This window comes from Myotis nattereri, assembly GCF_964212035.1.
Source record: "Myotis nattereri genome assembly, chromosome: 8".
Classification (NCBI taxonomy): Eukaryota; Metazoa; Chordata; class Mammalia; order Chiroptera; family Vespertilionidae; genus Myotis; species Myotis nattereri.
The window spans coordinates 87,332,582-87,611,187 of record NC_138083.1 but is presented as its reverse complement, the minus strand read 5'-3'; the positions used below and the strand labels follow the sequence as shown (position 1 = coordinate 87,611,187).

The 278,606-nt window shown below is 42.7% G+C and overlaps 8 protein-coding genes across 13 annotated transcripts; 3 read left to right on the top strand and 5 right to left on the bottom strand.

The window, feature by feature from the left end:
- Positions 1–35,367: 35,367 nt before the first annotated feature.
- ZNF397 (zinc finger protein 397) lies at positions 35,368–51,129 on the top strand (the record flags this gene model as incomplete). Its single annotated transcript, XM_081096575.1, has 3 exons — positions 35,368–35,781; positions 36,044–36,182; positions 50,702–51,129. 3 exons carry the CDS (start codon positions 35,368–35,370, stop codon positions 51,127–51,129), a joined length of 981 nt encoding a protein of 326 aa, XP_080952701.1.
- An 8,019-nt stretch (positions 51,130–59,148) lies between these two features.
- Positions 59,149–77,686, bottom strand: ZNF24 (zinc finger protein 24). Of its 3 annotated transcripts, none has more exons than XM_081097905.1 (4): positions 77,579–77,644; positions 75,159–75,664; positions 74,840–74,987; positions 59,149–59,714 (listed from the first exon to the last, which is right to left on the bottom strand). In XM_081097905.1, the coding sequence occupies exons 2-4, from the start codon at positions 75,576–75,578 to the stop codon at positions 59,620–59,622; spliced, it is 663 nt and encodes a 220-aa protein (XP_080954031.1). In that variant the 5' UTR covers positions 75,579–75,664; positions 77,579–77,644; the 3' UTR covers positions 59,149–59,619. The 3 variants fall into 3 exon arrangements, with proteins under 3 accessions (XP_080954031.1, XP_080954030.1, XP_080954032.1); XM_081097904.1 differs by lacking the exon at positions 59,149–59,714 and adding an exon at positions 68,651–70,832 and having other exon boundaries at positions 77,579–77,686; XM_081097906.1 differs by lacking the exon at positions 59,149–59,714 and adding an exon at positions 68,743–69,979 and having other exon boundaries at positions 77,579–77,668.
- Positions 77,687–85,415: 7,729 nt separating this feature from the next.
- Positions 85,416–87,629, bottom strand: LOC308522851 (ATP synthase subunit gamma, mitochondrial). Its single transcript, XM_081096434.1, has one exon. The coding sequence runs from the start codon at positions 86,929–86,931 to the stop codon at positions 86,035–86,037; it is 897 nt and encodes a 298-aa protein (XP_080952560.1). The 5' UTR covers positions 86,932–87,629; the 3' UTR covers positions 85,416–86,034.
- A 2,466-nt stretch (positions 87,630–90,095) lies between these two features.
- Positions 90,096–94,402, bottom strand: LOC308522977 (uncharacterized protein; the record flags this gene model as incomplete). Its single annotated transcript, XM_081096574.1, has 3 exons — positions 90,096–91,053; positions 91,251–91,707; positions 94,110–94,402. The coding sequence occupies 3 exons, from the start codon at positions 94,400–94,402 to the stop codon at positions 90,703–90,705; spliced, it is 1,101 nt and encodes a 366-aa protein (XP_080952700.1). The 3' UTR covers positions 90,096–90,702.
- Positions 94,403–96,230: 1,828 nt separating this feature from the next.
- Positions 96,231–120,403, bottom strand: LOC308523396 (lung adenoma susceptibility protein 2 homolog). Of its 2 annotated transcripts, XM_081097319.1 has the most exons (9): positions 120,224–120,403; positions 116,868–117,138; positions 114,510–115,292; positions 113,435–113,582; positions 109,859–109,961; positions 106,209–106,340; positions 103,883–103,953; positions 96,834–96,875; positions 96,231–96,714 (listed from the first exon to the last, which is right to left on the bottom strand). In XM_081097319.1, the coding sequence occupies exons 2-9, from the start codon at positions 117,091–117,093 to the stop codon at positions 96,705–96,707; spliced, it is 1,515 nt and encodes a 504-aa protein (XP_080953445.1). In that variant the 5' UTR covers positions 117,094–117,138; positions 120,224–120,403; the 3' UTR covers positions 96,231–96,704. The 2 variants fall into 2 exon arrangements, with proteins under 2 accessions (XP_080953445.1, XP_080953444.1); XM_081097318.1 differs by lacking the exon at positions 120,224–120,403 and having other exon boundaries at positions 116,811–118,252.
- A 3,185-nt stretch (positions 120,404–123,588) lies between these two features.
- Positions 123,589–136,356, top strand: STARD6 (StAR related lipid transfer domain containing 6; the record flags this gene model as incomplete). Its single annotated transcript, XM_081097317.1, has 6 exons — positions 123,589–123,728; positions 123,911–123,960; positions 124,950–125,076; positions 129,528–129,645; positions 132,419–132,512; positions 136,158–136,356. The coding sequence occupies exons 1-6, from the start codon at positions 123,639–123,641 to the stop codon at positions 136,354–136,356; spliced, it is 678 nt and encodes a 225-aa protein (XP_080953443.1). The 5' UTR covers positions 123,589–123,638.
- An 11,415-nt stretch (positions 136,357–147,771) lies between these two features.
- POLI (DNA polymerase iota) lies at positions 147,772–172,248 on the bottom strand. The gene is made up of 10 exons (XM_081097316.1): positions 172,139–172,248; positions 170,648–170,770; positions 169,362–169,526; positions 164,636–164,788; positions 162,487–162,723; positions 158,546–158,724; positions 157,208–157,299; positions 154,553–154,683; positions 152,686–152,891; positions 147,772–149,824 (listed from the first exon to the last, which is right to left on the bottom strand). Exons 1-10 carry the CDS (start codon positions 172,176–172,178, stop codon positions 149,012–149,014), a joined length of 2,139 nt encoding a protein of 712 aa, XP_080953442.1. The 5' UTR covers positions 172,179–172,248; the 3' UTR covers positions 147,772–149,011.
- Positions 172,249–199,007: 26,759 nt separating this feature from the next.
- MBD2 (methyl-CpG binding domain protein 2) lies at positions 199,008–251,269 on the top strand. Of its 3 annotated transcripts, XR_013996363.1 has the most exons (8): positions 199,150–199,687; positions 217,040–217,199; positions 227,660–227,797; positions 228,796–228,919; positions 243,271–243,361; positions 244,674–244,851; positions 248,838–248,960; positions 250,163–250,619. XR_013996363.1 is itself a non-coding variant. In XM_081097722.1 (7 exons), exons 1-7 carry the CDS (start codon positions 199,152–199,154, stop codon positions 250,164–250,166), a joined length of 1,230 nt encoding a protein of 409 aa, XP_080953848.1. In that variant the 5' UTR covers positions 199,008–199,151; the 3' UTR covers positions 250,167–251,269. The 3 variants fall into 3 exon arrangements, 1 of the variants encoding a protein (XP_080953848.1); XM_081097722.1 differs by lacking the exon at positions 228,796–228,919 and having other exon boundaries at positions 199,008–199,687; positions 250,163–251,269; XR_013996362.1 differs by lacking the exon at positions 228,796–228,919 and having other exon boundaries at positions 248,845–248,960.
- The last annotated feature ends 27,337 nt before the right edge of the window (positions 251,270–278,606 follow it).

The window sequence follows — 278,606 nt, the reverse complement described above, 5'->3', positions numbered from 1 at the left end:
GAGTGATCAGCGAAATAGAGGCACATTTCTAACAGGCCTTTAACTTTCAGAGTCTCACGATAATCACTGCTGCTCTACCGCTCCAGCGTCATACTAACAACACCGATGCAATGAACAGCCAAGGTAATACTAATTCATTGAGTTCCTATTATCTTTCAGGTGTTTACATATTAAATCTTCTCCAAAACCTTATGATAAACAGTCTGTAATTCTAAAATACAAAAGTTCTGAAACCCCAAATGTTTTCTTCTACGTATGCAGGAAACTCTTTTGGTGGCAAAACCTAATCTGAACCAACAATGGGGATTTTAGTCTTTATTTATTCCCCTTAAAGCAAATATTCATACCTTTTGGTGCAAAATAGGTTAATGTGTTAGATTCTGGGGCACTGTCCCAGGCTCTACTAGGATGTAACATACTATGTAATACAGAATATATGCGCCTTTTAAAATCCAAAAATATCTAAATTCCAAAACACACCCAGCCATAAGAATTTCAGATATTTCCACTTTCTGATGAAAAACTGAGATTCACAAAGAATGCAATTTTATTACTTATTTCCTCTCGGTCAGTAGGGCCCTTTTACTGATCTAATAGTCAATGTTTAATTTTTTTTAATTCGGAAAAGTATGTGTGCGTATAATCTAATAGTCGTATTTAAGTGGATCATTTCAATGTACACCCCCATCCAAACCACTGCAAGCGCTGCTGGCGGGTGGCGATCGGAGAGGGCTGACTTGCTCTCATCATCTGCTGTTACCCGTCCAGTCTCCAGGGAGGAAAATCCAGTACCATCTCTAAGAACAATGACTTACTCCGCGCAGGGCACTGCTCTAGGCGCTTGTCACAGCACGCCACGTTTAAACCTCACAACAACAAAAAGGCGGGCACTCTTCCCACTGTATGGATGATGAATCGGAGGCACAGAGCGGTTAAGTCAAGCAAGTGAAAGGAACAAATCTGGGATCTGAATCTCAGCAGAAATCAAAGACAAAAATCCCTTTCTTCACGGCACTTGTGGGGAAGGGAGGGGACAGAAGGTAAATAAATAAACAAGCAAAGTATATAGTACATCATAAGGTCGATAAGTCCTGTGAAGAGGAATAAAGCTGAGCTTTTAACTCTATGCATACTGTCTCTAGTGAAAGCAGTGCCAGGTCTGGTGTCTGAAGGTTGAAAGAGGAGAGAAGTTTTAGGATGAATAAATTGGATAGTGAACTCCATAATCAAAGCGATACCTATAAAGGAAACTTTTTAATAATGCATAAGAGCTCCTGGTTCTAGGCATCATGGAGTGACAAGAATTATATTTACCCTTTTGCCTGAAAGTGTCAGAAACAAAAGCAAAAAATAGGCAAAACAGATGAAACAATGGTTTCAAGACACTGGATATCAGACAGTGGAGAAACAGGAATAAGTAAGGTGAGCCCTGTGATATACCCAGTGTCCTGACTTGAGGGGAACCCCAGGCCATGGCCCAAGGAGGGGGAGCCAAAGCATAACCCTTTGGGGGATGCCCCTACATCACTACTTCGAGCAAAATACAGTCTCACTGCCTCTACCAGAGGAGAAAGTTCCAAAACCATGACTTGGCCTCTGCCTTAAGAAACTAAAGCACAAAGAGCAGATTAACCCCAAAGCAAGCTAAATAGAGGAAATAATCAAGATCAGAGCTGAAATTAATGAAATAAAAAATGGAATAATAATAAAGAAAAGTCAATGAAACCAAAAACTGGTTCTTTGAGAAGATCAATAAAATGGATAGCTCTCTAGACAGGCTGATGAGGAAAAAAAGAGAGGAATCGAATTACCAATATCAGTAATAAGAGAGAGGACATTGCTACAGAGTCTGCAAATATCTACACTAATAAAAGAGAAACATGGTAATTGGCGAACGACCGCTACCCTTTTCATTGGCTAATCAGCGAGAAATGCAAATTAACTGTCAGCCAAGATGGCGGCCGGCAGCCAGGCAGCTTGAAACTAACATGAGGCTTGGTTGCCTCAGTGACGGAGGAAACCAACGTTCCCTGCCTGCCACTGCAGGCCTCTGAGCGGGCAGTTTAAGAAACTCTGTAATAAATACCACCGGACTTCAGCCAGCAGATTCGCAACATTGTAAGCAAAGGCCAGAAACCTACTTTCAGCCACGGAGGCCTAAGAGCTGGAGCCAAGCCTCAGAGCTAAAGCTGGCCCAGAATTAAAAAAAGAAAAAGAAAAAAAGGAGCAGTTGGGAGCGTCAGTCACCCCCAGCCTGAAAACAGCCCTCAGCCCCTCACCCAGACTGGCCAGGCACCCCAGTGGGGACCCCCACCCTGAAGGATGTGTGACCAGCTGCAAACAGCCATCATCCCCTCACCCAGGCTGGCCAGGCACCCCAGTGGGGACCCCCCACCCTGATCCAGGACACCCTTCAGGGCAAACCAGCCGGCCCCACCCATGCACCAGGCCTCTACCCTATATAGTAAAAGGGTAATATGCCTCCCAGCACCGGGATCAGCGGAGCCATGAGGCCTCCCGGCACCGGGATAAGCGTGACAGGGGGCAGCGCCCAAACCCCCTGATCACCCTGAGGCTCTGTGTGTGACAGGGGGCGGGGCCACAACCTCCCTATCCACCCTGCTCTGTTCGTGACAGGGGAAGGCGCCCCAACCCCCTGATCAGCCCTGCTCTGTGCCTGATAGGGGGGAGCTCCCCAACCCCAACCCCCACAGGCCCTGCTCTGTGTGTGACAGGGTAGAGCCATAACCTCCCCATCGGCCCTGCCCTGAGTGTGAGAGTGGCGGCGCCCCAACCCCCTAATCGGCCCTGCTCTGTGGGTGATAGAGGGCGGTGCCCCAACCCCCACCCCACGGGCCCTGCTCTGTGCGTGACAGGGGGCAGCGCCCCAACCCCCTGATGGGCCCTGCTCTGTGCGTGACGGGGTACAGAGCCCCAACCCCCCTGATGGGCCCTGCTCTGTGAGTGACAGGGGGCAGTGCCCCAACCCTGATTGGCCCTGCTCTGTGCGTGACCGAGGGTGGCGCCGCAACCTCCCCATCGACCCTGCCTTGAGTGTGACAGGGGACGGTGCCCCAACCCCTCAACCGGCCCTACCCTGATCGTGACTGAGGGTGGCATCGCAACCTCCCAATCTCCCTGCTCTGTGCATGACAGGGGGTGGTGCCCCAACTCCCCAATCGGCCCTGCTCTGAGCCTGACCAGGGGCTGCACCTAGGGATTGGGCCTGCCCTCTGCTACCTGGGAGCAGGCCTAAGCCAGCAGGTCCTTATCTCCCGAGGGGTCCCAGACTGCGAGAGGGCACAGGCCTGGCTGAGGGACGCCCCCTCCCCCCCGAGTGCACAAATTTTTGTGCACCGGGCCTCTGGTCTTATATAATAAAAGCCTAATATGCTAAGTGTCCGGTCATCCAGTTGTCTGTTCAACCAATCAAAGCGTAATATGCTAATGATATGCTAAGGCCACTCAACCGCTCACTATGAAGTGCACTGACCACCAGGGGGCAGATGCTCTGACCATTAGATTAGCTTGCCGCTGGGGTCCAGTCGATTGAGACTGAGCAAGACGGGGCAGACATGCCCTGGAGCCCTCCCATGGTCCCTCCCCAGCTGGCCAACCTCCCACATCCCTCCCCGGCCCTGATTGTGCACCAGTGGGGTCCCTTGGCCTGGCCTGTGCCCTCTCGCAATCCAGGACCCCTGGGGGGATGTCAGAGAACCAGTTTTGGCCCGATCCCACCGGCCAGGCCAAGGGACCCCACTGGTGCACAAATTCGTGCACCAGGCCTCTATTTATAAGATAATTAAGGAATATTGTGAACAGCTTTGTGCCAATAAATTTGAGAAATTAGATGAAACAGACATACGGCTTGGAAAACACAAACTATCAAAGCTCACTCAAAAAAATATAGATAACCTGAATAGCCCTAAAACTACTAAAGAAATTGCATCTTCAGTTTAAAACCACTGGAAAACAACAAGAAACCTCCAAGCTCAGATGGCTGCACTGCTGAATCCTAGCAAGCATTTAAGGAGGAAATAATGTGCAGTTCTATGCAAACTCTTCCAGAAAACTGAAGAGGAAGGAATACTTTCCAAGTCATTACATGAGACCACCATTGTCCTGATTCAAAAACCAGATGGAGACAATGAAAGGAAAAAAATACAGAATGAATATCTCTCATGAACAGAGATGGAAAAATTCTTTCTAGAAATTTTAGCAAATTAAATTCAACAATATATTAAGTGGATAAAACATCATGACTAAGTGGGAACTATCCCAGACTGCTAGGTTGGGTTAATATAGTTAAAGAGCAACCAATGTAATGCACCATATTAGCAAACTAAAAAATAAAAACCATATGATCGTCTCAATAGACACAGAAAAAGCATTTGACAAAATCTAACGTTGATTCCTAATGAAAAACTCTCAGTAAACTAAGAATAGAAGGGGGATTTCTCATCCCAGTAAAGGGCATCTATAACAATTACAGCTAGCCTTATCCTTAAGGATAACAGACTGAACACCTTCCCTGAACATCAAGAACAAGGCAAGGGTGTCCACTCTCGCCATTTCTATTCAACATCATGCCTGAGATTCTGGCCAGTCCATTAAGGCAAGAAAAGGAGTAAAAGTTGTCTGGATTTAAAAACAACAAGTAAAACTGTCTTTATTTGCATATGACATAATTGTCTATGTAGACAATCCTATAAAACAGTTTTAAAGTTACTAGAACTGATAAGTGAATTTAACAAGTTTTCAGGACACAAGCAATACACAAAATCAATTGTATTTCTAGATACCTAAGACCTAGTGATGAATAATGGGAAATTGAAATAAAATATCATTTACAATAGCATCAGAAAATATGGTGAGTCTGAGAAAAGATGTACAACAATGTACAATGAAACTAAAAAGCATTGCTGAAAAAAACTGAAGACCACTTAAATAATTGGAGATCACTGTTTATGAGTCAAAAGACTCAATACTTTCAGATAGCTGTTCTCCGCAAATTGATCTATAGATTCGGCATAATTCCTATCAAAATCCCAGGTGGCTTGTTGTAGACAAAAACAAGCTGATTCTAAAATTCATATGGAACTGCAAAGGACCTGGAATAACAACAGAAAAACAGTTTTTAAAAGATCAAAGTTAAAAGACTGACACTACCTGAGTTCAAGGTGCATTGTGAAGCCACAGCAACCCAGACAGTGTGGCACTGTCACGAGGACAGACAGATGCATCCATAGGAACGACTGAGGCGTTTATACACAGACCCACACACATGCACAACTGATTTCAACAAAGATGCAAAGGCAATTCAGTGGAGAAAGGATAATCTTTTGAACAATCGATGCTGGAACGCACGGCAGGGACGGAAAGGCCTGGGGCTGCCCGGTGGAAGAGGCCCAGGCCACCTGGGAGGCCCTTTCCGCTCCTAAGCCGTCTGCTCACAGGAGGGCGCTGCCTACGAACAGGACGCATTTGGACAACCTGCCCAGGAACCGCCCACTGTACCACGCGGCTTCTCCAGGCCAGACCGCTCTGCGAGCTCATCGTCCGACTGCCCAGGTGTCCACAGGCCTCAAACGGAGCCCATCACCATGCCCACCCCACCCCACCCCCGGGTTCCCCCTGCATTTCCTGACTCCTCACAGCTGGCCATGCAGGCACCACGCCTTGTCCCAGACACGTCGCCTCAGTCATCCCCGACGTGCCTTCGTGCCTTCGTGTCCCGTCAGTTCCACTCTTTATCATCACTCAACCCTCTCTCCTCTTCCAAGAAACCCTCCCGGGCCCTGAAGAGTTGGAATGCCCCTCCCCCATCTTCCCCTGGCACCTCCGCCAGGCCTGCCAGATTCACGCTGCCCGCTAGACCTTACCTAACCTCAGATCCTGGGCTGCGTCTTACTACACTGCCCAGACAACGTGGTTGTTCAACACGTGTTTGTGGGAGAAATGAATGAACAAACTACCTACATGCACCCACAGTCACTGTAGACCGTGCCCTTCTCCCCGCACTTCCTATCCCTTCCCCTCTGATGTTCCTTCTCCATAGCACTGATTACCTCCAACATGCTATGTATGTATGTATGTATGTATGTATGTATGTATTGATTGATTGATTGGTCTTCAACAAGCACCACCACCACCAAATGTCAGCTCCATGACCAGACGAGCTTTGACTGTTGGTTCACCCCTGGATCTCGAGTGGCAGGGACAGCACTTAACATTCACTAGAGCAGTGATGGCGAACCTTTTGAGCTCGGCGTGTCAGCATTTTGAAAAACCCTAACTTAACTCTGGTGCCGTGTCACATATAGAAATTTTTTGATATTTGCAACCATAGTAAAACAAAGATTTATATTTTTGATATTTATTTTATATATTTAAATGCCATTTAACAAAGAAAAATCAATCAAAAAAACGAGTTCGCCAGTCATAGGTTCGCCATCACTGCACTAGACGCTTAATAAATACCAACCAATGACCAGTCTCCACCGTCAGCTGTTTGCACGGCCATGGCGGGTCCGGGCAGTAACACCCCCTGGGTTCCCTGGCAATTGTCTCCCTGGGGTGCCACCCTGTCCCCACGGGACACCTTGCCGCATTCTCCTGGACCACGGCTTTTCTGAGGGCAGCTGCTGCCGCCGCAGAACCAGCTGCCAGAGGAAACACGTCCCGTGCCAACATCTGGGAAACTCACTCCGAGAGGTTCCACCCTCCTGTGCCAAGGAAAGGAGCCCTTGGCTGAGTGGCCGCGATTGCAAAACATTACTTTCAAAATGCATTTAACAAGGCGCAGGCTGGTGCTTAAAAATGCAAGTGCTTGTGAAAACTTAACATTTAAAAAACTTAGTTTCTGGAAATGCTAAATCGGTATTATTTTTCTAAGTTGGTGGTAGAGAAAATTATGTTTATTTTTATAATAGCAAAATGAAGGTTGGGGGGATTATGTTGTTACCTTTATAATAACAAAACCAAGGTTAGACCGAAAAAATTACGTTGTTACTTTCTAAAAAAAATTTAGATGGAGTTTTTGAAAGGTGACCCAAGTGATTTATTCACAATTGCCTGTGGAAGAATGCTAAGGAGTCCACGCACTCACCATCCGGCAGGCACGTTAGATGTGTCGTGCTGTTTAATTCTCGTGCCTCTGGGGCGTAGATGTGAGGAGGCCCCTTCAGAGAAAAAGAAACTCCAGATTCAGAGAAATTAAGTATTTGCTGTAACATTTTATTTCTTAACAAAAAGCAAGATCTGAAACTGATATGGCAAAATGATTAGATTTGACAACGTTAAATGGTGGGTGAATGTTATTATGTATACCTCTTTGTGAGCTTGAGAAACTTCATAATTTAGAAAATAAATCAAATGATGGCAATAATTTGACTACATTACAGTGCTAATTAAGAGCAGAGCCCAGATTTAAATTCACATCTGTTTGACACAGAAGCCCATGTTTCTCCCATAATACTGTGCTGCCTCTTCACAGTGGAAACTGTTACATTTGCTTGAACTTGTATATAGCCAAGACCTGCACGGTGGGTATAACTCATCATTAAATAGCTATTATGAGCAGGAATAATAATACAACATACTACCTTTTTTCCCAAATGCCTTCGAAATGGTTCAATAACCCCACCCAGGAGACTGTGAAAATTATCCCCTATTCGCAAACAGCATCTTGGGATGCGGAGCTCAAGCTCAGAACCAGCCTCTCTTTCTTACAGTCTAAAGACAGAATTTAAAATAAGGAGCATTAAATTCAAGAAATATTATAGACAAAGAAAGAAAATGAGTAAACTAAAGCGAGTAGGTGGACCCTGGCCAGCAGCTCCGTTGGTTAGAGCATCATCCCATGCACCAAAACATCACAGGTTTGATTCCCGGTCACAGCACATACATGAGGCAACCAATCTCTCTCTCTCCCCTCCTCCCTCCCTCTCTCTCTCTCTCTCTCTCAAGTCAATGAAAACATACCCTCCGTAGAGGATTAAAAAACAATTTTTTTAGAGCAGGTGGGTAGGTGGTAACTGCGAGTGAGTTCCAGAAGAGAAAGGGGAAAGTGCCGGAAGCCGGTCCATCCTTGCTGCTTGACACAGTCGCTGCAGGGAAGAAACATCTGCACAGCATATGTTTCAAGGGACCTGGCGTATATAGCATACTGTTTTTAATATGTTTGCTCCCCTTCTTAGCGCTATGTGTTTTAACCAAGGTCACCTCTCTGAGAAAGGTTGTTTCCCCAGGTGGGGATTTTTTCCCTGGAGTTAGGGATTAACAGGACTAAGGAAGAGAATAAATCAGTAAATCCCCCTAGTGTTACAGAAATACCATGTACTACTTATGAAGAACTTGGACTAAGACTGTTGGCAATAAATTTGGGACCTGTTGGGCCCACATCCCCAGGGGTCTGCCCACCAGGGAAAGCACCAAAGCCTATACCCCCTGGAGACCCACCAACACAAGGCAGTCCCAGGGAAGGCAAGCAGCGAGGCTGGGAGGACATAACCTTTACTGGGTAGGATAATCTCCTTCAGTCACTTCCTTGTAGTTTATCAGTAGAGCAGTGACCTTGGAATAGCCCTTATAATGGAACACAGAGATTAACCTAGACGGGATTAAACGCAACAGAACTAGATTAACAAACACCCTAACCTTTGGAATAGAATGGACAGGATTAAAATCAACTGGTATAAATACAGATGTAACAAGAGAATAAAGACGGAGCCTGGCTAGAGAACCTGGCTAGGCTGCTGATCAACTGAATGCTGTCTCCATGTCATTTAACCTTCGCCGACTCCATCCACACCTTTGGGAACCCCTGGACCTGCTGGGGCTGGACCCCAACAGGAAAGAATTCTGAGGCTCAAAGGATAAGGAGAGTGGGAGGGAAATGATTATGTAAAGAAAAGAGGCATAAAAAGAAGCCGATGAGGTGAAACCTGGGGATGGAAAAAGACAAGAGATAGAGAAAGTAAAAGGAGTTTAGATCAAGAAAAAATTAGAAATTATAGAAAAGAGAAGGACAAAGACATAGTAGATAAAATGAATGAAGTAAAGGAGCAGGCAGAGGCAGGCTTGCAGTGATTTCATACATGAGTTCCAAGTCCTGCCATGCGGGCTTCTCCTCCTTCCCTGACATGAACAGGATCAGCAACTCTGAGTGATATATTTTGCAATCACAGGGCAATAAATTGAAAACATCAGTGACAGACCCCTCACAATGAAAATTAAGCACCGAGGAATGCAAATTAAATACCGACATGACATAATCCTGAGAAATATGGTGCACACGCAGAAACATGTTGTTGTCCTGGACTGCTTTCAAGGCTGCAGCGAGCTCCAGGCCGAAGGCTGCTGTTACAGATTTTATTTCTCCCCCTCAGTCCCAGGCTACATTCTCATCTTCACCAAACAAGCAGGAGGAACCTCCATGATGCTGGGGGTTAGAGCTTCAAAGTGTGGATTGGGGACCGGGGAGGGCGGGGGGGGGGGGGGGGGGGACAAGAGATACTATTCAGTCCATAACAAATGCATCACAGATTTTGCTATTTCCGGCTTTTCACTATTCTAACAATGCTGCAATGAACGTCACTGTGTGTTGGTAACATGTGAGTATAGAATGAACTCATAGAAGTAGAATTGCCAAGTCACTGATATTGTCAAGTGGTTCTCCAAACACGTTTGTCAAACTTCAACTACCAACAGTGTCTGAGTAGTCATTTTCCCTCACAAACCACAGCATGTTATCAAACTTTTTTCATCTTGGACAATCTGTCAGTAAAAATGATACCTTATTTTGGTCTGCTTCTTGTAGCATTTTTATAATAAGATGACTACTGTTGTTTTTTGTATATGCTATTATATTGACAGTGATTAAATGCTTGCATTATACATATGTTATTTTAGGGAATCAAAATTGCTAAGATGCCTGTATTCAAATCTATAGTCAGGTAATCCCAAAATGTCTAATCCAATTTAAAGAGGTATGGCTACGTGTGGTTTGCATAGAGTCCATTCTAAATAAGTACTTTCTGACTGAAACTGATCACTGGTGGCGTCTGTTATTGATCATCAACAGAGATAAAGCCAGCCCCTAATCATCGGTGCATTGTTGAGTGGTTGTGTATCTCTCAATAACTTTGAATTAATTTGAAGATATTTTCCTCTACCAATTCTTTGCCAATTGATAAGTGTTTTCAAATTACATTGAAAGAAAAGGGTTGCTTTTAATTTAAAAATTACCTAAAAATGTTTGGTAATTAAATCAAACCTAACTTTCTCATCATCGCTGTGCTTTTGGAGCCTCGGGAAGACATGGCACCAGGGCAGCCTCCAGACAGGAGCTCCTGCAGGAAGGAGCAGGCAGTGTGAGCACGGCAGGTTCAGGAAAGAGACCGGGTCTGGGAAAGGTGAGCGGGCTTGCTGTGGAACATAAGATTTCAAAAGGAAAACCGCCAATATCCAAAAGGTATAAAGAACTCCTGCAACTCAACACCAAGCAAACAACCAACTAGAAAATGGTTAGAGGACCTGAACAGACACTTCCCCCAAGAAGACACACAAATGGCCAACAGGTAGGTGAAAAGATGTCCAACTTTACTAGCTGTTAGGAAAATGCAAATCAAAACTATGATGAGATACCACCACACGCCTGATAGGATGGCTATTCTCAACCAGACAAGTAATAACAAGTATTGGAGAAGTTGTGGAGAAAAGGGAACCCTCATTCACTGCTGGTGGGAATGCAGACTGGTACAGCCACTCTGGAAAACAGTATGGAGGTTCCTCAAAAAAGTAAGAATAGAATTACCATATGACCCAGCAATGCCTCTTCTGGGTATCTACCTGAAAAACTCGAAAACATTCCTTCACAATGATATATACCCCTATGTTCACAGTGGCCTATTCACAGTGGCCAAGACATGGAAACAACCAAAGTGTCCTTCGATACATGGTTGAATAAAGAAGATATGGAACGTATATACAATGGAATACTACTCAGTCATAAGAAGAGATGAAATACAGCCATTTGTGACAACATGAATGGACCTTGAGAATATTATGCTAAGTAAAATAAGTCCGAAAAGGCTACGAACTATGTAAAATCACTCATATGTGGGATATAAGACTGAAAATCATAGACAGAGACAACAGTATAGTGGTTACCAGAGGGAAGGGGCATAGTAAAGCTCCAAGATGGCCAAATATATGGTGACAGAAGATAATTTGACTTTGAGTAATGGACACACAATGCAATTCAGATCATGTATCATAGACATGGACACTTTAAACCTATAAGATCTTTGTAACCATTGTCACCTCAATAAGTTTAATTTTTAAAAAATTGCTGGCAGGACTTCAGTATGCGTGGATTTATGGGGAGAGGGCCCCTCGGTGAGGGAGGAAATCATTTTCATATTTAGCAGGACGATCTAGGTTTCCTAAGTGCCTTCTCACAGCAGCAGAAATATTTACGAGCAGATACACTAGTCAACTCTGTTTGCCACATGTAAGTCTGAAAGTGCACATTAAGTTTGCCATGTTTCAGGATTTCATCATGGTTTTGGCAAGAGTGTTTACACATAAGGAGACCTTTTGTTAAACCACATAACTCTGATCTGTTTATGAGCTCTAAAATTAAATTAGCTCACATAAATACTGAGAAGGTAATTTTCATATCAGTCTCAATGGTCCCCAGTCCCACCACAAAAGAGCCAGTCACAATTCATTCGTGACACGGGCGGCCCGCCGGCGTGGGACAATGTGCGGCTTCGTGGGAGTTTCCTGACCTACAGACTCTCACGCAGTGGGAGGGGGAAAGAGTAGCTGGAAGCACTTTTGCTGGGTCTGTGGCAGAAGCTCTTACTATTGAAGAGAGGAAATATACTGATGCAGAAGAGTAAAGACTGGCGTTCAGGGCCTGCAAACTCTCTCTGCAAAGGGCCCAGTAAGTGTGGCAGGTGTTGTAGGCCATTAGGTCTCTGTCGCGACCACCAAACTCCGCGGTTGTGTCATGAAAACAGCCACGGACGATACATAAATGAATAGGTGTGGCAGTGTTCCAATAAAACTTTATTTACAAAAAAAACATGTGGCCGGCCAGGTCTGGCCCATGGGCCACAGTTTACTAACCCCGGCCCTAGACTATATTGAGCTTCCCCTTCGCTGGTGTTTTCTTTTTCAAACATACTCGGTTATGTATGTCAGGCCCTCTTCAGCTTTTTTAGAGTTAACGTATTTAATTCTTAAAATGCTGTTATCTTCCCATGTTACAGATGAGAAAACTAAGACACAGAGAGGCTGAGTACCTTCCCCAGGGCTGTGCAACCGGTAACGGGCAGAACTAGAACCTGAGCCCGGGCAACCTGGCCACAGAGACCACAGCTTGCCGCTCACTCCTGTGAGGTTTTCAACATGCAAAGAGCTCTCAAGAATTCACCTACCCTGCCCTTGCCAGGCGGCTCAGCTGGTGGGAGTGCCGTCCTGGACACCGGAAAGTGGTGGGTTCACTTCCTGGTCAGGGCACGGACCTAGGTTCCGTGTTCTGTCCCCAGTCAGGGCATCCACAGGAGGCAACCAAAGGATGTTTCTCTCTCTATCTCACCCCCTCCCCCCGCCCTTCTTCTCTCTCTAAAAGTCGATGAAAACATATCCTCGGGTGAGGATTTTTTTAAGTTTTTAATTCGTCTGCCCTTCCAGGACTCCTGGGGCTCTCCTCGTGCGGCTAGGACTCTGAGCAGATTCTTTTTGCTGCTATTTGTCCAAGCGGAGCCCAGGTCAATTCCACGTCAGACTCCAGCGAGGGGGACGCAGGGAGGCCCCGGGGTCCCGAAGCCGCCCTGCCATCGGGAGGGTCTCAGCTGCCTTGTTAAGGCCTCTAGAGTTCTGTCCAGCATTTTCCCCCAGTTTCCCATAAGCCTAGAAGTCACTGTGTCCCCTGGAATAACTGGGGACAAAATGGCGCTACTAAAACATGCTATTTAAGAAACAAGAGAAGAGATTGAGAAATTGCCATATTGCATGTAAAATTAATGACTACAGAAATAAACATTTCACTCAAGGTTCTCCTATAACACAAAATGATGGGCCATCCGGATGAAAGGAGACGATGATTGTCACTGTCAGTGAGGGATCTGCTATCACGGGTTTGGAAGTTTCCTCTGGTGGGTCTGGAGAAAGTAAACGAATGCTGACTGTTGGTGTTCTGACTGCACGAGGACAGGAGTTCAAAGCTAACCCTCTGCGTGCCGAGCGTTCTGCATGTGATCTGCCCTCCCTACCCCATCAGACGATCTAGATTTTTCTTTTGGTCAGAACGTGCTTCTTTCGACAGGGTTAAAACCACCATCCCACCAATTAAAGAAGGCAGTAAACGGAACATTCCCTTTTGGGGCACAGAAAGCTCCTGGGGTTGCCAAAAAGAACTTGAAATGCTTTCAGATTGAGATTACACATGCCGTCACCTCGGCGATTATAAATTACTAGCTCTGTGCAAGGGGTGAGGATGTGAGCAGAACGAGAAAGCAGCTATTCTCTGAAACAGCCTCTGGGAAAGGGAAGTGGGTGTTCCCATGTCCCATTCACAAAAGCCATGGATCAGTCCCCAAACGCTGCGATGGTCTTTACTGCAGAGAAAAGACCATCCACTGTGTCCCTGTGGGAAAGGCTCCAGCTTTCACATCCTGGGAGAACAGAGAATGTTTAACTCAGGAAGGAAAGGACATTTTTGTAAGTTTTTTTAAAAAAAAGACATTTTACCGTGGAAGTGTGTGTTGTCACCTAGAGGAACCCCCACTGTGGGACTGTGACGGGGGACCCTCGTGAGCTCAGCAGTTTTCATTGGACAGGAGACATGAAAGGGCAGAGGAGGAAATACATGGGAGGCCTACTATGTGCCAGGCTCCATGCGAGGGATGTAACATAATCACATGAAAGAACCAGCTAATTTAAAATGTCAGCTTCTGTCTTCAAGTCTTGAAGATTGTTGATTATCATTTATAATATTTTTTCTTCTTTGCAGCTGTGTGTGGTGATGGGTGTTAACTAGACTTATGGTGGCAATACAGCTGACGCTGAACAACACAGGTCTGAACTGCACAGGTCTGCTTATACACGGATTTTTTTCCCCAATAAATATACAGCCGATCCTCCTGGGTTTTACATTTGCAGATTCAACCAATTGCAAGTCAAACACAGTATTTTTGATCCATGGTTAAGAAACATACAGATACAGGGGGCCATCTGTATGCATTATTCTACACCATTTTATACACAGGACTTGAGCATCCTTGGATTTCTGTATCTGGGGCCTGGGGGTGTCTTGGAACCAGTCCCCTGAGAATACGGAAGGACAACTATAGCTGAGTTCTCTATAGTTAAGCTCTGGGGGAGTCGAAAGTTATGCACAGATTTTCACTGCATGGCAGTCAGCGCCCCTGACTCCACCATTGTTCACGGATCAAGTGGATATACAAATACCGAATCATTGCTGTACACCTGTAACCAATACAATGTTACGTGTCAATAATATCTCATACAAAAAATAGAATAAAAAAAAATCTTCCCGTTGCAATCGCTGTGAGAAAGTTTTACTTTTATCATAAAAACACTTCTTTCTCTGCCACCAACGCCTTCCTCCAAAGCAGGCCAAGGGAGACGGATGGGAAGAGGTCCGGTCCTGGGTGCACGGAGGGTGCCTGCCCATCCCAGCACTGTCCGAGCAGGGGGAGCTCGGGGCACGCTCAGTACCCAGCCTCCTTCCCTCCTCCCTCCCCCACCACAAAGGGTGCGAGGGCCCTCGGGGTCCAGAGGAGTAACCAACGGGCAGGGCTCTGCCAGGACTGGTGTCGATCCCCTCGAGAAGCCACTACATCAGTAGACGCTGGAGATCCGAACACGGCGCCGTGGGACTCGCGCTCGCGTCTGGGTCACACCTCCTGCACTTGCTCCATCCGATCACTGCATCCTCGCTCGCCCCCCCCAACCCCCCACCCTCCACCCTCCCCACCCCCCACCCTCCCCCCTCCCCGCCCCCCACCTTCCCATGGAACCTGCAGAGCTGCTCCCAACACGGCAAACCCCCTGCCTCGACTTGGCTGAAAACTCACTTTCCTTGACTTAAACGAATTTAGTCTCTTCTATATTTTCTGTGTGTCCTAGATACTGGCTAGCTTGGCTGTTTTAAGTTTTAAAATAAAGGCTGTGGGGCTCTGACTATCAGCCTGTACTGGTCCCTGTAAGCCCAGTGTCATACTGCTTGCTGAATTTAGATCGTGTCTATGTTCTCTGCACAGATAATTCCAATGTCCTCGTATGATCTCCATAGCAACCCAGGGAGGAATATATTACTACCCTCATTTTACAGAAGAGGAAAGTGAGCCTCAGGAGTTAGAAACGGGCTGGACAGTGATAATGATTCAAACCCAATCACTGATTTCCGAGCCTACCCCTCTTCACCCTCAGGGAATGCTGCCCGCAGAGCCCTCTTTATCCGGGTGGTTAGCATAAAGCCACACACAATTGCAGCTCAGAAACCATCGTCACTGTATCTTTTCACTGTGTGTTTTTACAAGTCATCGTTGGAAGGCTAAATTTAGAGGAGCTGGTGCTTAACATGATTTCGGTTGCGGATGCCACGGAGAAGCTGCCGGTGCCGCGGACTGGACCCGCCGCCCACAAGAAAGCGCACGCCACGCGGGCAGCGGCGGGTGGGCTGCCATCGGTAAGGGTGTCTCCACTGACAGGTCGGAATCCTCCTGAGTCACAGGCTGATGTTGCCGGGTGGTCTCGCTCAGATATCACCAGCCAGCCCTCCCCGTCTCTGCCTTTATCTTCCAGGGAAGTGAGATGTGCCATTTTCATGACTGCATCCTGGCCATGGCACACGGAAATGACCCACAGTGGACTCGTCACACGGCCAGGTCCCCGTGTCCTCGACGATGATGTTAAAGACTGAGTGACCTTCCTAGCCATCGGCATTGTTTTGCTACTGCGCGGGACACTGTCCCTACTAAAACAGCTTTGGCTTGTATTTTGTGCTTTTTTAAAAAAAATAGATTTTTATTGATTTAAGAGAAGAAGGGAGAGAGAGATAGAAACATCAATCAATGATGAGAGAGAATCATTGATCGGCTGCCTCCTGCACGCCCCACACTGAGGACTGAGCCCAAAACCCAGGCATGTGCCCTGACTGGGAATCAAACCGTGACCTCCTAGTTCATGGGTCGATGCTCAACCCCTGAGCCACGCTGGCTGGCGGCTTGTATTTTAGAACACACATAATAATAAGGCACCATGCGTTCTCCTAGCACGGAGCCATTCAGAGAGAAAGGATTTCACAGTAGGGCATAAGAAAAAAACTTAGGAGAAGCTAGATCAAGATGTAAGCCAGTCTAGAACTGCATGGGCGTTAAGAGCCCGAGCTCTGGAGTAAGAGAGTAAGTCAGGTGACTATAGGTTTGAGTTTGGGTTCTGCCACTTACTTCCCGTGTGACCTTGAGCCATTTACTTAACTTAATCTCTCTGACTTCCTTTATCTGTGAAATGGGAATAATAGTACACATCCTGCATGGTTCAGGTAATGTTAAGAGTACATGCTGAGATTAGATGAGAAACACACAGTTTGGCACATGGCAAGCACTGGATAGTGGGTGATATTATATTATTCTCAGTAATTATTAATAGTCTGGTCATCTGACATGATTATAAAATATGACATTCTGGCCGAAACCGGTTTGGCTCAGTGGATAGAGCGTCGGCCTGCGGACTAAAAGGTCCCAGGTTCGATTCCGGTCAGGGGCATGTACCTGGGTTGCGGGCACATCCCCAGTAGGAGGTGTGCAGGAGGCAGCTGATCGATGTTTCTCTCTCATCGATGTTTCTAACTCTCTATCTCTCTCCCTTCCTCTCTGTAAAAAATCAATAAAATATATTTAAAAAAAATAAATAAAATATGACATTCTGATCAACAGACAGTATATATAAATACATATACACACATATACAAACATATATACTGTATATGCATATATATATAAACATATATATATATATCACTGTTAAAATATGTGGAATTAAACTACTGAAATTAGAATTATGTGGAATTACTCTTTGCTGAAAAGAAGCTGGAGTATCAATTTTTAAGGAATTAGAACATAATGAAAATGCTTAAAGATGAAATAATATGGCTTATCCTATCTTTAATCATTTGGAAGAATCCTCTAGGCTCAAGATTACATTAGTAAATATTAATCATCATTATTATACAATAGACATGCAAAAATACAGAGTAAGAGAGGTTTCCAGATGATAAAATAGCAATTATTCTTTTAACTACAGAATATTCCATGATGTATCCTTTCATTAAGTCATCTGGAAGATTTGGTTTTAAAATATACTGAGAACATAGTGGCTACTCCATGAATGCTTATCGATGAAAGGCCAGAGAAAGCCAGAGGTGCCCGCCCTTGGGTACCCTCTCAGATGACGCCTCATTGCTCCCTCACAGGACAGAGATGGCGTGCCTGCTTTCGGGGTGAAGCCACTGTGTGCTAGAGAGCTTAACTTGCCAGCGTACGTGCACATGTAGTGAGTGGTGTCAAGTGACTAGTAATTAGCGCATCAGCATTCCAACCCTTGCCTGGCTGCAAAACCCATGCGGCTTTTAACCATGCTCTGCTGGCTGCCAAATTTCACAATGAAACATGCCATTTCCACCCAGTCAGCAGCTCTGCTGATCAGCTGTCTTACTCTCTCCATTATCAATCTTATAACCTGGCTGGGGGGGGGGGGGAATGTTTACAGAATAAATACACAGAACGTGATGTCTCTTGAATAAACAGATTTCAAATTCAAAAAATAGAAGGTAAAAAATGCAATACAATGCTGATCTGAGACAATTCAGTTCAAAAATACAGCCCCCTCTTCCGGCTTATTATGTTGGTGCAGATGCACGAGCTGCCATCCGAGCGAATGACATGGGTCACACGCACTGTCCATCTGACTACTGACGGGTGTGAATGACACAGCACGAAGAGCACATGAAAACTGTGTGTGTGTATAAACCAAGAGAACGTCTCCAGCATTAATGAACCGTATCTTTTAGGAGATAAGCCACCGTTAAAAGTTAGTTTACATGCCAATAAAGGAAGCTATCATCATAAACAATTTGCCTGTACTGGGAATAAAATGTAATCAATCTAGGATCATTTCCTTTTCATCTGTGTAAAAAAAAAAAAAAAAAAGGTAGTAACTTATTTATGTAATTATTACCAAGAATTTGTTTTTAATTAGGATTCGAGGACTAGGGTAGAAATTCAGCATCGACAGGCGATCTGGCGCGGACTAGTGACTCAGGCACTTCCGCGGGTGTTGTAATAAGAAATGAGGGCCAGCTCAGCCCGTGAAAGGACATCTGAGCAGCCACGCAGGCCAAAGCAAGATAACGACTTACGCGTTTGCTAAGTCTCACAACACACAGACAGGAAACGGTAGATGTCATTGATTTTATCAGCTCGGACCCCCACTTCTCAACATATACCAGGTCTTTTTGTTGCAGTAGCTACCTGCCTTAATTATTCTTTTTAAACCAAACTTATCCGAGTCAGACGAGGAAGCCCGAGAGGAAGCACGATGTGGAAAGGTAAGATAACGCAAAGCTGCGGCTCAGTCGGAAAAGCCCAAGAAAGCGCCCGGGCCGTGCCTTCGTGACGGGTGAGACTCTGCCAGAATCAGTAGCAGAAAAGAACCAGTTAGAGCATCGCAGCCAAAGCCAAAGATTTCTCTGGAAGTCAGCTTTCTCTCGAGTGCAGCTCTGTCACCTGCAACCCAATGATGAAGGTCACGAACCATAGTTTTCATCCTTTCACAATGCACAGACATGCTCAAGGTTAAAATGAAGGGATTAACAGAAACCAAATCATAGCACCCACCTTGGAACATGACAGAGGCCATGAAGACGGGATGTGGGTGTGTTTAAGCAGCGCCAGCATTCCACAGCACAGAAACGGTGATGAGGTCGCAAGAGTCCTCCCCAGACTGCTTAGGCATTCATTTTCCCCTCAATCTTCCTTTTAAAGTAACATACGTTCTGAAGAAGGTTTGGAAAATAAAGAAAGCCATTGCCCATATCCCTGCCACCTTAAAACTATTATCATGTGTAACATTCCCACCTAGAATTGCTTTTTCATGTGTACAAAATCTTTTCTTTCACATCAGCAGAAATATACAGGGTGAGGCGAAGGGTTTACAGTTGAGTATCTGAAACACAGAGTTTATTCTTGTGTTGTTTATTAATTATTGTCTTATTTTCCATACGAACAACAGTAAACTTACTTTTGCCCCACCCTCCATGCTATGCACTTTGCTTCTGTTCCCCTAAAATGTCTCTCGGAGATGCGTCCCTAGCGGTATTTAGAGCTGCCTCGTTCTCTTTCATTTATACCCTATAGGACACCAAGTCACTTGTCTGCAATTTCATGTTATTACAAACCATCCCACAGCGCGCATCTGGTGCTCATCTCCTTATGCAGATATGTGAGTATATTGCAGATATGTGAGTCATCGTGTCTGTTGAATTTTGTGGCCTGGACATTTCACACTGAATACTGCACACAGCAAACACGTTCTCTGTTGCCATATAACCTCCAAGATGAAAGTGGGTAGTGGTGTATCATTCCTCACTTAGGGGGTATACGCAGTCTTTCCTCTAATGTCAGGCGGTTCAATATTCCTCGTGCTTTCCTCAGTAAATAATGCGAGGTCCACCTCACACACTGTACCTTGCCTGCCCCACCCCCCACCCCCCACCCCCGGGGCTGGTCCTCCTCTCGCTGTGCCTCTCTTCGGAGGCAGGCATCCCCACCCCACAACGTGCTCCAGGTCGCATGACCCCGGAGTGCCTTGCCTAAATGGCATGACCCATGCTGCAGCATGGACGGACCTTGAACACATGTGTTTAGTGAAACAAACATTCCATTGTTTGAGAATTCTTTTAAAATGTCTCAAACTGGTTATCATCTTCAGAGAGTTTAAACGTTCAATGTAGCTCAAATCTAACTCTAAGCTTCTGGGTTTTCCATGTTGCTTAGCAAGGCCCTTCCCACCCCCCACATCCCAGACCCATAGAACTATTCTCCCCCAGCTTTATTTGCCACATTTAGACCTTCAGTCCATTCCACACATGTGTATCTGTGCAAACACAGCAAAAGGATGCATACCAAGTTATTACTACTGGCTATTTAGCGCTTCTATAGTACAGAACTGGGTCCTTTACAATGTATATGTATATTTTCATAAAGAAACAACAAAGAATATTCTTTCCGACTCAAAAAAATAAAAACCCACAAAACGCACAGTAAATGTAAGCACTGCTGTCTCCCCTGCCAAGCTGAGAAAAGGAATAAAATAGACCAAATCACTTGGGAGCACTCAAATGTACTCAGCAAAAGCCCAACATCAACCCAGATTCTAGATAAGCTTTTTATCAGCTTTAGAACAACAATTTTTTTCCCTTACATGGTTTATCCAAATGGAAGAGTAAACAGTCCCACCTTCCATCAGGATAAAATGAACCTGTGGTTCATCGCAAGCCCAAGCTTAGGCTAATTAGTGCGAGAGGCCAGGCCAGACCCTGGTAACCACCCCCAAGGAAAACAGCAGCACGCGAGGGAGCAAGCAGATGGCCACTTGCAACTTAATGAGCAGACACTTCGGTTTGGATGGATGGCCCAACCCGGGGAGGTCTCTGGCTTCAGCTGGTCCCCTGGGAGCCCTGGATGGCTGGACTCCAGTATCTGTTCAGGGTACAGCCCTTCTCCTCCCACAAGTGGCTCCCATAATTCATGAGAAGCTAGTGTTTCTGTCAGGCAAGCACAGACCAGGGTCCACACTCCTTCGAGACCGATGCTAACTAACTCTTTACTTCCAGCCTCAAACAGGCAGACTGGGGAAGAAAAAGCGCTCTTCTAGCTTCTAAACATCCCCTTTAAAAAGCAGCCCTAACTGGTTTGGCTCAGTGGCTAGAGCATCAGCCTGCAGACTGAAGGGTCCCGGGTTCGATTCCAGTCAAGGACACAAGCCCGGGTTGCGGGCTCGATCCCCAGTAGGGGGTGTGCAGCGGGCAGTCAATCAGTGATACTCTCTCATCGATGTTTCTCTCTCTCTCCCTCTCCCTTCCTCTCTGAAATTATAAAAATATATTTAAAATAAATAAGGAGCAGAAAGAATTGGCAGGAAGCAAACCTCACTGCGGTCATTTTTTATATACACCTGAGAGTAGGATCAGGCCTCAGGACAGGGCCCAGGGGTGCAAAGGTCAACTCAGTAAAGGGAATGAGGAAGGAGCCAGAGCCTGCTTCTTGTATTTCCCAGTTTTGCTTAGGACAAGGATGCACCCTTTTCCCCTGCAGGTCAGCCCTGCAGGCCTTCCCTGGTGCGAACAGGCTGCCCAGATCAAAGTGTCTGCGAATTACACTGCAAGTGGCTGGCACGCATAGCAAGATCCGAGACAGGGCCTTAGGTAGATCTGACAAGGCCTAGTAGAATATATACATCTTTAAGCACTTCCTTTTTTGTATAAACATCTCTAAAAACAAGGTGAAGAAACAGGTGTGGACAGGGGATTAGGGCTCAGCCCAGCTTTGAGTTTTGTAAGGAATTGCAGCTCAAAAACATCTATATATATATAAAACCCTAATATGCAATAGACCAAACGGCAGAACTGAACAATCGGTCGCTATGATGTGCGTTGACCACCAGGGGTGCACGCGGAACATGGTGGGCATCCGCAGCAGGCAGCAGAGCACAGGACATGGCAGGCATCAGCCACAGCGGGATGGTGGAGCCGGTGAGCAGGAGAGCCAGACCAAGGAGGGACTCTGGTCACTATCATCGGGGTAAGCCTCTTGTAGTTACCGAAAATTCTTTGCTCCCGTGCGCTGCAGTCTCGCCCAGCACTCGCACCTGCTGCAGGCGCCAACCCTGCTTGTACCTGCTGCCAGCTCCCGGCGCCGGCCCTGATCGCTCAGCGCCATCAGCAGGTGTGAGCAGTGGCTGCCAGCCCCAATCGCCCCTGAGGGCTTCTCCACCTCCCCCTGCTCCTGAGGGGTGATTGGGGCAGCAGCCACCGCTTGCACCCACTGATGGCACCGACCCCAATCACTCCATGCTATCAGCAAGTGCGAGAGGGGCTGGCACCATCAGCGCATGGGAGTGGCAGTGGTGGGAACAGAGCTGCAGGCGGAGAGGGGACCGGGGGCTGCAGCGAGAGGGGCTGGATGAGGGCATGGAGGATGGGCCGAGACCCACCCCTGTGCCCACTGCAGCCTCGCAGCCACAATTCCTTTCAAGGTGCACGAATTCATGCACTGGGCCCCTAGTCCTATATAATAAAACCCTAATATGCAAATCGACCAAATAGTGGAACAACTGGTCACTATAATGTGCACTGACCACCAGGGGGCAGACGCTCAATGCAGGAGCTGCCCTCTGGTGGTCAGTGCACTCCCACAGGGGGAGCGCTGCTCAGCCAGAAGCCAGGTTCACAGCTGGCAAGTGCAACAGAGGTGGCAGGAGCCTCTCCTGCCTCCACGGCAGCACTAAGGACCCCTCGAGGCATGTCCAATTGAGCGGGCCTAACCTGGCAATCACACATCCCCAAGGGGTCCCAAACTGCAAGAGGGTGCAGGCCAAGCTGAGGGGACCCCCCCCCCCCCGCCAGTGCACAACTGTTGTGCACTGGGCATCTAGTATTTAAATAAATCGTCCTAACCAGTTTGGTTCAGTGGATAGAGTGTCGGCCTGCAGACTGAAGGATCCCAGGTTCAATTCCGGTCAAGGGCATGTACCTCGGTTATGGTAAAAACCCAAAAAAACATAGTGCAGGAGGCAGCTGATCGATGTTTCTCTCTCATCATCGATGTTTCTAACTCTCTATCCCTCTCCCTTCCTCTCTGAAATCAATAAAGATATTTTTAAAAAAACACAAATAAATAAATAAATAAAAACTGGTGGTTTTCATGTCAGTCTGAAATTATTGACATTACCTCTTGGGCTTGTTTATGTTACCTTCTTCTAGCTAAAAAATTTTTTTCCATTTATTAATCCCCTTACAAACCAGAGTTTTCCAATTACTATTTCTCCCAGATGCAGTACCCTTTCCATTAGAAGTTTACCTTGCATTAAACTGAAGATTTACATTTAAGTCACCGCCCCCCTCCACACCCCAAAATAACTTCGCAAACATATTAAACAGGAAAAGGAAGTTGGAGTTAAGAACTGGAGGCCATAGGAACTTTTTGTTTCTAAAGGATTGACTGTGACTGCCAACAATTTCGTAGTTGTAGCTGCTTTCAAAAGGGAGGAATGTGATAACAGCTCCTGGGTGGGACAACTTTGGCTGCACTGACTAAATCTACGCTTAAGACTCACAGAAAACAGCTTGGACTGCACTATGTTTTTTGGGTTGTTGTTTTTTTAAGAAACAGCTATGCATTTTATGTGCCTGCGGCCTTGCCAGGTGTGGGGGGGTCTGGCACCAGCTTAGACGGTAACAAAGGGAGCTGTACTACACTGGGTCACAGCGTTACACAACTCCAATCATCACGAATGAGTGTCTCACTAAAACCCTGCAGGTGTGGTTTTGGAGAGACGTGCTCCGTGAGTCTGAGGGCCTTTCCTTTCATGAAGGGCCATGTCACTAAGCTCCCAGGAAGCACGAGTCCGCGAGAGAATGGGTGACAAGCATGGGACACATTCAGCTGGCGTTTTTATTTGCACTGTCTTTTTCTTTGGGTAAATAAATCATTTTAAACTCCATAGAAATGCATCTCGATTTTGCATCCAATATCTTTATTTTTTGTTAATCCTCACCCAAGGACATTTTTCCATTGATTTTTAGAAAGAGTAGAAGGAGAGAGAGAGAAACATCGATGTGAGAGAGACACCTCGATGTGCTGCCTCTTGCACAGGCCCCACCAGGGCTGGGGATGGAGACTGCAACCAAGGTATGTGCCCTTGATTGCAATGGAACCTGGCATCCCTCAGTCTGCAGGCTGGTGCTCTACCCACTGAGCAAGACCAGCTAGGGCTACATCCAATATCTTAAGCTTTGTTCTTGTCATAATTTGATGAGTTCGGGACTTATATATATATATACTTTTAATCCTCACCTGAGGACATATTTTTATTGTTTTTTAGAGAGAGCGGAAGGGAGAGAGAGAGAAACACCAACTGGTTGCCTCCTGTACTCGCCCCAACCAAGGATTTAACCTGAAACTTAGGTAAGTGCTCTGACCGGGAATTGAACTCACAACCTTTGGTGTATGGGATATCACTCCAACAAAATGAGTCACCCGGCCAGGGCAGGACATATGATTTTAATACTGCTCATGATAATTCTAAAATACTTGAAAAAAATCAACAATATGTTGTCAAACTCCTATAGTCTCCATTTTTCCACATTTGTATACAAATAATATTAATATTAGAAACTGCCCCATGGTTTCTGGTTCCAGGACAAGATGGCATAACCGTACTTCTTCCTATTCCTCCTGCTACGGACAGGTAAAATCACTCAACATTATACATGAAACACACATAAGAATACACTGGATGTTTCCAAGTTCCGAAAGAAAAGAAAACTCTATCTTCCTTGTAATGTCCTTCAAGAATGAGGGAGAAACTCGACATTCTCAGATGAAAGAAAGGAAGAGAATTTGTCAGCAGACCTGTCCTGAAAGAATGGCTTAAAACATTCTTGAAATCAGAAAGGAAATAATAAACAAAGGAATCTTGAAATGTCAGAAAGAGCAAAAAGGGTATAAATTTAGGTAAATACAATAAATTGTTTTTGATGATTGAAGCAAAAAAATGATAATAACATTATTTGAGGTGGTTCTTAATGTATGTAGAGGAAATATTTAGGACAATTACATTTTAAATCAGGGTTGGGGAGCAAAGGGGCCTGAAGGGAGGTAAGGTTTCTATACGTTATTCAAACTAGAATATGTCAAACCAGTAGACTGTGATAAACTATGCACACGAAATATAATGCCTAGAGCAACCACAAAGAACGCTATGAAGACACACACTCAAACCACCATAGGTAAGCTAAAATGAAATTTTAAGAACTGTTTAAGTAACCCACAGAAAGGCAAAATGGAGAAACAGAAAACAAAAATATGGAATATTTAAGTAATGTGATCAATAATTATATTAAATAAAAATAATCTAAATTGACCAATCAACCAGAGATTGGCAGAGTGGGTAAAAACCTGGCCAAACTGCATGTTATCTCCCGGGCGAGACGCTGGGTGAGAAAAGCCCCCCAGAAGGTCACATACTGTGTCGTTCTACTTAGATAACACTTTCAAAATGACAAAGCTATTAATATGGAGAACAGACTAACGGTTGCCAGGCCTTAGCAATAATTAAGGGAATGACTATAAAGGTACAGTGTGAGGGAGATCTGTGTAGTGAAGGATTAGTCCTGTATCTTAATTGCAGTGGTAGTTACACAAATCTACACGTTATAGGGTGGCATAGATCTAACTACACACATACATGCATTGTACCAATGTCAACTTTCTAGTTTTAATTTGTACTATGGCTACATAAGATGTAGCCCTTTACCAGTTTTCCCAAAGGTGATGCTACATCTATGTAACCACTGGAAACACTGGGTAAAGGGCACACATTGATGTTTCTCTCTCCCTCTGTACAATTTTGCAGCTTCCTGGGAATCTGTAGTTATCTCACAAACAAACAGCAAACCCTGTGTAAATTCAAATCCAGGCTCTACCACTCCATGTGTGAACTGGGCGCATTCAGTCAATCTGTGCCTTGGGTTTGTCATTCAAAAAATTAAATATGCCCTAACCGGTTTGGCTCAGTGGATAGAGCGTCGGCCTGCGGACTCAAGGGTCCCAGGTTCGATTCCAGTCAAGGGCATGTACCTTGGTTGCGGGCACATCCCCAGTAGGGGGTGTGCAGGAGGCAGCTGATTGATGTTTCTCTCTCATCGATGTTTCTAACTCTCTATCCCTCTCCCTTCCTCTCTGTAAAAAAATCAATAAAACATATTTTTTTAAAAATTAAATATTAGCCCTGGCCAGTGTGGCTCAGTGATTGGGCATCATCCCATGCACCTAAAGGTAGCCAGTTCCGATTCCTGGTCAGGGCACAGGCCCAGTTTTCAGGCTCCATCCCCAGTTGTAGTGGGGGCGGGGCATGAGGCAGCCAATTGATGTTTCTCTTTCACATCAATGTTTCTCTCTCCCTCTGCCTTCCTCTCTAAAATCAATAAAAACGTTTAAATATATATCTCAAAATAATAATAAAAATGTGTTATAGCACACATTTTATAAATTAATGACATTTTAAATATCCAACTTTTTCATTTAGGCCAAAGTTCAATTTCCATGTATACTGTCACTTTTTTAAAAATATATTTTATTGATTTTTTACAGAGAGGAAGGGAGAGGGATAGAGAGTTAGAAACATCGATGAGAGAGAAACATCGATGAGCTGCCTCCCGCACACCCCCCACTGGGGATGTGCCCACAACCAAGGTACATGCCCCTGACCGGAATCGAACCCGGGACCTTTCAGTTCGCAGGCCAACGCTCTATCCACTGAGCCAAACCGGTTAGAGCTATACTATCACTTTTAAAAAGCAATGAGAAATTTACAAGACTGAATAAGCATAAGAGAAACTGAACCTTGAGAGCATCTTTTTCTTCATGTAACTCCAGACCATTTGGTTGTCTGGTCTGTAATATTACTTTTCTTTATAATTCAAATATTGAGTGAATCCTTTTGATGTTGAAAACCCAAATTCTGAGTTCAGAAAGTGCTAGGGGTTCGTGGGAATGAGAAATTACACTGCGGGTTCCAATGGGATCCACTGCGGTCGCCCTGCCTTCTCTGGCCAACAGGTGGCAGCACGCTCCACGGAAGCGTCTCAGGATTCCCGTGACCGATTTTCCGCGGGAGAGTGAGTATTCAGAACTGTTGGACTGTGGACTCCAAGTAAACAGAAATCTGTTGACAGTGTTGCTTCTAGCCAGACTGTATTTCCAAAGCAGTAGAGCTCACACCATTTTACAACTGGATCCAGGTCACCACTGTTGCCAATTACCAACTGCTTGTTCATTCGCAAAGATAGCCCAGCACACACTGGCACGGGTCCTGCCAAGCCAGAGAGGAGAGAGGTACGGGAACAACAGAAACTCGAGAAAACAAGAGACTGAAGCATGCTGGAGGGATCAGAACATCTCCCATCTGCGCATTCGATACCATTTCTGTCTAATAAATGTGATTAATAATATGTGAGGGATATAGAGTTAGAAACATCGATGAGAGAGAAGCATCGATCAGCTGCCTCCTGCACATCTCCCACTGGGGATGTGCCCGCAAACAAGGTACATGCCCTTGACCAGAATCGAACCTGGGACCCTTGAGTCCACAGGCTGATGCTCTATCCACTGAACCAAACCAGTCAGGGCAATAATTCTTTTTTAATAAGAAGATTAGAAACGGAGGCAGGCAGTCAAATTGGACTCTCTCCATACTTTGATGTCTCAGTGTTGAAGCATCAGTCGACTACCCAGGTTAGATGTTTGGACGAGTTTGAAATTAAGATTTGGGGCTTGGTAGATGGAATGTGGTGATATAATAAGGGCTATGTGGTTGGTCTTCATCCCCCGTTCCTGGCACAGACTGAGCCTATAACCTGTGGAGTCTGCGCTCACTCCGGGCTCATGTCAGAATGAATTAAATTGTAGGGCACCCTTTGTGTCTGCATGGAACTGGAGAAGTGCATGTGGGATGGAACACTCACCTATTTATGTCACAGTGTTATGAGTAGAGAGACCGTTTTCCTCTCGTAGCCAAGTCAGGTGTGGGAGCACGGATTTGGCATCATTTGTGTGTGAGTATCAGCGTGCCGTCGCTCCCTGAGAGAAGGCGTATAGGCAGAGAAGAGTGCGACTCACAGCTTGGCAAAAGCCTACATAAGGAGTAGGCAGTAGAGAGAAGCCAGCTGAGCAATGTGTAGACGGAGTGGTGGAGAAAAAATAGTGCCCAAGAAACTAAATGTTTAAAAAATGGGCAGGCTGCCAACAGTGACCAACACTATAGTTCACACAAGACAAGGGCTGAGAAGAGGCCATCGGATCTGGCAACAAGGCCACTATCTCCGCAAGTTCAGCGCCAGTGGGATGGTGAGAGAGGCTGGATCGCACCAGGTTGAGGAATAAGACGTGACTGCATCCTTCTCTCCATACTTCGATGATTTCCGAAAATTATATGTTAGTATAAAATAAAATTATAGCTTAACATATTTCAGCACACTCTCTTTCCGCAGGGACGGTAACGTGCAAAACTGTGGTCACTGTGGCTCTTAAGGGTCAAGCATCCGCTGTCTGAAATGTCACGGTAAAGAACACCTCCTTCCCCCAAGAGTAAAGTCCAAAACACAGTTTTGTTTTCAATGATGTTTCTAGTGTATTTAAAGCATAAGCACAACCAGTAGAGAGAACAGTAACCCACCACACCCCCTGTGAGGTAAACCCACACCTATACATCAAAGGGCAAACACTGAACATGCAAGAGATTCAAAGACGACAATATTTTACACTTTATATGTATTTTCCAGAATTAAATTAAATGTCGCCGCTGCATTAATCTTGGCACTGGTGTTCTTTAACCCATTTACTAAGAACAGAACAAAATCAATGGAGTTACCAGTCCTGCTTTGGCCCCAGAAGTAGATTGGCCCCCGGTTATGTTAAATTGACCTCTAAGTCAAACCACTGTCAGATACTTGTTGGTATGCCCTGACAAGAGAGCTACAACACCATTTTCAAAGGTACATATGTCCTCTTACATGTCCACAGAGTAAAGCCATCGACAACGTAAAGATATTCCTGTTTGGTCCTATCTTCCTGGGGGAGGAGGAAACGAAAATCCGGCTGCCATCATCTCCCTTTCAAAGGGCCACTTTGATGAGATTTGTCAAAACAACCTATTAGTCTTGGCAACTAGCCAATCAGACGAAAACGAACACCCAGGACCCAGAGAAACTAAATCTGGTCGTAGCTGCTTTTCTGTGGTCAGGTGGCTCGATTTCCCAATTACAGGTCAGACACTCGGACACCACCACCACCAAACCACCAGCTGCACTAAGTTGTTTTCCATTCCCAATCATTTCACTTCATGTGAACCACGGGCCTCTGGGCAACTGAGGATTTCCCTCTTCAACATCAGAACTATGGCTTATAGATTCTGATTTATTTTTTTTTCTTTCATGAACTTGTAATACTTTTATGACAAGGAAATAAAGCTTTTTGTTTGTTTAAAGAGTTCATTCAAGTCACTCTGGGAGGCCCCGTTTGGTGTCTTAGAGGAGAGATCCCAGTAGTCTATAAGGTGCCTAAGCACAAAAATGAGAGATTTGTGTTGGTTTTAGACTCTGCTGGATGCCCAGCACTTAAATCAGTCCTTTGTCCATGTGGACATCTGGACATAACCGTTTAAAGAATGGATCAGAATCCACATCTGTCAGAAGTCTACACTCTACCTACCACATCAGTTTCCAAACTAACTTGATAAGAATCATTTCCAGTATTTGTCAAAAATATAAATTCCTACAACTCTTCCTAGGCGTGCTGATTGAAGGCCCAGAAATACGTGCTTTTAGCAAAGACCCTAAATAATTCTGACCATCAGGCAAATTCAGATGTGTGGCAATGTTCCTTCTCCCAGCCTCCACACTCTCAACAGCTCAACCCTCCCTCACCAAACACCAACAACTGAGCACATTCATTGAGCACTGTTCTACATGGGTTAACCCACCTGATGCTCATAACAACCCTATGACACAGGTACTACAACTACCCTCATTTTTTTCAGAAAAGGAGACTCAGGCGCAGAAAAGTTAAGAAGTCTGCACAAGATTACAGAGCTAATATCTGAGAAGTCCAGGACTTGAACCTGAAATTGTAACCCATGCATGATTTTGCCCAGACCCGCTCGTCCCATTTGTCCCCAACGTGCTGGCCCCAATGTTTCCCTTTGGGCGCTCACTTTCACTCCTGGTAATGAAATTCAATGGGCACGGATGCCGGACCACACCGGAGAGGTAACACTGGAAACGCAGAGCCCTGCTCTCGTGGAGTTCACACTCTGGGAGGGATGAGTGGTAAGCAAAGCGAGGAGGCTTATCTTTCATTTCATGTGAGCCCCTCACTTTTCGTACCAGTGTTTCGCATGTACTCATGTTCAGTAATATTTGCCGAGTGAGGGAATGACCCACTTCCCTGCAGCATCAGAAGCCAGTGTCTCTATCCGTCATTGCCGACTGGTGGCGGCTTACAGCTAAGGGGCTGCCAGCACGCGTGTCTCCCTCCATGAAGGCCAGGAAGTGGAGTGCTGTTGAATGACACAGTAATGCAAGCAGTTGAACTTGACTGAATGGATAGCTGTACTCACCGATCACCAGTGTACGAATCAGGAAGGGAGGCCTCGCCAGACACTGAAGCTGCTGGTGCCTTAACCCCCGACTCCCCAGCCTCCAACTGTAAGAAATAAATGTCCATCATTTATGAGCCACTGAGTCTATGGTATCCTTGGTTCAGCAGCCCGAATGGACTAAAACACCAGGTAAGTAGAAACTGTTGGTTAAGGCTCCTAAAAGGTAATCGGTTGCTATCCCACTGGAAATTTAAACCAAGTCCTAGAAAGTAGCTCTAAATCTTCGGTCTGCATCTCTTGTAATTAAGTCATTAATCTGCATTTTATTTATTTTTTTTAAATATATTTTATTGATTTTTTACAGAGAGGAAGGGAGAGAGATAGAGAATCAGAAACATCGATGAGAGAGAAACATCGATCAGCTGCCTCCTGCACATCCCCCACTGGGGATATGCCCGCAACCCAGGCACATGCCCTTGACCGGAATCGAACCCGGGACCCTTCAGTCCGCAGGCCGACGCTCTATCCACTGAGCCAAACCGGTTTCGGCTAATCTGCATTTTAAATATAGTATTGCCACCTTATAAGGAATGATAGGAATTTGAGGTTTTTTTCCTAGTGTGTCACTTTCTTGCCTACTTAGGTAAGAAATGAGATTATCTCTTGAGGCAAATGCCGCTATTACACAGTCAACACTCATCTGTCTCTCCTTTTTCTGCCTTTAACATTTCTGCCTCTTTACATCGCCCCTCTGGGGAAATTCCCTGAGGTGTCCTCAAACCAACCTCTAAGGGGCCCACAGACGGAAGAAAGGGGCTGACAGCTCCAGAATTAAACCAAGTTTATTAGGGGAACTTACAGACAGAAGCAGAGACTGGAGCGGCAGCGAGCTAGGGAAACCTTCACACCCACAAGCGGATGCAGCTTCATATATAAGCCTCCAAGAACAGGTGACTGCAGCCATGCCACGTGCTCATTGCGCAGGTGCTCGTTAGGCAGGTGGCTTGGAGCCAAATGGCACGTGCTCCTTAGGCACTGTGCATGCAAAGCAGTGAGCGGCTGACTTGGCCTCCTTGTCTACGCAAGAACATTGCTTTCAGGTGCTAGGAGCCACTCCTCCCAACGCAGACTGCTGGTCACTGAGAGCAGCTTGCTTCTCAAGATGGCATCAGGCCCTGGCCAGTTTGGCTCAGTGGATGGAGTAGTGGACTTGGGGGTCCCCAGTTCAGTTCCGGTCAAGGATGCATACCCAGGTTGTGGGCCCGTCCACAGTTGGGGGAAGGGGGTTGCGGGGGGGGGGGGGCAGCCAATCGGTGATTCTCTCTCATTGTTGATGTTTCTGTCTCTCTCCCTCTCCCTTCCTCTCTGAAATCAATAAAATATATATATATATATATATATATATATTTAAGAATAAATAAAAAGATGACATCCGTCAGGTCAAGCCCAGACACCAGTCTTCCTGACACCCTTATTTTGTTCACCTTCCCCAGATTGTCGCTGGCCTCCCCTCAGCTCTGCGCCAGTCCGTCCTGGAGGCCTTGCCCACACCCCCCGTTGGTGAGAGGCCTTGACATGTAACCAAATGAGCTGTGAGGGGAAATCTGCTGGGCTGGGAGGCTTTCCTTCGTCTTCAAAGGGGCAGCAGGGCAGTCGCTCCCTTTCTCTGCTTCTGGCAGCCTCTGTCATCTGCACAGAGACAGCTGTGCTAGGGCCGTGAGGGAGGCAGCGTGCAGAACAACAGAGACGCTAAGAGGGCAGAGCCGACATAGGAAGGGGACCTGGTCCGGCACGATGTCATCGGCCATGGGAATTACCCAGCCCGGGGCGCGCCCTCCCTTCCCACAGCTAGCTGAGTGGGATAACAAAAGGCGTAAACGATGGACGGACGTTTAGGACGGTTTTCTGCCCCCACCGTTGAAAGCATTCCTTCTCTCCTTCAACAGTTCCGCTCCTAAGTAGGTTGGATGCAGAGAGCTGAAACACAGGCAATCCCGTTTGTCCTCTGGCTTTGTAACTCTGCCGTGTTCACTTCACGGTGATTAAGAAGGAGCCGGCCCGGCATGGCTCAGGGGTTGAGCAATGGACCTGTGAACCAGGAGGTCGGGGTTCAATTCCTGGTCAGGACACCCGCCCAGGCTGCGGCTCCACCCCCAGTGTGGGGCGTGCAGGAGGCACTGATGTTTCTCTCTCTCCCTCTCTCTCTCTCCCTCTCCCTTCCTCTCTGAAATCAATAAAAATATATTTTTTTAAAAGAATGAGTTAGGCCCTGACTGGTTTGGCTCAGTGGATAGAGCATTGGCCTGTGGACCGAAAGGTCCCAGGTTCGATTCCAGTCAAGGGCATGTACCTTGGTTGCGGGCACATCCCCAGTGGCAGGTGTGCAGGAGGCAGCTGATCAATGTTTCTCTCTCATCGATGTTTCTAACTCTCTATCCCTCTACCTTCCTCTCTGTAAAAAATTAATAAAATATATTTTTAAAAAAAAGAATGAGTTAGTAAGTCCGTAATAGCTCTGCATGCTAATGAATTTTCCCCCAAATACGTGTCTTTTTATGTATGTCACCTTGTACTAACATTTTAAAAATAAATACAAATAAAAGGGGAAATGTTTGCAACTTTAAACATGGGAAACGCCACTGAAGAACCGTCCAGGGTCAGTAACCAGGAGAGGGAACTACCTGCTCCCCAAGCTACCGGGTTTAAACACAACAGGACACACCGTTTTCGCCCACTAAGCGGCCAAGGGAAATCTAAGCACTGGGCTTCCTGGCAGCCGGGGTCCGTGGACACGAAAGCCGCTCGGAGGGCGGGGGCGGGAGAGCCCCGCATCCCTGCTCGGGAACCGGCGCCTCGGCCCGCGGGCGGCTTGGCTCTGGGCAGAGAGAGGCTACAGCCGAGAGCAACACAGGCTGTTACCGTTTATTCGGCCTGTTTGTCCACGTGTGGACTTTTGTGGGAGACCCGGGAACAGCCATGGAGATACAGGAACACGTTCCCAAAGCATCGGAGGTGGGCGCACCGCGAGTGACCGGGCATCAACACGGAGGGCGGCGGAGGGCGGAGGGAGAAGGAGGTGGTGGGAGGTGGTGGGCCGCGGGCGGCCCAGGTGGGGAGGACGGCCTCTCACGGCGCCCCCGCCCGCCCATCCGCCCATCGCCGCGCCGTCCACGCCCCGGGCCGGGAGTCCGGGCTCTGCGGATCCGCGGACGCAGGGGGCGGGCGGTGGGAGATGATCCAGGGCGCTGATTGGCTGTCCGTGAGCGCGGGGCGGGGCGAAGGGGGCTCGGGGAGTCGCGGGCGGAAGGCCACGGGGGCGCACTTCCGGTCTTTGTGTCTCGCCGCCGGGTCGCCGGCCCGCTCGCCGCTGCTGGCTCTGCGGTGAGGGACGCGGGCCCCGAGGCGGAGGGAGGCGGGAGGGCGCGGGGGGCAGAGCCGGCTCCGCGGCGGCCCATCCCGGGGCCGCGGCCCCTCGTGGGGCGGCGCCTGCTGGCGACCTGGGGACGCGAAGAGGCCGGCGCGCGGGTCCCTGCGTCCCGCGGGGAGGGCACTGCTCCCCACCGCCCCGGTCTTGCAAATGCTGCGGCTGAACCGAATATAAAGTAGAAAGGCCGGTGCGGCGGAGCTGAACAAACCGGATTCGCAGCCTCAATATCCTCATGTCGCCAGCTGATGGGCGTGTTAGGGTTAAGTGTTACTGTCCTCCCACGCGGGGGCATACCCTACCCTCCTGTGGACAGTCCCCCATCCCAACGGCAGAGCCTGTCTGACCTTTATCAGAAATTTAATACGTGCTCGTTGCCATATTTCACTTTTTAAAAACGTTTACTCCGGTTTATCCTAAGCTTCTTGAGAGCCGAGACCTGCCTTTCACTGTGTCTCTCTATGTGACAGGGTTTGGAACACGTGGTAAGCATTTAACAAGTTCTTGGTTATTCCTAGGGAGAGCCATTTATTCAGGAGCAAACACCTTTGCATCCTATTACCGGGCTCCGGACAGAGCCTGTAATTCGTTCCTCAGTGATCCTTGAAGAAATTCAGTGAATACCAACATTGATCAAATGGCGAATAGTCAACAATATTTTTATTTAAGTCAAATAATGTTTAATATGCATTTTAAAAAAGTGTTTTACTACCTTAAATGAATTGACACTATTTGCCATAGGTAGATTACTAAAAATATATATTTTTAAATACGAGCTAGATACTGTTACCCTTCGTAGTGTGAGGCATATAACTTTATTAAAGAGGGAGTTCTGCCCTGGCTGGTTTGGCTCAGTGGATGGAGCGTCGGCCTGTGGACTGAAGGGTCCCGGGATTGATTCGAGTCAGGACACATGCCGGGGTTGCAGGCTTGATCCCCAGTGGGGGGCCTGCAGGAGGCAGCCGATCAATGATTCTCTCTCATCATTGATGTTTCTCTCCCTCTCCCTTTCTCTCTGAAATCAATAAAAATATATTTTTAAAAAAAGAGTTCTGCAAGTTTTACATATGTGTTAAAGACAGATTTTTCTCCTCGATGCATCAGAATAGAAAGAATTAAAAAGGAAATTTCTCAGTATGTGACTCATGTTAATATTGCATTGTTTTGCTTCTACAATAATTTCTTATAGAATTGGTGATAGAAATCCTACAAAATAGGAGACAGTGAAAGACATGAGTGATTTTTAGTTTGACACTTGATTATTATTTATTTACAATCTCAAACTAGCTCCCTTTCAGTATGTTGCTGGGCTGGCTGATGTTTATTATTATCAGTTCTTTGAGGGTTTTTTTCGCTGCTGTAGGTTAACAGTGCTTTTCCACCCTTCAGGAAAGAAGAGGTTACTCAGAGAACTTCTGAAGTAGAGAACCCAGTTGTGAGTTTTTTATCAGCTGTTTCAGGCCGGGATGGCTGTGGAATCCAGAGCCGTTTCAACCCTGCTACCTCCAGACCCTCAGGAACGAGAACTAATCCTAGTGAAAGTAGAAGAAAGCCCTCCCTGGGGGCAGGCATTAAAGCAGAATGGGAGTACCCGATCTTGCCAAGAATTGTTTCGCCAGCAGTTCAGAAAGTTTTGCTACCAGGAGACGCCCGGGCCCCGGGAGGCTCTGGGCCGACTCCAGGAGCTGTGCTACCAGTGGCTCATGCCGGAGCTGCACACGAAGGAGCAGATCCTGGAGCTGCTGGTGCTGGAGCAGTTCCTGAGCATCCTGCCCGAGGAGCTGCAGGCCTGGGTTCAGCAATATGGCCCAAAAAGTGGCGAGGAAGCTGTGACTCTGTTGGAGGATTTGGAGAGGGAATTTGATGATCCTGGACAGCAGGTGGGGACTGGGAGATGCACTATGTTGTGGGAAAAGGAATTTACACACTGGAGCATGTGGCGTCATAACAGTAGGATGAAAATTTGTCTCTACTGAACCATGACCCTGATGTGACTACGAGGGCCATGCCCTTCTCTACCATAAGTAGTTATTTTTCCCTTGTCCCTCATGACCGGGGATGTCTTCGTTAACCTCTGGGATTTTTACTAAGCGTTTCCCTAGGGATTTTCTCACCACGCTAACCATATTTTACTGGTTTCAGATTCCGGCTAGTCCGCAAGGACAGGCATTACCCTGGAAGGATTGGACACGTCTTGGAGCATCCCAAGAGTTAAACATCCAACTCCAGCCTTTAAAGGCACAGCTGAAACCTTGGGAACCTTGCCTTTCCCCCCAAAGTGGTAAGAAACAGAAATTCATCTGGGAACTGTTATCAGTTAGGCCTCTGGCCTTGAAGATACACAATGAATTGCATTTTGCAAACAAGCCACATGTAAGCCTCACCTTTATTATTCTAGGCCAGAGGTGCTCTGACCTAGAATTTAGCCACTTTGTATTCAGCAACCTTCACACAAACCATTCAGGCTTCCTTGTGTCAGCTGCCTGTCGTTTCTTTACTTACTCCTTCATTGTATATCTTACCTGGGTACTAATACATGTCTGATATGGTGATAGGCACTGGGTCTCTATCTTCAAGGAACTTTCAGGTTTATGTAGGTGGTGGACAAGCAAAAAGGCAATTGCAGTATAGTGTAGTAAATTATAGAATAAGAGTAGGCACTGGGCACTATACCCAATCTTAGCAGTTCAAGGAATAATTCTTAAAGACACATCTAAGACTTGAACTAGAAGTGGGAAGAAGCCAGGTAAATAGGTGGGAAAATAGGCTAAAGGAAAAGACTGTCTCAATATTTCTGACACCGGATGTATGAGGTTTTCCCTCACAGTAAGCAGTTCTGACACTAACTCCCCAAAATGAGTGCAGATCCCACAGGTTAAGGTTTCAGTCCCACAAGACTGACCCCCACTACAGATGCCAGTTGCATGTAATGAGTCCAGGTTACCCACACATCTGACTTTTGTGAATTGGCAGTTCCACAATCCCTCCTCCGGTTTCATAATTTGCTCGAATGGCTCACAGGACTCAGGGAAACACCTTACTACTACTGATTTATTATAAAGGATACAAATGAACTAGCGGTACATAGGGTAAAGTCCAGAAAGGTCCTGAGTGCAGAGCTTCTGTAGCTGTGAAGTTTGGGGTGCCATTCTCCTGGCACTTGGATGCATTCACCATCCTGGAAGCTCTCTGAACCCCTTTAAGGTTTTTATGGAGGTTTCATTACCTGGGCACAATTGATTAAATCATTGGCTGTCGATGATTAGCTAACTCAACCCAGCCCTTCTTCCTGAAGGTCAGGGAATGGGGCTGAAAGTTCCAATGTTCTAGTCACTTGGTTCCGATGGCAATCAGCCTACCTCCAAGAGTCAGCTCATTAGCATAAACCCAGGTATGGTTGGTAGGGGCTTATGAATAACAGAAGGCACTCCTCTCACACCTACCACTTAGGAAATTTAAACACTGTGCCCAGAACTGGGGATGAAGAACAAATATCTATATATATAAAAGCCTAATATGAAAAGTGTCCCCGTGGGAGTTTGACCAGGAGACTGGGAGTTCAATTGCTCGCCATTATGTGTGCTGAACACCAGGGGGCGGTGTGGAACAAAGGAAGAAAGACCCCGGCCAGCAGCCAGAAGGCCCCGATCGGCCCTGATGGCCAGCGAGGCCTAGGGACCCTACCCATGCACCGGCCCTCTAGTTAATTATAATACTAGAGGCCTGGTGCAGGAAAATTCATGCACTGGAGGGTGGTTCCTCAGCCTGGCCTGCCCCCTCTCACAGTCCGGGAGCCCTCAGGAGCAGGAGGCGACCCAGCGATCAGGGGAAGGTGATGCTCCATCACACCTCTGCTGCTGCCACTGCCAGCAGCGCAAGCCTTGGCCGGCCCTGGTTACCTGAGCCTCGGGCAGCCCTGGGCAACTGGGGAGCTGAGGGGACTGGGGGACTCCGGAGGCAGGCACGTGGCTGCCACCCCGGTGGGGCTGATGGGACTGGGTGCCGCCATCATTTAGGGTGTGGCAGTCAATTTGCATATTCCCTCCTTATTGGCTGTGGGTGCCGCCATCTTTGAAGGCAGGCAGTCAGTTCACATATTCCCTCCTTATTGGCTGTGGGTGCCGCCATCTTTGAAGGCAGGCAGTCAGTTCACATATTCCCTCCTTATTGGCTGTGGGCGTCGCCATCTTTGAGGGCAGGGTGGTCAATTAGCATATTCCCTCCTTATTGGCTGTGGGTGCTGCCATCTTTGTGACAGCGTGAGGGTCAATTAGTATATTCCCTCTTTATTAGATAGTATCACACAAGCAAAGGCCGCAAAGTCCTGAAGGTGAGAGACTATAGCCCATTGTGGGGAATGCAGAAAATTCAATTTAACTTGGACAGAGAATTTATAGAGGAGAGGTGGTAAGAGAAACTAGACAGGAAAATGGGACCCAGATTGTGGAAACCTGTATGTCATTCTACTTAGTTTGTACAGTGCAGTGGGTACATGTGAAGGGATTTGGACAAGGGAATGACATGATTGGGTGTGTGTTTTAAAATTTAGGTGCAGGATGGAGAATGCATTTGAAGGTAAGAGTAGATAGAGCCCTGTTAGAAACTGTTATAATCAAGTGGCCACAGTGAATAAATCAAGGTGTATTGTGGTGAGAGGTGGGGAATATCAAAGCCGACTCCTGCTTATCGGTATTTATTGTATTGCAGTAGCTGGTCATTGTTAAAGTGGAGCATGTGGCTAGGAGTTGAGGTTTCAGGTTTCAGTCTTAAACTGCTTGGTTAATAGTGGGCCTATTTCATATACATGGAAAACATAAAGGAAAAAACACACGGATGATGTATTTAGGTGCTTGTGAAATATTCACAAGTAATATGTCCAGTCAGCATTGGATATGCAAGTCTAGAGCTTACCAGAGGAAACAGGATAGAACTGGGGATCTGATTAGCGTATAACATAAGTACATTAGTAATTGAAGTCTAGGGGATGGACATTTTGTAGACTGGGGATGATACATGAGAGCCCAGCACAAAATCTGAAGGAACTCATGTTTGAGTGGTTGGTCTTGACTCTGAGAAGAAACAGCCACAGAAATCAGGCTAATTTCTGGAAGGGAGGAGGTGTCCACAGAGTCAGTGTTACAGATATCTGTGAATAGTGACATCTTTTGTGGTTGGAGCATCTGTTTTCTCTCACATAGAAAGTGAGTATTGAGAGTGACTGGAGAAACTAAAAATCTGGTTTTTGCTATTATCATTTCAGATTGTGAGAACAATGGATCAGCGGCAAAGAAGGATATTTCAGGAGGAAAAGCAGGACTTCTCCAGGAACTCTCATTCGGAAGAATTAGTGAACACAAAAGCCACTTCAAGAGGCTGCAAGGAAGTGCTTCAGGGGAGAAATTAGGAAGCTCCCCTTCCCCAGCAGGCAGTTGTAGTCAAGCCATCACACACAGATCTCTAGGAAAGAGATTCCACCATGAGCCGCAGAGAAGCCTGATTTTAAGTACAAGCTCTAGAACATTTCAGAAAGTTCCTACGGATGAGAGACCTCATAGATGTGATGTATGTGGGCACAGCTTTAAACAGCATTCCTCTCTAACACAACATCAGAGAATCCATACCGGAGAAAAGCCCTACAAATGCAGCCAGTGTGGGAAGGCCTTTAGCTTGAGGTCATATCTGATTATTCATCAGAGAATCCACAGTGGTGAGAAAGCATATGAATGTAGTGAGTGTGGAAAAGCCTTCAATCAGAGCTCGGCCCTCATTAGACATCGGAAAATTCATACAGGTGAGAAAGCTTGTAAGTGTAATGAATGTGGCAAAGCATTCAGTCAAAGTTCATATCTCATCATCCATCAAAGAATTCATACTGGTGAGAAACCCTATGAGTGTAATGAGTGTGGGAAAACCTTTAGCCAAAGCTCAAAGCTTGTAAGACACCAGCGAATCCACACAGGAGAGAGACCTTATGAATGTAATGAATGTGGGAAAGCATTCAGGCAGAGCTCGGAGCTAATAACCCATCAGAGAATACATAGTGGAGAGAAGCCCTATGAATGCAATGAGTGTGGAAGAGCCTTCAGTTTGAGCTCAAACCTCATTAGACATCAGAGAATTCATAGTGGAGAGGAACCTTATCAGTGTATTGAATGTGGCAAAACATTCAAAAGGAGCTCAGCCCTTGTTCAGCATCAGAGAATCCACTCTGGGGATGAGGCTTATATATGTAATGAATGTGGGAAGGCTTTCCGGCACAGATCAGTCCTCATGCGCCATCAGAGAGTCCACACTGTAAAGTAACTGGTGAATACAATGAATATTGTAAATACTTCTGTCAAATGTTTATGTTTGTTAATCAAAAGGGTTTACTTTGAGCAAGACTCCATGAAGGTTGTGAACTCCTAGGTCTCGAGTCAGTCTGACTTTATGCAGCACTCCCCCGTGCGCATGCACAATGTCCCTTGAAGCTTTTCCTGTGATTACTCAGAACAGTAGATGGAAGAATTGTTGCTTCCTCCTTTTTTCTTCTCATTAGGAATACTCAGGAAATAGGAAAAATGGGACTTTTGCATTGAAACCTCAGTTTCCAGGAGAATGTCATGAAGAGGGTAAGCAGTCCGTGCTGTCACTGCGTCTGATCGCTGGTGTGCCAGGCTTGGGGGACGGTGTGGTTAATATGAGGGACATTTTGTCTCAGGAATGCAAAAGTTTACTAATCAATTAAGAACAGTGACAGGACAGCAAGACCGATAGGGGAACAGTTTCATTAGTGATTTAATGAGCCCAGGGCCGACCAGAGTGAGACAATAATTCAGATTATTTATCCAGCAGTTCTTTTTGAGTGCTTGCTTTGTGCCAGGATCTAGGTATAATGGAAAATAAAGACATTTTGTACAGTTTAATGAGCAGGGCAACCCAGCAATGGCACTAGTATGATCAGTGCCACGTGCCATTAAGGAGTCCCTAACCCAACCTTGGTCAAGGAAAAATGATCTGAAGGATGAGGGAGAACACAGACACAGGCCCGGAAGAAAGTCTGAAAAATTAAAAGTCCCCTTTGTGTGGAGCATGCCGGGTGAGTTCCTGGTGAAGTAGAGTCAGCTTTGTAAGACGTGTGGATGCAGCCAGTCTCTTAAGCAGTGCCTACAGTAAAGTAGGAGCCAGGAAAAGTTTGTTAATAGAAAAACCCTGGAGTCCTTGGACCACGGGGTGGTGAGTTTTGTCTTCATCTGGTGTGACCCAGAAAAAGGGTTAATAAGTAGTTTCCTTGCCCTACCTGTAGGCTAGACCTTTCGTGGGGGTGGGGGTAGGGCCAGAAAGACCCCAGCCTGGAGGTTGAGAGTCTGTCTGAATGTCCCTCTCCCAGACAGAAAGACATCTTTGGTTCCTAACAGTAAGACTGACAAAGCTGCTATCAACTTCCACCTTCCAGTGCTCAGGATCAGCTGCTGCTATGGCTACCATATCACTGGGGGCTGCACCCCCACAGTTCCTCATGCACTGCCTTGGGCTCTGGTGCTGAAGAATATTTGTCAGTTGCTGGGTCTGTGACTTATTCTCCAAGCACCTCACACACAGTTAGTTTTGTTTTATATCAGCAGCATTCAGTCTCATGAATTCGGTTCAAGACGAAGCTAAAGGGTAGTGGCAACAGTCATGGTCCATCCAGAGATTCCCATCTTCTGAGGGACCTGGCAGGAAAAGTACCCCTAGACTGGTACTTCTCTACAATGTGGAAAGGGGTATAAGCTAGCCAGCAACAGAAAAACATGTTACTCAAAATACCTAACAGTTATCACTCACCAAAAATAGAAACCTATGGGCATGCAGAGGATAAACAGAGAGGTAGTACTCCAGTTGGGGCATACGCAGATGAGCGTGTATTAACCAGCAGGAATGGCAGGAGGGCTAACTGCTCAAGCTTAGAATGAAAAAAGAAAGGGAGAGAATCATTTGGAAAAGATGGTAACATGTAACAAGAGCTAGTCAACTCCTGTTTTCTTCCACAGAGAAAGATCCAAGCTGAAAGGGTAGGACAAACTAGGAACGATACACCATCTGTTACAGAAGGAGGATATTCTTTACACAGAGTTCTTACAGATCAGTAAGAAACGCAATAGGTACTTGTTCGGGCTTTGTGTATATGTACTCGTTATTTGTCAGACGCCCATATTTTGCAGACGAGGAATGAAGGCTTAGGATCACGGCTTACTCTGTGTCATGTCGCTACCCAGTGGCGAGGTTAGACTGAACCAGGCATCAGGAATCCAGAACCCTTCCGTTTCTCTACACTGTCTCCCCATTAGAAAGTCACAACAAAATAAAGGTTTCTTAAATAGGCAAAACACAAAAGAAGAAATTCAATGGGCACTAAGTGTTCAGCCTTGCTGGAATTAAAAACGCTATATTGAAGCAAGAGTTGAGATGTCCCTCACGCAACTAACAATTCAGGGAAACTGGGACGCTAACGTTGCAAGTGGGATGTGAGTAGATACTGCCTCTGGCAATCAAACCAGAAGCCTTAAGCACTGCCTTTTGACTTCCACATTCTACCTATAAATTATGCTTCCGAAACCAGCAGGGATGTATACAGTCTTAAAAGTGATGTTGATATAAATGACAAAGCATTAATAACTTATGTAAAAATACATAAGACAATTATGTACAGCATGATTCCATGTAAAAATATATTTATGCATTAAATACTGGAAATAAATCTTAAAGTGCTATATTGGTTCTGAGTGATGACATAGATTATTTCATTTTCTCTTACACTTTTCTGTGTCTTCCAAATTTTCTTGCAATAAATATTTAAAACTCTAAAATTAGAGAGAAAGGGTATGAAAGGGAGTGGAAGCCCAGGGTAGTGGAGAAGTATTAAGAAAAGCACATACTCTCCGTAGCATCTCTTCCAAGTCCTAGGAGATTAGCTAACTTGTTAACTCGGATTGTGACTTCGTTGGTAAATGACAATGGTAGACATACCATCTCACACTAATATATACACAATGTCTTCTACAAATTATCAATCTGCAAATGTGGACTATCTGCATGAAGGAGATTTACAGGTGAGAAAAGGAATAGCCTTGAAGCAGAGACCTTTGTTCTTGCTGGTTCTTTTCCATTCATTCTGCAGCTGTAAGCAAGTCACCTGACAGTCTGGACCAGGGGTCCTCAAACTACGGCCCGCGGGCCACATGCAAATACAAATACTGCATTTGTTCCCGTTTTGTTTTTTCACTTCAAGATAAGATATGTGCAGTGTGCATAGGAATTTGTTCATAGTTTTTTTTTTAACTATAGTCCGGCCCTCCAACGGTCTGAGGGACAGTGAACTGGCCCCCTGTTTCAAAAGTTGGAGGACCCCTGGTCTGGACCCTCAGTTTAAAGGAGCTGAAGTAGGTGAGCTCTTAGTTAGAGCTTCAACATTCTACGTGTATATAAAGGGGAGGGGAGGGCACCAATATAAGTTAGATGTCAAAGGTAATTGTTTTTTCCTTCACCAGCTGGATGGAAAGTAATTCATGTCTTTCCCTTTTGCTCAGGCCTTGTTTCTTTTGGGATGGAGGCAGTCCAGGGGGGAACAATGTTTACCTTAAATGGATCTTGCACAACAGATTCATAGATTTGATTTTATTTTTATTGATTTCTGAGAGGGAGGGAGAGGGAGAGAAAGAAACATCAATGATGAGAGAGAATCATCGATTGGCTGTCTCCTGCATGCCCCTACTGAGGGCCAAGCTTGCAACCCATGCATGTGCCCTGGGCTGGAATTGAGCTCAGGACCCTTTAGTCCATAGGCCGAAGCTCTATCCACTGAGCCAAACCAGCTAGGTCCAGATTCACAGATTTTAAAAGATAATGTGCAGCCTGGCTGGTTAAGCATCGACCCATGAACCAGGAGGTCACGGTTTGATACCCGGTCAGGGCACATGCCCAGGATGTGGCTCAGATCCCCAGTAGGGGGCGTGTAGGAAGCAACCAATCTGATTCTCATCATTGACGTTTCTCTCTCTCCCTCTCCCTTCCTCTCTGAAATAAAAACGTTTTAAAAAATAAACAAGATAAAGATAATGTGCAATTTAGACAAGTTGCTTAATATCAGTTTCCTTCCTCTTCTCCCTCATTTCCAGAGGCTTCAATTAACACCGTCCAGCTGAGAGGATTAGAAATTAAGCGAGTCTGACCTTGGTCTCTCCAAGCAGCCCTATGAACTCCTTTGCTTCTCTTGCCCATAAAGTGAATCCTCAGACCACAGGGGGTTGCCAGGTAGATTGACTTCCCATGCAAAAGACCTGACCAGGAGAGCATTTCTGCAAAATCAAGAGGAAAGGTGAGCTCTGTGGGCAGACCCCACTTATGCCCATCCACCTCCTGCTTTTGATGGGCCAGAACCTGACATTGCTACTCAAACTTTGTCACTGGCAGCTGGCTTATTGGCTGGTCACAGATCTAAAAGGTCATGGGCTTTTTTCCTTTACAAGTATGGACCTACTGAGAGAGGAGGGGAAGGCCATGGCAATTGCTCTGACTCTTGCTCTCAAAGGTGGGCACCGATGTGTGTGTGTGTTTCAAGAGGCTACTTGTGGCCCGGCCGGCATGGCTCAGTGGTTGAGCAGCAACTTATGGACCAGGAGGTCACAGTTCGTTCCCGGTTGGGGCATATGCCCGGGTTGCGGGCTCAATCCCCAGTGTGGGGCGTGCAGGAGGCAGCCAAAGAATTATTCTCTCTCATATTTGATGTTTCTATCTCCCTCTCCCTTCCCCTCTGAAATCAATTAAAAAATATATTTTTAAAAAGAGGCTACCTGTTCTCACTCCTATGGTCTTTCAACCACAGTGAAGCCCCAAGTGTACCTAGTGAACTGCTGCCCCAGGGACTAGCTGCCAGTTTCCAGACACTTTCTGGCCCAGGGAATAAAAGCAAAGAACACCAATTCCCTGACCTCTTCCCACAACTCCCCCCATCCTCCAGCACTTCTCCAATCATATTCTTGTGCTCCTTACTCCTGAGGGAATAATTTCAAAGCAAAACTTAAAACTCAAATTTTATTATAATACATCTTGCATTACATTCTAGTGCTAAACAGTTGAAGTATAAATGTTAAAAATCGGTCACTAAAAATGATTTCCCAAACAAGATTTTTACCAAAAAAAACAGGGTTGGGATAAAAACAAACTAACAGAAAATACTCCAAAATGTTAACAATGTTCCCATGGGAAGTGAGATTGTGGGTGATTTATACTTCCTCATTTTCTGTATTATTAACATGTGCAGTTCACAATCAGAAAAAAACTATTAAATGCTATTAAAAACATGGAATCATGTGATCATCATCTATTTTAAAAAAAGGCAACTATCCATTTGAAGTCTTCAGTCTTCTGATTGGCCTCACTTAATGAGAATCCCACAACCTTTGGACACAAGACTCTCACCCCAAGTTCACATCCCTCTTACCCACAACAGCTTTGCTCACCAAGTCTTCAGAAGTGACAGTATCTGGAAGGGAAATCAGGCCTGATAGGAGAGGAATCAAACTCTCTCTTAGGTGTTAATTGCTGAAGGCATTTATGTGTTAACTAAAATTACCAAAATAAAAACTAGCAAAGTTGAGTTTTGAGGAATCTGAGGGGGTAATTCAATAAATACTCATTGCCCCCAAGTAGCTTAGCATCCGGAAGCCTGGTGGTGAGAGGGAACAAGGAGTGAGGAATAGTGGAGCCTGGGAAGGCAGGCCTCCCATTCCTATGTTCCTGCCAGCTTCCCGTTTCCTGGGCCCCAGGTCATGGGACGCAGACACTCCAGTCCCAACTCTAGCCTCCAACATGTTTTCTTTCTTTGGTGCATGTACGTGCCTTTTGCCATAGGACACACAGTCTTCTATCACACAAATTCTCCCGAGTACTTCAAGAGCACTTAGGTCAGTCACTCTGGGTCTGGGATCGGCTACCCAACTCGGTGACCATAAATAGGAAGAAACGTCCTCGCTTCTGAGCCAGGGTCTGTAAGAACCAAGCCCTTGCTTCTGTCTGAGTCCTCACCAGAAGTATCTCTAACGCTCATGGTTTTTAGTAACATTCTGTTCGTGATAACAGATGTATTCTCTGAGATGAGAGGGCAGTTCTCACCGTCCTTTTCACTTCTTTCTGAGCCCCTCCAGAATCACCATTCATGTCCATATTTCTACTAACAATCTCTTCAAGGCATCCTAGTTATTTTTCTATCATGAGCCTTAAAACTCCTCTAGCCATTACCCAATTTCAATACACATCTGCATTATTGGGTGTTTGTTACAGCAGAACCCCACTTCTGGTACCACAAACAGAGTGGCTTCATGCAACAGAAATGTATTCTCACAGCTCTGGAGGTTAGAAGTCCAAGATAAAGGTGCTGGCAGGGCCATGCTCCCTTTGAAGGATCGGCCCCTACCGGGCCCTAACTTCTAACGGCTGCCGGCCATGCGTGGTGTTCTTTGCCTTGTGGATGCTTCACGTTAGTCTCTGCCTCCCTGCTCACATGGCACCTCTCCTGTGTCTGAATTTACCTTTTCTTATAAGGACACCAGTCGTTGGATTAGGGCCCATGTTAATCCAGTATGACCTTGTCTTGAGTTGATTACATCTACAAAGATCCTATTTCCAAATAAAGTCACATTTGCAGGTACCAGAGGTTAGGTGTTAAACATATATTTTTCCAGGGACACAGTTCAACCTACAACATTGTGATAAAGACAAACCAAGGGTTGTTGAAACTGCTGTGACTTGATTTTCAGTTACTTAGAATTGAAGACTTTTCATACTGATGCCAATGGCCTCATTGGTTGAAGATAAAGGAAATGACCTGATCTGAATTCAACTTTAAAGGTCTTGGGGAAGTCTGGTGTTTCTTTGGGAGCTCTGATTACAGTGGCTAGTATTTCCTTTTCTGAACCTGATTTTTCAACACTGGTTCTGTTTTTTTTAAAGTCGAAGTCAATTGGACATGCACGTTAACATGTCAAAAATGTCATATTGTTGCCCTAGACGGTTTGGCTTAGTGGACAGAGTGTTGGCCTGCGGACTGAAGGGTCCCAGGTTCAGTTCTGGTCAAGGGCACATGCCCAGATTGTAGGCTCAATCCCCAGTAGGTGTTGTGCAGGAAGCAGCCAATCAATGATTCTCTCTCATCACTGACGTTTCTTTCTCTATTTCCCTCTCCCTTCCTCTCTGAAATAAATAAATAAATATATTTTTTAATGTCATACTGTCCATTTAGATGTCATGTTAAAAAAAAAACCCACAGCAGCAGCCTACTTGTTAATACTGATTTGATCAAAAGAAAAGTTAATTTTTAAATGTGGCTTCACAATTTGGATTTATGTTCCTTTTTCACTTGGAACTGGAAATTGATACTTACATTGAAATTAATTTTTTTAAATATATATCTTTATTGATTTCAGAGAGGAAGGGAGAGGGAAAGAGAGATAGAAACATCAATGATGAGAAAGAACCACTGATTGGCTGCCTCCTGCACATCCCCTACTGGAGATCAAGCCCACAACTCAGGCATGCACCCCTGACCAGAATCGAACCTAGAACCCTTCAGTCCGCAGGCCGACACTCTATCCCACTGAGCCAAACCAGCTAGGGCTGAAATTAATTATTTGCAAAGATTGTGTATATAGCGTATCAAATTTATTTCCAATACAATATTATACATGATAAGCAAAAGTTCACATATGGATCTTCATGTTCAACTTTCTAAGGGAAAGTTCCATAGTTTTCATCATTATCTGAAAAAAATTAAGAACCATGTCTCTATGCCTAAATCAGACATATGTTCATTTGGCCTAGTCTTCCCCAAGAGAAAATGGAATAGGAAAGAGAAACCAGGTAGACTATGAGTGGATGGCCTATCAGTTTCATTCTTGAGAATCTTCTCTCGTTTCCCATGCCTGTCTTATCACTCCTGATCTCTCTGGAAACCTCTGAGTTCCTTACCTAACTTAGAGGGACCGCTTCAGTGTGAGCTGGTATGGACTACGTACAGCTGGGTCTAGGGTTGTTTCAGCCAACCCAACAGTTTGGTTTTCTTTTTTTTTTTTTAATATATATTTTATTGATTTTTTACAGAGAGGAAGGGAGAGGGATAGAGAGTTAGAAACATCAATGAGAGAGAAACATCGATCAGCTGCCTCATGCACACCCCCTACTGGGGATGTGCCTGCAACCAAGGTACATGCCCTCGACTGGAATCAAACCTGGGACCCCTCAGTCCGCAGGCCAACGCTCTATCCACTGAGCTAAACCGGTCAGGGCCTGTTTGGTTTTCTTGATTAAACACCCAGAAGATCTATATTCACATCATCACCTCTGGGTAAAAGGTCAACAAAACCCTCTCCCTTGGTACATGAGAATTAACTTTTGATTAACTTTCTCATTTTGTTTTACTAGAAACCTGTTAAAAGTGGTATGTCAACAATGTCATTCTCATACACTGCTGGTGGGGATGCAAAATGGTTTAGCCGCTCTGCAAACGGTGTAGCAGTTTCTGAAACTTACCTACCATGTAAGAAAAAAAAATATGTCCATGTAAATACTTACACATGAGTGTTCATAGCAGTTTTATTTGTAATAGTAAAAAACTGAACCCAAATGCCCATCAGATAAGCAAATTGTGGCATATATATCCAATGGAATACTTAGCACAAAAAGAAATGGAATATTGACACACATGGTAATACAGGTAAGACGCAAAATAAGTGAAAGAAACCTGACCAAAAAAGAGTGCATTCTGTATGATTCCACTTAATAAAATCTCTAGAAAATGAAAACTACTCTATAGCGACAGAAAGCAGACCGCTGGGAGGGGGCTGTGGGAGAGGGGGTGTTACCAAGGGAAGGAGAAAACTTTTGGGGGTTGCTGCATGTGTTCACTATTTTGATTGTGGTGATTTCATGGTTGTATGCATATGACAAGACATATCAAATCGTATGGTTTTAGTATTTGCTAATTCTTGTATGTCTTTTATGCCTCAGTAATGCTCTTTAAAAAAAAAAAAAAAAAAAGTGTCCGTACTTGCTACTTGTGAGGGCTGGACCCAAACGAGTTCCTTACAGGTACATCCGGGTCGCATCCATGCACTCTGAACATTTCATATATTTCAAGAGGGTCTTGGGCTGGAACAGGAAGCCCTCTTTCTCTACCTTTACCATCCCCTCGGCCAGCCGCCATTTTCTCACACCTGAACCTTTTTTAATTGTTAATCCTCACCCGATATTTTTCCCATTGGTTTTCAGAGAGTGGAAGGGGGGCAGGGGGAGACAGAGAGAAAGAAACATCTCTCACACAGATTGGTTGCCTCCCACACGCGCCCCAAAGGCCTGGGACCCTTCAGTCCGTGGGCTGCCACTCTATCCACTGAGCCAAACCGGCTAGGGCTCATACCTGTACCTTTTCTTCCAAGCATCTTAACCAAGTCGCATGTCTCACCAGTCTCAATTCTCCGCCTAATTCCCCCTTTATTCCCAAGAACACAGTACTAGCTTCCCTACCCTGATGCTCTGCGGCCCACTCCCCACTCCATCTCAGGCCTTCTTTCCACCTTGATCCCTTGGTCATGAGGGCTGTGCTGGCAAGCAAACTTTTAGAATGCAACACTATGGCCAATATATACATATATATATATATATGTATATATATATATATATATATTCGAGCCCGGTGCACAGTTGGGGTCCCTGGCCTGGCCAGCAATAGGGGCCCAATCAGGCATCTCGCCTAGTACTGATCAGGCTGACCGGGGCTGGCCAGCTGGGGGAGGGACCACGAGGTTGGCCCGCAGCAGGAGGTTGGCTATGGGAGCGCACTGACCACCTGGGGGCAGCTCCTGTGGTGAATGTCTGCCCCCTGGTGGTCAGTGCATTGTCATAGCAACCAGTTGAAAGGGTTGCTTAGGCAGATCCTATATAATAAAAGCCCAGCAACTGACCAACAAGCCGACCAGTCGCTATGATGCGCATTGACCACTAGGGGCAGATGCTCAACACAGGAGCTGCCCCCTGGTGGTCAGTGCCTCCCACAGGGGGACCACCACTTGGTTGACGGGGCTGAGCGGCTGATCCCTGCAGGAAACGCCCCCCCCCCCCCACCAGTGCACAAATCCGTGCCCAGGGCCTCTAGTATCTATAATGATAAAAGGGCAATATGCTAATTAGACCAGACGCCCTTCCTGACAAAGCCTGGGTCCCAGGTGCTGGAGGGAAGCCGATGCTGGCAGCCGGTGGAAAGAAGGTCTACTCTCGCACAAATTTTTGAGCATCGGGCCTCTAAAGTATATATACATAATTTTTATTTTACTTCAGAGAGGAAGGGATGTGCCCTTGCCCGGAATCAAACCCGGAACCCTTCAGTCTGCAGGCCAAACCGGCTAGGGCCCCTCTGGCCTTTCTTGATGGCAGAAGAGACAACCGGCTGTTTTCCCAGGAATGCGGGATTAACGGCCAGGTCTCCGGTTGTCCCGGCCCCGCTGCTCCAATGCGGTCCCACAACCAGAGCAGCCCGCACCGGGACGGCTCCCGCCCGCCTACTGCGTCCCTGGGGCCCGCGACGGGCCTGTTCGCAAGGCCCCAGGGGGCTCCGAGCCCCGCAATGCTCCGGGACCGGGTGGCGGGGCGGGGTGGGGGGCAGGAGGGCAGGAGACGAGCACGCGCGCGGGGGAGGCAAAGCGGGTAACCGAGGGCGAACTCGTCCGGGAGTCAAAACCTACCCCGCCCAGGGCGCTTTCCCGGGAGGCGTGTTCCGACATTCACGTCCAGAACCGGCACACGGGCCAGGGGCCTGTGCCCGCTCCCAGGCCCCTCGCTACGGTCGGGCGGGGCCCCCTCTGGGCTGCAGCAGCTCCGCGGACGCGCGGGCGTTAAACTCGGCCGCCCTCCCGCGCTCGCCCCGCGCCGCCCGGCGCTTGCGCAGTGCGCGCCCAGCCATAGAGCTGCGGGTCCGGTCCGCCCGCCTCCTAGAGCGGCCCGAGCTGGTGCCTCGCGGGGCCGGGGCCGTGGGCTCGCGAGAGGCGCAGGGTCGCGTGGGGTCCCGCCTGGGAAGCGGCCTCGCCGTGCCGCCAGGGAGCCGCGTGTGCTTTCCGGAGGCCGCGGGGAGTCGAGGCCGCCGGGGTCGCCCCGGGCGCGGCTCCGAGGCCCGGCGAGCTGGGTCGGGCCGCCCTTGCTGGCCCCTGGGTTCCACTGAATGAACACCGGGACCCGGGGGTGGGCGGGTCAGGGCGTGGGTGCCTCCGCGCGAACCAGCCCTCCGTCGGGAGGCAGGGAGGACAGACGGTGATGAGCCGGACCAGCGGTGGGGCTGGGACTAGGCCGGGAAGCGAGGAGCGCGGTGCCAGGTCTCCCCAGCTCTGCCTGACGTGGCTGCCATTCACCCAGTGGGGCTGGAAGGTGGCTGGGCTGGGAACCGGGAATCCAGGTCCCCGAGGGGCAATGCCTGACGCCTGCCTGGGGAGGGAGGAAGCTGAGTACATGTAAATAGGAGGCTTCGCTTCCTCCTTTATTTCTTTTGCACCGAGAGGACGTTTTTGGTAGCCCAGTGTCAGGAATTCTATCTCCGGCTCCGCAGTGGTTCGCTCCCCAGCCCCGCGGTGGCCAGTAGCCTCCGGGTCTCGGAGCCCGACCTGGACCAGAAAAGCTTCCCGAGGCCATGCTGACGCTCCGGGCGCTCCTGGGGGGCCAGGGGGCCAGTCGCAGCCCATGGAGATACCGTTCAATTCCGAATCCCAGGACCACCAGCTGCTGTCAGGTGAGAAGCAGCTCTCTCTCTCTCTCTCTCTCTCTCTCTCTCTCTCTCTCGGTGGTTTGGGCGTGGGGTCACCATTGCTCTATCGGTGTCACCAGTGTGACTGGCATGCTGCATCGCCCACGCGTCACTACCAGGAAGTACCAGCTCTGCAGCGCGAGCACAGTCACGTGAGGTTCTTGTGAATTCCGGCAATCACATTCTCATGGAACGCCTTCCTCCTTTAAGTCCTCAAATCATCCGTTTTCCCCATTATAGTCACCTTATCACCGATCTGTCAGTATTTGATACTCCCCTTTTAAAATCTTTTTTTTAAAATATATTTTTATTGATTTCAGAGAGGAAGAGTAAAGGAGAGAGAGAGAGAGAAACATCAATGATGAGAATCATTGATTGGCTCCCTCTTGCATGCCCTGCAACCCGGGCATGTGCCCTTGGCCAGAATCGAACATGGGACCCTTCAGTCCACAAGGTGACTATCCACTGAGCCAAACCAGTTAGGGCGCAAGTTACTTTATTTTTATGATTCTGTTTCGTATATATTAGTATACGTACATACTAATTCATGTCTTGGAGGTTATTTTGAGGATCATGTCTATCTATTACTCCAGAAAAAGGGACCTCAAAACAGTGACCTAAAAGATCAGGCATTTTTAAACCGTGTTATTTCCCTGGGTTCTGTATGTCATCAAGTGGGGCTGGGTTCAGCTGGGCAGTTTTATGTTCAGGTCTTGCCTGAGATCCTCATGCAGAGGTCTAATGGCTCAGCTAGGGCAGGTCTAAGCCGGTATCAGTTACACACGTTGGCTGTTGGTGCTTTCTATGGCCTGGGCCATGTACGTATCTCTAGCAAACTAGTCCAGACTCTTCCACAGGGCAGCTAGTTTCCAAACTCAGACAGAGGCCAAGCCCTGGGAGGCAAAGCACTTTCTAACCTGTTTGTGTTACATGTGTTAATGTGTCATTCACCAAGCAAGTCACATAACCAGTTCCAGAGTCACTGTGGGTGAGAACTACACAAGGATTTAGATACTGGGGGAACAATATTCAGTGGGGCCCATCCTATATAATAAAAGCCTAATATGCAAAGCAAGCGAACACTGGAACGACCAATGGAGTGACTGGTCACTATGATGTGCACTGACCACCAGGGGCCAAATGCTCAACACAGGAGCTGCCCCCAGCCCACAGGCCCCAGGCCAGCCAAGGCAGGTGCCAGCAGCACCTCCCCACCCCCCGATCGCCCCACTGGGCCCCTCCAAGGCGGGTGTCAGTGGAGGCCCCCCAATTGCTCCACCAGTCGCCCCAAAGATCGGCTCTGATTGCCAGCCAGGCCTAGGGACCCTACCCATGCACGAGTTTCATGCACCGGGCCTCTAGTTATTACTATAACAAGCACCACAGGCTCTAGCTGAGATCCTATATATAAACCCTGAGAACAGACCTGGCTGGTACTAAATTCTTTATAAATAGTAGCCCCTGTTATTTTTAGTACAATAATTATGACCCAAACTTTGTTCAGATGTCCTACAGGGTCTCATTTTCACATCATATTTTGCTGCTGCTTTATTTTGGACCTCCCATTGCTGCTGTGTTTTTTTCTAAGAAATTCAACTTCTATTATCCCTTTCTTTTAATCTAGATCTTCTGCCTCTTTTTAGTTTTGGAGCATCTTTATTTTATTTATTTTATATTACTTATCCTGTATTTAGAATTTGTCTTTCTTTAAGAATCTGTTCTAAGGCCTCTAGTTCTCATCTTTCCTTAGAATCACTGGGCCTCCTCCTTGAAGTTTTACATAAATTGGTATACATATTATATTGCATCTGTTTGTTTCTCTTAGAGTGCGTATAAAATAACATTTTAAATTATAGCTATATACAAAAGTGCATTTATAAAATGTAGAAAGACACAAAACAGAAAGTTTAAATAACCTGCAAGTCTATTGAGAGATAGTCATTGCTAACATTTATGTATCCTTCAAATAATTTAACTATTCAACAAATACTTATTGTTGATAAATGCTTATTAGTTAATAAGATCATAGCTTATTATTATTGCCCAAATAATATTATTATTATTGAGAGGGTTTACTCTGTGCCAGGCACTGGTCTAAGTGTGAGGGATATAGCAGTGAACTGAACAGACAAGACTTTGCCCTCAAGGAGCTTACATTCTAGTGGGGTGCCGGGAGCCGGTCCATCCTTGCTGTTTCAAGGGACCTGGCATATATGGCATACTGTTCTTAATATGTTTGCTCACCTTCTTGGCACTATGTGTTTTAACCAAGGTCACCTCTCTGAGAAAGGTTGTTTCCCCAGGTAGGGATTTTCCCCTGAAGTTAGGGAGGGAATAAAACCCCTTAACTAAGTGCCAGGCGGGTAATTAATCACTTTAACTACGAACAATCATGCTTAAGCTACATAATCTTTACTCCCTGGAATGGAGATAAGAAACGCCCTAACCTTTGGAATAGAGATTGATAGGATTGGGATCAACTGGTATAAATACAGATGTAACAAGACAACAGGACACAGAACCTAGACACAGAACCTACACAGAACCTAGAGACAGAAGAACTTCGCTGGAGAGAACATGGCAAAAGATCCTGGACAGAAACTGGCCACAGAACCTAGAGACAGAACCTAGCGAGAGAACATGGCAAAAGATTCTGGACAGAACCTGGCTACAGAATTTGGTTGGAGAACCTAGACAGAACCTGGCTGAAGAACCCGGCTACAGAACCTGGCGACAGAACCTGGCTGGAGAACCTAGCGAGGGGACATGGCTACAGAAACTGGCTGGAGAACCTGGACAGAACCTGGCTGGAGAACCTAGCGAGGGAACATGGCTACAGAACCTGGCTGGAGAACCTAGCAAGAGAACACAGAACCTAGACACAGAAACTGGCCACAGAACCTAGAGACAGAACCTAGCGAGAGAACATGGCAAAAGATCCTGGACAGAAACTGGCCACAGAACCTAGAGACAGAACCTAGCGAGAGAACCTGGCTGAAGAACCTAGAGACAGAACCTGGCTACAGAACCTGGATAGAACATGGCAAGAGAACCTGACTAGAACCTGGTGACTGAACCTGGCTGGAGAACCTGGACTGAACCTGGCTGGAGAACCTGGACAGAACCTGGCTGGAGAACCTAGTGAGGGAACATGGCTACAGAACCTGGCTGGAGAACCTGGAGAACCTAGCAAGAGAACATGGACACAGAACCTGGCTGGAGATCCTAACCAGAACTTCACTGGAGATCCTGACCAGAACTTGGCTAGAGATCCTGGCTAGGTTGCTGATCAACTGAACGCTGTCTCCATGTCATTCCTTCTTCGCCGACTCCGTCTACACTTTTGGGGACCCCTGGACCTGCTGGGGCTGGACCCCAGCAGTGGGGAAAACAGGAAATAAATTAATATACAGTATAGTATCAGGTAGTAATAGTGGTTATGGAAAAAATAAACCAAATGTATCAGTCAGTATTCTAGCAGAAGACAGTGGGCTCATTCAATTGGGGTAACTCAACGTTTCATGAAAAAGATGGGCAGGGTCACAGAAATCAACAAGGGATGGAGAACAGCCTGTAGACAAACAATGATGAGCAGTTACTACCTTTAGGTCTTAGTTACAAGGGGAGAGATTGATTACCAGATCCTAGAGAGGGTAGCTATAGGATAGAGCTGCCCAATAGGAGCTGTGGCCTTTGCTAAAAGAAACACAATTACTTCCAATTCCTGGCCCAGGAAGAGGGAAGCCAGGATGTAGGGTAGCGGTTCTCAACCTGTGGGTCGCGACCCCTTTGGTGGTCGAAAGACCCTTTCACAGGGGTCGCCTAAGACCATCCTGCATATCAGATATTTACATTATGATTCATAACAGTAGCAACATTACAGTTATGAAGTAGCAATGAAAATAACTTTATGGTTGGGTCACAACATGAGGAACTGTATTTAAAAGGCCAGAAGGTTGAGAACCACTCATAGGGTAACCAATTCATCCCAGTTTGCTTAGGATTTAGCACTGAAAGTCCCACATCCTGAGCAGCTCCTCTGTTAGGGGCAAATCAGGAAAATTGGTCACTCTACGATTCTCCTCCCACTTTTGGCTAAATTTAATTGCAAGCCAGAGAGCACAAAACCCCAAGTGAAGCAGTGCATAAACTAATATCCACCTCCTGAGGCACAGAGCAGGGTGAACAGTAGATGTACGGGTGTGAAGGGACAATATCCAGCACAGCCCAGCCCTTTTTTTTTTTTTTTTAATATATTTTATTGATTTTTAACAGAGAGGAAGGGAGAGAGATAGAGAGTCAGAAACATCGATGAGAGAGAAACATCGACCAGCTGCCTCCTGCACATCCCCCACTGGGGATATGCCCGCAACCCAGGTACATGCCCCCGACCGGAACCGAACCCGGGACCCCTCAGTCCGCAGGCCTACGCTCTATCCACTGAGCCAAACCGGTCTTGGCATGCCCAGCCCTTTTAACCTATGCCAATGGTCGGCAAACTCATTAGTCAACAGAGCCAAATATCAACAGTACGACGATTGAACTTTCTTTTGAGAGCCAAATTTTTTAAACTTAAACTATATAGGTAGGTACATTCAACTTTAAATTCACGATTTTCGTCTTCCGTTTTTCTTTGCTTCTTCTTTGTAGCCATCTCAAACAGGGCACCTAAAAAAATGTTTCATTTTATAATAATAAAGCCACCAACACAAAAGAATTACAATTCTTAAATTGATGACAAAAATACCTGTAGGATTTGCAGCTGGTTGGAAAAATACAGGTAACTTTATGCTTCAAGTGGGTACTTTTGTCACCTGCGCGCGATTTGTGGAGCAACTAGCACTAACCACTGCACAATGAGACTGCTGACTGACTGGCTCACTCAACTCATGCATTAATCGCGCGCCTCCCCTGCGCTGTGTATCCCGCGGCCCGCCTGCGCCTGACCGACAGACACCGCCCACTTCTTCTAATGCCACTTCTTCAAAATAGACTCGCCCAGGCCGAAAACCGACTTCTGCACATGGGCCACGAAGTTTGAATCGCACTGTAAGTGTGCGCTCGCATGTGGTATTTTGTGGAAGAGCCACACTCAATGGGCAAAGAGCCACATGTGGCTTGCTAGCCGCGGTTTGCCGACCACTGACCTATGCTATCCACCTTTGTCCTTTGTTTAGATTGTTGTGTTCCCAACACAGCAGAAAAAGTCTTAAGCTGCCATTTCATTGCAGGTTGACATATAATGAAATCATACTTCCACCTGAAACCTAAAACTTCACTGCCACCAGTGCTGTTCATATATATTTTGCTGAATTTATTTTTAAATATTTTTTTGATACAATTTCTCATCGTATACAGAAATACAATTGGTGTTTGTATATTGCTGTAAGAAACTTGTTTACCAGTTCTAATAGCTTTTTTGAGACACTTTAGGATTTTCTATACTATATGTGATTGTGTCATCTGTAAGTAAAGACAGTTTGACTTTGTTCTTTCTTATTTATATGTTTCAATTATTTTTTATATCTTATTGCATTGGCTAGGAATACTGAATAGAAGTTGTACAATGTTGAACAGAAGTGGTAAGAGAGGGTATCTTTGCTGCCTTGTTCCTAAAAGAAAAGCATTCATTTAACCATTAAGTATAATGTTAGCTGTTGGTTTTTCTTTGCTTTTTATTGGAGTAGTTAATTTACATATAACATAGTTGATGTTTGGATTTATTTATTTTTTAAAAAAAATATATATATTTTATTGATTTTTTACAGAGAGGGAGAGAGATAGTTAGAAACATCGATGAGAGAGAAACATCGATCAGCTGCCCCCTGCACACCTCCCACTGGGGATGTGCCCGCAACCCAGGCACACGCCCCTGACCGGAATCGAACCTGCGACCCTTCAGTCCGCAGGCCGATGCTCTATCCACTGAGCCAAACCGGTTCCAGCGATGTTTGGATTTAAATGTACTTTCTCCTTATTTGTTTTTATTCATCCCATGTTTGGTTTCTTTAGTCTCCTTTTTTTTGCCTAATTTTGCATTATCAGGTTTTTGTTTTAAATTTTTCTATTAATTTTATTGATTATACATTCTTTCATTGTTATTTACTAGTTACCTCATAGCAACTTTTCTCAGATGTGATTCTGTGAGAGAATTGAGCCCAAGTACTCTAAGCATCCATTATAAGTAATATATTAACACATTGTTTACAGGTAGTTTTTATCACGCGCTAACAGGTGGCGCGGGCCATTTTTGCAGTTGAATAGATTGATTACCTTTATACCTGGAAGTACATACATAATTCACCATTGTATGTGTTAGAGACCCAAATTTTGTCCTTTGGAATTCGTATATCTGCATGTTAGCATCCCTTTAGAGCAATAAAAAAGTATAAAAATAAACATATTTATACGTTACCCGCATTCTACCGCTAGTCTATAAAAAGCATATTAATACGTGTCCCGCGCTCTACTACCAGTCAACGTAAAACGTATAAATACGTTTCCCGCATACAATTAATGTCTCTCCTATTATGGTATCTATGTATCATTTTGGGGAGAATTAAGAAAATGGTCACTTGCCGTAGCCGGTTTGTCTCAGTGGATAGAGCGTCGGCCTGGGGACTGAAGGGTCCCGGATTCAATCCCAGTCAAGGGCATGAACCTTGGTTGCGGGCACATCCCCAGTGGGAGGTGTGCAGGAGGCAACTGGTCGATGTTTCTCTCTTGTCGATGTTTCTAGCTCTCCCTCTCTCTCCCTTCCTCTCTGTAAAAAATCAATAAAATATTTTTTTTTTAAATAGTCACTCAAATCATTTTCTTATAGAACTTTGGTTGAAAATGTTGCCTTCGAAATTACAAAAGTAATTTATTGTACTTTATCTTTTTTTAATATGTTTTTATTGATTTTCTCTTTTTTAGAGAGAGAGAGAGAGAGAGAGAGAGAGAGAGAGAGAGAGAGGAAGGGAAAGGGAGAGAAACATCGATGAGAAAGAAATATCAATTGGTCACCTCCTGCACACACACACACCCCACCCCCACTGGGAATTGAGCCCGCAACCCAGCATATCCCCTGATCAGGAATCGAACCATGACCTCCTGATTCATAGGTCGACACTCAACCAATGAGCCACCGTGGCCAGCTGTGATGTGCTTTTTATAGTAAACACCACTTAACACTGGGCTGACAATCAAGAAATTCAATGGAGCTCCTACCATTGTTGAGCAAGGAATGGCCTTCTCAAAAATCAACTCAAAAGAGATTTCTGGCCCCACCTCTCTGACCTTTTCCTAATTTACACTCCATAGTAAGGAAGTTTGGTCAGTGACTGATCAAAGTTGGCTAACTCAAAAAAGGGCTAATACATTCTTGGCCAATTCAGTTGGTAATAATAAGGACAAAAGAGATGGAGGAGTATCTATAGACATTTTTTTTTATAATTTTGGATTCTGTTTTGACTATTCCTAGGCATGATGCCTCTTTCTTTACCCTAATGATAGCCTCTGACCAGCCTGGTTGGTATACCCTCTCAGTGACAGCCTGGGTGCTGCTGCCTCCCCATCCACCCCCAACTCTTTCACACTGCTTACCTTACAAACGTTCATGAATTGTTTATGTATCAGCTCTAATTTAGTCTAACTTTCCTAGTCACTGTGATTAGATTTTGGTATTCTCAGATCTCCTGTGACAAACATATACAGATCAAATCTGGTAAGCCACTTCTCTCACTATTGTGGTCCATTACTTCCTGGGTTTTCCTAATTTCCCTCTCAGAGGGTGATTTTGGGTTTTGCAGCACTCCCATATTGTGATGACATCTGTTTCACCTGAAACTTTCTTACAGTCTAGAGAACACATTCCATTTGAATTTTGTTTATTGTTCTAGATGGTGAGACCAAGACCAAGATTGGAGAGCTGGCTTCAGAGGAAGAAATCACAGCAGAAACTGAACCATTGACTGAAGAGTCTGACAACCCCAGAGACGATGTTCTCCAGGATTCTGAATGCAGAGAATTCTGTGAATTGGGGGATACATTAAAAGAAAAGGATAAGAACCTCTTTAAAAGAAGACAGCATAACTGTGATGAATGTGGACAAAGCTTTGCTTGGAGTACAGGCCTCATTAGGCACCAAAGAAGCCATTGGGAGAAACCCTATGAATGTGATAAGTGTGGGAAGGCCTTTAGTGTGAGCTCAGCTCTGGTTCTGCATCAAAGAATTCATACTGGGGAGAAACCCTATCCTTGTCATTGGTGTATTAAAAGTTTCAGTCGGAGCTCAGACCTTATTAAACATCAAAGAGTCCACACTGGTGAAAAACCCTATAAATGTGATGAATGTGGGAAAGCCTTCAGTCAGAGCTCAGATCTTATTATACATCAGAGAATCCACACAGGAGAAAAACCCTATCAGTGCAGCCACTGTCGTAAAAGTTTTAGCCAGCGCTCAGACCTGGTGAAACACCTGAGAATCCATACTGGAGAGAAGCCTTATACATGTAACCAGTGTAACAAACATTTTAGTCAGAGTTCTGATGTTATAAAACATCAAAGAGTCCACACTGGTGAAAAACCATATAAATGTGATGTGTGTGGGAAAGCCTTCAGTCAGAGCTCTGACCTTATTCTGCATCAGAGAATCCATACCGGGGAGAAACCATATCCATGCGATCAGTGTAGCAAAAGTTTCAGTCAGAACTCAGACCTTATTAAACATCGAAGGATCCACACTGGAGAGAAACCCTATAAATGTAATGAATGTGGGAAGGCTTTTAATCAGAGTTCAGTCCTTATTCTGCATCAGAGAATCCACACTGGAGAGAAACCCTATCCGTGCACTCATTGTAGCAAAACGTTCAGCAGACTTTCAGATCTTGTTAATCATCAGCGAATTCACACTGGAGAGAAGCCTTACCCATGTGACCAGTGCAATAAAATGTTTAGTCGAAGATCAGATCTTGTGAAGCATCATAGGATTCATACGGGTGAGAAACCATATGAATGTGATGAATGTGGGAAAACCTTCAGTCAGAGCTCCAACCTTATTCTACATCAGAGAATCCACACAGGAGAGAAACCCTATCCATGCAGTAATTGTTCTAAAAGCTTTAGTCGTCGTTCAGACCTTGTTAAACATCAAAGAATCCACACTGGAGAGAAACCATATGCATGTAATCAGTGCAATAAAAGTTTTAGTCAAAGCTCGGACCTCACTAAACATCAGAGAGTGCACTCTGGGGAGAAGCCCTATCATTGCGACAGTTGTGAGAAAGCCTTCAGTCAGAGTTCTGACCTTATTCTTCATCAGAGAATTCACACTGGAGAAAAACCATACCCATGCACACAGTGCAGCAAAAGTTTCAGTCAGAACTCGGACCTTATCAAACACCAGAGAACCCACACCGGGGAGAAACCATACAAATGTAATGAGTGTGGGAAGGCCTTCAGTCAGTGCTCAGCTCTGAGCCTACATCAGAGGATCCACACTGGGGAGAAACCGTATTGGTGTGATCAGTGTGGCAAAAGCTTTAGTCGGCACTCTGATCTCATTAACCATCAAAGAATCCACAATGGTGAAAAGCCATATAGATGTGATACATTTGGGAAAGCCTTTGGCACATGCACTGATGTTACTGAACATCAGAGAATCCACAGTGGGGAGGAACCTCACCCATGTATTCAGTGCAGCAGAAGTTTTACCCAAATCTCTGAACTTATTGATCATGAGAAAGTCCATTCTGGCCAAGACAATCTAATTGTGACAAATGTGAGAAAATCTTTAGTGTACACACCAACTTTATTCAGTACCAGAGACACTATACTGGAAAAAAGCTTATGAATGCTATTGATGATTATGAAAAAGGTTTTAATGCTCAACTCTTGTACTACATTTAGAAGAAAAAGAAACCACCCATAGTGGAGAGAAAAACATTGATTCAATTGTTATAATGAAGGTTTAACTCAGAAATTCTGAGGAGGAAGCCTATGTGTTGTGGGAAAATGTTCAATGTGAATAAAAATTATACCAAATGTCAGCAACAATGGAAATTTGTATCTGCTATAATGTGAGAAAATCTCTAGTCTTATCAAATACAACCCATGAGAGTTTTAAAAGTATTAAGAACCTTACCAGATATTGTAAAAATCAGTGTTGTGGGTGTGCAATCAGAACTTAGAAATATATTAGTATTATAACCTCAAATCTTTAGTGAGCCCAAATTACCTATCACATATCAGAGAAGTTATTTTAGATAATGTAGGGAAAACTTAAAATACCTTCCATATTTAACTGGCACTCACTCAGATATCACACCTATCTCCTGACATCTGGAGAGTTCTACCTTATGTTAATGCTAGTAATCATTAAATCCAGTGTATGAACATATGATGCTATTCTGATACTAAACTTATTAACTACACAACTCCAGTGCTCCATTTTCTACCAAAAAAAAAAAAAAAAAGTTTTTGTGGCCTAGTTTTGGTTTTCCTAGTGAGGAGTTTTTAAGTTCCTGTGATGTACATAGCAAATATGGATTTATTTTGCTTTCAGTAATGAAGCCTATAAGCTTTAGTGGTTTGAAATAATTTCTTCAATACTACCATTTAATCACAGCTTAAATATGTGAAACAATAAAAAAATATTTCATATGTCAAAGTATGATAATTTCTCTACTACATTATTTATCTTGTCATCTATAAATTGAACAAAAGTATAGCTAAATACCCCATGACTAATTTGTGTAGCATATTCTGTTTAAAAATAAAAATACCTACTCACTGATTTTTTAGGTGGCAACATTCATCAGACATTTGTTGATTTCTGACATGCCTATTAATAGGCTGCATATATGCAATGTTTTCTACTGAAAAATAAAGTTTTTTTTTAATTCTAATTGTCTTTCTGGTATTAACCATTTTTTAAAATTATGCTATCATATACTTTGAATATCCTCTATAATTATCTAATATTTCAATCCAATAGGAATTGTCAAATTACTATGTGCAAGGCACTTGTTTAAGGCTTTCTAGTCTACACAAAGTTTGTATACAAAGGTTTGTGTACTGTCCCAACAAAGCATGTATTATTTAAGGACTGATGTCTATACAGAAAACGTATAGCTCAATGTAATCATAAAGGTAAACAAGATATTTACTAGTAGCCCTAGCCGGTTTGGCTCAGCAGATGGAGCGTTGGCCTGCGGACCAAAAGGTCACGGGTTCAATTCTGGTCAAAGGCAATTACCTTGGTTGCAGGCTCCTCCCCAGCCCAGGCCCTGGTTGGGGCTTGTCCAGGAGGCAACCAACTGATGTTTTTCTCACATCGATGTTTCTGTCTTTCCCTCTCTCTTCCACCTTCCCTAAAAATCAATGGAAAAATATTCTCGGTTGATTAACAACAAAAAGATACTTGTGAGAGCTCTGAGGAGGTAGGGTTCAATTCTGATTGGAAAGCTTTGTGGAGTTCCTGAGACTTGAAGTTTGAAGGATGAGGTAGGGGCATAAAGGCAGGGAGAGAATAGTCAACAAAGGCACAGAAGCAAGGAAGTATAAGAAATGATGTGGAGTGGAGTGCTTAGTCATTAATTCACTCAAACATTCAGTGCCAGGCACTGTACTAAAGTGCTACCAAAGGAAAAAAATAAAAGGTTCCTGCCATCAAACTTACATGTTATGGAAATAATAACTGGGACATGTACTTAAAAGAAAAAGAATAAAATGGAATTAAAAATGAAGTAAAAGACAGTTGAGGAGTGTGATAGTAAACAGGCACTTAAACTTCCCGGGGTTTAGTGTCATCTAAAAAGTATTAGGTGGTGGGAGTAGATACATTTCTGCATTTTGCTCTCAAGACAATGGAAAGCCATTAAGATCTTTGAACCAGGGAATGGCATGCTCACTCCTCTGTTTTATGAAGTCTAAGATTAAAAGGAGGAAAGAGAGCAAAAAGAAAAACTACTTGAAAGTCTGGAAATAAAATCATGAGGCCCAGAAGTAGAGGAGCTTGAAGATACTGACATGATAAGTTGAGAAATGAGTAGGGAGACAATGAGTAGGTATACAATCAATTATTGTCTGTTCTTTGGAGAATTTTTAAAAAGTGAAAAAGAAAAATAGAGTAATCAATTTTAAATTGAAGTTTAGCAATCTCTCTTGAGTGAAATGTTAAGAGCCAACTGTTTACTACACATTTCTCCTGTGTCTTACTGATAAACTTATGTTCATGAATTTAACATACATCCAATGTTTTCCTCCTCAATTCCCTATCCTGGTGAATTGCTCTACTAAACATTCTTGTTATCCAGATAAAATAACATAGCTATCCTACACTCCTCATCCTCCCTGTTTTCTAAATATAGTAGTCCAGAAAAATGAGTACATACCAGCATGGAGACTGAGAAGCATCCGTGAGGTAAAAAAAAAACCAAAGTGTTGTTCTTTAAGCTAAAGGAAATTGTCTATCATGCAAATATTGCTGATGGCTCAAGCAATATGCCTAATAAATGAGTATTAGAATCATCAGGACAGAGATCAGCAAACTTGACTAGAACTTTTTACATAAATTTGTATGATGGAATGTCACACCTCTCATTCCTGATATTTTTTTTCCCCTGATCAGTCTGGCTAGCTTATCAGTTAATATTTTTAAAAAACTAGCTTTTTTATTTCTAAACCTTTTCTATTATTATATTACCTTAAAAAATGTGTAAAAATTTTTTTGAAACTTCAAAGGAACAAGACACTTTGTTCTCTTCTCAGCAACTAATCATGTCGCTTCTTTCCTCATTCAATGTTCAATCACAGTCCCACCACTGGCTAGCCAGGTCTCCCATGATCTGGCCCTGCCCATAACCCTCACCCCACTTTTCTCTGGCCTCATCCACTACTCCCCCCCAAGTTCATTCTGCTGGAGACACACTGGCCTCCTTGCTGTTTCTTGAACAAATGACGCACTGTTCCCACATCGAGTCCTTGGTACTGTGTTCACATGCCTGGAACATCTTTCCTCGGGTCCACTTGCTTTCTTATCCTCACTCGTCTTTCATCGGCTCTCGCGTTCTCAGTGAAACCTTCCCTGAACGACTTTCCTACATGGCAGTCCTTTCCTCCTGGATTTTCGTATCCCTCTTTCCGGATTTATTTTCTCCTTATTCACCGACATAAAGTGTTTTTTTAGTGTTTTTTCTTTTTACTGCCACTTGTAGTCTCCACACACAGGGGCAACAAATGTAAACCCCAGAAGTCTTGGGCTTGAGCAATTTCAAATCCACAGACCTCAGAATCAAATGAGGGCCCCCAAGAACCATGGGAGGGGTATGGAGGTCATGGGGAGGGACTCCTAGGGTCACATACAGAAAACACTTGAGGGGAATGCCCCCAGAAGAATGGCTGCAGCAGAGACAGCAGTGTCATCCCTTCTCAGTCCTGGAATGAAGGATGGGAAGAGAGATTCCTGAAGACACGACCATGTGAAAAGCTTTTCATCCACAGACATTCCCAACATCAACGTTCAGTTATTACTGGTGCGTAAAGTATATGCGTGTGGCGTGTGGTATCGAGAGTGCAGTAACAAATGGCAGAGGTTGACAGAGGCCAAATCATGGAAGGCCATGCTAATTTTATTCACCTATATAGTGCATAAAGTGTAAGTCTAGAATTTAAAATTACAGCGGTTTCTACAAATCAATAAGAAAATACAAATAACCTATATTAATCAGGACAGAAACCCAATTCAATTATCTTAAACAGGAAAGGGACTTTATTGGCTCACAAAACGTTAAAGTCCGGAGGTAGGGCAGGCTTTAGGCACAGCTGGATCGAGGGCCTCCAGAAAAGTGACATCAGAACTCAGTTCTCTGTCCTTTCTGCTAGCCTCTGAGCTTCTCCTCGCTCTCCCCACATGGTACACACACAGTCCTTAGTTCCTGGGATCTCCGTGAGCCGTGTTGCCAATCGTTTCTGCAGTTTGCTGAGAGCTCTCTGTAGCCTGGCTTGAGTTACACGCCTATGCTTTCATCACTGAGGCTACGGTAAGGAGCTGCAGAATTCAGGGAGGCCAGACCTGGTCATGTATTCAGCTAAGCCATAGGGAATGGGTTCCCCGCAATAAATAAGGGCTCTGTTACCAGAAGACGGAAAAGAGATGCTGTACAAACAAAGACAACATACACCCACACATAACCCAGCTGGAAAGCAGGTAGCGGATGTGAACAAACAATCCATGGCCAATAAACATGAAAATAACCTCAACCTTATCATTAATCAGGGAAATGTAATTAAGGATTTTTTGTTGTTGTTGTTCAGATAAAATAAGTGCAGATAAGGCCATATGGGGAAATGAGCATTTTCCCTACAGTTGGTAAAATATAACGTTATGAAGGCCTTTAGGAAGGCCAAGGTGAGCCTATCAGGGAGTGCACCGCTGATGTAATAATCCACCTTAGACAACACCATCCTAAAGGAATCGTCACACATATGCACAAAGATATATGAAAAAACATTTACTTTGGCAATGTAAGAGCAGGAGAAAAAAATACCTTCAGTCATGGTATTTTCATAATATTGAATCCTATTAAAGAAATTTAAAGACCTCAGGAATAGGTTTTTTGAGACCAAAAAAAGAGGCAAGCTGTAGAACAGTACATATATGATCCTGTTTATGTAAAAATAGCTTTTATATGCTTATGTACATTCAAATGGAGATGTATGGAAAGGGGACTAGATAGATGTATACTAAACTCTGGGAAGTGGAATGTGATTGAAGTGCTGGAGAAAGTCTTTGCTCTTATACCTGTATCATTTATGCTTTATACATTGAGCTAGTAGTCATTTATACTTTCATAATTTAAAAAAAAAAGAAACATGGGCAAACACAATTCATAACAGGAAATGCAAATGGCCAATAAACATAAGAAGAAATGTTCCTCATTAATTATCAAAGGAAGGAAATACATTTTGCCTATCAGATTGGTGTGGGTGCCCACAGGCACTCTTATCATTGAGGAGTTGTAAACTGCTGTAAATTGGTAATCTTTTGGGTGGCATCTCTTAAAATGCTGAATGTGCACATTCTCTGACCCAAAAAATCCACTTGTATTTATCCTACAGAAATACCCACACAAGCAGCAAAATATATGTACAAGGATCTTAATCATACCTTTATGTATAATAATTTTAAAAAAGAACGAAATTATCCAGGGGTTGATTAAATAAATAACAGTATATTCATGCAATGGAACAGTATTTGTAGCCATGAAAAACAATGCCTATATCAAATTGGGAAGGAGGGGAGACAAATTTCAGAGCAGTACATGTAAAATGGGGATATGTACCTTCCTCATATGGTTGCGGTGAGGATTAAGAGTTAATCCATGGTAAAGCACTTCAAAACAGTGCCTTTATAGGAACCATAAGTGTCGGCTATTAACACATTTTTGCTTAAACTTGTATATGCCTAAGTCTGGAAGAATAACAGACCAAGTAATTATTACTTCTCAGTAAGACTATGAGAAAGAATGTTCTTTTTTCACTTCATATTCTGTACTATAAAAAATCTTAATGAGTGAATTTAATAGTTTTCATATTTGTTAACTATAAAAGATAAAAACCTCTGAACCATAAAAGATAAAATCTAAAATCAAGGTTTAACAGCCACTGCTCATGGCACTGTGGAAAAATTGATGTCTGTGGAGTTCACAGAACTAGATTTGAGTGTTAGCTCTACTTGGCCACATGCGAGTCACATGATCTCTGAATCCTGCTGTTTAGTCTACAAATCTAAGTGCGACAAGGAGGGTCTAATCTGATGCCTGGCATGCAGATTATTTCAATACATATAATTCTCCCTTCAACCTACATTAATGCGGTAGACATACTGCTAAATGATCAAGTGCCAACTGGGTGTGAATGTAAGGAGCTTAACCTCCAAGAAACCCAGAATTTACCAGTAATGAGCAAATGCTCAGTGGCTATTGGGTAGGTATCAGCAGTCTGCATGCCATTAACACTGACTGCTTGTTTGCTAACCAAAAGTTGCCACTGCTTGACAACTGCCAGATCACCATTTCATCAGAGGCTGCGCAGCCCCCAGAATTGCTATGATTATCTGTGTGGGTATAGATAAATGTATAGATGAAATCATAAATCACTGAATAGTTATTTTAGGTCGATTTATCCACTGGGGATATAACCTAATCAGAAACAGCAAGTACACCAACCACTTTCTTTTCCTGTGGACCATCACCCAGTCTTTTTGGATCCAGCCATTTCCCCACTGAGCCCTGCCATAGCCTCAGAATGTTTTCTAAACAACCCATGGCTATGAGCTGGCAAGACAAACACTTATTTGCCAACTCTAACACTACTTTGTCTAAGCTCTCACGTTATACCAAACATCTTTGGCCTTTAAGACAAATCTACCACACTGAAGCTTCTTGGTATACAGAAAAGATATAAAATCGAAAAAAGCATGAAATGTCAACCACTGAGAGCTTGACCCCTTCTTACCTACTCTGATATTAAGAATCCTGTCACCCTAGCAGAATTCCAAATATGCCACCTCAAAGCCTACTTGGAAAGAAACCAGTTATCAATCAATCAATCAATCAACTCAAGATCATTGCATCTTAGAGCAGAGGAGTCTATACCTTTACTGGACATTGACATGTTTCCTCTCAGCTACAGAAAAAAAGACCCAAACAAAAGTCCCTACATTTTCTTGTATAACTTAAAATACATTATAACATTACTACATATTTATAGTTCAATAAACCTTAATCTATAAAGCACATTTCTTATAATTATCAGAAAACCTATAAACAAGCCCCATTCTGCCTCGCTTCTCCACCAGCTGGCCTTGCATGTATTACTATGCTTTTTAATAGGCTCATGCAAATTTCACCTTCCATTTTTAAAATTTAATCCAAGCACCAGTTGTAACCAAAATCTCTGGAACTATGAAATATTTATTCAAATGGGTCATTTTCCACACAATGATGCCCACTATAAGAAAGCCTTTTCTCATTTTCTATATTTTAACTTCCAGAGTTTTCCACTGAACAGTAGAACCACAGTACTTCAGATTCTCAGCCAAGGAGTATATAACCTTACTACTACAAATGCATTACTTTCATACATTTATAAAAATGTGTTAAGACTTAAAATTTTTAAAAAATAGTTCAATCAATTCTGATAGTTAATAAACTAGTTGTTAATAACCTAGTCGTTTACTTTTTAAATAGAACAATCCATTCAACTTAACATGTAAGTACAACCTCAATGCTAATAGAGATTGATTAGTTTTATAAAACCTCCAAACTGTGATAGAATTTTAAACTCACCTCTGAGGAATGCTGGAGAGACGTTAGGATTAGCAGTTTGAGCTGTCTTCCTTTCCCCCAACCAAATACAGCACCCTGGTAAGAGAACTATGGCTCCCCCAGGACTGCTCAGAAGGGGGCCAGAGGCTAACTCACAAGAAACCGCTTTGTACCAGTTCCCCGATAATATACAGTGGAAGAATCACCTACCTACTGATGGTAGGGCTACAGTACCCAGCACAGTGCCTTGTCGGTAGAAAATGCTGAATGAATGAATGCGTGGCTGCTTTGTTAGCCTGGTGTTCAACCCTTTTTTACCAAAAAACTAAAATAAAATAACAAACCTGATACTTGTTACCCACCTGGTCAGGGATTTTTTCTATCCTTAACAAAAACGAAGGCAAAATAATAAAGAATTGGATCTTCTCAAAGCCAAGATGGACTATTACCTTCACATTTGCCCTTCAACACTGTCATTGACTGCAAATTCTCTAGTGTTTTTTCTACTTTCATAGTTTATGATTCTTGTTTAGACTGTCCACTTTCTAATGATACAGAGAACAGTATTTTCACTAGTGGGATGCCTCCAAGTTATAGACAGGATGCAGCATTTTTATTTTCCTACAGGCAGATAATTATATTTAGATAAATTCTTGATACACTTCAGTTCTTGGGATCCAAATATTTTTACATCTTTCCCAATCTAGGCGTCCCATTCACTTTTTGATGTTTTATCACCATCACTTCTAATTTTACTTTGAAGCTTTAGTCATCTTTTATCTTCTATTTTCTGAAATGCATATCCAAATTGGGTTAAAAAAAAACCAAAAAACAGAAGAGTAAATTTTGAAAAGATGGTTTCGGTTTTCAGACTTCATAATCCCTATGTTGCCCTTTAATGTAGAAGGGAAGGGATGTATCCTTGCAAAGAAGATTCCATGATCAACACAAACCTAATGTGTCTGTCTACAAAAGAAAATTGTAAGAGACAAAGAATCAAGTAGATCATTATTTGGAAAAAAATAGTAAGAATATAAACATCACATGAAAGATTTAGGCATTCCCATGTAAATTAAGTTTAAAATTTCAGTTTCTAGGCAGGTAAGATACCATTTCTTTCAAAACAAACTGATAATGTTGAGTGACAATGTTCTACATTTCCCAGTGGATTTTCTAACATTCTTATAGGGAGACCAAACTGTATCATTATGTATCATTCCATATTTTTGTCTTCATTTCTGAAGAAATAGACCTGAGTGCTGACTTTTATTTTTAATTTCTTAAACTTTCACAACATTCAGCAGTTTTTCTGCATTGTGTCTTCGCTGATGCCTGAAAAGATTTGAGCTTTGACTATAGGATTTCCCACACTGAACACATTCGTAAGGTTTCTCCCCAGTATGGATTCTCTGATGATTAATAAGCCCAGAATTCTGGCTAAAGGCTTTTCCACATTCAAGACATTTGTAAGGTTTTTCCCCAGTGTGGACTCTCTGGTGTTGCACAAGGATGGAGCTTCTGCTGAATGCCTTCCCACATTCAACACATCCATAGGGTTTCTCTCCACTGTGGATCCTTTGATGAAGAATAAGGGCTGAGCCCTGACTGAAGTGTTTTCCACACTCATCACATATATGTTGTTTCTTTCTCGAAGGATTTCTCTTTCTTTCAAACCTGCCCTTAGGGAAACAGGCTTCTCCGTATTTAAAAATCTGAGGAACCCCCACACTGAGCGTGCCAGGAACTTCATGAGATTCCACTGCTGCAGGAATCTCGTGCTTTGGAGCTAACGCTCCATTTTCAGTCCTAGCATCATCATCTGAAACAAACAGAAAATGTAAAGATCACTCATTTCCTATTCTGGGAGAAAGAAACCCAAAGGAAAAAAAAAATAATGAATTTAAAGTAAATAAATAGCTTCCATTCATCTATAAACAATATTGTGAAAGCTGATGCTAAGGTTGCCACTCTCAAGAGAGAAAAATATGAAATGACTGATTGTGAGGCTAATGAGGTAAATAACATAATGAGGGATTAAACAGTTAAATCTGAAAAGAAGTAGGAACAGGCTAGTGCAGGAGCGGGCAAACTTTTTGACTCGAGGGCCACAATGGGTTCTTAAACTGGACCGGAGGGCCAGAACAAAAGCATGGATGGAGGGTTTGTGTGAACTAATATAAATTCAAAGTAAACATCATTACATAAAAGGGTACGGTCTTTTTTTTTTTAGTTTTATGCCGGGAGCCGGTCCATCCTTGCTGTTTCAAAGGACCTGGCATATATGGCATACTGTTCTTAATGTTTGCTCACCTTCTTGGCACTATGTGTTTTAACCAAGGTCACCTCTCTGAGAAAGGTTGTTTCCCCAGGTAGGGATTTTCCCCTGAAGTTAGGGAGGGAATAAAACCCCTTAACTAAGTGCCAGGCGGGTAATTAATCACTTTAACTACGAACAATCATGCTTAAGCTACATAATTTTTACTCCCTTGAATGCAGATAAAAAACGCCCTAACCTTTGGAATAGAGATTGATAAGACTGGAATCAACTGGTATAAATACAGATGTAACAAGACAACAGGACACACAGAACCTAGACACAGAACCTACACAGAACCTAGAGACAGAAGAACTTCGCTGGAGAGAACATGGCAAAAGATCCTGGACAGAAACTGGCCACAGAACCTAGAGACAGAACCTAGCGAGAGAACATGGCTGAAGAACCTAGAGACAGAACCTGGCTACAGAACCTGGCTACAGAACCTGGATAGAACATGGCAAGAGAACCCGACTAGAACCTGGTGATTGAACCTGGCTGGAGAACCTGGACAGACCTGGCTGGAGAACCTAGCGAGGGAACATGGCTACAGAACCTGGCTGGAGATCCTAACCAGAACTTCGCTGGAGATCCTGACCAGAACTTGGCTGGAGATCCTGACCAGAACTTGGCTAGAGATCCTGGCTAGGCTGCTGATCAACTGAACGCTGTCTCCGTGTCATTCCTTCTTCGCCGACTCCGTCTACACCTTTGGGGACCCCTGGACCTGTTGGGGTTGGACCCCAGCATCTGGCGCCCGAACAGGGACCCCTAGGTAAGCGCCCCACACTCAGGACGGATCGTACTCCACCGTAGGAAGAGGGTGGATAGTCTTCGCCAACTCCGTCCACACCTTTCGGAACCCCAGGAACAGGATTCCCCTAGAACCTAGACACAGAACCTACACAGAACCTAGAGACAGAAGAACTTCGCTGGAGAGAACATGGAAAAAGATCCTGGACAGAACCTGGCTACAGAAATTGGCTGGAGAATCTAGACAGAACATGGCAGGAGAACCTGGACAGAACCTGGCGACCGAACCTGGAGAACCTACAGAACCTGGCAATAGAACCAGGCAAGAGAACCCAACCATGCTGATCAACTGAACGCTGCCTCCGAGTCTTTCCCTCTTTGCCGACTCCGTCCACACCTTGGGGAACCCCTGGACCTGCTGGGGTTGGACCCCAGCATCTGGCACCCGAACAGGGACCCCTAGGTAAGCCCACTCTCGAGATGGATAGGACTCCACCGTAGGAAGAGGGTGGATAGTCTTCGCCAACTCCGTCCACACCTTTGGGGACCCCTGGACCTGCTGGGGTTGGACCCCAGCAGTTTTATTCATTTCAAACGGGCCGGATCCAGCCCACGGGCAGTAGTTTGCCCACGGCTGGGCTAGTGGTTATAAATGGTAATGAGGAGGGGAAAAAGAACAGAAAGATGGTAGATTTTAAGACTTTCAGGAGAGAGTGACACAACTAGGTCTGGATGGAACTTTGTAAGAACAAAAATAAAATAAGGCTGGCCATTAGAAAAGCATTATAATATTCTTTTGCTTTGAAAAAGGGAGAAATTACCTCAATACAATGGTATAAAAAATAAGCCATCAGTTAGAAAGTAGCTATTTCTGAAATGAGCTAGACAAGACAGGTCACAGCCAAGATTAGAACACAGGAGTCCTGACAGGGGCTGAAGATGAGCCGGGAGCATCCTGTGTTAGTTCAGGTTGACACTCACAGATGCAATACGCCCTATAAATCCAAGTTTTCCTGTGAAGAAGGCTGCCTTACTTGGTATTTCTCAGTATCTAGATGAGTCTTTCTTAGCCTCAGACAGATGTGCCTAGTGAAAGAACAGCCTGAATTATCAGCATGAGGTACCATCACATCTGCAGGTAGCTATATGAGCAAGTTTCATTTACAACTTTCCTGATACACACACTCCAATAAACAAATGTTTTTAATTATTTAAAAATATATAAAATTTACAAGAGAAAAAAAAGACTTTCCTGAAACTTGAAAAGTCAAGACGGTTACTACAGGGTGAACAGCAGCACTCGGAAAGGTCCATAATGGATGACTGAGAAAGGAATAAAGTCAGGAGAAAAGGCTGACAAGGAGAGGCCGAGAGGGTCGCTTGGCGAGCAGAGGAGTGTACAGGTTACGTGGAGACAAATGGCACAGTAAGAAGAACGTTCTCAAGTGAGGTAAAGACTAGACTGCTGAAATGAGGAATTAAAGAGATGAAAAGTATCCTAAAACTCAGGCAGGGGAGAAGTTTTCTACCCAAGAAAATGCCACCTCTAAGCCAATGATAATGGTTTGCAAACTGTATTGCACAGAACAATGTCCAGATTCCCAGCATACTTCAGCCCCACACCCGAAGTTCTGAATCAGGAAAACATCCAGTAGTTTGAGGGATAAACTGGGTGGTATCAAAGTATACAAACAAGAATGTAGCATTAATTATAAAAAATACTGGGAAGGACTAATTTAATTTTTCTGTATTTAAAAGCCCTAGCCAGTTTGGCCGAAACCGGTTTGGCTCAATGGATAGAGCGTCGGCCTGCGGACTGAAGGGTCCCAGGTTCGATTCCGGTCGGGGGCATGTACCTGGGTCGCGGGCATATCCCCAGTGGGAGATGTGCAGGAGGCAGCTGATCGATGTTTCTCTCTCATTGATGTTTCTAGCTCTCTATCTCTCTCCCTTCCTCTCTGTAAAAAATCAATAAAATATATTTAAAAAAAAAAAAAAAAGCCCTACCCAGTTTGGCTCAGCGGATAGAGCATCAGCCTGCGGACTGAAGGGTCCCAGGTTCTGATTCCGTTCAAGGGCACATGCACGGGTTGCGGGCTCGATCCCCAGTTGGGGGCGTGCAGGAGGCAGCCGATCAATGATTCTCTTTCATCATTGATGTTTCAATCTTTCCCTCTCCCTTCCTCTCTCAAATCATTCTTTTAAAAAAAAAGCTTCTTATAGCTAGAAAGCCCATTTTTGCATGAATACTTAGAGAAGATGAAGAGCTTTATCAAAATATCATTTTTACAAAAAAAAGAACCTTAGAAAAAAATGACTCTGGATAGGATGTTGAAAAAATAGGCGAAGATTTAGAAAGACCAGTAAAAACAACAAATATAAGACTTGAGGAGGCCTCAGGTAAGTTTACTGTACCAGTAAGATGAGGCAGGAAACTGAACGGACATGGAACAGACGACCAATATGCACTACTGCATGCACAATGCACAGGGACCTGGGCTCTAGGCAGGCGCTGGCTCCGAGTGAGCAGACGCCAGCCATCCAGGAGGAGGCGGAAGAAGAGAAAAGGCTGATGGTGATGTCTAGGAACAAAAGACCTGAGCTCAGCAAACTAACTGTTATGAGAAAAGAACCAAGCTCCTACGGGGTGTCCAGTCTAAGAACGAACACACACACACACACACGGGTAATAAGCAAAGGGCTCTAGACAGAAGCCCCCTCCTGTCTCCCCCTCCGCCCCAGGGAAGCCTGGTCCTCACCGCAGTGCCTGAGGGAGTGGAGCTCCCAGGACGCCCACTTGAGCTGGTTTTCCACAGCATCGAGCTCCGAACTCGGTAAGCCCTGCGCTTCCTCTTGAGATGCAATCTCCTCCACCAGCACCTCCCGCTTCCGCCGGCAGAGAGAAACCTGCGAATAAGATTGGGTTCAGTTGGTACGGCGTTTAATGCGAATCGGAACTCCCGGGACCTGAGAGAGGCCGAGGGACACAGGTACTGCACTGAGTGGGGGTTACTCAGCAGTTTTGCCTATGGGTGGGGCCAGGGCCTCGGACCCAGGAAGCGGCACAGGCAGGCTCACCGACTGTCCGGGGTCATCCAGTTCACTCTCTAAATCCTCCAGCACCGCCACTGCCTCCTCTCCATTCTCGGGGTGATGCTCGCGAACCCACGTCTGCAGCTCCTTGGGGAGGATGGCCACAAACTGCTCCAGCACGACCAGCTCCAGGATTTGTTCCTTCGTGTGCGTCTCGGGCCTGAGCCACAGGCGGCAAAGTTCTCGAAGCTGGCTGACGGCCTCGCGGGGCCCCGGGGAGTCCTGGTACCCGAACTTCCGGAACCGCTGTCGGAAGACCTCCGGGTCGGGGAGACGGCTCCAGGGGATGCTCGATCCCTCTTCACCATCAGGACCCTCCTCCAACTTCACTCTCAGGAATTTTTCCTCCTCTTCTGGAGTTGGGATGATAAGTACGGAATCTTCTTCCCCTGACTGCGTAGACATCCTGATTTTAATGCTTCACCAAGAGACAATCGAGGCAGGCAGAATACAGGCCTGGGGGAGATACCTCGTTTTCTCCACAGGCAATCCTAAGACACAAAAAATTAACCACGTCAACGACCAACTATCCTAAGAATTTGGATACATGTTGATAAAGGAGGTAAAAACATTTCTTTTTACTGAATTAAAAAATTCCAATCAATAAACTATACCAGAAGTTGGCAAACTGCAGCTCAGAGTCAAATCTGGCCTGCTGCCCATTTCTGTACACTTGTATTAAGAATAGTTTTCACTGTTTTTTTTTTAATCCTCACCTGAGGATATTTCTTCCATTGATTTCTAGAGAGAGTGGAAGGGCAGGAGGAAGGGGAGAGAGAGAGAGAGAGGAAGGAGAGAGAGAAGAAGGGGAGAGAGGGGGAGAGGGAGGGGAGAGAGAGAGAGAGAGAGAGAGAGAGAGAGAGAAAGAGAAACACTGACATGGACGTAAGAGAGACACATCGATTGGTTGCCTTCTGCATGTGCTCCGACAGGGTCAAACCCTCGACCCTTGGGTTCGCAGGCCAATGCTCCAACCAGTGAGCTAAGCCGGCCAGGGCAGTGTCACATGGTTGAAAAATCTCAAAAGAATACTTCATGACATGTGAAAACGATAGAAAATGAAACCATCTGTCCCTAAATAATTTCATTTGTTCACAGTTCACGCTACAATGGCAGAGACGCATTGTCGCCACAGAGACTAGATGGCCTGAACAACCTAGCATTTACTACCTGGCCTTGTAGTGTTTCCTAAATGCACCTGATCCTGAGACACATTATTTGCAACTGAAGACTGGTGTTCCCTCCCACACTTAGGGCAACTCAAAAGCAAGGATATGCTTAAGAAAAAAACATTTTAAGGCAGACTCTGTTACGTTAAAAAGTATTTTTAGAATGTTTAAGAACCCCCTACCCTTAAAATAAACTGAAGAATTAATTGTTCACTTGCTCAGGAATAGATAACGTAATGTTGGGGGGGCGGGGGGGAATTAACCTCCCGTGCCATCTAAATCTGCGACAGGCTTTAACCACGACGAATCCCATTCCGCACCGGGTGACTGTGTTCCCCGCGTCTGCCTTCGGGGAGGCCCGGCCCGTTTCCGGCCATTCCCGGGGCACCTGCAGTCATGCCCACGCCGCTGGGGACCGCACGTCTTAGAAACGCATCTACTCGGGGCCGGGGCCTGAAAACCGGTCAGGTCGGAAACCGACTGGGGCCCCATCAAGATGAAGACCAGGAGCAGAAAAGCCCTCATCAGACACGTGACACACGGAGTGTCATTCGCTCCTCTGGAGTGTGGCCCTAGAAACAGGGTTTAGCCGCACGTCGTCCCCGCCTACTCCTGCCTTAGCAGTGGCGGCAGCCTCCCATCTACACGGGATTTCTTCTTCCTGAATTCTCACGGGAGGTGCGGGGAGGGCAGCCCACGCGCGGTCCGAAGAGCATTCGGGTTGAGGGCCCGAAGATCGCCCTACCTGATCCCGCCGAGCGCCGCCGCGGGCCCCGCCCCGCCCTCCGCCGGCCCCTCCGCCCCCGCGGCTGCGGATTTCTCACGACCCAAGGCCGGCCGGGCGCGTCCACGGCGGGGCACAGCACTTCCGCCCGCGGCCGGCGGAACTACAAGTCCCGGCAGCCCTCGCGCAAGGCCCGCCCCTCCCCACCCCCGCCCGAGCCGAGTCCCAGAACTCCCCGCGAGACGCTGAGCCTCGAAATAGAACAAAACCGGCGGGTGGGGGAGGGGAAAGGCCAGGGTCGCGGAGGACGCGGGGCAGGAGGGCCGGCGGAGGGTGCCGAGCCCCACCCGGCCTTGGGGCCACCCCCCGGGCCGCAGCGGCTGGGCGCGAAGACGGCGGCCTGCGCCCGCGGGACCCGGGGAAGGTCCCGCCGGGGCTCGTCGCTGGCTCCCGCCGCGGCCCGCAGCCCCTCGCCCGGCGCCCCGCAGGCCCTCCCGCACTCCGGCGCAAACCTGGGGCTCGGGCACCGCAGCGGCTTCGCTGTCCGCGGCCGACGCAGAGACGCCGCTCTCAGCCGTTTCCCAGAAGCCCCCGGCGCGGACGGCTTCCTGTCTGCGGCCCGGGAGGCGGGAGCGCGAAGCCCCGCGTTGCCATGGGGACGCGCCCGGGGCGGGGGAGGGGCGCCCCGCGACAATGACCGCTTTGAGGCCGGGCTTGGCCGGGCGCCTCTCTCCGGGGGCAGCCCCCGGCCTGCGTCCCGCCTGCAGGACAAGGGAGGGGAAGGGGCTCTGCGGGCTCTCACGCCGTGCACGGGCCCTGCCGCCTGCGCCGCGGGGAACCTGGACAGGGTCCGAGCGGCCTGCCGGACACGCGCCGCCGTCCGTTTTCCCCGCAGCCCTGCGTCCCGGAACTTCACCAGCCCCAGGTCTCAGCCGACCCTGCACAGGAACGAACCACCACCAGTGAGTGGGCGGCAGGGTTGGAAACCGAGGCAGGACCCCAACCTTCGGCTCCCACCAGCGATGCCACGGAGCTTTATTTTGACCAATTTACCTATTAGGGTAACAAGGCGAGAACGCGCAGAGCTGCCCTGGCCGGTTTGGCTCAGTGGATAGGGCGTCGGCCTGCGGACTGAAGGGTCCCAGGTTCAATTCCGGTCAAGGGCATGTATGTACCTTGGTTGCGGGCACATCCCCGTGGGGGGGTGTGCAGGAGGCAGCTGATCGATGTTTCTCTCTCATCGATGTTTCTAACTCTCTATCCCTCTCCCTTCCTCTCTGTAAAAATAAATCAGTAAAATAAAAAAGAAAGCTCAGAGCTTTGGGAATGCTCTCACATTGAATTTGTGGTCATCTGCAGGCTGGCCATTTCATACCCCAAACAGCTGCTGAAGTGACATTTAATAACATAGATTATGCTCCTTTATTTCCTACTAAAGGCCTTCCCTGGGTCCCACTGAGTCTGACATAAAAGCCTTTTTACACTCAGGCCCTCGGTGTCTGTCCCCGCCTTCCCTGCCTGCCCTCCCCTTAAGCGCACCTTGGCCGAGGACCCAGGATCCTCGCCTCACCTTCCTGCCCTCCTGGCGCTGTTAGACGGGATCTCACTTACCCGTGGCCCTGCTTTTCGTTTGTTTTGTTGTTTTTTTAAAACATATTTATTGATTTCAGAGAGAAAGGGAGAGGGATAGAGAGATAGAAACATCAATGATGAGAGAGAATCATTGAACGGCTGCCTCTTGCTCGCCCCCTTCTGGGGATCGAGCTCACAACCCGGGGATGTGCCCTTGACTGGAATCGAACCCAGGACCCTTCAGCCCGCAGGCCAATGCTCTATCCACTGAGCCAAACCAGCCAGGGCTGTTTCGTTTTGCCTGCCCGGGAAGGGCAGGGAACTGTCTTGCTCCCCACAGCATCCCCACCTCCTCACAGGAGGCTGCCTGCTGGGCTTACAGAGAACTCCAGACACATTGGTTGAGTAAATGAGCGAATTGTGCCGGCCACAGCGCCACCCTTGCTAGGTCACATGTCAGGCATCGGACACTGCACCACAGAGCCCTGTTGTTTCAAGTCTGTGCGAGCCGCGCGTCCAGCCTTGGAGAAGCCTTGCAGGACCTGCCGGCTTCGGCTCTGGTGGCGGCGACCAGCTGTGGTCACTAGTGGCTGTGCACGTCCTCCTTCAGGCAAGTGCCCTCTGCCACGCGCCCTCGGCCTGTGATGGGTTCAGGACGAGAGAGCGAGTTATGGAGCAACTGAGGGTAGAGCAGACCTCCTCTCCCCAGCAGCCCCGCTCGCTCCGATGCTCCTCTTGCCTCCTACCTTGCGGAGGCTTCAGAAATCCAGCCTTTTCGGTCTCCTGCTTGGCTCCTGCCACCCATCTGCTTGGCTGCTCTTGCCACCTTTCCCTCTTCTGTGGCCCTAAAGGCTAGCCCAGGCTTTTCTGTTCTATTTTACTGTAAGAGTTTTCGCATGTAATTCATGTTGGAAAACAAGATCAGCCCCGTCAGCGTGGCTCAGTGGCTGAGCACCGACCTATGAACCAGAAAGTCACAGTTCAATTCCTGATCAGGGCACACGCCTGGGTTTCGGACTCGATCCCCAGTGTGGGGCGTGCAGGAGGCAGCTGATCCAGGATTCTCTCTCATTGATGTTTCTATCGCTCTCTCCCTCTACCTCCCTCTCTGAAATCAATAAAAAGAACATCTATATTTTTTCTTCTTTTTTAGAAAAAGAAAACAGAAAATATCAAACAGAAATACTTAAGTTAAAAATGTTGCAAAATGTTACAAATCTCTGCTGGGACCTATTCTATAATTCCTAATTCCAAGAGAGTAAAGAAACCACGTGAGGTTTTCTTCTCTAATTTACTCTTTGGAGGGCAGGCATGACACCTCTTTGAAACACCATCCTCTGAGCCCCACTGGGTGGGCTGTTTCCCGAACGCGGTCCCTGTTGCTCTTAGAGAACAAGTCAGGACAGAGCAGCGTGTTCCTCTGAGCGGCCTGCGTGCAGGGAATAGCTTCGTGCCAGCGCTGGACAACCCGGGACTTACCTACCGGGCCCCATAGCAAGGCCTGAACCGCAGCTGATCTGAGTCTTGGCAGAACACACGGCAGCCTCCGGAACACGAGCGCATGAGGAGCTGCTGCCACTCCGTTCCCAGTCTCCCCGGGAGGTTGTCATGAGACAGGTTCTCATTATTTCCTGGATTGTGACTAAGGCTTTCTGCTCCCCTCCCCCCCACCCCCTCTCAGGTCAGTTGCAGACCATATAAAAGCCAGTTTGCTCAGTGACTAGAGCGTTGGCCCATGGACTGGAGGGTCTCAGGCTCGATTCCTAGTCAAGGTGTACCTCGTACCTCGGTTGCAGGTTCCAAGCCCCAGTGGGGGTGCAGGAGGAAGGCAACCTAGAGATGGGTGTCTCACATCTATGTTTCTCCCCACCCCCCCCTTGTCTTTCCCTCCCATCTTCCTCCCTCCCTTCCTTCCACTCTCTCTAGAAATCAATGGAAAAAATATCTTGGGTGAGGCCTTGGCCCTCAGCCCCGAGGCGGTCCACGGCTCAGTGCAGCCATCTGGCTCCTCCTGTTTTGGTGTTGGCCTTTTGGTGTGTGTGTGTGTGTGTGTGTGTGTGTGTGTGTGTGTGTGTGACAAAAGCTCGCGAGGAGTTGGGACTTTGGGCCAATCTTGCTTTCACTGTCTGTTTAAATAATAATCTGTCTGAATCTAAAAAGCACTCGTTCCTTTACCAGCCACATTTTTCAACTTTGCCTTAAACTATCTCATTCATTCATTAATGGCCACAACAAAAAACCCACAACCAACCAAGTGAAAAGCAGATACTAATACCTTCCAGAGAACTGACGATGACGAAAATGAGGTCATGATTTCTTCTTGGCATTAGCCTCTCCTTAAGGACTTAGACACGGAGACAGGCATTTACAAGGCAGCGGAGACTGCCACAGAGGAGCAGCGTAGAGCACCATCAGGGGCCTAAAGGAGGCGCGCTGAGGGGCAGGGAGGCACCAGGAGATGGAGAAAGCGAAGTTTTCACTTGGGAAGAGAAGCACAGGCCTTCAGATCTGGTGTTACCAGATGTCGAGCCTTTTCCAGGCTTGTCTCTAACAATTGCTTTGGAGCCCTCAGTCCCACTGCTCAGCTCAGAAGTTCCTCCCGGGGGGCCCTTTAAGTCCACTGGTTAGGATCCCCGTTAGCTGAGGAGTGCACTGCACCAGGAGCCCTCTGTTTGCCTGACTGTGCCAGGCATTGCTCGTGTCCTACATGAAGCACTCCCCTTACTTCTAACACAACTCTGGTTTTTTGCATTTGGGAGTGGTGGGCAACACTGGGCTCAGCCATATGCAAGAAATTGTATTGAGGCCCTAGCCGGTTTGGCTCAGTGGATAGAGTGTCAGCCTGCAGGCTGAGGGGTTCCAGGTTTGATGCTGGTCAAGTCACATGCCTGGGTTGCAGGCTCCATCCCCAGTAGGGGGCGTGCAGGAGACAGCCGATTAATGATTCTCTCTCATCATTGATGTTTCTCTCTCTCTCTCCCTCTCCCTTCCCCTCTGAAATCAATAAAAATATACATAAAAAAGAAAAAAAAGAAATGGTATTGAGCTACACCATCCATGACCATTCTATTTCCCTTGGCCAGGTACTCACTTTGCCTCCCTGGCAACTAGGAACGGCCATATTATTCAGTTCTGTTCACTGAGGTGTAAGGGGAAGTAGTCTGTCTTTCAAGAATTGTACCTAGCCCTGGCCGGTGTGGCTCAGTTGGTTGGAGTGTCATCATGTGCACAGGAAGTTCTCGGGTTCAATTCCTGGTCAGGGCAATTACCTGGATTGTGGGTTCCCTGGGATTTCTGGGTCATACAGTGTTATGAACTGTATGTTTGTGCCTGTCCCCCTCCTCCCCGCAAAACTCACATATTGAAACCCTAACCCCCATGTGATGGTATTTGAAGATGACCACTTTGTAAAGTAATTATATTCAGACTAGAGGCCTGGTGCACGAAATTCATGCAGGGGGGGGGGGGGAATCCCCTCAGCCCAGCCTGCACCCTCTCCAATCTGGGACCCCTTGGGGGACATCCCTCTCACAATCCTGGAACGCTGGCTCCTAATCACTCACCTGCCTGCCTGCCTGATTGCCTCTCACTGCCTCTGTGTGCTGGCCTGATAGCCCCTAACTGTCTCCCCCCCCCCACCGCTGGCCTGGTTGCCCCCAACTGCTCCCTCCCTGCCAGCCTGGTCGCTCCTAACTGCCCTCCTCAGCCAGTGTGGTCACCCCTTACTGTCCCCCCTGCTGGCCTGGTTGCCCCAACTGCCCCCGTCTGCTGGCCTGGTTGCCCCTAACTGCCCCCCTCCGCCAGCCTGGTCGCCCCCAACTGCCTCCCCTGCCAGCCTGGTCACCTCTCATGCCCCCCACCCCAGCCTGGTCGCCCCATGTAGCCTGCTTGTTCAGTCGTTTAGTCATCCCTCACTAACCCCCCTGCCGGCCTGGTCATAGGCAGCCATCTTGTGAAGGCTTGAGGGTTAATTTGTATATTACCTCTTTATTATATAGGATAAGATCAAGAGGGTGGGGCCCTTATGATGGGATTAGTGCCCTTATAAGAAAAGATACAGGAAGAATATGCTTGCTTTTCCCTCTCCTCACTACATGAGGACCCAATGAGAAGTCCTCACCTGGAAACCGAATCAGCTGATTTTGGACTTCTCAGCCTCCAGAACCATAAAAAATAAATTCCTGTTATTTAAGCCATGTGGTACATGGCATGTTGCTATAGCAGCTGGAGCTGAATAATTTCTGTGGTCAGGATGTGCTTATTTTTATGGGAACCTGCCACTTTTCAGAGTGGGTGTGCCATTTTCCAACCCCATCAGCAGTGTCCGAGTGTGCCAGCTGCTCACCAGCACTTGCACGTGGCGTTAGCTTTTGAATTTTGTCCAACGCTTTTATGCATCAGTTGATCAGAGCATGTGGTTTTTCCTCTGGAAACTACTAATCTGGTGGATGACTGTGCTCTGAGTAGTAGGTGGTGTAACCCCACTTGCTGCGGGTGGTTCATTCTGTTTATACCCGGCTGCATTCAATTGGATAACATTTTGTTGAGGGTTTTTGTGCCGATGCCCATTAAGAGTTTTTGGATTGTAGTTTTCTTGTACTGTCTGCTCTTTTATTTCAATATTTTATTCTCTGTGCTGTTTAAATATGATAATTTCTATTGATTACAGTTATTTGCCCTGTCACCTGGATCCTTCCATTGAGCTCATACAGTGAATATTTTATTTTGGTTGTATTTCTCAGCTCTAAAATTTTCATTTGATTCTTATTTGTATTTTGTTTCTTTCCTGAGTTTTTCTATTTTTCCATTAATTCACTCTTACTTCCTAAGCATGGTTATTTATAATATCTTATTTAAAGTCTTTTTCTGATAATTCCAATATCTTTATTATCTAGGTATTGGCATCATTTGATTTTTTCCTTGCAAATTGCGGTGTTCCAGGTTCTCCCAGGCCTAGTAATTCTGCACTGTATCCTGTACATTTTGAGTCATGGTATCTGGTTCTGGGTATCATCTAAACTGTTAGATTGATTAGTTTGGTTTAGCAGGCAGTAGCCTTGGCAAGGGTCAGGCCACAAGTTCTGATCTGCACTGTGTGGGCTGTGGCTCCAATGTCAGTTCCGTTTTGGGAGCTGCCCTTTGCGTATGCCGCCCAGCGGTCAGTCTGGATTCTGGGTGGCGGTCTACTCTGTGGCTCCCTTCTCAATGCCTGCTGTCTGCTCCATGCACGTGCAGTGTAGGGGTGAGCAGAGGAGTTCATACATTGCTTTTGGGGACCACACTTGGTCTCCCCCCTCTAGGCAATAAACCCATCACTTTCTGGCTCCCTGAGGCCTCCATTACTAGCCATTCAGCTAGAAAGCTGGGGTTTCAGTGTCCCTGCCCTGCTGTTCACTCCTCTCAACTGCATCTGCATCCTGGTCCAGGCAGAGGACACAGAATGAAGGCAGGGGGACTGGCACCATGCTCCTGGGACCAATGCTCCTAGTCAGAGCAAAGGTGGCCTCCCCTGAGTATAAGGAGCCTTCCCCGGGACCCCTGCCACTGATGGGCGGCTGCCACATACTGCCGGGAGCCTGGGCCAGAGAGGAGAGAGCCCGCTTTCCTCCTGAGAGGAGGGAGAAGAAATGAATGACGTAGATAAGTTGGCAAACTTGGTGGTAAGAGGCTCTAAGAGCTGTGATCTTTTCTTTCTGTAACATCGGAGGCACAATCATAGTCACCTGCCCACGATGAGGAAGGTGGCGAGGAGGAGGACGGCAAACACTGTTGATTGAGCCACGTGGTCCCCAATCCCGTTACCAGACATGCAACCAGGAAGCGTCAGCAGCCTTTGCAGGGGTTTCTTGGAAAGCCTTCGCTTTTCCTAGTGAAGGAGACAGCCATGTCTGTGCCTCTTTCCCACTTCCTTCCTGTCATGACCCCAGATGTTGTTCCTGGAGCTGGGACTGCTTCCTCACGTTCTGGAAGTAAGCGTGAGGGGAAGCCAACAGAAGGGCAGATTCCCCAGCCAGACTGGCACTGTCCAGCTGCTGGAGGAGAGAGAGCCAGCAGCAACCCGTCCTCCAGACTCCTGGTTGCAAAAACAAACATTCCCACTGCAGGAAGCCTTCAGGAGTGATGGACAAGCTTTCAGAAAGAAGGGGAGTGAGGTAAAGAAGGAACATTGGGTTATAGATATAACACTGAAGGCCCAGATAAGGTGAAATCCATCTAAAAATGTTCCCTTTGGAGTATTTACTGTCTGTGAGAGTGAGTCGATCCAATGGGGTACTATTAGCATGCCAATTCTTATCAACGTTAGCCCCACTCACAGTAATTCCCCACTGAGATAAGCCAGCATCTCCTCATTAGGAGACCTCTGTGCATGCAAAATAACTCCCAGGACTCAGCAACGCCCTTTGGAGACCACCATGCACTTTGATAAGATGATCCGCATCACTTTCGGGTGAAGTGCAGGTCGACCACCATGAACAGATGCAACTCTGTCAGGTTTACGGCAGCGCCACGTGCAGACACGTCCCCGGGATACGTGATGCAGACGGTCACTGTATACATGGGGCGCCCAGAAACTCTTCCCGTCACTAAGCAGTGGCTCGCATGACACACCCTCGGAGGCATTTGCTGCTTTAATAGCTGGCTTATTCCTCTCTTAACTAGAGGCCGGCACCAAACCAAGAATCCCTACATTTTTAATAGCGGAAAATATACAGAACTCAATATATAGCCATATGCCCCAGAACTACAAAATATAATCGCCACCAGCAGATTCCAGAGTTAAAGCTCACATTTACTTCTCCCCCTACTAATCTTATGAATGGAGTAAGCGGAGCTCAGGGAGCCCACCTCTGTGTCTGGGTGACTCTAAGCACGGGACACAGCTGGATCTTCTGATGGCACGCTTCCACTTTGTGAGGAGCCCCCCGCAGCAGAGTTCTCCATGTGGGGTCACTGTGACGCCAGGGAAACACAGCGATGCACATTCTCAGAACAGTCTTCCCAGACTCCCTGAGAAAGGGGAGAGCCTGTTGCACCCTGTCAGGATACGTTAATAACACACACATCGGCCATTTTACATTTGTACAGGGAATCTGACTGAAGTGGGTAAAACTTTGGCGGACTCTAAATTGACTTCCGTGGTTTCATTCGTACAAGAGCGTCAAAATCCGGGGTCCCATTTTGCACACGTTTGTCTGGAAGATCATCTTTTTTTTTTTTTTTTTTTTTTATTGTAAGTTGTTTATTGTAAGATAATTTACAAATATCTTGCTGTCTTAGTAATTTAAACAATAGACCAATAATTTCTTCTGACCAGGACAGCAGTAAGCTAAAAACAAAATCAGCTGGCCGAATTTTCCTTCTTTACCTCTTGTCTGAGGACGAAACTTGATTTTCATTAATCCAGAGCTGCAGCACCAGAGATGATTTCAATCAACTCCTTTGTGATGACAGCTTGGCGGGTGCGGTTGAAGGTCAAAGTCAATTTGTCAATCATTTCAGAAGCATTCTTGCTTGCATTGTCCATGGCCGTCATCCTGGCACTTTGCTCACTCGTGGTAGACTCCTTCAGAGAATAGTAGATGATGTTGGCCAGAGTGTATTCCTGATAATTCTGCAGCACGTCAGCATCAATGTCATCATAGATACTCATGCTCTCAGCAGTTGCAATGGTATTAAGAGAAAAGATGGGTTTTTCTTCTGTCTTGTACGAGATGACAGACCTGAATCGATTAAAGATGATAGATCCTTCATCAAAATCATATCCAGAATTTAGTAGTTCCAGGGCAATGACTGATGCATCTCCAAAAGTAGGGGGTTTTCTTCCCACTTCTTTGAATGTCACCAGAAACTGGTCAGAATGAGTCCTATGAAGTATACCCCTAAGTTTATCACCAACTCCAACAATCTTAACTTCTTTCCCGGCTGCTGTGAGCGTAGCCACCTCATTTTTCATCTGTTTAGCAACCGAGGAATGGATAGCACCACAAAGCCCTCTATCTGAGGACACACCGATAAGGAGGTGTTTCTTCTTGTCTTCAGGCACCTTAATATCAGCCTTTTCATACAGAGCCAAAGATCCTGTTCCATACACTCGAGCTGGTTTCAGCTCCCTCTCAGCTCGGGCATATTTTGCTGCTGCTACCATTTTCATAGACTTGGTAATTTTCTGGATGTTTTTGATTGACTTCAGTCGCCTGGTAATGTCTTTCAAAGTTGCCATATTTCGAACTTGGATCCATTGCGGCTGCACGGCCCAGGCCGAGACCCCCACGACGCCCGCCCGAGAAAACATGGTGGTACTGGCCCTGGTGAAGGTCGGTCAGACGGGTGTCTGGAAGATCATCTTATTAAGAACGTAGAGGACCCTGACAAGGCTGCCTTGTGGTGGCTGAAACACGGTCACAGCTAAAGGGGGCCAGGAGGAAGCCGGAGGGGCAGGCATCAGCTGGCTCATCTGGAGTCTTCATCTCCCTTTTCCTTCCCTTCCCATTAAGAGGGTCATCAACCTTACATAAGCATAGACAACCCACCTCATTACCAGAACAGTCCTCAGGCCGAAGCCACTCCCTGAAGACGTGTAGTCATCTTACTGTCTTCACTGAGTGATCTCCAAATCACATTGTAAAGGAGATTATTCTTTTTCCTACACAGGAAATTTCTTAGTCTCATCAGTAATGTATATGCTCTTGTGAGTTTTCGTAAGAGATTAAGTCCCTTTACTCACCAGCCTCCTGACAATGACCCTGGGCGTTTCAGCCTAGATCTTGAGGTACATATTCTCTTGGGCCTCCTCAATCCTATTCTCATATTTAAAATCTAGTAACAGAAAGCAAAATGAGAAATGTTTAAAAAGTGCTTTCATCTTTGGTGTGAGAACTCCCATACTTAAGGTATAAAATGGAAAAGATTATCTGTTTTTATACGGAGTAACTCACATTCTTTCTCAACAGGGGACATGCATTTGTCTAAAAAGAAATACACAGTCGTCCCTCAGTATCTGCGGTGGACTGGTTCCAGGCTCACCTACCCACCCCCACCCCCACCCCCACCCCCAGTAGATACCCAAATCGGCGGGTGCGCAATTCCCTTGTATGAAATGGCACAGAACAATGCACACAGTTGGCCCCTGCATCTGCAGACTCAATCTGTGGTTGGTTGAAGCCGAGGCATACAGAGAGCCAACTGGATACGTACGGAGAAAAATGTACATAAAGTGCACTTGTGCTGTTCAAACCAGGGTTCGAGGGGCCACTGTACTATGTCATCGTTGGTGCCAAGAGCAGAAATAGAACGTGTCTGAGAATGTCTTTCAAGAGCTACTCTCCGGATGGAAATCAGAAGTTCAATTCAGCCTCGTCTGCTTTTCTGCTTATCAATACAGTAGCCAGAAAGCAAACAAGGCTGACATAAGATGGCCTGTGTTCTCTCCTTTGTGACCTTTGAGAGGACCCTGCTCATTAAGACCCGTGATCGACACTATTGAGCTACTGGTGCCTGGTGTCTTCCTCTGTTGAGAAAGTTCTGAGTGGATGCTTTGACTCCCTCCCAGGACCGACGCACGTGTGGCTTTTCCTGTGCCTGAAGAGATTCGAGCTCTGACTGAAGGCTTTCCCACACTCGTGGCACTGGTAGGGCCTTTCCCCGGTGTGGATTCTCCGATGCTGAATGAGGACTGCGCTCCGGCTAAAAGCCTTTGCACACACGTCACACGCGAAAGGCTTCTCTCCACTGTGGATCCTCTGGTGGAGCATGAGGGCTGAGCTCTGACTGAAGGTTTTGCCACACTCGTCACACTTGCGCTGTTTCTTCCGAGAAGGATTTCTGTATCTTCTATCCAACGTGCCATCTTGGCTGCCGGTTCCTCTGGATGTGGAACTCTGGGAAGTGTTCCTGTGAACGGTGTTAGGGACATCGCCATGCAGTTCTACGCCCGAAGAAGTCTTTTGCCTCGAAGCTGATTTCACATTTTGAGTTCTAGTGTCCTCATCTGAAATAATACACAGAAAAGCCAATGTCACCAGTTCCTCCGTTCGGAAAGAAAGGAAAAGAGAACGATCCAAGTGAAATATACATGGTTTATGTATTAGCTAGCATGCTTTACAATAGCGTCACAATGTGGAGGAAGGAGAGGATAGAGCAGAAAACACTGAGATCATAAAGCACAGGGGAAAAATGAATAGACCGAGGAGGCAGTCAACTAGGAATACGAAAAGCTCTATGTAGAAGGTAGAACGGTGAGTAGGGACCAAAAGGTATCTCAGAGACTGAAGGAAGTCTGGGCGAAAAGAGGAAGGGCCTCAGATCGATGTTTCTCTCTCTCCCCCTTTCTTCTCCTCTTTCTGAAATCCATTAAAAAAGAGAGGGCTCAACTACGGTAGTAGGTCGTAATAAACAAGAGTGTCAATCAACAAAACAAAGCTTAATAATGACACTTGAATCAATAATTACGGAAGGAGACGAAGAAATCCAAGGGGACACAAAGGAAGATGGAAAATAAGGTCAGAAAATACAAATTAGGCACACGCGCGCGCACACACACACACGCACACACACACACAGGTGCGGTGGGAGAACACAGAGCTAGGATAACAGCACCTCAAGAGATCCAGGGTAGCACAGGGTACCCGTCTAGAAACACCGCCACTCTTCTGTCGCTTACAGTGCTACTTAAATGGCATCATTACTGGTTCAAATGGAAATCATCTTGTTAGTAATGGCAAGGAGCTCAACTTTCAAAGCGACCAGAATGTCTAGTCACTACTATCGAAATCCCGGCAACAGTTAGCACCTGACAGCATGGAGACCAAGATCATCCGCAGAAGCTCCGACATGACAGGACTCTGTACCGAGGAAATCATGTGGCAGCCGTAAGACACGCTTCTGTTAGCCTGTCATGATTCCGGTTCTCTCTGCCTTGAAGTGAAAGATCCTGGGCCTTCTGCTTTTGGTTTAAAATTTCTATGCATTTAAAAAAGTATGTTTTCATTGATTTTTAGAGAGCAATGGAGGGAGAGGGAGAGAGAGAGAGAGAAACATCGATGTGAGAGAGAAACATTGATCGGTTACCTCCTGCACACACTCCTACCAGGGACTGAGCCTGCAACCTCTATGCATCTTTAAAAAATGTAGGAGAGGCCTCTGTGAGGACAGTCACAGCTGGAACACGGTTCTTGCCAACAACAGGAGCCCAGGACGTGGCTTCGCGGCTGATCGCTTCGTTAGTTATCAGCACATCAAGCCGCGGAGGCTGGGATGGTTTCCAGCCCCATCCCCGTGTCCTGTGAACACTTCCCCTTCTCCTCGGTAAGCCCAGCGATCGCTACACTGCAGAGACCAAGTGCGCAAGTAGGCAGTTTGACAAGTTTCTACTTCCAAGCCTCTTGGAAGTAGATCTTGTCAAACAAGAGTGAGGAATCTTTTCTAAGTGTCCCTCTAAATTTTTATATATTGTTTTTTCTATAGTTTCTAATCAAAATTCCCTGGGGGAAAAAACCTAACCTTCCTTAGCTGACCAGCCACTCCTAAAATTTAAAGAAGTGGGGGCGGGGGGAGGGGGAGAGAAGAAACTGGGGTTCCCTCCCCATAGCACTTATTTTTTAGTATCTGCAATGGAAGAGCAGACTGCTGAGCCGGCCATTCTGAAGCATTTCCATAAAAAGTGACGCGAAGGCCAGTTTAGAAGGAGAAGGAGAAAACCAACCACCAACAAAAAGAACGGGAAGGAGCAGAGACACATTCAAAGCCTGTGAGAGCAACATCACGGCCGCAGCGACATGGCGAGGTCCACACGGGATCCTCTCAGTAACCCAGCAAGAGTCGCACAGAGCAGGACACAGACCAAGGGCCCTCTGACAGTAAAAGGGGTGGATCGAGGCCAGTGGGCGCCCTCCTGGGCCGAGACTGCTTGCTCTGGCTTCGGTCAGAGCAGCTGTGCTTTCATCTGTTTTAAATATTGGAACTCCGCGTAAAAGTTCATTTGAAAAAACGATCATGCCGCTTGAAAAAGGTTTGACAATCTTGATGGAGATGATGCCAAGAATTTTTAAAATCTGCAGATTTAAATCTATGAGAAAGAACAAGCTAGGAGAATGTCCATCAGCACGACACGTTGAGGTCGAAGGCAGAGGGAGAAATTCCCACAGTGGGGGGTGCAGGGGGGCGGGAGAGGGGGGGGCTGGAGACCTCCGTGCGTGCTCGGGGACTGGCCGCCTGTGCCCTCAGCGTGGCTGGGCCCCCTGTGCCCACACCGGGAGCTGGGCCCGCCCTCACCGCGTGGCCTGGAGGAGTGGTGCTCCCGCGATGGGCACGTCAGCTGGGGCATCGCAGGCTGGGGCATCGCAGGCTGGGGTGGGCCACTTGGCGACTCCTGGGTGATTTCCTGAGCTGCCACGTCCTCTGCATTTTGTCCCCAAACCTGGAAACAGATTATCTGCGGCTGAGGCAGGACCTTGGGATAAAGTGAGAGAGACCCCGGGCCACAGGGAAAGGGAGGGAAACAGCAGAGCCACGCCCTGTTTCCTGGCACAGCTGGGGGCGCACTCACCCCGCTACACACCCGGCTGAATGGAGCCCCTGACCCAGCCGGGGCGCTCATCCCCGACCCCTTCGCACCTGCTCTGCGGGCCCGTCGAGCTCCCTCTCCAGCTCCTCCAGCATCGTCACGGCCTCCTCCCCGCTCTCCGGCCGGCGCGCGCGCAGCCAGGCCTGCAGCTCCGCGGGCAGGACGGCCAGGAACTGCTCCAGCACCAGCAGCTCCAGGATCTGCCTCTTGGTGTGCGCCTCGGGCCGCAGCCACCGCCAGCACAGCTCCCGCAGCCGGCCCAGGGCCTCCCGCGGCCCGGGGGCCTCCTGGTAGCCGAACTGCCGGAACCGCCGGCGGAAGGCCTCGGGGCTGGAGCGGCCCCCGCGGGGCAGGCCGGGTTCCGGGTCCCAGGCCTCCTCCTTCCCTTCCATCTTCACCGCGATGCAGTCGGGCGCCCCGGCAGCGGGTGGGAGGCACGTTGGTGCCGACATGGGCGCGCAGGGCTCAGGACCGCCAGGCTTTACTTCTCCAGGAGGGGGAGCTCTCCTTAAACGGGACGAAAGAAACAAGTGGAACAAGACAAAGACTGTAAATGCTCCTGAGAACAAAACAATTAGGACTAGAAACAAGACTGGCCAGAAAGTACTGCTCTTCATCCTCACATACATCATGCTCTCAAAGAATACGCCCTTCTTTAAGAGAATCAAAGAGCTCAAGGATCCAGTGAATGCATCCATTCAGACATGAGTAACTCCCACTTTATCCTGAAAACCATGCCCACAGGCTGACTTCCTGTAAACAGCACATTGAGAGACCAGCCAGGATGGCATAGGAGCTCCGGGCACACAGGCACAGGGCAGCCTGGGGAAAGCTATGCCTCTGGGACAGGCTCAAAGGGCCGGTTAATTTTCTCCAGCCTGCTGCAAAGAGTTCTAAGAAATGGTCTCGAGATGGCACAGGAATTTTAGGGATAAAATGGGACAGGTTTAGGAAATTTTAGAAATTTTGGAAATGAAGGGGACCATGGAGGCACAGGGCTGCAGAGCAGCAGAAGGTATATTTCCATAGAATAGGGAAGCTGAAAAGCTGCAACAGGTACATTTCCATAGAATGGGGGAGCTGGGAACAGCAAAAGGTCTATATTTACAAAAGGAGAGAGAGAGAAGGAATCCCTTCGTCCAGAAGAAAGCCCAAAGGGAATGGGAAAATAAGGAAGTGGGGGGGGGGGAGGGAGTACCTCTCATGTCCATTGTGAGGTTGGATCTTTGAGCCCAGGAGGAACTATAGCAGTGGTTCTCAACCTTCCTAATGCCGGACCCTTTAACACAGTTCTTCATGTTGTGGTGACCCCCAACCATAAAATTATTTTCATTGCTATTTCATAACTGTAATGTTGCTAGTTATGAATCGTCATGTAAATATCTGATATGCAGGATGTATTTTCATTGGTACAAATTGAACATAATTAAAGCATAGTGATTAATAAAAAACTAAGGGAATGGTGACCAATCAGGGGGGATATCAAGGCACCAGGATCTGCAACCTTTATAAGCCATAAGGAAAAGGAACTCAGGGGGAACCTTTCCCCCTCCCTACGTGGAAGTCCATTCTGGGGGACCCTTTCCCTCTCCCCAGGTGGGAGTCTGTACTTGTTCTTCAATAAATCTCCACTTTTGCTATACCACTTTCTGTCTGTGGATTCATTCTTCAATTCCGGAGGACAAAGAATCCAGGTTCCAGTCCAAAAATCCCGTTTCTGAGAGCAAAGGGCTTTTGTGTGCATTTTTGTAATGTTTACTAATTTTTAAAAACAGTATTATTTTGACATTAAAGGAGCCATTAAAAAAGGTAATCACAAATCCCTCTACCTTAACGTATTCCCATTTCCCCCCATACTCACTTCTACTTCCCATCCGTAACACTTATATTATTTAGTGAACTGTATCTGTTGTACAGTCTTAGGTTGTTTTAATTGTTACTATTATAAATAACGCTGGGAGGCACATTTTCATGAATATGCTATGTTTCTTCTTTTTAAATTATTTTCTTCAAGTATGTCCCAAGGCCTTGCCTTATTGAGGTCCAATGGGAGTGGCAAGTTCTGTCTTGCTATGTGTTACCACCTACATTACAGAAAAGACGACCAGTTCACAATACCACCAGCAACGTAACTGTGGATGAGAGCAGCAGCTTCTCCGAGAATCATTAGCGTTCGCGGAGGGGGCACTGTTCTTCATGTAACGTTTTGCTGAGGACCAGTTTGCACAGCACCATTTCAATGTCACCAGGTAGATGATGATCAGCATCCGATGACCGACTGAAAACTCTTACACGCGCCCCTGTTTCTCCCTGATGTAGCCCGACATCCCCCTCCCGCCGCCACTGCACCAAGCCCAGTTCTAGGCACCCCAGCCACGCTGGGCAAAGCCCATGCTCCTTCAGGCTTGCGGATGAGAAACCGGGCCGGGCGGGCTCAGGTACCGCGACCTCGGGCCAGGGGGCGGGGCTGGTGTCCGCACCCAGGCCACCCACACAGGGCCGCGTGGTCAGGAGGCCGGAGGCGGGAGCCCCAGCTTGGAGGAGGGCGTCTGGGTGGCGCCATGAGCGGCGGGAGGGTGGGCCAGGGGTTGGGAGCCCTGTGGGGTGTCGCATTGAGGGAGGGTGGGGCCCGGCTCCACGAGGGCTGGCGAACTACGGACCCGGGACAGCCCCCCTTCCCCACCTCCCGGGGGATGCGCGGACCTGCGGGGAGCGGCCGGGAGATGCGGGGCCTCGAGAGGAGAAGCGCTGGGCGCGGGATGGGGTCTAAAGAGGGGTGCGCGGAGGAAGGGGCGGGGTGCCGGAGGAAGGGGCGGGCTGCACCCGGCGGCGCCGCCCTCCCCCCGCCCCCCATCCCCGGGACGGACGCTGCTCGGGCCCAGCGACGGACGGGAGGCGGCGGCGCTCACCTCGGGGCGGAAGGACGACCCGCGCTCTCAGGGAGGGCCGGGGGGCGGGGCTGCAAGCTGCTTCCGGTCCTCGCGGCGGGCTGGGCGGAGCCTGGGATAGCGGAGCGGTTGCCCTGGAGACGAGCGGCCGCGTCTGGCTTTCGGAGGCGGGGCTCCGGAGCCGGGGGAAGCGATGACCTCCGCGGGTGGGCGCGCAGCCGCTCCGCCTCGCGGTTCAAATCAGCAGCATTGCTGCTTACCAGAGTGCCTTTCCTTAACGATTGACTCCTCTTGCCATCACCCGGGAAGGTCATTCCCACTTTCCAGGAACTAAAACCGCGGCTTCCGTGACTTGCCGAGGCCCGCGGGTCACCGCGAGGGGAGGCTCCTGGGCTGGCGGCCGCTGAGCACGTCCCCTGCGGGTCCATCCCCGCCACGGGGGCGGGGTCCGCTCCCAGGCGAGCGGGTTGGACCACCCACACGTGTCTTCTCAAGAGAACCTCATGGCCCTTGAAAGGGGTGAGACGACCTGCTCTCGAATATCTGGGGACCAATATGTATGTCTCTATTCCCTCCGAAAATCCTGTCGGTTTAAAAATTGGAGCCGGTGAGCTGCAAGGCCACAGCCCCACGAACGGGCTTGCTCCTCCTCCCCAGGGACTCTTGGGAATGTTTGTAGAAGGAAGTGGAGTTAGGGGAGGACAGAAGCTTGAAAACCGCTACTGTTCATGAATAAACAACAATGAGCAGAAATAAAGCGCTTTTGGTGTGAGAGAGAAAGAAGCGTGTTAGTGCCGGGATCTGAACGTGTTGAGAGAAAAGGCTGGTGTGGTCCGTCTATACCAGATCTAGGCAATTCCGGGAGGAATTTGCACCTTAGCCTACAGTGACATTAAATTTGAAGAAATTCTTGTTTCCACAGGGGCGTTCGCCGGGAATTTAAAACAATCCTTCCCAGGCAATGAAGGCAGTGGTGTGAAATAGGTGGTTTAGGGAGAAAATGGGCAGCTGTCAAAAGCTCCAAGAATAAAGACCTGTGAAAAGCCATTGGACTTGGCAAAATGTGTGGGTGAATTCATGGGTTCTCATTCCAACCAATAGCCAGATCCATGCATCTCAAGTTTAAAAAAAAAAGCAAGCAGCAGCAGCCCTGGCTGGTTTGGCTCAGTGGATAGAGCGTAGGCCTGCTGACTGAAGGGTCCTGGGTTTGATTCTGGTCAAGGGCACATGTCTGGATCCCTAGAAGGGGGCGTGCAGGAGGTAGTCAATGATTCATCACTGATGTTTCTATTTCTCTTCCTTCCTCTCTGAAATCAATAAAAAATAAATTTTTAGAAAAGCAAAATGTATATGTGACAGGGGAAGGGAAAAAGAAAGGCAACTTACCAGCCTTTGGAAGGTTAAAATGTTTGAAACAGGAAATACACGACTTGGTCAGAGCTTTAAAGAAATAGCAGAATATGCTAGAACCTAAAGTTTAGATAACCTACGTGAAAGAAAGTGGAGTGTTTCGAGTGTGGGCGAAATATACACCATGGTGAGAATATTCCCATGGAAAGCGTGGGACAATCTGAGCACTTAGTTGTAGCATATTTGATGAAATAAACCAGTGGTGGCGTGCAGTCTTCAGTGTAAGGGCTGAAAGTGCAGGGAAAAAGGTTTAAGGCGAACACGGGTATTAGGCGGCCAAAGGGCTAGTCTCAGCTAAGTTGCTAAAGAATGGATCAAAGTTAAATTTGTTGCCTGGGTGGCGTGGCTCTATGAACCAGGAGTTCACAGTTTGATTCCCTGTCAGGGCACATGCCCGGATTGTGGCCTTGATCCCCAGTGTGGGGCGTGCAGGAGGAAGACCATCAATGATTCTCTCTCATCATTGATGCCCTATCTCTCTCTCTCTCTCTCTCTCTCTCTCTTCCTCTCTGAAATCTATATATCTATATATGTATACACATATATACACATATATCTATATCTATATCTATATAGACATATACACATATATCTATATATCTATATATATTAAATTTGTTACATTGTGAGAAAGGTTGTTACACAAACAAGTCCGGTCAAGATAACAACAATGTAAACTGGGAGGGTAAAAAGCAAAGATTTTCTTGTTCAAAAAAGGAAAATGCTATTGACCACTGATGACTTTTTAATAAAAGAATAGAAGCAGAGAAGTAGGAAAGGAATAACTTCAAATATCACAGGAAAAATATCTGACTATTATTGCTCTACAATGTGTTCAGGTAGAGGCCTAGGTTTGTCCCAATCATTGTGATAGGCACTGCAACCCAAACGAATATCGACCCAGGTATGAAATTTCCAGTTGATAGAGGGACTAGAATGACACACCGTCTTCCACATTTGAAGAGACTTCCTTCGTTCAGAAATTACCAATTTTATTGGCCCATTACTTCTTTTGTCTGCTTTCATGCCACGTGCCTTTTGGCAAGTTCACTTCTTCACGATAGCACTTCCATCAAATAGGTTCTGAGACACAGTGAAGAGTGTGACACAAAAACTTAAACAAAAATCCAAATTTATGAGTAATTGTATGTATTCAAAATACAGGTGGGAGAAAGGAATCTTGTCCTGATTCATCTTCAGGCACATTTAGGTATACCTATATGTAATTTAACAAGACAGTATCATAAACATTAAATACAAACTACCAAAACACCCACATACAGAAATTTCAACAAGAAATATCATAAAAAGAGAAGACAATTAACTCAAACAAACCCAAGATAGAGTTCCTCAATTTGGTCAGAAATCTCCATGAAGCTGAAATAAATTATCACAGAAAAAAATTAAAAGTAGAGTTCTTATTGATAATAGAGAAAATATAGTTGAGTTTTGTCATCACATATACATCACACTTTATCCCTTGATCTCAAATAACTTTTGGAATTAGGTTAAATTTTTTTCATATTCAAAAATTTTAATGTCTTATTAAATTTTTTTATTTAATATTTTTATATGCCTGAGAAAAAGATGAAATTTTATATTCCCAATGCAATTTTTAAAATCTAATTGTTCTCATTTTCTGCTTTAAATTCCCAATTCAGCAGTCAATACTGTAGTCTCTCTTTTTCCCCAGGAAATCTCAAAATAAAAAATACTGAGCCCTGGTCAGGTGGCTGTTGGTTGTAGTGTCATCCTGTACAACAAAAGGTGGTGGGTTTGATTTCCAGTCAGGGCATACACATAGGTTGTAAGTTCGATCCCCTGTTGGGGTACGTACGGGAGGCAACCAATCAATGTTTCTCTCACATCAACATCTCTCTCTCTAAAAACCAATGAACAAAAGAAAATAATTTTTTATAATGAAAGAGCCCTGGCCGATGCTGCTCAGTGCATAGAGCACAACAGCTCTTGGACCAAAGGGTTGCAGTTTTGATGCCCAGTCAAGTTCGATCCCTGGCCCTGGTCGAGAGGCAACCATTCTATGTGGAGAGTAACCTCTCTCACATCAATGTTTCTCACTGTCTCTCCCCTTTGCTTCCACTCTAGAAATCAATGGAAAGAATGTCCTCAGTGAAGATTAGCAAAAACAAAAACTGAAATATTTAACATGTTATAAATTAAATCAATTCTTAAATTCTTGAACACTTATTTAGTATTTTTCTTAGTTGACTCTCCTACATATTTTTTAAAGGCTGAAATTAATCATTTTGATAAATTTATTCCCTTTTCAGGTAAAAGATTAACTTCCATATTTAACAAAAAAAATGTACTCCATTAAATATAATCAAGTTTCTTAAAATATTAGTTATAACATAAAATTTTAAAGCAGTATTATCTTATTCAGTATTGGAGATATTTTCTTACAAATGGGGGCAGTAAGCAAACCAGTGCCATTCGGTCATTACACATAATCCCTTTGGAGATGCTTTCTAAGTATATCCTCTGTCTGACCAGCATATATTATATAATTAGAAGTTTATTACATGATGTCTTTATCTTCTCTGCCTTCTTCAGAATTTGTCTAACAGTGGATTTCACTAAGCCTGGAGCATGCTTAGCCCAGATCCACCTGATGTTCACCTGCTAAAAATCTGCAACAGCTAAACCACATTTTTAAATCATCAAAATAACGCCTGTTTGACTGGATGCAAACTATTAGCTGAGAAGCAGAAGACCGGAAGATGATCAGAAAACAGAATGTCCATGGCAGGTACCTCCACACAGGAAACCAAACAAACTTATTGAGGTAGGAGACTCTCAATCTGAGCACAGAGAACACTATGGCAACTGGCTCACTGGTCAAGAAAACAGAGACAGGGTTCATTCTACATTTTTGACAAGTAAGTTCTATAACAAAGGTTTTATATAAATAGAGCTTTACATTTAGAGAAAATAAAAAATTATCTGGCATAATGTATTTAGAAATTCCTATTGACAATAAAGCTACTTGGTAAGGAGGCTGCCATTTGGGTAAAGAGTTAATTTGTAGCATTTGTATACATAGATATTCTTTAATTTCATATGCTTCATTAGTCACACTTTATAACTTAAATTCTTAGTTTTGTGGTAAAGAATGCAGCTCTGCTCACTTCCAGGTAGAGACAAACTTTAAAGACTACAGACTGCTTAAGAGAAAGTTCAGTTCTTACAAAGTAGCTTTAAAATAGAGTATTGCAAAAATAAAAAATAAAAAAAAATAGAGTATTGCTTTCTGATTTCCCATATTCATTTTCTTTTTTAGTTACAAAATTTCATAAAGCAATTGGTCACTGATCTCATAGTTTTTACTAATTTGAGTTAACCCCCAAACTAAAATCTGGTAAATAATCTAGTATCAAAATATCAAATTCTCAAATATCTCCCCACAAAATGTTTTGTAAACTGTCAAGTAATATCAAGATTATCTTAAGTCTGGCCGGGTAATTTAGTTGGTTACAGCGTCATCCTGATAACCAAGGTTGTGGGTTTGATCCCAGTCAGGCCACATACAAGAATCAACCAATGGATGTATAAGTAAGTGAAACAACAAATCGGTTTCCTTCTCTCTCTCCCTCTTCCTCTTTCTCTAAAATAAAACTTAAAAAAAGACTATCTTTTAGAGAATCAAATCAAAGCATTAATTAAACAAAGTTCTCTTGGATTACACAACATAGAACAATATTCCTATTAACACTGAACCACCCCATTATTAATGTTATTTGAAAATAAAACATATCTTAAATATTTGATTTACAAAATTTAAAAGTAACATACTTCCATATGGATAAGATACACCACAAGAATTTTGATATTCCTTTAAGTTCCTTAAAAGTGGATGTTAACTGTAACAAAAAGTCTACTCCACTTAAGAAATTTTAAATAGAAACCAGAAGAATTTCTTAATCCACAACTAGACGATAAAATGGCGAGGATGCTGAAGAAGGTTAAGTCCACGTGAGCTTCAAGAACGGAAATCATCCATCCATCTTTGAATATTAGACATTTGCTGGCCTGAAGACCAAAGTCAGACTATAGAATAGTGTAGGTCCTTCCAGTTCACATTCTGGTATTTTGGCATAAAATGAGGATAGGTCACAAAGCCTACAGACACTTTCAAGTTTGTTTTTTAAATATACAATAATTGAACCAATCAGAATAGTGGATGGCTTATTATTATTCTGCCAGCTTAAGCAATAGGAAAAAAAATACATTTTTGTTTTTGTGGTGACTATTTATTGGTTAAACTTTTATTTTCCTCTTCACATTTTCGGTGACTGTTTCCCACTGGTATCATCAACCAGGTCCCTCAGGCGAGATAAATGGTGCAAAGCCCTTCATTAAAAAGTATAAAACACATTATAAACCAATATTAAGGACTGAATAGGCAACGCAGACAGCAAGAAATGGTGATTACATTGTTTATTAACTTCAAAGTTAGTAAGAGAAATGAATTTATAGAATAACAAATATCAAACTTTGAGAATTTTTCCTTTCAAAACTTTGATAACTGAATAATTGAGGGTTAAAATTCATCTAAAACTCTATAAAAACATTTACTTTTAAAAAATTATTTTTGACATTCAAGATTTTTTTGAAAGTCTTCCAAGTAAGCTTAGTAAGAAACAATAGATATCATTTGTTATCACACATAACAAAACATTTTTTCAAGTAATTTTCACAACAGTGTATATCATTTCAGAAACAATGTGTATAGCTTATTTTTTACATATGCATTCAAGATAGCTAAAATAAAAAAACACTAAAGGATCAGTTAGTTCTGAGGAAAACTCATTTTTATTGAGCATGGAGGAAACAAACAACAATTATGTTGAATGATGTAGTATTATACCAACAACATGGTTTTCTCTAAATAAAGCTAAGATTACAGGTCAGGTATCAGTGAAGAAAACTCAGTCATCCTTCAAACAAACCAGGAAGAGAGAGGCTTTAACTTTCCAATCTTCCTCTAAAAATACTGTTCCAGTTTTCCCTCTCCTATCCTTCAGATCCAAGGGCCACTCAAAAAATGTCAACCATATTAATCAACCATATTTCAGATCTCTGATGAACAAGAGATCAAGAAAAACAAATGACAATGTGTAATCTCTAATGGTTAATTTCTAAGATGAGCTAAAGGTGGTTACTATAACAACCTATTCTACAGTCTTTACCACAGGTTCAATAAATGAAATAAATCCTCAGGATAAAGAGGTGGAGGAAACTATTAATGTTAATTACCTGCATTGTATCTATTTCAACCAAGTGTCTCTTTAACACTTACTCAAATATAATTAATTAGAGGCCCGGTGTATGAAATTTGTGCACGGGGAGGGTCCCTTGGCCTGGCTAGTGATCAGGGCTGATTGGGGCCTCCCTTCCCTGGCTGCCAGCTGCTGGCTGGGGCCTCCCTTTGTTCCCTGCCGCCCCTTGGTGGTCAGCGCAGGTCATAGTGAGCGATGTCTCCCAGTCGAACTCCCACAGGGACAATTTGCATATTAGGCTTTTATAGCCTATATAATAAAAGGGTAATATGCAAATTGACTCTAAAGGTAGAACGAGTGGTTGCTATGATGTGCACTGCGGGGGGCAGATGCTCAACACAGGAGTTACCCCCTGGTGGTCAATGCGTTCCCACAGGGGGAGCTCCACTGCCATAAGCCAGGCTGATGGCTATGAGCGCAGTGGTGGTGGCAGGAGCCTCTCCCACCTCCTTGGCAGTGCTAAGGATGTCCAACTGATATCCCCAAGGGCTCCCAGGCTGCCAGAGGGATGTCTGACTGCCAGCTTAGGCCCGATCCCCTGGGAAGCGGGCCTAAGCCAGTAGGTGGACATCCCCTAAGGGGTCCTGGACTGAAAGAGGGCGCAGGCCAGGCTAAGGGAACCCCCTCAGTGCACGAATTTTCGTGCACTGGGGCTCTAGTATATAGATAAAAGAAGAAATTGGATTCTGCTACCCTTGGCAACTTCAGTTAATTTTTGAGATTCTCATTTGTTTTAACTAAATGACAATAACTCACCCAAAGTTACTAAGCAATCAGAGGTAAAATTAACTAGACTCTATCATTTCTACATCCTATAGTACATCTCTCTACCTAAAGAATTATTTTCTTCCTAGAGGCATACAGATATGAGAAAAAAAGACAATTTGCAAATATACTTGGGAATTATCTTCCCTTTTATTTTCAGGTGTATTATTCAACTACTTGTGATTCAAGAGAAAGAAAAAGGCAAGTGACTAGAATCTTATCTTACTTACAATCCCAATGGCCAGACCCCTTGGATTTAAAGGACTTTGAAAATGGATAGAGAAAAAACATCCTCATCTTTATTTTCACTAAATACTACCTATAAATTAGAATTTCTTTCCATTATGCATGTAAGCAACAAACCAAATCTGCCACAGAAACTGGAGATATTTTCATGTCACATTACAATCATTACAGGAATATCAAAATCATTTAAACTCATCACTACTTCAAAATTATAATAGTCATATGACAGTTACAAAATTACAATAGGTATCAAACCAACTGTTAGAACCTGTTATCTAAGTCTTTCTGTCTATATCCAAAAGTTCATATGACATAACTGATCAACCACTAGACAATTTTAAGCCTAGTTGTTTATTCATTGAATAGTAAGTATCACTGGTGACCCAGAAATCAATGCTTTCCAATATTTCCTTTCTCTAATTGTTTGCTGATCAACATGTGCAATAAGTAAAAGACCATGCCATAATTTAATGCTTTTATTCAAGCAATGCAAAAGGCCTTCATATTATGTTTTTACAAAATGAATTTTAACTTACCTAGATTTTAAAAGTATTGTCTTACTTTAAATGCATTAATAAGCACATATTACTAATTAGCAATTTAATATTTTCATAACTATAATTCAATATACCTGGTTCCTTTTTAGTCCTATGTAGTTTGTTTTATACCTTTAAAAAACAATGGAAGAGCCCTGGCCGGTTTGGCACTGGGGGGTCCCAGGTTTGATTCCGATCAAGGGCACATACTTGGGTTGTGGGCTTGATCCCCAGCAGGGGGCGTGCAGGAGGCAGCCAATTGATGATTTTCTCTCATCATTTCTATCTCTCTCTCTCCCTTCTCCCTTCTCCCTTCCTCTCTGAAATCAATAAGAAAAAAATACATTTTTTTAAAAATAAAAGAAAGGAGGGAGGGAAGTAGAGGGGAGAGGTGAGGTATGATGGGAAGGAATAAGAAAGTTAAGCAGAAACGAAATCTTCAGTCTCCCTACCTTGGCTACACAATCAGCTGTCAGTTCCTGTCATTTAACCTCTATCTGCCCTGCTGACAATAAATAATTTACTTAGAGAAGTGGAGGATAAAATTGTAGAAGGAAATAATTCTTTATTTTTTTTTCCTAAAAAGGTGAAAAACAGGCTAATGGGGAAAACATCAATTTAGGGGTCATGACACAACACTGTATACAGCCAAGTGAAATGGTGTTATGAAAGTAAAAATATTTTCACCTTAGCTTTTCCCAAGCTCAGTATACCATCTTCTGAGTGCACTTTAATTTCATACAACCAAACCTATAAATAAATACCCTCCCTCTGCCAATTAAGAAAGACGTGTATTCCTTCCCAATTTTTAGTTTAAGATAATTTAACTAAGAAAATAGGTGGATTAACACCTTCAGGGCATTTAGATTATCTTTATATCCACAACATTATATCTACTTTAGTTTTCTGTGGATATAGGTCAAATAATGAATTATTTATGATTATTGTATTTCTTCTAGAACAGTGGTTCTCAACCTTGGCTGCACATTAGAATCACCTGGAATCTTTTTAAAATCCTGATTTCTGGGCCTTGTCCTCTGGAAATTCTGTTTCTTTGTTATGGGGTGGGGCCACAACATTAGTAACAAAGAAACAGAATTTCCGGAGGATGGGGCCCAGAAATCAGGATTTTAAAAAGATTCCCAGGTGATTCTAATGTGCAGCCAAGGTTGAGAACCACTGTTCTAGAGGGAATATATGAAAATACATGTCATGATCAAGGTGTTTTTCCAGGATATCCACACCAATACTAGCTCAAATTGTTGTTATTATTCAGAAATAGAAGAGCATCAATTAAGGCCATTCACATCATTATATTTTAGGTGTCTAAGGTTATCTCATTAGGTCCTAAGAACATTTTAAATAGGGAAAAACACAGGTTTAAGAGAAAACTTCAGGATTAAACAGTATGTTCCAAGAAGTTTAATATTCTTATAACTACTTAATTCCATCCTGAAACCTTCTGATTTCAATCTAAGAGATGGCTAAAATAGATTTGTACCCATAACATATTCAGAAATTACTAGAGAATACTTACTTTTGAAGTGACCTAGTAATCGGAACCATACCTTCCTTCAGTTGTAATTTAGAGAAATCATCTTCTGAAACCTATTATTAAAAAGACCAAATGAAACAAAATACTGAAAATTTAAATATAATTATAAACATAAATGCTATTTAATATGTGACTTAAAAGAACAGTAAAAAAATACTGTCTTTGTTTCCAAAGAAACCTAGCAAAAAATTTTCAGTAAAGTATTACATATTTTTTCTAAAAATAATACAACTATATTTAGATTCATCTTTAAATTGTCCTAAAGTATGCTTTTAAGTTATGTCCAATAAAAAAATCAAATCTTGGTTTGAAATTATGACTTTATAATGAACTCAGTCTTGTCTCAATGTTTAAAAAGGGAAGGAAAGAAAAATAAATTACACATTTTATGTTAATGTTATGATCATTAGAATGGAAACATAAAAATTAAGAAATACAACTCCAAAGAGCAGGCCATGATAGTCTCCAAGAGTTAACCTACTCATTTGTAATGAAAACTGAATTTCAGAAAGCTCTACTGAATAATCCTATCAAAATAATGACAACAAAAACATTTATTAAGTATTTTAAGGCATTCTTTTTTTTTGGCATTCTTATATTTAAACAATTTAAGTATTACTATTTAAGTTTTTTAATGTTTTTATTACTAGGGTAATTATTTTATTAACTAGAGGCCCGGTGCACAAATTCGTGCACCAGTGGGGTCCCTTGGCCTGGCCTGCAGGATCGGGCTTAAACTGGGTCTCTGACATTCCGAGGGGTCCCCGATAGCAAGAGGGCACAGGCCAGACCAAGGGTCCCCACCAATGCATGATAGGGGCCGGAGAGGGACGCAGGTTAGCCAGCCAGGGAGGGACCACAGCAGGGCTCCAGGGCATGTCCGGCCCATCTCGCTTAGTCCCGATCAGCTGGACCCCATCAGCAAGCTAACCTACTGGTTGGAACGTCTCCCCCTGGTGGTCAGCGCACGTCATAGCGAGCAGTTGAGTGGCCTTAGTATGTCATTAGCATATTATGCTTTGATTGGTTGAACTGCCAACTGGCTGACCAGACACTTAGCATATTAGGCTTTAATTATATAGGATAAGGTATTTATTAAACTTTTATCAGGTGCCAAGCACTATAATAAGTACTTTATATAATCTGTCTCAATTTCTCAACAACCTTTTTATTCCCAAATATATTTTTATTGATTTCAGAGAGGAAGAGAGAGGGAAAGAGAGATAGAAATATCAATGATGAGAAAGAACCATTGATCGGTTGCCTCCTGCATGCCCCCTACTGAGGTCGGGCCCACAACCCAGGTATGTGCCCTTGACTGGAATCGAACCTGGGACCTTTTAGTCCACAGGCTGATGCTCTATCCACTAAGCCAAACCAGCTAGGGCTTAACAACCTCATTTTGCAGAAGAGAAAACAGAAATTAGTAAGTGGCAGAATTAGAATTTAATCAAACTTGGGATTATATAAATATTCTCCCAAGTTATGAATAAGAATATATTCATAAACACTATATTATTGTGAAAAAATTCAATCCCTAAAGAACAGTAGCCAAAGCAGAAACAGATTTCCAAATTCCTAGGAAATATAAAAAAATTCAATATTTTCAAAATAAAACTTTACATAACTGTATTCAGAAGTCAATAAACACATGGCACCAAAATTAAATTTCAGACGACAAAGGTCTGTGGAGAAGTCTAATGTTGAAACGTTTTCACCCTGGCCAGTGTGGCTCAGTGGGTGGTTGTATTGTCCCATACTCTAAAAAGTCTTGGGTTTGATTCCCAGTCAGGGCACATGTCTGGGTTGCAGGTTTGATACCAGTCCCCAAGTGGGGCAGGTGCGGCAACCAATCAATATTTCCCTCTCACATCGATGTTTTTCTCTCCCTCTAAAAATCAATGAAAATGTCCTTGGGTGAGGATTAAAAAAAAAAAAAAAAAAGGTTTTCTAGATCTCCCCAATTTATAAATACAAGTTGGAGTACAGAGAATAATTTTGTAGGCAATTCAAAAACAACTTTTATAATCCATTCATACCATAGTTGTGAATCATCATATCTAAATGAGATGGTGTATTTATAACCATAAACTAAATAAAACAATCCATTCATGGATATACAACTGTTGAAATCTAACAGTATTCAATGTGAATAAGTTTCTGGGGGGGAAAAAAGAATAATCCAACTCTACAACATGTGTTATGTGGCCTGCTTATTAACATAAAACTGGAGGTCTAACTAAAGAGGTTCTAGAAAGAATTCTTATCTCTTCACAGATCCAAATTCATAAATCAAGTTTGTGCTTACTTGTTTAATCTCTCCTTTTGGCTCCACAGTTTTATTCTGATTAAAACTTTCTTGTACGGCTTGAAGATTAAATAACATTTGTTTCAAGGCTTCAACAGGACCATGATGTTTTCCTCCAGACAGGGTACAGCTCTAAGGTTAAAACAGATGATCAATTAACCATCCAAATTTGGGGGCAAAATGCTATATTTTGTAATATTCTCCCCAACACAAAATCAATGCAAAAATCCTAACAATACATGTCAACAGAGTGTTTTTAAATGTTGTGCATAACTTATCACCTCCCTTTACCTAGTTCCCAGATGAAGTTACTTAGTGGTAATCATTATTAACAGTGTGGCATATCCTTTCTAGTTTTTGCTCTTTCAAAATGAATAGTACTTGTTTATGTTTGTAATGCATTCATTTAGTACATTTAAAATCAAAGATTTTTAGAACTAAAACATCCCCAGAGAGCAGGTAAGTCAACCTGCTCTTTTCAGGTGTGTAAATGGAGCTGATTATCAGGTGAGCAATAACTAGAATTTTAAATACATTATTCTCTACACACTTTTAAATATGTTTGACACACAGAATACTGGTTTTCCATCTCTTCATGGGTCATACATTCCTTGCTACCTAAAAAACAGTCATAACTTAATTAGCACTGATCTTATCTACATCCCAAGAAGGCAATAGCACTTAAGCTACATAGGTGGTCAGGATTCTTTTAAAAGAATCTGTAATGGATATTTTCAAACTTCTTTTTTTTAAAGTCTTTACCAACCTATTATTTTTACATATATACATGAGTTGCTGTGTACTGAAACTATCCACAAAGTGGCAAATAGTCCTCAAGATTTCTGTGATTTAACATATTCAACACAGACCGTAAATATGCATATAATTTAAACTTCAAATCTAGCCGAAACCGGTTTGGCTCAGTGGATAGAGCGTCGGCCTGCGGACTGAAAGGTCCCAGGTTCGATTCCGGTCAAGGGCATGTGCCTGGGTTGCGGGCGTATCCCCAATAGGAGATGTGCAGGAGGCAGCTGATCGATGTTTCTCTCTCATCGATGTTTCTAACTATCTCTCTCTCCCTTCCTCTCTATAAAAAATCAATAAAATATATTTAAAAAAAAAAACAAAAACAAAAAACTTCAAATCTAGAGGAAATTGTTGACTAGCAAAGAATATTAGAAGTGTCACATTAGCATAACCAATGGACACAGACACTGGGGTGGTGGGGGCTTGCCCTCAGGGGTGTCAATTGGGAAAAAGGAGACATATGTAATACTTTAAACAATAATTTTTTAAAAAAGTATTAAAAGTGTGCTCTCATTGGTGAAGAGATTCAGTTAAGTATAACAGCTAAACAACATTTTCCAATAAAAAGAACCACAGCTCAAAAAAAGGGGGACATGTCAAAAAGACACAGGAGCCAACTGAAGGAACTGGAAGAATTTGAGCAACAAAATAAATAATATCTATAGTAATAAAAGCGTAATATGCAAATCAACTGAATAGCCAAACAGCAGAACGACTGTCTGGATGTCCTTCTGGACGACCTTCCAGATGAAGCTGGGGGTGGGGGGCTGCAGCCATGGGAGCAAGACAGCCGCCTGTGGCTGCGAGGGAGGGATCGAGGAGCTGCGGCTGTGAAGGCCTACTCTTGCACGAATTTTGTGCATCGGACCTCTAGTTGTATTATAAGCCTAGAATAAAATAAATATCTACGAATCCCTGCTGATATAATTTAATAAACAAATAAGTGGGGGGAGAAGGAATAGCCCTTCATTACACAAGAATTTCTATTAATAATGTAGAAAAGACAAGATTCCCCCATGGATACTAAAATTAGTGAATGAATTTTCGACCACTTGCATAGTCTGAAAGTATCTCCCCTAAGATATTTATTCATTACAAAGGGAAATTAATTTTACTAAAGAGAAAGCCAGTAGACACCAAGTATTCAAGGTTAACAGCACAAATTTTAACGTATTTCCATAACTTTGTATATTGTTATATTATTGTATTAGCGAATGTGACAATATCTGGAGGAGAGGCATGTGCGGAGCACATGAATGAAATTTGTGTCCTTATAAGAGACACAAGAGAGCTTGCTTTCCCTCTTCTCTCTACCATGTGAATATATGGGGAAGCTGGCCACCTGCAAACTAAAAAGCAGGACCTCACCAAACACTTTGATCTTACACTTCTCAGCTTCCAGAACTCTGAGAAATAAATGTTTGCTATTTAAGCCACCAAGTCTATGGCATATTACAGCAGTGCAAACTAAGATATACATTATCTGTATATCAATGGTAGCAATACATCACGAACCCTCTGATATAATGCACTGAGAAGGGCACACAGCATGATATCTGTTGCATTCTTGCAAAAAATACATAACCACATTCTAATTATGAGAAAACGTCATACTAAAACAAATGGAGGAATTTTCTACAAAACAGCCAACTGACCAGTATTCTTCAAGTGTCAAGGTCATGACAGACAAGGGAAACTGAGAAATTGTAGCAGACTGAAGTAGATTACGGAGACATGACAACTAAATGCAAAACTGAATCCTGGATTGGGTCCTGAAACAAGACACTGGTAGGAAAACTGGTGAAAGTAGAATAAGGTCTGCACTTGGAAGACCCCAAAAGCATTATTTCAGTATTTAACACCATGGCTTTTATTTCTAAATCAAATTGTTTATCATTTCTTATGTGCACATATACACATTTATGCTTTATTTTGGGGTTATGTGCAAAATGCACATATGCTGATTTAGTAAAATTGGATATTTTCCTATTTAAAAAATTATATAGCCCTAGCCAGTTTGGCTCAATGGATAGAGTACTGGCCTGTGAACCAAAGGGTCCTGGGTTCGAATCCAGTCAAGGGCATGTACGTTGGTTATAGGCTCCTCCCTGACCCTGGCCATGGTCAGGGTGTGCACAGGTGGCAACCAATAGGTATGTTTCTCTCACATCGATCTTTCTATCTTTTCCTCTCTCTTCTACTCTCTCTAAAAAAAAGATCAATGGAAAAACATCCTCCAATGATGATTAACAACACCAACAACAAATCATAAAAAAAACAGAGATTTACAACTGTATCTCAGAAACACAACTCTCAATAATCAGCTGCCCTGTGGGAAGATATAATTTACTCTATAATGATCTGTTTTATATGTTTTCCAGAAAACAAACAGACCAAGATTGTAATGACAATTTAGGCTTTCTGTAAGAGTTCAATCCCAGGTCCCTCTACCTTAGAATTTATCTATATATAAAAGCCTAAGTGACTGTTCGACTGTTCAACTGGTAGCTATGATGTGCACTGACCACTAGGGGCAGACGATCAATGCACAGGCATGGAAACATGGAACAGAATGATGAATCTTAGAGGGAAGGGCGGGAAGAGATTAACCAAAGATCTTATATGCATGCTAGAGGCCTGGTGCACGATTCGTGCACCGGTGGGGTCCCTCAGCCTGACCTGTGGGGATTGGGCCAAAACCGTGCACCGGGCCTCCGACATCCCCTGAAGGGTCCTGGATTGCAATAGGGTGCAGGCCAGGCCCAGCGACCCGCACCAGTGCACAAATCTGTGCACCGGGCTTCTAGTCTTTTAATAAGTTAAAAAGATTTAACTTCACCCACCTGATCATCATCATTTAAAAAGTCTTCAAGGAAACTTTTAGCATACTTTGTCCTTGGAGCTTGTTGAGGACTGTCATCAGAGTTAATAGGAACAGGAGATTTACTACATAGGGTTTAAGAGACAAGATAGCAATTAAGTTCCCAATTTACAAAAATTAGGCAGTATATAATTGAATGGTTATCATTTAAATATAAATGGTCACCAAGAAATAACTGTTATAGCTATGATTCATATTGATATTGCTTGATAATTCTCTCATCTTCCTGAATCTATACCAGAATCTAACCCTATTTCCTTGCTTCGCCTTTAAAGCTTCAAGGAAAAAAACTTGGACTGGCTGGCATAGCTCAGTGATTGAGCGTCAACCTATGAACCAGGAGATCACAGTTCCATTCCCAGCCAGGGCACATGCCAATGTTGCAGGCTTGATCCCCAGAGTGGCGCAAGCAGGAGGCAACTGATCAATGATTCCCTCTCATCATTGATGTTTCTATCTCTCTCTCCCTCTCCCCTCCTCTCTGAAATCAGTAATAAAATTATATTTAAAAAATTTAAGACATTAGTCTTCAACTAAACAAATAATCCATCAACTACAGGCTATGCTCTGAAAGCTCACTTGTTTCAAATAAGCAGTACATTTTCCCAATTAAACACTGTTAGTTATCCAATGATAATACACAAAACTCTCATGAATTTATAGGATTTTCTACTGGGATGGCAGTTATACTTTCTGCCACGTCAAAGCAATAGGACAGATGCCCCACTCCAGAACTGGCATTAACATATAAAACAGATTAGAGTGGGAAAATAATCAAATTTGAAATTATAATTCCTAAATTCAAATCCCAAACCCAGTCACTATATGACCTTAAGTGACTTATTTATCTGAACTTCAATTTCTACATTTGTAGTCCCACTTATCCCACAGAAGTACTGCATAAATTAACGCCATGTACCTGGTACCTTTAATAGATGCTCAATAAATATTAATTTTTTCTTAATTTAAGGGGTAGCAGAAAAAAGGGCATCCCTAGCAAAAGTAAGAATTTTCCCCAAACCAGATTCTGTTAGTCACAGAAAATAAACTCATACTATCTTTCTCTCAAATATATACATATATATATATACATACACACACACACACACACACACACACATATATATACATATCAATATGAGATGTGTTTCTAACTCAAGTACTCAGATATCTAAGTATCTTTATAATATGTAAATTTCACAATAATTTTTCTTTATTAGCAGCAATTCATTATTAACTCATTTAATTTGTAACTCAGCTTTTTATTGTTCTCCAGTAGTTTTTCCCTCATTCTTTATAAGAGTTTGTACACCCACCCACCATTATCAAAAGCATTAACCTGATTATTGAAGGTGGGTGCTGGGTACATAAGGATTCATTATGCTACTCTTCTACTTTGTATTTCTTTGGAATTTTCCATTGAAACAAAAAAAGCAATTATCTGATTGCAGTTGTACTCCATCTTTTAGTATATTACTTTGAGTACATCCAGGTCAATATTTAAAAAATATGTATTTTTATTGATTTCAGAGAGAAAGGGAGAGAGAGAGATAGAAACATCAATGATGAGAGAGAATAATTAATTGGCTGCCTCCTGCACGCCGCCTACTGGGGATCAAGCCCAAAACCTGGGCATGTGCCCTTGACTGGAATCGAACCTGGGACCCTTCAGTCCACAGGGTGACACTCTATCCACTGAACCAAACCGGCTAGGGCCAATTTTTTTTATGACAGATTGATAATAATTTGTCAATGTCATACTAAGGCTAAGTCTATTCCTTCATCTCACAATCCATCATTAATTTTATATACAAACATACCCATCACTATATGAACCCAATTTTCTAAACATCAAATACTGTATACAAAGTACTGGGCCAAACCACTGATAATAATAATTATACTAGCCAGAAGTTATATTATCTAATTCTAAACTACATTAAAATTTTTACCCTTAAATATCTCTGATATTATTTGTGCACCCATTTGGGTTTCAACTGAAAGCAAAGTATTGCAGCTATAGTACTCTACAAATACACAGAACAACTGACAAAGAGAAATTAATAAAAATAGCCCTAGCTGGTTTGGCTCAATAGATAGGGTGTCAGCCTTTGGACTGAAGGGTCCTAGATTCAATTCCAGTCAAGGGCACATGCCCAGATTTCAGATTCAATCCCCAGGAGGGGGCATGCAGGAGGCAGCCGATCAATGATTCTCTCTCATCATTGATGTTTCTATCTCTCTCTCTCTGAAATCAATCAATATATATATTTAAAAAAAATAGATCAATTTAAAAATTAGATCTATTGACTCATTTTAAAAAAATATTATTGAACCAACAATCTATAATAATAAAAGCATAACATGCTAATTAGACCGACAGCTAATGTCCTTTTGGACGAAGCCTGGGCTGCGAGGGCCGAGGCAATCCACTGCAGCTGCGGGGGCCGAGCACCTTGCTCAAATTTCGTGCATCGGGCCTCTAGTTGAAAAATAAAGCTAAACAAAGAAAAAATGTATTTTGAATAATCACCAAATTACAATTTACGAGATTACCATATCCTGACTTAAGTACCTTGTATTTCTTTTCTAATCAATTGAATCCTCACACAAAAATGCCAAAGCAAAAGAACTTGTACAAGACCTTGTACAAAGTAGAATTATACAAAGTAGACAAAACTTGTACATGATCTCAGGGAAGAACTGACAGAGCTGGAATTCCAAACCAGTATTGTAGTCAGTGTACACATTTAAAAATAAATAAATAAAAATAAAAAAGACATTTAATTGAGAACTAAAAAAGGATCCATTAACTAATAAACTCCATTTATGACAAAATAAAAGTTTAGACAACTGAATATAATAAATATCAGAAACTAAGGCAGGATATACGGTTACCAAGAATGCATTTCTAATAAGTCTAGATATAATAATATCACTAAAAAAAGCTTTCCTATCTATACTCCTAATCCTTACCCTAAGTTCACATTCAGTTATCTAGGTGAACACTTCTGAAATTATTCTGAGAAACTATGTCATTGAAACGTTAAATATACAAATGAAAATAATCTTAGAAATTATAAAAATTTATACAATATAAAAATGGACCATCATTTATGGAAAATAACGACTGAAAGAGAAAGTAAAAGTAAATGAAAATAGATAACTCCTAATATATGGAGAGAATATAGTAGTAACAAGACTCCCATAGCCCTCCTTCTTCTACAAAATAGTTGCTTTCGGTTCTAATTCCTCACAGTAAACATATATCAATATTTTATAGTGCAACAAAAGGAACTGTAACAAAAACAAAAGTTACATAATGTACTTAAGTTATGAAATAACCCACGATCTTATGGTAACAAATGAAAAATATAATATCAAGCAAAGCAACACCGAACACCATTTTCTACAGAATTACCATGTCATTACATTGCTAATTATAATCAAGTTATATAAAAATAAATTAAACATTCATATATTTTTCATATGGAAAACTAATGACCTTACATGACTTTTCCATTAATAACGTACTTACAAAGCAACAGGAACATTTTCCCACGATCTTTCTGCTTCCAGTTTATCTAATGAACAAGGACTATCATCCTGTTTCATCGACTTTGGTAATTCAGTACAATGCTCTAGATTCCTCTTGGCCTTCAGGATAAGTAATTCAATTTTGTCACCTATTTTAAAAGACTACATTAATTAAGAAAAAAATAAATGCAAAGCACGGCAAAATCTCATAAAGCAACAAGGATTCAGATAACTTGGTATGCATACAGGGTGCCCCCCAAAATGTATACATACACTTTGAATAATTATAAAGGCAGTGTTTATTAAAATACATTTCATTTTCGCCCTAATCAGTTTGGCTCAGTGGATAGAGCGTTGGCCTGCGGACTCAAGGGTCCCAGGTTCAATTCTGGTCAAGGGCATGTACCTGGGTTGCGGGCGCATACCCCGTAGGGGGTGTACAGGAGGCAGCTGATCAATGTTTCTGTGTCATCCATGTTTCTAACTCTCTATCCCTCTCCCTTTCTCTCCATAAAAAAATCAATAAAATATATTTAAAAAAAATACATTTCATTTTGAAAATTGAGCTATCAGCTGTTAAAGTATGCATACATTTTTTGGGGATACCCCCTCTACACATCTTGAACAGCAAATTATGTCAAAATGTGACATTTCAAACAAATAAAAGTAGATATTTTCTAGCTATAAAATGCTACTTAAAATGAAAATCATAAGAGTTCAAAAAATATATAATCTGATCATTACATCAAGAATATAACATTGCCGAGGCCGGTTTGGCTCAGTGGATAGAGCGTCGGCCTGCGGACTCAAGGGTTCTGGGTTCGATTCCGGTCAAAGGCATGTACCTGGGTTGTAGGCACATCCCCAGTGGGAGGTGTGCGGGAGGCAGCTGATTGATGTTTCTCTCTCATCGATGTTTCTAACTCTCTATCTCTCTCCCTTCTTCTCTGTAAAAAATCAATAAAATATATTAAAAAAAAAAAAAGAAAAAAAGAATATAACATAAAAGCTCCTAGATATTAGGTCAAATTTACAGCATTTTCTTTGATTCTTAAAAGCAAACAAAAAACAATTACCATTGAATGGCTTTTTGGATTGTCCTGGAAGAAGTGGATTCTCACAATGACATTGGCTATGCTCAGAATCACATTTATATTCATTAACAAATCTTTTATCACCACTCAAGAAATCTGAACTATTTGAGGGTTCAAAAGAATATTCGAAACAATCTAATTTATTCATAGGTCGAGAAGTTCTTTGTGCCTGATAACTATGTCTTGGGGAACAATGCTCGTCTTTAAATATTTTATAAATACTTTGACTATTTGTGTCAGGTAGCAAGTCTTGGTTGTGGAGCCAGACTGGATATTTGAAATCAGGTAGACTAGTTATCCCTGAAACATTAAGGTCAGATTTATGGCCAGTGAGCCATCTTGGGTAATTCTTTTCAAGATCGCGTTCTGAACTGTCCTTGAAAGATGATTTCTTAAAAAAAGATGGTTCAGAAATGCATTTACTCGTCTTATTCACAAGTTTTAGGTTTTTTAGCTTATGACACTGCTTTCCATTTATATTTGTGTATACCACAGGAGTAACTAAGTTATCCTTGCTTCTGGCAATGCAGGGTTCTTGAAAATTGTGATTCTTTTCAGTGTCTGATAAACTCAGTCTTCCAATGCATTTCTTGGTTTTCTTGGTAATTTGATGACCTGGTCCAACACAAGTAAAAGGAAATGATCCGTCTGCTGGAAGTTTTAACAGATCATCAGTTGTTAGGCTAATGGAGTCTATGTCATTGATAGTCCGTCTTCTAGAAGATGAGGACAAGGAGCTTTTTTTGTGATGAAATTTTTCAAAAGCTGAAAAACAAAGCATACTTCTGTTCATCTTCCCATATCACATATAAAAACACTTCAAAATATCCAACAGTAAATGAGAATTAAGAATTTAAGGAAAAAAAAGAATTAAAGAACCATTTTGCCACTTTCCCATGATCTTCAATAAAGTTTTGATTAAAAGAATAAAAGGGATAGGTTGATGAAATAGAATGTGCTTTTCCCCCTCACATATCAATTTGTTTTAACTAATTTCTACCCTTATCTCTACACCCTCTTGACTTTTTCCATGTTCTTTAATTTACTGTTTCTTCCACTTTTTTCATCTAGACCAGCGGTTCTCAACCTGTGGGTTGCGACCCCTTTGGGGGTCGAACGACCCTTTCACAGGGGTCTCCTAAGACCATCGGAAAACACATACAGCATATCAGATATTTACATTATGATTCATAACAGTAGCAAAATTACAGTTATGAAGTAGCAACAAAAATAATTTTATGGCCGAAACCGGTTTGGCTCAGTGGACAGAGCATCGGCCTGCGGACTGAGAGGTCCTGGGTTCGATTCCGGTCAAGGGCATGTACCTGGGTTGCGGGCACATCCCCAGTGGGGGATGTGCAGGAGGCAGCTGATCGATGTTTCTCTCTTATCGATGTTTCTAACTCTATCTCTCTCCCTTCCTCTCTGTGAAAAATCAATAAAAATATATTTAAAAAAAATAATAATTTTATGGTTGGGGGTCACCACAACATGAGAAACTGTATTCAAGGGTCGCAGCATTATGAAGGTTGAGAACCACTGATCTAGACATACACAATCCACTGACACACTCACATTAATATTGGCCACTCAATACTGGCTGCAACACAGGATTTGGAAAAGTTTGTGAATAAGTTAGGTGAAAAATAATTTGCTTTCTTTACTAACGCTGCAATAGCGAATAGCTGTTCTAATTCTCCTCTGGAATAGTGCCCATATCCTTCTAAAACTTGAATGCAAACTTTTTCCATACTAGGGCTACTCCATAAGTGCTCAGTAACTGGTTATCAACAGACTCATTCCAAATTTGTCTTCATAAAAGCCTTATCAAGGAAAAACTCAATGTAGTGTGAATATTATTATTCCATAGAATAGAGATCAAGAAGACTAATATAATCCTTTGCAATCAATTGCATAGGAACAAGTGTAAACTAAGAAAGGCTGCGCTTCACTTAAGTCATTAAGCTAGTAAATGAAAACTAAAACCACCAAGTCAACACTTTTTCTATGATGCTATAATAAACAGCTTAAGGATTTAGGACCAGCCACCTGCTGTAATTCATCAGCTTCCACTCCAAGGTTGCAAGGGGATCTTAACTGAAAATTCCTAAGTACCAGATAAGTATACAGTCCTTAAAGAAATATATTCATATCTCAACATTATAAAAGTAATTTTTACCCCAAAAGAATAAAAAAAGAAGCATCTGGATTTCAAAGGCTACAACACATCTTTCAAATGATTTAAGTCAGTGGACAAAAAGAAAACAAACAATAAAAGCATACCATGGTTTGGTTTATGAATATAGTTGGAGGATTCTGGCATATTAGCAGGACATTTACCAATGTTAATCTTTCCAGTGCTTACACCAGGATACATCCGGCTTAGATCAAAATCATCAATATAGGCCTGTAGAGCCCGAGATGCAGAACTGTACAGTTTATCCTTATACTGAACAGAGCCATCAGCGGTAGAGGAATTACTACCACTGAGGCTGCAGCTTGCTAACAGAGAAGATACTGAAGATTCCCGAGAACAAACTCTGTGTTTTGTATTTGGTTTTGCCATGCCTTCCTCAAAATGGGTTATTTCTGTTCATTTCTCTTAGAACCACTGTAATACAAAAACAAAAGGTTAAGGTTCCAAGTAAAAGAAAAAATAGCCATATACAAAGAAATTCAATATGTAAACTTTTTATAATTTTCTTTAAAGAATAAAGCCCATTACCTATAAATCCTTTAAAGGCAATACACATTGTAGATTTTTTTATTATTTTCATTATTGTGAATTCCTTCATCATTTGTTTAGAAAACATTTATTAAGTACTTACTATGTGCCTGGAATTATGTATACAAAGATTATCTGAGAACATGCATAAGTATAGGAAGGAAAGGGTACTCACTTTTTTTAAATGTCCTAAAACAACTGATTTACATAGTCTTTTCTTATGGTGATATATTCTATGACATCACAATACTTAACATTCCCTTATACATAATACTTCTCATTCATAAGTCTACCACTATGCACTACAGAGAGTAGGTCCTCAATAAATTTTTAAATGCATCAAATGTGGTATTAACAAGGAACAGTGGAGAATGTTGTAAATACCAATATGTAACTTTAGCCAACTCCTTCACCCCCAAAAGACTTGAGAACAAAATATAAAGAAATAAACTACAAGTCATACCATAAAATGAACAGGCAAAATGCTTTTTCTAAAACAACATCCATCTATATAAAAGCCCAAGTGACCGTTCTCCAATTACTATGATGCGCAGTGACCACTAGGGGGCAGACGCTCCAACTAGTAGGTTAGCTTGCTGCTGGGGTCCTGCCGATAGCAACTGGGCTAGATGAGCCGGACATGCCCTGGAGCCCTTCCTCCGTTCCTCCCTGGCCGGATTGTACACTGATGGGGTCCTGAATTGTGAGAGAGGCCAGGCCAAGGGACCGCACACCGGGCCTCTAGTTGTTAATAATCATTTTCTGAGCTTCATTTTTGGTACTACCCTCACTATATTCAATTCTTATATTAAACAGATTCAGACTACCTCTCTTTTAAAGGAGGCTTAAATAATTAGAAAACTGACTTAATGTATTCATCTTACTGTTTTTGCATCACTAAAATGGGCAGAATTCCTGTCTACCTTAGTTATAACAGTAACAAGATCTATACTTGAAGCCCTAAGAAATAACAGAATGAACAGGCACTACTTCAGTGTACAATGTGACATTGTTTTAAAATTAAATCAATGGGTTTTCTGTACTTAAAACATTAATGTCTAGAACTTAATACATGCTCTGATATTATAAAGTTAATATGTTTAACTTTTGGCTGTATTTTGGGAATGTTTTAAGTTATAACAACTTCCAATGTTGTTTTTCTAAACTGTCAAATTTGACTTTAAAATACTGAAAGTTTTCCATTTGAGAAAGTAAAGAGAGTAACACATCCTCCTCCAGCCTTGAACTGTGCAACCGCCTTCGCAAGAGCTGAAAGCAGCCGGTGGGAGCAGCGACAGAACAATGCTCAGCCTCTGCCTCGCCGAGTGCGGTGACGCTGGTGAACACCCAAGAATGGCCAGGCAACTCGTCCCGGCAGCCAAGGCATGTAACCACCTACGGGTCCTCCCGTGGGCGAAGGCTAGAGGAGACGTGGTACATAAATACAATGAAATACTGCTCAGCTGCAAGAAAGGCTGGAACAGCGCCACTTGCAGCATGCATGGATCGGGAGAGTATCGCGCTAAGCGAAGGAAGTCAGACAGAAAGGGACAAGAACCCTAGGATTTCACTCATGTGGGCTATTAAACAGAAAACAGCAAACCCAGACACAGACAACAGCATGGTTACCTGGGGGGAAGGGGGCAGGAGAGGGTAAAGGGGTCAAACACATGGTGACCCAAGGAGAAGAGATTAGGTGGAGAATACACAACTCCTTATACCAGCGGTTCTCACCTGTGGGTCCACCCCTTTGGGGGTCGAACGACCCTTTCACAGGGGTCACCTAAGACCATCGGAAAACACATAAAATTACATATTGTTTTTGTGATTCATCACTATGCTTTCATTATGTTCAATGTGTAACAATGAAAATACATCCTGCATATCAGATATTTACATGACGATTCATTACAGTAGCAAAATTACAGTGATGAAATAGCCACGAAAATAATTTTATGGTTGGGGGTCACCACAACATGAAGAACTGCATTAAAGGGCGGCATTAGGAAGGCTGAGAACCAACTCCTTAGAGAGGATGGACTATGCAGCCGGCCCCTGGAAAGCCTAAGCGGCGCTTCCACCCTTAGCTGTGACGGGCGCTGGCCACCAGGGGGCAGAGCTCCCGCCAGGAGGTCAGCCTGCAGCGGGGGTCCGGCCACCGGGACTGGGCTACACGGGCGGGCGGGGCACTCGAACTACCATAGTGCAAAGTTCCCGAAAGGAAACAAAAGTATAAAGAAATACTGAACCACCCCCTTCGCAGCTGTCACGGCTTCAAACGGTGCCCGACAGACCCGCACTTCTCCCCCCGGGATCTGGCAGCAAACCCCCAGCACCTTTTCCTTCCATCAACACCCGTGCGTACCCGCGCCCGTAGGGAAACCAGCCCATCACCCCGAGCAGAACGGGAAACGCAGGAACCGCCAGCCGCCTCCGACTCGGAAACACCGTGTTCCGCACCGAGTCGCCGCCGGGAGCGGCTCACCCTCAGCGAACGGGCCTCAGACCGCACGGCTCCGGGGCGCCCGGGACGGAACCGGCACTGGCGCACCGTCGGCGGCAGGAGGAGTAAGCGGGCAGCCGGCGCCCCGCCCCGGGCACGCCCTGCCTTCGGGGCCCCCGCCATCAGACACGGCTTCACGCCAGAGCATTGGCGCCTCGGGAGCGAACGGGGAGCAACCGAGATCCTCGGGGTGACGGCCCCCAAAGCTCCCACCCCCACCCTCACTTCAGTCGGCACCTCGATTCCCCGAGACCCAGGTCGGGCACCTCGGTCCCGGTCCGCGATCCTCCCCCTAAAACTGTCCCTTTTCCGCAGGCGCCCTCCCGCAAGAGTCGCCTTCCCCTTCCCTCCCCGCCACCCTTCCTGAGCCTTTCCCTCGGGCTGTCAAAGGACCGGACGCCCCTCGAAACCCTCCCCCTATTTTTCGGGCCGAACTCGCCGACAAAGGTCCGGACGAGAAACACGCACACTTTACAACTGCCCGCCGAGAACCCAGGCCTGTAGCCCGGCGGGAGACGCAACAAAGCATCCCGGTCGGACCCCGCCGCGCCTCAGGCTCCGCTCGCTCGCAGCATCCTCTGCCGTCACAGCGGAGCGCGACGCCCGCGCGGGCTTTCAAACTGATCCAACATGGCGGCGGCTCGCGGTGCGCATGCGTGGCGCTCGGGCGCCCGGGGCGAGCCAGCCGAGGGGCGGAGTGCCGGAGGGGAACGCGGCGCCGCGAGGCGTTCGGTCGCGCTGCCTGCTGGGAAGTGTAGTTTCTCCCCACGCCTCTCTCTGGGGTGGGTGTTCGTCCACGTACGACGTACGTCCACATCGCTGCCGCGCACGCCCCCCCCCCCCCACCTCGGTCTCCGCTGCTGGGGACCAGTCTGCGCGGATGACCGGCCGAGCCTTCTCCCGCCGGCTCCCGGGGCTGAGTGAGGGGACTCGGTCAGGGAGACTTGGGGCGCGTGCGGCTGACGTTTCGGGTCTCCGAGCGCCGGCCCCACCTCCCCAGTTCTTCCAAGTGAGCTCGTCTCCCCGCTTTCAGAGCACCCCTTTCCGGGATAAGGCATCACCTGGGCCAGGGGCAGCGTCCCCGGCCGCTGCCTCCCCTCCCCCCCGAGTCACTTCCCCATTTTCTCCCCGAGCCCGGCCCTCCGGGGCTGCCCAGCCCCTCACACTCAAAGCAGATGCGGGATGGGAGGAAGGAGGGCTGGGATCCAGCCAACTCCGTGGGGACCTGGATTCCCAGGAAGAATGGCAGCGACCCAGTGCGGATGGGGGAGCCAGGCAGGCAGACGGGAAGAGGGAGATGATGCTGTACAAACCGATGTAAAGACCCACGTAACAACGTGTGTGAGCCGTCTGCAAGGCTGGCTCAGCCTCTGAGAAGCGAAGAATCCAGTTTCAACCAGGTGGTGGATCAAAAAAGATGCCATCGCGGTGTCGGGGGAGGCTTCCTTCCCACTGACCCTGCGGGCGAAGACACCTGGGTTACTCCAGCGGAACACACTCCGCGCGGCCCATGTCCCGCCACCAGGTGATGCAGGGCATTCTTGCTGTTTGCTCTCGTTTTCATCCTCTCTAGCCCACTGCACTTAATCTTCCCCTTTTTCTTAGCAAATGAAAAACATACAGAAACGATAACATTCCGTTGAGTGGTTCAGTTAAAGACATGTTTATTGTGGCAGTAAGTGCTAGGTGATTTGACAACGAATAGGACAGAGCCCCTGCGATTGACACTCAACCGGGATGTTTCTATCTGTGCAATTCCTAAAGCAGCCAATATCATGTATGTTGCTGGTTGGAAATAAATAACATATTTACTGAGACAAATCCAGGTCAGGGTCCAGCCACAGACTGCTAATGGCATGAGCCTAAAAACTTAGGCTTTTTGCTCTGGCCGGTTTGGCTCAGTGGGTAGAGCCTCGCCTGCAGACTGAAGGGTTCTGGGTTCGATTCCGGGCAAGGGCACATGCCTGGGTTTCGGGACTGATTCCCAGTAGAGGGCCTGCAGGAGGCAGCCAATCAATGATTCTCTCTCATCATTGATGTTTCTATCTCTCTCTCCCTCTCGCTTCCTCTCTGAAATAAATATGTATTTTTAAAAAGTTAGACTTTTTAAATCCACGTTCCACCTAAATGTTTTTTAACCTGTCATTCTTTACTACACTTGATCTTAGCCAAAAGGCCGAGAAGCGATAACCTGTCATTCTTTAAAATAATTGAACAGTTCTTTTCATTGACAGTATCTTTAATGTTTCACTTACTACCTTTTTCTTCCATCTCGGAGCATATGTAATGTGCACATGTTTCCTGATAAGAGCATAAAGTGTAAATAAAGGATGCTGAGAAGATATAAAGGAACATATCAAATATATTGATGTAATTCATGGATAAAAATAATTCTACTTCCACTTTGTTCCTTCACAGTTTAAGAGATATGGAGACCTCCAGGAGGATTTGGAGAAGAGTCCCAATAGTTATTAAAATTCTGGACTAGATCTATTAGGAAAGATACACTAAGAATCTACCAGGAAAGAGGAGTTACAGTGGTTTATGAAAGCTTTTCAAGTAGAGATGTCAACCAGGTGTCATGCCTTGATGGAGAACTAAACAGGAGAAAATAGATTTACGTTCCAACCTAAAGAGCTTTAGGTGAGAGCTAAGGAAGACATGTCCTGATAATTAAACTTTAAGAAGGTTTATTGAGGCAGCTCTTTGGAGAGTTTCTTTAAAAGGTAGTTCTAGATGTGTCCATTTTAAGAACAGAAACTAACCTTTTTGATCACCAAGAAGGGTCTCCACACTTTCAACCCCTTTTACACATATTAACTCAATCCTTGCGGTGAACCCATGAGATAGGTATTATTATCTGTGTCTATGAAGAAAAGGCATAGATATGAAAGTTGAAATTCAAGTTAAGCAATTTATCCAAAATGATATAGCTGGTGTGAGTGGCAAAGGCAGGATTTGAATCCAGCTCTGTGTTGTCACCCTCTTCCCACCACACCAGCCAGCTTCTCTTAACTGAAAACTAGATGATGGGCCAAAGGATCAATGAGACTCCAGCTCCTGAGCTCATTTACAGCAGAAACAATATCTTACTCAAGCGTATTTGCCACACCTACCTCAATACCTAACCCCTACTGAATTGATTCTAACTTTATATCCCGTCTGACATTTAAACAAAGACACCAGTGAAGAGCGGTCATCCATCCATATTGGGGAAGAGTGTTACAAGCAGAGGGGACAGCAAGTACAACGGCCCTGAGGTAGGAAGATGCTTAGTTGCTTTTGAGGAACAACAGCTAAGTGGGAGAGTCGAAGACAGGAGGTGCCGTTGGAGAGGAAGCCAGGGGTCACATCATTTAGAGCCACTGCCACTCACTTTTAAAAGGTTAATTTCCAAGAACACCTGGTCAACAGATTGTGGTGCTTTACAAAAGCAAAAAAGCATGATTAAGCTGATAGAAATAATAATGATTTTTTGGTTGTTATATGCCTAGCAATGGGGTAGGACATTTAAGTGCATTATCTCACTTAATCCTCACATCACTTCTACAGGGTTAGGTACTATCCCAGTTTTAAAGCTTGAGAAAACGGGGAAACAGAAATATCAAATAACGTGGTTCACAATTAGCCCATGGCAGAGACAGGAGGTGAGCCAGGTCTCTCTTGAATCCAGAGCCTAGCCTTTGGACGATGCCACATCCACATTTTCTCACTGCGAACAGGGAGGAAGGGACTCTTGCCTGTGGGCATTCAACAAGTAATTATTGTTCACTGCCCTGTGAGCAGCACTGTAGAAACAGTAATCAAATGTAACACAGCATTTTAAAACGCTTTGCATGATCACATTCTTACCAATCATTTCTTTTTAAAACTTTGCAGGTAGATGGACTATAAGGTACTTGCCCAACAAACCGCTCAAGATATTTTAGGTTACAGTCAAGATACATCAGGCTGGAAAGTGGCTAAATCTTCAGTAAGAAAACAAATATGTTTCAAGTTTTTGTTTTTAAATGAGAAACAATTGATTTAAAAAAAAAATTTTTTTTTTTTTTACAAACCATTTACTTTTGCTTTGTTTTATTTTGTTGTTGGTTTTTCCTTTTTTTTTTTTCTGTACTTGACAGCTAACTTGTTAATTTTTTTTTTCCCTTTGAGAAAAAAATAACGGTTTCTAGCAAGCCTTCTAAAACATTCCATGGAAATATGTAAGTACAATTTCCTATTTGCAATTATTGTTTTGAATTCAGTGGCATTTATGTATCTAGAATTTAAAGTTTGCTGACCTCTCATTTATACCTCATTACATACTTAAATTAAGAATTGGGGCTGAAAGGGGCTGCATAGCCACACAAACTTCTATATCAATTACTGTTGACTTATTATAAACACAGCAGATAAATGTTTATAAGAAAGATTTTAGAAAAATCCTAAATGAAATTTGCCCCTCTAGAAAAATAACTACAGCGCAGCTGGCATGGCGCAGTGATTGAGCATAAACCTATGAACCAGGAGGTTGAGGTTCGATTCCTGGTCAGGACACATGCCCGGGTTGTGGGCTCGATCCCCATGGGGAGATGCAGGAGGCAGCAGATTGATGATTCTCTCTCATCGTTGATCTTTCTCTCTCTCCCTCTCCCTTCCTCTCTGAAATAAAAATATTTTTTAATATTCCACTCATTTGTGGAATATAATGAACAATATAAACTAATGAACAAAAACAGATCCAGAGACAGAGAAGCAACGATCAGACGGTCAAACCTCAGATGGGAGGTAGGGGAGGGTGGGGGGAAGGGGGAGAGACCAACCAAAGGACTTATATGCAAGCATATAGGCCTAACCAATGGACACAGACACCAGGGGGGTGAGGACATGAGTGTGGGGGCGGGGGGTAGGGGGCAACGTGGGGATAAGGACACATATGTAATAACAATAAAAAAATTAAAAAAATCTTCAGGAACATTATAAACAAAGTTTTTAGAAAAATGAACTTTGAAGTAATTTATATTAATTATTATAATATATATTTAAATAAACCTTGCTACTTCTAATTGAATATTAGTGTTTTGAATTGCTGATATGACCCTCAAATTTTCTTTACTGTTGATTGCTAAATTAGTCTGTGTTATACTATGACATTATATTTTCAACTTAGACTGAATTAAATTTTGAATTTTCTTTATTTTGCTAACTATAGATATCGTGTTGAAGGAATAATTTCAGAATCAACATCTAAACTAGCTGATTTCCTCTACAAGCCTGAAATTAGAATTAAATGGGACAAATCATTGAAAGTGTACAGTATGATACACAAGATTGATTCGGTAATTTGTTGTTTAATATTAAACTTTTCCTGTATTAATATATTTTTAGTTTTATATCTTAGTGATTTAAGTTTATTAAACCTATGTTAGGTAGACACTTCATATTTTATAGATTCACATTGAGTTGAAATCTTTATAAAAGCCTTAAAACTTCCTTCTTTATCACTCAAGAGTTTAATTACAGTTAGCTTCTTTCTGTTTTAAATGCACACCACATTCTGAATCTGGTTAGCTCTCTTGAAGGTCTGTGCCTTTGGTTATGAGGGGACGAACTCCTGGATTCTCCAACATTAGGTGGAGAAAAGACTAAACATGCCTTGTTAAAGGGAAGTCAGTATATTTACATTAGTCACTAGAGGCCTGGTGCACAAATTCGTGGGGATAAGGACAAATTCATGCACCAGTGGGAGGTCCCTCAGCCTGGCCTGTGGGATCAGGTTGAAACTGGCTGTCTGACATCCCTCGAGGGGTCCCGGATTGCGAGAGGGCGCAGGCCAGGCCAAGGGACCCCACCGGTGCACAATCGGGGCTGGGGAGGGATGCGGGAGGGCCCCAGGGCATGTCTGGCCCATCTTGCTCAGTCCTGATGGGCCGGATCCCAGCAGCAAGCTAACCTACTGGTTGGATCGTCTGCCAACTGGTGGTCAGTGCACGTCATAGCAACTGGTTGACTGGTCAGCTGTCTTCCCCCTGGTGGTCAGTGCATGTCATAGCGAGCGGTTGAGCAGCCTTAGCATATTATGCTTTGATTGGTTGAATGGATGACTGGACACTTGGCATATTAGGCTTTTATTATATAGGACTAGAGGCCCAGTGCACAAAAATCTGTGTACTTGGTGGGTCGGGGGCTGCACCCTCTCACAGTCTGGGACCCCTCGGGGGATGTCCACCTGCTGGCTTAGGCCTGCTCCCCGGGCCTAAGCTGGCAGTCAGACATCCCCCTGGCAGCCCAGGAGCCATCTATCGGACATCCTTAGCGTTGCCAAGGAGGTAGGAGAGGCTCCCGCCACCCCGCTGTGTTTGCAGTCATCAGCCTGGCTTGTAGCTGAGCGGAGCTCCCCCTGTGAGAGTGCACTGACCACCAGGGGGCAGCTCCTGTGTTGAGCATCTGCTCCCTGGTGGTCAATGCGCACCATTGCAACTAGTCAATTTGCATATTACCCTTTTATTATATAGGATAATAGCTTAGATAACAGGAACAATGCAGACACATATCATAGGGACTTAAGAAGGAACAGCATGTAATGTAATTAAAGAGAAGGATAAAGTGTGAAATAACATATACATGGTTGTGGTTTTAGAAACAGTTTAAATACATTATCTCAGTTAAATGAAGATGAAGAGAGAGGGAAAACAATGAGGAAAGAAAATATAAATAATTGGTGTAGAAAGTGATCATAGAAGCAAGTAGGGCTTAGAAGAGGGGAGGAGAAAAGATCAGTATGAGCTGAGGGTAGATATATGCATATATGCCTAGTCTATGGACACAGACAATAGTGTGGTGAAGGCTTGGGGTGGAGTGGGAGCTGAGTAGAGGAGATCAAAGGTGGGGGGAGCAGAAATGGGGGACATCTGTAATATTCTCAATAATAAAAATAAAAAAGAAAATTCAGGAGAAGAAAAATATGATATAAATGAAAGTAATAATGAGATGTACAAAGAGGTAGAAACAAGAAGACAGAAGTGGGGTAAGGGATTCTGAACTTGGGAGCAGTTCACTAGATCTCTTATTAAGACTGCTATACTTTATGGTATGTAAATTACAGCTCAGTAAGATGTTTTTAAAAATTGAGTTGCGCAATTTTGGCTAACAAAAACTTTATTAGAAAGAGGTGGCAAATGTGAATGTTAGCAAACTTTTATGATTTTCACAAACATTTGCATTTATAAAACTCCACATCACTGGGTCTTTGGCTCTTTGAGTCTCCAAACTACATTCCACTTATCAAAAGAAACAAATGTCCCACAAATAAATCTGTCACCATTTTATCATTTATTTACAACTCTGTAGGTTAACTTTGCCTGCTTTCATTAAGCTGATTTTAAAGTCTGGGAGTTGCGGGGAGAAGCCCAGAAAGGTAAGTCAGGTAACAAACAACACACGTCCATGACCCTCTTGGGATCTGTACCTTTAGTTTGAGAAATATGGTCCAGCCCTGGTTTGGCTCAGTGGATAGAGTGTTGGCCTGCAGACTGAAGGATCCCAGGTTCGGTTCTGGTCAAGGGATTGTGCCCGGGTTGCAGGCTTGATCCCAGTAAGGGGTGTGCAGGAGGCAACCAATCAATGATTCTCTCTCATCATTGATGTTTCTATCTCTCCCTCTCCCTTCCTCTCTGAAATCAATAAAAATATATTTAAAAAAAGAAAAAGTAAATAATAAAAAAAAGAAAAATGTGGTCCATCGCAAATGAAATCCAAACATTGGATTGTCTCATTCATGATTGTATTAGACTAATTATATAGTTCCATTAGCACTTCAGGTCTTTCTGCTGTTGCTGCAACTCAGCTGTAATAATGGAAAGAATACAAGACTTAGCACCAAAAAACTTGAAAATAGAGTCAGAGAAATTATGTGACATGCTCAAGGTCAGCACAGCCAGTACATGATAGAACCAGGGTTTATACCTGATCTGATCCCAAATTCTAGGCCCTTTACAGTATACCACACTATCTCTGAATAGCTTTACCCTATAAAAGAATTATTTTACCTTCTTATGAATATTTATAGTGTTCCTCTTTAGGAGTGTGTTTTAGTTGACTCATTCATCCCATTGGTGAGCTCAGGATTCCTGCCCAAAGGTTACAGGGGTGGTAAAACATGATACCTGCCACTAGGCAAATGAGATCAACAGTAGTTTTTTAATAATTAATCTCAGCCCAGAGGAGGACTGTTATTTTGTAAACATTTGTGAAGTGGAGCCTAGGGTGCCGGATGGTGAGCCGTGTTTCAACAACAGCTCATAAGAGAAATTGAAATTAGTCACAGGTCCTGGAGGAAGCACACTGAAGCCTCAAAAGGCCACGCAGGGAGAGCAAGGCAGGTACAGGCAGGGCCAGGCAGGGCCTGAGGCATATGTCTTCGTTAGGGTCTGTGGGTAGAGTATGCAAGGGAATTCCCAGGCTAAGGCCTGATCGGTCAACTCAAACCAAAAAGAGCAGCGTTTCGGTAAGCTCCCTGGGGTGTTTTATCTAAGGGGTCACCAGAGGAAGGAGGCCCTGTGAGGCTGGGGAGACTGTTGAACCCAGGACTATTGGGACATTCGTATCAGAACTTGCATTTGCTTGTGAGTGTGGGCTGGTATCCTTGGCATGCACTTGTATGAGGGGGCTAGTGTCAGTTTAAGGCCCCTGCAGGTTGCTTGGCCAAACAAAATGGATGCTGAGGCAATACCATGCAATGGCCTGGCTAACCTCTCAAGGATACATCATGCCAGGCTGTACGTCATGGGAGCTGTACTGGGGGACAGAGAATAACCAGGGAGGCAGGCGCTTTATAGTACCAAAAGGTTGAGATGACTCTGAATCCTGCAGGAGGATGCACTTGGCTGTTGGAATAATTCTCGAGGCTAGCAGACACTGTGCCTGATCCAGTCGATAAAGAGGGTTGTTTGGCTAAAGTCCGTATCCATGGGAACAGTCAGGAGAGAAACTTGCAGTTAGGCCATTTAAGACCCTATTTTCACCAGATGTCAACTCATAATATTGGTCACTTAATTTTAGGCCTTACACCATAGGTGCTAAATCAATATACTTTTCATAATACATTAGCTAGCCAATGTGGAATAGTTGTACTGGGAATCAGGGAATCTGGGTTCTAGTTCTGTACTTATCTCTAGTTATCTGTTAGGCTTTAATTTCTTCATTTAAAATGTCAAAGTGTAGATGATATAAAGATTACTTTTGAATTTTATGCATTAATAATTATATAAATAGATACATGATTTAAAAATATTTTCTCTAATTCTGTAGGTTCCCTTTTCATTTTTTAAAATAGGTTTTTATTGATTTCAGAGAGGCAGGGAGAGGGCGAGAGAGAATCATTGGTCAGCTGCCTCCTGCATGCTCCTTACTAGGGATTGAGCCTGCAACCTGGGTCCTGAACAGGAATCGAACTGTGATCTCCTGGTTCATTGGTTGACACTCAACCACTGAGCCACACTGACAGGGCCCCTTTTCATTTTGTTGATGGTTTCCTTTGCTGTGCAGAAGCTTTTTAGTTTGATGTAGTCCCGCTTGTTTGTTTTTGCTTTCGTTGTCTTGTACTTATAATAATACCTAATGTTCCTTTAACACAGAAAATGCAGGCTGATAGGGTGATAAGTTCTTAAAATTGCAAAGTCCTGCTTTTTCCAAGTAGAGGCCAATCTTCTACAGTGAAATTCTTTGGGGAGCAGTACAAGGAATAGATATTAACTAATTGTTGCAATCTTTATGGTTTGATTTGTTTCAGGACACATTCATATGTCATGCCATTACACAAAGTTTTGCCATGGGCTCAATTTCCCCCCGAGACTTTGTCGACATAGTGCACAGCAAGTGCTATGAAGGGAATGTGTATGTGATCAGTTGTAAGTTGAAACATTTTGCCCACATTTTAGAATTACTATGAGTTATTAATAATTTTTCCCTTTAACTCACATTTTGGAAGAAATATATTTTCAATTATTTATTTTTTATTTATGTGGTGAGACTAATATATACATGTATAATGTAGACCAGCCTGCTGTTTTTACCCTACTCTGGAGGTGCCTTTTACATCATAGTCAATGGTGTGGCATCTCCTGGCCTCTTTGCAGCATATAACCACACCACTGAGTACAGGTAAATAACTGTAGGCTGAAACTACACAGGAAACATTTCGAAACTACTGAGAAACAAAAGTAATCTTTAGATATATCATTTTATATTTGAACTAGAGGCCCGATGCACGAAGATTTGTGCAAGAATGGGCCTTCCTTCCCCTGGCTGCTGTCACCGCCTTTGCTCTGGCAGGGGCCACCTTTCTGCTTTCCATCTGGCCCGGAGCTGCCTTTCCGCCTTCCCAGGCTGCCCAGAGACCCGGAGCGGCTGGGGTAGTGTAGAATGCCTGCATCCCGCCCCGCCCCTGGCCGCTCGGGACCCATGTATGCTAATTAACCCGCCATCTTTGTTGGGATAATTTGCATACTCCTGGTTGGCTGGTGGGCATCACGAAGATATGGTCAATTAGCATCTTTGTCTTTTATTAGTGTAGATTGCATAGAATGAGCTTATCCAATAACTGACAAAACTCCTATTTTTACTGGGTGGGTCTTTACACAATGTGCTTATATTTCTTTTAGAAGGTTGGGGTTTTGATGTATCCTTAGCCTCCCAAAATATGTCAGCCAGTAAAACCCCAGTGTGTGACCGTTTCTTAATGTGTATATTCACTTGAAACATTACCAGTTCATACCATGAAGATCTTTGGAGCCAGACAACTCCAGATAAGTCATGATGAAGGATCTTTGGCAGGACAGCGGTCTAGAGCCCTGTTTCTCTCCACAGCTCAATTTAATCTGACCACTACTATCTGAATAGCTTTCCGTACTGTAAGCTACCTGGAGATAGGGACAGTTAAGTGTTGTCAATTACTATTTCCCAACAAGGTTTCTGATATGTCCGTGGTACTAAGTTCCAGAGTCCAGAGCTGTGCTAATAGCACTCACACACACTTAGCTCAGGTGCAACATGCCACTAAGGACTGATGTTCACCCTTTCAGATAGCTGTCATTTCGTTACCTCGTTGTTAAAATGGGCAGATGAAAATCGATTCACTGTCTACAACGCAAAATGGTGTCTGAGTCATAGATCTGCGATTTCTGTGTTTTGAAAGCAGACCATTTCTGTGTCATTTTTAGGGGTAAAAAAGAAGTCTGAAATCAAAATCAACAAATGGTTGTAACGAGTCATTCAGTGATCAGTACTGAATTTGCTTTAAGCACTTTCTTTGAATTAATTATCAATGAATACACACAGTTTTCTTCTTCACCTTTCTTTTGCTGTTGTTCACTTTACTATGCTTTGAGTTAAATATTTTGCATGCTTTATCGCACCAGTACGGAAACTGAAGTCCAGAGGAAACAAGTTAGATAGCAATAAGCTGCTGAACCAGAATTAAAACACAAGTCTTTCTAATTTTCCAAAATCAGTACTAACTACCAACCCAATATCACTCACAAAAGACCCATATCTGTTCGTGGAATAAAACAAATTTTCTTTTATGAACAAGCATAATCTCCATATTTTAAACAGGGAAAATATGTTAATATCACTTCTGGAAGTATCATTATGCCAACAGAATAGACTCTGTTAAGGTGATGAAACAAGTAATAAAAATGGAAAATTCATTCAACCACACTTGTTTCCTAAGCTAGACCAAAGCTAATGTTTAACATTGTACTTCCCACAGAATTGATAGCTTATGTTAAAATCACATGGGAAAATCCATCTTCTCTGACAAGATCAGGATTCAGTTGCACAGATTGCATATATTTAAAAATATTTTTTGAAAGAGTACATATAATTATCATAAACAATCATTATCAAATCACCTCCCTTCTGTATTCAGATCCAATACAATTATACTGCATAATTCCTAAAACAACTCTACTGATTTTTTAAAACATATATTTTTATTGATTTCAGACAGGAAGGGAGAGAAAGAGAATCATTTATGAGAGAGAATCATTGATTGGCTGCCTCCCGCACGCTCCCTTAATGGGGAATCAAGCCTGCCACCTGGGCATGTGCCCTGATTGGGAATCGAACTGTGACCTTCTGGTTCATAGGTCGATGCTCAACCACTGAGCCACACCAGTCAGGCAAACTTCTGATTTTTAATTATAATTTGAATTTAGAGAATTTGCAGAAAGGGACATTTAAACTATCTTCTTTGACATGCCAAATAAATACATCCAATATTTTATTTAAAAATGATTTAACAAAAAATCTATAAACCCATTCTCCTAATAGCCTTTTTCTTTGTGACTTCCTTTGCTTCAAATCTCAGAAAGTAATAAAATGATACTTTGAACAGTTCTTCTTGTATGTAAAAGGTAACAATAGCATCTTTAGAAATACTAGCATGAAAACGTTTGAGAGGACAATCATGCTCAAACTGGTATTTTCTCAGTTTTGGCCTATGCACACATTCATACGTACAAACATACAGCCCATGTATAAAATCAATGTCAGTGCTGATAATACCTAAGTTAAATTAAAAGCTGTGTTATATATATACATTTTAAAACACGCTACTTGAAATAGGATTTTTTACCTTTGTGGAAGAGGTTTCATTTTATTTCTTTTTAAATCACTTAGCTAAAAGTGTGGATTTTCCAGGATATCCTCCATCTTCACATTACATCCGTGGTTATAACCATGCTTGTGGCTTTGTCTGTTCACCTCTGAAAGAGTAAGTATCATTTGCATTTATTTATTGTAACAGTTTTTAAGTTCAATTTGTGATTTAATTAAAGGATCCCTAACTCATTAGTAGAATATGTACCAGCACATTCTATTGGGGAAAAATGGCCCCTAATAGAATGTGATCTTTAAAATAATTGTTATAAGTATTTTCATATGAAGTATAACCAGAAAAGATAATTCACTATAAAGTATGATTTGAGGTTTCTGGGACAAGTCACACATACACAAAGTTTTTCCCCTCCGGGGTTAATATTAACCTGAAGTTTTATATTTCTTCATAGAGTCAGTTCTGTGAATTACTAAGGAATATTCGTGAATTGAAAATAAATTCCCTAGAATTATAATACAGTTACATTTATCAGCAATGAATGCTTTACCTTGAACACATTCTTTCTAATAGACTGCCTACTAAGAACAGATGCCTTCAAAATGAGACTTCTGGTCGGTAAATTCAGATAAGAGTTGGAAATCAGAAATGAGTCATTGCCTACAGATGGCCAGCCTAGCGATAATAAAAATGGTAACATAAAATACCATTCTGTAAGTTCATGTACATTAACTTAGTGTATATCATTTCACAAAATCCTTAAGTTTTAATTTTTGCTAAATGATTTTATATTAAGTAAAAAATATTGGTACATAAAGATAAACGTAAAAACTTTATATTGGTCCAATATAAACTTCAATATGAGAAAAATATTTATGCGAATGAAGTAAAAATAAAATTACATTTTAGACCTATATTCCTTATGAATATCATGCTAGTAAATACTGACTACTTAAAAATTTGTTATAATGCCCTTATAAATGTATTTTATAGAATACAAATTCCATAACATATTACATTATCAATTTAAAAACATACAACCTTTAAATAAAATTTTTACATCATTCCTTTTCTCCTTGAATCCGTATTTTTACTCTTTTTCTCTCACATAACTTTATCCTAGTAAAATATGCTTTGTGTTTTGAATTCTTTTATTAATCATTCTATCATAGTTCTCTGCAAAAATGAGTATTTAATTTTCAAAATTAATTTTATTTTCTGTGACTATAAGTATCTAAATATTAAAAATATAAGTGTGGGGGAATAAGGACACATATGTAATACCTTAATAAAGAAATTTAAAAATTGAAAAAATAAAAATATAAGTGTGTGTGGGATTAAATTATTATTACATATTTATCAAAGCAGATAATATATTACCAAATATGTTACCTGGTGTATAATTATTAAAACTATTATTGGAAACACATTTTTTTATTACTAGCCAAACTTAGATAGCACTTACTATGTGCTGGGAACTATTATAAACAATTTACATATATTGATTGATTTGGCCCTCACATTAACTCCACGAAGTAGGTAGTGTTACTGTCTCCATTTTACAGAAGATAAAATGGAAGCTCAGAGAGATTAGGTAACTTTTCAAGGTTCCACATGGGTAATAACAAAGCTCAGCTTTAACCAACGCAGACTGTTCCAGAGTCTGTGCTTCTACCAACCACACTCGTTTACCTGTGGATCAGTATTACTGGCACTAATAAAATGAGGCAACGCTTATTATCAAGTCCACTTCTACTTTGCATTTTATAAATATAAGCACTGAGAAATTTTGTTCACATAAATACGTGGGTTAAAATGGAAGGAGTATAAGTCTAGCACTGCCCTTCAATCCCTTGAACTTCATCTGAGCTATGTACCATAAATTATAGTAACCTATAATCAAAAACTTCTTCATGACCTATCAACAGACAACTAAATTAGATCCTTAAGTTTTATTTAAGCAAAGAATTGACATCATGACTGGGTAAGGATTTTCACCCAGTCATTAGCCATTCCCTTTTATTTATTTATTTATTTATTTATTTATTTATTTATTTATTTAATTATTAGTTAAGGTATTACAAATGTGTCCTCATCCACCCCCATTAACCCCCAACCTCCCCCCCCACCCCCCGCCCCGCACACTCATGCTCCCATCCCCCTGTTGTCCATGTCCATTGGTTTGGCTTATATACATGTATACAAGTCCTTCGGTTGATCTCTTCCCCTTACCCCCGCCCTCCCCTACTTTCCTTCTGGGGATTGATAGCCTGATCGCTGTTAGCCATTCCCTTTCTTAACTCACTTCCAATAGACGAAAGTTTCCCTTTGTCATCTCAAAGGTGTTTGCATGCCAGGGTGAAGCATCACTGTACCTTCTTTTCTGATTTCTTTCCTTCCTTCCATAGCTATGTATCCTATCCTAATCACTATGGAGAGACTTCACTGTGAATAAAACAAGCCTATAAATTCAATAGATAAGTCATTTCTATTAGGGGTTGGGGGTGACAGGTATACCTTCATTTTGAAAAGCAAGAGAAGTGTGACATGAAGAGGCTGGTGGGAAAGGAAAAGCCCACATGTCCATCAGAGACATATTCTCAGATCAGTTTAAGGAAAAGATACATGAGGTAGTTAGAGTTTTGAAAAGGTATTCCCTTAGCCCTAGCTAGTTTGGCTCAGTGGATAGAGCGTCAGCCTGCAGACCAAAGGGTCCCAGGTTCGATTCTGATCAACGGCACTTACCTTGGTTGCAGGCTCCTTCCCTGGCCCGGGCCCTGGCTCATGCAGGAGGCAACCAATCAATGTGCTTCTCTCACATTGATGTCTCTCTCTGTCTTTCCCTCTCTCTTCCACGCTATCTAAAAGTCAATGGAAAAATATCCTCGGGTAAGGATTTAAAAATATAATAAAATTTTTTTAAAAAATGTATTCCCTTAAAAATTATTCATCTTCTTGTACTCCTTGGAAAGGCTTCACATAGCCCAGTTTAAAGATCACTGGGTCAGAATATAAAAAAAACTATTCTCTTGGAGGGCAATTTGGAAATAACACTAAAATGTTAAATGTACAAAACCCTTGACTTAGAAATTCAGTGTAAGTATTTATAGAAGTGCAAACAGATATATTACAAAGATGTTTATTGCAGCTTTATCGCCACAAAAAGTGAGAAATAACCCAAATGGTAGTCAATAAAGAACTGGTTAAGTGGAGTATGAAACACTGTATGCAGTCATGAAAAACAATCAAGCTGATCTACATGTATTGATACAGAAAAATGTGCATGATGTCCTGCTATGAGGAAAATAAAATCAGTTGCAGAAAAATAAACACATCTCATTTTTATATAAACAAAAATGTATGTGTGTGTATATGTGGAGTACATCTGTGTACATATGTGTGCTGTCTTTGTATACATTTAGACAACCATCCGAAAAGATACAGTCAAAACTATAAGTAGTGATTTTCTCTGAGGAACAGGATGAAGGGGACAATTATGACAATTCTGTATTTAAATTTTCAAAAGCACACATTACTTTTGTAATTTAAAAGTAATGTGACAAAAAGGAAACGCTGACTAAAACTGAAGACTGAAAGACTATAAGTCGGACTAGTTACTGTTTTCATGCAAAATGTGTATGAGTGTGAAAATCACTGTGCCTTTCCTTTTTTCTCTTCTTCCTTCCATAGCTGTGTGTCCTATCATAATCACTATGGAGGACTCCACTGTGAATAGACAAGCCTGTAAATTCCATAGATAAATCTAAAGATTATTTATGTTTTTAATTCTTCCTTTGTTTACAGTAATCCAGCGCATTCCAAAGTAGTGATGTTTGTCCAGACAGAAATGAGGGGGAAATTGTCCCCATCAATAATTGAAGCAACTATGCCTTCCAACTTAGTGAACCTCATCCTCAACGTAAAAGATGGAATAAAGACACACAAAGCTCCCCCAGAACGTGGACGTCATCATAGTGGCCACTCGCTCCGTAAGAAGAAATGAGGCTGTTGATAATGAGGCCATATAAAATCATGTGTAGCAGTTACTGCAGTTTACTTCTAAGTCAATATGCATAATGATTGTTAAACTATTCTGGACAGTATTCTTGTACACATTACTGAAGGTACATTGTGGAAATGAGAACTCATACAAGAGAACAGCCTTAAATATAGTTTTGAATCGCATATAAGACTGATGTTCAATAACAAGTGTTTTTTGTTTTTGTTTTTTTTTAATTATATTTTTATTGATTTTAGAGAGGAAGGGAGAGGGAGAGAGAGAAACATCAATGATGAGAGAAACATGGATTGGCTGCCTCCTGCACGCCCCCTACTGGGGACTGAGGCCACAACTCGGGCATGTGTCTTGACAGGGAATCAAACCATGGCCTCCTGTTTCATAGGTTGATGCTCAACCACTGAGCAACACCGGCTTGGCCAATAACAAGTGTTCTTTTTCTTTTTAAATATATTTGTATTGATTTTAGAGAGGAAGGGAGAGGGAGAGATAGAAGCATCAATGATGAGAATCATCGATCAGCTGCCTCCTGCATACCCCCTACTGGGGATCGAGCCTGCAACCCAGGCATGCACCCCTGACCTGAATCAAACCCGGGACCCTTCAGTCCCCAGGCCAACGCTCTGTCTACTGAGCCAAACTGACCAGAGCAACAATTTTTCTTAATGCCCTTTTATCTTTTGCTTTTTCCCCCTGGAAAATGTTCTGCAAAAAAGTCAATAAGAAAGCATAAATAGTAAGAGATCATCACTAATTAAAGATTAAAATATATTTTAAATTGGTTTTCCTTCACTTACTGCTTAAAATTGATAATTGTAAGAAACATGAACATAAAACTGAAAAGAATTACACTGGAATTATGACCAATGATATCTAGCATTTAAAACTGAATGCGTCATGAATCAAGTTCTGGTTCCAGCCAAGATGTAGTAGCCCATCCTCCCAAGTCCTTTTCTCTTACCAGTAAGAGACTCTGCACATAACAACAAACAGGCATAGGAAGATGCGTAGAGGTGGAAAGGGGACAAACTTCCTAGGGACTTTGGGACTTGAGAAATGACATAGCAGTGAGTTCTCGGTTTCCTTGTTGCCTCCCATATATTCAGGACACGGCACCAGCTACAGAAAGCTCCAACCTGGAACCACCCATAGGCAGGAACAACAAAAGTTTCTAGAAAAAGCCTATTCCTCCTAGTCATAGGACTGGCTATAAATGAGAGGGTGGCCCACCAGAACAAAATCTCTTTGACAATACCTACCCATCACCAAACAGAAATCTAAGAATTGCACCCGCCTCACCCTACAGTTTGAGCGGGTCCAAGCAGAGCGATCTTCCACCCCACCTTGCACATGTCCCACAGAAGCAGGTGGCGTTGGCAAGGCTGAGCAAGGAGCCAGTCTTCCCTGTGCCCTGCCAGAAGCAGGCAGCACTCTGAGCCCCTTCCAGGTGGTGCAGGCTGGCCCAGCAGGGAGCTGATTTCCCACCTCCCACCGCAGAAGCAGGTAGCAGGGCTTTGTATCCCTGCTGGGTAGTGTCAGTGGAGTCACGTGGCAAAGCGAGCCTCCACCTCACCTCGCAGCAGCAGCCAGCCAGCTAGTGCAAAGAAGGGCTCGTCACATCCGGCTTCACTGCCCTCCCTTGATCCCGTGTCACCCAGGCCCACCGAGATGCTGAGCCACCATCCCCACCAGCACGTTTTCTCCTCTGCAGTATGTTGAATGGTGGCCCCCCAAAAGCCATGTCTTTGTCAAATCCCTGGAACCCTGATTCTGACCTTATTGGAAAAAGGGTCTTTGCAGATGTAAGTTAAGGATCTCAGTAAAATAATTCTTGGTTACTTGGGTGGGCCTTAAATCTAATCACACGTGTCCTTACAAGAGATGCACAGTGGAGAGACGGGCGAAAAAGGGAAGGCCATGTGAAGACAAGCCACAAACCAAGGAACACCTAGTTACCTAGTGTGGTAGTTATAGTAGTTATAGAAACGAAGACACCCCCTCTGGTGTCTGAGCAGGGCTCAGTGGGCATCTGGGCCTCCACCCGCACCTGGCATCAACAAGGTAAAACAAGGTAGTGGGAGATGGGATAGTCAGCACACCTCCCTCCTACCTCTGCCACCCAGGTGTCACTTCAATCTAGGATTCTCTGATATATGTGCCTGGTGCAAATGCAGCTCCTCTTGATCCAGAGACCTATGAAATAAAAAGACAAGTTACCTGCCCTTCTGCCTACACACACACACACACACACACACACACACACACACACTATACAATCATAAAAAAGGAACAGGAAACCCCAGTAAACATACCCACTGGAAAGGGGGAAGAATATAGTCACTGGTTCATAACAATTCTGATATCCCACTGGGCCTCATTCTGGCCATGGGGAAATGTTCCCAGACTAGACCTGATCCTGCTCGCTGGGACTTGCTCCCTGACTCACTGTTCTCCACTGAGAACAATGGTTTTCGTGACACTGCCTGAGGTGTCGCTGTCTGAGATGTCCTCCTTTTCCATCCTCTTCCTCTATTCTTTCTGAAGAAATAATCCTTGTTTGTAGCTGATTAACTTTCTTAGGCTGCTTCCTATACAAAAACAGTAAAGGGCCAAGAGGCATTTTTATAGCTTCATCCATCTTTTAGGCAAGTTGGTGTTTTTGCCAGTACCCCGCTCTTTCAAACTTTGAGTTTTCTATATCTGGTTATGGTCTATTATATACCCTAAAGCCACACCTAGAAGTGGTATCAACATATGCTTTTCTAGATGTTCTTACTGCCACTTTTGGATCAGGCTTCTGTGGGACCAAACCCTTGGGCTTTTGTCCACTTGAAAAATCTACTCAACAGAAAAATCTACTTAACTCTCAGTAGTCTTATCAAAATGTCTGATGGTCACAATCTTGATTTGAAGTTGGACTTGTGCTCACGTCTTACTTTGAGACTTTGCTACCTGTGTGGTTAGAGATAAGACAACAGTTTTGTTTTCCAATTTAGTAGTTCTGGCTCTCTATATTACCTTTAACTTCTGCTTGCAACCTAAGTACGAATTTCCACCCCCTAAAGCTCAACTTTTTCTTTGGTACTTCAGCCTATACAGCTAAATCCCACCAGGTGGCGCTTTCTACATTCTACCTGGAGATATTCTTGCCCAAAGTCAAAGTTCATAGGTTTATTTTGTTTTCCAAGGTACATAGGCAGCTGTTTTAGCAAATGTTTCACAAAACAGCTTCTTAATAATGCCACAAAATAACCACACATTTTTTTCTCGACTCAAAAAGAATACATTATCATTATAAAGTTATCAAGCATTTATCCTTTATATATATATTCATATATGTATATTTAATCCTCACCCAAGGATATTTTCTCATTAATTTTTAGAGAGTGGAAGAGCGAAAGACAGAAATATTAATGTGAAACACACTGACTGATTGCCTTCTGCATGCGCCCCGACCAGGGCCTGGGCTGGGGAGGAGCCTGTAACCAAAGTGCATGCCCTTGACCAGAATTGAACCTGGGAGCCTTTGGTCCACAGGCTGATGCTCTATCCACTGAGCAAAACTGGCTAGGGCTATTCTTTCAATATTGATATCAACTGTCAACCTCTTTCCCTATTCAGTAGTTACTACTGCTAATAATTGTTTTCTACATAAAATAGCTTTCATAATCATTGGTTAACGAACATTTTACTTTGAAATATAACTAAAATTTATACTTTGAAGGAATTATTAGAGAAAGCTTATGGGTTTTTTTTTTTTTATGTTGAGCCTCTATTTGAGAGTGAATACCCAGATGCTAATAATAAATTTGAATTAATGCCTTATTTTAATGACTGGAATCAATACTGACTATACGTATATAATGGTAACCTACATATTCACATAATTCCATACAAAATTTCAGTGATGTCACAAATGATCCTGAACTAGTTGATTATTCAGCTACCCAAAGGCAAATAACTGAATTTGGCTGAATACCAAGACTAAAGCTAAACCTTAGTGTACCCCTAAATATTCAGATATTGGGAGTGTGCACTTCCCAATTCTTTTCACTGTTAGGGTGTTACATCAAAGAAGTTGTCCATAATGAACTAGAATACGATAGTCTAGCTACATCTAAAGATGGAATATTCTACTATTAATATCTCAAAATTTCCTATCACTATAATTAGTTTACATAAATCAACTGCAGGCTGAATTTTATTACAGTACAATTTTGTAATATGGGACAAAAAGAAATTGCTACTATGACACAAGTAACCACTTTATAAAAATTCCGTAGTAACTTACGTTTTTTAAAAAAATGTTTTTTTTTTATTATTGATTTCAGAGAGGAAGGAAAAGGGAGAGAAACATCAATGATGAGAATCATCTATCGGCTGCCTCCTGCATGCCCCACACTGGGGTTCAAACCTGCAACCTGGGCATGTGCCCTGACCGGGAATTGAACTGTAACTTCCTGGTTCATTGGTTGATGCTCAACCACTAAGCCATGCCGGCCAGGCTATATGTATTTTATATTTATGCATATGCAAACAGACATACATACACATATAGCTGAAAGATACTGTGTATCCAGAATCCTGCCTTGCTTCTAATTAGAGACGACGGAAAACATAAAAACATGCAGCCTCGGGCTGACTGCACCTAGTCTTCTGGTTGCAAATTAGGTTACACCCATTGGCTGAAGTCTGGTGGGAGTTGTGGGGCAAAGCCACTTTTCTCATTTGTTGTTGTTGTTGCTTCTGCTGGCTATCGAGGACAAGGAAAAGTGAGGCTTTTCCCCACCATGTTCCAGTGTCCACCTGCCAGAGTCTTGTGTGCAAAAGGTGACTCATCAATGACAGAGGGGGCAGCAGCTTCCTGATCACGGGGTCACAGCAGTGGGCGACTGCTCTCCAGCTCCTAGATGTTGAGAAGCAGTGGCAGTGGTGACAGTGTATGGACTCCAGCTGCTGGCATTCATAGTTCCACTGTTTCTAGAGACAGCTCACCCAGTGGACTGGTTCTGTCTAGTCCTGATTTGTGTCTGGAGTCCCAGCCTAGAACGCACACCTTCAGCTCCCCCATGATTTTGTAGTAAGCATTTAATTCACTACATTAAATTTCCCCTTGCTTAACATATCTATAGAAGTTCCAAAACAACATTTGAAAGTTTATAGTTTTTTAAAGGATCTTAACATATTTGAAAAAATACTTATTAATATCTTAAACTTCGGTGTATCTTTTATGTAATAAATACAACTTAGGAAAGCAAGGAAAAATATCCCAAGTATCACCAAATTATGAGAGCCTCACCTGTATATATCAAAAGCAGGACTTTCTTTGTGAACTAAAAGTGAGACATCATTGTTTACATGAATCAATTTTATAGAACAAGGTTATATAGAGATTACAGAAAAAAAATAGTGCAGATAATACTGTGAGGCAACAGGATGAAAGTGCATTCCACACAACTCAATAATTTATTTACAAGTGGTAGCAGTATGCAAAAGAGAGAAATGCAATAAATAAGAAAACAAAATAAATCTAAGTACGCAGATAGCAGACACAACCTCGGAATCCCATAAGGTAACGGATAACACTGACCAGGAACCTTGCAGGATTACCTCTCAGTAAAAGGGTGAACTAGAAAAAATAATCCTACAAAATAAAAGACAGAATTAATGGGGGAGGGAAAGGGATAGTATCCCTGATGTATTTTGTGTCCATTGTCTGCCCCAGATCTAGGGTTTAATTTTCAAGATGAGAAATTAAAATGGTCCAAGCTAGTGTTTCCCCAAAGTGCTAGCAGAAGCAAGTGCAAATATTTTCTGGAGGGACACCTGGCATGCAGACCTTATAGGAGTCCCACAAATAAAGCCCAGCAAAGGTGAGCCCACACTCCAACATCACAGGACACGTGAAGGAAAAGGCAAGCACGAATAAGTTGCCAACATAAATAAGACAAAGACCCAGTCTTCCACCAAAAAATTCAAACATGTATATTACCTAACAAAGAATAAAAATGTTTAAACTAATGAGTAAAATAAAAACAGGACTAATAAACTGGGCTTAATACAAATAGTATAAGAAAAAATCCAAGTAGATTTTTAGGAAAATAAAATAGAACTTTGTATCATTCTAGGGACAGTGCAGAACAGAAACTGTTTTGAGCAAAAAGGGACAGATTTAACACAGCCGATTAGACACGTAGAACATTGTTGAAAGAGCAGGAAGGGCAGAATCTAGGCCCTCAGGGATGTCTACCAGAATACTACAGAGCTAGGAGAGATACTACCTCTAACTGTACAATGGAACTGTTACATGCAACAGCATATACCAGTATTACAGCTGTAATGTAAATATCAGGAAATCATTACGTCACTTTCACAAATACTTCTTGACATCCATAAGCTGGTGACCAGACAATGGAACAAGGAGTCCAGTTACCATCTCCCTAACAATTCTCTCTCTCCCAGAAAACTGTAGAATAGACTAAGGAATAGTATTACAAAAATAACTCATGTTTGGGGGGAAAAACAGAAAGGGGAAAAAATGACTCCTGTTTGCACAACCTTACTTGCCATCCCCCAAATTCCTAGATGCTCTATCCAACTCCAATAGAAGACTAGAGATTTATTCTCTAGAAAAGAAAACAAGATGATCTTTGAACTGGACAATGCCAAATACAGTTGAGAAACTAGGAAGTGTACTAAAAAGGAGAGAATTAAATGACTATATGCATATTAAATGGTGAAACTTTCAGTCCCCTACCCCCCACTTTGTTCCCACAAGACAGGAACATCCATAATCCAAATAGGTTATCTCAAACATCATCTTTGAGAAACATAACCCATCCAAAAGGAAAGACCTACTGTTACTGACATCAGAAGTTCCCCCCAAAATGGCCCAGCCAGATCATCCTGCATGAAATTTACAGTTGACAACTCCTGTCCAAACTACCAGAGTTTCCAAATTTTTGTCCCATACTCTTACTCAAACAAATAAAAGCAAACTCAAGTTCGAGAAAATATTTGGAAACCCTATCACTAACATCTTTAAAGAGATAAGAAAATGTTATATTCAAGAAGTACGAACAGGATGTCATAGAAAGAAACATTTAGAGAATAATAATTTACTCTTTAAAGGTCGGTGCATATGGCCCTATAATTGCCCTAGCTCACTCATCTGAAGTGAGTTTCTAGGGAACAGTTTGGGCGGGGAAAGCCAGAGAGCCTACCATTCTGTGAATTGAGCAGAGTACTAGAGACAAGAGAGGCTGCCCAGAGAGCTGCAAGGACTAACTTTCAAGTCTCCAGCTGAGTACTGATTAATACAAGGAATTACCCAAGTGTGGGAAGGAACCAGCTGAAAGGTGCAAAGGGAAAAATCTCCTGAGCCCACCTAGAACCAGACATATTTCATGCTATGACCAGCCAGAGTAAAAAAAAACCTCACAAATCACAGGTGACATAATATGTCTTCAGAGGATTTTACCCTGTAGTAAGGTAATATTTTTCCTAGATTAAATGCTGCTTTGGTTGCACGTAATAAAGTAACTTTATAAAGCTATAAAGCACAACTTGTAAATATTTATGATAAAACAGAAACAATCATTATCCAACAAAGTAAAAAAATGAACAATGCCTTTCATACAATTTAAAAAATTACCAAGCATGCATAGAGCAGAAAAATATGACCCATTATAAAGAGAAAAGCAAACCAATAGAAATACAATCACAAATGAGCTATAGAAAAAGACTTTAAAAAGATTAACATTCCAAACATTCAAGGATAGAGAAAAACTGAGCATATTAAGTAGAAACATAGAAGATACAAAAATTAACCCAATTAGGTATCCAGAGAAAAAAAATGTCTGACATGAAAATTACACTGAATAGAAATAACAGATGAGATACTATGAAGAAAAATTAGTGAACCTGAAGACAGAGCAATAAAATCTATCCAAAGGGAAATAAAGACTGAAAACAAAATGAACAGAGCATTAGTGAGCTATATGCTAAAAACTTGATAAAAAGAAATCGCCCTAACCGGTTTGGCTCAATGGATAGAGCGTCGGCCTGCAGACTCAAGGGTCCCAGGTTCAATTCTGGTCAAGGGCGTGTACGTTGGCTGCGGGTACATCCCCAGTAGGGGGCGTGCAGGAGGCAGCTGATCGATGTTTCTCGCTCATCGATGTTTCTAACTCTCTATCCCTCTCCCTTCCTCTCTGTAAAAAATCAATAAAATATATATATATATATATAAAAGAAATCAGTAGGTAGACACACAATAAAAACTGCAAAGATAAAAGTGAATATTTTAAAACAGCCCAAGAAAAATGAATTCTAAATCCACAGTTCTAAAGACATAATTTCAGGAAGTAAAAACAATTCTACTTTGAAGGAATGTCTGAGATGCAAGAAAAAAGGTGAGCCGGAAAAATTAAATAACATGTGGGCAAACCTAAACACTGACTATATAAAATACTAATAATATCAAATTTGTAGGTTAAATAAAGAACTGGAGGAATTTGATTAGAATTAATATATTTTAACATCCTCATGTTTGCCAAGAGGGTACAGATAGATATTTACCATTTTTAGATGTTAAATTTATAAAGGTAATACAAAGTACTTAGAATGATTAAATTTCAAATCAGTAGAGGGAAAACATAATAAGTAGAAAACACAGCCAATCCAAAGACAGAAAAGGAATAAGGATAGGAAAGCAGCATAGCACAGAACAAGGGAAACATGGGCAGTAAAAAATAAGGTGGAAAAATAAATCCAAATATACTTGTACTTCTGCACTATGGTGGGGCAGATATACTTCATAAAAAACAGACTTTGTAATCATTGCTTGGTTTTACTATATAAGAGAAAAGTCCTATCTCTCTACCCTTACAACACGGGGGGGGGGGGGGGGGCGCAGGGGGAGAAGAGCTGAAACAAAAGCAGGAAAGGAACAGGAAGCATCAGGCAAGAAGCTTGGAAGGTAGATTTTACCCTAAAAGCAAATGGCCTGCAAATGACCTCTGGAGAGAAAAACCTTAAGACAGTAGCAAGGTCAGGCGGCTCAAGTAAAGACAACTATATTCAGTCAGAACCTAGAAGGGATTAAAGTGGTGCCAGTGGATTGGCACTGCCTTGCCGGAAGCAAATGCAAATCATCTCTGAAGGGAAGCACCCACAATTTAGGTCCTTTGTCTTCCCACAGTTTAGGTTGACTCACACCCTTAAGGAAATAAGCCAAAATGGTACACATCAATATCAGAAAGTTTGAACTTATAAAAATTTAATAGTATTGAAATAATCAGAAATAGAATCCTACATAATAAAAGGGTAATATGCAAATAGACCAAATGGCAGAACAATCGAACGAATCAAAGCGTAATATGCTAATGATATGCTAAGGCTGCTCTACTACTTCCTATGATGTGCACTGACCATCAGGGGGCAGACAGTCAATTGGTCTACCAGTTGCTATGACGTGCACTGACCACCAGGGGGCAGATGCTCTGACTGGCAGGTTAGCTTGCTGTTGGGGTCTGGCTGATCAGGACTGAGCAAGATCGGCGGGACATACCCTGGAGCCCTCCTGCAGTCCCTCCCTGGCCTGATCCCTGGCCCAGCTGATTGTGCACCGGTGGGGTCCGTCAGCCTGGCCTGTGCCCTCTCGCAATCTGGGACCCCTTAAGGGATGTCGGAGAGCCAGTTTCAGCCCGATCCTGCAGGCCACTCCCCTTGGGAGGACGCCAGATGCAGGGCTCATGGCTGGTGAGTGCTGCTACAGCAGCGCGAGCCTCTTCTGATCGATCGCGGCAGGCACAGTGGGGCTGGGATGAGAAGGAGTGACAGACAGGAGCTGCAGGCAGCGTTGGACTGCGGGTTTCGGCTGGATCCCTGCAGGCCACCCAGAGGGACCCACCCATGCACGCATTTGTGCATCGGGCCTCTAGTATAAAATACTTAAGGTTTTGTGTGTTTTTTTAACGAGACTATAATGAATAAACAGGTAGAAAAAGAATCAAATGAAAAATATACTAAAATTAAAACCATTCTTAGTGTTTTAAACAGATCAGACACCACTGAAAAACAAATCAGTGAACATAAGAACTGATGAAATTAGCCAAATTGTAGCAGATAAACAAGATAATGAAAAGAAGTAGAGATTAAGGGACACGAAAGGTAGAGTAAGAATGTCCAACACTGAACTGGAGAGCATTATGCTAAGTGAAATAAGCCAGTCAGTGAAAGAAAAATACCACATGATCTCCCTCACTTATGGATAACAAAGAACATTATAACCTCATGAACAAAAAGATAGATACAGAGGCAGAGAAGCATGAAACAGACTGTCAAACTACAGTAGGAAGGCTGGGGAGAGTTGGGGGGGGGAGGTAAGAGATCAACTGAAAATATACAAGCTTATATGCTTGTATGCATGCATATAAGCATAACCAATGGATGCAAGACACTGGGTGGGGGGGTGTGAGGGCATGTGCGGGGGGGGGGTGTGTAGGGGTGGTCGGGGGAAGGTCAATGGGGAAAAAAAGGAGACATATGTACTACTATTTGTAATACTTTAAACAATAAAATCAAATTAAGAAAAAAAAAAAAAGAATGTCCATCATTGTGCAATCAAGAGTCCCAGAATAGTAAAGCGATCTTTGAAGGGCTAGTGGCTAAGAATTTTAGAGAACATGAAAGATACAGGATATCAGCATATATCAAAAATAAATAAAAATAAATTCATACTTCCAAATATTATAAACTAGAGGCCCAGTGCATGAAATTCGTGCACAGGTAGGGTCTGTAGGCCTGGCAGGCGATTATGTAGGCCTGGCAGGCGATTAGGGCCAATCAGGGCCTTCCACCTGCCGGCTGGGGCCTTCCTTCGTTCTGTGCCACCCCCTGGTGGTCAGTGCACATTACAGTGAGCAATCGGTCTCCTGGTCGAACTCCTGCGGGGACAATTTGCATATTAGGCTTTTATATATATAGATAATCTAACACTAAATAAATATTATTTCATTAAAAGCAAACAAAGATAAAAGATAACTTAAAAAGTCGGACGCTGTTTTCTGGCTGAAATGATTACAAAGATTATTAGAACTTTTTGAAAACTAGATTATCTAAAAAAGTAATAAACTCCATTTATAAGTTTAACTACCTTATCAGAAAACTACATGTAGAAACACCTATAGTTATTTGTGTGGTGAATAAGTTCTGATGTTCTTGCTACAGGTTATTGCTTTTGATAATCCCAAACTCCCTCTTAAAAATCCTTGGTGATTAGGAAATTTTCAAATTTCAAGGAATCTGAAACTTAGTTCAAACTTCTTACCTAGGAAATATTTTTAAGCCACCCTTTACTCACATTTTTGTACTTTATTTTTATCGTCTTTTCTTTATATCTGCGAAGGTTATAAATAGGACTCCTCCAACAGCGCTCTGGTGTGTTCTAGAAACATTCTGTCTTACAAATTAAAGGTGTCCACAACCTTATATCCAATTTTTAATCTGGCAGTAAAAGGTGAAGGCAATAACAACAGGAGAAAGAGGACATCCATCACTTTAGTAACTGTATATTTGTTGTGGATATGACATTCTTAGTCTCATCTACAAAATGTAGAGATGCAAAAACATTAATCACTGCTTTTAGACCCTACAGACTGGTCAGAGGAAATGGACCTTTTTCACTACCTAGCACCCTTATAGACCCACTCTACCTTGCACTTCTAGTGTCTGTCCTTCTTTTCATCTTTCTGCATGGAAAGTTCCTTCTAGTTCTCTACTTGTATAGTCACTTGCCTGCCCACTCCTCACCCCTTTACTCAATAGTCATTGAATGCCCTCTACACAGAGGCATTGTGGTAGGTTCCAGGTGTAATAAGAGGCATTAATTGAATTTGTATCACTTTCCTATTTAAAAAAATTAACTTAATAAATGGTACATAGTACTTCAAAGATATCTACATTTTTAACAGGTGAGTTGGCAGTAGAATTTCTTATTTGGTTAATTTTTAAAAAATATATATTTTTATTCATATCAGAGAGGAAGGGAGAGGGAGAAATAGAAACATCAATGATGAGTGAGAATCATTGATCTGCTGCCTCTTGCACGCCCCCTACTGGGGATCGAGCTGGTAACCTGGGCATGTGCCCTGACTGGGAATCAAACCATGACCTCCTGGTTAATAGGTTGATGCTCAACCACTGAGCAACACCAGCCAGGCTTGGCTGTTTCTTAATGGGCTAAATTTCTTGAAATATTCCACATTTCATAGAAAAAGTTATTTCCTATGGCATAGCAATGATTTGGCCAGTCTATTTTTTATATGCAGGCATATACAGTATATCTTTCCCCTCATTTTATGGGACATGAACTAATGCTAAGATATATTTTTATTGAAAAGCAATATAAAATAGTTTTAGAAATAAGGTAATGTTTTACATTATTTCTCCTATTATGAGTTTTTTATATTTTGTGTCAGAATTTACTTCCCATAACTATTCTTGCTTTAGAACATTTTATATTGGATTGTGACATTATTAAATATCGATTAGTGTTTCATTTAGACGAGCTTAATAAACTGCTAATCTGAGAACAATGATCTTCCCCTTGTTTTTTAGACCTTTTTTCTGAACATGCTTATTTATGTACATCGTGGAAATCTGATCCTGTTCTTCTCTTCCAATCAGCCAACAGTTCTTTTTGTACCTCTTCTGGAAGTTCATAGAAAACTTTAGGATCAACATCAGAAGGAAAAGTAATTTTCTCAGCAGTAGAATCTTGCTCTCTATTTTCTGCAAGTCCTTCATAATGAGACGCCGCAGCTGTCGGTTGCTTATGGCTATCTGTAGTGCGGTTTTTGGAGAAAAGTTGCTCACTCTGCAAATTTGGAAATGAATGAAAAACAGGTACAGTGGGGTTTGTATTTGAAAAGTGGAATCCTTGAGACTTTTTAGGTCCTTGACTCATTCGTTCATCTTTTAAGCTACTGTTTAAATAATGTGAATAATCCTTTTGGCTGGACAGGTAAGAGGAACTGTTATTTAAGCCTGAGGTTCCTGGTTCACAGGGAGACAATGAGGATATCTGTTTGCTATTAGATAAATTATCTCTAGGATTTAAGGGACTATCTTGCATTTGTTTTGTAGAAAAGAAAGATAATATTCCTCTAGAGGCCTGTAATGGAGAACTCAAACTTCCTTTCCCTTGAACTTTTTCTCTAGATTTTCCAGACAGGATTTCTTCTTGAATATCTACTGGAAGCTGTTTAAAGACTTCTTGGTCAATACCCTCAGGAAGTGAGCAGAGTGGGAAATCATCACTGTTTTGATCTTTAGAAAAACTTAGTGGAGACTCCCCAGTTCTTGGACTTTCAATTCTTCCAGTTGGTAGAATATCCCAATTTGTTTTTTTGTCTTTCGAAAAATCCTCCATTTGGGTATCTTTCATTTTCTAGAACACAAGGATAGCACAATAATTTAGATATCTCTTTAAATATTCATGAATATACCTTATTATCTGACCAACGTGTTTCTATCCTACTCAATAACTTCAACCCTTTGGGTCAGCTCCCAACAACTAGAGGTGACTAATCCACCGCAATTAGTCACACTATTGTGTGCATCTTTACTCACTATTCCAGGAAGAGGTTTACTTCATAGATAGCACTGAGCCAGAAGGTAGGCATGCATTTATAGACCTGGAAGGGATCTTAACAACTGCAAATTCAAACTTCCAGGTTTGTGAATAAAGGAATGATGGCCTAAAAAAGTAAGTGATTCTCCAAGGGATAGCTAAATATTTAAGTATATATGTATAAATATATATTTATAAATATTTATACGCATGCATAGAACATCCCTATTCTAAACTGTAACATTTAGTGGAAAGGAAAAATATATACTCCCATGGTGAAAATCCAACATCATTATTAAGATACTAGAGGCCCGGTGCACAAAAATTTGTGCACTCGGGGGGGTCCCTCAGCCCGGCCTGTGCCCTCTCGCAGTCTGGGAACCCTCAGGGGATGTCCACCTGCTGGCTTAGGCCCGCTCCCTGGGGGATTGGGCCTAAGCTGGCAGTCAGACATCCTTCTGGCAGCCTGGGAGCCCTTGGGGGATGTCCACTAGCCAGCGGGGAACAGGCCTAAGCTGCAGTTGGACATCCTTAGCGCTGCTGAGGAGGCAGGAGAGGCTCCCACCACCACCACTGTACTGGCAGCCATCAGCCTGGCTTGTGGCTGAGCAGAGCTCCTCCTGTGGGAGCGCACTGACCACCAGGGGGCAGCTCCTGCATTGAGCGTCTGCCCCCTGGTGGTCAGTGTGTGTCACAGTGACCAGTCATTCCCAGTGGTTCTGCCGTTAGGGTCAATTTGCATATTACCCTTTTATTATATAGGACAGAGGCCTGGTGCATGGGTGGGGGCTGGCTGGTTTGGCCTAAAGGGTGTCCCGGATCAGGGTGGGGGTCCTGCTGGGGTGCCTGGCCAGCCTGGGTGAGGAGCTGAGGGTCATTTTCAGACTGGCCACACCCCCTTCAGGGTGGGGGTCCCCGGAGGAGTGCCTGGCCAGCCTGGGTGAGGGGCTGATGGCTCTTTGCAAGCTGGCCAAGCCCCCCGCGGGGACCCTCACCCCATGAGGGTGTGGCCATCCTGGGTGAGTGACTGATGGCTGTTTGCAGGCTGGCCAAGCCCCCTAGTGGGGACCCACACCCCATGAGGGTGTGACCATCCTGAGTGAGGAGCTGATGGCTGTTTGCAGGCTGGCCACAGCCCCCAGCCACCCAAGCTCCCAGTGGAGGCTGGCTGAAAGCAGGTATCTGAGATTTATTTGTCTTCTATAATTGAAACTTTGTTGCCTTGAGCAGAGGCCACAGCCAGCCAGGGCAGGCGGGAAGCTTGGCTTCCTCCATCGCCAAGGCAACCAAGCCTCCTGCTTGCTCCAGCTCTGTGGCTGCCGGCGGCCATCTTGGTTGGGTTAATTTGCATATAGTCACTCTGATTGGCTGGTGGGCGTGGCTTGGGCGTAGCAGAGGTGCAGTCAATTTGCATGTTTCTCTTTATTAGATTAGATAACATGTTTCAAAAAATTAAATTTATTGGGGTGACACTGGTTAATAAGATTATATAGGTTTCAAGTGTACAATTCTATAATACATGATTTGTATTTTGTATTGTATACCCACCACCCAAAGTCAAATCTTCCTTCACCATATATTTGACGCCCTTAACCCTTTACTAGCCCTTTTATATATTCATGAAATAAAAATTTAAAAACGCCTTCAATTCTAATTTGCATAGTTTTTTACGTAAAATTTTTCACTTAAAATTTTAAGCACCATAAAAATGTACACACAGTCAAATATAATTCATCAACACAATAAGTTCAAAATAAAAGAAGAAGAGATTCGGGCCATTGCCAGACACACACAAGGTGCTTTCACTTATATTTGCCACTCTAATACCACTGTAAATTAATTCTCATTTTACAGATTACAAAGCAAAAAGTCAGCACCTTTTAAAATTTCAGTTAACAGACGGAATAAAATTGGTCAGAGAAAAATAGTAATTTGAAGAGGGCACTAATTCATTATTTTTGTAACACTACTCTATGCTCATTTTAAACTTATATGTAAATAAAATATTACTAAAATTATACTAAATAAATAAAGAAAATAATAAAAACACTTTAAATTAAGAATTATAGATCTAGACAATTTAGTAAAAGACGATTATTTTTTAAAGAAGCCCACATTTAGTAAATAGAGGTTTGCTAAATGGCCATACACAGGGATTTGTTTTAGTCATCTGAAAATATGACTGGCCTTTGCCTCTCTACTGCCAACCTCTTATTTCTACAATTATAAAATTAGCAGTGATATTCTATCAATATTGCTATCAGAATTCAATTTAACGTCAAAACCAAGAAAACTTAAATGCTTTAACAAAACACTGAGGGGGGTGCTGGTAGCTTCTGTATAAATTAACAGACAAAATAATTTGATTTCTAGTATCTAAAAATATTTTCATATGTATGAGCTAATCATCATATTCCTATATATTGTTATAAAATGTTTCAATACTTCCAAAACAGGGAATCTCTATAATGGTTTTCTTTTTTACCCAGTGATGCTTATGTTTTCTTCTTAATCATAATACTGTATACTTATGAGTAGCAACTGTAATATGATAGGTATTATATATACATGTAAGTCACTCAAAAAAATATAACCCCAAAGGAACTCTAAATTATATCCGTTAAACACAAACTGAGACCTGTAATTTAATAACACAAATCCAATAACAGTGTACTTACAAAATTGCGCTTGCCAGAGCATGAAGTTGTTGATAATGATGGTGTTAAATAATAATCAATAGTCCCTTTCTTAGTAGTATTTAGTGACTTAAGGTTGCAGAAGCACACACTTAAAAGGGTAAGATGAAATGGCATCTTCACATTCACCATGCTTCGAAAAAGTTTCATAAGTATGTCAACCATTGGCGTCATCACATCATAACTTCCTAAATAAAATGTTTAAGAAGACAGTATCTAAACACATTGTAAAATAATTAACATTAAGAGTTTAATATAATTAAATTAAAATCCTAAATAGATATCATTGGGACATTTTGACAGTATATGTGGAAACTAGGACATCTCAACATTACAACTAACTGCCAAATGAGTAAAAGTTTCCAAAAGAGTTGAAATATGTAATATTTGATTAAGGTAGTAATGATGTCAAAAAATATCCCCCTGTGTTATGCTCTCACATCGATGTTTCTCTCTTCTCCCTTCATCTCCCTCAGAAACCAATAAGCGATTCTTTGAAAAAAAAAACAAAAAACACCTAAAGCAAGCAGAAAGAAAAACAACAAAGTTGAAATAAATAAAATAGAAAGAATAAAAACAGAGAAAACAATGACAAAAGTTGGGTTTTAAAAAAGATCAAAATTGACAAACCTTTGCTAAAATTACAAAGGAAAAAAGAGAATACATAAATTACCCAAATCAGGAATGAAAGAGGAACCTCACTACAGACTTCACAAAAATTAAAAGAATTATAAGGGGATATTAACAACTTCATGACAACAAATTAGACAACTATGATGAAATGCATATATTTCTAAAAGACACAGATTACTAAAACAGACTCAAAATAAATAGAAAATCTGGATAAACACTTAACAAATCAAATTTCTACTTTAAGATCTTTCTACAAACAAAAGTCCAGGACCATGAATACCCAAAACAATTTAGAAAAAATTAAAGCTGGAGAAGTTACACTACCTAATTTCAAGAAAGAATCAAGATAGGGTAGAACTGGTAAAAGGATAAACATGTAGATCAACAGAATAAGAACATCAAGAAATACATTTCTACAACATGTTTAGTTTTTTACAAAGGTGTAATGACAGTTCACCGGGGAAAGAATAGTCTTTTCAACAAATTCTGCTGGAACAAATGGATACCTACATGCAAAAGAATGAACTCAGACCCTTACCTTATACCACACATAACATTACTCAAAGTGGATCTAAGTTTAAAGCTCAAAACTTTAAAATTTCTAAAAGAAAACATAGAAATACCTGTGACCTTTGACTTAGGCAAATAACTTTTAGATATAACACTAAAAGCACTATTCATAAAAGAAAACAAAAACACAATGAAATACCACTACTCAGCCTTAAGTATGACTATCATAAAAGAAACTGATAATACTAAATGTCAATGAGAATCTGAAAAAACTGGAATGCTCATACACTGTTGATGGGAATGTAAACTGCTATACCCACTTTGGAAAAAATTTACCAGTGTCTTAGAGTTCAACTTACTATAAAACCCAGCAGTTTAAATAAAAGTATATACCCACCCAATGACTCGCCAGCATCATTTTTCATAATAGCCAAAAAAATTGGAAACAATCTAAGTGCTCAAAAAGAAGTTATCTCATGCCATATAATTACAACAGTCTTGTTTTTTCTGAACTTGGGAAGCATTCTTAACTGAGTCTTTACTTTTATAATCTATTAAACAACAACAAAGTTTTCTAGTGAAAATTTCTGATAAAGAGTTTAAATAGCTCACTAACCCCTGTGAAAATCCTCTATCTATGGATATTTCTAATTCAAAATTTGCTCTTTTAAGAGTCTAATTAAATTTTTAGGAAATTAGCCCATACCTGTCCCTAACTTCTGAATTATGTGGGATGGAATAGAGCACTGACGACTCTCACGGCTACAGTGCTTCTCAGATGAATACCGACGGATTATTAATCTTATTGTATGTGGCTTCCTTCCATCTTGGCATACTCTAAAAATAAAGAGAAAGGGGAAATAGCAATTTGAAAAATACTACCTAAAGATTTTAAAAAATTGTCAAGTTAATTTATATAAAGATGACAGATTTAGTAACTAAAACAATTATACAGTTGATAAGTAGGCAGTAAGCAATAAAAATCCTAGACTAGCCCAAATAAATTATGCAAAGTCTACACACTAATGCTCTGAAATGTTAAGTGTAAGGCTCTCAGGCCTCACTCAGAATTGAGTGTTATCAGAAAAAAAACAGAAGTAAGGCATAATTATAACAAGCAATTTTATAATCCAAGTCAAAATTATAACCAAAAGCAAAATATTAAAATTAGCAGGAAATTAAAGAAACAAAGAATCATTCACTGACAGAAACAAATATATGAAAAGTGACAGATTTTTACACATATTTTAAAATACAGGATCACAAAAAGAAAAAAATTAATGAGATTATTTGTCAAAGAGCACTCCCCAAATAGATCCAAGAGAGCCAATAATGTCACCAATATGTTCCACATTAAGCAATAACTTGAAATATTAATGATATATTATACTTAGGAAGTACATGTATATGCATCCTAAAGAGTGTTCCATCCAGCCCTGGCCAGGTAGCTCAGTTGGTTAGATCATCCTCCTGATACATCAAGGTTTAAGGTTTAATGCCCCATCAGGGCACATACAAGAATCAACCACTGAATACATATATAAGTGGAACAAATCAATGTTTCTCTTTCTCCCCCCACCCCTTTCTCTTTAAAATCAATAAATACAAATTTTTTTTAAAAATTAGTGTTCCATACAAACGGTCTTGGTTTTGGATGGAACACTAAAACAAAGGTTTTAATGATATAGATAGAAAATTCACTTAAAGAATAGAAAAATCTAATTAGAGAAAATACATGTCATTAAAGAATAACATTTTCCTTTTTATCTGTATGGCAATGAATTAAAAATCAAGTACAAAATACAAATATTTTACACTGTTAAATATACTCAAATTAAATATTTTGAATTAGAAAATTTAGATTTCTGTAATAAATAATTTTTCTTTTATTTATCACAAAATATCTTGATTGCTGCTTTACTAAAATAATAAATACCTTAGTTTCTGTAAACATATTACTAATTTAAATATTTTTCAGTTAAACTTGTTCTAATAAGTCTATATGCAATTAAAAGACAATGATTTGATTCCTATAACTAATTAAGACATATTATAAAAAGGTTACATTCTAAGCAATCTTGAACTATTGCCTAGAAATTGGATTAAAAATTAGATGATTTTATACCTCTTACATATCTACATATACTCAAGAAGAAAAATACATTCACAAACGATTATTTTTTGCCAGTCACTTAAAAGGCATTACACTCAATCACTGAAATAAGGGGCCATGGTAGAGAAGAGAGAATGGCAAGCAGAGATAAGGATAAATGGTTAATAGTTGGTATTGCACAGGCTTACAGCATCTAGACTCATTTCTGGGTTGATTCTTCAAGTAAGAGAACCTATAAAAGTTGTAATTCTTGTGGTTTTTCTATGTGCGGAACTATTTCTAATGGCAGGCTTTTCATAGTAGTCTTCTATTTAGTTGAAGCAAAGCAGATGACCCACTTTCACAAGCATATTCACGGGCCCAGCATGAGTCATATCACTGGAGCTGGGTCATTGGCAGCCCCACTTGCATGCAGCAAATGGTGAGCTGCATAGCTTTGCTCACAACATGAGAACCACACTGCATGTGACAGCAAAGTTGTAGGAAATTTCACTTCATCCGTTTCTGCTACTTAGACTCATCCAAAAACCTTTTTCTCTAGTCAGTCAGTCATCCAGGCATCATCAGAGAAGCACACCTACCTATCCAAAACTGTTAGAGCGTGACACCCCATTTTGAGAAATCAAAGAAATGAGAGGAACAGAGACAATACTCTCCTACAGAGTATTGGAATAGATACATGATGGCAAAGGAGCGTGTCAGATAGGTGCATGTCTTGTTCTGCTTATGCTAGGCAACTTGTATACTCACAGTCCCAGTGGACACTCTTCATGTACTTACAGACAAGAAGCCTGCACGCACTCACATTCACTCTCACTGCTCACGCACAGCCCCAGTTAGCTATGCTTTTGTCTGACTCCATTTTCTTTCACACAGAGTAAGGCTAAGGAGACATAAGGGTTCTTCTGCTTTATCATTGTTGCTCTTAGTAACTACCTATCCTCACCCCTTACAAATTTAGAGGTGCAGGAATTCTAGAAAAACAGATAAAACCCCTTTAGGTAACTACCAGCAGCTTAAGATCCACAATATAACCACAATGTTACTAAAAACCAATGGAACTAGATGGATTAAATTTATTTAAGAGCATCTGTTACTACCTTTGCAATAGCTTATAATGTAGAGAAATTCAGTGATAAATGATCTATTGTTATACTGATTAGTCTCCAGGTAATCTGTAAATTCCAAGATACATCAAGTATTCTTTCCAGTACAGAATATACAGGATATGGCAAAATGGAAAATCACCTCTTCAAAAGACTAGCAAGTAATTCTTGGATCTTACTTTTAGCTTCAACTTCTGATGAACATTTTTTAAGTGAATCTTCTTCACTAAAGGACTACCAAAAAAGCACAAATAAGGATTACTGTACACCAAATAAAAATATACAATTACCAGTGTATATGTCAGGTAAACCAACACAGCCTTGACTAACTTACCTCTAGTGCTTAGTTTGAGCCATTTAGTTCACTTTCATATTAACTTGTTTTTGTCTGCAAGTTTTCATACTTCACTAGACAGTGCACTGGACGTCAAGAAAATTTTAAAGCTCTAGTAGCAACTCCAAGCTTTACTGTACGATTGCACCGAGGGTCTTACTCTCCTAAAACTTAAATTTAACCTTGGGCAAGTTATTTAACTTTTCTAACCTACAGTACCCTCATCTTAAAAACACACACACAAAACTAGGGAGGGAGAAAAGAGAGGAAAAGTTTATAAACAAACAATAGAACTATCTACCTTAAAGGTTTGTGAAAATTAAATGGGCTAATGTACATAAAGAAGTGCCTGTCACATAAAAGATAATCAATCAATATGAACTAGGTAATTAAACTTTTCTCCATCTCCTAAATCATTAGACTTCTCTAAAACCAAGACTTTTTAAAAAATTAAAACATTTTGCCTCATACATGTAATACTAGAGGCCCATTGCACAGGTTCGTGCACCAGTGGGGTCCCTCAGCCTGGCCTGCGCCCTCTCGCAATCCGGGATCCCTCAAGGTATGTCTGACTGCCAGTTTTGGCCCAATCCCCACAGGCTGAACCGGCAATCCAACATCCCCTGAGGGATGCAGTAGTGCGCAAAGTGGCAGGCAGCCAAGGAGCCTGATGAGCCTCCACTCATCCCAGCCCCACTGCGCCTGCAGCTGCTGCTCTACTGCACGGAGGCGGGAGAGGCTTACATTGCCGCAGCTGTGCTTGCCAGCTGTGAGCCCTGCGCCTGGCACCCGTTGGTCAGCTGAGTGGCGCTCCCACTGTGGGAGCGCACTGACCACCGGGGGGCAGCTGTGTTGAGCGTCTGCCCTCTGGTAGTCAGTGCGCGTCATGACTGGTCGACTGGTCGTTCGGTCACTCAGGTTTTATATATATATAGATAGGCTATTGGCTAACTTGAGATTGAAATACTAATTCTTAGATTCAATTTAAGAATATTTATTAATATATTATAATAAATTAGTTTCCTCACAGGAAAGGGATCATGTACTGACCTAACAAACTAGATTAGTAAAAACAGCAATAAACTAGAAATCTTTCTCAAATAATGTGACAACCAGTAAGTACTCAAGTAAAATGTCATTATGCACCTGAGGTGGTCCTGAGGGTGTTACAGGAGAGTTATCTTCTCCAAAACTGAGCTTCTGGATACGCTGAGCAATGGAAATTCCTAATTCCTTTTCTAATATTTTGGATGAAAAGGTCTGAAGATCATGCACACTACTGATACCCAGTGCTTCCAGGCGTTTGGCAGTTTTATAGCCAATACCTAAACAAAAAGAAATGCACAGGGTGTTACAATAGCTTTTCTCCTTAAAATAAAGCTAATTAAAATATTATCATTCCTATAGCAAGCATATCTTTAAATTCCATAGCGAATATTTTGCTAAGATCAAAGTTCATTAAAAATTAGATTGCTCTTCTTCTGCTCAGGGCCTGAGCCACTTTGAAACCTAACAGCCCTAATATCTACACTAATAAAAGAGAAAAATGGTAATTGGCGTATGGCGATACCGTTTTCATTGGCTAATCAGGGCTATATGCAAATTAACTGCCAACTAAGATTGGCAGTTAACTGCCAACAAGATGGCGGCTAATTTGCATATGTAGGCACAATGCAGGGAGGCGAAAGGGAAAGCAGGAAGAAGCCCCCTGCCACTGACAGTGATCGGAAACCCAGGGGGGAGCTAAAAGAATCAGGCGCCTTTGCCGCCCTGGCCAGTGATAGCAGGAAGTAGGGGTGGAGCCAGCGATTGGAGCTGGGCAAGGTCGAAGCTGGCAGTCCCAGGAGCTAGGGGTCCCTTGCCTGGGCCTAAAGCGAAGCCCACGATCACGGCGACCCCCGCTGCCACTGCAGGTCCCCGCTGCCTGGGCCGGACGCCTAGTCCAGAGGTGTTAGGCCTGGGCAGGGGCGGAGCCTGCAACCGCGGGGAGCTGGGGGTCCCCTGCCCAGGCTTGATACCTCTGCCGGAGGCCTCAGGCCTGGTCAAGGGGCCGATCCGGTGATTGGTGATCGGAGGGTGATGAGGGTCAACTCCTCTGGCTGAGGCATCAGGCCTGGGTGGGGGGCGGAGCCGGGGATTGGGGGGATATGATGGTCCCCTTGCCCAGGCCTGAAGCCTGGGTCAGAGGCGTCAGGCTTGGGCGGGGGGTGGAGCAAGCGATCAGAGGGAGATGGGGGTCCCCTGCCCAGGCATGATTCCTGGGCCAGAGGCCTCAGGCCTGGGCGGGGGCCAGAGCCAGTGATCGGGGGGAGATGGGGGTCCCCTGTCCAAGCCTGACACTTCTGGCGGAGGCGTCAGGCCTGGGCAAGGGGCCAATCAGGCGATCGGAGGGTGATGGGGGTCAATGCCTGAGGGCTCCCAGTATGTGAGAGGGGGCAGGCTGGTCTGAGGGACACCTCCCCCCCCCCACCCAGTGCACGAATTTCGTGCACCGGGCCCCTAGTATTTAATATAATATAATGAATATAGAGAGAACCAATAAATTCAGTCTTGATAAAATGAGATTTTTACCACCTGTTATATACCACTGTGGAAGTTTTCAAGGATCATGGTGATTTTTCATATAAAGACAAACTGTCATCAGAGCAATTAAAGTTAGCATATGCATATTAGTTAATCTAACTGATTTCTATACACACACCAAATATTTATCTACAAGTCATACCTGGCACTATTTACCATCCGCATATAATTAAGAGCCAGAAAACAAACAAACAAAAAATTCTCATTGGCAAAACTCCTATCATACAGTTTTTTGCAGGAAAACTCAGTCATATTTTATCACAGAAAAAATGTTCAGGCAATTTAGTGCCCCTTTACTCCTCTCATTTAAATAAAATTAATTCTTCAGTTATCTGGTTTCCTTGAATAGTAAAAGAAGTAAATAAAAAGCAATGGTGTGTAGAGGATATTATAAAAGTGGAGTGACAGATATTTTCAAAGCTGAAATAAAAGAGGATGGGCTAGTTGGCAATAAGGAAGAAAAGAGAATGCCTATTTAAAATAAATACAAGAATTCAAAGAGTAAAGCCAAGTAACAGTGTTAAGTATCAGTATACAATCCTCAATGTATTACAACCTGACATAGTAATTGTTCTTCAAAACACAGATTGATTCATCCAAAAAGTTAACAATTGTAATACTTAAGGCAAGGCAGTGAGTAACACACTTTGGAATCACATAAACACAGGTTAAATATGTGAAGAAATCTAAAGATTAAGTTTCAGTTGTCTTAGAAATTTACTTCCATAGAATTCTATTATAACATCTTTGTCCCCAGCAATGAAATTTAACATACCCATTATTGATGGTCTATGAAAACCTAAATATTTGATCTTTAAGGGTAAAAACTTGCCCCAAGACCTGAATAGATCACCGAACCCTTCAAAAAATCAATTTCCTCATCTTTAAAATAAAAACTTTGCTTAAATCTTTGGAAGATCCCTTGTAGTCTAACATTTTATATACTAGTGACCCGGTGCACAGATTTGTGCACACTGAAAGGAAATTAAGTAGAATATTTTAGTAACACTATTTGCCCTTTCTCTATAATAGAAGTGTCAACCAAATTCACAATTGACAATGACAGATCGAAACACATGTGTGCGATTGGTGCCAATGAGAGCTTTATATATATCACACATGTGTAAGTCAACTTAGCTTTTTATATATATATAGAACAAACTTGCTTAATTAAACTTTTTCCAGCCCAGTAAAGCACCCCAACTTCTCTTTCAGGTAATTGTCAGCAACACAGCAGTAAATATCAACATGAAGCAGATTATTGTAGATCATGCAGGTGGAACAAAAGGTAAAATATTTAGCTGCAGCAATGTTTGACTATATTCTGCACAGTGAGAAAACCTGAAGTCATTTTTAAGTTCCACCATTTCTTACTTCTTTTCAGTCAGGTCAAGTTTCTAAACTTTCTAAATCTCCGTTTTCCAGCTAATGAAAATAGGATTCCACCGAGTCTCCTATCTACCTACTCCAGGACTTCTGTGAGAATCAAATGAGATGAGGCACGTGAAAATGCTTCACAAACATTTGGTTAAATTGTAAAATGTTTGTACCTGGCTATAAAGCAAGTTAGGTTCCTGGGCTGAAAAAACTCCAAGGAGGCTAGTCGCTAGGGAGAGGAAATTGGGTGTTGCTATGTGATGTCATTACCCGACCGTTTCTGGGCTGGAGTGGGCTGTGGGCCGCATTTTGCAACATGGGGTCTTGGCAGCGTTGGCTGCGATTTGGTGGGGTGTCACTCCAGGATGGTGGTGGGGCCTGTGTCCCACATGGGGGAAGCTGAGTGTTTGTCAGTGCCAGGTCCGTGGTGCTATTTAATTTTAAATGGCCAGTGTGTGTCATGGCAGCTCCTGCATTGAACGTCTGCCCCCTGGTGGTCAGTGCATGTCATAGCTACCAGTCGGATGGATGGACACTTAGCCTTTCATATATATTGATATTCCTCACAGAGTTAGTAAAAGACCTCTTTAGATGCAATGTACAGTATAAGATATGAACCAGGGATTGGAAATAAAGGACTATACACTTCCAGGTTATAGCTTTCATGATCATATTCAAACTATACAAAAGTAGGTGAAACTAGAAAAGTACATTTATATATTTTCTAATACAGGTGTCCTCCAAAGAACATTAGCTTGTTTGATTTTCTCCAAGAGTCAAGTACATAGGCTCTAAGAATTAACTACATCTTACCTAATAACAATAGACAAACATGTAAATTGACCATCCCTCCGCTACACTCACCAGCCAATCAGGCGAGTATGCAAATTAACCCAACAAAGATGGCGGTTAATTTGCATATGTAGGTGCGAAGCAGCGGAGCGAAGACTGAAGGCTCTGGCCAGAGCGAAGGCCTGGGTCCCAGGAGCCAGAGAAAAATTGGTGCCAGCAGCCAGGGGAAGGGAAGGCCTATTGCATGAATCTCTTCGTGCAATGGGCCTCTAGTATATCTATAATTTTTCAAAAAATACAATAAAATATATACTTTTCAAATATATGTGTCTTACCAGGCATTTCCTTTATGTGTTTCAAACTGTGAATGAGATCTTGAGAACTTTCAGGTAGTAAGACTGTTTGTTGATTTGGTTTAAAGATGCCAGAAACTAATTTTGCCAGTAATTTATTGGAAGCTACTCCAGCACAGCCAGTGAGACCCAGTTGATTGTACATGGCTTCCCGCATCTCTGCCGCAATCTGAGATCCAACAAGTAGTTTGATGTGCAAGACGTCATGCAGGTTTATAGCTATAAAAACAGCCAATGTCATTAAAAAAACCATAAAACAATTTAATTTCCTTTTTTACGAATGAGTTTTATTTACAAATGAGGGTTTATTTAAACTAAATTCTATGTCCCACCACCACCATACTGCCACCCACTTAACTAATCTGCTTTGTTCTTCACTGGAATTCTGTTAAGTAAGTAAATACAGGGAGTGAACTCCAAGGGCCTGTGATAGAGAATGCACAGACATGCTTAATGTTGAACAGATTATAAAAATTCATCTCTCATGAAAAATTCCTACTGACATCAGTAGAACTTTTACATTCCTGTTTACCTGTAAGTAAGCATAAAAGTATTACATTAATAAGACAGTCAACATTACAGTTTTAAAGAACTGAATCTAAACTTTATGTACTGGCTGTATGAAAAACAATTTTAGATCTCTCCATATTTAAGAGATTTCTTATGAAAAGTGCAGGGAAATTATCTAGAAACCCATTTTCTTAGGTGTGAAAATGGTCTTACAATTATATGAGACAATCCTTATCCTCAGGAGTACTTACAAATGAAGTGTTATATTGCAATTTACTTTCAAATGGCTCATCAATCAGTCAACCAGTCAATAAAGAGCAAGATAAAGCAAATGTGAAAAATGCTAACAGTAGTTGTATGGACAAGGAATGTACAATGAGTGTTCTCATTGTATTATATTCTGTCAATTTTTCCGGGCAGAAAAAATTTTAACAAAAATTGTGGGGAATAGGAAGAATTCATGAAGAATTAGACATTTCCTTTTTAGGTTATAAAACCTGGCTCTCTGAATTATGTTTCAACCAATGAAGTCTGAGTTTGCTTTAAGAATTACATAGAAACCTATTTGGAATCTTCTTGCTACTTAGTCTTTGAAAGTGACAAGAGACCACAGGTACAAAAGATGGAAAAGCTTCATGTCGTCTTCTAGAAGAGAACTGTAGCTCTCCCCCTTTTCTTTAATATCAGGGAGGTGGAGAACTAGATGGGAGATTGATCACCAGCTCTCAAAACACAGGGATAAGAGGAAGCACATGCTGAAACCTAGGAGCAAGATGGTTTCTTACCAGGGCAAGTCTTACACAGAGCAGAGTAGCTTGTCTTCCATTGGTGTAATGTGGAAGTCACCAGCAGAATTGCATATGTTTCAAAGTCTAATTAAATAGTCACTAGAGATATTGCAGCTGATTTTCAAATGCAAATGTCCCTGGAAATACCATCAGCCATTTATACTTTAATCTGAGAAGGAAATGAACCATCCTGCTTTCATGCTAACAGTTGGCAAAGGTTATCTGAACTAATGAACTAGGAGCTTGCAAAAGATGGCAGGTAGGCCTGGATGACCTTCCACAAGGGTTAGCTCAGGGGACAACATGAGGGTTTTGGTGCCTTGGGGGACTAGAAGCAAGAGGGGACAAAATCAAATTTATTTGGTCTACCTCAAAATCTTCCTTAAAGATCGTTTTAAGAGAATAAAAAGTTATTCTAAAAAGTACATTATCAAGCCAACTCCTGTAACTTAAGAGGTATGAAAGTTAAAAATGATAATGCATGGACCATGTCAGAGAAATGAAAAGTGCACAGAGCATTGAGCAACATGAGCAACACCTAATTTTAGCCATCTTAGATTACTGAAATATGGCTATACCTCCAACAAAAGCCATAACATTTTCAGAAAGTCAGTTAACTTAACTCACAGAATACTAAGCAGAAGAACATACAGGCATAACCCACAGACACAGACAACAATAAGGTGATGGCCAGAGGATGGGAGGGGCTGAGGGATGGATGGAGGTAGGCAAAGGGGGGGGGGTGGGGGGAGGATGGGGACATCTATAATAGTATCAACTATAAAAAATACAAAAAACAAAATACTAAATAGGATAAATAAGAAACCACTTACACTGATTATTGTATACATGACCCGACACAGTCAGTGCTGAAAGGTCATCACTTGGAAGCTGCTGTAGTCTCTTCTCAACCATTTCTGATAGATCCACAAAATTTTCATCAAATCCAAGTCTCTCAACAACTGGACTAAATTCTTCCAACAACTCTAAATTTAAATAATATTGGAACACAGATTTAACAAGTTATAACTATAATAAATTTATCTATTTTATGCTTACCTCAAATATATTGTTAAAAGTTTTATACATATTCACAGTTCCGCAATATCTATATAATAAAAGCCTAAATGACTGTTATGGTGGAACAACCAGAATGACCAGTCACTATGATGCGCACTGACCACCAGGGGGCAGACGCTCAATGCAGGAGCTGTCCCCTCGTGGTCAGTGCGCTCCCACAGGGGGAGTGCTGCTCAGCCAGAAGCTGGGCTCACCGCTGGTGAGCGCAGCGCCGGTGGCAGGAGCCTCTCCCGCCTCTGCCGCAGCCCTAAGGAGCAGCAAGCCAAGGGGTAAGGAGCAGCAAGTAAGCAGGCAATAAGGAGTGAGGAGGGGTCCCGGACTGCGGACTGCAAGAGGGTGCAGGCTGGGCTGAGGGGACCCCCTCCCCTGCACCAGTGCATGAATTTCAAGCACCAGGCCTCTAGTATTTAATTAAATCCTGTTAAGTGGGATTTTAAAAAAATATATTTTATTGATTTTTTTACAGAGGGGAAGGGATAAGGAAAGGGAGTTAGAAACATCGATGAGAGAGAAACATCAATCAGCTGCCTCCTGCACACCCCTTACTAGGGATGTGCCCGCAAACAAGGTACATGCCCTTGACCGGAATCAAACCTGGGACCTTAAGTCCGCAGGCTGACGCTCCATCCATTGAGCCAAACCAGTTAGGGCAAGGGATTTTTTTTTTCTGTATCACATTTTTAATAAAGACTACATATTTCTAACAAAATAAGTCCAAAAATGATATTCCCTGGGCAGCTACTCATAGCAGATTTAGTGCAATCTCCTATACTTATAGTTACTATATTTTACATTAAACATCAATGGTTATAATCAATTATGATCTTGAAGCAGTGGGTCAAAGAATAAATTATAGTTTGCCTAGAAAAGCAAAAACAATAATATATTCTAGCTATATTTTCCACAGGAGTTTCTAAAGACAAAATAAAAAATTATAATTTCCAATTATTACTGAGACCAAAAGAAAACTCACTTGACTTTCTAAATACACCACAATTCAACATTTTAATTAGCCATTCCCCAACTTATTCCTTAAGGGCAGAGATGGACCATGATTTACATGTATTTGAATGTCTAGCACCTAGAAAAAACCTAGTCCTTAAGTCAAATGTTTACTAAACTGAACTGAACCAAGATTTAATATAAATTCAAAAGGATGATCAATTCTCATTTTTAGGATTAAGAATAATAACAACTTAGAAATCATTGAGAAGAAATTTCATTTCTCTCTGTATTATCTATTGATACCAGCTGGATAGCAGAACACTTTTACTATTTTTTTCATCTCTGAGGCAAATCTTTAAAATTTAAGAATATCTAACACTCTCATACCTACTAACTATATGTTGGGACAAACTCATGTGCAACATATAGCAGTATTCAAAATTTTAAATGGAAATTACCTCTGACCTAGTACTGAATTCACTCTTACCTTATAGAAACTCCATAAAATTATGCCAAAATTTCCATATAAAAATGTCTACTGAAGCATATATTAGTAAGAGCAAAAAGGTGGTAACAGCTTAATAATCCATCACTGTTGGGAAAACCATAAAATTGATCATTCAGAACAAGACTTTTAAAAATATATATATATTTTTATTGATTTCAGAGAGGGTGAGAGGGAGAGGGAAATAGAAGCATCAATGATGAGAATCATTAATCGGCTGCCTCCTGCACGCCCCCTACTGGATATCGAGCCTGAAACCCAGGCATGTGCCCCCAACTGGAATCGAACCCGGGACCCTTCATTCCGCAGGCCAACCCTCTATCCACTGAGCCAAACTGGCTAGGGCAAGAACAAGACATTTTGAATACAAAGAGCTGCTATTAATAATTATGCAGCGACATTAGGCATAAAGTGGGATATACTGTCTTCAGATCACTAGAGGACTGGTTAAATAATATGAAACCAAATTCAATGGAATACTGCAGTCATTAAAAAGAGTGAGGAGGAGCTATATGAACGGCATGAAAGATCACCAAGAACAAAGGCAAGATGCACAACTCTCTGTATCTTACAATTTCTTCTGTATATACTAAAAACCAACTTCTTAATATTCAGACACACAATTTTGTAAAGATGCACAAGTGCTACTTGGGGAATATAGTCTTGTCTTTTCTGCACGGCTGTCCTTCCTTCCTCCTTCCTCCCATTTTAGCATTGCCTCTTCCACTCCAGAAGGTAACTATTAAAAACTTAGTCCTAGCTGGTTTGGCTCAGTGGATAGAGCATTGGCCTGCTGACTGAAAGGTCCTGGGTTCAATTCCAGTCAAGGGCACATGCTGGGGTTGCGGGCTCAATCCCCAGTAGAGGGGCAGCTGATTAATGATTCTCTCCCATCACTAATATTTCTCTCTCTCTCTTCCTCTCTGAAGTCAATAAAAATATATATATTTTTTGCCGAAACTGGTTTGGCTCAGTGGATAGAGCGTCGGCCTGCAGACTGAAGGGTCCCAGGTTCGATTCCGGTCAAGGGCATGTACCTGGGTTGCGGGCACATCCCCGGTGGGGGATGTGCAGGAGGCAGCTGATCGATGTTTCTCTCTCATCGATGTTTCTGACTATCTCTCTCCCTTCCTCTCTGTAAAAAATCAATAAAATATATTAAAAAAGAAAAAAAAATATATATATATATATTTTTTTTAAAAAGTTAAAAAGAAACTTAGTATACACCCTCTCATATTTATCTTCCTGTTCATAAATACATATGTACACACATATGTGGGGGAGGGGTTTGTGCTATTGTTTTATACAAATGAATGTTATACACATTTTGCATCTTAACTTTGGCTCACTCAACAAGGTATGTATTTATGAGTCAAACATACAGCACCATGCATTCTTCCTCTTTTTAAAAAAATATATTTTGTTGATTATATCATTGGGTTAAAGAATATAATATGTAACTTTAATTTTCAATATTGCTTTTTCATAAAGGCCATAATACTTTGTTTCTACTTTTTCTCACATTCTTTTTTTTTTGCAAGTATGATGGATATAAAATCATATCTTACTAATTCAAATTTCTGTAGCCAATAATGAATTTGAGCATTCCTTTTTTCCAGGTAATTATTGGACATGTATTTGCCCTTTTTATCAGTTGGCTATTAACATTTTTTGTCAATTTTCTTGAGCATTTTTGTTAGTTTGTTAGCACTTTTATTTATTTATTTACTTTAAATATATATTTTATTGATTTTTTACAGAGAGGAAGGGAGAGGGATAGAGTCAGAAACATTGATCAGCCTCATAACTGGAGATGTGCCTGAAACCAAGGTACATGTCCTTGACCGGAATTGAACCTGGGACCTTTCTGTCTGCAGGCCGACGCTCTATCCCCTGAGCCAAACTGGTTAGGGCTTGTTAGCACTTTTAGTTATCATATTTAACCATTTCATCTGAAAACTGCTACAAATACTAAACAAACAAACACAAACAGGAGCAAAAATATAAATAAAATATAAAGCTAGTTTTTAATAATGTTAAACATTACAGAAGCCTCTTCCAATTAACATTAATGCATTAACCTATAGCATATCTCTCATAATTAATTTAAATTAAAGATTAAAATATTTGGTCCTGGCTGCAGTGGCTCAGTGGTTGTGTGTTGTTGACCTATGAATCAGGAGGTCACGGTTCAATTCCCAGTCTGGGCACATGCCCGGGTTGTGGCTGGATCCCCAGTAGGAGGTGTGCAGGAGGCAGCCAATCAATGATTCTCATTATTGATGTTTCTATCACTCCCTCTCTGAAATCAATAGAAATATGTTTTTAAATTAAAATATTTGGCTTTCTTTAGTACATCTTCCCATTTCTTCACTGTTAAATACTGTTTTACATTTCTTATATTTACATGACACCATTCATAAAAGACTTCAAACTTCTTCTAACTTTATATTTTTTGTCAACATTATTTATATAAAGTCATCCTCATAAATATTTCAAAAAGTGGGCAAGACCTAAAATAAAGTTATTAGCAAAAAGGAACTGACTTATGGCAATTTACACTTATTAAAAGACTAGAGGCCCGATGCACGAAATCTGTGCAAGAGTAGGCCTTCATAGCCCCGGCTGCCTCGGCCCTCACAGCCCTGGCTTCTAGACAGTTGTTCCGCTGTTCAGCCGTTTGGTCGATTTGCATATTACCCTTTTATTATTATAGACCAGTGATGGCGAACCTTTTGAGCTCGGCGTGTCAGCATTTTGAAAAACCCTAATTTAACTCTGGTGCCGTGTCACATATAGAAATTTTTTGATATTTGCAACCATAGTAAAACAAAGACTTATATTTTTTATATTTACTTTATATATTTAAATGCCATTTAACAAAGAAAAATCAACCAAAAAAATGAGTTCGCGTGTCACCTCTGACACCCGTGTCATAGGTTCGCCATCACTGTTTTAGAAGATTCGTGGAATGAAGAGGCCTCCATTGAAAAAATTAATGTTAAAATAACATTGCCTATAATCTGTACCTGTAACCTTGTATGATATCTCTCTGTAGCGTGTCAAGTCTTCTCCATTAACTAACACCAGCTGTGGACACTTTTCTTTTGCATCTCTTACATTCATAAGTTTCTTTACTCCAAGTGCCCTAGCTTCATAGTTGCAGGTAACCACCAAATATTTCTGCTGAACACCTATAAAAATAAATATTTATGAGAAAACAGAGAATTAAAAAAAATCTTAAAATAGAATTTACTAATTCCATCTTATAATTGTAATTTGCAAGGCAATCTGTTTTGATAAAAATAAAAAGCTCTACCCCAGCCGGTGTGGCTCAGTGGTTAAGCATCAACCTATGAACCAGGTAGCAGTCCGATTCCTGGTCAGGGCACACGCCCAAATTGCAGGCTCGATCCCCAATGAGGGTGTGCAGGAGGCAGCCAACCGATGTTTCTCTCTCGATGTTTCATTCTCCCTCTCGCTTCCTCTCTCAAATCAATAAAAATATATTTAAAATAAAAAGCCGTATCTTGGTTTAAAAATACAGCATCCATTCATCAACGTTCTATAAGTAAAATTTAACAGAAATTTACCACACATCAATACATTCTATGGAGTCTTCAGCAAAAAATACAAATAAAGCCAGTACGGAATTTTTTTCAGGCAATACAAAACCAGAATAATTTATACTGAATTAACTCTATACAACTCTAGACCATGATTTACCAAAAAATAAAGCAGATGAAAAATAACAGTACAATTACTGGTGGCTGCTAGAAAAACTCACTTTTCTGAGTAACTGTCCAATGAATATAAAGCAAAATTCTGTTAACAAGTGCCAACCTACAGCAATTATCAGGGATCTCCCCCAATACATGTTCTAATTATTCAACTATTCTTGCTAGCCACCTACAGAAAAGATTCCACAGTGAGGGGGCATTCTGAGCCCCCTCCTTATCAAAAGTGATTAAATCATGATCTACAGCACGTACAGAAATTCTAGTTTACTGAATCTTAGTGGCTTAAGGTTGCTAAAACTCTACTTTTTCTTTTACGCAAATTGACTACGTGTTTACCACCGTAAAAACAATGTTCACCTAAAACATGGTAAACACAAATATGTAGAAAATAAAATGACTGTGTCAAATTCACCATTTGTTAAATGAGGCTTATAAAGTCTACACCTGGTAGTGAAGCACCTTAAGAACTGCTTCCCAATCTTTCTAATGTGGTTAATAAATCAGAATACAATAAAGGTAATAAACCAGTGCTAATCCTCGTAGACAATGAGAACATTATCGACATGCATCATTACCTAAGGGTTTGCCCTTTAGTTCCGGATTTGAGATCATTTCTACTTGTGCATAAAAGCAGTCCAGGTCCACGTGTACTATGACTCTGGAGGACGGACTTCCTGCTGGCACCGCCCGATCATGAACTGATCAAACAAAAGCAAAAAAACCCACACAAACATAATATTCAGGCTGCTTATCATCTCTGGGCAACTGGCAGTTCCTCACGACATGGTGACTGAGGGGGAAAAAGGATGCAGAGTGATTTTAAAAGTCCTTTCCGGGATTTATTACATCTGTCAAAACATCTAAAAATGAGACATGAAAGCAGCTCCATCTACAGTAGGGTCTGCAGCCCTGTTTACTTAGCATTTCTGTGTGCACTGTGTTTTTCTCAAGAAATAATAATTTTTAGGGGGAGGGGTGTAGAAACTTGATTAATAATGGAAGATGCAAGAGGTAATCCTCTCACTTGGGAGTTGATAGTAAAATTCAGGGTAAATCAGAAGGGGCAGGAAAGTTTAAACACTGATTTCAGCCAACTTAAAAATTATGTTAAGTGGCATGCCCTTACATTAAAAAAAAAAAAAAATCAGAAACACAAAACTGCATTAGACCATGCAGGCGGTCCAGTGGGCTATCTTTGGCTCCCATAAGAGAAGGACTGAGATTCAGTGCTGAATCGCCGGTGCCTGGCATATAACAGAAGACCAATAAACGCTCGCTAAATTGAAAGAATGCGTAAATATCTCTCGGATTTAAAAAAATAGCCAATGTCATGGGGGAACGGGGAGGTGGGGATGGAGACACGGGGAAGATGAGACGCCAGCTGTTAACATCAGCTGAAAAATAAGGCAGGTTAAAGGCGATGTGATATCTGGTTTGGATCCTGGGACAGAAAAAAAAAAATTATAGTGAGAGAAAACCTGGTAACATGTAAACAAAGCCTGTACTTCAGTGAAGAGTATTATGCCAATATGAATGTCTTCGTTTTGACAAATGTACCCATGGCGAGGTAAGATAGTAACATTAGGGAAAACTATTTCTCCAACTTCTGCAAATCTAAAATCATTCCAAAATTTTAAAGTTTAATTTAAAAAAATAAAAGGGCAGGAAGGAGAGCCCGGGGTTGGGCGATGCCAGGTAGATCCGAGGCTGGACGTGGGTCCCCAGAGAGGCGGCCACCGCACACGTGCCTCGTGCTGGGTTCCCAGCCCAGCCCCTCTTCCAGGACCCCAGCCCCGACGACTGGGGGACAGGGTCCCCCTCTTGCCACTCCCAGCCGCCCGGGAGCCCCCTCGGCTCTCAGGGGGTCTCGCGGGGACCCTACCAACACACCCTCAGCGTCTACGACGTGAAGCCACCCCTCTCGGGTCTCAAAACACCAGGCAGCAGGCAGCCGCCCTCGTGGCAGCGCCAGGAGCCCCGCGGGGCGGGACGGTCACACCCCAACGGCCGCCGCCACCGCCCCGGGCGTCCGCCCGCCCCGCCCTGCTCCTCGGGCCCGGGCGCACCCGGCGATCCGACCGACACCCCCGCCTCCGCGCCTTCCATGGCCCGAGCCGCGTCCTCTTCCTCTCGCGGGCGCCTTCCGCCTCGGGCCCCGCCCCCAGCTCCTCCCTCCCGCGGCGGCCAATCGTAGCGCAGCTTCCGGTCGCTTCCGCCCGGTCTCTAGGGAAACCGGGGGCCCGCCCCCAGCCGCCGCAGCCCTGGCGCCTGCGTGGTATGGGCCGACTGGCCAGTTGCCCGGATGGACGCGCGGTGTGGGAATCGTGTGGATCCACGTGCGGAGGTTTCCTACCGCCCCCTCGAGGCCGGAAGGGAGGGGTTGCCATGCAAACTGCTCATTTTTTTCTTGAGGTCATGGATGTTAGTGCCGTTTATCTTCACCCAGAGGCCGGCTGGATCTGTGGGTCCATTGTTAGGAGCATCGCTACCATATAGGCCAGAGGTTCTCAACCTGTGGGTCGCGACCCCTTTGGGGGTCGAACGACCCTTTCACAGGGATCGCCTAAAACCATCAGAAAACACATATATAATTACATATTGTTTTTGTGATTAATTACTATGCTTTCATTATGTTCAGTTTGTAACAATGGAAATACATCCTGCATATCAGATACTTACATGATGATTCATAACAGTAGCAAAATTACAGTGATGAAGTAGCAACGAAAATAATTTTATGGTTGGGGGTCACCACAGCATGAGGAACTGTATTAAAGGGTGGCAGCGTTAGGAAGGTTGAGAACCACTGATATAGACACTGAAGGATTTATGGTGATGCGGGTGGGGAAAAGGGAAAATGATGGCAAGAGCAAGGCGGCCATATAAACGAATATGATTAACAAGTATGTTAAAGTTTATTGCGTTTTGTTTGTTGTTTGATTCAAAGACACTGTACCAGATTGGACCCCTGAATTTTTAAAAATCTAAACTGAATAGAATTTTTAATACGTGAGTCAGATAAAACCTCTAACCCAGACCCATCAACTTGTTGGGTGCCTTTGGACAGGTTATGTAACTACTCTGAGCCTCAGTTTATCTTCTGTAAAGAAATAAAAGTCCTGCCCTGGCCCGCGGCTCACTTGGTTGGAGCATCTTCCCCTGCACCAAGAGGTTCCGGTTCCATTCCTGGCCAAGGCACCTGCCTAGATCTCGGGTTCCATCCTCCTGGGGGGCAACCGAGCATGGTTCTCTCCCACATCGATGTCTCTCTCTCTCTCTCTCTTTCTTCCTCTCTCCTCTCTAAAATCATTAAACATATCCTTGGGTAAGATTTTAAAAATTATTACAAATAAAATCCCAAGATTAAGTGAAAACTAACATATATCTTAATATTCCCATGTATATCACCTGCCTTCTGTTAAGATGTCTCATGTGCCTGTGTATGTGTGCATTTCTTCCAACAGAGGAAATTTGGACATTTCTGTGTGTGTGTGTGTGTGTGTGTGTGTACATATATACATACATTCAAACACATTGTTCTTTTCACAGGATCTGCTCTTACAAATAGGATGTGAGAACCTTTAAGAACACCTTTAAAGGACATGTTGATGAATCCATAAAGGAGAAGAAATAACAGGCAGAGCCCGACTCAGTGGTTCGGAGACCAAGTCTTCCTCTTAGACATCTGGACCAGTTCCCTGAAGGTCTCCATTGTAGGATCTAAGAGACTGATGTAAAACCCCGCTGATTTTTTGTGTGAACGCTGTTTGATAAGTCCAGGTAAAGAGCTTTTGAATTAAGCACCTCCTTGGCCACTAAGTGCTCCTTGGGCTATTTTCAAGGGTCCAATTACTTGTAGAAAACAGAGTGGTTTTTTTTCTTAATTCCTCCATATCGAGAATGACCCAAACCATGGAAATACCATGGCAGATTAAAACTGCTCCTTTATAAGAGTCCTACGCTTCCTACACTCAACTTCAGAAAAAGTGAGTCAGCATGAAAAAAAACAACACACGTAATAAAGCCCTCTTTCGTTAGTTTCATTTATTTCCCTGTCAAGTGTCAAATTGAAGGGTGGCTTTTCACTTAGTAGAATAATAGACAAGTAGAACCTTGAAAACCCGGGGGGAGGGAGCAGGGCTGGCTTGATGAGTGTGCAACCTGAGCAGGAACACAGCCCCATGCTGAGGCAGGCCCCACACTAGGTTTAATACTCTGCCACTGTCGTCTTGAAATTGTTAATATTTGAAAAAGGGAGCCCGCGTTTCCGTTTTGCACTGGGCCTCACAAATTATTTAGCCAGTGCTGGGAACAGAGAGAAGCGGCATAGAAAATGGCACTTAGGAAACACCTGCATGTCAGGCACAAGGCTCAGAGCTTAGAACAATTATTTCTTTCAATATGCCGCCGAGGGTAGGGATCATCATTCTCGTTTTACCAAAGACAAAATAGGCCAGCAGACACTAAGCTGCTTAACTCGAGGTTATGAATCTAGTAATGGCAGATCCACTTTTCAGTTTTCCATGGAAGAGAATTCATTAGTTATGTTCCTCCCTTGAAGGAAATCATTCCCTCTGCCCATTTTTGTTGGTGCTTCGAACACCAGATAACCTGGAATAGCGAGAGTAAACATTCCTCAAATATATTAAGAAGCAGCCCTGCCCTGACCGGCTTGGCTTAGTGGATGGAGCGTCAGCCTAGGGACTGAGGGGTCCCAGGTTCGATTCCGGTCGGGGGCATGTGCCTTGGTTGCGGGCACATCCCCAGTGGGGGATGTGCAGGAGGCGGCTGATTGATGTTTCTCTCTCATTGATGTTTCTAACTCTCTGTCCATCTCCCTTCCTCTCTGTAAAAAATCAATAAAAAATATATTTTTTTTTTTTTAAAAAAGAAGCAGCCCTGACTGGTTTGGCTCAGTGGATGGAGCCTCGGCCTGTGGACTGAAGGGTCCCGGGTTCGATTCTGGTCAAGGGCATGTACCTGGGTTGCGGGCACATCCCCAGCACGGGGTGTGCAGGAGGCAGCTGATCGATGTTTCTCTCTCATCGATGTTTCTAGCTCTCTATCCCTCTCCCTTCCTCTCTGTAAAAAATCAATGAAATATATATATTTTTTTAAAAAAAAGAAGCATAAAAGACTCAGAGGAGCTAATATGTGTTGTTTTGTTGTGAATTAGGGGAAGTAGGGGACTTTTTGGTTTGTTTATTTTTTAAATGCTATAACCTTCCCTCCCGTTTAATCAATAGGCTCTAAACTAAGATAATTTCAGGAAATAAATATGTTAAGACTGGAACATAATTGTATATTTAAGTGCAAAATCAAATGCCAGACAGAATAAATGAAAGTATGCTTGAAACAATATTCATGGGGGAGCATAGAGTGTAGCTGGTGGACAGAGAAACGGGGGAGGGGTGTATTTTAGAGCTTCAGAAGTCAGGATACATTAAAAGTGACAAGCAGGAACACTCATGTCAGTGCAGCGTGCAAAGGTACCTGCTTCTCTCCTAAGTCCTGAATTGGCCACATGGGGTTCAGAGGACGGACTGTAGACAGCGTTCGAGGGCTTCAGCCTGAAGAGTGTGAGGGTATTTATGAGTGTCGGCATTTCATGTTGGTGGGTGGCTAGGTAGTCAGAGGTTGACCATGGGGTCAAAGGGACAATTTGGATTGGCAAAAAAACAGAGAGCTTGGTTTTGTAAGATCTTTGGCCTAGTGCAGTGACTCTCAGTCGGGGTCCATTTTGTTCTAGGAGATATTTGGCAATATCTTAAACCTTTCGTGGTCACATCGGGGGAACTGGAGCTCTGCACTATGGCACCCGTGGGTGGAGGCCAGCGATGCTGTTGAATATGCTACAGTGCCCAGGACAGCCCTTCACCATAAAAAATCACCACCCCAAAGTGTCAGTGGGGCCAAACTTGGGGCGCTCTGGCCTAGTAGTGTTTATACCATCCTGCCCCCCACTCCCTAACGCCCTCCTCAGTTTAAGGTCCCCAGTTGTAATAAAGAATTGGTCTTCAGATATGTGCTTTTAATTGTAAATGACATTTTTTAGAGAAAGGAGGCTATAAGAGAGGGAGGCAAATGTTATTTAATTGCTTTTCACTGTGGGAATCTACATTCTGAAACTAAAAAGCAAATGAATGCATTTTCGAGAAGAGAGATTTAAGAAAAATACGCACACGTTTACGGAGCATGTGAGTTGCCCATAGGGAGAAAGGCTAATGAGTCAGAAATAATTTACAAGGCTTAGATGCAGAAACCAGAAAACGCAGGAAGGCTTCAGAGGGTTGAAAGCACACTATAATTATGTTGCGCTGCTGTACAATGTGCATGCCATGCAGTATTTAATAACTTTCTTCCAAGGATCTGAAACTCTGCATAAAAGCTTCAAATGTCTTGAAGAATCTCTCTCCCTCTCTCACTAGAGCTGCAGTTTCAAGCGTTCTTAGTGTAACCTAAAAATATGTGCTGCTTACCATGTGATTGTGGCTAACAGAAGGTGTAAGAAGCTGGAGCTTTTCTAACAGTCAGCTTCTCTGTGCTTTGACCTTTTTGTGGTTCTGCAGTTCTGATGAAAAGCCCGCAGTCAATTTAGTAACAACCTTTAAAATGTTGCTTGTTAGGGTGTACTCGATGGACTTCGCCTCATCATTTTGCAGAGAGAGAGATGAGAACTAGTGTGATCACAGTACAAATCATTTGGTCCCAGGCTGTGAAGTCTGCAAACTTCAGTCACTGAGAAAAAGAGAAGTACTTGATGTCATACAGAAAGTGGGAGCAGATTAACATAGGTCAGGTATACGGTGTTAAATTTATAGACATCTAACTTTAATGTAACAATTCTAAGATCTCTTTCTGATTGCGAAAGTAGCTTATAATTATTATCAATAATTTGGAAAACAGAAAGAAAATAAGCAACGGAAATAATCATAATAATCCATAATCCTGGTGCTCAGAGATAAGCACATTTTGTCTCTTTATAAGGCACAACTTAAAGTTTTTGTTTCATTTCACAAATAAATTTCTGTACCTATTTCTTTACCAAACCACAAAACCATTGTGAGATGCACTGATAAAACTTAATAGACTTGTTTTTGATGTTATTTGAAGGAGATGAATTGATATTGTCTCATCATCTCAGAAATGTTAATAATCTTAATTTTTCTGGTTTAGATTAATATACACTCTGCAAAGGAAAGTGTTGCCCTGGCCGGTTTGGCTCGGCGGGTAGAGCGTCGGCCTGCGGACTGAAGGGTCCCAGGTTCGATTCCAGTCAAGGGCATGTACCTGGGTTGCGGGCACATCCCCGATGGGGGGTGTGCAGGAGGCAGCTGATCAATGTTTCTCTCTCATGGATGTTTCTAGCTATCCCTCTCCCTTCCTCTCTGTAAAAAATCAATAAAATATTTTTTTTTTAAAAAAGGAAAGTGTTTATATTTATAGGATTTATTTCTTGAAGTTGATTCAAAGACTCTATTAAAGTGCGTATTAATCCTGAAAGTACTGCTTGTGCCTCTGATAAAACAAAAAATTTTTTTCAGCCATCATTTAAGATGTAGTGAGACAAAAAGGTATCAGGTACAAAGTGAAAATCTATCCTACTCCCCACTGCACTTTGAGATAACCACTGTTGACAATATATATTAATACTAGAGGTCCAGTGCACGAAATTCGTGTGTGGGTACAGTCCTTAGGCCTGGCCTGCGATCAGGGCGATTTTCCCTGGCTGCCCGCAGCAGGCCCCGCCCCCTGCCGCCACCCACCCCCAGTTTCCTGTTCACCATCAGGTGATCGGAGCCTGCCAGCCAGCTGGGGGAAGGAGCCAAGAGGTGGTCAGTGTGCCTCATAGTGACTAGTTGAGCGGTCATTCTGGTCGTTCTGCCATTAGGGTCAATTTGCATATTACCCTTTTATTATCTAGGATACTTTATCTGACTTCTTCTTGTAATAATATAGGTGGACATAGTGATAGTCATTTGTAATTCACATGGGTGGGATCATACTGTGCAGACTCTCTTCTTCACCAGGTTTTTTCATGTACTTGATCTCGAACATCATTTCTCTTCCCTGCAGGAAGATCTACTGTATTCTTTTAATGGATGCACTGTTTTACCAATTCCATACTGACAGACACTTCTGATCTTTCGCTGCAGTGAACATACTTGTACACTTAGTATGTCTTTGTGCCCTTCTTCAGGAGTCTGATCCCACCCTTCCCTTGGACAAAGCTAATCTCCTAAAATTTGGTAAGAATATTATCTGTATCTTTTTAAATTAATAAGAATCATATGAAAAATAAAATCCAGAAAAATTATTAAGAAGTCAATGGTAGCCCTGATTGGTTTGGCTCAGTGGATAGAGCGTCGGCCTGGGGACTGAAGGGTCCCAGGTTCAATTCCAGTCAAGGGCATGTACCTTGGTTGCGGGCACATCCCCAGTGGGGGTGTGTGTAGGAGGCAGCTGATCGATGTTTCTCTCTCATCGATGTTTCTGACTCTGTCCTTCTCCCTTCCTCTCTGTAAAAAATCAATAAAATATATTAAAAAAAAAAAAAGAAGTCAATGGTAACGATACCCGAAGCCAGAGTTGCTCAATCTCCAATCCATCAGAGGTGTTAGAAATGGAGCACTCCCCACGAGCTCTCTCACCATGTCTGACATGGCTCCCAGTATAGATAGTAACTACCCAAGAATAAGAGCAATTGGTTCATTTTGGTGTCACTTGGGCAGTGACATTCACTCAGATAATGGCATCTGTTACCTTCACTTGTGTAATGACAAAATGACAAATTAATAAATAATCCAACCCACCGTAGAAAATATCCTGGTTTTGGATTTACACAGAATTACAAAATCAATACCTACTTAAGACATTTTTTTAAATGTTGACTACCTTCATGGAGTCACAGATCAAAGTCAGGAAAGACAAAGGAAGACAGGAACTGCCACAGACTGGAGGACACTAAGAAAATATAACAAATAAATGGAAGGTAGGATCCTGGATCATATCCTGGGACACTGGGGGAAAAAGACACTGGGAGAAAACTGGTGAAATTGGAATAAGCTTTGTAGTTTAGTTAATAATTTTGTACTAATGTTATCTCTTGCTTTGGATAATTATAGTTATGTACGTTGTTAACCTGAGAGAAACTGGGTAAAGCGTAAACAAACTATTTTATGAACTACTTTGGCAACTTCTGCAAGTCTATAATTATTTCAAAAGATTTTTAAAAATTGCATTGGAAAATTCCTCAGGAAGTTGTTACTTCAGAGAGAGAGAGAGAGAGAGAGAGAGAGAGAGAGAGAGAGAGAGATAATATTTCTCAATGATTCCAACAGAGCCAGCTTTTCCTCCAGCTTCGAAACAGAGCACTCTTTCTTCCGTTGAGCAGCAGATAAAGTACAGCTGCTGGCTTGTGCTTTAGGAATATTTTGTACCAGAAATATATATCTTAAGATACAAGAATTAAACTTTGTACAGCAAAATGTTCATACTTTGAGAGGCCCATGGAAGTGAGGCCAATTGAGACAAAGATTTATATTTCTCATCTTATATTTGGGCTAGAATATTTGCTTGTTGAATGGAATATTGAGCTAAGTTGACTAGTTGACTAGATAATTTAGAATTAGGGAATCTTTTCTCTTCCCATTATTTTTCTTTCTCTTTTTAAATGTTTTTTTGTTTTTATTTTTTTTTTATTTTAGGGAGAGGGAGAGAGAGAGATGTGAGAAACATCGAAAGGCAGCCTACTGCACCCCCACTCCTCACCCCCAATGTGCGTGTGCCCTGATCTGGAATTGAACTAGCGACCTTTCAGTGCATGGGAAGACATTCAACCAATTGAGCCACACCAGCCAAAGCTATTTTTCTTTCTTGTTAAGTACATACAGTTACATTTGAATAAGTAAAATGTAGAAAATCATGTGACTTCACTGTACTCCAATGGAGAAAGTAAATAGGAACTTTGCTAAAAGGGTGACAGGAGAATTCGTTCTTTGAGATTACCTCATAAGTGATAATCATTAAAAGGAGGTCCTTTCATTAGTTAAGCCATTATACCCTGTTTTATAATTACGTTCAGTAATCATCTACCACATGCTTGCCCATTCATCTATCTCTAGTCTAATACATAGCTCAACAAGGAAATGTCTTCCTTAGTTTATAGTTGAGGGAATGGAGGCTCAGACAGGCTAGTAACTGGCTGAATCTAGGCTTCAAACTCAGATTGGACTGTCTCCAAATTTCTATTTATATTGGTTAACTTTGCAACAAATTCTACACTTAATGAATTATGCCATAGTAAGATTTCAGTATATTTCTTTTGACATATTTGAAATATCCTGTTAATTTTAAGAGGATATGTGATATTTAATATGAAAATTATCATGTATAATTTTATTTTCTCCAACATATAGAAATATATATGAAAATCCAAGGTCTTCTAAGTTAAGTTACTAGGTTTTGTTAGTAACAGAATGTATTTAGTTAATAAATTATATATTTCGTAAGTACATTAACTTAACTATATTAAGAGCCTAGAGTACCTTTTAATAATGTACAGTACTTCAGTACACTAAATGTGTTTTTTAAAAGCCAGAAGAAAATATCAGTAATCTAAAGGAGTACCCAAAGTTTACTTTAAAAGTCTTGGGCCCTTTATTTACCATTCGGAATTACAGTGAAAAATTCATGATAATATCCTTGGCACAAAGTTACCCTTTCAAAGCAGAGATAAATAATCAGCTCCACTCTGATCTCATTGAGTCCTACTAGGACATTGAATTACGGATTTTGGGAATGGAAAATATTATTCAGATGAGCTTTTATTCTGGAATGCAGATGCTCTATAATTGGATTGGTAGGCAAAGATCATCCCCTTGATAAAGAGAAAAAGAAAACTTTGTGGCTGTTGTTGCTTTCACCTTACAATTAAAAGCGACATAATTAGAGACTGTACTTTAGCACCCTGCTATAAGATACAGGTTTAAACCTATCCCTTATGTCATGAAACCAACACGTTGCATTCCCTGCTCCCAGCAGCCCTTTTCAGTGAAGCTGAAACGCATTATAAGGGGTTCTGAGATGCTCTTTTGCCCGAGCAGACACTGTTCTCTCAAACTCTCTGATAAAAAGAGCACATCAACACTCCTTATTTAAGTTTTCCAAACTATAGCATGACCTAGTTCAGTGGTCGGCAAACCGCAGCTCGCGAGCCACATGTGGCTCTTTGGCCCCTTGAGTGTGGCTCTTCCACAAAATACCATGTGCGGGCGCGCACGTACAGTGCGAAGTTGACTTAAAACTTTAAGTAAAATTTATTAAGTTAATTTTAGGGAACGTTGTAGGGGTGAAAGAAGATGTAGTGTCGAGGATTGAGAAAGGTATGTTGAGATGGTTTGGACATATAGAGAGGATGAACGAAAGGATATAGACGAAACAAGTATACAAGACGAGTGTGGGTGGGAGAGTTGAAAGGGGTCGACCTCAGCGAAGTACTTCAATCAGACTGAGGATGTTTTTAGCAAAGGCCAGCTTAGGAGTACCCTAATTAAGTTAATAACAATGTACCGTACCTACCTATATAGTTTAAGTTTAAAAAATTTGGCTCTCAAAAGAAATTTCAATTATTGTACTATTGATATTTGGCTCTGTTGACTAATGAGTTTGCCGACCACTGACCTAGCTGATCATTGTTTCTTAAACGTTCCTGATCACAAGAACCATCCAGGTGCCAGTTTAAAATACCTTTTCCTAGGCATGTCATCTGCAAATTCTAATTTAATAGTTTGGGGTGGAGCCTGAGGACCTAAATTTTAGACAAATGTCACAGGTGAGCAGGCATATTTGAGGGACAAATTTTAAAAAATAAAGTATCTGTTACTCCTATGGAGTGTTATTAGTGACAACTGGAAAGAGTAGGAACGTTGCTATTAGACAAATTTCAGGCTTCCTCATTTACGAATTTTTAAATTTCTCCTTCAATGTCTGTTTTAAAGGTAATCATAATATCTGTCTCTCAAATGTATTGTAAGTATTAAATATGAAGGAGCTGGGCTCTTGCTACACATTGTGTGGTCTGTGGACCAGTCAGTAGCAGTCACGAAAAGTTGTTAAAAATGTGAGACTCTCAGGTCCTGCCCCAGACCTGCTGAATGGCAATAGGCATGTTAAGAAGAAGGAAAAAGTAACTGTGTGTGGTGATGGATGTTCAATTTATTGTAGTGATCCTTCTGCAATATATACAAATATGGAATCATTATATTGTACATCCGAAACTAATATAAAATGTCAATTATATGTTAATAAAGGGGGGAATAAAAGCAAATTAAGTCTCCTTCCCAAAAAGAAGATGCCTGGATGATTCATATGCACATTAAAGTTGGCCAAGCGCTGACCTGGTCAATGAGGAAGTACACAGGAAGTGCTAGGTTCTTTCCTTTTCATTATATTCACTGCACTAATACTTTCAGTTCAACTGGGACTCATTGACTGTCACCACCAGTTCTCACTGTTGGGTTTAAACCCATCAGGTCCACTTCCAGCCCTTGCACAGTGGAAAGGCATTCACGAAGAAACAGATGCATGGGCTGGAGGTTAAGCTACTGCAAACTGAGGATTTCATGTTCGGGGGTGAAGACGATAATGCGCATTTTTTAGTCTTCTCTAATGATTATTTCTGAACTGGTATGTGCCTCGCTAATACTTTCCTACATAGCTTTCATACCATTTAGCAGTTGATACTAGCAGGAGAGGCCTACAGCTAATAACTAAACTGGTCACTGCTTGAACAAAAATTTGAGGAAGGTTTCATAAAGACCTTGAGTTTTTTTTTTTTTTTTTTTTTTTATCTTGTTTTGTTTTCACTTTGAGAGTTTATTACTGAGCCCTACAGAGTCTGGAGAGGAGAATTAGGTAGAACCTGTCTTACTGCATCAAAGACATTTTCAGTAATTGCCTGCATTGAGATGTACAGTACATGTTAGTACATGACAAACGAAAACGAAGACTCTATTTTAGACGCTGGGGGTGCACTCAGGAAAACATGAGAAAAAGCCTGGCGGCTGCATTAATATTTTAGCCGGAGTGCTTTTATTAAAACAGCAAATACATTTTGTTTGATGTTTAAAAGTAAATATTTATTTTGGGAAATAGGAATTCTAATTCTAATTTAAACTTTAGAATTTTAATCTAATTCTCAGATTTTGTTATCCTTATTATCTCATTGAATTCTCACATTGACAGATATTCCACAGAAATGTCTGGTGTTTCTTAAAAAGTGTGCTCCCCAGAAGGACTTATTGAAATCTGGTGTTTGTAAGTGTTTCACTGCTGTCAGCGAAACTCGGTGCTTGATATTAATAAAGGGAAGAAAGCCAAGGGAAGTCAGACATTGCAAGCATGGTTACCTGGGAAGCTTCACCAGGAATCTACAGCTTCACACAACATTGTTCCTCCAACAGAATGAACACCCCGCTTCCCGTATCCAGTACTGGATTGTTGGAGGCAGACGGGAGAGATAGGCACATGTGCAGTAGAAGTCAGGGTGGCACAGGGGAGGTGTGTGCCTGAAGTCTAGTCTGGGGAACAATGGATTGCCCTGGGGGGTGGACTCCACCAGAAGCACTTGAAATCTTGGAACGTTAATTGGTTAAAGAAGCTCTTGGTTGAAATTTCCAAAGAGTTCCCTCTCTCTTGTTCTCTCTTGCTCCATGACCTGCATTCGCCTGTGCATTCACCCATTCTTTCTCCATAGCCATGAGGCCTTAGCAGCCACATGGTCCATGGCTGTGCAGACTCCACACGCAGGATGTTTGACTGGACTGGACTTTAATATGGAGCAGAAACTATGGGCAGTGGCCTTTATTCTGGCCCTAGTGAAGTCAAGATTGGACTTCTTCTATGATGGGACGGCTGGAAAGGGGACATTGGAAAGCCAGGGGTTTATTTCCACCTGAATAAATATTAGCCATCCTGCCATGCATGTCTCAGGATATTCTTTTCCTCGAGACATCGCAAGAACTCTATCACGGAGCTGTTCCTTACACAAATACTCCTTTTGATTTTTCTTTTTAAACTGGTGGACACCTATTCTCAGAGGCTTCTGATTACACTGTGTTCTGCAGCTAAGCCCGCAGCCTGACTCCAACCACAGCCTCACCTCTCTCGTTTTCTGGGCTCTTGGAGAAGGTGGTAATATGTGTTCTCTTTTATTATTCCTAACTTCTTGGGGAAAGATCTGAGTCGTGAGAGAGTAGAGCACCAAGTTGGGTATGCGTAGAATTCCACACAGTAGGTCTTTGAATTTACTGACCATTCTTTGCCATATTGTGGAGGAAAAGCGTATTCCTCTCCATTTCAATGAGATAGATGCAGCAAAGGAAATAAGACATGCCTTGTTTGATTTTGAGGAAGTAAAGAAGGAAGAAGCTTCTTTCACTAAAATCAATGGGTCATTGAAGAATTAGGGCTTCAAGAAAAGGACTTTGTACCTAAACTCACAATATAAACCATCCTTCATGTTATGGGTTGAATTGTGTTGAATTCATATGTTGAAGCCCTAACCCCCAGTACATCAGAATGTAGTCTTATTTGGAGATACAGTCTTTACAGAATTAACCAAGTTAAAAAGTCACTAGGTAGGTCTTTAATCCAATATGACCAGTGTCCTTATAAGGAAAGGCAATTGCAACACAGACACTCATAGAGGGAGGATGATGTGAAGATAGCCATCTACAGGTCCAGAAAAGGGGCCTGGAACAGATCCTTCCCTCACAGAAGGAACTAAACCTTGCTGGCATTGATTTTGGGATTCTAGCCTCAAAAACTAGACAATCGCCCTACCTGGTTTGGCTCAGTGGATAGAGTTTTGGCTTGCCAACTGAAGGGTCCTGGGTTCGATTCTGGTCAAGGAAGGGCACATGCTGAGGTGCAGGCTTGATCCCCAGTTGGGGGCGTGCAGGAGGCAGCCAGTTGATGATTCTCTGTCATCATTGATGTTTCTATCTCTCCCTCTCTGAAATCAATAAAATTATAATGAAAAACAAAACAAAACTAGACAATAAATTTGTTTGAGCCACAGTTTGTAATACTCTGTTATGGCAGTCCTAGTGAAAAAATGTACTTCATGAGTCGTTGGGAAGGGAAACCAGCAGTGGATGTTGTATCTGTCAGGATTAGGGCAGCTAAGCTATCTATTTATTATGTGCTTAGAGTGTTAAAAAAAGTACAAGACTACCGATTTAGTTTTTTTTCTCTTTATTTTAACCTCGTCTTGTTTTTAGATTGATGATAATAACTGTGTATGCGTTATCGTTATATTGCCACAGTTCAGGAATGCTTTCACCTGTATAATTTCGTTGTCAGTATGAAGTAGTTTCTCATTCATTAACTCTGCTGATCTTCAAAGAAAACTTGAGCCAGACAGGAGCTTTTCAGATCACCCTCAAGAATGGGGCCAAGTACCAGGACAGAAACACCCCTATTACCTTCCATCTATGACCTCTGCTGATGGCCCCATATCCTTATGGACCTGGGTGGTATTTTATTCCCCAATCAGGAGTAATTGTGGCAGATAACAATAGAAAGCAGAAAGTACCTGTTCTGGATTGTGCAGAAATTGGTTATCTGGTGAATCAGGGAAGAGGTTTAACTAAGGCCAACCTTACAAGGAGAAGGTGAAATCCGAGGAGCACATCACAGATGTCATGTCCTTCCAATATCTCCAAGTCCTGCCCAAATGCCTGAAATTCCCACTCCTGGGAAAGGTTCTTGTAGAGGATCCTACTCTACACAGAAGTCACTGGGATTTCTGAAATGTATAATTTGTACTGGTTTTTATATCACACAGGAGGTGGCAAACTTTTTCTCTAAGGGCCAGATAAATATCGAGGCTTTTCAGACATAAGGTTTCTTGGTGTCTCTCACAACTATTCAGGGTTGCTGTTCTAAGTGAAAGCCACCACAGCCAGCATATAAACATGGTGGTGGCTGTGCTCCAATCAAGTTTTATACAAGTAGACACTGAAATGTAAATTTCATGTAATTTTTATGGGTCAAAAATTATTCTACCCCCCCCCACACACAGCCATTTAAAAATATAAAAATCATTCTAAACTCATGGGTGCTAGCTACAGAAACAATCTGTTGGCTGGATTTGGCTCATGGGTCCTGCTTTGCCAACCTCTGATATAACATAGTTCTCCACCAAACAGTGGAAACCCGTGAATTCATATTTGAAATAATTCTTAAAGGTCATCTAGTTCGATGGCTTTGAGGGGAAAACTGTTTAGAAGCGGTAGGGACCTTTCTTTAAATAGAACTGCTCAGTTCATCCCCCCAAAACAGAAGCTGCTCCAGTTGAATGGGTGCAGGATGGGAGGCAGGCCGAGAGCAGCTCTTGCTTTGCTCTTCTGGGCTTGAAATACTTTTCCAGAATCCACACAACCGTCTTAAAATCACTAATTTATAGTCTAAAACCACAGATTTTCAAGGAGTAGTCCAGGATGTCATAGCTACTTAGAGGACAAATGGAGACTATAATGCAGGTCTATTGATCTGTTTATGAAATAGAATAGGAAGTCTTTCTCAGCTCTATTACGAATCCTGCTACATTGTTTAATTGCTAAGTAACTATGCTCCTATTGCCCTCCCCCTTTTTATTAACTTTTAATTGTGAAATAATTTTAGACCTACAGAAAAGTTGTAAAAATAGTAGCTAGTATTCTCATATATATAGTAGGAAGAACTCTCCTGTATGCTTTCCCCAGATTCATTAATTTTTAAAAAATATATATATTTTTATTGATTTCAGAGAGGAAGGGAGATGGAGAGAGAAAGATAGAAGCATCAGTGATGAGAGAGAATTATTGATTGGCTGCCTCCTACATGCCTCCTACTTGGGATCAAGCCTGCAACCCAGGCATGGGCCCTGACTAGAATCGAACCATGACCTCCTGGTTTATAGGTCGATGCTCAACCACTGAGCCATACCGGTCAGGCTATTAATTTTTAACATTTTGCCATGTACATATATACACACATTATTTTTTCTGAACTATTTGAGTAGGTTCCATATATCATGCCCTTTACACTTTAATATTTTGGTGTGTATCTCCTCAATTTTATCACTCATTTTGGCATATTATTTTGCAGCCATAAGCCTTTTTTATTGCCATTAAACCATGAAGTTTATATCTTTTCCTAGTCTTAATTCTTTCCAATATAGTACCTATTTGTTTATTTTTTGTATGCTATTGATTTTCAAATATTTTTTTGTCTATGATTCTCTTATTGTACCTGGCTAAGTAGTGAGAGTTTCCCAGTTCCTTGTCTTCCTCATGGCTTTTCCCCCTGCTGTTCCCTGTACCTTATCTCTACATTTCTGGTAAGGAGTGGCCATAAGTGAATCATAGCTTTGCTCGACACTACGGCCTCACATGTACCCACCCAGAGCTCAGCAGTTATCTTTTTAATCCCTCATAATTACCCCTATATTCATACCACAATAGAGCACTGGTCATTTGGTTACTTTCATTTCTGGTGTTTACTTTTATTTTGAGTTTAGAGTGGTCTGAGTAACTAAGGGAAGTATCCCTAGTAGAAGTATGTAATTCATGCATATCATCATTGATTCCAAACAGTTTTGCTTTCTCTCGTGTTTTTGTGCAGTTTACTCAGGAATTTGCCGAGACGACCTAAGTTCATGTTCCAGTTCTGCTATTTATCAGATAGGTTATATTGGCCAATCACCTAATTTTCCACAACCACATCTAAAATGATACCTAACCTCTCTGTCCTGCAAAGACTTGCCTTGTATCCACCAGGGATTCTTTTGAGGATAAAATGATAAAGTATATGTGAAAGAGCTTTTTAAGAAACAGCTGAGTATTTCAGAACAGTATATAGTTCAAGTATTCAAAGTTGGAAGGGGTCAGAGAGATTATCCAGTCCAACAGGGTCATTTTACAGATGGGGGAGCTAAAAACCAGAAAGATTAAAACACTTGTTCACAGTCAGTGAGCTGTTTGGCAGAACCAGGTTTCCTGGTTCCTAAACCAGTGCTTTTCAAGTCTCAGCAAACTGTCTTCCTAGACAGAGTCTACCTCTTCGGCTGCTCTCCGTCATCCTCCCACAGGATGCTGTGATGTGAAAACACAACCCAAAGATCTTGTCAAATATTTTAAAAGTACCGATTGTGTAGAGTTTAAATAAATAGGCAAGTTTCTATCTCTCTCCCCCTCTCTCCCTTCCTCTCTGAATTCAATAATAAAAATATATTAAAAAAACAAACAAACAATAAACATTGGACAACATGAGAAGAAAATGGGCAAAAGATTTGAACAGGTATTCACACAAAAAAAGATGCTTAACATCATTCGTCACTGGGGAAATGTCACTCAAAACCACTACACACCCATTACAAACACTAAACTTCTAATGACTGACTATACCAAGAGTAGATGAAGATGTAGAACAACTGGAATTCTCACACATTGTTCATGGGAATGCAAAATGGCGGAATGACTTTGGAAAGTTGTGGGGCAGGTTCTTAAAATGTTAAACATAACGCCCATGTGTCATTCCATTCCTAGATATTTACCCTAGAGAAATGAAAACATATACCCACATAAAGACCTGTACGTGAAAGCTCCAATCAGTTTTATTTTTAATCGTCAAAAGTTGTAAACAGCCGAAGCCGGTTTGGCTCAGTGGATAGAGCGTCGGCCTGCGGACGGAAAGGTCCCAGGTTCGATTCCGGTCAAGTGCATGTACCTGGGTTGCGGGCATATCCCCAGTGGGAGATGTGCAGGAGGCAGCTGATCGATGTTTCTCTCTCATCGATGTTTCTAACTCTCTATCTCTCTCCCTTCCTCTCTGTAAAAAATCAATAAAATATATTTAAAAACGAAAAGTTGTAAACAACACAAATGTCCATTAAAAATGACTGGATAAAGAAATTGTGATACATCCACATGGTGGAACACTATTCAGCAATAAAAAAAAGAATGGATGATTGATGTTCACCACAGCCTGGATGCATCTTAAAAGGAGTAGCCGAGAGAAAGAAACCAGACACATAAGAGCACATACCAGATCACACCATTTATATAAAGTCCCAGGATATGTTAATTAATCTGTAATGACAGAAAGTAAATCATCGGTGCTCTGGGGAAGGGGGTGGAAGCAGGGAGGGATTACAAAGAGGCAAAGAAAACTTTTGAGGCTGATGGAAATGATCATTATCTTGACTGCGGGATGTGCAAATTCTAGCTGCTAGGTGTGTGTGGTTTGGTGCACTTTTATTACACTCAGTCAGACGGAGGGGAAACACCTTGAGAAACCTAACACTTTAGGACATTTGCATTTAGGCTCTTTTCCTGGCCGCATTCCAGGGGAGGCGATTTTTGTGACTTAGGAGGCATACTGGTATACCAAGGAATGTTCTGTGTTTGGGAAATTGTATCGTGGGTTTTATGCAGCCTACAGTTAACGAAAACTACAGTTGACAGTTGAAAGAATGACATTGCGTGGTAAAGTGCCTATCATCAGATCTTGGTGGTAGGAGGCTTACTTATTCAGATATGAGTCTTACTCAGTGACACACGACGGGCTATTGTGTGTCTTTGAAGGAGAGCAGGAATGGCGTTTTGATCAGGTACAGTGAACCCTGAGCTGGAGGCGGTGATGCCAGAGTGGGTGGGTCTATAAATGCTCAAATTATATATCAGCTCCATAAGTCCTATTACAGAAAGAGGGGAATTAAATTACTACTTAATTAGGTTCATTTACCAGCCCTCCCAATACTATCTTGTTCAAACTCTTTTGTGGCTTTCAAACCTTCTTAAAGTCATAGACTCTTTAATCACACAAAATCCCGCTCACAACACCACCCTAATGTAGATTAAAAAGATGAAACTTAAGACCACATCTTTATTTTATAAAGTTATATTTTAAATTCTTATCAATAAGTGCAATGTAACTAGAGAATAGTAACCTAATAGTTGCCATGTAGGTTTTGTGGACAACGCTTGCTGATTTATCAACCTCAGTATCCATTTCTGTGTCTTGTTCGGTTTGCAGAGTTTTCAGAAATTCCACATTCATAAAGATAAGCAATTTCAATTGGTATATGTTTTAAAATCAGTGCCCATTGTAAACTGAATATACTCTTCAATTAAACTGACCCAGAAGCTTGAGAGGAATAAATGTTTGCCTCTAAGAGGAATCGTTAATATCAAATAACTGCTTTCATCTCTTACCAAAAAATGCAAGCAAGAAGCACCAAAAATATTCAGTACGTGTTAAAATGATTTAATATGAACATATCACAACTTAATCTGCTGTGCATTTACTTGTTATTGCACAACTTTTACTCCATGGTAAGCACACAGAACGCAGACGTACCTGAGCCTCTCCTGATATTTCACAATAGTGCATACATGTTGTAACAGTGTTTTTACTTATACAATTTTATGTGTCCAGACATGTGAAGCTCTAAGTGAAAACTGAATAGAGAAAAAGCTGAGTCAGAACCAAGTAATGAACTCAATAGCCAGGGAAACAATACAAGTTCACGTATCTAATCCAGGTCAAGATGAAGGGGTTTTGTAGATGCAATTAATGTCCCTGATTAGTTGGCTTTGAGTTCATCGAAAGGGAGATTATCCTTGGTGGCCTGACTTAACCAGGTGCACCCTCTAAAAGAAGGTCTAGACAAACCGGTTTGGCTCAGTGGATAGGGTGTCGGCCTGCGGACTGAGGGGTCCTGGGTTCAATTCCGGTCAGGGGCATGTACCTTGGTTGCAGGCACACCCCCAGTAGGAGGTGTGCAGGAGGCAGCTGGTCGATGTTTCTCTCTCATCGATGTTTCTAACTCTCTATCCATCGCCCTTCCTCTCTGTAAAAAATCAATAAAAAATATTAAAAAAAATAAAATAAAAGAAGGTCTAAAGATCAGAAGCAGAAGCCAGAGACTCTTCTGTGGGTCTTAAATAAATCTGCCAACCTAAGTTCTACAGCTACATGGACGAAATACTGCTACCAAGCACCTGAGCTTGGAAGAAGAACAGAGCCTCAGACAGACTCTGGCCTCAGGCAACGCCTGAATTCGCCAAGAGCAGAGGACCCAGTTAAGCTGCGCCCCATGGCAACTGTGTGATAATGAATGTGTGTTCTTTTTAGAGGCTACCTTTGTGGTAATGTGTTATCCAGTAAGAGAAAATGAATGCAGGTGCTTTATTCCCAAGCAAAATAAGTACTGTGAACTCTTTAGGGCTATCATTCAGCGTTAAAAACTCTTTAAGCTCAAAGAGATGTAGCTGAAAGTAATTTCAGATCAGAAAACTCAGGTAAGCTAAAGAAAACACAATATGAAGAGTCATTCAAAATTATATAGCAAGAATCTGAGGAAGGTAGTAAGTAACATCCTAAGCTCCATGCAAATATGAGTTAAGCCAACTTAAGATGGCCTCCAATGAATTAAAAGTTGATTTATAACATAATTGACCGTGTTTTACTATCATTAAAAATCTTTAGCTTATAGACTTGAAAATATATGAGTTATAAAGGCAAAAAATATATATAACTTTATAGTGGAGGAGCTTGCCAGATACCACCTTAACCAAGTGACCAAAGTTAACATCACCAGTAATGGGGCACACTGGAATCCTGTGTCAGGGAACAGGATGCAATGAGAACACAGCATCGCTTCTGCAATGTCCCTGCCCAAGATGCACCTTACCTAAATTTAATTATGAGGAAACATCAGACAAACCCCAATTGAAGGACATTTTACAAAGTAACCAACCTCTTCTGTGGCCAACCTAAGTTGAGATTTCTCTCCAGAAGCTTCAAGGTCATGAAAAATCAACAAAACACTGAAGAATGTTCCACAGTTGAAGGAGACTAAAACGATACGATAGCCAAGGGCCCTGATGATTTTGGACTAGCTCCTTTTGTGATAAAGGACATTGTTGGGAGAAGTGGCAGGACTTGAATGGGAGTCTGAGGGGTATGGTCATAGATCAATGTTAGTTTCTCGATTTTCACGGTTGGCTGGCTGTTCTAGAGGAGAATGTCCTCGTTTGTAACAATTACACATTCAAGTATTTGGGGTTATAGGACATCATATTAGCAATTTACTTTCAAATAGTGAGGCCCACCTGGTGAAGCATTTGATGTGTAATCAATTGAAGGGCTTTGTCTGATTAAGATACAGTGAAAAGGTACCATGAGAACCTAAGAAGGGGGTTGTCTGATCAAAGTGATAGAGAAAACATCAGGGAGTGTGGGCTGAAAACTCTAGTGATTGTATTATCACTAGAGGCCTGATACACAAAATTTGTGCAAGGGGCTCGGCCCTTGCAGCCGAGGTGGCTGTCTCGGCCCTCGCAGCCCTGGCTTCATCCGGAAGGTCGTCCGGATGGTTGGTCATTCTGCTATTCGGTTGGCTGTCCAGTCTAATTAGCATATTATGCTTTTTTAGTTCAAGGAAGAGAAGTCAGTAGTTTGGGTATTGTGCTGCTTCTTTGGGGGTGAAAATGACATATGGCTTGATCTGCCTCTGGTTATGAAGAGAACTTTAATGGAATATTAAAATTTGACAGTGTGATTATCTCTTTTATTACTACAAAACAATTATTTCAGCAGGGACATGCAAAAATTCCACCTGTAATGATCCTCCCCCCCCCCCCCCCAATTCATGTGAATTTTGAATGATTAAACAGCACATACTCTAAAATGAGATTTCTCTGGCAAAGAAAATTCACATTCTCATGATGGTAACAAGAGGTTCACATTCCAAAGAATGTTCAGAGATTATTCCCTTATCTCATCTGTTCCATGATAAAGTAAGGTTAGGCAAAAATGAGACCAGAATAAAATTATATTTCTTTCCAATCAAATTACTGACTTTCCTTGTGTTCCCCTCTATCCCTGCAATACACACCCCATAGAAATATCCAAACCTTCTTCACTTTATAGAAAAACTAGAAGCCTGGTGCATGAAATTTTGTGCACTGGGCAGGGGTCCCTCAGCCCAGCCTGCACCCTTTCTTAGTCCGGGAGCCCTCAGGGGATGTCCCACTGACAGCATAGGATGAGCAGGCTGCAGTCGGACATCCTTAGCAGAGGCAGGAGAGGCTCCCGCCACTGCCCCTGCGCTGGCAGCCATCAGCCCAGCTTGTGGCTGAGCGGAGCTCCCCCTGTGAGAGCGCACTGACCACCAGGGGGCAGCTCTGTGTTGAGCGTCTGCCCCCTGGTGGTCAGATGCTCATAGCGACCAGTCGTTCTGCTGTTAGGGTCAATTTGCATATTACCCTTTTATTATATAGCATTATATCAGTATCTTATTCTTCTATCTTATTAGACAATTCAGATCTTATAATCTAGTCATTATTCTAAATTTTGGATTAATTCATTTGAATATTTTCTAAACTTCTCAGAAAAAAACACGTTAACATGGTTTTGAAACATAATACTTAAAATGACAATTTTCAGCACTCACATGATATACTAGAAGGTACTGTGTCTTTCTACTCATTTTTAAGCAGAGAGGGGTTTTGTTTGTTGTTTTAGCCACTTCCTCTCTTCTCTTCCTCTTTGACATTTTGCTGCCTCCCTCCTCTATTTATTCTTGATTATTCTTAATATATCCTTGATTATTCTTGGCCATGTTATAAAGACTAAGAGTAAATACCAGGTCCACAGAGCTGGGTGGGGGGCAAGGAAGAGATCCTATATAATCTGATCCTAATAAAGTAGTTTAGTCGATTAACTTTTGGGGTTCAGTAACAAGCCCATTAAGCTCTCGCACTATATGATAACCTCTGGCCTAGACTTTCTCTTTGACAAAGGAATTATTTTGGACATTATCTTTCTTTTTTATTTTTAAGTATTTTTTTTTTTTTTTATTGATTTCAGACAGGAAGGGAGAGGGAAAGAGATAGGAACATCAATGATGAGGGAGAATCATGGATCAGCTGCCTCCTGCATGCCCCCTATAGGGGATCCAGCCCGCAACCCAGGCATGTGCCCTTGACTGGAATAGAACCCGGGACCCTTCAGTCAGCAGGCCGACGCTCTATCCACTGAGCCAAACCGGCTAGGGCTGGACATTACATTATCTTTCTTACTCCTTTTCTTATTTCTCAATTGAATTCACAACTCAGGAATGATAGAGGGGTGCTTGGCCTTGGGCCCCTCAAGACTTGAAAAGTAGCTAATGAATGTTTGTTTTTTTTCATCTGGAGAACTGCTATAGGGTGTCTATAGTAGGATGACCTTGCCAATGTTGCCGAAGCCATGTTGGCATCGCAGGGTGAGATTTAGCTCCTGTGGTTAAATCTTGTAAGTTGGCGATGCTGCCAAAGGAGAGCATGCAGAATGGAAGACCAGGTACCTCAGGGTAGAACCTCAAAGAACACCATCATTTGAGGAACTATCCAAGGAAGAATATACATGAAGGCAACTGGAAAGTAACAGATAGGAGAATCAGAAGCGTTTGATGTTTCATAAGTCAAAGAAGGAAACAAGTTCAAGAAGTAAGGCATCACCAGAGGTGAATATTAATTTTATTACATAGGAAGAAAGGATATGCAAATTAGAGCACTTTTTCCTCAAACTTGAGAAAATACATACTCCTTTTACAAGGAAAAAATCACTTTGGACTACCACCCCTCCATGCTGAGTTAAATTATTGTTCTAATGTTACTTAAACATGTGAAAATATGAAACTTGTTTCAACTTCATTATACTTCTGGTTTTTATGTAATTAAAAATTAAACAAATTTATGTTCAAAACAAGTAGATTATCAAATAAATAGTCATCAAATTAAATAAATTTACTATTCGGAATGGTCCCCCCCAGAAGCCAAATCACTCATCCCAAAGTAAATATGGTACCAATTGCCACTAGTCAGATAGTTTATTCTTGTTTTTCAAAAATTTTGTGGAATATATATCATGAAAGACTTAACACAAAATGAGACTCTATTTCTAAACAATTATTCCTGAGTTTGTATATTTGCCTGCACTTACATATTTGTCTTTGACTTCAAATAAGTTGACTCCTCCCCATATTCTATGAAATTTCATATACACACGTATATCTCAATGTCTTTTTAAACATTTTTTTACATATTTTTATTGATTACAGAGAGGAAGTGAGAGGGAGAAGAGATAGAAAAATCAATGACGAAAGAGAATCATTGATTGGCTGCCTTCTGCACGCCCCACACTGGGGACTGAGTCCACAATCCAGGCATGTGCCCTTGACTGGAATCGAACACGGGACCCTTCAGTCGCCTAAGACCATCGGAAAACACATATATAATTACATATTGTTTTTGTGATTAATCACTATGCTTTAATTATGTTCAATTTGTAACAATGAAACTGGGGGTCACCACAACATGAGGAACTGTATTAAAGGGTCGTGGCATTAGGAAGGCTGAGAACCACTGACTTAGAGGAAGCAGCAAGTTCACGGGTGAAGAAACCAGAGACAGTAGGAGCAAGTTTGAAAACAGTTAAGCAGACAAGCTCTCAACTGAGACGGATGTGAGACATTGGGAAAGCCACTTACCGCAGGAGGCATCCTGGCGAGATCATTTTCTGAGTTACTCAGTTACGGCTCCTCCTCCTCCTGCGAACAGCAGCCATAGTCAGCCCTTAATTCTCCTGGATCATGTGTCCTAGACTTCTGGTGCTTTGCAGAGACAATGAAGGTTTAAAACCACCGTTTAGCCTGTTAAATGGTGTCTTAGGGCCTTGAAACCTAAAGATCGTTTTCTTTCTGCTGGTAGAACTGTGTCTCCTATTTTAGGAAGTTAGATCAAATAAGCATCTCCCCATGTTTTAATCCTAAATACTTCAGAGTACCAGCCACTTGCCTATGGCTAATGTAACAACTAGCAGAAAATTAAAAAAAAAAAATGTATCAGACACTGTCTTCGGAAATAATTTCCTTTTGGTTCAAAATGCGCCTCTCCTTGTTTTCTCTTGCCTTTCGGGTAATTAACTCTTCTCAGTTTGAACCATGCAGTGTAAGAGTCTCTGTAGTCACTCCAAGTGAAAGGCAATTAAAAAAAAATCTTTATTTATCCTGCAGGTACTTGAAAGTGTCATCCAGCCTCCTGACATGCCACACCAGGAGCGTTTCGTCTTAGCTGGGAATTAGGTGAACAGTAGTTGGGCCAACTCAGTGAATCATGCAACCTGCTAATCGGAGCTGGAAACGTTTTGTGGCTGTGCCCTTATTCCGGTGTAAGGTCTTGATACATTCTGACCACGCTGTTTGAAAAAAGTGAGTTTTCCCAGCATTTAAGTCCTTCTTTCATTTAGTATCTTATCACACTCAAAATTTCAAATGCAGGTTATATATTTCTCAAAATATACGGATCTCAAAACCAGCCATTATCTCCCAACAGTTCCCGAATTTGTCTTATTTTTCTCAATAAAAAATCCAAACGAACACTTATTTTTCTTGAAAACCACCTTTTCGTTGATGGCGTAGCCTCAAATTGACTTGGTAAACAATAAAAAGAAGAATATTGTTTGAAAACAAGAGTCTTCCAGGGGTGACAGTTGGTGTTTCAGCACCTGCTTTACACCTGGGAGGCTCAGATCAGAGGTGGTTAAGTTTCTATTGTTTGTTTAATGGACCAGATTTCAAACATAATTCCCTCTTGTCTTCCACTTTTTCCAAACGGTAAAAGCCAGCGAGACCTTTCCCACTGCAACGGAGATAAATGAAAAATGTTGTCACAACTGTACTGAGAAAAACAGTGTTGCTATTCTTCTTGGAGGAGTGATGTAAAATGCAGTTCTCCAGAATTACCAAAGTTTATTATTTGTCCAGTATTTTAAGGGAAACAAAGGGACCTACCTCAGGTATTTAGCATCTGTTCTCAGTACTTTTAGGCTCTCAATCTAGTTCCTGAATTTAATCAGTTTTCTTCTTTTATGGACAGAATAAATAAGTGATGTTTTGTCTGTTTGTTTCTTCCTTTTGCTACGTTGCTTTATGGCATCATAGCAGAAAAATTCAAGTGTGACCTAAAAAGCTTTCGAAATGTCTAAATGAGATTTTTCTTAACAGAGGGAACATTGAACTAGATCTACTAGGATTTAGCAAATGGAATCTGGTAGTAGGAGTCAAAGTAATTACCTTAAGTTGGTGATTTATTTATTTAAAAATGCTTTTATACTCACTGTATCATTTGATCTATACCCTTGGTAGACATAGCTTGGAAAGGTAAACATTTCCAAAAGTATATCTTTTCCCACCTATTGCCTCAGTTACCATTTCTACCTAGATGTTTGCTTGTGTACCCTTTAGTTTTAATCAGGTGTAATAATCAAAGCCCTTTTTCTTACAGAGGGTTTGCCATCTAAACTTCAATCTCCTATTTCTCAGACTTTTACTCCTTCATCTGAGCCTTAATGTAGGTGTTCCTTAAGATCCAGTTATTGGTTCTTTTTTTCTTTTCTTCTTCTTCTCTCTTTTTTTTTTTCTCCTTCAACTGTCACTTTCACAAGGTGCCTTCGGAGTTGCACGGGTAGATGCTCAACCACTGAGCCAGGCTGGCTGGACTGCATCAGTTTCTGATCAACTTGGCATTATTCATTAAAAGTCACTTATGAATGCGTGTGCAGGTCCAAATAAATTCCACACAGACTCCTACAAGTTTGTGACAATGGGTTAACTTTCAACATAAGGGAATGTTTACCAAGCCAAAGGCCACTGATACTTGCCAAAGGCCATTAGTCGAGGGAGTCCAAATTAGGAGAAGATCCTGAAATTTGGTAAATTCTAGACGGATTCAGGGATTCTGGTCTTTTTAAGAATTTTGAGGTAAACCACGTACAACTGGAGTTAAAATTCCAAGTTGTCATTTTCCTACATACATTCAGCCTTACCAAGTCCTAGGACAGTGATGGCGAACCTTTTGAGCTCGGTGTGTCAGCATTTTGAAAAACCCTAACTTAACTCTGGTGCCGTGTCACATATAGAAATCTTTTGATCGTTGCAACCACAGTAAAACAAAGACTTATATTTTTGATATTTATTTTATATATTTAAATGCCATTTAACAAAGAAAAATCAACCAAAAAAATGAGTTCGCGTGTCACCTCTGACATGCGTGTCATAGGTTCACCATCACTGGTCTAGGAGGACCATCCGTCAGGCTTTGCAGGGTAGTGATACTAAAGCAGTGGTTCTCAACCTTCCTAATGCGGCGACCCTTTAATGCAGTTCCTCATGTTGCAGTGACCCCCAACCATAAAATTATTTTTGTGGCTACTTCATAACTGTAATTTTGCTACTGTTATGAATCATCATGTAAATATCTGATATGCAGGATGTATTTTTGTTGTTACAAATTGAACATAATTAAAGCATAGTGATTAATCACAAAAACAACATGTAATTATATGTGTTTCCCGATGGTCTTAGGCGACCCCTGTGAAAGGGTAGTTCAACCCCCAAAGGGGTCGACCCACAGGTTGAGAACCGCTGTACTAAAGGGACACTGACTCGCTCCTTCCACCCGGCCGGCAAGCATGGATGCAGAAAGACAAGAAAGGGCATCTGTTACCCCGTTCAATGAACAATCGAATTAGTGAATATAAAATATGAGACATATCTTGTTCGTTGTTCAGTAATTGACAAGCAAGCGCGGGTAAAACCACCCGGCGGGAGCTGAGCCCTCTTTGAAGCACCGGCAGCCGCATCACCTCTGACATCCCTCCACCAGGGACTCCGAGCCGACCCGCCTTCCGGATCCGCGCGCGGGGCGGGGCAAGAGCCGGAAGGGCGCGGCAGGGGGCGGAGCGAGTGCCGACGTGGGGGCGTGGCCTCTAGGGGGCGGAGACAAGATGGCCGCCCCGAGCGCTTGGAGGACCTAAGGGGCGGTGGCCGGGGCCACGCCCCGGGCGGGAGGGCCGCTCTGTGCGCGTCCGCTCTATGATGCTTGCGCGCGTCCCCCGCGCGCCGCTCTGCGGGCGGGGCGGGTCTCCGGGATTCCAAGGGCTCGGTTACGGAAGAAGCGCAGCGCCGGCTGGGGAGGGGGCTGGATGCGCGCGCACCCGGGGGGAGGCCGCTGCTGCCCGGAGCAGGAGGAGGGGGAGAGCGCGGCGGGCGGCAGCGGCGCTGGCGGCGACTCCGCCATAGAGCAGGGGGGCCAGGGCAGCGCGCTCGCCCCGTCCCCGGTGAGCGGCGTGCGCAGGGAAGTCGCTCGGGGCGGCGGCCGTGGCCGGGGGCGGTGGAAGCAGGCGGGCCGGGGCGGCGGCGTCTGTGGCCGTGGCCGGGGCCGTGGCCGGGGACGGGGACGGGGCCGTGGCCGGGGACGGGGCCGCGGCCGTCCCCCGAGTGGCGGCAGCGGCCTTGGCGGCGACGGCGTCTGCGGCGGCGGCAGCGGTGGCGGCGGCGCCCCCCGGCGGGAGCCGGTCCCTTTCCCGTCGGGGAGCGCGGGACCGGGGCCCAGGGGACCCCGGGCCACGGAGAGCGGGAAGAGGATGGACTGCCCGGCCCTCCCCCCCGGATGGAAGAAGGAGGAAGTGATCCGAAAATCTGGGCTCAGTGCCGGCAAGAGCGATGTCTACTACTTCAGGTACCGCCCTGGGGGGGGGGGGGAGGGGGAGGGGTGGTGGTGGTGGCGGGGTCAGGCCGGGGTCAAGGGTCAAGCGCTGCTCTGGGCCGGGGGAGTCCAGCTGAGAGCTGGGGTGTCCTAGGGAAGCGGCACCGGCCGGCTGGCCCGGTCGTCGAGGGGCCTGAGCCCTGGGGTGCGAGCTGAGCCCGGTGCAGTGAGAGCCCAGAGCCGGGCGTCCGCGGTTGCAGGTGTTGGAGACGGTGGTTGGCGAGGAAAGGGTTCCTCTGGCGGCGATGACCCGCCGCTGAAGGGTTAAAAGGAGGTGCAACTCATCGAAACTGTAAGCCCCAGTCACGGTTGGCTCCGTTCCCAGCCGTCGCAGACGCATCCCCGCCAGCGTTGAATCACGCACACGTGCAGGAGCGAGCCCCCGGGGAGCGGGGCTTCGGCCCCCGGTGGGTCCGGGCCAGTGACCTGTCAAGTGCCTGCAGCCCTTTCGGTGGGTGTCGCAGGACTTGCACCCGTTTGAAAGCTAAGCACTGTCCTAAGCAGTGAGACTCCTAGACCCCAATTAGCCTCCCGGGGGAGGGGGGGCATGTGTCAATGTCTGGGGACGCTTTTGATGGTCACCCCTTGGAAGGGGCAGCGACCGGCATCTGGTGGGTCGAGGCGAGGGATGCTGCCAGCTCTTCTACAGCACGCAGGGTGTGCCCCAGGGACACTGGCGCCACGGTTGAGAAAGCCGGGTCTGAATGATGAAGGTTTTCAGCTGGACGTCGTCCTGCTGTCCATGTCGTTAGTTTGGATGACCCAGGGAGATCAGGAAGATGCCTGTGGCTGTTGATACCAGTGGAATTTTCTTATCAACACATTGACTCACATTTCTTTATGAGTCTTCCCACTTCCAGGACAAAGTGGGAGCATGTGCTATTCAGTGGCTTTGCAGGCTGTGTTTGTGGGCTGATGGAATCATTTCTCCAGGAAATAATATTTGGGTGTTACAACCAGTTGTCAGCCATTTGGCCGTTAGAATAATATTTTGAAGGGTTTGCATTCTTCTGACCTCGAGTTGGTTAATATAGTACCCCTGGGAAAACATATTAAAGTGTATGTGTATATGAATTGCAAAAACTCGTAAGTAGATTTAAAAGGTTAAAAAATATACGCATGTGTATGGTATATACATACGTGCATACACAAGAATGTGATCACTACTGGGATCACATGTAAATATGAAGGCTGTATATTTCTGATAGTTGCTCAAGTATATGGATGAGTAGTTTCAGTAAATTTATTTCATCCCTTCAAGTAAAAAAATTAAAGTGGCTTATTAGAACTGTTTTGTCAGTTTATCTGAGACCACTTATCTTGACATCGTAAAAGATGAAAAACTTAATCATACAAAGATGGTTATCTTGTTTTGAATTTTCCCATCATTAAATATTAAATGTACTTGAATAATACTAAGAAAGTAAATTGTGGAACAAATTCTTACTCCTCTCAAGTTCACTTGTTTGTTGTAGTGATATTCACGTTGTTCCCTTTTGCGCATTCTTTCATTAACAGCTCCTTCTGTTTTTCTAAGCAGGTGGTATGCAAGCCTTCTTTCTGAGAACTTGGGGGATAGGAGGCTAGTCTATCCTCAGTAGAGCATATTAAACTCAGTTGCACTCTCTGTGATGTTTCTCCTGGTATATGGGTTGTTTGGCTTTGAGATGACGTATTTATTCAAACTAACTTTTGGTTTTTGCAAAGTTTTTTTTTTTTCCCCTTGCAGTAGTTAGAAAAATTATTTCAGAAAATAGATTACTGTGTTTTAATTTGTGGTCACTTAATATATTTTGAACGTGTTGTAAATTAAAAAATATATTTTTATTGTTTTCAGAAAGGAAGGGAGAAAGAGAGAGAGAGAGAGAGAGAGAGAGAGAGAGAGAGAGAGAGAGAGAAACAGCAATGATGAGCCCGAAACCCAGGCATGTGCCCTGACTGGGAATCAAACTGTGACCTCCTGGTTCATGGTCGATGTTCAACCCCTGAGCCACCCTGGTCGGGCGATGTGTGTAAATTTTTGATGTTTACTTTTTTTATACAAACTCAGTAGATATTTTATGGTAGAAAACTGATATAATTTAAAACAACTTTTCAAACATTCGTCGAAGACAAAGCACAAACCAGTATAGTGGTAATTATTCTTTTTATGAGACCATACAGCGTAATATGCTTTTTACTTGTTCATGCAAAATTAAAGGACACATTGCATAGATTTGTGCCACATGTTCTTGGTTCAGGGCTGGAAGGAGTGTTGTCTGTTCACTACCTACAAAGTGTGAGTTCCGAGGCAGGGTTGTAACACCCAGTCTTCATTTCCTTCTGAGAGGTTAAACTCTGAGGTAGGAGGACATGTGGTATGTGATACTGACTTCCACTTTCAGTGATGAATGTGGAAGGTCACCTACTTGTAGCGAAGGTGAACACATTTTTCAATCCGCAGTGTCACTGCTTTGCATGTTACCATCCCTGTATACACCCGACCCGTTAAAAACCAGTAGCTCAAAACACCCACCATATCGTTCATAGGTGGTTAAGCGTTAACTCTCCCGCTGGCAATGTGAACACCTGCACCAAGTTGTACACACTGATTCTAATAATGCTGACTCCTGAATTAGCCTGCCCCTAGGGAGATTAATTTAGAGAAATCTGTGTTAACGCAGGGTCTGTCTTAACACTTATTAATTGGACTTAAGCTCATCAAGAAAGCCTCACATTTTGGTAGAATGGTTTTTGGTTTCCTGAGACTGCCAAGTTCTAATAGGAAGGTGTGCCTCGGGTTGCCAGTTAAGCAGTATAATTATATGCCTTCTCTCAGGACTACTGATAGTATAGTGGCAGTTCATATATTATCACCCAAAGTTTGTTTTTCAAAAGGGTGTGGTTTGATAAAGTGTTGGATCCACTGGTACAGTTCCTAAAAAAGTTCGTTGCCATTATTTGAACTCATGATTTGAACAATCATTTTACTGGGAATGGAACCCGAGACTCTTAGGTGCTCGGCTGACACTGTAACCACTGGACCACACTGGACAGGGCTCTCGATTTTTGCTTATACCTGGGTTAAACACCTGGGAGTCATGGGCAACTGTTAGAGCTGCTGCTGTAATATATCATCTGGATGGATATTGGAAACATAATAGTAAACATTTTGACTCTTACCAAATTATGATGTATTCACACCTGATCACTTCTCTCAAAAGAAAAGACAATGGAACTGGAGGACAATTAACCAAAACAAAATAAAATAGAATAATCATAGGGAGCCAGGTGCATGAAGAGAGACTGGAGATTTCATCTTGATCTGGAGAGAAGAGGACTTGGACACAAAATAATTGAGGTCTATAAAATCATGAGAGCCGAAACCGGTTTGGCTCAGTGGATAGAGCGTCGGCCTGTGGACTGAAAGGTCCCAGGTTCGATTCCGGTCAAGGGCATGTACCTTGGTTGCAGGCACATCCCCAGTAGGAGATGTGCAGAAGGCGGCTGATCCATGTTTCTCTCTCATCGATGTTTCTAACTCTCTATCTCTCTCCCTTCCTCTCTGCAAAAAGTCAATAAAATATATTTTAAAAAAATAAAATAAAATCATGAGATACATGATGAAAGTAGGAGTCTAGGGAAGGCAGTAGAGCACAGGAGCTAAGAGGTCTGGAGTTGGTATTCTAACTCTGCACTTCCCAGGGGTGCAGCCTTGAGCTTGTCACTTATACTTCCCAGGGCTGTAGTTTGTTTCTCCCTTTGTAAAGTGGTATGGTTGTACCTCTACCTGTGTTCTAAGGATTCAGTTCCAGACTGTTAAAATCAATACATAGAGCTCTTGAAGCTTTAGATATATTTAAGGACCAATAAGGAAAATGATTCAGTAACTCAAGATTTATGTGTTGAACATATGTAAACAGATTTGAAAAAATGTATAGCAATGCCCTGGCAGGGTAGCTCAGTTGGTTAGAGCGTCATCTCTATATGCAAGATTGCAGGTTCAATGACCAGTCAGGGCACATATAAAAAAGAACCAGTGAATGCATAAATAAGTGGAACAGCAAAATGATCTCTTCTCTCTCTCTCTCTCTCTCTCTTTCTCTCTCTTTCTCTTTCTCTTTCTCTCCCTCCCCCTCCCCCTCCAAAAGCTAAATAGAATAAAATCTAAAAGTAAAAAAATGTATAGTAAAAGTTGTAAAACAAAATCTCGTTGGTTACTGAAGGCTAGTATGGTGCTTTAAGGGCATGATTTCTGAATCATTGAGAATTTCAAAGTTCAGCATCTTCCCCCCCCCCCTTTTTTTCTTAAAAAAAACAACTCATGTAGTCTTTGTTGGAAAAAAACTAGCCGAGTAAATCAAGGAGAGATCCATTGCCACAGTTCTTAAATATTAAAATGTCCGACTTTCAATAAATGGTCCTTCCAAAAAGATATATATTTTGGATCATTTGTGTGTCCCTGTATTACTTTCATGTTCATTTCCATAGAATCTGTGGCTTTCTCACAAATCTCTTTCCCCCCCATGCACAGTGCTGAACACGCGGATGCTAAATAAGTGTTTACCAGTTGACATGACAGTTAAAATTTTGTAAAAGAAGTCTTAAATGGCTTCTTAGCCATTGTTTTATATTACCTGTGGTGTTGTGCTAAGATGGAATAGATTGAGATATTTTACTAAGTCCATCTATTTTCAAGTTCCTAATTTTTATCCTGTTCAGGGTATCATAGAAGGACAGAGAGCTTTTTTCTTTTTTAATGTTAGAGATACAGCTTTAAAAAAAATATTTTTAGTGATTTCAGAGAGGAAGGGAGAGGGAGAGAAAGATGGAACTATCAATGATAAGAGAGAATCATTGATCCACTGCCTCCTGCACGCCCCCTACTGGGGGATCAAATCTGCAACCTGTGTATGTGTCCTTGATCAGAATCGAACCTGGGACCCTTCAGTCCGCAGGCTGACACTCTTATCCACTGAGCCAAACCAGCTAGGGCAGAGATACAGCTTTTAAAAAAAAAATTAGAGATTTAGTCTCTCTTCATAGCAAATAAGATGCTTATCAGAGATACTAGAGGCCCGGTGCATGAAATTTGTGCAAGGGGGTGGGGGTGTCTCAGCCCAGACTGCACCCTCTCCAATCCAGGACCCTTCGGGGGATGTCCAACTGCCAGGATTGGGCCTAAACTGGCAGTTGGACATCCCTCTCACAATCCTGGACCGCTGGCTCCTAATTGCTCATCTGCCTGCCCGCCTGGTTGCTCCTAACTGCCCCCCTCCCGCTGGCCTGGTCACCCCTTACTGCCCCCCCCCTGCCTGCCTGATTGCCCCTAACTGCCCCCCCTTGCTGGCCTGGTCGCCTCTTACTGCCCCCCCCCCCGCTGGCCTGGTCGCCCCCAACTGCCCCCCCCCGCCCCCCCGCCGGCCTGGTTGCCCCACACAGACTGCTGTTCAGTTGTTTGGTCATCCCTCACCCCCCTGCTGGCCTGGTCATCCCAGGCAGCCTGCTTGTTCAGTCATTTGGTCGTCCCTAACTACCCCCCCTGCCGGCCTGGTCGCCCCATGCAGCCTGCTTGTTCAGTCGTTTGGCCGTCCCTCACTTCCCTGCTGACCTGGTCATAGGCAGCCATCTTGTGAGGGCTTGAGGGTTAATTTGCATATCACCTCTTTATTATATAGGATTACATAGGCTAGTGAAAATGGTAGAAAAGATACTCATAAGGCATAGACACAGTAAGAAATCAACATTCAAATTTTACTGACTCTATAGTGTATATAGGATTTAGTATAAAGTGTATAGTGTATAGTATATAGTATAGGATCTTATGTAACTTAATTTTATGTGTATGCAGTGTCACAGCTCTCGTAATTTTGGCAGCTATTAGTATTATTTTGCTAAATGCTTTTCATTATTATCTGATCAGATCCTTATAGCCCCATGAAGCATAGTACAGTTATCTCCAGTTTACATATGGGGAGTTAGGATGGGGGAGTGAGGGAGTGTGCTCGAGGTTGGACTGCTGCTTAGTGCAGAGTTGGAATCCTGATGTAGGTGGTTTAACCCCAGAACTCTTACCCACCCTGTTCTGCAGCCTCGAATAGAGCGCCTTACTCATCTTCTTATTGCAACATCTCGTGCATAATCTGCTTGGGATACTACTCAAATAATGTAATTATGTATTATTACACTTGCATCTTAAAGTTGACAAAGGGTAAATTTTAAATCCTATTTGGCAGTGAAGACGTTGGACCAAAAAATGATCTTCTAGCTCTGTAATATTGGAAAGGGAAAATTGCCATTAATTAAAGCAGTTTCATTCTGGGTAATAGATGTGATCATTTTTGTTTAGAAATGTTGCCCTTTTCCTCCCTCCTCCCCCCTTTTTCAAATATTTAACTAGGTTGACCCTGTTATTTCTCAGATGTTCAGATAGGCAACACATTTCCTAAGGAGCAAGCTATAGGTCTTCATTTTAAAGCGTTCACTGAAATGAGGTGAAATCAGTTGTAACTCGCAGGCTAAATGTGGCACATTGAGATAGGTTTATATGTTCCTGCAAAAACACACGCTTCTTTCAGAGTTGACATACAGTTGAAATAGACCTTGCAGACCAAAAATCTTTTAGTTGGAAGAAGGAAAGAAATGCAATATTAAGCATTTATTGCATAATTGAAAGTTTGACTTGCTTTTAGTTTATTTTTTCCTTGATATTGCGTGTTTAAAGCCTGGACCCATAAATAAAAGACATACAAGTCTGGTGGAAATTGTGCTCTGATAACTCTCTGTCAGCAGTACCAGTACATCTTTTAGTCATATGCTAGAGAAATTTTTGTTAGGGTGCAACATTGCCATCTGTCCTATGTCTGATTTTTAGAATCTGCCATGCAGAGTCTTACCTGCCATGACTCCCACCACAATACCTGCCGTAGAGGAAATACGGAGCTTAAAGGGAACTGACACACTCTAAAAATAATCTCCAACAAAATTGACAGATGATATTTTCAAATTGCTTTAAACATTCCATTTGTGAAACAGAATCATAAGTTGGTTTTAATAAATGGAACAGAAACAGGTGATTTGCAAGGGAAGTGATACTTTAAAAAAAAAGATTTTATAGAGGGACTAATAGAAAATTCATAACCTTTTATCCTATGTTTGAGATGTTCTCAGACTTGCATGATGAATTAGAAATACATCATCAAATCTCATTTCCTGGATTTACTGTTTGGCTAGGAATATTCATACGCTTTTCAGCTCTTGTTATTGATCTTTTATTGTTGTTTGCCACTTCCATGAAGAGGTGGCTAGGAAGGTGTAAAATGAAGTTTTACTTAATTTCATCAGAACTTCAAAAAACTAAAACTTCCCAAAGAAGGAAAATAGAAGTATGGAATAGAATGAAATTTGAATAATATCTGTCGACCTTATGATTTTGTCTTGTCTTGTAATTTAAGTTCAAACTAATTTGTTTGGGAACTTGATTACATAAACTGTGTATGAATATAAGTAATAGCAAATGTAATTTAAAATTAGATTTTAAAATTGAGCACTTAACATTTGTCAGGAACAATTGTGAGTGATTTGTAAATGTGAGGAAGAAGAACATCATTCTCTCAGAGATTTTTGAATAATGTATCTTGATATTTTTTCCTTGTTCTTTTTATGCTGGAAGAATCATAGATTAAGGCAAGGATGAATGTCCTTAAAATTCTTTTTAACATGTGTGCAATGATGTATGCATCTCTTTAAAAAGGCCTATCTTGGAGGCCACTAGTCTCTTCTTTTTTTTGAAAATATAGTCTGGTTTGGGGTATATTTAGCTATCTATTTTTTATTATGGAAAAGTTCAAACGTATGCAGAAGCAAAAGTAGATGGGAAAGTGTAATGAATCCCCCCTGTGCTGAGAAGTAGATGGAAAAGTGTAATGAATCCCCTGTGTGCTCATCAACCAGTTGAGCATATGAATGAACAACTTCTGGCCAATCTTGTTTCATCAATATTCCCCCCCCCCCCTTTTTATTTTGAAATCATTCCCAGACATATTTAACTTCTGACTTTTCCACAGCAGTGTCCATTCTCCAGTTTAACCAAAACAGCCAGTGTTTTTCTTTTCTCTTTGTTCAGAAAGTGAGTGTACTTCTGAACAAGGAAGATTAAAAAAAAAAAAAAGTATTTTTTTTTTAATGGATCAACCTGGCTTTTTTTTTTTTTTTTTCTGTGATATGGCGATAATAGAACTTGCTACCAGTAACACACTGTTTGTATGTCGTTTTTGTTACGTAAATGTTAGTTTAAGGAATGAGAATGATTGGTACAATTTGAATTATACTTAACGTCTTTTACTACTGTTTGAAATTGTATGGTGATTCCTTAAACATTTATGTTAACGGAAAAAATGGAATGCTCTTACATTTTATTAGTACCCAAATTGTAAACAATTTTTCCCTTATCCATACTTAAAAAAATAGTTCTACCCCCCCCCCCCCCCACTGCTAAAGAAATTCTATTTAAAAAATTTCATTGATTTTAGAGAGAGAGAGGAAGGGACAGAGACAGACAGACAGACAGACATTGACTTGTTGCTCCACCCATCCTTGCACTCATTCTTGCATGTGTCCTGACTGACCCCATCTTGGTGTAAGGGGACGATGCTCCAACCAACCAAGCTAACCGGCAAGGGCTAAAGAAATTATTTAATGCTGAAATTACTTGCCCAAACTTCATATTTTTAAAAGAACTTTACAGTTTTCAGAGGAAATATTCAGCTTGCATACTTTAATATTTATATTTTAAACATTATAGGAAATTTCAAACATATATGTAAAAGAGGGAATCACGTTAGAAACTACCAAGTAAGTACAAAGGTTGCCCATCTTATTTCACCCATGCCTCAGTCTGCTACTCCTGACTCAGTCTGCATTATTTTGAAGAAAATTTGACATCATTTCATTCATTAAAAATGACTTTAGTATGCTATTTGTGAAGATAAGATTTAAACTTGTGGAAGTTTTATAACCATACAGAACTCAGTATTTTGAAACTAGGATATAAGAGATGCCAACAGGCAATTCATAATTATTTGCCTGATACAGGGAGTAAGCTGTATGGTTTTGTTAAGGCTTATGGAAGAGGTACAGGTGGATTGGTATTTCTGGTCTCTTTGGAGTTTGCGGTAAAGTCATGCATTATGGACCAGGTGAAATACATGGTTCACAAAGGGCTGAAGAGGGAAACCATTCAGCCGGTTCAGTATAGAGTGAGTAAACCAATATAGTTAGAGAATAGACCACTGGGTAAGAGGAGTGGAAAGTAGGGTTGAAAGGTTAGGAGAAGGCTAGATGGAAAAGGATCTCAAATGCAGGTATTTGGCTCCCTTTTGCTAGTGAGTTGAAGTCCATTGTGGGCTTCATCTGCTAGATCATAGTGGTGTTTTAGGAAGAGCAATCTAGAGAATTTAGAATGCAACGAGACTTAGCAAATAGAAAATCAGCCTACCATGGTGATTTAGACCATGATAAATAATAATAAAACCCTAATATGCAAATTGACCAAACAGCGGAACAACTGGTGGAACAACCGGTCACTGTGATGCGCACTGACCACCAGGGGGCAGATGCTCAATGCAGGAACTTCCTCCTGGTGGTTAGTGCACCATAGGGGGAGTGCTGCTCTGCCAGAAGCCAGGCTCATGGCTGGTGAGCACAGCTGTGGTGGCAGGAGCCTCTCCTGCCTCTGCTGCAGGCAGGCGGTAAGGAGCAAGGGGTCCCGGCTGCGAGAGGGTGCAGGCCGGGCTGAGGGACACAGCTTCCGCGACCCCCACCCCTCCAGTGTACGAATTTTGTGCACCGGGCTTCTAGTGATAAATAACTTAGGCAGTGGCAGTGGAAAGGAAGGATGGATTCAAAGGTGATTATGGAGGAACTGGATGTACTAACTGGTTAGAGATGAAAGATAATAAGTAAGATAAGAGTAGATAAAAGCTACCAGGAACAAATTATAAAGGAGGGCTCAGGATGGTTCATTTTAGGCAAGGTCTACATTTAAAGGTTGAGGGAGTGGAGAACTGACCTGTAGATTTTTCTGCATGTATGTCATGTAGTTTTATTTTTATTTTTTTATTTTATTTTATTTTTTATTGCTTAAAGTATTACAAAGGGTATTACATATGTGTCCTTTTTTCCCCCCCGCCCTTGACAATTGTCATGTAGTTTTAAAGCAGTGGTATTATTCTTTGAATTAATTGGTTTTCTGATTATATGTTTTGTATCTGAAAGGGTTCCCAGACCTAATTCTTATGTGCATGTGGCAGCTTCCCCACACCAACAAGCAAGTCTCAGACCCCGGCAGAATTCAACTCAATTCTGACACTGTGTACCTGGGGATAGATACCGCAGGTTAGGGGCTCAGTCCCACCAAGCTGCCTTCCACTTCAGATGCCAGGCACAAGGCCAGGTTGTTACCTGAACTTCTGACCATCTATAAATCATAGGTTCTCTATTAATTTGTTAGAACGGCTCACAGAACTGAGGCAAACCCATTCATTCACTAGATCACTGATGTATTACAAAGGATATTAAAGGATGCAAATCAGTAACTGGATGAGAAGATACACAGGGGAGGTCCTGAAGGAAAGAGCTTCTGTCTTGGAGCTTGGGGCATGTGGAAGCTTTCTGATGCCCCAACCTGGAATTTTCCCAGAAAAGGCTGAGGAGCTAGATGTTTATGAAGGCTCATGACCCAGACATAACTAAGTCATTGGTCATTGGCAATTGATTCAACCTGCAATCCCTCTCCCCTCCTCATGTCTAGAGGTGGGACTGAAAGTTCCTATTCTCTGACATGGTTGCTCCTATTGGCAACCAGGCACCATCCTTGAAGGATCCAGAAGTCACCTCAACAAAACAAGAGACACCATTGTTGCTTTTATCACTTAGGGAATTCAAGGGATTTGGAAGCTGTGAGTCAGGGAAGGATGAAGACCACATGCATATGAAATAACCATTGTATTTTTTTTTAAAAATATATTTTATTGATTTTTTTGCAGAGAGGAAGGGAGAGAGATAGAGAGTTAGAAACATCGATGAGAGAGAAACATCGATCAGCTGCCTCCTGCACATCTCCCACTGGGGATGTGCCCGCAACCCAGGTACATGCCCTTGACCGGAATCGAACCTGGGACCCTTCAGTCCGCAGGCCGACGCTCTATCCACTGAGCCAAACCGGTTTCGGCCATTGTATTTCTTATAAATGGCAGTATCACAGTACCTAAGTCCAAAAAGATAACTTTAATTGCAGATGTTTACTCTTAGCTAAAATTTGATTTCTGGAGACAATAGTTATTTAATGTTAGAGAAATCTCTTTTTTTCAATGCTTATTCTTGTAAGTAACAGGTAAGCTTTAACATTTAAGGAGGCAGAAAAAGATAGAAAGTTGATATTTCCTTATTCTTAAACTTTTCCAGTGCAGCTTACAGCATTTTCAGTGTGGAGATTTTCATTCCCTGTGCTCCCTGATATTGTTGGAGAGTAGGGCACCTCTGAGCATGCTCTTTATCTTTAGTCTCACAGGTAACCATCTGCCACCCACAGTGCTACTTGCCCCTCAGCATCCAGTTCATCCTGTTCCACTCAGATTGTTGCCCTCCCTCACAGTTCATCCCGTTATAAATTCCTTTGACGATATATTTGTGTTGGCTCAGACCTCTGGTCTCCTCGTAATGGTTTGACTAAATATGATTATTCATACCCAAGTAACGTGCAAAAATGTGTTCTGTTCTACTCGAGGAGTGTTTTCAAAGTGCAGTTCCACATGCACACAGCGGGCCTTCGTAAGGGGCAATTAGTATATCCTAGACCAGTGGTTCTCAACCTTCTGGCCCTTTAAATACAGTTCCGCATGTTGTGACCCAACCATAAAATTATTTTCGTTGCTGTTTCATAACTGTAATGTTGCTACTGTTATGAATTCGTAATGTAAATATCTGATATTCAGGATGGTCTTAGGCGACCCCTGTGAAAGGGTTGTTCGACCGTCAAAGGAGTCGCGACCCACAGGTTGAGAACCGCTGTCCTAGACTTTCACAGCATGTTAGAGTTGTCTAGCCCAGATAACTAAAGATAATTATGATTACAGGTGAATTTATAGGGTGACAGAATGTGAATACCATTAAAGTGAGGTGACCATTATTTAAGTATTACTGGTATCTCAATTAGCGTGTTTTTTTTTTTTTTTAAGTTTAAAAGCCACATGCCAAATAAAAAAAATTTTTCTTTTACTCTATATTTAGAAACCTCTAAGACAGAGTTTGGTTTAAACAGTTTAGTCAAAATGAAAGCAAGCAAAGACCGTTCAAGTGATGAAATGTTCTTATATGAACTGGAAAAATACACCTCATTGATTTTCACTAGATTATTTTCTTCAGGGCACTTAGTGGGTAGAAGTTAAAGGTGAGATCACAAGTTGGTTCAGGATTGGCATAACTATGGGGTAATTGGTAGGGAATGTTCTTTGTGGTCGAAAGTGAAAATATTAGTATTTCATTACTGGGATTAGAAGTAGTCACTCTGGACAGAGTAAACTGAAAATGACTAATATCGTTCACTAGTCTACTAGAGCTTAAAAAAAAAAAAGTAATTTCCCTAAGTTATATTTTGGTGCTCTTAGGTACATTAAGTCCTGGTGTGCTTGAGACCGGGACCCACAGCAGCCATCTTAGAGTGCAGGCACGTGATAACTTTGTCACTCTGGGTGCGACCAGAACTTAAATGACATGTCATTTTTGTGTGTTCATCTAGCATTTACTTTCTCAGCCACTTCCAGGGTCATGTTGCTACTGTGCAGATGGTCTATATGTGATGGGCAGAATTCCTGCATAACTATTCTCTTGGGGCCTCGTCTTTTCTATGATTGGCTTCATCTTCTGCAGTAGAAGGTCCCTGGTCTTAAAATCCACTGGGACAGCCAAGCTAACTTAAAGCACCAAGCACAAGCGATAGCAGTTAGGGGAAGCAAATGCCTGTACCACGATTCTGAAGGCAATAGTGTGTATGACAGTACCTGTAGCTATTCAATATAGATGCTTCATAGACGTCCATCTTTATGACAGGGGGTAGGGACTTGGGATGGATTAGATCTGACTGAATACTAGTTGATATTTCTACTTTCTTTTGATATGCTGATAGTTAAAACTTGATTTCCACCATTTTCCTTCCTTACTCATTTAGTTTATCTAAATGTCCGTCCTTTCTTACAATGCATACTTCTGTTTGATTTTTAAAATCACTAAACGTAGGAACTGTTTGAAGCCATACTAAATTGCTCACCTAGATCATAGACTGTGCCATCACTTTTCATGAATATAGCCTCTTACCTGAGGTTTTCTTTTTTTTTTTAATGCCATTCATCAGTCATAGATTTATTGTCGCTTGCCAGCAGCTAGCAGGGGTGGAGGATACACAGCCACGCCCTCCTTCAGGGAGAGGTGCCACTGGCCCCCAGCAGCATTTACACGTGTTTCACACAGGGCAGGTCCTCATCTCCTTGGCAGGCAGCTGCATGTCTGAGCCTCAGCTGTGCCGCTCTCCACCTTTGCACAGGGTCCTTGCACCCTTCTAGCACTCTGCCAGGGCAGCAGGGGCAGCAGCTTTTCTTGCAGGTGGTGCATTTGCATCGCTCGCACTTGCAGGAGCCAGAGCAGGTGCTGGAACCACCAGTAGGACAGGGGCTGGGCTCAGGGTCCATGTCCAGCAGAGATGCTCTTGGAGAGGGTGAATTGGCTTCTCCCAGCAACTGTATGCTTAATGGCGTCCTTAAGTATTTAGATTTTTTTACTTTGGGAGAGAAGTATCTACAACTGGGAGATCTCTGATGAGTTTTGTTCTGTAGAGGAATGTTAGAGTGAGGCTCTCGTATGTAGATACTACTACAAAGCAGGTAACTGGCATTTCACCTGTTACATAAGGAACTACTTATTGCAGGAACTACTAATTTGTGAAATTAGTCAATTGCTTCTTTAAGAAATGACATTCTAGTTGTCTCTAAGCCATATCCTAAGAATAACAGTGCTTATTTTTTTTTTGGTAGAAGTTGCTACCTTAACATTTTCATCATTTGAAACATTGGTCTGTGAAAAGAAAATACACTCTGGAACTCAGCTTTTTATTGCATTTCCTAGAGGCCCAGAGCACGAAAATTTGTGCGGGGGGTGGGAGGGGTCCCTAGCCCACCCAGCCTGCCCCCTCTCACAGTCCGGGAGCCTTTAGGGGATGTTCTACTGACAGCTTAGGCCCATTTCCCGCAGGGAGTGGGCCTAAGCTGCAGTCTGGCCTCCCTCTGCGGAAGGCGACGGGGCCGATCAGGGGAAGGCACTGCCACTGCTGGCCCTCGCAGCTGCCACGGCTTTGTCCAGAAGGACATTGGTCTATCTTGTCTAATTAGCATATTACTCTTTTATTAGTATAGATGAGATCTTATTAGAGAGATATCTGATTGAAAATTTTCATTTTATTTTTTTTGGAGAGGTTTTTTTTTTTTGCTTCTGAGGTATGCTAAATAATTTATCAAAATCTTTTAAAAATATTTTTATTGACTTCAGAGAGGAAGGGAGAGGGAGAGAGAGATAGAAACATCAGTGATGAAAGAGAATCATTGGTGGGCTGCCTCCTGCATGCCCCCTTCTGGGGGTTGAGCTCACAACCTGGGTACGTGCCCTGACTGGGAATCAAACTGTGACTCTTGACTCATAGATTGATGCTCAACTACTGAGTCACACCAGCCAGACTGCCAAAACCTTTTTTACCAGTAATTGGTATATCTAATTTTAAGGACTATATGGCTATTTTAACTTAATTAAAATTAATTGTAGTTATATATGTGACATAATAACAGAAATCTTTACCAACTTTTCAAATTAATTTGGGTCTTTAGGTAATATTTCATTTCTTATGTGGACTAGATTAATCACGAAAATATTTTCCAGTTTAATTTTTTAAATTCCATGCAATATAACTTTTAAATAAGCATAGAATTGGCCATTTCAGTGTGTCTGCAAATGAAAACCATATTTTTCTACTGTTCAACTGATACAAGTTTTTTGCTTTCAGGAAGTTACTTTGTTTTGTGCAAGCCTGTATAAATTGTGTTTGAGGGTTTAAAAGGTGGCATTGTAATTACTGGTTGTTTTGTTATAAAGAAGTATAATGGCAAGGATAGCAGAATTATTTCTAATTAGGATTGGAGAATCACAAACAGCATTATGGAGGAGATGACATAGTAGCGGGGCTTGGAGGATTTAATAGTTTTATGCCAGGCATTGCTTATGCTCATCCTTTATCTGGAAAGACATGCATATTTTCGTGACTTTGAGTTTGGAATTCAGGGTACCCAGGGCTGGTGGGAAAAGGGTCTAGGAAAAAAAAAAATCTTAAACAGATTGAAGGGTTTTGATGTGTTATTAAGGAGGTGAAGCTGTATTGTCAGCATTGAGTCTGAACATTTAGAGCTTGACACTGGATGTATGGCTGAGGGATGGGGCATTGTGATTACCTTCTAGCTTGAGGATTAGGTGCTAGGTGGGCAGTGATGCTGCAACCCAGGGCAGTACAAGAAGATGAGGGGTGGAAGTTTGTGGTGGGCAGAGATGATTCAAGTTTTGGACAACATGGAGGGTTACAGGCTATTTTATTTTACGATACTGAGCATATTTTGAAATCTGGGTTAGAATGGGAGTTGAGGCTTGCTTATACATAATCTTAACGTCCTTTCCTCTGCTGTTCTTGTTGTCTGCTTTGTTCTATTCGGTTACTTCTGGTTGTTATTTTCATCTGTAGGCAGAATTCTATACATTGAATTGTGTTTCAGGAATGCTTACGTCATGTGATTGTGGAAGAAGAATGTTGATCTGATCTTCCATTGTCTTGAAGTTGGTGGCAGCAGAATATCAGAGTTTGTGACAAAGAGGGGTGTGTTGGTTTGGATTTGACCCAGAGAGAAGTTTTGCTGTTCCAGGGGAATATTTTATTGCTTAGTTTTCCAGCCTTTTCTCTTCTGACTTCCTGTTGAATTATTTTTCTTCTATAGTAGTCAGTTGGTACAAGTTTAAGTTCTAAATATAACATGTTGTCTTTGGTGAGAGGTATTCTAGAATTCTCACAATTCACTTCTGGTTATTTGTCCCACTGATTTTAATAGTTTATTCTAGCACATTTGGTCAGAATATTTAGATAAGACTTTGGGGCAATGCCACACAGAGAACATTTTTTAGAACATATCAGTTTAGCCTTCTCTGTAATCCTAGCACTTTTGTGATTTTCCAGCTTTGACAATATTTCTTTTTTTGTTGTTAATCCTCTCCCGGGGATGTTTTTTCCATTGGTTTTTAGAGAGAGTGGAAGGTGGGGGGGGGGGGGGGGGGAAGAAATGGAGAGTCCTTCTTTACAGTAGGGCTTTGGCTAACAAAACTAATGTCAGCATTGTATAAACACATTGGCAACCCCCCAACAGTTTTCCTTTCAGTAGTTACTTTAGGGAGCATTAAATATTGTCAAAATTAAATTTTTTTTTCTATTGTAAATGAGTTCAAATTGGTAGCCCAAAGATACATGGATTCTAAGTTTTGTGTGTGTGTGTGTGTGTGTGTGTGTGTGTGTGTGTGTGTGTGTGTGTCTTTGTTGTTGTTTTTGTTAATTCTTCCCCGAGGATGTTTTCCATTGATTTTTAGGGAGAGGGAAGAGAGAGGGAAAGACAGAGAGAAACATCGATGTGAGAGAAACACATTGATTGGTTGCTTCCTGCACAAACCCCAAACAGGGCCCAGGCCGGAATGGAACCCAGGACCCTTTGGTCCGCAGGCCGATGCTCTATCCACTGAGCCAAACCGGCCACTGCTGTGTATGTGTGTTTTTAACAAAGGTGTTGATTTCAGAAGAGTTTGTGCTGAAGTTCTTTCTGATTACTGCTGACGTTGTGTCTGTAGTATTTACAAAAAAGTAGCATTTCAAAAGTCAGTTTGGAAAACAGTTTGTGAGATTGAAGACAGTTGCAGGGTGCACGTTGTGCTGTGCAAGCGATTGTGTTGGGATTCTGTCAGTGGTTGCTGAGTGAGTGCCCATTGGGGTGACCTGTAGTAACACCTGCTACTACAGGTGGTGGACCTAGCGAAGTGTTACATTAGGTGGCACATGATCTCTTTATGGTGAAGTTACTGAGTTCCTCTAACACTCACATTTAACATGTTCAATTGTGATGTAACAGTTGGGACCAGGAAGGACAGTATGAAAAAAGTTTTATGTAGAGTGTAGGGTAAATGTTGCTCTATTTTGTACAATTAACATTATCTTTCTTCTAGTCCGAGTGGTAAGAAGTTCAGAAGCAAACCTCAGTTGGCAAGGTACCTGGGAAATACTGTTGACCTCAGCAGTTTTGACTTCAGAACTGGAAAGATGATGCCTAGTAAATTACAGAAGAACAAACAGAGACTGCGGAATGATCCTCTCAATCAGAATAAGGTTGGTTAACTTGCTTATGACATCTGTATTCTGTTTCAAGAGCTCTCTAAATAACTTTAAAATATAACACTGAGATTTTAATTGTATGTCCAGTTTTTTGTTTTTTCTCCTCCTGCTAAGCATTTTGACTTATAAATCTGATTAATTCTCTGGTAGTGCAGTCCTTCCAGAGGAGGAGCCTGTGTAAATTGTACACAGTTGAAAACACATTTCAGTATCTCTCTAGGCCAGCATACTTTTCGCATGTTGGGACTATTTACAAAATATTTCTTTGTCGATGTTAATTGTCCACCGCCCCCTTAAAATAGTTCCTGTTGCCAAAAAGAGGCAGCATTTTAATGTGGCATGTATTCTTACCATATAGTTTATAGTTACCTATTCATTTTCAGGATTATGGTTTGAGAAAAGGGAGTTTTTATTTTGACTTGTTGAGGATAATGACTTTCAAGAATGTTCTCATCCTAATACAGTGATTAGAGATTTTCCCATTAGCTCTTATTTTTAGGTTTAGTTGATGGTTTGTAGTATAGGAATTTAAACAAGTAGCATTTGAATTATAATGTTAATTTAGTTGTATTAATGCACCCAATATCTTTACAAAAGCACCTTTAACCCCACCCCTCCCAAGGGCAACTTATCTTATAACCATTTTTTCTTAAAATTTCTTCCTGTAAATTCCATAGATATGTGTGTATGTGTGTTGCCACTACCATTGTCTCACACAGACGGAAAATGGTGAAGGGAAAGGAAGGGCTTTTCTTCCCAGGGATGTGACTGACGTAGCCCTGCCTGCACTTGGGAGCCCCAAGACACCACCTCGGGGCCTCAATATCCAGGGCAAGGGCCTCGGATCCAGGCCCGTGGATTGAGGCCCTGGCTCTGCCACTTACGAGCTCACACAGACCCGGGCAACTTCCTTACCCTGTGATGGCCTCAGCTGTCTCAGTCAGGTAGTAGAGTCCTTCCCTTAGTGAGCATTGTGAGGGGTGAAGAGGAATTATATGAAAACATCTCCCCAAGTATTTGACCCATGTTAGTTCCTTTCCTGCCCCCGTGCACCTTTCCAAGCACTAAGCTACCTCAGTGAGCAGTGCTGCCTGGTAGCCAGTGCAGGAAACTTTCTGCCCAAGCTGTTTTCCCCCTCTTCTTTCACTTTTCCTAAAAGGTATGGGGTCTCTGTTTCATATCTCTTTATTCAGAAATCAGCTTCCTAGTTTGTTTACAATAGTTTAATTCCAAAAGCTGTTACGGAGGTTAGATTGCAGTGTTTCCTGTAGCCTTGGTTACCTTGCACAGGTTCCCATGGGACATTGGCAGGTACCTTGTTTAGAGAAGCAGGGTGGGAGGCGGGGCTGAAATGGTGTGACTTTAGTTTGATAGTTAAGAAGGTGTTAAGATATGAAGAGTGATAGGAGTAGAGGGAGCTCATGTTAGTAAAAATTGGGACCTTGAGTAGTGTATAGGCAAAGCTGTGTGAGTTCAGCTTAAAAAGAAACCTTTATTCTAGGTTTATTTTGCTTCTTAAATATACGAAAACAGCCTTTTAAAAACTCTAACCACGGTGCTGGTATCTATTAAAGGGGCTCACATATTTATGGAATGAGTGGACCGCTTTCAGACTACCTTGTTGTTACCAGAATCATGGTTAAGCTACCCTAAGTGTCATGTGAAGATAAACTTCCTGATAGTTATGATTCACTAAAACCAAAACCTAATTCGTCTCTTTAGTTTGTGTGCTCCTTTGCGCTCTAGCCGTGCGGACCGCTCCTCCTGCACCGTGGCATGTGCTTTCAAGATTCTGCTTGCTCATGTGCTGTGTCCTCTGCTTGGAATGCGCCCCCCTCCCCCTCTACCTGGCAAGCTCCTCCTCCTCCTCATCCTCATCGTGGCCCAGCTCCATTGTCTCGCCTCTGTGAAGCCTGCCCTGCGCTCTGCAAGCAGAACAGCCCCTTCTTCGTTGTGCCCCTGGTGCTTTGCTGTGGTGTTTGTGCTTGTCTGTCCGCGTCAGTGCGCTGTGAGCTCCGTGAGGGCAGGGACCGTGTCTTCTTTTTGTGGATTCTGTATGTGCTGTCCAACACCTAGCACACGGTAGGTACTTAATACATGTTTGCTTCATGTTTATTTGGTTAAATATCTACCTCATTTCAGAAGTTCATAGTGGTCATAAATGTTTATTGAGTAAATTAATGTACTGTACTTTTTTTTGGAAATGCCTTTCATTGTCATTGGTTTCTGAAGATATTCTATTAGTTTAAGGGAAAAAGACTAGAAAAGATTTAGAAATCATCAACATCAAGTTGATATTTGAAGTCTTGAGCGGCTTTCTCAGAGCAAAGCTCTGCAAAAGTAGTTTTTGTGCTGATGGGAATGTTGTATCCACTTGCCACATGTGGCTATTGAATGTTTGAAATGTGGCTAGTGTGATTAACTGGACTTTCGATTTTATGTAATTAATTAAAGTTTAAATAGCCACATATTTCCAGTGGCTACCATATTGGACAGCACAGTTCTCAATCCTCAATAGGTACATAAGAAAAACAGAAACTTTGCTTTGAAAGCTACATGTCATTTTGGCATTTATGCAAGCTTTCGTTTTTCAAAGAGGAGATGTTTCAAGGTTTCAGAGATAGTCTCAACATTTTAAGAAGTTTGTTTCTTAAAAAGATGGTCTGTTTCTTTAAAAATTTAATTGGAGAACACTAGGATTGGATAAAGAAGAGTATAGTGATTCTTTTTTTTTTTTTTTAATATATTTTATTGATTTTTTACAGAGAGGAAGGGAGAGAGATAGAGAGTTAGAAACATCGATGAGAGAGAAACATGGATCAGCTGCCTCCTGCACATCTCCTACTGGGGATGTGCCCGCAACCCAGGTACATGCCCTTGACCGGAATCGAACCTGGGACCCCTCAGTCCGCAGGCCGACGCTCTATCCACTGAGCCAAACCGGTTTCGGCGAGTATAGTGATTCTTAGTGTAAGATGGGTTTAAGAAGTTTGGTTTTGTTGCTATAAATTCCTTTTATTTTAATGTTTCAGGTGTGTAAACACAACTCGATTCCATGTGTTTCTGGCTCTTAACATCAAAATGTTTATTAATTAAAGCTACAAACTAATAAAATTCAAACTCCCTAACAATATAACATATGATGTATTTTACAAATTCCTTACAATATTTATTTGGCATGGAACAAGTTATTTTTTACCTGGGCTTGTCAGTTCTACTGATACCTTGGAAAGACTCAGTTCTTTCACTACATTTCTCTATTCACACCAATTTGATACATTTTTTTTAAAAAATATATTTTATTGAGTTTTTACAGAGAGGAAAGGAGAGAGATAGTTAGAAACATCGATGAGAGAGAAACATCGACCAGCTGCCTCCTGCACACCCCCCACTGGGGATGTGCCTGCAACCCAGGTACATGCCCTTGACCGGAATCGAACCTGGGACCTTTCAGTCCGCAGGCCGATGTTCTATCCACTGAGCCAAAACGGTTTCGGCCAATTTGATACATTTTGAAATAAAGAGCATCATCTTCTCTTGAATGGGATTCATTGTATAAGTCTGTCATTCATTTCTCAAACTATCTCAGTGTATGGTAATATGCAGTTGTGATTATAATTCACACAGCTTTGCATTCTGTATCGCTGTGTCCTCGGTAGTCAACCAAAGATCTAGCAGGTGCTTGTTTTGAGTATCTTCAACAAAATACTAAAAATAAATTCTTGTAGAGAGTTAATATATCATGGGGACAGCATCTGTAGTTTGAGAAACAAGTGAGCTTCTGCGATGGTGGGCATCCGGTTGGGTACTGGATTCTATAGAATAGGTGCAATATGGAGAACGGGTTAGGGAAAGGGGAAACTGAAGTAGAGAAAGCAGTTTGGGCTGATGTAGTCTAGGAAAGAGATGTCTTGAATGAATGCTATAGCAGGAGGCATGGAAAGGTGTGAGACTCAAGAGAATTAGCACATATAAGTACCTGGTGAGTGGAGGAAGAAGATCTTGATGCCTGCTACAATTCTGGCTTGAGACATTCGGGGCAGTGGTAGAAAAAGCTGCTGCTTTCTTAGAATTTATGTCCAATGTGACTATAAATGATAAACCTACCCTGTTAATTGTTGTCTTTCTTCTACCCCTAGAATATAAGTTCTGAGGCAGGGATTTTGATGTTTTGTTAACCATTTGTACGCCATAAGTGTCTGTAGACACAAGCGGCGGACCTTTTTAAATTAAATTCAAAATACCGTAACAGTTAACTGGTTAATGACTGTATACCCTGCATGCAGTAAGTGCCTGACAGATAGTAGGCACTCAGTATTTGTTCAGTGACTGACTGAATGAAAGCTGCCTTAGCAGCAGCAGCACTGTACTACATGTGTTACCTCATCTGATCTTTATGAGAATCTTACAGGTAGTTGTTAATCCTCATTTACAGATGAGGAAAGTGACCTTAGGAGAATAGTCTGTTTCTCAGGTTGTGGCATGAATCTCTCTTGAGGGCATGTAGTATATGCAGAGCCAGAGCAATAAAATGCTACTTGGATGGATAAGTTTCATTAGAACATTTGGGAGGTAGAGCAACATTTTTACATTAAAACAATCATGGCTAATTTTTTAAAAAGTACAAAATTTGCATGAATTTTAAAGATAACATATGTAGATAGAATATACACAATTCGGAACTGTTATACAGTAGCTTTATTTAAAGACAGGCTGAGAAACGTGGTATTTAGAATATACTGTGTAAGCCCCTGCTGTTCCAGCTATGCTGTGGAAGGCTTTCCCTGGTATCACCACATGGCTGGGTTCTAGTTGTTTCTGTGTCCTGAACTTTCACATATGTATGCTCCAGTTGATCTGAGCATGAACCTGAGAGGTACAGGGTCCTTTTTGCCCAGTTCCCCTTTCATAGTCAATCTTCAGTTTTACTGAAGGGCACATGTACACTTCCCACTTATTCACAACACTACCAAGGTACCAAATTGTCTCCAATAAGGGGACAATTTGAAATATTGGTGTTGGTATGGAAAAACGAATGACTTGACAACAGTGAAGTCTTTTTGCTCGCACAATTCTTTGCAACAACATTTACAGAGGACTTAGTGTAGAGGTCGATTATTACAATTTTTGATGGTGCACATTTTGTCCTGTAACTCAAAAGAAGTTCAAAAGAATTGAGTGACAGAAGAAAAGTCATTCTATTTACTCATTTATGTGAACAAGGATTCTTGGTGGTACATTAAAAAAAGAATATAAATAGAATTGACACTAACTCTTGACCCATTTTAGCAATTAATAATATTCAAGGCCATGAAGTTATTTTTAAATAACTTCTTAATATATTTATTTGATTTTTCACCTCTTATGTTTAATAATTATTTGTTAAAATGTAATTTATCATTTTTGGTCAGTAATATACAAATAATTGTAATAAACCAGAATAGATTTAGTTATTTTTATCATTAAGAGCTCTATGGTCATAGAAAGTTAAAAAAATAATTTCATGAGATAAATGATCAATTAAAGGGTTTCAAATTTAAAATAGGAAATAACACTGGGAATGGAATTATTCAAAGAGAAAAAGGAGGGAAATAAAATATATAACTTCAGCTTGTTCATGTATAAATGGTTGATGGTGGAAATATTTAGATACTGCTGGAAATATTTTAAAGTGATGTAGCAGTTTATTAAAGTGTCAGTGTTTAAATACTCCAGTAAGTGGATCCTTTGAAACTATTTCCATTAAAATATGAAATATTCTTGATGTCAACTTTAAAATGTAGGTGGTGTATATATATTTTCAAAACAGCTTTAGGGGTTAGGAATGCAAATAAAATGTTTGAAAACCACTGGTTTATGACATGCACTCTTCACCCACCTCCGGTTGTCCTGTTTTCTAGCCTTAATCCAGGGAACTGGAAGGCTGCACACCGGTGTGGTCCCTTTCAGACTCACCTTCACTGTGTGGTCCTTTAAGTGTTCTGTTCTTGTTTTTTTTTTTTTGTTTTTTTTTTCTTGAGGATTTTATGTCTTCATAAGGCATATTGATTTGTCATTTTCTTGAGGTATCTTTGTCTGATTTTGGTACCAGGATAATACTGGACATAAAACCCACATACCTGAACTTGTGCCCATAAAATTTTGCTGGGGTCCAACCCCAGCAGGTCCAGGTGTTCCCAAAGGTGTAGTCGGAGTGGGCGAAGAAGGAATGACACGGAGACAGCGTTCAGTTGATCAGCAGCCTAGCCAGGATCTCTAGCCAGGATCTCCAGCCAAGTTCTGGTCTGGATCTCCAGCGAAGTTCTGGTTAGGATCTCCAGCCAGGTTCTGTGTCCATGTTCTCTTGCTAGGTTCTCCAGCCAGGTTCTCCAGGTTCTCCAGCCAGGTTCTGTCCAGGTTCTCCAGCCAGGGTTCTGTAGCCATGTTCCCTCGCTAGGTTCTCCAGCCAGGTTCAGTCACCAGGTTCTAGTCAGGTTCTCTTGCCATGTTCTAGCCAGGTTCTGTAGCCAGGTTCTGTCTTGAGGTTCTTCAGCCTGGTTCTCTCGCTAGGTTCTGTCTCTAGGTTCTGTGGCCAGTTTCTGTCCAGGATCTTTTGCCATGTTCTCTTCAGCGAAGTTCTTCTGTCTCTAGGTTCTGTGTAGGTTCTGTGTCTAGGTTCTGTCCTTTTCTTGTTTTTTTATGGAAGGTCATTGAGAAAAGAAAAAGCATTTGAAATCTGCTTAATATTTGTTGTGATGTCAAGTGCCTGTAATTTTTTTCTAGATTTAATATCGACAGCTTTTGTTTCTTCATTAATTGGTATACTTCCTCCTTCCTAATCATGATATCTATATAATTTAATCTTTTTTCACCCAGGCCCCAGAAAACACACATCCCTATTTGATGTGCAGCTCTAGTGTCAATTACTACTAACCTCTTCAAAAGGAAATTTTACTCCTTGTCCTTGATTTTCTATTTTTAAAAATTAATGTTTACATATTCTTTCTGAGTGTAAAAGAGCCACCTCAAGATATTTCTTGGAAAGAGATGAAGTAAAAGATTTAAAAAAATTATATTCTTGGCACCTTGGGCAATAGAATAGATCCTCAAAATTATTTGAGTTATTTGAATACTTCCAGCCTAGTATGCACATTATTGTAAAATACATTAAACTTTGATTTGAGGACTAGTCAGTATACTGAGAAAATTTTTTATAGGTTAGAAACTTTTAGTTGTAACATTAAAGTGTGTTTTTGCCAGTTTAATTTTATAATTTAAGGAACTTTTTTTTCTTATATTGAAAGGGAAGATTTCAAATATATGTATGAATAGTTTTAATCTTTGTCCTATCAAAAAAAGTGTTGCCCTGGACATGTTTCTCAGTGGTTAGAGTGTACCCCACTCCCCAGGGTCAAGGGCACGTACTTGGATGGCAAGTTTGATCTGTGGCCTGATTGGTGCCAAGGGGGAGGCAACCAATTGATGTGTTTCTCTCACATCAGTCTGTCTCTCTCTCCCCTCTCCCTCCCTTCCAGTCTCTCTAAAAAATCAATGAAAAAAATATCCTCAGATGAGAATTAACAAAAAAGAGCGCCCGCGCGCACACACACACATACACAACCACCCGCAAAAAAAGTGTTTGCTTTATAGCTCCTGAGTTTATAGCAGATTGGTTGTTCTCAAAATTCAGACACACAACTGGGCATGAATTAAAAGTGACTGGCAGTTCTGAGGGGAGAGTGGTAATAAAATGTACTGTTTTTGTGACAGTTTCTGGGAAAACCAGTTAGTCCAGCTTTTCAGATTACATGATACTGTTTGGGAATACAAAATTAATTAGTAAAAAATTTTTCAGGGCTTTGGAGGCCAATTAAAAGGAGAAAAACCAAGAAAAACCAAAAGATCAAGAGGAAAGTAACAGCACACTCTTGAGTAATCTCTTATACCACTGGGAATGAATTGTCTGTCTCAATGTTAGACAAAGAAGTCAATTGTATATTTTGAATATTTTTATTTTTATTTTTATTATATTTTTTAAAAATATATTTTATTGATTTTTTACAGAGAGGAAGGGAGAGAGATAGAGAGTCAGAAACATCGATGAGAGAGAAACATCGATCAGCTGCCTCCTGCACATCCCCCACTGGGGATGTGCCCGCAACCCAGGCACATGCCCCTGACCGGAATCGAACCTGGGACCCTTCAGTCCGCAAGCCGACGCTCTATCCACTGAGCCAAACCGGTTTCGGCATATTTTGAATATTTTTAGCCAGCTTTTCTAATTTTTATTTATAGAATCAAAAACATAAGTTAACAAAAAAATAAAAAAAGACCAGTCTTACTATTGTAGCACCAATAGTTTTACGTTGCATGCTTCCTTCCAGTCTGTGGATTCAGAATTCGCAGTTTGGGGTAACCTTTGCTGCCTCCAGTCATCCTTTGTAACAATGAGAATCCTACTGGCTTGACCTTGTTTGCTCATACAAGCAATTGAGGTATACTTTTGTGTCTCCTGATGCCATCTTTGTTCTAATATGAGCAGAATATATTTTTTTATTAAAGAACAATTACAAAACCAAAGGTATTGTTTAGTGATATATACTAATTATAACTAATTAGTGACAGGAAAAGTTCTCCATAAGCATTTATGTGTGGAGCTCTTTAGGATTGAATATTGATTGTTTTATAGAAGGGGTGGCTTCACTAAGGGCCTCAGGATGCTGTCATGAATCAGAGGTGTCACAGAATTACTACCAGGAGAGCTTTTAAAAATACACATTCCCGGGTCTCACACTTTTAAAAATGACATAATAAGTGGTTATTTTGCAGCTTATTGGCTAGGTTTGTACAGTTCTAAATAAAAGTTTTGTTTTAATTCATAAAGATAAGAAAGCTAAATACCTGAGAAATAATATTGTTAGTGTTATTTAAGGTGAATATAGCTCATAAAGGTAAGCACATGCAGTGAGAAAAAAATGAGTGAGATAAAGGAATAATGAGCATGCCCAGTGCCTACAGAGGAGTGTATGTGTGAGGGTTGGGGTGGGGGAGGGAAGTGGAGACTCATGTAAATAGTGGGTCCAAATAATACTGTAATAATTGTCAGGTTAATTTATTGTGATGCTTATTTTTCTAGACATCATTTAAGCAGAGGTCACAAACTCCATCCCCACAGGGCTCAGACAGGTAACACAAAGGGAGTTGTTGAGAAATGCTGCAAGGACCCTTGACACCTCAAGTGGGCAGCCATCGCTAGTTAATCGTGGCCTATTGTGGCTAAATCAAGTCCAGTATTTCTTGATCTCTGAGTTTTTAAGAGAAGCTTGAATTCTGGATTTCATGTGGTCTCCAGATTTGTAGCTCTCAGCTTAATTTATCAAAGACCCCCCAAAATGGAGCAGAACACGACTATGGGTTAAACTCGGTTTGTCTGCTACCAGTTTGCAGTCTTTTAGTAGAAATGCGGTTCCCAGGCCCACCTCATACCTACTGAGTGAATCTCTGGGATTGAGTCCCAGTGGTCTGTGTTTCAATAAACCCCCTGGGTGGTCTGACAAAAGCTCAAGTTTAAGAAGCACTATTTTGGAGTTTGAAAGTTGAGATGATAATTTTTACATGGATCACTAGTGTAAAGATAAAAGTTCATTGACTATCCTATCATTTATCAAATATATTTCTATATTAAAAAATAGCAAATGTGTGTTGTTTTTAGATATATATGACCTTTTATGTTTTTTGTCATTATCACATTTTGTTCTTTTTCTTTCTCACTTCCCCTGGCCAGCCCACCCCACCACCTCTTAAAGTATTGCAAATGAACTTAATGGCGATTCTGTGCTTCATTTTGACTTCAATAGAACGCATTTTTCTAAATTGAGTTCTGTCTGCTGGAATTAGAACTTGCATTTCTAATTACCTTTCTGTAAAAGGGGAAGGTTAATTTATGTGGTTTCATGAGAGCCTGGCCTCCTAAAAGCTGACCAGGTCGTTTGTATTTTAATGGCCAAGTACTAGTATGCCATCATTTTCTTCCATTCTCAGAACATAGAAATGACCACTGTCCTGGTTATTGTTCTGAAAGCTCCCCTTCCTTTTGTATAACCCAACTTTAAACATAAATTAATTATGAATTTTATAGAGAGAAGTTTTTTACATTTAAAAGTATAAAATTTTTATTATGAAAAAAATACAGGTGGAGCAAAAGTAGGTTTGTAGTTGTAAGTACAGGAAACATGAAGTTTATTCTTGTATTTATTGCATTTTCCGTATGAACAACTGTAAAGCTAATTTTGCCCCACCCTGTATGTCTTACATAATAAAGTACTAAAAATGTACTTTAGAGTATTTAAAATACTGATTTTGAGAAGTTTGGAATAATCGGATTTAAAGTAGTGGATATTGGATTAATAAGAATTCATCTATGTAATTATATTTATGTATAACATTTTTTAATGAAAACATGCTTATATCCACAGGGTAAACCAGACTTAAATACAACATTGCCAATTAGACAAACAGCATCAATTTTCAAACAACCAGTAACCAAAGTCACCAATCATCCTAATAATAAAGTGAAATCAGACCCACAACGAATGAATGAACAGCCACGTCAGGTAAGGATCGAATTAGTTCTCCAATTTCAGTTTTCAGAAAATTCTGGTATTTTTAGCAGATATAGTTTAAGTAAAATCTGGTTAAAATGGAATATATTTGGAAAGAAAATTGTTTTATGTCCTAGGCAATTACATGAATGCTGGAGAAGAATGAATAATTCAATATTTAGATACAATGTTCTAAGAAAAAAATAAGTTAATTCCAAATGAATCTAATATTATAGACTACATTTTTATGCTTTGTGTGGTAATGTACATCAGACTTGATTCTGCTCATCTTAGTTTTTTAAAGATTATCTTTCTAGGGATAGTATTTCCTAAGGGGATGAAGGATGCAATTTGTGTTTAGTCTAAAAATCTTTTATTTGGAAACTACTTTTTCTGATTTCTTACTACATGAAAGCTATCCCTCCCCTTTTGAAAAATAAACTTTGTAAATATGGTGAATTGTCCTGTGACTTCCACTTTTGTATAAATTGGATGTATTAGACTCTTTCTTTATTGCCTCAAGCTGTATTCCACCAGAATCTTTTCTTAGGAAAAAGTGTTATCTGAAAGGCCTCCCTGCTGCTTATAATGCACATAGCCAGGGGAGGGAGTCTTCACTAAATGCTTAAACTTTCCAAGTAATCTTGCTTATTCATTCCCTAATGATGGTAAAAAAAAAGTTCAGGTACTTGGTGAATTTTTAGTAGCAATTAGGGTGAGGAAATGGAGGGAGAAACTTCTGTGCATTTTTTTTCTCTCCTTTCTCTGCCTCCTCGCACTTAGGATGAGAAACACTGATTGACCTACACCATTATCTTGTGCTCTCATATTCCCCTTTTAGATGTCTCGCTCCACTTTTTCGTTTGAATTTTGTTTTTCGCTAGTCCCTCAAGTGTCTCATCTCCAGGCTTGCTAAAGGATTGGGCCAGAACTGTCAGACAGTTGCTCTAGGAGAGACTACATAAAGAAATTCAGTTCCCACATCCTCTGTAGTGTTTTTTCCTCTTCAGGTGAGCCAGGAAAACAGAAGATATTTGGAGCCACATTGGATCAGCATCTTGCTATAGATGTCTCAAGATTTGAAGTTCTAAACTTGCTTTACTGTTGGTCCCCAAGAGATTCAACAGGGGCCATGTAAGTGTATCACATCCAATATAAAAGATGCGTACCTGCATGTGCCTGTAGGCTCTTGTCACCACTTAGGTTTTCTCTGAGCCGTTCAGCTTTTTGTACCAGGCTTTTCCCTTCTGTTTTACTACTGTGCCCGGAGGTAGTTACCAGACTGGTAGGGTTAGTGTTTTCATTACAAAGGCAAGGACTCTGCCATTCTGAACTTTGCCCACCTTCATAAAGCCATTCCCTGTGCTTGTATTCTTTCTTACATACTCTCCAAAGTCTTGAACATCTTGTCCTTTGGCGTTTTGGTGATATTAAAATTGTTTTCTCGTAAAGATTTTTGTTGAAAAATTTGAAAGTATGTAATTTGCTAAGCAGTTTGCTTCAAAAAGCCCAAAAGATAAAGAAAGTGGAATAACTAAAATATTAGTCCCATGTTGGAAATCTGCGTTGTTTTATTGAGGATAGATTGTATTTAGTAGATTTTGTTCTCATCTTTTCTTTGCCAAATCATCCTTAGTATAATCTACAAGCCCAAATATTTTTGTTAAAGACCAATTGAGTAACAAATTATGGTCATTTTAACAGTAATTTAATTGTTTTCTGCACCTAAGTTCATCAGATTTGAAAAAGGAGTAAATATATTTGCTGAGTGTTCATCTGGCTATAGAGATATTGGTGACCTAGATTTTTGAAGTTGAAGTAACCAGATCAGTTGCTCTTTATTGGTATATTGAGTAGTTTCAAGTTTACCGTCTTTTATTAAGGTTTATGAGATTATTCTCAAATGAAAAGAATGTAAAAAAAAACACAAACCAAATCCTACCTCCCAAACCCCCTCTTCCCCAAAAAAGCATGTCATTTTAACCAGATCTTTTCAGGGTTTATCTACCTGTAGCTTGCATAGACAGGGAGGGTTAAAATTATTTGGGAGGTTACTTTTCTAAGAGTTTGGACTGCTTTTTTACTTGATCCTCATGTCACCTGATAATTTTGGCTGGATATTTTTGATTATTCTAAGACATTAGTTGTCTTTTCCCTTCTTTATCTTCAACATAAGAATTGAGATAATATTTAACTACTATTTCACTAATGGGATTTCAAAATGTTGGATTGTGCATTGTGCAAATCTGACAAAATAGTAGAGAGACAACTTTTGTGTTAATGTTTTTAAAATTATGCTTTGTGATTCTGACTATTCCAGTTTAGACTCAAGTTTTTTTAGTAAAGGAAAACTGTTGATTGTAATTGTGTTTTAACATACATATGGCAGATGACTGCTAATCATGTTATTATTGAGGAGATAGTAAAAAATACATAGGTAAAAATGATTCTTCCAATTTTGCTACCTTTTGTATAGCTTCATTGAACTAGATTGGTAATATAAATTACCAAATATTCCACTTGGAGAAGTTATTTTGGTTATAGAGTAACTAAATTAGACAATGAGGTTTCTATTTTTGAAGTTTCTGTAGATATAAATGTTTTTATTCTTTAACCATATCATGGTCTCTTAATAAGATATTCGAGCTAGTGGGATTTTAATTTTGAAGTTGAATTTTCAGACCTAGAACTAGGATTAGATTTTTGTGTCCTAATCGAGGCTCTACCTTGAATAGGTATGAAGTGCTTAATTTAGATGTGATGCAATCATAGAAGTTAATAACTCTGTCTGATGTAACAGACATCCTATGCCTAGGTCTGGCAGTCTAATTTGAATCCTGTAAAATAATATAAATTATGAATTTCTAATGCATTGAGTCCTGGAAATGCTTTAGCTTTAAAAGTGCAAATTAGGGTATGTAACCAAATGTGCATTAAATAGAATTCAGCAGAAATTTCTGCCTACAATTAAAATATATGGTAGAGATGGGATTTGTAAAACCTGGTTATGGTAGGGTAACTAGCCAGAGGGTTTTATATATACTATCATCATATTTAATGAGTGCTCTTGTCTTTTCGTTAGTGTAAAAAGAAATCTGGAGTGGGGTGGAGGGAACTCTCTCAGCTCTAAGACTGTTACCCCAAATAGACAGGCCATTGAGATGTCCTTGTTTGGCACAACATGTAAAACACGCCAAAGTCTTTTAAATCTAACTGAATTGTGATTTTGCTGTTAAAGGTGTCTTTCCTAGCTTTCTTCTTTCACTATCTGAAAAACTCACACTTCTGTTTCTTCCTTATTTCTTTGATGCCGTCATCTTTGATACTTTCTGGTCTCATGCTATTATTCTCTTTTATCAAATCAAAGAAATTTCATCTTTAACCCATTCTTCCTTTTAATTATTAGATTATAGGGTACTGATAGCTTTGGGTGTTTTTGATAGTCTTTGAATATTAATTACATTTCTTACAGAATAGTCACTTTTTTATCAAAAAGTAAATATTTAAATCAGTGAAGTAGATTTAAATCTTCCATTTGATCCTAGATTTTTTCTTTATTTTGTTTGTTAATTTTTCTTTCAAAGTATATGAAACTTTTCTTCTTTCCAGAAGTCTGCCTCTTTTAGGATGATTTTTCCCCCAGCTTTATTGAGATATAATTGACATATAACATTGTGTAAGTTTAAGGTGTACAACATGATTTGATACACATATCCATTGCAAAATGATTACCACAATAACATTAGTTAACACATTCATCACCCACATAATTACCATTTAAAAGTATATTTTTATTGATTTCAGAGAGGAAGGGAGAAGGAGAGAGAGAAACATCAGTGATGAGAGAGAATCATTGATGGCCGCCTCCTACATCCCCGCCCCCCCTCCCGCCCGCCCTGGGATCGAGCCTGCAACAGAGACATGTGCTCTTACTGGGAATTGAACTGTGACCTCCTGGTTCATAGGTTGATGCTCAACCACTGAGCCACGCTGGCTGGGCTAATTACCATTTTTTTGTCGTGTGGTGGTGATGAGAACATTGAAGATCTCTCTCAGCAACTTTCAAGTACACAATACAGTTTTGATCATTGTAGTCACCATGCTGTACATTAGGTAGCTGGAATGTATTCATTTTATAACTGAAAGTACCCTTTGGCCAACATCTCCCCACTTCCCCCACCCCCTATCCCCTGACAGTCACCAATATACTCTCTGTTTCTATGAGCTTAGCTTTTTTTAGATTCCACATGTAAGTGAGATCATACAGGATTGACTTTCTTCACTCAGCATAATGCCCTCAAGGTTCACCCATGTTGTTGCAATGGCAGGATTTCCTTCTTCTTTTTTTTTTTTTATGACTGATAATCGTGCGTGTGTGTGTGTGTGTGTGTGTGTGTGTGTGTGTGTGTGTAGCTCACGTTTTCTGTATCTATTCATTTGTTGATGCATACATAGGTTATTTCCATGTCTTGGCTTTTGTGAATAATGTTGCAGTGAACATAGGGGTGCAGAGGAACAGATGCCATGTTCTGTGCTACTTAAAAGCATGATTCTGGGTGATGTTAGAAAGCTGTCATGTAGAAAGGGTCAGATAAATAGGATAGACAGTGCTATAGGTGTTCAAGAAGGGTGAGGTTACTATAGTTAGGAGGTTTGGAGAAATCTTTAGGAAAGATGTGGGAATATGCTGAACTGTACAGATTGAATGGGATTTAGAAAAGCAAACGGGAGGGAGAGGACATTCCAGTTAGGGAAAGTAGTGTGCTGAAAGCTGTTATATGGGAACTAGAGGCCCGATGCATGAAGATTTGTGCAAGAAAGGGCCTTCCTTCCCCTGGCTGCCGGCACCACCTTCGCTCTGGCCAGAGCCGCCTTTCCGCCTTCCCATGCTGCCCAGAGGCCCGGAGCAGCTGGGGCAGTGCCTGAGTATGCAAATTAACCCACCATCGTTGTTGGGTTGATTTGCATACTCACGCCTGATTGGCTTGGTGGATGTCATGAAGTTACAGTCAATTTGCATGTTTCTCTTTTATTAGTGTAGATGAGCAAGGGATGAGGAGACAAGTTGGTTAGAGATCAGGGTTTTCATGGGAAGTAGTGGGAGCTGAGAATGTTGTCAAGGGTTTCCTTAAATAGCAATCTTTACAAAAAGTTCTAAAATATTATTTGCTTTACTTTTAAGAGAAAGAAATTTGAATAGATAAATAAAAAAATACTCATAATTCCTTTTTTATAATATAACTAGAGGCCCGTTGCATGAAATTTGTGCAAGGGGCTCAGTCCCTGCAGTCCCTCCCCCTGCCCACTGGTCATTTTGGAAGGTGGTTCTGCTGTCTGGTCTAATTAGCATATTAGCTCTTTATTATATGGGATTACAATAGAATTTTAGCATTTTATAGTCTTTCAAGATTTTAATGCTTCTTTTGAAAACATCATAAATATATGCATATTTTAAAAATTTTTACCTACTATTACATTATATACATTTTATCCATGCTTTATATAATTTGCATGCATTGTTCTAACAACTGTGTGTTGTGCTAACATGATTTACTTAACCATTTCCATATTATTTCCAATTTTTCACTATTATAGGTAGTACTCTAATGAGTATCCTTATGTATACATATAAGTTCCTTCCTATGTTGTACAGTGTTTCCTTGGCTAAATTTCCAAAAATATAATTAGTTGACTATTAATGATTTTTGAAACCTTTTAATTTGGTTGTACCCAAATTAAAAGTCTATTGAAAAGTCCTGTTCATTTGGTTTCAGCTTTCCTTCTGTGGCACTGAGTATTACAATACTTTTTCTTTTTGGTAATTTCATTTTAAATTTGCATTTATTTGAGTAGTTGTGAAGTTGAACAGACTAAAGCATTTGTGCTAAATTTTGCAGTTCAGATTTGAACTCAATCTATACATTTACTTTTCCCCATAGAAATTTAAACTCCAATTTTGTCATCAAATTTATTAAGATGACATTTATTATTTAGAAGTTAGTCAGTTATAATGGGTTATGCTTTGTCTTATTTGATACTTATTGCCTTGAAGTTATATATACATATATATATATATAAGTCTAATATGCAAAGTGTCCCCTCAGGAGTTTGACTGACCAGGAGTTCGATTGCTCGCTATGATGTGCACTGACCACCAAGGGGTGGCATGGAACGAAGGAAGGCCGCAGCCAGCAGCTGGCAGCCACTAGGGACCCTACTTGTGCATGAATTTTGTGCACTGGGCCTCTAATCTTAAAATAATATTAATATCTTTTTTTTAAATTGACTGTTGGTTTATTTTTTTTAAAATTAAATCTTTATTGTTCAGATTATTACAGTTTTTCCTCTTTTTTCCCCCCCATAGCTCCCCTCGACCCAGTTCCACCCCCCTGTTCTTACCCCCCCTCCACTGTCCTCATCCATAGGTGTACAATTTTTTTCCAGTCTCTTCCTGCACCCCCCACACCCCTTTTCTCCCGAGAATTGTCAGTCCACTCCCTTTCTATGCCCCTGATTCTGTTATATTCACCAGTTTATTCTGTTCATCCGATTATTTATTCACTTGATTTTTAGATTCACTTGTTGATGGATATGTATTTGTTGTTCATAATTTTTATCTTTACCTTTTTCTTCTTCTTCCTCTTCTTAAAGGATACCTTTCAGCATTTCATATAATACTGGTTTGGTGGTGATGAACTCCTTTAGCTTTTTCTTATCTGTGAAGCTCTTTATCTGACCTTCCATTCTGAATGATAGCTTTGCTGGATAAAGTAATCTTGGTTGTAGGTTCTTGCTATTCATCACTTTGAATATTTCTTGCCATTCCCTTCTGGCCTGCATGGTTTCTATTGAGAAATCAGCTGACAATCTTATGGGTACTCCCTTGTAGGTAACTGTTTTTCTCTTGCTGCTTTTAAGATTCTCTCTTTGTCTTTTGCTCTTGGCATTTTAATTATGATGTGTCTTGGTGTGGTCCTCTTTGGATTCCTTTTGTTTGGGGTTCTCTGTGCTTCCTGGACTTGTAAGACTATTTCTTTCACCAGATAGGGGAAGTTTTCTGTCCGTATTTCTTCAAATAGGTTTTCAGTATCTTGCTCTCTCTCTTCTTCTGGCACCCCCATAATTCGGATGTCGGTTTGCTTGAAGTTGTCCCAGAGGCTCCTTACACTATCTTCGTATTTTTGGACTCTTTTTTCTTTTTGTTTTTCCGGTTGGGTGTTTTTTGCTTCTCCGTATTTCAAATCTTTGACATGATTCCTGCGATCCTCTAGTCTGCTGTTGGATCTCTGTATAATATTCTTTATTTCAGTCAGTGTATGCTTAATTTCTAGTTGGTCCTTTTTCATATCCTCCAGGGTCTCACTAGATTTATCAAGGGTCTCACTAAATTTATCGGCAGTTTCTAGAAAATTCTTGAAAAACCTTATAACTGTGGTTTTGAACTCTATATCTAGTAGTTTTCTTTCCTCCATTTCTGTCATTTGTGACCTGTTTCTTTGTCTCCACATTTTGGCTGCTTCCCTGTGTTGATGGAGTGGCTTTGTGTGCTAGGTGTCCTATAGGGCTCAGTGGCTCAGCCTCCCCAATTACCTGAGTTGGACACTCTTGGTGCACCCCCTTGTGGGCTTTGTGCACAGTCTTGTTGTAGTTAAGCCTTGATTGTTGTAGGTATCACTGGGAGGAATTGACCTCCAGGCCAGTTGGCTGTGAGAATGAGCTGTGTCTACAGTGGGAGAACTTCTGTGCTGGAGACACCCTTATGGGGCAAGACTTGCTTCAGTGGGGCTTTGGTGCTCACTGAGTCTGCCCCCTGAGTGTGTCCCTTATGGATCTGAGGAGTTGTAATCTGGATGGTCCCACTCTGACCACTTGGTACACGGGCTCTTGGATCTAAGGAGGTGCTAATTTAGCTTCTGCCTGAGGCTACCCAGCAGGAGCTACAGAGAGATCTGCAGATTCCTCTTCTTTGTTTGGGGTTTGGAGGTTCCCAGATGAGGCCCAGCTGTGAAGCAGTGCAAGCTGCTTTGAGGCCTTGGGCCTTCTTTTGTATGTTCTGGGTCTCTCTAACCCAGCTGCAGTTTGTTAGGTAATTTTAGATTGCAAAGGGCCAGGGCATTTATATGCAAAAGCCTCTGTGCACAGCTTGGGTGGGGCGTGGTCTCAGGGAATCAACAGGATGGAGCAGAAGCTATGGCTGATCCTCAGTCCTACCCTAAGAGGCCCCGCGTCTCAGTGTCCCGGTAATCTCTGCAAGCACCTCTGAGAGAAAGCCGCCCTCGAGTTCCGCCCGATGACAGACAGTCCAGTTTCTCCCCGTATGAGTCTGGGTCCCCAGAGACTCGCCCGGAACTGGAGTTCCGAGCCGTCGGGAGCTTGTGTCTCCCTCCCAGTTGCCAGCCCTTTCCGCGTGTGCCTCCGTACCCCTGCACTTTACTTCCGCACCTCCGCTGGGTCTCAGTGTGCTTTTCTCTATCCTTCTAGTTGTAGAATTTCCACTCAGCCAGCCTTCCTGTGGTTCTGGATGATGTCTGTTTTGTCTTTTAGTTGTATTTTTGTAGTGGTTGTGTGAGGCAGCAATTTCAGGTGTTTACCTATGTCGCCATCTTGGTTTCTCTATACCTCTTTTTTTTTAATGTCTATATTTGCTTGTTATTTCTTTGCTCTTTTTATTTTCAACTTTCTGAGCCCCTTTATTTTTATATAATGTTTCTTGCATAAAACATAGAGTTTATTTTCCTCCCATCTGATCTGACAGTCTTTTTCTTTTATTGGTGAGTTTTCCATTACATTTATTGATAGTATGGGCATGTTTGGTCTTGATTCTATTATTGTGTTTATATACCGTTTCTAACATTGTATTGTCATTTTCTAGTATTTCCATCTTTGTTCTGTGGTATGGGTTTCCCATTTAAATCCATCCTTCTGATAATTTTGAGGATTTATAACCTGATTTTAGTTCTAGTGGTTGTTTAATGTCATATTTCACAGTGAGTACATGCTTCTATTTCTTGATTTACCAGTATTAAAAAGGAAGTAGTATCTATTGATAGCCCACTTAAAAAACTAGGAGTTAACTCACATGATTGAAGTTAGTTTCAAGAAAGCTTTTCTAAAGGCCATCTCTTCTGATAAACAGTAAAGATAATGAAAGCTCTCTCTCTGTTGCAGATCACAGTTCCTGCCAGTGACTGGGTTTGAAATCATTAATTTATTTATTCACCAGCATGTATTGCAGGTTATATTTACAGGTGCTGTATAAATGCAAACGTCAGACATGCATCCTGTCCTCATAAAACTTTCAATATAATAATGAAAAAACATACTGAACAAATGATTCCAAGTGGAAATATGACAAACGAGTGAAATGAGGGAGCATGCCTGCGTCCCTGTGTACTGATTATGTATTAATGAGAAATTACTATGAAAACTTTGCCTGTGGGAGCAACACATGAAAAACTTGTAGGCATCACGAATGAGCACTCTTACTCCAGGGCAGTGGTCGGCAAACTGTGGCTCTTCGCCCCCTTGAGTGTGGCCACGAAGTTTCAATTGCAATGTACGTGTGCACCCGCACGGGTATTTTGTGGAAGAGCCACACTCAAGGGGCCGCAGTTTGCCAACCACTGCTCCAGGGTCATCTGAGGGTAATGGTACCCCTGGAGGCATTTGGCGGGCGTTACGTGCCCACTCTGTGAGTTAGGTAGCATCGTGAGAGGATTTAGACAGACAGCCACAGCAGATGGCAACCGCTCCCTCACCCTCCTCAGCTCTTTTGTGCATTTGCTTCATTCTTCCATCCTCTTTAGCCCTAAATGTTATCTGTTGCCTTAACAAGAGATCTCACTGTAATTTTCACCACCACATGAATCAAGTTTTTCCTTGGTTCACATCATCATTTTCTTGTCATTGTCTAGCCCTTTCTTCTTAGGCCACTCTCACAAAACAAGGGGCCAGCTTATGTTTGTCTTTTGATGTTTGGTGGTCATGGTATTAACTAAGTTAAGTTGGGTTTTGCTGACCAAAATTAGACAGCTCATATATCACATGGGGTTGATTTGGAGAAGAGCAGTGTACACACTGGACAGTGAATTCCTTCTGGGCAGGAAACTGCATCCCTCTGCACAGCCCTGCCCCAGCGTCTTGCGTCTTTAGCTTTTCATGAGCCAGGGCCTATGAAGTGCACATTTTGTGGGTTTTGCGTTAGTCAACAAATATATGACAAGGTCCTTTGTTCTTTGATTAGATTTAGCCAAAGCCTTAGGAAAGTGAATAATATCTTTATTGTATTTAGCAGCAGAAGTATCCTGAGCAATTCAGTAAAATATTTATATTTTTCAAGAATTTTCTCATGTTTTTGTCACTATTTTGATAACCTTCTGAGACAGATTTAGGCAGTTACTGGTATTTCTATTTTGCTGGTGAAAATACAAAGAAGTCAAGTGACTTACCTAAGGCCGCACGTCTGTTTAGTGGTTGAATCAGGAATACAGCTCCCAAACTGGTGCTCTTTCTGTTCCCTGCACTCCCTCCGCTGGGCCACAACTTCATCCGGCCCGATGCGAGTGCCAGCTGTGTGTCTAGCATCATGCTCTTGACAGATGAAGACTGTGCCAATTGAAACTCTTAAAATGGTGAGAGTTGAGCGTTAACTTTGGTTCTTCTATTTTACAAAGTATTAACACTTTTGTCTTCATATACTTTAAAAGGTATATTCCATCTTAGGCATTTTAAGTATTTGTTTCCATTAGAAAAATGCTAGTAGTCTTATTTCTTTGACAATTACTGTTAGAAGTTTTAACTTTTAATGTTAGGAAATACAAAACATATAGAGAACCATCAGAAAAGGCAACTTTCAGAGTCTTCTGACAGCCCGAGATTGCGACGGTGAAGTGGGGAAAGGGGGCTTGAATGAGTCGGGAGTTGGATTTGGCCATTAGAAGGTTGCTGTGACCTGGGGCAGGTCAGTGTTAATACAGTAGTAGGAGCGGAGTCCAGGTTTGAAGGAAAAAGATGAGTGGAACGTGAGGAAATAAGGCAGAGTTTCTCTTCCAGTGGAAGGGGGAGGCAGAGATGGTTTGAGGGAGAAGGGTGTGAATAAGGGCAGTTTTCAGGTTATCAGAGTGTGCGTATATCTGTCACTTCAGGGGAAGAAGCCCCAGGAGAGGAAGAGGGGAGGGAAAAGGTGAGAGGAAAAGTTGGGCAAATTGATGAGACCAGATCCGCAGGAGGCAGGAGAAGCTGTGACCCAGAGTCAAGTTTGTAGTTAGAAAGGTAGTGGACTACTCACTCCTCACAGTCAGGAGGTAGGTCAGGAAGTTACGCTAAAATGGGTCAGAGGAAGCCTGAGGTAAGGGAGGGTATTTGAAGAGGCTCAGGGCTTTAGGCTTGAGCTCCTAGTTTTCCTAGCCTGCTGCGGAGTCTTGACCTAGAAGCTAATAATCAGCTTATGCTATTTAAAAGATGAGAGTTCAGATATATAGGAAGTTTGATGGACTTTACCTAGTTTTATTATTGAAATTTCAGTGTTTCTTTATAATCATTTGTGGAAGATGCATTTTAAAGCAATAAGCGAGGGCTAAAGGAAGTTTTAAGTTTTTGCATGGCTCACTTTGTTGAGACGCTTTTTCTCAGGGCTTTTAATTTAGAATTGGCCAGGCCCTACTGATAGCTACATACTAAGCATTTACGGAAATGGACATGTTCAAGATCAACCCACCAGTTCTATTTTGTTGCTGCACCTATCCTTGAACACCTAAAGTCATTCTGTGCCTTTCTCTGTATCAATCACAGATTTGCACATGCTTATGTTCTCAGAAAGCTCCCTCTAAAATCTCTACCTACAGGTGCTTCCTAGCATACGGGGTGGGATATAAAATGTCCTGTTTCAGTTGTTTGGAACTATACCTCTCCCAATAGAAATGATATTAGAAATGGCCAGCCCACAAAAGACCATTGACTAAAGTGTAATGGAATTATTAAAAGTAATTATTATGGCTTGGCTGGCGTGGCTCAGTGGTTGAGCATCGACCTATGAATCAAGAAGTCATGGTTTGATCAGGGCACATGCCCGGGTTGTAGGCTCGATCCCCAGTGTGGGGCATGCATGAGGTGGCCAGTCAGTGATTCTTTCTCATCACTGATGTTTCTCTCTCTCTCTCTCCCTCTCCCCTTCCTCTTTGAAATCAATAAAAAAATATATTTTAAATAATTACTGTGTATAGCTATGTTCCTATCAGGAAGTAATTAAATTTCAATTCCTGAGGTAAGAAATGTTTCTCCCACTTCTGCTATATCTTACCCCCTACTTGTCTGGCAGTGACAGAGGCGCCCAGCTCCAAGCCACTTAGGGTGGTTCTTGTAAGGCCCAGGAACGAGGAGTTGGGCCAGAGACTCTTGAAAGTGGACAGAGGAGCAGCTGCAGTGATGGCGTGTGTCGGTGGAGGGGTCTGCCTTGTGTGTCAGCTGGGAGCCCGGGCCCTGCCAGTGCAGACCTCCTGTCTCCTATCCTCCTCCCCTGGACCATGGTTCTCAACCAGACCTGATTTTGTCCCCACACCCCACCCTCCCCCAGGCACCAGGGGCACTTGGCCATGTCTAGAGACATTCTTGGCTGTCACAAACGGGGTGCTGCTACTGGTATCTCGTGGGTGTAGGCCAGTGCTGCTGCTGACCATCCACACACAGACTTCCCCAGCCCCACATGCCAGCCGCGCTAAGGGTGAGAACCTCTGCTCTCGACCATGGCTGCTGGTTCGAGTCTCGTTCCCCTTCTTGCTTGGCTGCAAAACAAAAGTGTGGTTTGTGTTCCCTAATTCTCTTCTACCTTTGTTCTTGAAATATTCTCAAAGAGTCCTTTTGAGGTTTTTCTAAAGGCTTTATTGTCATCACACCATGAAAATAGATGGGCTAAAAATAACAAGAAAATTACAGTTTCAGGACATCTTAATTAAAAGCTGTCCATGTTATCCACCAGACCGTAAATAGAACAAACTTCAGCTCCTTTTCTTGGCTTTAGTCTAGTCTTCCCATTGTGGTTTCCTCTTTCCTGGGCTTCCCTCCTTCTTTACCTGGACTGCTCAGCTGGCGAGAGCCTGGGCGGGGAGAGCCTGGGCCGGGATCCCTCACCGGTCCAAATGAGGAGTAGCTGGCAGGAGCGCTGGAAATCCTTGGGTTCTTTCAACAAGGAGTGAAGGGACGTTTCCTTTGTATTGCATATCCTGTTGCCTTCCTTTTTTTAAGAAACTCACAGAACGAGATGAGTCACAGCATCTCCCTGAGCCCTGCTGCATCGGCACAGCGGTCCTTCCACGGCTGCGCTGTCCTTACCTCCACCGCGAGCTGGTTTTCTCATCATTTCCCTTTGAATTAGTAGAAATTTAAACATTAAGAATTAAAGATTATAGAATGTAAAAAATGTAACTTTTGATCATTTAGAATTGGAGTTGTTAGATGTAAAATATTATTAATCATATCTGTACATACTTTCCATACTTTGTTTTTTGGTAGTGTTGATTTATTTTTTTCAAATTAAATTATGTCTATGTAACTTTTATTATAAAAGTACTTGCTAATCATACTCACTGATTCCTCTGAATATGTTTTCATTAGAAATTAACTGGCTTTTGTTTTCAATGTCTTTTTCTGTAGTTGTGATATTCAAAGCTTAGTGATGGTATCCCCTAAAGAGGAAATAGAAAGCAGGCGGGGTTTCTCGGGACATCTGTCACATTCATCATTTATAACCTTCACCTAACTATCTTTCACCCAGGATGATTAATGTATTTGTGTCCTCATATATGTTGACCACATATTCAGCTGATGATGCAATGAGTAGAGAGATGTAAGGAGATCTTACTATATACCAGAGGCATTCAAAGGGCAGTGAAACATTCTATTGCAGGTATTCTTGGTGCCGGCAATGAGGTTGTTGTAAATACAACATACTAGTATTCTGCCATAATACAGTTATTTTACTGTATCTTTGCATTTGTCTGGCGAGGGGATGAGGGGCAATATTATCTGATACTTTTTGTGTATCTGGGAGTCAGAATGAGAAGCCCCAAGAGTAAATATAAAGCTTGGTCTTTGCTCTGTGACAGGCCTTTACCTGTACTGGCTTGTTTAATCCCCACAATAGTCTTATGTGGTAGTCATTGCTGCCACAGTTTACAGAAGAGGAAATTGAGCCTTTTAAAGCTATAGAGCTTCTGCAAGGTCATATTTCTAGAGCTGGGGTTTCAGCTTGGGTTTGTATGTCTCTCAAGATCCTCATTCTAAGTCCAGTGACTCCCATATTTAGTCATTCACACAAACATTTTTTCAGTACCCCTATGTGACAGGCCGCAGGGATCCAAGATTAAAGACAGATACGGAGTCCTAAGGAATTTTTTTATCTTTTTTTTTTTTTTTTTTTTTGGCAGTGGTATATATGAAACAGACTAGAGAAAGAGGAAGGCTTGAGGACAGAGATACTGTTATCTACTGTTGCATCCACAGGGCAAGCACTGCACATATTAGAAGCTCAGTAAATGCATGCTGAGTGGATCAAAGACAGTAGTGAGAAGTAGTAGCTAATAGGAGAGAGAGTGAAGTGTAGAAAGGATATGAAATCAAACAGCAGAATTGTCCTGATCCATTTAGAGTTGGGATAAGCAAGTGGCTGCTCAGTAGCCCCACGGGGTACAAAGAGCCTCTAGATCAGTGTTGGCGAACCTATGACACGCGTGTCAGAGGTGACACGCGAACTCATTTTTTTGGTTGATTTTTCTTTGTTAAATGGCATTTAAATATATAAAATAAATATCAAAAGTATAAGTCTTTGTTTTACTGTGGTTGCAAATATCAAAAAATTTCTATGTGTGACACGGCACCAGAGTTAAATTAGGGTTTTTCAAAATGCTGACACGCGGAGCTCAAAAGGTTCGCCATCACTGCTCTAGTTAGTGTATTCACTGAAGCCCGGAGAAGTTTCCATAACAAATGATCTTTCACACTCCCTCCCATCCCCCCCCCCCTTAAAATATGCCAAAGGCTAAACGTGAGTGCCTTGGAAAATCGCATAGGTGAAGGGCTCTTTCCCTAATGACACTGGATAAAGCGGTATTACATAATGTAATTTGTTTTCTTTCCCCTGATGAAATATAACATTACACTTTCATACCAAGTGAATCTTTAAAAATGTAAGTTACGTTCTTTGGAAGATACCTTATAAAGAACTATCTGTAGTGTATAATGTAACAATCTATAGTACTGTAACAGGTTACATAAAGTAATTAAAAATAACTTTTTTTGAGTAATATCATTTGAAAGAATTGTGATACGTTGAAGTAATTTCTGTTTGGAGTACCATGTAGCTTTTTGTAAAGAAAAATATGGGGAAATTAGGAAACGATTGAAATGATTTCATTTTCATTATTCAACAGCATCGATGCGCTACTTTCTTGTTCCGAGAATGTGTCCATTAATAGTGATATTTTGCTTTACAGCTTTTCTGGGAGAAGAGGCTACAAGGACTTAGTGCATCGGATGTAACAGAACAAATTATAAAAACCATGGAGCTACCTAAAGGTCTTCAAGGTATTACCTCAGCTCAGTTGAGCGGTGCCCACTGTGTGCTGGGCTCTGCGGAAGCTGTGGAGTCAGGATGGAGGGGTGGTGTGCCTTGCTGGGTGAGGGCCCTCTTGCGTAAACCCAGGGGGAAATGTACATGAAACGCTTGTATTTTGCAAGGATGCTTTAGGGCAGCGCATTACCTAAGATTATTTTTCTGTGTAAAAATGTTGGTTAGGTTTCTCATATAAATGAACTCATGTGCTGCTTCTGGAACCAAATGCGCTGAGTGGCAGGCTTTCCCAGGCTTCCTGCTCAGAGCAGCATCTGACCCCCCCCTCTCCCCCCCCCAACACCTGGTCTTTCTTTCTGTTATGGAAGGAAGAGCCAGCAGCTCTCCCCCTGCCTCTCCCTCCACAAACTGCTGCTGCACGCACAGCGGTGGGAACCCCTGCACCTCAGTCCTGCAGCAGCAGCACGTGGGGTGGGGGTGGAGGGCTCAGCTGCTAGGTGCCTGCCGTGTCATGTTGATTCCAAGTTCCAGAGAAGCATCCTTTTCCAAGCAGGAGAACTTCAGCTCCTAAATCTTCATGTAATGTGGATTGCTTAAAAAATCCTCATCATCCGTTGGTTAGAATGTTGTCTCATTCCTCTCTGCTCTTGGGAATTGTTGCTTTAACAAGTTTATGACTAAGCAATGCATTTGAAGGTGGCCCTAGGGGCCAGTCTCCCAAAAGTAGTCAAGGTGTGCAATTATTAGGTGAATCTGTGAACTTGGACATTTTGTTCGGTATTTTGAAAAAAACCGTTAAAGCTGTAGGCACAGCATGCTTGCATTGGCTTCTCCTTTGAAGTCTTCAAACAAGGAAGGTAAGTGTCGAGACATTGCTGGAAATTAATGTTAAAAGCTATAAGAGAAAGCTATTCCAGGAATAATTTAGGAAAATATTAAGGGGGATACTTGAGTATAATATGACTTCAGAAGGGACTTAGATCATTAAAATTATTGACCTTGCTTGAGGAAATGTAGCCAACTTCTAAAAAGTGGAGAAAAATTTTTGGGAAATATATTTTAAAATTATGTTAAAGTTTTATTGAATTGCTCGGCTATTTTGTTACTGTTTCTTTAATGTTAATTCATTGGTGTATAATAACTATTAAATAGATATTATCTAATCCTTTGCTGCTTTGGCTTATATCAGTTAAATATATGACCCCCCCCCCCCAAAAAAAAAACATGATCCCAAATGAATATAAAAATAGTGGTTGTTTTAGGTAACATAGGTTTGTCAAACACATTTAGAAATTTCCCTTAACAAGTCCATTTTTCTGATTGCAGGAGTTGGTCCAGGTAGTAACGACGAGACCCTTTTATCTGCTGTTGCCAGTGCTTTGCACACAAGCTCTGCTCCAATCACAGGGCAAGTCTCCCCTGCTGTGGAAAAGAACCCCGCTGTTTGGCTCAACACATCTCAACCCCTCTGCAAAGCTTTCATTGTCACAGACGAAGACATTAGGTAAGGCAGTTTCACTTAACTTCAAAACCTTGTTTTTTACATCTGGTAAGTGATGAATCAATCAGAAAGTTATGTATGTATATTTATAGAGCTTTTGTGAAGCCAATGGGAGGTGATGTAGGACATTTGAAACGTGTGAAAAAAGTAGAAGTGTGTGGATAAGGGTATCGTTGCAGTCATGTCCAAAGGACAGGTCAGTTGCCCTCTACTCATCCTTTTTGTAGTGTCTTTTGTAGTCTGGCTCTTCCTTTCACTTGGTTATGCCTTTTGTGATTGCTTCCTGCATTGTTTTGTCTGCAAAGTGGTCTCTCTTCAAAGCAGATGATAGCCATGCTCAGTTGTATTTTCAAAGTTAATTTACTTATCTTGATTATGTTTACTTCAATTTAGAGATTTATTATCTCTATTTCAGCTTGTTTTAAGGAAAGATTTAAGGTGGCTCCAAAGAGAGAGAGGGAGACAGAGACACACACACATACACTCACTCACTCAAAAGCAGGGGTCCTCAAACTTTTTAAACAGGGGCCCAGTTCACTGTCCCTCAAACCGTTGCAGGGCCGGACTATAGTTTAAAAAAACCTATGAACAAATTCCTATGCACACTGCACATATCTTATTTTGAAGTAAAAAAAACAAAACGGGAACAAATACAATATTTGTATTTGCATGTGGCCCGCGGGCCATAGTTTGAGGACCCCTGCTCAAAAGTCTAATGAGAAACAAATGTGGAAGGTGACACACAGGGTAAACCAATAGAACAGAGGGTACAAGCTGCATCTATTAACGTCTTTTACTTTTTCTGAGGCTGGACCGGGACTCAGGTTTCTAGCAGTTCTTAGGGAAAGGAAAGCATACAGCTTCAGCTGATAATGCCCAGGAAGTATAAGCAAACTGTTGTTCAGGAGAAGCAAAATATTCCAGCTATGAAGACCTCACAGACATTCTGATGAGGGACTTGTGAGCTTTGGTCCTATTACTTATATGAGAGTGTGGTAAATAGGGCAGTGGGAGTGCCTCCCTGTTTCCCTCTTCTGGGTGTAAATGAGAAGCTTTACTGGGTAGTATTTCTAGACAAAACCAGCAGATGGCACTCTTGAATCGTGTAATTTACAAATACGTTTTACATTTGTATTTTTTTTCTAAATCCATGAAAGTTGTCATGAGAGTGTTTTTTAAATAATGAGTCTAGCCAGGTCTATAATTGGGTTTACACCTTTCTGGGTTTACAAAGCTGTAGAGCGGTTCAGAGTTGCATCATTCAGATGCCTTGCTTACATAGACTTGATGATGTGTTGTTTTTTAAGGAAAACAAAATGTAAAATCAAGGAGAGGCATCAACTTGCTTTTTGGGTTATTCTTACCCTTAAGGAAGGAAATTAGTCAGGAGACAAGTTGTTTTCTGACTTGGAATGAGTAATCGGCAGGATTTCAGCAGGTCGTTATGGGTGTTGACTGAGGCAGCCTGAGCAATCCCCTGGGAATGCTGATGGCTTCAACACCAGATCTTTTGATAGTGAAGGAAAGATCTCAGAGCCAGATCAAGATGATTGCCTTCTAAGGCAGACTTGTCTGACAAATTGCCCATTTGATTTAATTGTCATAACAAAGATTATTAAACAAACGTTTCTTGTTGAATTAGTACAGATTCAAAATAAATTACCGCAAATGTAATTGTTGCCCTTTCTCCAATAGTGTAGCCAATATTCTGTTTATATCTTCAATTCGAGATCTCAACATTAAGTATATACTTTTTCAGCATCCTTGATAATATTTTCATCCATAGGCATATTTGTTTTCTAATACCAAATAACAAATAATAAACTTAGCAGCTTAAAACAATGCCCATTTATAGCTCACGTCCGGAATCTGAGCCAGGCACGGCTGGATTCGCTGCCCGGGTCTCACAAAGCTGAAATCTAAGTGTCTGCTGGACTGCATTTCCTTCGGGAGCTTTGAGTCCCCTTTCAAGCCCCCATGGTTGTTTCAGAATTCATTTCCTTGTAGTTGTAGGACTGAGTTCCTGTCCTCTTGTATACTTGGGGTGGGGCGGGGGGTTCTCAGCAGTTAGAGGCTGATGGCAGCTCCTTGTCCCTGGGTCCCTCCGTGTTCCCTCCACCTTCTTTCAGGACTCTTCTTACTAGGTGTGACCCTTTACCATAATCTCTTTTGATTAATTCAAGGTCAGTTGATGAGTAAAATAATCGGTGGTTTATCCCATCATATTCACAAGGTCTGCTTGTTCTTAAGGGGAGGGAATTATACAAGGATGGGATGGGGACAGCTTGGGGACTGTGTTAGAATTCTCCCTACCCCAGTGGGCAAATGCTTTAACTTCAGCTTTCGTAAGTGTGGGACGTAATTCTCAAGGCAAATATGAGAGTCTAAGATACACTACTCCAGCCAAGAGCACCATTCACCCCATTTTCTTTGTCTTCCTAATGGGATTACTCTGGGGCGGCCGAGCACATTCCCATCCTCTATTATTAGGAGTGAGAGGCTGCCAGTGAGGTCCCTGTGTCATTTGTCATAGACCTCGTGTCACTGAGCCCGAGGCAGGACTGACTCTATAAGAAAGAAACACTGTGTTCCTCTTGACGGCTGCCCTACATGAAAATCTGACAGGCTGCGCAGCTCCGACGGACTCAGCCACAGCCTCCCTCTCTGAAAATTCCTTTAGAAAGTAGAGGTCTATACTTTGAACGCTTTGTGCTGTTTTCAGTTAAAGAGAGATGACATAGGTTTTTGTGGCTGCACAGGATCTGTTAACCTCACCACCTTGAGAGAGTCTCAGGAGATACGGAGGCGTGTGGGCGGGAATGGGTAAATGTCACTTTCCAACTGGCTGAGTGCCCCAGGATGAACATCGGGGAGTCTCAGGGCGTCTTCCGGAAACTTCCCAGGGGTGGGCAGTCTGCGTTTGTCTTCCTCCGTTACTGATGAGGAGCCTCCTTTTTCTGTTCTTGTCCTGTCCTGTCCTGTCCTGTCCTGTCCTGTCCTTGAGCCTCAGTACTCCTTGTCGCACCTCTTGGCACTGGGCTTCTCCTCTCGCTCAGCGTCTGTCCTCGCCAGCTTTCCGGTCTCAGGAGGCGGCGGGTTCTGGTTTCTCATCAGGGCTCACCCTCCCACCTGGGCCTTCGCCTCTCTCTCCCTTGTTTTTTCTAACCCTTTAATGTACTGTTTTCTCCCTCCTCCTGTGTTTCTTCAGCCTGGCCGCCCCGCGTGGCCTGCATGTGACACCGCGTTGCTTGCTCGAACTGTTTGAGGAATCCCGCTCTTGCCTGTCAGGAAGCTACTCTCCATTTTTTTCTGCTCTTTTGAGATAAAATGCATTCAATAGCCTTCTTCCGGTGCTTTGTTTTTCATCTCATGGCTCAGAACCTTCCCCCTCCTGTTTTTATGGTTTGCGTCACTAACTCACTTTGGAGGCTGCAGTCGCCAAGGCACAGAGGCTTGAGGCATGTTCTAGTAGACCCACTCAGCTTGTCGCTGTTGAAGGAGCTTTTCATTTCTGTCCTTGGTGGAGAGAGCGTGTGGCCACGGTTCCTTCCTGATGGCCTGTTGCCAGCAGGCTTGGGCGCCCAGGGGACAGCTGCCCTGGCCTCCTCACGGCCACAGTGCCAAGCCGAATGCAGCTTACCCTGCCCCCCCGCCCTTTCAGTTTCTCAGCGCTTCATCAAACAAGTGTCTTTTTATTCTGTGTTTTCCATGTTACTTCCTATTCTATCCCTGCTTCCGAGATATTTCTAATTGCCCTTTATAGGAATAACCCCAAATCTTCACGTAGTTGGAATTCTGGAAGTGGAAGAAAAGGCCACTGAGACAGACCCACGCCCCCCAGGTTCTCTGTGAGGTGAGGGCCGGCCCGGGTGGTTTTGTGACGATAGAAGCAGCGTCTGCAGTGCTTTCCCAGGAACATTCATGGTAGCAGCTCCCTGTTCCCATTGCTTGCCCACTGACACATGCTTTCTGATTCTGTTGTTTGAAAGGAAACAGGAAGAGCGAGTACAACAAGTGCGGAAGAAATTGGAGGAAGCCCTGATGGCCGACATCTTGTCCCGAGCTGCTGACACAGAGGAGATGGACATTGAAATGGACAGTGGAGATGAAGCGTAAGAATGTGGGCAGGGAGAGAGGGAGGCTTGGCCTTGGGATGGTCTCTTTCCTTCCGTCGCCCGCCTCACGGGAATGAAAAGGCTCCACCTTGGCCTGGGTTGTGCTCTTGTGGGCCCCTCCCTGGGGTTAAGGACCACGTCAGTACTCGCAGCCTTTCGTTCTCATTGTGTGGGGCAGGCCCAGCCCTGCAGTGCTTGCCAGGGACCTCGCCTCCTTCATTAATAAAGGGAGAAGCCTGCACGGTCCCTTAGAGACTCTGCCAGGGAGGGAGACATGGCCACAGGAGGTGGAGGTGGCTGTCATCGCCACACATAGCTTTCTGGGGTCACTGTCTCCCCTTTAAAATTATAGCTGCAAAGTAGGCAAAATCCCGCCCTTTTTCTAGATTTTGTTTAGCGTAGATTCAATGCAGGGAGAATGAGGACATTTCAAATTATAAATAACTTCCCTTTAAAAGTACAGATTTTGATCCTATCCTCATCTCACATAGCAGCTTCATGGACTTTGTTCCATTGGGTATATGTTCTCTTTAAATGATTACAGTCAGGTCTCAGCGTGCTCCTCTGCTTGCTTCCCCAACGTCTCTCCTGCTTCATTCCGCAGGCCTTGGCTTACTTTCCACCACTCAGAGCTGATTATTGATTTGTGTCCTTTGAAGCCAACACTGAGGAGGGGGAGTAAGAGAGGGGCGGGAGGGAAGGAACGAGCGGAGTGAGTCCCAGAGTTGTGGCCCTGAAATTGGCTTTGAACCCTTCAGTCTGGGGATGTGCACCTCGTCCTGCCGTCACCCTTGTTCCTGCCAGGTCCTGGGGACACAGTGAGGGACACAGGCGCACAGTTCCTATGCTCACAGAGCCTACAGTGCAGCCATCTTACATGAACGCTCACATAACGATGCGATTACCAGCTGTGTTATGTGCTGTCAGAGGAAAAACAAACGTCCTGTGAGAGCTGATGGCGGGGGCCTAACGCAATGTGAGGGTCACAGGCCTCCCTGAGGAAGTGACATTTCTTTGAGCCTGAAAGATGAGGGGATGTGTTGAGCACTTTTTATGTATAACACATTACAACTAAATGTTAATCAAAGCTTTAAAAATGTGGTGCTCAGTGAAATTTAGCCCCTAATTACTCTCCTAAGTTTTGCTGACTGCACCTGCGAAATCATTGACTGACTGAAGTTTTTTTGTTTTCCTTACAGGTAACTTTGGCTGACGTTCCCCAAGAGCAAATTCCTAGAATTGAACCAAAACGTTTCCACTGGGTTTTGCCTGTAAGAAAACAAATGTACCCGAGCACATACAGCTTTTTAATAGCACTAACCAATGCATTTTTAGATGTATTTTTGATGTATATATCTATTATTCAAAAAAAATGATGTTTATTTTGAGTCCTAGGACTTAAAATTAGTCTTTTGTAATATCAAGCAGGATGAAGCTGAGCTTTGGATGCCAGGTGCAATCTACTGGAAATGTAGCACTTACGAGACCGATCTGACTGCCCCCGTTTGAATATGAATGAGTACCAAATAAATTCCCAATGAAAGATTATTGTGACTTCACTGTATATAAGCAGATTTTTATACTTTATTGAAAGAGGACATCTGTACATTCTTCCATCATCACTGTAAAGACAAATAAATGATTATATTCACAGACCGATTGGGATTCTTTCTGTTACAGAACACACCCACCTGTCCTGGGCCTTCCCGGCTTCCATTCAGCTGTGATCCCTGGGCCTTAGGTGTGAAACGGAGCTGGGAGGGAGGCGGTAACACATTTGCAACAGGCTTCGTGAGGACTGTGTGTTCACCAGGATTCTCAAGCTTCATCCAGCGTGTGTCCTTTCCCCCTTGCCTCTGACGAGTGCTTTTGTTTGTTCTGTGAAAATAACTTTCTTCCCTGGGACAGGAATCCGTACCCAGTGCCCTTCGGTGTTACTGGAAGCCCGCATGTGTTGTTCTTTGTAGATCGTTTTGCATGTTCCAGTGTCCACCAGCTGACTAAGGGAACGGTGCAGGTCAGACCCTCGGCCGAGAGAGGCAGCTTTGCTTCTAGGCAGGCTTGCTTCATGGGCCAGATTGCCATACTCTACTAGTCAATACCCGGCCTCCTGAGTACTAACAGTTTTTTTCCCCCCTGTTCAGACTCATTAGTGTAACTTCATTGCCACTTAAATTCCTTGATATATTTAATTACTAAAATCGGCATTTGTTACTGAATTTTACAAATCAAAACAAGTTAGTCTGATGCTAGGGAAAGGAGGCCATGGTTATAAGCAAACTTAAGCACATTTGAAGAAATAGAGCAAAAATAATGTTTTTCTTTGGACGGGTTTATGTACTCCTTAACTCTGAGTTCTTTTAAAATTAGACCCAGAAATGATGTGGTCAAGGATGTGACCACTTCCATTAAGTGTCACTTGTGCAGCTGTTGCCATGACCTGCAGCACCCTTCCGTTCCCGAGGAAGGGAAGGAAGAGAAACAGTCAATAACACGTACTGGCTAGGCTTGGGCTGCTGTCTCTCTGGACCTTATGCCAAATTTCATAAGAAGCTTGTCTTGGAATTCCTGATTTACATTCAGCGTTGATCCCTGGGCCGCCGGCACCAAGGTCCTGGAGCAGCCCTGTTGGTGGATGAGCAGGGACACATGCAAACTCTGGGGAGACCTGGCAGAGGGGCTGCCCTGGCCGACACTCCCCATGGGGTGTCAGTATGATGTTCATGTTGATTTCCTTTTGAGAACTGGTCGGACTAGTTAGAATGACGCCCAAAGGCTTTTCTTAGCCTCTCCCAAGTCCATGGTTCTTAATTGCAATCAAGTTTGGGTCCTTTGATCTTGGTCTATGTTAGACCAAGATTGCTTTTACAAAGCAATCCAACCAAGGTGTACGCGTTTTCATAAACAGCTTTTGTAAAAGCAACACCGCAATGTGCACATGTACAAAACTTCTTCGTCCTTCTAGACTTTGCTCAGGTGGAGAGCAGGTGTGACAGCCATTGCATGGTGTCCAACTGGGGACCAGATCATAAGTCCAGGTGTTCCCAGGATCCTCACAGGACGACACAACCAAAATCAAACTCCTTGTCTCATCCTCACAACTGTCACCGTCTTGCATTCCCTAACCCACGTAAAGGCAGATCATCTGGTCCAGTTGCCCAGGCAGAGCCCAGAAAGGATCCAGCCACTCTAGCATCCCATCATCCTGTTAGAACTGATAACCAACTGCACTTCTCATGTTTGCATCTCGTCTCCATCCCTGCGGCCACCTGCCTTCATGCAGCCTTGCCTCTCCTCTGGGCTTTCAGTGCATTCCTTTAAAAAAACTTCTTTATTTTTGACCTGTCCCCCTTCCCTCCCCACCCTTACTTTTTCTCCTCCATAGAGCCATCAGAAATGGTCCTTAAAGCAAATGTGACGATATCATTTCCCATCTCAAAATCCCTCACTTAGCTGTGTATATAGTTTAGAATAATTTTTCAGAGTGAGCACTTCGAAGTGAGGAGAACCTGTGTTTGAACCCTGGTTTGCCGTGTGTGTGACTTGTCAGGTTACTTAATCTTGAGCGTGTTCCTCGTCGGTGACACAGGAATAATACTACCTACCTCAGTCGTGGTGAGGGCTGCATGGGATCCTGTTTAGTGGGTGTTGGACACAGTGCCTGGTGCACAGTGAGTACTGCCGTGCGAACACAGTGTGGTTCCTCAGGTGTCATTTTTGTCACTTCCAAGACAACCCTTATCCTCTCAACACCCCAACCCCCGCAATACGTATTTTCTGCCTCAGCACTCCGTTTATGTCCTTCGATGAAATTGTCTAAGTCTGGGTTTGGTGTATTTGGTGGCTTCCTGCCTGTCTCTCTTCTAGAATGTAAGCTCCACAAGAGCAAGGCTGTGCCTGTCCTGTCCCTGTTCTAACCCCAGCGCGGAGCCTGGCCTGGCGCACAGTAGGCACTCACTCGATGGCCTTTGTTGAATAGATGGAAGACTCATCAACAGGCTCTTCATGATCTGACCCCTGCCCACTTGCCTCACTCCTCCTGCACCTTTGGCTCAAGAAAAACTGCAGGACCTGCTCCTTCCAAGTGCCCCTTGGGCCTCTGTGTCTTGGCACCTGTCATTCTGTCTGCCCGCCTGTCTACATGGCAAATTCCCGACCATGGGTCCCGTCTCAGCTCAGTGGCTACCTCCTCTGTGAAGCCGTCCCTGATTTCTCCGGGCAGATGATCTTTTTCCCTCTTCCAAGTTCCCACTGCACTTTGTAAATACCTCCAGGGAAGCACTTTACTGTATTGTATTATACATTTGTTTGCATGTCTGCTCCTACTTTGAGATTGTAAGCACCGTGACAGCAGAGATCGCATCTTTTCATCCTAATGTCCCTAGAACCTAGCACAGTGCCTGGCACATAACAGTTCGTCAGTAAATACTTGTTGATTGGGTTTGTGATTGAACAAAGAGGCTTGCAGTTGGAAAAATGTTGCAAGATGTGCGTGCCCTCAAGAAAAGGAGTGCCCGTGGTGGCTTCGCTTGTTCTCGAGAGGAGACCTAAAAAGCATTATGTACTTTCTTTGAATATAACGTTACTTGTTTTGAATTCTAAAAATAAGTTGACTAATATAGATCTTCATAAATGATTACAAAAGATAAAAAACTTTGTGACCTCTCAAATGCTACAAAGTCCAAAATAAATATTTGCACTATTAGTATTTCCATAGTAAATGCTATGCGAAAATGTACAGCAATAAATTTTGAAGCTTTAAAAACGTTTGTGTAAGTCATCTTCAATGACTTAACCCGGAAAGGACATCTCTGGCCTGGGTTTCCCAGACACAAGGGGATCCAGACTGGGATGTAGGGTCCCAAAGCTCTCGGGGCTTCTCCAGTGACACTGCTTTGATGGGCTACTGAGATGCTTGCTCAGCCCTTCTGGGGGCATTTCTAGTGAACAGAAGGCCTGAAGGCTTCTCCATGGAATCAGGTGCAGGCCATACGAGGCCCCGTGAGGCCATAGCCTCCAGGCCCCCACAGGACGGCCATCGCTCCCTCACCCTGCCGCCTTCACTTCTGGGATGCGGATGTGTCGCCTAGACATCGTACATTTGGCCTCTGCCAGGTCCACAGGTGGGCATGTACATAGGGCACTTACAGCAGGGTTAGCCAGGAATGGCTGAGGAGTTGGGAACTGGAGCAGCGGGCTGTCAGTCTGGACCCCTCGAAGGGCCTGGGGTGGACTTCAAAACTGGAAGTTACACACTGATTTTTCTGGAGGGGCGCATGTACTAATAAGTTGCTTTGTGAATTATTTGGCTTTTGTTTTTATGGCCAGAGGACAAAGGTGTTTATTTCCTGTCATTTACAAAGCGTTTTATAATTTGCAGAGCACCTTCACCTCCATCAATGTCATGTTTGAGTTTTAATCTATGAATAGGCCATGTAATATGCACATGTTATTACTCCCATTTAAGGGTTGAGGGCTCTAAGAACCAGGCAGGCTAACTGACTGCTTGAGCTGAGGAAGAGAGAGGGATTTGAATGGAGAGGCCTTCTGCTTCTAGAACGTGCAACTTTCCAAACCTCTTCCCCACTCAGGCCTCACGCTGCCCTTCTGTGACAGAACAGCACAGCTTGGTTTATAACGTGCAGTGTGACCATGGCTTATATAGGGCAGAGTGATTCTTTATCGGAAACCTGGTTCTTTTATGTGTGAATAGTCAAAGCTTTTGCAGGGGCCTCTTCTGCTGCGAACTCGTCACTAGGGTTGCTCATCTTTTATTAGAGGTGGGACAGGTGCAGCTTCCTAGCCTCACAATGCTAGGAGTTATTTTTATCTAGGGGGGTTAGCATTTTTCTTCCTACTGTAGGACTTGCCGCTTTTCCATCTCTCTCCATTTTCCTCTTTCCCATTTCTTCGTTTAACCATTCATGAACCTGACCCAGTGAGAAGTCTGGTGAGATGCTCTGGACCCAGACCCTGGGGAAAGGCTTCAAAGTGGGGTGCGTGCATCTAGGGCATGTGTGCGAGCATTCATTGGGGGGGAGGATATTTGACCTTTTAATATTTGTTTTCATCTTGTCCTTGACAGATTATAATTTTTGAGTGTTTTATTAAGCACGTACTACATTAGGAGAGCAGTCCATGTATATAATTTACTAGAGGCCCAATGCACAAAATTCGTGCAAGGGGCTCGGCCCTCGCAGCCCCGACTGTCTGGTCTAATTAGCATATTATGCTTTTATTATAGATAAGTATCCATAGGTTTGGGACACATGCTTCTGTGTTTGAGAGGGCTAATTACTTAAATAGTTTTGAGACCACTACTCAAGGGCAGGACTCCCTATCTGAGGTTCATGGACCTCTGAAGTCAACTTGCCATTGTTGGCCAAGTTTTGCTACGATGTGCCCTGCTCTGGGGGTGGTCACGTCCATGGCTTCCGTACAGTTCTTAAACGGGGAAAATACATCACAGTGGTACGTGGCAACATCCTTCATAAATGGAAGCAACCCCTTTCCTTAAAACAACAACACCGGTGATTTCTTTGGGATTGGAACCTGCTCTTGGGGGAGCTATCCTGAATTTTGCTGAGTGGACAGATATTGCTCCGACAGAGAGAGAGCCAAAGCAAGAGCTGTGTGTGCTGGGGAGGCCATGGCCAGCTGTCCCAGTGCCTTGCTGATCACAGCATGATTTACACTAAAGGGCCTTGTCCCCAACAACAACCAGTTGTGTGCAAATAGAAACTTAAGGGAAAGAAGGCAAACAACAACACGGCAGAATGTGCTCTTTATGACAGGAGTGGATGCCTTCTCATAAAACCTTCCTTTCTCTGTCCCTCCCCTGTCTTCCCCAGAATGCAGCGTCACTCAGATAATGTTATACATGAGAAAACCCCAACCTCGGTGCTATGCCTAATACTCTTTAAACGATGATTGTGGTTTATCAGAGGCCGCTGTGAGGAGAGTGAGTTAGTCACCTAACACTGAACGCACGCAACCCTGGGGTCAAACACAGCATTACTGTCTGATCTCTGCTTCATGTGTCTGACCCCAGGCGAAGATCTCTGTTTTTAAGAGCTCATTTGATTAGATCAAATAATCTAATATAGAGAAGCCAGGATACACTTTCTTAAAAAAAAAAAAAAATTTATTGATTTTTTACAGAGAGGAAGGGAGAGGGATAGAGAGTTAGAAATATTGATGAGAGAGAAACATTGTTCAGCCGCCTCCTGCACATCCCCTACTGGGGATGTGCCTGCAATCAAGGTACATGCCCTTGACCGGAATCGAACCTGGGACCCTTCAGCCCACAGACCAATGCTCTATCCCAGCCGTGGGCAAACTACAGCCCGCGGGCCGGATTGGGCCCGTTTGAAATGAATAAAACTAAAAAAAAAAAAAAGACCGTACCCTTTTATGTAATGATGTTTACTTTGAATTTATATTAGTTCACACAAACACTCCATCCATGTTTTTGTTCCGGCCCTCCGGTCCAGTTTAAGAACCCATTGTGGCCCTTGAGTCAAAAAGTTTGCCCACCCCTGCTCTATCCACTGAGCCAAACCGGTTAGGGCTAGGATACGCTTTCTATTCTATTCTATGGCTCACAACTCTACCTGCATCTGCACAGTCCTTTTTGCTGTGTTACCCCAACTGTGTTTCCAGTTCCTAGGAATTACCGTATGGGCATTATTTTATTGTTACTGATTTCAGAGAAGAAGGAGCGGGAGAGAGAAATAGAAACATCAATGATGAGAGAGAATCACTGATTGGCTGCCTCCTGCACACCCCACTTTGGGGATCGAGCCCACAACCTGGGCATGTGCCCTTGACCAGAATCGAACCTGGGACTCTTCAGTCCACAGGCCGACGCTCTAACCACTGAGCCAAACCAGCTAGGACTTTGAGGGGCAATTCTGTTTGCTACAGATTACAGAAAAATCAGTCTCAAATGGTTTAAGAAATGAGGAAGGTTACAGTAAATGCATATGCAAGGCAAGCCCAGGGGAGAACAGATCCCCGCAGACCCTCAGGGACCGGCCTGCTTCCGTGCAGTCCTCTGGCCTCCCTCCCGGTATTCCCTCCATTCTCTCCTCAGCAGCAAGACGGTTCCAGGGGACATGTCAGGACGTGACAATGGTCAGAGGGAAAAGATAGACTGTTTCTTCCTTTGCCTGCTTTTTACAACCCCCCCCCCGCCAAACATTTTCCCTTACATCTCATTGGCTAGAATTGGTACCATGGCTATTCCTAAAGTACTGGTTGAGAAAGGGGGTTGGGATTACACCAAATGGCTTATATTAATCATATGGATGTGATATGACTGTTGGGAGTCAACCACAATACCTGCTTCAAACTGCTAACTAGTCTCTTGTGTAATAGGTCCCCATCCCGCTTTTGGCCCCCTGGCTTGGGGCTGTCATTTTTACTGGTTTCTCTGTAGAGTTAGGTTCTTTTTCTCACAATCAGTTCAAGTCCTAGATTTTCTTTAAGCCCAAGAGCATTACATTTCTTTTCTGTCTAGTGCTTCCCTCCCTCCAATCTATCCCTTCTCAGTAGCATGACTCTACCTGGCACATTGTATATGACTCCATATCGCCTCTTCCTCAAATTTCTCATCTTTTTTTTTTTTTATGGTAGGTTTTGTTTTTATTTTATTTATTTATTTAAATTCTTTATTGTTTAAAGTATTACATATGTCTCCTTTTTCCCCCTTTGACCTCTCCCCAGCTACTCCCACCCCCAGCACATGCCCTCACCCCCCCCCCCACTGTATGTGTCCATTGGTTATGCTCATATGCATGCATAAAAGTCCTTTGATTGATCTCTTACCACCCCCCTAACCTCCGCCACCTTCCCTCTTAAATTGGACAGTCTGTTCGATGCTTCTATGTCTCTGGCTCTGTGTTTGTTCATCATTTTATGTTGTTCATTATATTCTACAAATGAGTGAGATCATGTGATATTTATCTTATTCTGACTAGCTTATTTCACTTAGCATAATGCTCTCCAGTTCCATCCATGCTGTTGCAAATGGTAAGAGTTCCTTCCTTTTTACAGCAGCATAGTATTCCATTGTGTAGATGTACCACAGTTTTCTAATCCACTCATCTGCTGATGGGCACTTAGGCTGTTTCCAGATCTTAGCTATTGGTAAATTGTGCTGCTATGAACATAGGGGTGGATATATCCTTTCTGATTGATGTTTCTGATTTCTTGGGATATATTCCCACAAGTAGGATTACTGGGTCAAATGCAAGTTCCATTTTTAATTTTTTGAGGAAACTCCATACTGTTCTCCACAGTGGCTGCACCAGTCTGCATTACCACTAGCAGTGCATGAGGGTTCCTTTTTCTCCACATCCTCTCCAGCACTTGTCGTTTGTTGATTTGTTGATGATAGCTATTCTGACAGGTGTGAGATGGTACCTCATTGTTGTTTTGATTTGCATTTCTTGGATGATTAGTGACTTGAACATGTTTTCATATGTCTTTTGGCCTTCTGTATGTCCTCTTTTGAAAAGTGTCTATTTAGATCCTTCGCCCATTTTTTGATTGGATTGTTTATCTTCCTTTTGTTAAGTTGTATGAGTTCCCTGTCTAATTTCTCATCCTAACTGGGTTATACATTCCTCCAGGACATGAGCAAGGACGTTTCAAAAGAGTCAATTTGGGGATGAGATTGTCAATTTAGTACATGACATTAGCTGCAAAGTTTGAACGCACAGTCCTCTTCAAGACCACTTCTGACACTAACAGCAAGTTCAGGGGTTCCCTAGACCACCCTCAGTTATATGCATGACTATGGCTGATTGCAGGGAAAGGACGCAGACTAACATCAGCCAAAGGAAGAGCAGAGTCTGGGGGGTTCCAAATGCGAAGGCTCCACTGTCCTCGCCCGTTGAGTGAGGACACGCTGCCCTCCCAGCATCAGCGTGTGATAATATGCACAGGGTGTTGCCAGCCAGGAAAGCTCACCTGAGCCTCCGTATCCAGAGATTTTTGCTGGGGCTGCACTACGTAGGCATGACTGATGGGTTGATTGACTGATTGCCCATGTAGGTGAAGTGTCTCCAGGTTGACTGATACAGCTTGACCCAAAGCACCCACTTCAAGTCACATGGTTGTGACTGGCCCACCCTAAAATGTAGTGTGAGTAGGCCCCACCCTAAAAGACACCTCTTAACTGTGGCATACATTACCTTCCAATAGCCAGTCTTCTCATTGGGCAAGGCCAAGTTCTTTCCTACATACTTTGCGATCAGCATTTTAGTAGCAGATGCTAACTTGGTTATTACCAGGGTCTTCAGCAAAGCTCTGTTGATGACCCAATTCATATTTAGATATTCTAGAATGAAAATACTTAAAGAGCAATGAGCATTTGGTGCCATTCCATTAAAACTTTACTTTTCAATTCTACCCTGGCTAATCTTATTTGCACTCATTATACAAAATAAGCAAGAGAATCTCTCTGCTGCTCTTTCTTCACAAATTATCTAAGCTAATTAAGGCATAATTGCTTTATTTTTTTTTTCTTAATCTGCAGCAAATAAATGGTGTAAGAATAAACAACCAGGCCACAGGCTGAGGAATCTTGCAAACACTTTACCTCCTGGAAAGAAAAAGCAATGCTCCTCATTAAACTTTGGCAATAATACTTAATTATTGCGGCAATCACAGAGTCATAGGTCTTCCCTAGCTTGAACTTAACATTTTAGACTTTTTTTTTTAACCCGTTCTTTTATCCATGTCATATTAGAACTTTCTTGGTTAAAAGGGCTAGAACTGAACCAATACGTACAATTAATATTTGACAAAGGAGGCAAGAACATACAATGGAGTCAAGATAGTCTCTTCAATAAATGGTGTTGGGAAAATTGGACAGATATATGCAAAAAAATGAAACTAGACCACCAACTTACACCATACACAAAAATAAACTCAAAATGGATAAAGGACTTAAATGTACGACGGGAAACCATAAAAATTCTAGAAGAATCCAAAGGCAACAAAATCTCAGACATATGCCGAAGCAATTTCTTCACTGATACAGCTCCTAGGGCACTTGAAACTAAAGAGAAAATGAACAAATGGGACTATATCAAAATAAAAAGCTTCTGCACAGCAAAAGAAACTATCAACAAAACAACAAGAAAGCCCACTGCGTAGGAAAACATATTTGCCAATGTCATATCTGATAAGGGCCTAATCTCCAAAATTTATAGGAAACTCATACAACTTAACAAAAGGAAAATAAACAATCCAATCAAAAAATAGGCAAAGGATCTAAATAGACATCTTTCAAAAGAGGACATACAGAAAGCCAAGAGACATATGAAAACATGCTCAAAGTCACCAATCATCCGAGAGATGCAAATCAAAACAACAATGAGGTACCATCTCACACCTGTCAGACTGGCTATCATCAACAAATCAACAAACGACAAGCGCTGGAGAGGATGTGGAGAAAAAGGAACACTCGTGCACTGCTGGTGGGAATGCAGACTGGTGCAGCCACTATGGAAGACAGTATGGAGTTTCCTCAAAAAACTACAAATGGAACTCCCATTTGACCCTGTGATCCCACTTCTAGGAATATATCCCAAGAAATCAGAAACACCAATCAGAAAGGATATATGCACCCCTATGTTCATAGCAGCACAATTCACCATAGCTAAGATCTGGAAACAGTCTAAGTGCCCATTAGTAGATGAATGGATTAGAAAACTGTGGTACATCTACACAATGGAATACTATGCTGCTGTAAAAAAGAAGGAACTCTTACCATTTGCAATGGCATGGATGGAACTGGAGAGTATTATGCTAAGTGAAATAAGCCAGTCAATGAAGGAAAAATACCACATGATCTCACTCATTCATGGATAATAAAAACCATTATAATCTTATGAACAATAATAGGTACAGAGGCAGAGCTGCCTCAAACAGATTGTCAAACTGCAGCAGGAAGGCCGGGGAGGGTTGGGGGGCAGGAGGGAGGGGGGTAAGAGATCAACCGAAGGACTTGTATGCATGCATATAAGCATAACCAATAGACATAAAACACTGAGGGGTAGGAGAGGCCAGGGGATTTTCAAGGGCGGGGGGAAAAAAAGGACACATATGTAATACCCTTTGTAATACTTTAAGCAGTAAAACAATAAACAAAAAAAGAGAATAAAACAAAAACAAAATAAATAAATAAAAGGGCTAGAACTACTCAGTGAGGCTGTAGGACAGAGAAAAGGTCTTGACACGTATTGTTTGCACAGTAGAGTCATCATATCTGGGCAGGGGCGTCCTGAGGTTCCAGCACATGCAATGAAAAAAAAAATATAGTCAAAACGTGGAGATATCTGAGCATTTTCTTTTGCCTTTCAAGTACATGCCACTCTCCAGGGTTGAGTGGGAGTGGATGGGAGGGAGGGTAGAGAAGTACTCCTGCATGCCTGAAGGGTTAGATACCATTCTAAGTTTTTAGAAAAATATTTATTTTAAAAATCATATTAAATTCAGACTTTTGCTATGCAGCCCTATGAGCGTTGACAGATGGATAGAGGCCCATGTCTACCACCATAATTGATACAGAAAACTTCTATCACCACCACCCTCCCCAATCCCCTTGTGCTATCCCTTTGTAGTTAACCCCTTCCTTACCCTAAACCTTGTCAACACTCACCTGTTCTCCATCCCTATATTCTTTTTTTTTAAAATATATTTTATTGATTTTTTACAGAGAGGAAGGGGGAGAGATAGAGAGTTAGAAACATCGATGAGAGAGAAACATTGATCAGCTGCCTCCTGCACATCTCCCACTGGGGATGTGTCCGCAACGCAGGTACATGCCCTTGACCAGAATCGAACTTGGGACCCCTCAGTCCGCAGGCTGACGCTCCATCCACTGAGCCAAACCGGCTTCGGCCCTATATTCTTTTCCCTTTTCCAGAATGTCACATGAATGGAGTCATGCAGTATATAACCTGTAAGTCTGGCTTCCTTCACTTAGCATAATGCATTTGAGAGTAAGTCATGTATGTGAAGTTCTTTCTTTTATTGCTATGGGTGTTTGCTTATCCATTGTTATTAATTTATCTGTTGAAGGACATTATTTCATTCTGTTTAATATCAAAACTTAATAACCTTACATCTTAAGAGACTTGTTTATTGTTGAGAGAATCAAACAAAAGAGTAGCCTTATAGCCTATGCACAGTGAAGTCCAAATTCAATGTAAGTTCAAAGCACATCTGAAGCAATTGCTCTGTTTTGAATCATTCTGTTTCTTGCTTCAAAGTGTTGCCTTCCTTCACCCTAATATTTTCTCAAGATTGTGCTGGATGTAATAATAAAAATACAGAGTACTCTCCAAATCCAACACATGAGTGAGACATCATCTGTCCTCTGTCCTAACCCAGTGTCATATGGGATGCTGTTTGCTTAGTTACCATAATCTTTATGGGGCTGAAAAAAAATTAATGATATTCTTACAAAATCATAACTTGATCCTGACATTTATTTTAACATTTCCCTATCAAGTATTTGAGTGATCTTTTTCTTTTCTTAGGTACTTTCATTCTGAGTCATCAGAATTTCTTTGCCTATCCTAGTATTAAACAAATGTGGATAGGAGGGCTTTCTGGCCAAAATATCTGCCAGAAAGGGGTGAGATCGTTGAAGCTCTGTGGAGAGGCAGACGTACCAGACAGACCTTGGTGAGCAATAGTTCAGTGTGGAACTGATGTTACAGTAGCATCTTCCTCATTATAAGTTTCAATTTTAATTTCTTTCCTTTGATGGCAGGCTCATTACTTTTCTTTTTTTTTTTTTAAAAAAATTATATTTTTATTGATTTCAGAGAGGAAGGGAGAGGGAGACAGAGATAGAAACATCAATGATGAGAGAGAATCATCGCTCAGCTGCCTCGTGCATGCCCCACACTGGGGATTGAGCCCGCAATCTGGGCATGTGCCCTGACCGGGAATTTAACCCTGACCTCCTGGTTCATAGGTCAGTGCTCAACCACTGAGCCACGCCAGCTGGGCTAGTTTCTTTGTTGCGCTGGGTGGTTTTGCTGACAGGTTTTGGTTAGTCCTAAAGAAAAAATGCTGACGTCTGTCTTCATCTCCCCTGGTGATAGAAATTGGCAGGCTGGGCTAGTGAACACGGGGAAGAACTCCCAGTTTGACCCAGTGATGTGCTTTTAGAAGATGCAACCACTTCTGAAGCTAAGTGTGGGCACACACATGGGAAAGAGAGAGGATAGGTGGGGAGTAAACCCAGAGTCACCCCTGTGACCACATTAAGGTGCCACATTAGAAACAGGAGAAGATCGCAGTGACTGGGCCTTCCTGGCACATCTTTCTGCTCGCGCAGAGGGATGTGCCACGTTTCACACTCTTTCAGGATAACTGTGTCTCATGTTACAGTCCATTTTCATTTCCAGGGAATATATAAATGAGCTGGAGAACTTCCAGAGGACAGCTCATGATATAGGAAATAATAATGCCAGACACAGGCGATTATCTCATTTTAGACTCACACTAACCCACAACAGAGATAGCACTGTCCCCATTTTGTAGATGAGGAAACCGAGTCCTAGAGAACCTCCCACAAGGGCACCCACCTAGTGGGCATCAGAGCCTGGGCTTGACCTTGGGCAGCCTGGTGCCAGAGTCCACGCAGGACCCCACCGTCCCCTCTCCCTTCTGTCTGTGTGGATTAGGTTAGTATAGTCACAGAAAGAACAGCATGGCGGCCATGCCAATCCTAGAGGGGAACGGATCAGGTTAGCATCCGGTAAAATACCCAGAACCGAGAGGAATAACATGACCTCTAACAAGGGCAAAGTGTGAAGCTTGAGGAGAGTAGGGAACCTGGGAATTAGAACAGAATGAGAAAGGTGAAAAAATATGACTTTGGACAGAAATACAGGGAGGATCAAAAGTAGGTTTACAGTTGTCAGTATGGAAAGTAATACAATCATCTATGTATATAAAAGCCTAAGTGACTGTTAGGGTGGAATGACTGGGATGACTGGAATGACCGGTTGCTATGTCGTGCACTGAGCATGCAGGCAGGCGAGTGGTTAGGAGTGAGCAGGCAGGCAGGAGAACAGTTAGGAGTGAGCAGGCAGGTGGTTAGTGGTCCTGGATTGTGACAGGGATATCTGACTGTGGATGTTCAACTCTAGGGATCTGGCCTAAACCGGCAGTTGGACATCCCCCGAAGGGTCCTGGATTGCAAGAGGGTGCAGGCCAGGCTGAGGGACCCCCTCCCCAACCAGGTGCACAAATAAACTGTGTTTCACATACTCACAACTGAAAACCTACACTGAGTGGCCAGATTTTTACGACCGGCCAGATTATTATGACTACCCCATCAGTACTTCATTGACACTTCCAAAAACACTGAATATTGAAAACCTCCTAAGCAAATACTCTCAAGGTTTTATTATTATTATTTGCATAGCTAATTCACTTCATTGTACTAATGGGGTGGTCATAATAATCTGGCCACTCAGTGTATTTTTACTCCACCCTGAATATATAGTATACACACATATACAGGGAATGATAAAGAAAAATGCAAAGAGCCCTGCTGGTGTGGTTCAGTGATTGAACCAAGAGGTCACCAGATCAATTCCCTGTAGGGAGCGTGCAGGAGGCAGCTGATTGATGTTTCTCTCTCATCATTGATGTTTCTATCTCTCTCCCTTCTCCTCTCTCTCAAAAATCAATAAACACATATTTTTTTAAAAAAGAAAAATGCAGTCAATGGGGAAAAAAGGAGACATATATAATATGTAAAACAATAAAGAATTAAAAAGTATGTTCACAAGATAATGGATATAACTTGGGGCTTATTTTTAATTTTACAGTTCATTAGATTGTAAATAAATATACTATGGTTTTATTTAAAAATAAAAAAAATGCAAAGAAAACTTGTGTCAAAGTTGATAAAAATAAGGGCTATAGTCCCCTGTTGAAAGAAGGCACATTAGGATATTTGAGAAAATATTGCTGCTTCGGCATTTTGCATCCCCGCTGAGACGGCTGCTTTCTTTCTTTAACGCTTCACTCTCCTAGCCTTTGGTTGGCGAGGCAGCCTCATTACCTTCATTTTTACTGGCTGTCGAGATAGGTTCAGGCGGACCAAACCGAGGTAATGACCCAGCAGGGTAAATGGGAAACTTTCTGTACCCTTGGGAATAAGTCATCAATTTAATATGTTTCCCAAACACTACATTCTTTCTAAAAATAATGTAAAAATGTATGCAAGCTAGTTTCAGAATTGTTTTTATTCAAGGAAGTGTGGGGTGAGCGCTGCCAGCTCATTCATCAATGTCCACGAACTGCTTCAAGTGAAACGCGCTCGGAGAAACAGGCCTGGCTGAGCGTCCAGGATAACCCGCAGGTGTTCTTACCGGCCTCTCTCAGCGCTCCGTCCCGGCTCCTCCCGAGAGCTGGGGTGGGTGGGACTCTCGCTCGGCCTCCATCGGGGGGACCTGTTATCTGCTGGGGTGTCTGTCCTTCCTTCTTCCCCTCTCCTCTCCTCTCTCCTCCCCTGTTTTCTCTCTCATCGGTCAGTGCCACGGCACCTACAGTCGAGACTCTGTGTACAGCTTTCGACTCTACCCCCGGCCCTTTGCACCCGCCGAGCCAACCAACCGTGGGTCGGAAAGAGTTTGTATTTTCCACCCGAGTTGGGGAATCTGCGGTTGCGAATGGGAGAATAGTGTTTTTGACCCGTGATTGATTGAATCTGTGAATTAAAAGCCCCGGAGACACAGGGCTCATCGTATTTATTGAGAAGACCTGCGTGCAGGTGGGTCTGTGCGGTACAAACGCGTGTTGCTCAGGGGGCCAACTGCATACGTCGCCTTTTTTTTTTTTTTTTTTTTTTGTAATTTGGGAAGATTTACATTCTCCCAGTTTATCAGAAATTGTAGATGTGACGACGAAGCCTTCCAGTTCGGCAGCAGGTGCTTGCTCTGTTGCTCTTTTGTCATTAAAAACACGCCTGGGAAAGGGGTGTATCTGGGGACAGGCCGTGGGACCCGCTGCGTCAGGAGTCCTTGGAGATGGAGGTGGGGGCTCCGCAGACTGAAGGTGCCGGCTCGACTGTAAGGTGGGTCCCTCTGACAAGCGCTTACATATTTATGGGTTTCTTTTGCTCCGCTTCTTGGCCTTCTCTGTGAGTGACAACTGCAGAGGGAAACTGGAAAATTGTGAGTAATCAGGCTGCTTGGTGGGTCCAGGAAGGAAAGCACAAGACCCTAATGGGCAGAAGATGGTGTGCACGCTCCTCGTCTGTGAAAACTGTCCATCCAATTATTTCGGCGAAGTCACCCATCAAATCAGGCCCATGACTAGATTTATCAGTAGCAAAGACAGCCTGAGACGCCAGACAGTGCCCGGGGCAGCATGGAAGGCTTCGCTGCAATTTTCATGAAACGGGCAACGGGTTTAGTCACGGACATGGGCTGTTGAGTGACATTTCTTTTTAATGTGTGGTGTCAAATCAGGTGTCTAGCTTAGAAATCCGGCCCCAGCCCCTCGTAGGGATTCATTTTTGAAAGAAAACAAATTCCCTGTAGAGACGGGCGCAGGAGGCCTTCTCCCACAGTCCCCGGGCTAAAGAGACTCCCTGCGACTACATCGCTCAGGCTCAGCCTCCTAGCAGGTGCGTGCCCCCGAGAGGTGAGAGCTCCGTGGAGATAGATGTTCATGGTTTCTCTGCTGAGGAGAGGGGCTTGAGGGCAGCTGTCCTGGAGGGGAGGCCATTACAGCCCCACCTCTCACCTGCTCAGACCCAGACACTCAGGGGAGGAGGAACTGGGTGCCATGCAGCTCCTCCCGTTGACCCCCGTGACCTCTCCAGGGCAGTTGGCATGAAACGGGCCACTGGTTTAGTCACAGACATGTCTTGGGCACGAGACGTGCACTGACAACTTTTGCTTCATTCAGGTGGTTTTAACTGAGAGCACGTGGCTAATTGAAAAATTAAAAAAAATTAAAAAACAAAGAAAATAAAAACCTTTTAAATGGTCAGACAACAACAACAATAACCCACCATCATAACATCAGAGGACAAATGGCGAACTGGGGGAACAAAGTCTTCACATGATGTTGAGAGAGTGGGCGAGCTATGGTGTTAGAGCGAGCGCTTCCAAAGGCCCTGGTATTTCCCCCCTCGTCCCTGTTTGTGACAGGCTGTGGATTCCCTGACCATCACTGCGGGTCGCTGGCCTTTTAGGGCACATATCCTGCCCCTTTGGACTGACCCATGGGCTCTCTGCCCTTCCAGGGTTAACTCCTTAACTGCCACCTTGGAACTCACCCCCACAGCTACCCGGCCCTGAAGTCAGACAGGTGGACAGGAATCTCAGCTCCATAAGTTTCCTGCGCTTATTTCCCTTCCTTCCCCCGCTGCATGGGACACATCCCTGCGTGGCCTGTGAGCTAAAAAGCCAGATTTCTGTTACTGGAGTGTGTCCCCGAGGTTTCCGGGAGAGCGAGACAGTGTCCCCTCACCCTGCGGCCACAGGGAGAGCGCCTTCCCGGGAAGGGTTGGGGGTTCATCGCAACAGGACTCAGCCTCCTCTCTTGGCTGAGAACGAAGAAGGCGAGGAGAGTGACTAGACAGGGGTGGGCAAACTTTTTGACTCGAGGGCCACAATGGGTTCTTAAACTGGACCGGAGGGCCGGAACAAAAGCATGGATGGAGTGTTTGTGTGGACTGATATAAATTCAAAGTAAACATCATTACATAAAAGGGTACGGTCTTTTTTTTCAATAGTTTTATTCATTTCAAACAGGCCGGATCCGGCCCGCGGGCCGTAGTTTGCCCACGGCTGGACTAGAACAAACCGGCCATCGTAGGTCACACCTTCCCGCACCTCCCCGCAGCCGGCAGCCTGGGATGCCTGGGCTGGCTGGTGGCCAGCCAGCGTCTCAGCTACCACAGGGGCAAGAAATCAGAGACCACCTTTAAGATGCAAGCAGTTGTTTCCAATCTTCCCCACTAACATTGTGGCCAGTGGACCGGCGGGAGCTGGGGCAGGAGACACAGGCAGGACAGATTCTGCTTTATGAAGGTGGTTTTAATGGATAGCACCTGGCAGCCAGATCCCGCTGCTTTGCTCCTTCTCACACCCCTTTGGATGTTAAGAAAGCAAAGCAACCTTATTCTTTTTTTCATTTATCTCCCCCCCTCTCCCTGCCCCCTGCACCCTGGGCCAAATGCCTAGCACCTTCTGAACGAAAGGGAGGACCTGCAGGGGTCAGTGTGGTATAAACAATGTCCAGGGCCCGGCTCTGAGCTGAAGCCCGAGGTTTCAATGACAGCTCTCTCCCTGTTTCACTCTAATGAGGGCCCGATCCATTACCTCACGCTGAGACGGCTCCAGAAGCAATCCCCTAGGCGGCCATCTCCTGCTAATGCGACTTTAAACATTGGCCATCGAGGGCCTCGGCTGTCACTGGAGTTTAGGCCTGGGCGGGTCGTGTTTCCGTCTGCGGCTGGTCACCGTTGCTGTTTGACCCTCGCAGGTTGTCCCTCCCACTGTCCTTTCAAAGCTTCATCCCGGGGTGGGCAGGGCTCTGCTGTCCTTTCGCCTCATTTAACTCCCTTTTATTATTATTTTTCTTATAATGAAAGAGCCTTTCTCTCTCTCTCTCTCTCTCTCTCTCTCTCTCTCTCTCTCTCTCTCTCTCCCTCTCTCCTTTTATATACAATATGTCCTTTTGGCCTTTGTCTTTCCAGTTTGAAAAGTCCTTATGTTCTTTCCTTATGTTATCCAAGGAGAGTTAAGCTGTCGGGCAAGGTGGGGTGACGGTCTGTGTGTGTGGGTGTGGGGGGTGGGGGCGGAGAATGACAAGAGGGCACAGCACACACGACAGTGGTAGGTCGGGATGGAGCGCGTCTTGAGATTCCTGGGCAGACGCGGTAGAGTGTGAAGAGGGACCCCGGGATTTCCCGCGGGCACGGTCTCTCCTCAGTGATGTCATTTCAGCTCCTCCCGCGTACTCCTCCATCCTCCTCTGGCTGCCCCTCCACACCACGGACACTGCGCTCAGTCAGCTCACAAACGGCCAATACCAGCGTCCCTTTCTCAGCCCGTAATCCTCCATGGTTTCCCTGGGGCACTTGCCCCTCCTGAATATTCCTTTCTGGAGTGCTTCCTGGCTGTTCTTTGGCATTTTGTGTCTTTGGGATGCTGTCCCCATGTCTAGCCTCCTCATCCTGCCCCTCTAGCAACCCTGGGAACCATCCTGGCACCTGGCATCTTCCCCAGGGGCTCCAAGAAGACATGGCCGACTGATCACAGTTGATCTGATGGGTGACGCCTCCTCTCCACCTGTCTTATTGTGCCTCTTCTATCAACCTGTTTCCATTTGACATCATCTTTCTTTGGATGATGTCATCCCTTCCACAGCTCCGGTACTCATAGGGAAAGAGTCACAGGTGAGAACTCAGGAGCCAAGTTTCAGATGCATGGTGGTAAGGGAATGATTAGAGAAGGGAATGATTGGATATCTGAATGCAAAGCCCTGTTGAAATAGACTTACCTGGCCGATGTGGCTCAGTGGTTGAGCATCAACCTATGAACCAGGAGGTCACGGTTCAGATTCCTGATCAGGGCACATGCCCAAGTTGTGGGCTCAATCCCTAGTAGAGGGCATGCAGGAGGCAGCTGATCAATGATTCTCTCTGATCAATGATTCTCTCTCATCATTGATGTTTCTATCTCTCCCTCTCTGAAATACAAAAAGAAAAAAGAAAAAAAGAAATAGACTCACCAGATGTGAATCCCAGTGGTGGGAATGTGAAATACAATGAGAAGCCGACGGGTCCTTGCATGTTTGAGGTTCAGACCATGGAAGATCCTCCAGGGTTTATTCTCTGCGCAGCCTGGCTGCTCCATTTTTTTCAATATATTTTATTGATTTTTAATATATTTTATTGATTTCAGGGACGAAGGGAGAGGGAAGAGAGAGATAGAAACATCAATGATGAGAGAGAATCATTGATTGGCTGCCTCCTGCATGCCCCCTACTGCGCAACCCAGGCATATGCCCTTGACTGGAGTGGAACCTGGGACCCTTCAGTCCGCAGGCTGAGGCTCTATCCACGGAGCCAAACCAGCTAGGGCCTGCTCCGTTCTTAACCACAATATCTAGTTTCTCCCAGCCTTCTGTTTCCTTCTTTCCTTTTCTTTTTTTAAAATATATTTTATTGATTTTTTACAGAGAGGAAGGGAGAGGGATAGAGAGTTAGAAACACCGATGAGAGAGAAACATCGATCAGCTGCCTCCTGCACACTCCCCACTGGGGATGTGCCCGCAACCAAGGTACATGCCCTTAGCTGGAATTGAACCCGGGACCCTTGAGTCCGCAGGCCGACGCTCTATTCACTGAGCCAAACCGGTTAGGGCTGTTTCCTTCTTTCTTGATCGTGTTCATCCATCAGAACCAACATGTTTTATGTGGCCTGTTGGTGGGTCAGGACAGGCTGAATTCCATGATGTTGTCCACAGGTCCCCGATAGTGGCCAAGGCTATGCCCTTGTCTTTATCCGGTCACCTCAGCTTGAGCTTAAAAAGACGCTTAGAGTAACAGTAAATGCGCCCCTCCCGGCTCTTCCCATCCCTCCAATTTCAGGGTCTCCAGCTGCCAGCCATTGCCAGGGGTCATCTCAGAGTACCTCATGTTGCTCATGAATAGAAGCCTTTCAGCCACTGCAAGGCATCCTCGTGCCCTTCGTGGTTCCGGGGCTGATGCTGGCAAAGCTGCTCTTTTTCCCCACCTGGGAGTTTTGCTGTGTCAGCCCCAAAGGGCCCTCCCAGGGTGCCTTGTGCGGGAGCCCCGAGACTGCTGAAGCCATTGAGCTCTGGGCCCTTGGTGCGTTGGTGCGTGCTGGGCACATAGATGGGGGGGCAGGCTCTCCCCAGCTCTGTGTCACCCGCCTCCTGATTCCCAGGCTCCCCAGATCACCCTGAGAGTTGATGCTGCCCTTTTTATAAGTAGCTCTCTGCTTTCAAAGACCCTGACAGGAGGCCAGAGCTCCTGGGGCCAGAGGGCAGTCTGAGCGAAGGATCCCAGCAGGACTCAAGGCTGTGATGCATCTCAGAGGGAAGGGGGTGGGGGGAAAGGATGGGGGCTGATGGGGTGGCGGAAAGAGATTCACCAAAGACCTTAATGCATATCCCATAACCCATGGACACAGACAGTAGTGTGGTGAAGGTGGTGGTGGGGGGCGGGAGCGGGGTGGAGGGGTCAATGGGGGAAAAAGGGGACATCTGTAATACTTCCCACAAGAAAGATTTTAACAAGGGATTTCTTCCCTTGGATTCCCGGACCCGGCCATGGGACCACGTGTCTGGGTCTGTGGTCTTCCCGAGGGTCAGCCCTCACCCAGGGCTTCCCCGTGTCTCCTATAAGCACACCTCTGCAGGGCGTACCCCACTATTCCGAGAGGCACCCCGGAGGTGTCTTTGTCAGCGAGGCAGGATAAAGGCAGCCCTGGGGTTGGGCACATTTCTGCTGCAGGAACCAGAATAGCAGGGCCTGACATGTGAACCCCGTGTTTCCACCAGAGGGCAGACTTGTCATGTCTGCTGAAACAAGTTATGTTTTACAAAGAAGGCCACCTAAATAATAATAATAATAATAATAATAATAATAATAATGATAATAATAGCAATAAAGCATCATAAAAATTAGGTTCCTGTATCTTTCTCTGAATGTCTTCATATTTACAGGCATCTGTAGGGTATGGTAGTGTATGCAATAACAATCTCTAATCTCAGTGAAAACGTAATTCTTAGCGTGGTTTTCCTTCTCCATTTACTTATGGTGGTTTTTATGGACATGGAAAGGGTATTTAGTTATGGAAATAACTTTACCCTACGTCTACTTGGAAGCATGAAATATACATCCCACAGGAAATGTGTAAGACTTCCTAAATATAGATTTAATTGGTGTGCCACGGCATGTCTTAAGGAGTTTTGCTCCGGTACCCTGTTTTCCCGCTATATCGTTGACACAATAATTCTGCTATCGTGATTTATTTCTCCTTCCAGATTTTTTTGTCCTTCATTTTGGAGAAGAGCTGTCTGCCATTTCCAAAGGATACTGTGTTTTGTTTTAAGTATTCTTTTTGCGGGTTTACTTCTTCTGCACAGGAAGTGGGGTCCCGTGGAGGCGGTGGCCGGTGTGCGGAGTGAGGGAGCTTTGCTCTAGACCAGGGAGAATGGGAGCCTTGGAAAGTGTGTGAGATGCGTCTTCTTCGGGACGGAATCCTCTTTGGCTGTTGGGACAACCAAGATGCGGAAATGATCCCGTGGCCCAGTTCAAGGGAAGTCCTTTCGATGCCTTCCTGTGGGCCATGGCTTTAGGGCATCGCTACAATGGCATAGCTACAGTTTTTCAGTAAATATGTTTCTGAAAATATAGCCTCATGGTTAACTTCAAAGTTGATACAGTGTTTAGAGCCCAAAGGTGTTCTGAGGCTAATTGTGCTCCTTTGGCCCGAGTTCAAAGGAAAAACTTCCCATATTCTGCACTGTTGTTCCAGAGACATCTCAAGACAGGGAGCCGGTGTAACAAACATGGCATTAATTTTGTTTGAAAGAATGAGCAGAGGGTGGCTCCGTGGAATACTGCTGCCTGAGACCAAAGCTAAAAACCTTTGATCATATCCAGTACGTCCTCCCTTCCCATGGCGGCTATAAAATGTGGAGACTCTGCTGAAAACGGTATGTAGCTGCCCCCTGCTCCAAACAGCTGCCCCCGTCGTGCCCCCCCCTCCCCCGCCCCCCCACCCCGCGCCCTGCAAAAGTGGGGGTGGGACTGTGCTATGGAAGAACATTTGGGGAGTAGGAAATGTTGTCTCAAGTGACTTCCCCTTTCTCTCGGAGACCTCAGAGACATTTTGCCTGGATGGTCACGTTGCTGGTACACCGCATAGTACAGCGTGGGCTTCTAACCGCCTGTATTAGAGACTTGGCTTCGCTCCTTGGTACCCACAGGATGGTCCACGGACTAGTGGCATTGGCATCACCCGCACTTGTTAGAGATGCAGGACCTCTGTGCCTCACCACAGACCCCCTGAACCAGAATCCGCATGTTAACAAAATCTGGGGACTCCTGTGTGCATCGAAGTGTGAGAAGTGCTGGCTGCGTCTTTCTTCCTCCGTCCCTCCCTCCGTCCTTCCCTCCGTCCTTCTCTCTCTCCCTCCGTCCTCTCCATCCTTCCCTCCCTTCCTCCATCCTTCCCTCCCTCCTTCCTCCCCTCCTTCCCTCTTCCCTCCCTTCTTCTCTCCTCTCCTCCTTCCTTCTCCCTCCTTCCCTCTTTCTTGCTTTACCAGAAAGATTTTTTTAGTTTTTTTTTTTTTAAATAGAAAAAGGGTTTTCTTCTTAGTCTGCTATTTCCTGGGATTCTGGTCTACCTGGTGCAACTTATCCTGAAGTAGAAGAGCTGCTCTCATACACCCGATGACTAGAATGCGTCTGGAGATAAATTGTTGCCAGGCACTGCTACTTATTTTTAACATAAAATATAAGGTGCCGTTTGCATTTCATGGCGCCAACTTGACAAAACTCCAAGTTATAAAACATAACACGAGGAAGTGATTATTCACATTATAAGAAAGTATCTGCTTTATAAGGAAATTTACTGAATTCTTTCTTTAAATTGCCCTGGGGTAGAATTGAAATAGAACTTGACTCAAATGCTGATTCACATTCCGGTTGTTGAGATAGCATATAATGCAGACACTGAGACATGGTTGCACAGAGTCGTTTGGGGCACATTAGTAATACGTTTCTGAAAAAGCTCTTGCCCATCCTCCTCATTTCTAATTCCCATTTCATTATAATTTTTCTAAGTCTGCAAAATGGAATGACTTTTTTTTTACTCATCTACCAACCCGTATAACTCTAGTGCTTCACATCCCTACGAAGCCAAAGACATCACGGAGATTAAATTAGCAGAGGAGACATCTAAAGATGAATAGTAGAAAGTTTAATTTTCCTCATCTTTGTTTATCCAGTGCCTAGCACATATTATCTCACACAAGCTTGTTGGATGAAAGACTCCGGACGCTAAGATACAATTGCTGATACCTTTAGGAAGAAACAAGAATTTGATTCTGAGCAAAGCACCTACAAAAAGAGGGTGAAACCCTGATGTGTTCTCTTTTGTTCATAGAGGCAGCAGTAACGTGGTTCATTTAAAATATCAGGTAGCGCCCAGCCAACGTGGCTCAGTGGTTGAGCGTCGACCTATGAGCCAGGAGGTCACGGCCCAGGTTGTGGGCTCAATCACCAGTGTGGGGCAGGCAGGAGGCAGCTGACCAATGGTTCTTTCTCATCATCGATGTTTCTATCTCTGTCTCCTTCTCCCTTCCTCTCTGAAGTCAATAAAAATATATTAAAAAATATCAGATAGCATTTGGCTTAGAAATTGTGGCTCTATTTGAATATTAAAAAGTATGAAGCATTCGAAGCACTAAAAGCAACAAGAAGAAGAGGGTGAGAGGATAAGGAGAAAGAGGAGAAGGAAGAGGAAGGGGAGACGGAGAAGGGAGTCAGAGCTGAAAATGGTTTCCCTGTGGATAGAAATATGGGCTCCCAGGTGCTTCTCACGGAACATGGAATACTTCCCACTCTGAATTGTGATTCTCTTTAAAAACCCCATACCCGATGTAGCCTAGGATTTCAAGCATAGTTGGTGTCAAGAAGAATTTGGAAGGACAGAATACAGAAGGAGATAAGACATAATGGAAGGAAATCGATGAAGATAATTGAGCTGGCATAAGCCATGCGTTAGCACCAGATTTCTCATGATCAGGATAGAATTTCCGTTTGGGGGAGGAAAGCAGAGGACTCATCATTAGCGATTCTTGGGATTACACGACACAGTCCTCTTCCTCCCCCTTGAGAATCAGCTGGCACTTGGAGATGTAAATCTTGGGGGAACATTCACTGTACTCAGATCTGCCCCCCGCCCCATTTAAAAGTGTGCAGCCATTTAACTGAGCATGCCGAAGTGAAACTAAACATACACTTGATCGATTCCCTGGAATGTCAGTCTCCTTTTCGCTTCGGTGATGCATGGCTGGTTTATGAGAACGTGCAGTTAGCTAAGACCTGGAGGGGAGGGGAGTTCTGGAGACAGGTGGCTGGGTGCTCAGCGTTTTCTCACTCTGGGGTTTTGCAAGCCGTTTGATCTCTTGAAATTCTGTAAGGTGGGGTGCATCTAGGGACCTTTTTTTTTTTTATGTGGCTGTCGAAGGTGTGACCAAGATTGTTATGGAATGTAGCGTGAGCAGCTGACAAGTGGTAAAATAGTTGATCTCTCTCTGCTATGGGCTGTCTTAATGCTCTATGCACTCTCGGAGGAGATGGGAAGCAAAGAGATTGATTTTTGCTCTGTTTGGGGTGGGGTAGGCTGAGTTGTATCGACAGATGCTTGTCCCCAGGGAACTGTAGGGGGAATGAATGCAGCTCCGGGTCAGACAGGCCCTTTGTCCAGAGGGTTTTAACTAGGAGTGCACAAGGGAAGCTTCTTCCGGCTGACGTTTTATATGATGAAGAATTACCACCAGTTAGTTGAGAATGTTGGCTGTTATTCTTTCTTTTTGCATAAGATGATTTATAACCTTTGGGATTAGTCAATAACGCAGGGTCACCAATCCCAATCATCCAAAGATCAGAACCCCTGCTGCTGTCTGGAGGAAGGGGGAGGATGTGTCTCCTGATGCGACCAGGCCCCTCAACGCCTGCCAGCCCATCTGGAAGGATGACATTGGTCTGTAATGGTTGGTTTCCGCGGTCCAAGGGTTCCCAGCGGGGAGCTGTTTGGAGTGCGTGGGGTACTTCCTGGAAATATTTATAAAAGAGAAACCAAACGTTAGCATATTGGAGAAGGTACACAGCCAGGACTGACCCATGAAAAAGCAAAGAGGAAGGCAAAGTTTACCTTCAGCGCCTGGGGTATTCCCTTTGGGTGTTAATCTCCCTTTTCTGGATTCTCCGTTTGGCCTGGGAGTGCCAACTTTTTTTTAAAAACCTGAATGAAAAATTATCAACATGTTTCCACATAAAAAAATATAAGCCTTAGCGGGGTGGCTCAGTTTTTCTTCTCTCTCTCTCTCTCTCTCTCTCTCTCTCTCTCTCTCTCTCTCTCCTTCCCTTGGACATAGCAGTAAACTCGGAGGACTGGGGCACCTCAGTGCGGAGTCCTCTCATCACTCAAGCCAGCACCTTGCGATCCGACTGCATTGTCCTCACACATTTGAAATTGCATCTGTTTCTTTGTATTATTATAGCGTAGATGTGGAACACCTCAGGTGAGAGAAATGTTTCAAGAAAAATGATGGCCCGGAAAATTGCCTTAGGGGAAAAACACAAAACAAAAATAAAAGTTGTATTTGAAACAGCTGTTAGCCTGTATTTTCCTACGTGCCAGCTATTGTTTTAGAGAATTGTCTTCAGAAAATGAGCTTAAATGATTTTTGCAGGCTCAGAGTTCAACTTAAGTAGCTTGAAGTTCCTTGCATAATTATATGCAAGAGATTTAAAGGACAACAAACACAAAAAACCCCAAAGAAATCACACATTTCTTTTCCTTCTCTTCTCTACTCTCGTTTGCCAGTACACAGCTTAATTGAAAATGCTACATTTTTGTGCTTTCTGTTTTTTTTTTTTTTATGGCTCAAATCCCTTGAGATGATTTTGTGCAATTTAAAGGCTGTTAGGACCACGTTGCTATTATTTATAACAAACTTTCATTGGCTGGTTGGTAAGGTCCTTACTGCGACTGAAGTCATCTTTCTCTTCTTAGGGAAAAAATATCTAAGCACTGCTGACAAGACAGTTAGATCATCAGGAGAAAATGGGGCCGCGTGGTTTGTTTTGTAAGCAGCGCCTGTTTAAGAGATACATTTTTAATAGGCGCTTCCAGCGGGATTCCCTCCTGCCATATTTCCTGCAGAAGCTTACAAAGGGGAAAAATGAAACACCTTCAGGTTTCGCCTCAGGCTCCAGGTCTTTCTGGCATAGATCTCTGCCTAGGCCAATGTCACTATTTTGTTTGGAGTTTTAAGGCAAGGGACAGAGAGCTATTGAAAAGACATCATTAAACAAGTCTTATAGGCAGGAATGTGCTATTTTACAAAGTGAAAATGAGGGGATGTTTTGTTTTTGAACAAAATCAGCTGGTGTAGTGTCAGGAACACCAAACAAGCAGTCAGAGGTGCTAGATTCTCTGACTGGCCGTGTGTCTTTGGGCAAACCGTTTTACTTCTCCGGGCTTCGGTAAACTGGCACGTGAAACAAGGGCACGAGGCTGCACCCCTGGCTTGTAAATGGTTCTGGTGACCATGCACAGGAACAAATCCACGCTACATTATAAACCAGCATGTATGTATACATGTATGCGTAGATAGAGAAACATAAATAGAAATGTTGTGAAAACCTAAATACTCTTGCTGTATCTCATGCTCTGATGTTTTTTCAATCTATTCCATTCCATTCTCTCTGATTTAGAGGAAAATGCTGGTTGAGACACATTGAGTTGATTTCACTGCAATCAACAGTTTCATAAACACTGGGTTAAAAGCAGTGTTTAAGGTCTTTTTTCAGCTAGGAAAAACTCTGAAGTAGGATAATGAGAGATCATGGGATTGCTCTTAGGACAGAAAACACCACTTTCCCGTGAATGAGTAGCTTTTTTTTTGTTTATGAGATTTGTCAGCATATGTGAACTAATCACCTGGATTTTTCCAGATGAGAATGTCATTTTTTTCTGCATTTCAGGTGGGTTAGCTCCTGGAATCCTGTGTGTTAGTGGCTGCCGCAGGGGCCACCAGGCCAGCTTTGGGTGAAATCATGACACAGGTGACGTTTGTTTGCAGAATCTCCCTTTGCTAACCCCCTGCTCCGGTTCCTGCTTCCTAAAAGGTCCACGAGGTAGACCTTTCTATAGGTGGACATGGGTCGGGCATGTTCTTGGGGAGCCAGCTAACTTCCCAGCTTGTTTATATCTGAGGATTTACTGGTAGGACGGAGGCCAAAATCCATTTTGAATGCTTGAGGGCAAACGTGTGAAAACAAGAATCAAGTTCTCCAGGCAAGTCAATTTCCTCTATTGAAATATTTTTGATGACTACTCTTTCCTGCTCTCATTTTCCCGAGTTCTTGGAGCTAGTGCAATCTATACCACTGCTTCTCGGAGTTATAGGTATGCCATGTTGATGGGTATGCCCTGATAAAAGCATCCAATGAGACAGACATGATGCTATAAGAGAGTTAGTGCATTTCTTTACTCCTAATGAACATTGAGGGTCTCTGCTAAGAGGATCAATATTCACCATACTCACCTGACCATGAGACTTTCACAGTCTCTTCCAGACTGTAAGCCCAGTGAGTTTGTTGCTTTTCTTCAACTAAGCCCTTAGCACCTGACAGATGCTCATAATTGTTTGTGGAATGAACATGGCTGATGGTAAACTATTTGGCGATGTTAAGATATCATGAAAAAGAATGAGTCAGTCTGAAGGTGTTGTCTGTGCCTATTCAGGACAAGTGGAGTCTTTTAAAAAATATATATATTTTTATTGATTTCAGAGAGGAAAGGAGAGGGA

Bases quoted from the DNA above. Each gene is read 5' to 3' on its own strand.
- ZNF24 (XM_081097904.1), bottom strand. From the start codon at position 75,578: ATGTCTACGCAGTCAGGGGAAGAAGATTCCGTACTTATCATCCCAACT. The intron at 74,988-75,158 runs GTGAGCCTGCCT...TCTTATTCGCAG, and splicing joins TGGATGACCCCGGACAGTCG to GTTTCTCTCTGCCGGCGGAA. The intron at 70,833-74,839 runs GTGAGGACCAGG...TGTTTGTTTCAG, and splicing joins CCACTCCCTCAGGCACTGCG to ATGATGATGCTAGGACTGAA.
- LOC308522851 (XM_081096434.1), bottom strand. From the start codon at position 86,931: ATGTTTTCTCGGGCGGGCGTCGTGGGGGTCTCGGCCTGGGCCGTGCAG.
- LOC308523396 (XM_081097318.1), bottom strand. From the start codon at position 117,093: ATGGCAAAACCAAATACAAAACACAGAGTTTGTTCTCGGGAATCTTCA. The intron at 109,962-113,434 runs GTAAGTACGTTA...AACCCTATGTAG, and splicing joins GAAAATGTTCCTGTTGCTTT to TAAATCTCCTGTTCCTATTA. The intron at 96,876-103,882 runs GTAAGTATTCTC...AATTTATTTCAG, and splicing joins ATTACTAGGTCACTTCAAAA to CTTCATGGAGATTTCTGACC.
- POLI (XM_081097316.1), bottom strand. From the start codon at position 172,178: ATGGAAGGCGCGGAGGCGGGGGTGTCGGTCGGATCGCCGG. The intron at 164,789-169,361 runs GTACAGATTATA...ATTTAAATTTAG, and splicing joins GATATCATACAAGGTTACAG to AGTTGTTGGAAGAATTTAGT. The intron at 158,725-162,486 runs GTAAGACACATA...CTTTTTGTTTAG, and splicing joins ACACATAAAGGAAATGCCTG to GTATTGGCTATAAAACTGCC.
- MBD2 (XM_081097722.1), top strand. From the start codon at position 199,152: ATGCGCGCGCACCCGGGGGGAGGCCGCTGCTGCCCGGAGCAGGAGGAG. The intron at 243,362-244,673 runs GTATTACCTCAG...TTCTGATTGCAG, and splicing joins GCTACCTAAAGGTCTTCAAG to GAGTTGGTCCAGGTAGTAAC. The intron at 244,852-248,837 runs GTAAGGCAGTTT...GTTGTTTGAAAG, and splicing joins GTCACAGACGAAGACATTAG to GAAACAGGAAGAGCGAGTAC.